At 39.7% G+C, this 243,793-nt stretch overlaps 1 protein-coding gene and 1 long non-coding RNA gene across 10 annotated transcripts; one reads left to right on the top strand and one right to left on the bottom strand.

The window, feature by feature from the left end:
• The first annotated feature begins 5,833 nt into the window (after positions 1 to 5,833).
• LOC131484679 (uncharacterized) lies at positions 5,834 to 8,657 on the top strand. The gene is made up of 2 exons (XR_009248389.1): positions 5,834 to 7,922; positions 8,042 to 8,657. It is a non-coding gene; the product is annotated as an uncharacterized LOC131484679 (long non-coding RNA).
• Positions 8,658 to 9,876: 1,219 nt separating this feature from the next.
• EML4 (EMAP like 4) lies at positions 9,877 to 172,248 on the bottom strand. 9 transcript variants are annotated; one of them, XM_058683166.1, is made up of 25 exons: positions 171,949 to 172,248; positions 99,877 to 100,059; positions 85,969 to 85,986; positions 83,082 to 83,211; positions 79,332 to 79,505; positions 77,309 to 77,437; positions 76,786 to 76,811; positions 76,549 to 76,581; positions 63,547 to 63,670; positions 61,445 to 61,594; positions 60,410 to 60,479; positions 59,188 to 59,298; positions 58,370 to 58,465; positions 53,322 to 53,456; positions 53,075 to 53,210; positions 41,956 to 42,107; positions 39,890 to 40,015; positions 39,456 to 39,587; positions 38,683 to 38,750; positions 28,112 to 28,200; positions 26,682 to 26,779; positions 16,869 to 16,956; positions 16,268 to 16,366; positions 13,516 to 13,646; positions 9,877 to 12,656 (listed from the first exon to the last, which is right to left on the bottom strand). In XM_058683166.1, exons 1-25 carry the CDS (start codon positions 171,971 to 171,973, stop codon positions 12,183 to 12,185), a joined length of 2,997 nt encoding a protein of 998 aa, XP_058539149.1. In that variant the 5' UTR covers positions 171,974 to 172,248; the 3' UTR covers positions 9,877 to 12,182. The 9 variants fall into 9 exon arrangements, with proteins under 9 accessions (XP_058539149.1, XP_058539146.1, XP_058539154.1 ...); XM_058683163.1 differs by lacking the exon at positions 171,949 to 172,248 and adding an exon at positions 110,397 to 110,740; XM_058683171.1 differs by lacking the exon at positions 171,949 to 172,248 and adding an exon at positions 91,439 to 91,512 and having other exon boundaries at positions 99,877 to 100,045.
• Positions 172,249 to 243,793: the final 71,545 nt, after the last annotated feature.

Genomic DNA, 243,793 nt, shown 5'->3' with positions numbered 1-243,793 from the left:
TCTAGAACCCCAGTGGAGCTGGGCCTCACAAAGACTTGCTTTTGGGATCACGGTGCGTGATGTTTCTGTCACTGTTGGCTGTGTAGCTTTTTCTTTCTCTGTTTCTCGTCTGTTGCACATGGTAGGAAATGTCTAGTTGTCCAGTCACCGGAAACCAGCCTCAAGTTTCAGTAGAGAGAATATCTTTAGCTCCTTCTGGAGCCTCCCAGGGTGGAGACAGGGGTGGGATGGGTCATTCGCCTTTTCTGCCATTGGCAGCTGTCACTTGAATAAGCTTCAATTGGGAATCCTGACCTCTGTGTGGTACCAGGGTGCAGGGGGTGCTGTGCTGGCTCAGGAGGTGCTGGATGCGTGGACAGAGGACAGATGCTGCTTTTGCTCAGGGTCTGGAGTCCGTTAGAACTGCTTTCCAAGGGAGTTGCTACAAAAACTAATGGAAAGGGCCAGCAGAGTGGCTGGGAATGGAGTTTTTCTCTTTTCCTCTGAGTTCTGACAAAGCCCTCCTGGGACATCATGCCTTCCCTTGTCCTGACCTTGGCCATGACCTTGAGCTTTGTCATGGTCTCATGGGTGGACCTCAGGGCCAAAGCGATGGCGCTTCACACCGCCCAACACTTACATACTGGCCGGATTTGCCAAGCGTAAATAGCGCATTCCAGTGGAAGTGCCGGCCCAGGCTGCGGGACGTGCTGGCGCCCCCTCCTGGTCGGCAGCGGGAAGGCCTGGGAAGGCCGACCCGGAGAGCCCGAGGCTGGGGCTGGGCTGCAGCGCGGGCTGCCGGCTTAGAGGGGGTTCCTGAGGGCCCGTCACGCGCTTCAGCCGCCCCGGGAGCGGGGAGATGTGGGAGCAGGGCAGGTAGGCAGGAGTAGAGCCGGGCTTGGGCAGGAGTCTGCCGTCCACAGCATCTGTGGGGAAAAGCTGAGGAAGGAGGCAGCTTGGTCGCTCGGCTCAGCGCAAGCCCCTCTCCTCAGGCGCTGGCAGAGGTTACGGGATTGCCTTGCCACCAGAGAGGGTGGGCAAGAAGATGGCGTTCCAGAACCCGTTATTACCTGCCAGGCTCCAGGCCCGTCTCCTGCTCCCCCACAGCTCCCCTGCTCAGGCCACAGAACCTCCGTGTTAGACAGCAGATTAATTTGAAAATTGAGTTGCAGCTGGATGAGTTGATGTCAACTTCAAAGTTCAGTGGTGTTTAATTAAAGCCATCCAGAGACGAAACCCGCTCCCAGGAAATTATTCTGACCGAATAATTAAAGAGAATAAAGGTTAGATTTGTATTTCTGGCTGAGTCTGTGTTGCATTCGGCATCTCCAAAACATGAATTCCATTAACCTTTCGTGAACCAACATTAAATTGCTTTCAATTAGTTGTCATTCTAATTAAAGTAGAGTCGCACAGAAGAGCCTTTGTTTATGCTCGGTGTCTGTTCCCTTTTCTCCTCTGGAATTACATCCTCTTGAAGAAACGGTCATTTGGAAAATTGTTTGTAACTTTGTGTCTGCCCGTCCCTCCTTCGGTCAGGACCTATTCATTGAACGTCTGGAAGAATCGGGGAGGCGGGCCATGGCCGCAGGCTGGGGTAAGTCTTCACTGCTGTGGCTGGTTGAGGTGACTTGCAGACCTGTGTCCCGTGGCTGCGGGAGACCAGGTTGAGGAATGGTTAAGTAGTCTGCCCAGCCTGGGAAGTCGGTCTGCCCAGGAGGGCTTGTGGGTTGGGAGGGGCGTGCGCTTGCTGTCATTAAAAACAGAAGGGGGTGGGGGGGGAGGCGCCTGGGAGGCTCTGTTGATTAGGTGTGTCTGACTCTTGATTTTGGCCCAGGTTGTGATCTCACAGTTTGTGAGATTGAGCCCTGCATCCGGCTCTGCGCTGACGGTGTGCAGCCTGCTTGGGATTCTGTCTCTTTCTCTCTCCCTCCCTCCCTCTCTCTCTCTGTTTCTCCCCTGCTCACTGTCTGTCTCAAAAATAAATAAAGAAAAACAGGGCGGGGTGCCTGGCTGGCTCCGTTGGTAGAGTGAGTTGACCCTTCATCTTGGGGCTGTGAGTTCGAATCCCATGTTGGGTGTGGAGGTTACTTGAAAAATAAAATCTTAAAACAGAAGAGGCAGCTTGACTCTACTTGCAAAGACAGTCATACCTCAGGCTTTGTCCCCCAAGAGCCGCTCAGGCCTGGGGTTTCTTAGTGCTACCGGTCACCCCCTCCCCGGCTTCTGAGCTGGCTCTGCGAATCTTGTTCTTTTCTTTCCTGGTTCCCTTGCTCCCTGGGCTGTCTCCGGCTCTTCACGAGTTTTATGTGGTTTTTTTGTTTTTTTTTTTTTAACATTTATTTATTAGTGAGAGACAGACACAGAGCGTGAGCAGGGGAGGAGTAGAAAGAGGGGGAGACACAGAATCCGAAGCAGGCTCCAGGCTCTGAGCTGTCAGCACAGAGCCCGACGCGGGGCTCGAACTCACGGACCGTGAGATCATGACCTGAGCCGAAGTCGGACACTTAACCGACTGAGCTACCCTGGCGCCCCACGAGTTTTATGTTCTTAACCTTACGGGCCGTCAGGTGCCCTGTTGTCCTTTCCCACAAGACTTTGCCAGGAGCAGGTCTGGGCTTATTTGAGGATAGATAAGACACCCTGTTCCCCTGTCAGCCCGATCTTTACCATCACTAACCCTCAGCACAGACTGTTCCTTCTCTAATTGCTGTGTGCCAGATTCTGTGGGGCAGGAGAGACCAGAAAGGGGTGACCCTGTCTCTGGTCTCCAGAGTTCACAGAATGATGAGCACAAGCAACGTGCAACAGAACATCTGGAGGCGGAGGCAGGGCGCGGGGAGGAGCAGCGGGGACAGAAGGGCCACTGTGTAAATTGCGTAGTGCATTGCAGGTGGGGAAGGACGTTGGCCTGAGGGACGAGCACGTGCTGATGTGTGAGAGCGTCTTGCATGTGCGTGACGAGGTGGGGAGACAGGAATGTTAGAATCCGTGACTGAAGAGGGAGGCTCGGGCCAGCTCATGAACGACCCTGGTGTGCGTGCGTGGGTGCGTGTATGTGTGCGTGTGACAGCGAGAGAAAGGTTCCGTTGATGACTCGGCTTGGCTTCTGGGCGGGTGGAGGTACAAGATGGCGGGTAAACAGCAAGGCATGTTTTGTTAGGGAAAAATGGATGGTCTGTGAGGCCTCTAGGCAAAGAATTCCGATAAGCAGTTGGGTCTGGAGATAGAAATTGGAGAGTGAGGGGCGCCTGGGCGTCTCGGCTAAGTGGCCGACTTGCGCTCAGGTCATGATCTCATGGGTTCGAGCCCCACGTCGGGCTCTGTGCTGACAACTCGGAGCCTGGAGCCTGCTTTGGATTCTGTGTCTCCCTCTCTGGCCCTCCCCAGCTCGTGCTTGCTCTCTGGCTCTCAAAAAATGAATGAAAATGTTAAAAAAAATTAAAAAGAGAAGAAAAATTGGAGAGAGAGCAGGATTCGGGGGCAGTGGTGTAAGTGAGGAGCCAGAATGGGGGAAACAGCACTATTTGCGGAGTGGGTGGGGAGGAGAGGGGCTTGTGGTGGCTCATAGGGGGAGCATGGACACGTTATATGGAAGAAGCCAGACACAGAACATAGCATGTGATTCCACGTATATAAATGTCAAAACCAGGCGAAACTAACCCGTGGTGATAGAGGTCAGCCTTGTGAAGAACATTCCGTGTCTTCATGTGGGTGATTACACTTATGTGCGCATATAGACCGATACGCTAAGATCTGGGCGCCCTACTGTAAGTTACACCTAAACAACAGTCTTACCAAAAAAAAAAAAAAAAAAAAAGGATGGAAGTGTAGGGAAGGAAAAATAATTTTCTTTCCCCTCTTCTGACTTCTTGGCCCAGACCCCTGTCATAAAAGATTAACAAGAGAAAAGAGTTTAATAACATGTTTACCCCGTGTGTACATCATGGGAGATGCCTGGGGGGCAGTGACTCATCCCCTGAGGTGGCTTAGAGCTCAGGCTTCAATAGCTCTCGGGAGGGAAAGGGGAAGGCAGGCCTCGGAGGGGGAAGAAGACGATTTTTGAGGAAGGTGAAAGGGCCCTTAGAAGAACAGCTTGTGACAAAGCTTGTGAGCATGTGGCGCCCCGCTTCTGGTCTCCTCTCCTGTGGTAATGGCTGAAGACACTCCCAGGGAGGGGATCTGTGACAGTCGAGTTCCCTTGGGAGCATCTGTCTTGAGGCAGGAAGGGGGGGTTCAGAGAAAGGCTCTCCCTGCATCTGCTGGTTTCCAAGTGCCTCCAGCCCGAAGGCATCACTCTACCAGAGTGGCGTATCTTTGGGTGGCGGGTTTTTTGCTACACTTCGGAAGGAAGATGGAAGGAAGGGAGGAAGGAGGGAGGAAGGAGGGAGGAAGACGGAGGGAACAAGGAAGCCTGGAGCCTGTGGTGTCGGGAGAGGGTGGGAGAGGGTGGATATTCAAGGAAGAATGAGGGCCGGTGTCGCTCACGACGAGAGGTGCGGCCACGGGCTGGCTCTGTAGGGCGGCGTGCGTGTGACCGTGTCCTCGGAAGCCTCCCTGCCAGCCCTCCCGTGTTCACTAGCGTGTGTTCCTCGCGCTGTCGAATGGGGGGCATAGAACAGACCCTGACATGGAATCCGAGCAGGGAGGGGGCGCGATCCTCAGGTCACAGCCATACCCGAGGAGTCTCCCGTGCTCTTGTCCGTAGCTCCCACCAGTGCGAACGGCCACGTCTGTGGCTCCCTGCGTGCCCTCCCCGCCGAATCCCTGTGTTTAAATTTGATAACGTTTAATTTAAAAAGGTGATTAATGACTGTAATTTAATTTAAAAGAACTGTCTTCTATTTTAACGTGTGGGTTTCCCATAGAAACCACTTCAGCTTCGGCGGCCCTCCATGGCGGCTTTATTAAGGGAGCCATCTGCAGGCTTTCCTGGCTTTCCTGACAATCTGTCGTGCTGCTCCCCGCTTCCAGTGCAAACACTGTTCATTGTGTGGGAGGCTCCAGCCGGCCGTCGGGAGGGGACAGCCTTCCCTCCCTGTGCGTGTGGCACAGCTGGGCTCTTTCTCTCCTGTTCTGTGGATGCTGGGCCTTCACTGGGTAGGTAGGGGCAGAGCCCGAAGCTCGCCGGATGGGCCTCCCCCGTGCCTCGGATGCTGTGCGTGGGTCTGGCCCTCACTGATGGCACCTAAACTTACCTAAGCCCACAGTGAAAAATGGCTTTCTCATCTCAGCTTTGTTTTCTCTGTCAGATTCCTCACTTGCCCAGAGGCAGGGCTGACCCGTGGGGCCACGAGAACCGGATTGGATCTTCCCGATGCTCCAGGGTCCTGTGAGGGCTGAGTCTTAACACAGTTCCTCCAGGAGGGAGGGGACTCTTGGCTCAGCCCCGAATTAATTCATCTTCTAAATGGAAATGTCAAAGCCTGGCAAACATTCCTGCTAATGATTCTGGTGAGGGGGTATTCACGGGCAGCAAACAGTAGGCCACGTGAAAATGGATTTTGCCCGGGAAGCCGGGCTCTGTCTCTCTCAAGGGAGAAACCTTGATAACCTAATCTCAATTCTGCACCGGTTTCTGGAGGGCCGCCTAAGGAGTGGAATTTTTTTTTCTTGTCATTTCATTAGTTCTGAATAAGGGAAGGTGATTCAGCTCCGGCCCCCGAGGGCAGGAAGCAGCAGCAGGGTCGCTTCAGGAGAGGGTTTCCGAGAAAGGGAGTTTCCAGATCCGAAGAAGCCGGTGAGAAACCAGGAGGGAGGGGTACCGAGTGGCCCAGCCAAGCGGGAGGACACCAGAGGGCCATCTTCCCTCCGTGCCTGTCATCCGAGGGGCGCACCGCCCGGTGGATCCCCTCTTGCCCCCTCCCCCCCACTCCATGGCAGATGCCGTCTCCACCTTGCCTGAGATGAGCTAGGAATTCTCCCACAGACCCTGGGAGCCAAGGGCCCCTGACAAGCAGCCTGTCCCCTGGCAATTACTAACCAGTTGTCTGTAGTTTGGTCATTTCAAGAATGTTATGGACATGGAAATACAGTTGATAAGCTTTCAAGATTGGTTTTTTCACTATGAATAATGAATACTCTTAGGCTTCTAAATTTTCATGTATCAATGGTTCTTTTGTTTGTTAAGTAGTCAATTTAGAGGGAATGCATGTGTGTGGGGGGAGGGGGAGAGGGAGAGAATCCCAAGGAGGCTCCGCCCTTGCCAGTACCGAGTCTGAGACTCACAAACTGAGATGGTGACCTGAGCCGAAATCAAGAGTCAGGTGTTTAACCGCCTGAGCTACCCAGGTGCCCCAACATCATTTTTTATTAAACATAAAAATTTCACCTTTTGGCTGTTAGAGAATCTAAGCAATGGGTGGGTGGTTGCAGTAAATGACCAACCCAAGATTCCTTGGTGAAGGATACTCGTCACGTTTCAGATCATATACTGTTTATAGCATGCAGTTAAGTTTTCTAACTTGGGGGGAAGCCGACTTGGCTATATACGAATCCTAAACTATCCCACCTTTCTTGGTTACGTGCGCCGCGAGGGCAGGGCCGGGTCAGTCTGGCCATCGGGTTCCCTGCTGATCCTGGCACAGCTCCTTGCACGAGGCAGGTGGTGACCAACACCTGGTGCGTGGACGACTCCTTCGGATGTGGTGCCACACACACGTCCCAGGTAGCCCGCTGGCTACCACTTGGAAGGTGCTGGCGGCAGAGGACGTTTTTATCGCAGGGAGACGAGTCTATAGAATCAAGAGGACCCGCCTTGTCCAGACACCCGACTCAGGTTAACCGAACTAATGTTTGGCGGTTGACATGGTAAGAGAATGCCGGCTTCTGGTTTCCCTGCTCCCAACCAGGTTTCCAAGTCAGCCCAGCCCGGTGTTGGCTAACTGAGCATCACTGTGCGAGGCAGGCTCCGAGGACCTTTCCTGAGCGCTGTGGCCCGGTGGCTGTGTGAACATCCAGAAGGAAGCGGGAAGATCAGGTATGAAGGCTTGGCTTTTTACTGAAGGGTTATTTTTCCCACCTGGGACCATTTCTTCTGGTACCCTCTGTGTTTGCCGTTCCTGTTGTGAGATCTGGGGAAAGTAAACTCTGCCTGGAGTTGAAATCTGCCTCTGGAGCCGGTTTTGTGTCATCCCACTAAGATGTTTAGCCATCAGCACCGTGATTACGTGTATTCATCTCTGTGTCGATGGGTGGCTCCCTAGGAAGATCTATTTTCAGGACCACATGCTTACATTGCTGAGAGACAGGAGGTGCAAGATCAAAGCCCCGTGGCCGAGCGGGGCCTGCCGTGGGATGGGGAATGGGGACAGAGTGGAGAATGCACTTGGCTAATGACAAGTTGCTACGCTCCTTTTTGGGTGTAATGGAAATTGCCCAAAGCTTGGAAAATGAGGGAGCAGTGTCGCCAAACAGGTTTAAACTGAACACTAGGGACGGAGGACACATGTGCCTGACTCTGGCCAAAGAAGGCAGGAAGAGCAGGCAGTTGCCGGCTGCAGGTGCCACAGGATGGTGTAAGGGCCTGGAAGCTTCTCTGCCCTGCGCTCTGGTTATAGGGGCGGCGGGAGAGGGCACTTGTGCATGAGAAGGGTCCCTTCACCTTTGTGACTCTCTTCGCAGCCCTGTGCTGTCTTCTCCGGGTCTGATTGCTTCCTGTGGTTTTTCCTTCTTCTGCTCTGAAATGCTTGCTATTCGTTTAACCTAGTTCATCCTTTGTATTAACAGCGACTAAATGGTCACTCTGGAGGCCGGAGGACCTGGCTTCCAGCCTTGGCTCGGCCACCTGCTAGTAGTGTGACCTGACTTCTCTGTTCCTCAAGTTGCCTTGTGTGTAGAATGGAGAGAATGGAGTTTAGGATTGTTGGAAGAACTGAATGAGTTAACACACGGAAAGCACGTGTCATCTGAGGTGCCAGCTGTTACCGTGGAACAGCAATTAGGTATGTGGCGGGACCAGATTTTAGCCACGGAGCATTTGTTTTTTGTTTTTGCCCGTTTCCTGTTTTCGTCCTTTGAGATACAGAAGTAGCACCAGTAAGTTTTTTCTGCCATATTTCAGGATTGGTTAAAAACAACCACCACAAAAACGTGTTCGGTTCAGTAAGCCACGGTCTCCCGAGGACGTCACCCAGGGATGCAGAAGTGAAACAAGCTGACGTTTCCAGAGACGGTGAGACTTTCTGTTTGGGATTCTCTTTATTCTTTTGCCTTCTTTATATCAGAGCATTAAGGGTTATCGTAGGGATTTAGTTACGCACGTAGAGTAGAAATTCAGGTTTTCTTTGGAATAGGTGAACCGGTTAGCACAGAAAGTGTAACATTATGTATGACCCCATGAGGAGAGCAGGAGCTGCCTCTTTACAAAGAGTTACATCTGTGTTTTTGGGAAAAATGCCTGAGACCTTTCTGTGGTCCTCGAGAACTCCAGTCCTGGGCGTCCCAGGCCAAGGCGGCTGCTCCAGCAGGGACAGGCTTCCGTGCTGGCGACAGATGGGCAGCCTGCGGGCAGGGGCTTCCCCCACTCACTCCCGCAGCCAAGTCGGAGATGGACACAGGCTCCCTGTTTCCCTAGCCCCTTGGCCAATTCTCCAAAGATTTACCCTCCTTCTCTCCTCCTCCCTCCCTGTTCCTAAAGGATGTCTGTCTCCTAGTTTGAGTAGCAGAGGCGCAAGCTTTGAGGTTACAAAACATGAAGTCCTGGCCGGTATCGAAGTCTGGGAACACGGGCCACTTCCCAGTCTCCCAGCTCTTCTCGCCCGCAGGGAATACTCCCGGCACGTGAGGGCCAGGGTGATGGGACCTCGCTGGGCCACACAGGTGCCCCGCCAGCAGCTCTCCTTGCCCCAAGTCCTACATGTCTGCTCTTCAGGCCTGTCAAGAACAGAAACATGTTCTTGAACTCTGTTTCAGTGCCAGCTCTAAGCTGGAAACCTAATTCCTTCTAGAAGTTAAACCAACACCTCAGTGTGCTCAAAATCGAATTCATCATTTCCCCCTTTGGGATCCCCTTATGTTATTAAGAGGAAAAAATCACATTGTTCAGTGAGCTTGCTCAGATGTGTCAGCCCTTCTGTCTCCGAATCGGTGAGGTAAGTAATCCCTACCCCACGGTAGCCTCTCAGGGGTTCGTGTCTGTGGGCGGTTGCGAACACAAGATTCAGGGTCAGCGCGGATGAATGAGGGAACGATGAAAACCCCATCATCTCCGTGCCTTTAAAATGGAGGACTGTTGGGGCGCCTGGGTGGCGCAGTCGGTTAAGCGTCCGACTTCAGCCAGGTCACGATCTCGCGGTCCGTGAGTTCGAGCCCCGCGTCAGGCTCTGGGCTGATGGCTCGGAGCCTGGAGCCTGTTTCCGATTCTGTGTCTCCCTCTCTCTCTGCCCCTCCCCCGTTCATGCTCTCTGTCCCAAAAATAAATAAAAAACGTTGAAAAAAAAAAAAATTTTATAAAATGGAGGACTGTATGGAATGCTCCCGATCTGACTTTTCAGAGAGAAAAAGTCGTAGCGGCCGGCGTATGGTTGTGGCGTACAGAGGCTCTGGGTCCCTGCGCAACACAGGGAGGCCGGCGACAGCCGGGGCCGCGGCGCCCTCCGGAGCGCGAGGCCTTCACAAGGGCTGACGCGGGGTGGCGGCGACGGGAGTCCGTCCGGCAGGTAGCCAGGATCATCAGGGTTATCTGGTGTTAAACGTGAGAAAGCGTAGTCGTGAAATAAATGAAAATGAAGCTACTCGCCTGTTAAGTGGGAGCATAAATGAGACGTAATTTCCTCTAACATAACGAGATGGGAGTTCGTTCCCACCAGGATGGTTGTGTCCACAAGCGGTGGTCAGCTGATGGCTGGACAGCGTGGAGACGAGTAGCACAAGCAAAGGAAGAGTCAAGACACAGGAAACATTTTGATTATTTTATTTCATAATCTTCAAAATCTTCTGCCATGAGACAGGAATGCATGATAGAAATGGCTCAACATCTTCACATGAAACACTTGGATTCATTTTCATTCACAAGTTTTCTAAAAACATCTACAATTTCATAATCCCACCCACCTGCAACCATTATCACAGATTTAATTGACCATTAAACAGTAGTTGCCAGCAAGAGAGCTGGAACGCTTCTGCGCATTAGTAGTGTCTTTTGAAACTACCACCCAAGAGTATCACCGTCATAAATCTCATTGTACACAGCAACCGCAACGGTGACTGGTGTCCCAGACACACTCCCTGCTGATCGGAGAGAGCTGTATCTCCCAGGTAAAGAAATGCTTTTTCTTCTAGAACTACTCGTTCATCTCAGTATTTTTCTTGCAGGGAAGGAGCACATGCTGATCTTGATGATTCAGTTACGCTAATAGGCAAGTATATATGCCTGGCATTTATTGATGCTCTCTGATAATTATGTACAGAACATACTGAAAAGTGGATTGCTTGGAATCTAGGTCTCTTCTTTTGAAGAGAACTCCTTTGAGGTTTTTTTTTTGAACTGTAAACAAAAGGAAAGAGATATACGTGGACATATACCTATACACATAGAGATATACACTGAGTATTTTCAATGTGGTGTATATCTTCTATAGATACACACAGAGTGTCTACACTCACCCCTTCACACATACCCACACCCTTACATACAGCATGTGAATATAAATGTTGTGAGTGTCCTTGGGAGTTCACTGGAGTTTGTATATTAATTACCAAATGGTGATGAAATACCTGATTTGTATTACTCCTGAGAAGATACTAGAAGGGAATGACAGTTCTGATGCACTTTGGAATGGCACAATCACGTAAACACTTGCATACTTATACTTAAGACTTCTGAACTCATTCAAAGTTTCTAAACATGGTCTAACAAAAAAAAAAAACAACAACAAAAAAACGAACAATTCAGCAAGTTAAAAAATAAAACAGTATTTTATAATCAATGTATAAACAAATATATAGGAAATGCGTATTTGTCAGTAATTATTTTTATAGTAGGAAACATGTACTTAAGAAAAACATAGTTATCTGACAAAACTTAAAACAAAAACAAAACAAAACCCCCCTACTATCCAATGCATAACACACGCGTTGCCCATGACAGCAGAGGGCAGCCGCGTCAGAACTGCAAGGCCTTGCAGCAACTCTACCAGAGAAAAATGAGCATATGTAGCAAGTCTGTTAAGTATGCAATTTATAAAAAATGACTGTGACTGTTATATTTCTATAAAAAAGAATTTGTAATTTGCTGAGTGTCTTATCCCTCAATGTAATCTGTATAAAAGTTACAATAAAACCAATGAATTTCAAGCACCAATTCAAACTTACTGTATTTGTATTTCTCCTGTTATGAAAGAGACAAATTATGAGGAAGGCTAAGTTCAAATTAGCCAAGTAATTATTATAGTTTTATAGGCATGCGGTTTCTTCTTCCATTCATGTGGATGCCAAACATTACAAAATGTTTCGGCCAGTAAAGGAATCCTTGGAGGAACCCATTATTTCTGAGAATTAATGGTTTAATATACATTAAAAGCTCTTTAACAAACCACTGCTTTCTTAGTTTTCAGATACAACAGGTCTGCACACAAGAAATCAAGGGACTGTTCCTCATCACGACTTAGAAAGGCAGCATCTGGACGCCTACCGCTAGTGGAAGCAAAGGGCGCTAGGACTCAAGGCAACACCATCGCTTGTGGCGAGACTGAAGTTTTTAACTAAAAAATTTCCACTAGACAATTGGGGTGGGAGGATAGCTCAGTAAGAGAGCGTTTTTTTCTTCCTGATTTCTTTTTCTGCATCAGGGAAAAAAAAGTAGCACAGTCTGAGCCAGTAGATGAGTAACAGTGTTTGTGATGCCTCTGGTTGTTCCTGAAGAAGACTTGTTCAGATAACAAGGGGTTGATTTCAAATCCATACAACTGCTGTTTTTGTTTCCAGTATTTACATCACACCACTTACATACATGGTCATTTCTGAGACATTAATGTTTCAGTCTCTCTTGCTATTAAGAGTTTGGTTAATTTTCAACACACACCAAACAACCGACATGGTCGGCTGCATTTGAGACTGAAGGTAAGACCACTGAAAACAGATCGTGTGGAAACGCAAATCGCAATCAATAGTGATCTGCGTTGCTTCCCAGCCTGTTATCTGAACTCTATCACAAGATCACATGCAGCTGAAGGAGGAGAGAGACTCGCGCTGAAGCCCTGGTGTTAAGACAGGGCTGGGGGGCCTTGCCGGTCCTCGGTAAGAACAGATTCACTCTGCTCCTTGCTTATCTCGCTGGATGGCTCCTCAAAAATGGGCTCACCGAGGTCCTCGCTGCCGCCTTCACTCTGTTCCTCGATGTGGTCTTCGCTGGGCTCCATGGTCTGTTCCAGGCTGTTCTCCAGAAGTGTGGGAGAATTGCTTATTCTACTTTCGTCTTCAGCTGCCTCATTTAAGGGCTGGGACGGAGGCGGTGTGGGAGTATCAGACTGCGTGACACTTTCAATGGAAGAGATGGGGGCTTTGGTTAGAGTACCATCGGCTACGATCTCATTTTGAGGCAAAGGTAACTTTTCTACAAGTTTCCACTGAATGATGCTCATGTCTTTTCCACCAGTTGAAATCAGGTGACTGTCACTGTGTGTAAAACTGACATTGGTGACATGGCTGCTGTGGGCGCTGTACTTGTGACTGGGAGCCTGTGTGAAACAAATCAGACCAGAAAATTAGCCTCATTCCTTACATGCCTCCTTACAGCAATGAAAGTGACTAGGTAAGGGAAGTAATTCAGTTTCTGAAACAGTAATTCAGACCAAAGCCACAGTCATCAAATCTGAGGAACAGAACTAGCAGCAATTTCCTTTCAATACCTACTTATACGGGAGAAACAAAACAGAATGATTGGACACACATCCATACCGTCAGACCATATATTTTAAAAAATAACGAACAGTCTGTCTCTTCTGGATATCAGTTTGGTATACTTACCAGACATTAGCAATTATTCTGCTGAGATGGCTAAGGGAGAACTTACTAGGCGGGCAGGACTGTAGTTGATTTAGAAAATGGCCCCATTGGTCTTATGTATTTATTTTTAATATTTTTTTTATTGGAGAGGGGCAGAGGGAGAGAGAAATATCTTAAGCAGGGTCCATGCTCAGCATGGAGCCCAACACAGGGCTCGATCCCATGACCCTGGGATTGTGACCTGAGCCAAAATCATGAGCTGGGATGTTCAACCGACTAAGCCACCCAGGCACCCTGACCCCGTAAGCTTTATAATGGTGATATGTGTAACAAAGTATGTTAGTAGGTTTAGGAGACATTAAACCTGTTAAATTATTTAAAAAGCAGATGATAAACAATAAGAAAACACCAGCTTGACCTTAAAAGGAGCAGGGCCTGCCTGGACACTTACAAGGGGCACTGTTGTCCCTCTGTGCACCTCAGCAGCACGGGTAGTAATGAGTAACTCTGCACATATCTTCTCATCACTGACACAAAATTAGCCCCCAACAAAAGGCCCTACAACACTAGTTTTCATTATATTGATTTTACCTTTGCTTTGGAGCAGGGATATTGAAACAGATGGACTTTGCAGAAGTCGTCAGCAACAGCGATCACCTTCCTATTGTGGGATCGTACCAGTGCATTGATATCTGTCCCATCGGATCCTTCTGGCCAGACACCTTTGATACGGAAACACAGTGGTGGAGGAAAATTAGTCTAAAATATAACTGTGATACTACATAGGCTTATTTCATTTTAGAATCTTACTTTCATCTGTGTTCAAACTCTTAGCTGCTAACATTTTCCTTACAAATTTCTTAGTAGTGCAATACCTCTTTTAAAGGATGAAGTTTTACCCGAAATCTAATAATAAAATTAAACCAAAACTAGCCTCAAGATGGAAAATTTAAAGACACAAAAGTACTCACTAGTACCCAGCAGGTGGCACTCATTTTAGTTTAACTCACCTCTGCAAATAAGCTCTTCCTTTCTAAAGTTTCTAGTTGGAGGGGAAATTCTCAGTTAGTTGTGTGGTGAGGTACGGAAAGAAAGCCATAGCATTAGTTCTTCCAAGGAGACTCTGGGGAAACTGTGTAAAATGCACACACTCCTTCTCTGCTGTTCCCTTCAGGTGGGCACTTGAAGAGAACCTCGAAGATTCTTAATAGAAATGCACAGGCCATCTACAAGTCTACCATGCTGCCCCACAGAATTTTCCTGTAACTATGATTTATGTCCAGAGACACTACAAATTTAATTATTCTGAATCATTATGAGGCACTGGTGATCATGTCAATGTAGTTAGCACAAAACTCTATTAGACTAGATGGAACTTATGGAATGTATAAGGGCTGAGATGCTGGCCTCCTATGGTTCAGTGCTATTCTAAAGAACAAATAAGTTTTCGGTAAATTTGCTGAGTCAAAACACTTTTTTTATTTAAAAAAAAAAAGTTTTTTAATGTTTATTTTTGAGACAGAGACAGAGCATGAGCAGAGGAGGGGCAGAGAGAGAGGGAGACACAGAATCCGAAGCAGGCTCCAGGCTCCGAGCTGTCAGCACAGAGCCCGACGTGGGGCTCGAACTCACAAGCCGTGAGATCATGACCTGAGCCACCCAGGTACCCCTAAAACACTTCTTAACTGACACCTCTTACTAAGTAAATGAGTATTGTTTCATTAAAATAACAAGGTACGGGGGCGCCTGAGTGCCTCAGTCAGTTAAGTGACCGACTTCAGCTCGGGTCATGATCTCGCGGCTCGTGAGTTCGAGTCCCACGTCGGGCTCTGTGCTGATGGCTCAGAGCCTGGAGCCTGCTTCAGATTCTGTGACTCTGTCTCTTCCCCTGCCCCACTTGTGCTCTGTCTCTCTCAAAAATAAATGACCATTAAAAAAAATTTTTTTTAAATAACTAGGTAAATTACCAGCCATTGGCTACTGCTTCAGTTTCACCCAGAGTAATGAAACTGTATGTGGACTAGTCTGGATTATTTTTTAAATTTCTTGCTAGTCTAGGCACTCTCCTCCATCTCTATAGCAGTTGTGTTTACTTTTTTGAGAGAGAGCACGCAAGTGGAGGGACCAGGGGGGTGGGGGTGGGGGGAGAGAATCCCAAGCAGGCTCCATGCCCAGCTCGGAGACTGACATGGGGCTTGATCTCATGACCCTGGGATCATGACCTGAGCTGAAATTGAGAGGCGGATGCTTAACCAACTGAGCCACCTGGGTGTCCCTGCACTCCAAATTTTATCTTTAAATAATATCTACTAAAAATGCCTTTATACTTCAAATGCATTCATATGCAAAAGAGTAAGAACTGCTGACAAGGATGTGGGGAAACAGAACCCTCGTACATCACTGGTGGGAATGTAAATGGTGCAGCCGCTTCAGGAAAACAGTCTGGCATTCTCCAAAAGGTTAAACACAAGGTTACCATTTGACCCTTGAATCCCACTCCTCGATATATACTCCAGGGAAACGAAGACATGCCGATACGAAAGCTTGCACATGCTTGTTTGCAGCAGCATTATTTATAACAGCTGAAAAGCAGAAACAACTCAAGAGTCCATCAACTGATAAATGGACAAGCAAAATGTGGCATATGCATGCAACGGGATATTGTTCAGCCATAAAACGAAGTGCTCATACAGGTTACAATGTGGATGAAACCTGAAAACGGTCTATAGCAAAGAAACCTGTTTCAATGCGTCACACATTGTGTGACTGCATTTATACGAATTACTGAATAGGCAGAGGTCATTAGAGAAAAAGCAGATGAATGGCTGCTGGGGGCAGAGGAAGGGGGAGAGGTGGGGAGTGACTGCCAATGGGTAGAGGGTTTCTTTTTGGGGTGAGGAAAATGTTCTACAAGCAGACAGTGCTGATGGCCACACAACTCTGAATATCCTAAAACCACTGTACTGTAGACTTTAAATAGACGAAATATGTAGTATGTGAATCACAGCTCAATAAAGCTATTTTAAAAATTTACAAATTTAAAAAAATAAGTTTTTACTTGGAGGAAAAACATGGGAAGACAATCTGTGCTATTATTGTAAATTTTTTTTCCTTTTAATTGTCCTTCATATTTATTGAGGACCAAAAGTCTGCTGGACTCTGCAGAGAACACACTTCACAATGGTTCAATCCTAATACACTTAATTTCTCTGAGTCTGGCATCAGTAGCGACAACACTGAAGAACATACGCAGACTACTTTTCACTTAGCAATTTAACCAAGTAAGTATTATACATAAAAACCCCACAAACTACCTTTTCCTCATCAGGTGTCATGTTCTTACCAAAGACTTGAAAGCCTAGGACGCAGGTATATGTCGTCCAATCGATGTCCTTACAATCTGATCGATTCCTGATTAGTTTGCAGCCACTTGGAATGTCCCCTTTAAATTTAGAAACAGGAAGTATAATCATAGTGCCTGTGTACAAATGTATTTGAAAGTGCATCTTGATTCAAACTAGCCACGTTTACTTGTATTTATAATCCACACACTGAAAAACATTAAGACACATTTAAAAAGGAAAAGAAAGTGCTCACTTTACCGTTCATAGAACCACAAACTTGTTCCCCACTGAAATTGTTCTTGCTTCTTTAAGAAGCATAAATGCCTATCCATTATACTCTTTCCTGTCTCCAGGAAAAGTTGTTAAATACAAAACTGTATGAGAGCAGCAATCTCCCTAATTTCTTAAGACTACATATCTACATATTTAAATTAATTCATTACTTTCTGGGAGAAGTGAACCACATTTGAGAGTCTCATTCCTTAGCTCAGAGTAACATGTGCTTTGTCAAATCAGAGAGGCCAGCACGCACTCTCTGCACAGCCTGTTCATCTGTGCCCAACAGACCCATCTCAGCCATATCTAGTCGTTCATACTTACAGTACAATATCTCATAGTCTCCTGAGTTAGACATTATATATTTATTGTCTGGGGACCAGTCAAGGTGTGTGATATAGCTGGAATGTCCCTAGAGAAAAACAGAGCGACGATTAGGAAACCATTCAGTGTTTTGAATAAGTCGTTTAATAGTTAGCCAATACTTTCTCTGCGTAGCCATTCATCTGGAATTCCTCAAGTACAGAGAGGAGTATCACAGCCTCTAGAACTGAACAGGGCTCACAACAGGTCTTTAGTTCTTTCTCACCATCTCTCACTGGCAACTGAAGAGGCAGGTATTTAAGAGTCTCATGCTCTACCGACTGAGCTAGCCGGGCGCCCCAAGAGGCAGGTATTTAAAGATGCCAGTGATACATGAAGAGTTGTGGCGGAACTCTGGAAGACAGAGATCTCACCACAGTGGAAACATGTGGAAACACTTGGAACTTGGGAATATGCTGTTGGCCTTTCCATGCAGATAGCAGCCACAAGCACCGACTACTTGTGTCAGACTTCCAAGAATGAGGAGTCTCTTAAACTTGTGCCTTAAAGGATACTTCACAGATAACCATATCCTCAGGCCTTATTTCAAGTCACTGGTGTCCCCTTTAGAGGGACTTCATTTATGAGAATGAAGTAATGGTTCCAGGAGCTGCTGCTTAGTATCCACGGTACACCCAGAGGCTGGGGAATATGGCACACGTATATGGGCGTATGGAGGGTTCCTAGAAAAACTCTCAAAAGAGTATTTCTGGGGAAAACTCACCCAACATGTACTCCTTCAGAACAAGTGGATCCAATCTAAGTCCTTAAGCAGTGATTTTTTTTTTTTTTTAATTTATTCATTCTGAGAAAGTGAGCTTGGGGAGAGGGGCAGAGAGAGGAGAGAAAAGATCCCAAGCAAGCTCTGTACTGTGCTGTCAGCACAGAGTGTGATGTGGGGCTCGAACCCCTGAACCATGAGATCGTGACCTGAGCCAGAATCACGAGTCAGATGCTTAACTGACCGAGCCACCCAGGTGCCCCAAGACCGTGATCTTTTTCTGCTCTGGTTTTACTAACACTGTGGGAATTAAGACAAAAAAAAACTACTAAATGCTGTATTTTGTTGGCTTCCTATGTAAGCATCTGATGATTTCTAAGATAAATCACACACAGGTCTTAACGGTTTACCAAAGTCAATGGAGACTCAAAAGCACTTTTATCTCCTACCATCTATGGTAAAACATATTTAATTTCTGTTGTACTTTTTGAATTACTAGCTTTCTGCACCCATGATTTTATTTTTTAAGTTAAAAAATCCAAAATAACTTAGGCACAGCTTTTAATGTTTCACACAAAACATTCTAATTACTCCATTATCCTTCTGAAGTCTAACGACACCTGCCTGGAGCTAAGATCTCCTTCACAGTGCTGTATGGCAAATATACATATTTATACATTTAAATGAATTTAAATTATGGGAATTTGAGAACTGTGAAGCTCCTGAACTCACCAGAGACGAGGAGGTATACTGGAAAACAGGTTTGGAATCACTTGCTAGGCACAACGGAGATCTACCAACTTAACAAGAAATCAATTTTCAGAGCCTGAAAGACCCATGTGGTTACTGGATATTTTCTGAATATGGCAGAAGGATGGGGTTCACACAAATCCTCTTCCTGGCACACACGAGTGTGATGGCGCTGGGCTCTGGTGTCAGGAGAAGCCATGCTTCTTAGATAAGAAAACTACATGAAGGACCGATCTCACTAGATTACCCAGGCAAAGTGCAGTCCCCCAAGAAGCATTCACATTAACGTAGAAGTGTTTAAAAATATAATCTGGATCTCTGTGAAAATGCTTTAGTAACATTATTTAGAAGAGCATCAAAAGCTTATATGTAGGGGAGCCTGGGTGGCTCAGTTGGGTGAGGGTCCAGCTTCGACTCAGGTCATGATCTCACAATCTGTGGGTTCAAGCTCCATGTCAGGTTTTGTGATGGCAGTGCAGAGCCTGCTTCAGATTCTCAGTCTCCCTCTCTCTCTGCCCCCCCTCCCCCACTTGCGCTCGCACGCTCTAACATAAAAAAAAAAAAAGCATTGTATGTATACATAATATTCAAGTAGCTCCATCTGTACTGGACATAGAACACATTTAGAAGGTCAGTATAAAGTCTTCTCAAAAAGGACTCCTGAGTAGCAAAAGTACCCAAATAAAGGAAAGACCCTGGGGAAGTTATCAATTCATACCAGAAAAACAAAGTGAGTATTTTCTCCCTCATATGGATTCCAATAAATAAGCAAAGATTAAATGCAACTGTTTGGCATCTGTGATGTTACCTTCCCATACAGCACCTCAGAGTGTCCTTGCTTCACCCAACTCATAGGCCATGGAAGGTACAGGCACAGCTTGGGGGAGGGTAGCTTCAAATACCACCCCAAGGGCGCACACACAGTTGGGAGCAAATCTAGTACACTTGTGGGGTGCCTGGGAGGCTCAGCTGGTTCAGCGTCTGACTCTGCACTGGAGTCTGCATGGAGCCTGCTTAGGAAGATCCCTCCTCCCCTACACGCTCTCAAAAAAATAATTTTTTTTTTCTTTTACTATACTTCCTTGAAAAGAAACAGTGAAGTATTTTCTAAGCCGAAATTTTCATTACTGCTATTAGATAATCACAGTAATAATCACAAGTGATGGAACCCAAGATGACTACTCTGAAAAAAATCAGAGATATTTTAGCTACATCTTTGTCAACTAGAAGACCATCTACATCAGTGGCTTGCAACCCTGGCTATATATTAAAAATTATATGGGGAGTTTTTAAAAAAAAGTTCCAAGGCCTAGAGTTAGGGATCTCACCTTTTCCTTGTAAGTAGGTACCAGACATGACTCCCCCTTACCATCTAGAGCAGTGCTAACGGAACTTCCTGTAGTAATGAAAATGTGTGGACATACACGGTCCAGTGCAGCAGCAACTAGCCACCTGTGGCTTCTGAGTACTTGAAATATGGCTAGTGCTCCCAGGGAACTGAATTGTATTTAATTTCATGAATGGAAAGTTGTAGTTAGTAGCTGTGATATTGGATAATGCAGAGAACAGTACATTCTTACCCTACTGATATGAAATATTTCTTATCCTCTAGTAAATTTCGATATAAACAGATACCTGTTTCTGAACTTTCTTTTCTGTTCCATTAGTCTGCCTATCTCCAGTCAACTGGAATAGTTTTGTGGTATGTGGAAAATTTCAGATGAACTTTAAAAACATTTTATCATAAATAACATGTTGAAAATTTAAATAAGGGGGTGCCTGAGTGGCTCAGTTAAGTGTCCGACTCTTGATTTGGGCTCAGGTCAAGATCTCACAGTTCAGGAGTTTGAGCCCCATGTCAGGCTCTGCACTAAGAGTGTGGAACCTGCTTGGGATTCTCCCCCTCCCCCTCTCTCTGACCTTCCCCAGCTTGTGCTTTCTCTCTCTCAAAATAAACAAACAAACTTAAAAAAATATTTAGGACTGCATCAAATTTAGACAATAATTTGTAGAGAACAGCTATTTTTATCAAATCTTTTGATCCAGAAACATGTTATAACTATTTTTTCAGCCATGTTTCCTGTGCTTTACTTGCTAGGTTTATTCTCAAAGCATCTACAGTTCTGGTTGCTATTGCAAACAGGATTTTTCCCCCATCAAAGTTCTGATGTGCTTTTGCTGGTTTGAGGGAAAATTATTATTACTATTTTAGTTTTATTTATTTAATTAGTCTCTACACCCCATATAGGGATTGAACTCAAAGACGCCGAGATCAATAGTTGCATGTTCTTCTGACTGAGTCAGCCAGGAGCCCTGATAGAAAGTTATTCTTTATAGAATAGGTTGCTAGCTCCTATACAATCCAATTCTGCCACCGTTTTGTTAAGAGCCCACCTAAAACACTGGATTTCCCAATTTCTTTTGCAGCTAGAGGTGGTGCAGAAATCACTGAGTGGGGCTTCTAGGGAAACTTTAAGAGAACTGATTTAGGAGGAGCAGTGTCTTTTCCCCTTGCTCTGATCCTCTCCTCCTGGAACTACATCTGATGACTGGAGAATGACAGAATACAAAGAAAGGAAGATCCTATGTCCCTGATGACTTTTGTTTAAATGATAACACATCCCTCATTTTTTTACTGCAATATATCCTGTTACACGAACACTGAATCCTAATCCCATACTGGATTAGTTTCTTGGAGATTTTTTTTTTTTTAATGTTTATTTATTTAGAGAGGGAGAGAGTATGAGTGGGGGAGGGGTGACAGACAGAAATCCAAGCAGGGTCCACACTGTCAGCATAGAGCACGATGTGTGTGGCTTGATCTCACGAACCATGAGATCATGACCTGAGCCGAAATCAACAGGACGCTTAACCAACTGAGCCACCCAGGTGCCCCGTTTTCTTGGAGATTTCTAAGCAGACTGTTAAAGACTCTTTTATGCTTCTCTTTTTGATGTATATTTTCAATTACCAAAATCCTGGCAAAAAGGACCTTACTTTTACCAGCATTTCTTTCCTATCAGGACAGACTTTGTAACAGTACACCATTGCACCTTCAATATATTACATTTTCTACGCTAAGGTCTCAGAATGTGTTAAATCCTTTTACCAAGAATTGGAGTCAAAGACAACGCCAGTGTGCTGGCACTCAGGGGCAGAATAAAAGCATCTTAATCCTTGGGGGCCTGGGTGGCTCAGTCGGTTCAGTGCCCGACTTTGGCTCAGGTCATGATCTTGCGATTCATGATTTCGAGTGCCATGTCAGGCTCTCTGCTGTCAATGCAGAGCCTGCTTCACATCCTCTGTCTCCCTCACTCTACTCCTTCTCCAGCCTCTCTCTAATAGAAATAAGCATAAATAAAATTTAGAAAATTTTCAAAAAAAGAAAAAAAAGGCATCATAAAAAAAGCATCCCACTGCAAACAGAGTAGAAACTTTAGGTTGGTCAGAACACTTAAACTCTTTCAAGGAAAATACACAATTATCCACAATTAGAAAACTATTTTTGAACTTTCATAGATTCATATTAAATGCTGAAAGACACCCTTATGTAACACCCGGGGTTGTCTCATCTAGTTACTGAGAACAATGCTGCTGCTGATGGCACCCAACACTGAGCAGAGAACATTCTATGCACAGGGCATACACGGTCAACTCTCAATCTTCCAGGAGCCTGCAGGAGGACGCCCACTTAGCAGATGAGCAAGTCCAGGAGGCAAAGAGAGGTTACATAACTTTTCTGAAGTCACTATTGTAAAAAAGAATTGGTGGAGCCAGAGTTTAAGCCCAGGTCAGAGATGTCTGGACCAAAAGAAACACAGCATTTAAATCATGCTTATCTTTTACTCATTTCTCTAACAGTGAAGATGAGCAGAAAGTAATTTAAAAGTAGCATTTCTGAAAAAGAATTTATAAGTAAGGACTTTTTCAGTACATTTTCAAAATAGCACAGGAAAAGCTGAGGTAAAGAAACATTGTATGGAAAGCAACCAAACTATAAAACCTCACAATCCTCAAAGGTATTTCAGATAACCAACCAGCAGTCTTCAAATTCTTCTAAGCTATAAAATCAAGAGAAGCCCCATATACAAAGCAAAGAAAATCAGATCCATACTAGCCCGGCCCAGCCCCACCCCCAAACCCTGGGGCTTTGCAGAAGTTAAAAAGAGCTTCTGAATCCAAAGCCTTTTTATAAACTTTTCCATAGCAGCAGTTATAAAATCAAACTGCTTATACAGTGAATATATGATATAACCATGAACCCCTGAATCCCAGAGGTTAGTGAGACCACTTTTTCTAGTCTGTATTAAACACTAAGAAGATGGATGCTTTCATGGCAAGTAAAGAAAGACAAAAGGTCATTCTAAATTATACGATCTGAGTGAGAGGCACAAAATGCCACAGACCTGGTCAAGTAGGCCCAGGGTGTGTGCTAGAGGGGATGTGGAGAACCCAAGGGCAGCAGGAAGATGGTGTGCTCCCAGGGGCAAACGCGGGAAGTGAGATGGCAGACAGGCCACAGAAGAGAAAATGAAAGGCTGCCACACAGAAACAGTATGGAGGGATGACTCCATTCTTTTTTTTTTTTTTTTCATGTTTATTTTTTAAAGAGCGGGGAAGAGAGCAAGTGTGGGGAAGAGGCAGAGAGAGAGGGGGACAGAGGATCCGAAGTGGGCCCTACGCGGACAGCAGAGAGCCCGGTGTGGGGCTTGAACCGTGAGATCAAGACCTGAGCCGAAGTGGGACGCTTAACTGACTGAACCACCCCGGCGCCCCAGGATGACTCCATTCTATGTCTCTTCCTCTCTATTCCTCAGCCAGCCCAGAGAGGTCAGGCTCATGGAGAGAAGATCATTTCTTGGAAGATCACTAGGGTTCCTTCAAAGAGAAGTTCCAGGACCACATGTGTAGAAACAAACTTGAGGTGTTTGAGGGGGAATATCTGCTACATAACAGCATGTAAATTTCAATGAAATGGAAGAATAAATTTTGTGTGTTTATGGAAACTACAGTGGGAATTAAACTTTAGAACTGACATCAAATAAGGCAGAAAAGAGCAAAGAAACAAGAGCCCTAATAGGTCCAAGGCCAGCAAGTCTAGAGTACAACCTGACCGCACGTATGAATCTGTCCACATCAAGTGTTGTGCAGGTGGCGGCGGCAGGGTGGTCAGCACGTAAACAGAGCCGCAGAGGCAAATGTGGACAGTACCACCTAAGGTCTAGGGTAGAGGGACCTGAACCAGGACCACTTCCAGGGGAAGCTACTGACCTACTGGGGATCGAGGTGCCAGGCTTGCTCACTTCCTCATGATACTCTGGTTACACATGCAATTTTTGTCTAAAGGGAAGTACTGGCTGGAGGACGTGCATGTCCTGTTCCCTTGGCATTTATAGATCTTATTTTAAATGAATAAACTAGCATTCTGATTACGAGTTGGTTTCCTGAGGCCTGCTTATGGAGAGGAAAGCTGGTTGGCCAGAGGAAACTAGGATTCAGTCCCTTATCAGTTATAGCTCTTGTAAATTGGTATTTTACACAGGAGAACCTGTGTGATATAAGCCCATGTCTCTAAAGGGGTCTTGTTTTGTTTTTTTAGCTTATTACAGTGAGCAAGGCCTTGGCCTGTCACAACCTTGTCAAGCAAGCCACTGATGAGGGACTCACACATCATCAGTTAGCTGCCTTTTACTGAGACATGCTCCTTGGTGTTCTTGGTACCAGTCATCTTCTCATCTGACATTTCCACAAAAAGTGATGCCATCAAGAGGGACAGGCTCCAACTGCTTGCTTAATTCATTAGAGAGACATTCTCTAAAAATTCTAAATAAATAGGCTTCTGCAGCTATGCTGGTTACTTAAAATATTGACTAGTAATAGGAAAATATTGGAATTGAAATAGAAAACAGCATTTGTATCTGCAACCGTGAATGGTTCCTAACCTTCACAACAATCCTATATAGTAGGAACTACTAAAATGTCCAATTTTAAGATAATAAAATCAAGATTTAAAGAAGTTGACTAACTGGCCTAAAGTCAAATCTATTACCGGCAAAACCAGCATTAGCTCGGTTCTGTCTGTCCTCTACCCTAACAGACACCAGATAAAAGCGGTCAACATGAAACTGTAACACCAGCTGGTGGAAGCAGACAGCAAGGAGAAGTGACAGCTGGAAGCAAAGTACAAAACACAAGATAATTAGAAAAGCAGAGTAGCCGAGCCTCTCATTACAGGCTCAAACAGCACTATCAACTTTAACAGTTCCGAAGGAGATCTCAAAATAATATTTTCAAATGCTTTCAAGACAAAAGCTGCTTAACTGGAGAAGGCTAAGTCTCATGCAATTGAGACATTTCTCAACACTCTCAAGGTCATTCTCAGGACAATGAGACAAATACTGAAAAACCTGAGGCATTATCATTACAGTGGAAAGTCTGCTGTACTAAGAGAAGAGGGTTCCGGCCCCAAGTTTGCCATCATGTCAAGATGCAACCAAGGCCAAGTCCTTTATCTTTTCTGAAACTCAGTCTCTTTATCAGTAAGATGAGGGCTGAGCCAAGTGTGTGCTACAAGGCTCCCTGGAAAATTTTATGATTCCACCATTAAATTATAATTGATATACTCTGTTTACTAAGACATGGACTTTTTTAAAAGGTTGAGGTAAAAAATAATTAAAAACTTGGTGCCTGGTGGGGTAAACCTCAGTAACCGAAAATTCCTTTCAGCGGAGCATTTCACTTACTCATGTGGTGCAAAGAGGCATTACTGTACTATTCCACATCACGAAGATAATAAATCAATTAAAAGAGATTTCAATAGATTACTGGGCAATGATTCATAATTGTTGTCAAGGCAAAAAAAATAATTTTGGATAAATTCTAAAACTTTGAGGTTGCTTGTAGACTGTTTATAGGCTGGTTTTAGGTGCACATACACAAAATAAATAAACAAGTCTCTTCTCTGACTAGTAAATGGGTTTTGCTCATGTACATGAGCAAATTCTTTTAAATTCTTTTATTTCTAAAAACAAATTCTTTTATTTCTCTCCCTAAAACTATTTTGGATCTGTGCTGCCACTAATCACTAATTCATCAGTTTTCAGCCCTAATTTCCTAACACACATACCATGCTACCTCATTTTCTATAAAAATAATAGTTACCACATACTGAGTAACCTATTATTTGCCAAGCACTATTTGAAATACTTCATACGTATTAACTTATTTTAATCCAGTGAAGTAGAAAACTGCTATTAACCTCATTTTTATAGATGAGAAAATTGAAACAGAAGGTTTAAGTAACTTGCCCAAGTCACACTAGCTTGTAAATGGTGAAATAAGAATTCAAATTCAGGTAGTCTGATCCCAAATATGTGCCCTTGACACTATAGTATACTACCTGCCTTTCTTATCCTGCCCTCAGCTCAAATGTATACTTTTTGAAGAAACAAAATCTTATATTCCTGGTGTCCAGAACATTTCTTAAATTAGCAGAACACTGTCATAAGGTAAGTACTCAGTATGTCCACAGGATTAAATCGAATCTTTACCTTACAGTGATAACCTACTCAATCAGGACAACAAATTGAAGGAAATATGCTTCTGTTAACTCTCTTAATAAATTACTTTTAGTGGTAAGAGAGGTGACACAGGAAACTGCAGGGTGTTGGGGGTGGGCAAGAATGTGGGACACCGGGATTAAAAGTGAGATTACCCTTTCATTTCTGACTTACTCCATTTTCAAGAAGTGTTATTATTCTAAGGGTTTCCTATGGACACAGCTGTGGTTTAAGAAATTGCCTTAAATTGAAAGAAGTATTAAACTCCCATCAAAAGGAGAAACTTTTTTTTTTTTTTTTTTGAGATGGGGGTGGGGAGGGCTGGGGGGGGGAGAGAGAGAGAGAGAGAGAGAGAGAGAGAGAGAGAGAGAGAAATTGAACATGTGAGCAAAGGAGGGGGCAGAGGGAGAGGGGGAGAATCTTAAGCATGTTCCATGCTCAGCACAGAGCCCAACACGGAGCTTGATCTCATTACTGAGATCATGACCTGAGATGAAATCAAGAGTTGGATGCTTAACCGACTGAGCCACCCAGGAACCCCAAAAGAAGAAGTATTTCTAAAGCACACAGGGAACTGCAGTATTTTGCTGTCAAGTAATCTTCATTTTCACAGAGTGAGATTAAAGTTTAAAGCAGTGAAAGATAGAAAATAATGGAAACATCAATGTAAACATTTAACTTTTTAACAGAAGTAAAATTTTCCAGCAATTTTCCAGCTTAATTTATTTTACTTCAACCACTTACAGTGCACTTTCCATATCTGCTATATTTTCTTCCATTTTCTGAGACTACATAGAGGTAAATAAAGTTGTCATGAGATCCTACAGCCAGGAGGGTGCCATCTAGAATGAGACAGGAAAAAGTGTTAACTAGAGAAATGTACTGATGGATTCATTTGCTGCTACTTTATTGGACCTGTATTAAATGCTATTTTACAAATGTTGCTAAATCTCATGAATTTACCTGGTATTTGGTATTTGATGAATAAATCCTTCCATCACTAAGCGCACTTGAACAACAGTCATTTTTTCAGAGAACTCACAGGCCTTGGACCCTAGCCTCATCTTCTTCTAGGTAGCTACAATATGGCCCCAGGAAAGTTAACCTGTTCTTATGGGTCTAGGTACCCAGTACTCACAAGCCGAGGGTACAATTGCTCATTTCAGTGGAGCATACATAACTTCTCTAACTATAGTCTCTTGGGAATGGACTATATTCTCTTCCTTCATGGTCTCTTCTATTGTTCTTACCACTTAACAGATGGTCAATAAAGTCTAACTGACCTTTGGATTTTTAACTACTACACTTGCAGTAATTTGTTAGTAGAGACTAAAAAACCAAACAGAATACCTTTTCTGCCTTAAGATAACTTGCCAGGCTTATAGCTTGAAGCAAATACTTTTCCTTCCACGTTCAACTCAGAGAACAGTATTCTGTGGTTCCTTTGAAACAACTTAGAAGCAATCAAAAAAATCCTTTGGATCCCACACTGATCCAACAACTACTGGAATAGATTTTCAAATATAAGCAAAAGTCACTCACACTAACTCCAGGGAAGAATATGAATCAAAACCATATTAATAATGCGGAAAAGGAATTGGAATACTGTGAGAACATAATTAACATTTTGAATAAGGTGTAAAGAATTATTCAAATAAGGCTAAATGAATTTATCAAATTCTTATAATGAGCTGAGTATTTTATCTAAGTAACAAAACCAATCATTACCATGTAGCCAGTAATAACGTAACTAGATTTTAAAGAACCTGAATAGGTTCTATCACAGTGTATTTTGAACATTACTATAATTTTTATTTTCTTACATATAAAAAAAGGTTGCTAAATAGATGTAACAGTCAAATACCTATCCAAAATTCTAAGTATGTGTGTAATTCCCCTAAAATGGGATTTGACTGTACTATATTCTGCTTTCAATTGCAAAAGCAGTTGTAACAGTTTGTTCTAAATTTGCTTGATGATTTATAATGTTGTTTAACTTTAGAAGTTCTTTTGCAGTCTCCTGCAGAATTTAATCTGATACTGGGGGAAACATATTCAATACTTAACAAGTCTAGAGAGTAGGAAAAAAAAATAGTTTTATTGGAAGTGAAAAAATGCACTTTCAGAGAAATGCTGTGAATGCCAGGATGGGGGGGGGGGGTCAATCTGCCTACCTACTGAGTAGCGCATCACAGAGAGCTGTTCATTCCCATCTGTGTGGATAGAAACTAGATCTCTGGTTTCTGCATCCAGAACAAACCACCTATTAAGAAGTAAAAATCAAAATTTTCTTCAGATGTCAGCACTTAAAGAAAAAAAAATTGCTTTTTTCCCTTTTAAAAAACTTTAATGAATTTTAACAATGCCCTGAAGTATAACATGATGACATGTGTCCTTCTAATGAAGGATGAACTCATTTGCAGAGTGTTGCTAAATACAATATAAATATGTGGGCCTAGGCATGTTCTCATTTCTATTTAGGTATTCATTGAATGCCAACTGTGTCTCTTTGCTAGGCACCATCTAAACACAAAGTTAAGATGACAGGATTAATTTTTTTCAAGATTATACTCGAGATGGGGAAGAAGAAAAGAGCCAACTGAAACAAAGAACAATTAAGTGCCAATCTCCGTGATGGTGACCATATACAACAGAGGAAATCATAGAATGGAAGTGAATGATAGAGGACACAGAAAAACCTTTAGGAAGGATGTAGGACTGGTTGAGCTGAATGCTGCGGGAAAGAGGTACAGGCAGTTCAAGCGGGAAGAGTGACAGCTGCACAGCTATGGAGATGGGAAGGAGCACAGACAGTATGAAGGTGGGAGGGGAAGGCAGAGGGTCATTCATTTGGTGTGATTTCAAATGAATCACCAGGGGGCGCTCTGCCCTTCCAATACCTCCATACATGCACACAGCTCAATTCTTTCAAAAATAGTTTTCATTCACATTTACAGGAAAAGTCAAAATGTAAAAGCTTTTCGGAGGTTAAATAATGACTTAAATTCCACTATATAATAAATGACTTATCAAACCTTTTTATAAGAGCACTTGAAGGAGGGGGATGTGTTTCAGAAAAGCATGGCAAGATATGAGGTATAAAGCAAAGACTGGGAACTAAGGACAGACAACTAGAGACTGAGTAAGTGAGAGGAGGGCAGGGTACAGACAGCACACACAGCTAGTTGGAGGAATTTAGAGTTGGGCATTGCCTGGCTCATATCAGTCACTAAATACACACATGGAGAATGAATAAACAAGTATAACATAACTCTTGAACATGACAAAAGCCAAGTTTTAGCAAGGAAAAAAGCAACAAGTTTTGTTTTTAAGATGGAAAAATTCACCACTAAAATCAGCCAATATAGAAATCATAATGACAGTTCCTTACAATTTTGAAGTCTTAAAACTAAAACCTGGAAAGAGACCATTTCCCCTTCAGATAAAAGAAATACATTTTTTTAAATATGAAATTTATTGTCAAATTGGTTTCCATACAACATCCAGGGCTCATCCCAACAGGTGCCCTCCTCAATGCCCAGCACCCACCCCCCATCAACCCTCAGTTTATTCTCAGTTTTTAAGAGTTTCTTATGGTTTGGCTCTCTCCCTCTCTAATTTTGAGTGCGTTTGAGTAGCTTGTGAACTAAGGGTGCAAGCTTCTAGGTAGCTAGCCTAATTTATAAGTTCTGTCTGCTACATGGATAAGAGAAATAGCTTCTATAGAATTATGAATACTTATGGCCAAAATAGGAAACTGACTCTGAAGCTCTATGCTGCATGTTTGCTGATCATTTCCATTTCAAAAGGTGTGTAACTTTACTGCAACTAGACAGTACCCACAGATTATAGGTTTCTTCTGAGAATGTAATTCATTAATCAATTTTTAAAAAAGACTGATTTAGTTATTGAGAGAGAGAGAAAGAAAGAGCACGCTTACGCACAAGCAGGAGAGGGGCAGAGAGAGAGAGAGGGAGAGAGAGAGAATCCCAAGCAGGCTCCACACTGTCAGCAAGGAAGGAGCCCAATGTGGGACTTGAACTCACAAACCATGAGATCATGGCCTGAGCTGAAATCAAGAGTAGGATGTTTAACTGACTGAGCCACCCAGGCGCCCCTTCATTAATCAATTTTTATAGCTACCACCGTGAAACTCATCTGAGCCAAGAAATGCCAAAGGTGAAGCCAAGTGAATTGCCTTCTCAGAGTAAGGGCACAAAATATTCCAACTCAGACTGAACAGACAGACCTAAAGAACAATGAGATGACAACACCACACTGTAAGTATCATGTTTCAAGTTTTTAATGAGTTTATGGAAACTTTATTATACTTTCTCAGGCATTTCAAAATTGCCATTCTTTATTTGGAGAGCCCCAACTACTGTTTTAAGACTGTTTCCAAATCAGTTTAATCTTCCTAGGAAAACTGCAAATAATTTTCTCTTTTTGGAATTCCCTTAAAAGGTAGTGAAAACAAAACAAAACAAAAACAAAAACCCAGAATGTCTGTTGGTGTAAGATGTAGAAACCTAAAGCTCTGCGTTGTTTACTGATTAGAGATGGTAGCGATCCAAAATAAAATAAAAACCTTGCCTACGTTTTCTATTTCTTTAATTATATACCAAAAGTTAATTAATCTGCTTTAGGCAAGTAATTCAACAACTTTGCTATAGAAAGAATCCAACTTCCATACGGACCTTAGCAATAATTTTAAAGCTCTTACCCTTTCCATTACATGAATTATGTTCTACCTTTCAGAAAAGACTTTTGGGCCCAGGACCTCTGTTTCTAATAAATGTACACAGAAGACGAGAAATTCTATAGCAAAGGGAATTTTCAAGAAATATTTACGTTTTCACTGTGCTGAACTGTATGTATTTTTATTCCAGTACGGAATATATACACTGGAACCAAGCTTCTGCTTTAAGATAATTTGGAATCATTATTGATTGGGACTTTTACGTCCTGTAGGACCTAATGGATCCTTCTAAATGTATCACAGACTGGAAATCTTTGGTCATACACTTAATCTGACTTGTGGTCAAGTACCAAAATGTAGTACCATCATTTATCTTTTTTTAAAAAAAAATTTTTTTTTCAACGTTTTTTAATTTATTTTTGGGACAGAGAGAGACAGAGCATGAACGGGGGAGGGGCAGAGAGAGAGGGAGACACAGAATCGGAAACAGGCTCCAGGCTCCGAGCCATCAGCCCAGAGCCTGACGTGGGGCTCGAACTCACGGACCGCGAGATCGTGACCTGGCTGAAGTCGGACGCTTAACCGACTGCGCCACCCAGGCGCCCCATCATTTATCTTTTTAAAAAGATACTATATTCATGTCTTTAGTGGCAAGAAAAGAATCAAGATTTTAGAGATGGACAGTATCGTATTTTAAAATCCCTAAATGAATATATACATTCATAATAGGAGTTAAAAAAATATTCATGCTCATATAAAGTGTGTCCTCTGGGTGGCAGGTTTGTAACCCACTCCCCCATGCCCTGCGCTGTCCCCCTCCTTCTTTATGATCTTCTACTTATAAGAACAGGAATATGGCTTTTATAATCAGAAAAATGTAAAGCCACAAAACAGGGGGAAGAGAAGCCCAATTCAACCTTCTTATTTTACAAATAAAAAACAATGATATGCTCTGATTTCAAAACATCTGACCAGTTATCAACCAACCAGTCAGGTGACAGAGCCTCTGACCCTTGGGCTTTTCAGTAATATCACACAAGGGAAGGAGATGATGCATGGAAAGTGCTCTATGTCTTTGAGATACACTAACATTCAGAGATCCAGAGAAAAAAAGAGTTAGCAAAGGAGGCAGAATAGTTTATAATCTAATTGAGGAGACAGAATGAGTTCATAAAGTGGTAAATATTTGAAAGTAACATGAATTATACAAGTTATAAGGTTTATGAAGTCTCAGAGCAGGGTGTAGTCACTGTGGAGATGGGTGGTCTAGGATTTCATTGTACCAAATGTGGCAAGAAACAGACAGGTGGAGAGCACTAGACAAGAAACTACAAAAAGGGCTGGCATGTTTATAAAGGACAACAACTTGACCATGCTGGCTAGAGTGCTGAGGGAAAGATTTTTAATGAGCTTTAAAGGCCAGGCTAACAAGTTTAGGGGCTCCTGGGTGGCTCAGTCGGTTGAATGCCTGACTTCAGCTCAGGCCGTGATCTCATGGTCTGTGGGTTCGAGCCCCATGTCAGGCTCTGTGCTGACAGCTCAGAGCCTGGAGCTGCTTCAGATTCTGTGTCTCCCTCTCTCTCTGCCCCTCCCCCACTCATTCTCTCCATCTCTCTCTCTCTCTCTCTCTCTCTCTGTCCTTTTCCCACTCATATTATCTCTCTCTCTCATTCTCTTCCATTCTCTCTCTCTCTCTCTCTCAAAAATAAATATTAAAAAAAATTTTTTTAAAGGCCAGGCTAACAAGTTTGGATTCCACTGTTTAGGTATCAAGAAGAACTTAGTTATTAGCTACATTGCTAGCTTGCCAAAGTTATAGTCACCATCAAATTTGAGGAGCTGAGCCAGATCACTTAAGTCTCTCCAGGTCAAAGGTTTTATGATTCCAGATCAACTAAATTCTTTACCCGCCCAGTAATCAGGCTCACTTTCCCAGCTTGCTTCCTTGTCAAAGCTGTCACTATCACTGTAGACCAGAAGAAATTCTGGGATCTTCTCTGAAGTCATTTCTCTGAGTCTGTCCACTCTCCATCCGTATATGTTATACATTACTATGTATAGTACATTACTATGTATAGAACATACTTGTTCTATATACTGACTCAATTTTGTGGATTCCTTTCTTTGAAACAATTTTCAACTTTAACCCTTGCTTTTTATTCTCCTTATCTTCAGGTCTACTGATTTCTCTAATTCTGTGGGTCTCACCTCCATTTACCAGCCTATAAAATGACTATGGCAAAAACTCACTCTTTAAATACTGTATGTTGGTTGGAAATAGAACCCAAGACCAGAGTAAAGTTCTGTGAAAGCTACTTGGAGAATTCTGAGTTGATATAGACCTGACATCCTGATGGGATGGTATCTGTGGTTCCTCTGAGGTCCAGAGGTGATATAAAGATTAAGTGCCTTTGAAAAACTGGTTTCAAAAAACAGGAAGGGGAAGGATAGTCAACTGGGGTCTTGGGAAAAATCAAGCAGAATGTATTTTTACCAATAATTCAGAGATTATAAACTTCCAAATTCATAATAGTTCAGGTTTACATTTATTGTTAGTTCTATGAAAAACTTTAAATCCCATCAAGAAACCCAAATTTTAGTGGTGCCTGGGTGGCTCAGTCAGTAAAATGACCTGTTCTTGGTTTGGGCTCAGGTCACGATCTCACAGGTTTGTGAGATTGAGCCCCATGTCGGGCTCTGCACTGACAGCTTGAAGCCTGCTTGGGATTCTCTCTCTTCCTCTTTTGCTGGTCCTGCCCTGCTCATGTGTGCTTTCTGGCTCTCTCTCTCAAAAAATAAATGAACTTAAAAAAACTAAAAGAAGAAACCCAAATTTAAAAAAATGAGACAGTGTGGTAAATACACAGTGGAATATCCAACTGCCATAAAGAATGAGACCTTACCATCTGCAACAACACGGATGGACCATAGAGGACATAACATTGAGTGAACTAAGTCAATCAATGAAAGACAAATACCATATGAATTCACTCATGTTGAATTTAAGAAATGAAACAAATCGGCAAAGGGAAAAATGAGAGGGGCAAACCAAGAAACAGACTCTTAACTACAGAGAGCAAACTGATGGTTACCAGAGGGGAGGTAGGGGAGGTGGGGGAGGTGGGTGAGGGGGTGGGTGAAATAGGTGATGGGGATTAGAGTGCACTTGTGATGAGCACTGGGTGTTACATGGAAGTGTTGAATCACTACATACGTTGTACACCTGAAACTCAATGTTTTTTTAAATTTTTATTTATTTATTTTTTTTGAGGGAGAAAGAGAGCATGAGCAGGAGAGGGGTAGAGAGGGAGGAAACACAGAATCGAAGCAGGCTTCAGGCTCTGAGCTATTCAAGCACGTGGGGCTTGAACTCACAAACTGCGGGACCATGACCTGAGCTGAAGTCAGGCACTTAACCGACTGAGCCACCCAGGCGCCCCCACCTGAAACTAATACTACACTGTATATTACCTAACTAGAATTTAAAATGAAAACAAACATTTTTGGAAGAAACTGAAGATCTCCATAAATGGAAAAACATCTGTTCATAAATTAAAAGACTTAATATTGTTAAGATATTGACATTCCCCAAACTGACCTACTGAAAAAAATTCCTATCAAAATGCCAGCTAGCTTCTTTGTAGAAATGGATAAAACTGATCTTAAAATCCATGTGGAAATTCAAAGGATCCTGAATAGCCAAAACAACCTCAAGAAAACAAAACAAAAAAGCAAAAAACCACCCCCCCAAAGTTGGAGGTTGGAGGACTCACATTTCCTAACTTCAAAATTTACTACAAAGCTACAATAATCAAGGCTGTGGTACTGCCACAAGGATGGACATATAGACCAATGGAATAGTATTCGGAATCCAGATGGAAACAAATACATTTATTCAACTGACTTTCGACAAGGGCATCAATACCATTCAGTGGGGGAAATGTTGCTGTAACAACTGGATACCCACATGCAAGAGAATGAAGGTGGAGATCTGCCTTACACCATATGCGAAGATTAACTCAAGATGAATCAAGAGACCTAAAGGTAAGAGCTAAAACTATAAAGTTCCTAGGATAAAACAATGGAGTAAATCCTTATGACAAAGAAACAAGAGAAAGAATAGATGAATTGGACTATATAAAACTTTAAAACTTTTGTGTCATAAATGTTACCATCAAGAAAGCAAAAAGACAATCCTTGGAACAAGAGCAAATATTTGCAAATCATATATCTGATAAGGTACTAAATCCAGAATATATGAAGGATCCTTACAACTCAACAAAAGAAAGACAAACCAATTCAAAGATGGGCACAGGATGTAAATAGACATTTCTCTAAAGAGGCTATACAAGTCAAAACCATAACAAAAAAGCATTTCACATCCACTATGATGGCTATAATCAAAATACAATGACAAAAGCTGGAGGACATGTGGGGAAACTGGATCCCTCATACTTTGCTGGTGGAATTGTAAAATGACGTAGCTACTGTGGAAAACAAGTTGGTTGTTCATCAAAATGTTAAACACAGAGTTATCACATGGTCCAGCAACTCTACTCCTTATTATATGCTCAAGAGAGTTGAAAACATATGTCCACACAGAAACTTGTATATGAACGTTTATAGCAGCAGTATTCATACTAGCCAAAGAATGGAAATAAGTTAAATATCTACCAACTACCTGATGAAGGTATATCCTACAACAGAATATTACTTGGCCACAAATAATATAATAATACTTTAAAAGGGTGACTTTTATGATATATGAGTTATATATACTTCAATAAAGCTGTTAAAAAGTTCCTTATTATGTGAGGATTAGCACATTAAGGAAGAACTATGTCCCCTTAGGGGTATGCACTTTTGTTTCTCTTAGAAATTGTAACAGTAATACATTATTTAAAAAAATTTTGTTTAATGTGTTATTTTTGAGAGAGAGAGAGAGCGAGCAAGTAGGGGGAGGGCATAGAGAGAGGGAGACACAGAATCTGAAGCAGGCTCCAGGCTCTGAGCTGTCTGCACAGACCCCAACGTGGGGCTCAAACTCATGAACCATGAAACCATGACCTGAGACTAAGTGGGATGCTTCACCGAATGAGCCACCCAGGCACCCCAGTTATATACATTGCTTTAAATGATAATTTTATTTATCACTATAATAATTTATCTACACTTGTGCTTACTTCTTGATTCCAACAAGTAGATTTCTAGATTTGGACACGAAAAGATCTTTAAAGATTTTGCTAGTCACCTTCTCTGGATCATGCACGTGTTGCATTCTATTAAAAAAAAAAAAATTCCTTGCCCTAAGTGTATGACTTTTTTTTTTTTTTTTTTTTTCAGGCTGAGGGGTCAGTGATCATAATCTGATCTGGCTACACTGAGGAATTTTCAGTTTAGACACTAGAGCCAGGTATTCACAGACCCAGGTAAAAAATAAAAATAAAAGAGAAAGTTCTCTGGGAATCAACAGGATCTAACTAGATGCGAAACCAAAGACAGGAATAACGTACAGAATGAACATGCATAATGACATTTCTCTTAGATTCTAAATAATCTCCAGTTTTTATTTAGTTATCCCATCACTCTCATTTATAAGGTGTTTTCTACTCACACCTCCAAGAGGAAATGATTGACTTTAGTTTATGTCACTTAAATTAAATGAGTGACTTTTCATTTTAAGCTGGTTAATGATGACTTTACAGCTATGTAAATCTTAGAAAATAACTTTAGTGTATTTAAATCAGATTAGTTTTTCCTTAAAAATTGGGGCTCTGTATATATTGCACACACGCACACACCCCCGGCTCCATTCATTGAATGAAGTGCTGTGTCTCAATGACTCAAATCCCTTTACCCCTTGCACTCTATTCAGTGTTTAATTTCTTTGTATAAATAGTAAATGTTTCTAAAATCTGTCAGCCAGTGATTTAACCTTCAAAGGTAAACTTTCCTTACAATACTTCTAAGTAACGCTACAAACACTATAAGCATGTGTCAAGGAGCATTGATGGAGTAGTGGAAAGAGATCAGCTTTGGAACCATATAGAACCTGAGTTCAAATCCTAGCTCAATTTCAAGTGATAAGCTCTATGGGTCTTGGTTTCGTGTCTGTGCAATGGAGATATTAATAAATATTTTGTTGCACTCTTGTGAAAATTTAAAGAAATATATAAAAATAATTTAGTACAAGGTCTTAGCTTCAGCATTTGTTGACATTTGTTCAGCTGCCCAAAAAATCTGAAGTGAACTCCTTTGTGGTTTTCTGAAAACGAGTTGTATATACTTTCTAGCTCAGGTTGTTTCTTATGTGCCTAAGACTTTTTTGTAAAATAAAAAATAATTTCCATCAAATCCTACAAAGTGACCTGCCATATACCTAAGTTGAAGTAATAATCTAATACCAACATGCATTTTGGAGAAATCTGAGATAGTAAAGCTGTCTATATTTGTGAGTTTCACTTAATCTCCCTCCCTAGCACCCTAATTCTAAAATACAATTATTTCAGAATCAGTCAGATAGCATCTCTATTACATACCCATGTTTCACAGTTTATCATTAGAGATCTGTTTTTCCATGATTCTGAAAGATTTGTAGTGCTATAAAGGAGAAGAAACTTGAATGTTTTGACTTTCTAGAGGTGTTAATTTGTATCCAACAACCAAAGGGGGAAAACTTGCTATGAAAAAATAAAAAAACAAAAAAACAAACTCCAGATGACTAACTTTAGAATTAAATGAACTGGCTGATTTGAAATGTTTATCATATAAACAAAAGTGTTTGTATAAGTGTGTTCAAGATAGTTTCACCTCATCAGAAATCAGCATTCCACATTTCCTATCGGTTTAACTTTTGGAAATTTACTTCATATTTTTCTTCTGCCTTTTTAATAAAGAAATTAAGTTAGCTGTGATGAGGGCTTCTTACTAGCAGAGGCAATAAAAAGGACTCAAGAATATACGGGTAATAAATACATGTTACTCATTAAGGTTATTAATGACAGGTACTATGTAAGGTCTGTAAAGACAAGTAATTAGTAACAATTTCAGGAAATAAACCTTTATTATCTATCTGGGTAACATTAAAAAAAGACAGGATGGGGGCGCCTGGGTGGCTCAGTCGGTTGGGTGTCCGACTTCAGCTCGGGTCACGATCTCGCAGTCCGTGAGTTCGAGCCCCGCATCGGGCTCTAGGCTGATGGCTCGGAGCCTGGAGCCTGTTTCGGATTCTGTGTCTCCCTCTCTCTCTGCCCCTCCCCCGTTCATGCTCTGTCTCTCTGTCTCAAAAATAAACGTTAAAAAAAAAAAAAATTAAAAAAAAAAAAGACATGGGGCGCCTGGGTGGCGCAGTCGGTTAAGCGTCCGACTTCAGCCAGGTCACGATCTCGCGGTCCGTGAGTTCGAGCCCCGCGTCAGGCTCTGGGCTGATGGCTCGGAGCCTGGAGCCTGTTTCCGATTCTGTGTCTCCCTCTCTCTGCTCCTACCCCACTTGCATTTTCTCTCTCTCTCAAAAATAAATAAACCAAAAAAAAAAAAAAAAAAAAAAAGAGATGACAAATTTTCTGACACCATAAAAAGTTCCACCAAGGAGAGTCAAGTCAGCAGAATTACCACTTTCTCAATGAAGCCTATCCTAACCACTCTATCATTTTGCACCTGCACCCTCTCCCAATCCCTCTTAATATACTCAGTGCCCCACCCCTACCTTCATGACTTTTAACATTTTTTAACTTAATTCGTTATAATATTTATTTTTTATTCTGCCTCCACCCACACATAGTAAAACATGGGCTCCAAAGGGGCAGGGATTTTTGTTTTGCACACTGAAGTAGTCTGAATGCCCACAAGAGTGTCCAACAAATGGTAGGTGCTCAAGAAACAATTACGGAATGATTGAATGAGGATACATAGCAGGTAAGAGCAACACGCATATTCATATGCCACTTAAGAGATTAATTCTCTAGATCAGATTGAGAACATTCCTGAATAAATTAATCATCCCACCACTTCAGATTACTCAGCTCACATTTCCCTTCAAGACCCTACCTGCCTGAGTGCGTTCCTATGGCCACCACTGTGCCACTTGGATGAAAATCTGCACAGTGTCCTGGTTCCTAGAAGAGAGACAGACAGCTGTTGGGGAGTACATGAGAAAGTCCCCCTAGATCTATGGGATAGTGGCAAAGACATCTGAAAATAACTGGTTTCATATAATCATAGAATTCCGATCAACTTTATTGTAGCCAATGAAAAATATCACATGGATATGAGGTAAAAGAATTTCAGAGCAGGAAGGGTATGTGGGCAAAGTGGTGAGGGAAAAGGACAGCCAGCTTGTGGCTAGACAGTGTAACAATAAGGATAATAACAACAAACATGTATACAGTTCCTTAGTCTGCAAAGAACGTGTATACACACTTAGGCTAGAAAAGGTGGATGTCTGGGTGGGGTAGGGAGAAAATACAGTGAGAGATCAACTCAAAAAGCAGATAGTAGAGTCTGTTAGTGAGCAGTGCTTACATAGAATCCAACTGCAACACCACCAGAGGCCCAAACATTTCTGTAACAATTAATGCTCCATAAATATGTGAAATTTTTTTGATTTTTTTTCTGAAACTGACAGAAAAATTGAGCTTTTGCCCTAATTTGCTTCTTTAAAGTGGGTTCACATTACACTTTCATCCTTATTTCATCCCCTTTACTAAACTGTATAAATATACTTGGTTTTAACCAATGCTGAGTCCTTTTTCCTTTGCTGCTCCCAACTGCCGTTTGGGGAGTTTCTGTGGGGAGATTATAACACATTTTGTTTTACTCACATCTACAAGCCTGGTCCATTCCAGCCTGTGTTCTACTGAGTTCCACATGCACACCTGTCTGTCCTGAGCACATGTCAAGAGCAAATCTTTAAAGGGATGTGTGGCAAGACCCCAAAGCTCATCTGTATGACCCTGAAAATGAAATACACCCACTGTTATAAGAAACAAAGGGTATCATCAAAAATATTCAGTTAATGATTAAAATCATACATCAGGGCACCTGGGTGGCTCTGTTGGTTGAACATCCAACTTCGGCTCAAGTCATGATCTCATGGTTAGTGAGTTTGAGCCCCACATCGGGCTCTCTGTTGCCAGCGTGGAGCCTGCTTCAGATCCTCTGTCCCCCACCCTCTGCCCTCTTCCCGCCCCCTGCTGCTCATGAATGCACTCTAAAATAAACATTTAGAAGAATTGGTTACAATCATACATCTTACCTGTACTTCTATTTGGAAGCCATCATTAAATGTTCCCCGTAAAATGAAGTTTCGTGATGTGCCTACTAAAAATTGATCTGCCTTTCCTTCTGCTACAGCTCTGATTGTTCCATACTGATCAGGAACCTAAAAGATAAATTTGTAAAGTCACCATAGATAATAACATGCATTAATTACTACCTGAAGACTGCATTTATAGCTGTAAGCAATTATGGGGTAATAAATGACAAAATTCCAAAACTGAAAGTCATATGGTAATATTATACTAATAAGTTTATTTGTTCAATTACATTTTATTACACAGAAGTTATCATGCATTATTATCAACATTCTTTGCTTTAGTCAATTTTTAAAAAAAATATTTACTTTGAGAGGCAGAGAAAACGTGCACATGAGCATACGAGTTGGGGAGGGGTAGAGAGAGAGTGTGAGAGAGAACTCCAAGCAGGCTCTGCAATATCAGTGAAGATTCCGACACAGGGCTCAATCCCACGATCATGACCTGAGCTGAAATCAAGAGTTGGACACTTAACTGAGCCACCCAGGCGCCCCTGCTTTAGTCAATTTTTATATTTATATTTTATATGATCTCAAGAGTTAAGGGCTAGAAGTAGGGGAAAAAGGAAAAAGTTCTATTAGACCACATGAAAAGTGTGGTCTGGTGTTGTTATTTACCAGTTATGTTATTTTGGGTACATCATTTAGCTACCCTAAGACGAATTTCTTTATCTGTAATATGGGGAAATAATAATATATGCCCTACCTATTCTTAATTGTTGTAAGAATAAAAATGTAAGAATAGCCCATGTGAAATTTCTTTGTTAACTAAAAAGCAATATATTGTGAAGTGTTATAACTGTCCTTATAGGACTCCTTGGGAGATTGATCTCATATGCGTTACATGGTATATACTCTCAGTGAATGGTGTGTTAATAATAAGCCCAAGGAATGACCCTGAAATAATACAATTCTTTATAAAGGAGGACACGAATAATTGAATTCTAACAGTAATCCAAACTGATGGCGAGGGGAAGAATGAACTAGATGGTGTAGCTTTTGATTACAAAGAATGTAAGTTATCTGTGAAAAAAAAAAGAAAGAAATAGTAAAGGAAGTGACATTTCCCTGGTGAACTTAAGGTTGAGATAAAGGGAACCTTTCGACTTATCTTCTTGGAAATAAAACCAAGAGCAGTATTATCAGGATCCTCTTTTTTAGAAAACATTTTGTCTGGAAAACATGTTACATGTTGAAAACACTGAGCCTAAATTAAAAATTTAAATCACAAAAAAATAGAACACTAAACTGAGTGAAATTTGCCCTTGCTTTGAGAATCACTGACCTATAAAATACTATTCTTAACCATTTCACATCCAGAGACAGACCTCAATTTAATTAGCAAACTTTCACTGAGCACATAGTATCTGTGGATACTTAGTCCATGATATGAAGCAGACACAAACTTAGATAACTAGCAATTATCATTAAGCCCGCTGTTTAAAAGTACTTCCAATTTGTTTTAAATGTTTTATTTTATTTTTGAGATACAGAGAGAGGGAGGTGCAGAGAGAGAAGGGGACAGAGGATCTGAAGTGGGCTCTGTGCCAATAGCAGTGAGACCAATGTGGGACTTGAACTCATGAATTGCGAGATCATGACCTGTGCCAAAGTCAGACACTTAACCGACTGAGCCACCAGGGCGCCCCTAAAGATTACTTTCAAGTTTTAAAATCAAACTGCTTATTTTGTATGCCTTGGAATTGAATAGTTTATTAGATGAATGTCTGCTGAATTTTAAATATGCATGGTTATATTTTTGGATCACTATAAACTAACCTCAGAAATAAACAACTAGTTATTCTGACCAATATATTGTTTTTACTTTTTCAAATTATTAATGAATGTTTTTTTTTCCTTCTTCCTTTTTTTTTTTTTTTTTAAGACAATGAAATGACAAGAATGTGTACCAATTTCCCAGGAAAGTGTGTTATCTTAATGTGGGATGAAAGACATGCATTTAGAGGGCTTAATATTTTAAAATTTTCATGTTTCATTTTCATCCTTACCTCTATTTCTCTTTCAGGATTCAGATCATGATCCCACAGAATTATTTTTCGGTCTTTCCCTCCTCCAGTTAATAACATTCCATTTCTCATCTGACAAAGTGTGAACACACTCCCATCATGAGCTTTGATTTGTTTGCTGATCTGATAAACACCTAGTAAGATGAGAGTAAAAAAAAAAAACAAAACACTAGTGATACATTTTCCATCAGAATTTAGTGTCTTCTTGGAAGAAAACTTTATAGAGTGAATAATCAAAAGTTCCTACTTTTGCATTTATGTCAGTATTTAGTTACTCTGAAAACATTTCAAAATAATTCTTACAAAAAGATAAGCTAAAGTAGTGATAACTCTACAGACAACACAGGATATCTTAGCCTCAGAACTTACTGTGTCTTATAATCATTCTGTATGGTAGTTACGGTAGGTATTACTCTTCTGATTTTAGAGCTGAGGACACCACATAGCTAGTGACAAAGCTGTGACAAGTGCTCCAGTCTTTACTCACCATTCCTTTAACTTTCCCCAAAAGTCTTCATTTCCTGCTGAGGTAACAGCCGTAACATTTAACAACCACTGTTGATGTGGAAGCCTTCTGCTCTGCCTTTACTTTACTTGCTACGAAATGGAGGACTGAGAAAGATACTGGGGCAGAAGTGGGCACTGGCAGCCTAGAGCTGTGGCTTTTGATCAACTAAAGAAGTATTTTTAATATATTTTTTTAAGTTTATTTTGAGAGAGAGAGAGAGAGAGAGAGAGAGAGAGAGAATGAGAGAGCGAGCATGAGAAGGGAAGGGGTAGAGGGAGAGAGAAAATCCCAAGCAAACTCCACAGTCAGTGCAGAGTCTGATGCAGGGGTTCCAACCCATGAACTATGAGATCATGACTTGCACAGAAATCAAGAATTGGATGCTCAACCGAGCCACCCAGGCGCCCCGAGGAGTATTTAAAAATTTTTTTTAAAAAATTTTACAGAGAGAATGAGAGCACACATCAGGGAAAAGGGGCAGAGGGAGAGAATCTTAAGCAGGCTCAACACTCACACAGAGCCTGATGTGGGGCTTGATCCCACGACCCTGGAATCATGACCTGAGCTGAAATCAAGAGTTGGATGCTCAACGGGCTGAGCCATCCAGGTGCCCTCAACTAGAGAAGCATTTGAAAAACCGGTCCAGTTGTACTAATATGATGGCTGAATGATAGCCCAGCTTTCTTGTATCTCCACGGAACTTTACATGTACCCAGGGAGGGAGAGGGCAGGTCCATAAAAAAATATTTAAGTAAAGTCCATGTGGAGATTAACAAACAAATTATGTACATACATACAACTGGCCCCTGAATAACAAAGGATTTAGGTGTGCCAACCCCTTGTGCAGTTCAAAATCTTGTGTATAGCTTTTGGCCCTCCAAAAACTTAACTAATAGCCTACTGCTGACCAGAAACCTTGCTGATGATACCAACAGTCGATTAACATGTATTTTGCATGCTGTATAAATTACATACTGTACTCTTCCAATAAAGTAAGCTAGAAAAAATATTAAAGCCATAAGAAAATACATTTATAGTACTGTACTGTAAAAATGTGTAGGGGCGCCTGGGTGGCTCAATAGCTTAAGCATCTGACTCTTGATTTAGGTTCAGGTCATGATCTGACAGTTTGTGGGATCCAGCCCTGGGTTGGGCTCTGCACTGACGACATGCAGCCTGCTTGGGATTTTCTTTCACCCTCTCTCTCGCCACCCCCAACCCCCACCCCCAAGGGCTCTCTCTCTCTCCCAAAATAAACTTTAAAAGAAAAAAAAAATACCAGGGCACCTGGGTGGCTCAGTCAGTTGAGTGTCCAACTTCGGCTCAGGTCAAGATCTCACAGCTCCTGAGTTCAAGCCCCACGTTGGGCTCTGTGCCGATAGCTCAGAGCCTGGAGCCTACTTCAGATTCTAGGTCTCTGTCTCTCACTTCCCCTCCCCTGCTCATGCTCTCTCAAAAATAAACATTAAAAACAAAACAAAAAATCTGCACATAAGTGGACCCATGCAATTCAAAACCCATGCTGTTCAAGGGTCAATTATGTATGTATGTATTATATATATGTAATCATATATGTGTGTGTGTGTGTGTGTGTATGTATGTATATATATATATATATATATATCAGATCCTTTTTAAATTAATTAAATTTTAAATAGGCTCCATGCCTACCATGGGGCTTGAACCCATGAACCCGAGATCAAGAGTGTCATGCGCCACCTAGTGAGCTAGCCTGGTGCCCCTCAGATCCTCTTTCTTGAGGGTGAGGGTAAGATTTTAGTATTCAAACTATAACCAGTTCATTTCCTGAGACCTTCTCTTTGGTATTCATGATATGTTAACTCATAGAAGCTCTTTATCTGGCTAGTGAGGCTAGGAGAGCAAGAGTAAAGCTCTTAGGAAGATATCTTGTAGAATTAGTAAGTAGGTTACAAATGGGAAGGTAGAGCCTTGTTTAAATATGGCCCAAATCAGTCAACAGATCTAAAATCGCTTGGAAAAATGAAAAAAATTACAAGTTTAAAAATTATTCAGTGGGGGCGCCTGGGTGGCTCAGTCAGTTAAGCGTCCGACTTCAGCTCAGGTCATGATCTCACGGTCTGTGAGTTCGAGCCCCGCATTGGGCTCTGTGCTGACAGCTCAGAGCCTGGAGCCTGTTTCAGATTCTGTGTGTCCCTCTCTCTCTCTCTGACCCTCCCCCATTCATGCTCTATCTCGCTCTGTCTCAAAAATTAATAAAAAACGTTAAAAAATTAAAAAAAAAATTATTCAGTGGGAGAAATGGGTGAAGGTGGTTAAAAGGTACAAACTTCCAGTTATAAGATAAAGAAGTTCTTGGAAGTTAACACACAGCATGGTGACTACAGTTAAGAATACACTATTGTATATTTGAAAGTTGTTAAGAGAGTAGATTTTTTTTTTTTTTTTAAGTTTATTTTGAGAGAGAGAGAGAAGGGGGTGGGGAGGAGCAGAGTGAAAGAGAGAATCCCATGCAGGCTCTCTACACTGTAAGTGCAGAGCCCAATGCAGGGCTTGAACTTATGAACTGCGAGACCATGACCTGAGCTGAAATCAAGAGTCGAACGCCTAAACAAGCGAGTCACCCAAGCACCCCTACGAGAGTAGATCTTAAAAGCTCTCATCAAAAGAGAAAAATCTGTAACTATGTGAGGTGCTGGACGTAAACAAAACTTACTGTGATAGTCACTTTGCAATATAAACATATATCAAATCAAATCATTGTTATATATCTTAAATGTATACAAAATCATATCCCAATTATACCTCAATAAAACTGAAAAAAATTGTTCATTTTCTAAGTTGTTCAACTGAAAAATGGATAAACACAATATGTACATTTATAATGTAATATTATTCAGCCACAAAAAGAATGAGGTATGATATGTGCCACAACACAGATGAATCTTGAAAACATTAAGGTTCTAATAAAAGAAGCCAGTCACAAAGGACCATATACTGTATGACTCCATTTATGTGAAATGTCCAAAGGAGGCAAATCCCTAGAGACCAAAAGCTGATGAATGGTTGCTACAGGCTGCTGGGAGGGAGAAATAGCAAATGACTGCTAATGGACCCAGTGTTTGTTTTTGGGGTGATGAAATGTTCTGAAATTGGATAGTGGTGATGGTTGTATGACTCCATGAGTGTACTAAAAATCAAGTGTACATTTTAAAAGGGTGAGTTTTATGGTATGTGAACTTAATAAATCTCAATAAAGCTGTCATCGAGATTGTTCATTTTTACTTATCTATTTGAGCTGCCACTGTATTTAAGAAATTAACTGAAATTTGAATTTTAAAAAAATGCTGCAGCTGGCTCTAAAAATTACTCAGTGTGAGGATGCTAGTGGTACAGATACTTAATAGAAAAGTGTATTTGGCAGGGAGCAAGGAAATGGCTTCCCTGATTTGGAGTAGAGCTTGCTTGAATCAGCAGAGCCGGGGGCAGAACTCCAACAAACTTTTATTCATGTCAACTGCCTCAGTGCACATCAACATTCATCACCTAAAAATACTTGAAACACTGAACACTACAACTGTGTCCAGCACGATAGCCAGCCAATTATTTATCATGGCTCTGATGTGACCAAGAAAGAAAGGACATCTGAGAGATGTAAATTTTTTGAGTGTTGTTGGATTTGGGCATTAAGACAAAAAAAAAAAAAAAAAAAGCAAAGGGCTTATTTTCTCACGCATGGTCAAATAACAAGAGTAGTCTGAGAGTACCATGGTACCATGCAAGAAATCACAAAAAAACACAGAGATGTGGAATTTCATGGATCTCCATCAGAATGTAGAAATATGCAATACAGTTTTTTTTAAATTCAGTCTTCCATACTTCCAAACACCACATAAACCTCATTAAACACTTAAGATCTTCCTAGAATGATGGAATGTTAGAAAACAGAAAATAAACCTGAGGAACAAATGCTTCATCAAGAATAAAAATATCTAAGTAGCATAAACTCCATGAAATTTTCACTTTCTACCTCCTACCCCAGGAGAGCTATTTCCTGAGAAGGACCTAATATTAGCTGAGCTAAAGTTTCTGTGTTTCAAATTTATACAAATTACCAAAGCTCCCTTTAGACAGTATTTACTGAGAAAACAAATTTTCAGTCAGGGCGCCTGGGTGGCTCAGTCAGTTGAGCGTCTGACTCTTGATTTCGGCTCAGGTCATGATCTCGTGGTCGGTGAGAATCAACCCTGCATCAGGCTCTGCATTCACAGGGCAGAGCCTGCCTGGGATTCTCCTTCTCCCTCTCTCTCTCTGCCCCTCCCCTGTGTTCGTTCTCTCTCTCTCTCTCTCTCTCTCTCTCTCTCTCTCTCACACACACACACACACACACACACACACACACACACACTCTCTCTCTCTCTCTCTCTCTCTCTCTCTCTCAATAAATAAATAAATAATACACAAACATTTAAAAAAAAGGCCCAAATTATCAAAGATTTCTTTCTCATGGGCCTGTATTTCTGACATTCCAATTTAAGCCAAATGATTTTTGAAATACCTACCAAGAAAAATAATTATCCTTGAATTTAAAAACCTACTGTACCTTCAGGTATTTAATTTCAAATCTCCCCTTTCTTATCATCTCTAACAGAAACAAAGTTTCCTTAAAAAGCAGTTTACCTTGACTGCCAAATATGGATAGTCTCAAGGGCTTTCTGTGCCTGTTTAAGAACTATGGAATCAAATGTTAGGGAGACTTTGAAACTTATGTTATATTCTTAGCAACTGGGCAAATATGTCCATGTTGATAACTTGGAGCATGTAAAATGGTGTTTCTTAAAGAAATCCGGCAAAGATTTAAGAAAAATGGACATTTTAATGATCTTGTAGATATTCTCAAATTCCCCTCCCCCCACTTAAAATTTATGAATTATTTCATAGAAGAAAAATCTGAACTTTTTCATATACGTTGGAAATAACAATTACTTTGTACTCAACATGAGAAACAGAAAATAACGAAATAGCCTAAGTGGTGATCAGCACTTAGGTGATCAGCGTACACACACATACACATATACAATGGAATAAAAAAAGAAGATAATCCTGCCATTTGTAACAACATGGATGAACCCTGAGGGCATTATGCTTAGTGAAATTAGTCAGACACAGAAAGACAAATACTATATGATTTCACTTACAAGTAAAATCTAAAAAAATGAACTAACAGAAACAGGTGGTGGCGGGGGAAATGGGTGACAATGGTCGAAAGGTAGAAATATCTAGTTATTAGATAAAATTCTGGGGATGTAATATACAGCATGGTGACTATAATTAATACTATATTGTACATTTGAAAGACGCTGAGAGTAGATCTTAAAAGTTCTCATCACAAGAAAAAAACTGCGAAGGGATGGATATTAACTTAACATTTATGGTAATCATTTGGCATATACATTATGCTGTACACTTTAAACTGTGCAATGTTATATGCCAATTGCAGCTCAATAAAATCAGGAAAAAATAGAAAATTCTAATTACTTTGAAGATTTCTGTTAATTTAAGGTAAGGAAAAAATGGTTTGGAAGCAAGAAGAAAATATACAAAGAGCTTATGAAGTATAAAATACAGTTTTGGTTTGTTTGCTATTAGTAGAGTAAAAAATTAGCTATGGAATTATACTTCCACCATCCAAAATAAAGGGATGAATGTCCCTTTATCAGACACGTTATCATAGTACACTCAGATCTGGTTGAAAAGACTGCCACGGATGCAGAAATGCAAAATGGATCAATCTACTGAAATTTTTGGCAAGAATTTAAAAATGGAAACTTTGAGTGTTCATTGCACTCATCAAATCCTTCCTAGCCATACTTACAGAACTGAAACCCTCAAATGTAAAGGAAGGAACGAAATTCTTAACAAGTTTGCCCATAACGGGATCAGTCATATGGCAAAGGACAACACAGTCCATTTTATATGCCCAGCAATTTACAAAGATTAGATTTCCTGTTTCCTGTATGTTCACATGCAGATTTCTGGAAAAAAGCCCAAGCCACAAGTTTTTTAGACAAAAACCAAAATAAAAACAACCTCTCCCTGCCTCCCACTTCAACACACATTAAGGCTAATGAAGGGTACATTTATACCCAAATTCTGCTTAGTGTCAGAGGATAACATATCACTGTTTTGGTAGACACTGCTGTTCCTTGCATTTCTAATACTGAACAAATGTGCCCAGGAAAAAGAAAACAGAGATAAGTGGGAAAGGTAGTTGATTAATATCACTGTTCTTTTTTTTTTTCTTTAAAGTTTGCGAGAGAGAGCATGCTTGCGCACACGTGAGCAGGGGAGGGGCAGAGAGAGAGAATCCCAAGCAGACTCTGTGCTGTCAGTGCGAAGCTGGTCGCAGGGCTTGAACTCAACCCTGAGATCATGACCTGAGCCAAAATCAAGAGTTGGGCACTTAACCTGTGGAAACCACCCAGGTGCCCCCGCCTACCATTCTTTTTTCTTAAGAATCCGCAATCCACTGCTATCCTTATTGTGAGTTTTGAACCTGAATTGGACAAAACAAGCTAAAGAATGCATGGCCAATGATTGAGATCTGGATCACTGGTAGTAAAATTTAAGGATTGACAACTATCCAAGTCACCTGCCAAACTTAGAAATTCAGTTGAATGAATATGGAGAACACTACTGTAGTACATCTCCAAAAAAATATAGTTTAAAATCTGCGCAATCATAGAAATTTGCAGTGCTATAGTCAAATTCCCCATTTCCATGAAAACAATGCTTTCATCTGTACCACTCAACTTTTATTCCTACACTAACACCCAAAGGTAAGAGTAAAGTCATTTCCTTAATAAAATGTTTAACAAATACTTTTCAAACAGCTAGTAACAGCTGCCAGACATTATCTGAATCCTGGGAAAGTCAGACTTATTAGGGAAGACAGACATGTAAATTAGGACTTTCCTTCTGAGCAGAGAAACAAGGATCCCCTTATTCCTACGTTATTTGTGGTGATTTCCACGGTCTGATGCAGACTCCAGAGAGACAAAGGGAAGTTGTTTCAGCGTGTTTAAGGTGAGGGGGATGAATAAGAGAAACCAGGGCATGCTGCTCTCCCAATCCCCAGGGGAAATGTCTCAGGCACCCCAAGTTGGTTCCCTGTCAACCCCTACCTCTCTTCTTGTGGATTCTCAGACTCTGATCGGTATAGCTAGTTTTCTTTCTGCTGTTACCACCTGTTACTGCTAATAAATAAGCTCTCTCTGCTCCCAGCCCACTGATTTTAGAACAACATCTCTAATTTTTCTTATAAACTTCTACTCTGAAGGAAGCATGATAGTCTGGATATTTTTTCAGCTTTTTCTTAATAGTAAAAAAAAAAAGGGGGGGGGTGTTGAAAAAGGTTATTTTCAATGTTGCTCTTGTAATTTTTTTCACCTACCAGAGAAAAGGGCAAAGTGGACCTACGTGTTTGGGTACAAATGGGGCTTAAAAATTTATCTTTATTTCTGAGAAAAATCAATTTGAGGTAAAGCTAAAGAAATGCCAAAGCCTATTATGGGGGCTGGGAAGAGGAGCTGTAGTGAGAAAAAGAAGGGGACCAAACTATGAGTTTATTCTCCCCCCCTCCCATTTTATAATATGGCCATGCATATTTAAAAAAATTTTTTTTTAAACATTTATATTTATTTTTGAGAGACAGAGAGAGAGCATGAGCAGGGGGAGGGGCAGAGAGAGAGGGAGACACAGAATCCAAAGCAGGTTCCAGGCTCCAAGCTATCAGCACAGAGCCTGATGTGGGGTTCGAACTCACAAACTGCGAGATCATGACCTGAGCCTAAGTCGGATGCTTAACCAACTGAGCCACCCAGGTGTCCCTGTTTCTTTCTTTTTTTTTTTTATGGTATTTTTAATTTTTTTTTCAAGTTTTTAAAAAATTTATTATTTTTAAAAATTTACATTCAAGTAGTTATCATATAGTGTAACAATGATTTCAGGAGTAGATCCCTTAATGCTCTTTACCCATTTAGCCCATTCCTCCTCCCACAACTCCACCACTAACCCTGTTTGTTCCCCATATTTAAGAGTCTCTTATGTTTTGTCCCCATTTTTATACTATTTTTGCTTCCCTTCCCTTATGTTCATCTGTCTTGTATCTTAAAGTCCTCATATAAGTGAAGTCATATGATATTTGTCTTTCTCTAATTTCGCTTAGCATAATACCATCTAGTTCTATCCAGGTAGTTGCAAATGGCAAGATTTCATTCTTTTTGATTAACATGGCCATACACACTACCCTCACAGGACCCCGCCCAAGGGAGACTGAACCCTCTAGTCTGTTGCTATGTTGAGAAAAGCAGAGGAGAAAGGTAGGAAATGTGCCACAAATGTAGTAATTGGGACAATCATTCTTTATTACTACACTATAAAGAGCTGTTAGTCATGAGCTGTTAAGATCTTTGGAAACAGCCTTTCAAGAGTTGATAAGGATAGTTTTAATCACTAATTGTTTAGAAAATAATATCTCTAAGTTCACAGGGTTTTGGTTTTATTATTATTTGTTATAGTAAACCTACTATCCACAGAAAAGACAAAGGTTTTAGCTGGATCTCAATTCCAACAAGTAGAACTCTGAAGTAATGGAGTCTATGTGATACTTTACATGACATTACTATTGTTCTTTTTGTATCCATTAAAAACAGAAACTTCAGGGGTGCCTGGATGGCTCAGCTGGTTAAGTGTCCCACTCTTGGTTTTGACTCAGGTCATGACCTTGTGGCTTCATGGGACTGGGCATGTACTGACAATGTAGGGCCTGCTTGGGATTCTCTCTCTCTCCCCTTCTCTGCCTCTCCTCTGCTCACACTGTCCCTTTAAAAACGTCAAGTCTTTAACAAAGTCACCTTTACTGAGAGCAATGTCATCCTGCATGACCCCCCCCCCCGCCATTTACCCACATAGAATATCTCAGCTTCTAAAGCTCCAGTCTCAGAATGAATGGAAGCTCTTGCTATTTTTCAAGGATAATTCTTCCTCCTATACCTAATCCAGGTATTCTCCGGTCTCTAAGAGTTTTAGTTTCCTCCTTGTCACTGGCAATTCCCATTTTACTTCAGGTTTTAGGCACCCTTCAGAAGACTACTGACTGACTCTAGTAACTCTCTACTTCCCATTCCATTTTCACCTTGGATTCTCAAAATTCTCCATTTTCAAACTGGCCATTCTATACTTAGCTGTTTTGGGGCCTTAATCTAAGTTCTGTTGATACTGTAAACCACTAATGGTTGTTTCTTAGTTTTGATTCTTGATTTCTTTATAGCACTGATACTCCTAGAAACTCCTCCCTTCTTTGGGGGCACTAAATAAACAGTTCTATCTTGTTAATTTTTTCTTTTTTTAATTTTTTTTTTTTTTTTACATTTATTTATTTTTGAGAGACAGAGAGAGACATAGCACAAGTCAGGGAGGGGCAGAGAGAGAAGGAGACACAGAATCTGAAGCAGGCCCCAAGCTCCAAGCCATCAGCACAGAGCCCGATGCCAGGGCTCAAACCCACAAACTGTGAGAAAATGACCTGAGCCGAAGTCGGATGCTTAACTGACTGAGCCACCCACGTGCCCCAACTTTTTTCTTTTTACATCTTATTTCTCACCAGGGTCTTTTCTGGTATCTAACTGGGGGATAAAGACCATCAGCCTCACAACTTGTCTTTCATGGTCAACTCAACCAGTTTTAAGGATTCTTTTTTGGTTACAAACAAATCTGTATCTTAATCCTTACTTAAATTTTTAATTACTTAGACTGTATTAATTAAACTGATAGTAGGAATTATAAAACACTACTCTTTTTTAAAATCAAATTTCCTTCGGGGTGCCTGGGTGGCTCAGTCAGTTGAGCATCCAACTTCGGCTCAGGTCATGATCTCACGGTTTGTGAGTTCAAGCCCCACGTTGGGCTCTGTGCTGACACCTTGGAGCCTGGAGCCTGCTTTGGATTCTGTGTCTCCCTCTCTCTCTGCCCCAGCCCCACTTGTGCTCTTTCTCTGTCTCTCAAAAATAAGTAAATGTAAAAAAAAACAATTAAAAAAAATCAAATTTCCCTCAAGTTGGCTATTTCTCATCTCTGTTAACACTTGTACACGACAAATTTATTCACATTATCCTGGATGCCTCACATTCATATCCATCTTTCTGCCTCTGCTTGCACTGTTTCCCTAAACTGGGATCAATGTTCCATATCTTTTGAAGTTTTGTATCATTATGGCTTAACTTAAATACCATTTCTTCTGTGAAGCCTTCACAAAACACTAAAGATCAGGATGATTTCTCTCTCAATCTTTGTACTCTTTAAATTAGTATATATATCTTTATCATCTCTAATTACTTTGTATTAACCTCCTAGAAGGAAAGGTTCAATATTGTCAAACGTAGGTTATATACGGTCATGAATAGCTGTGTAAACAATTTAACTTTAAAAAACAGATCATGAAAAACGTTAAAAACAAAATGCATGTTGATGACTCTCCTGGTCTGAGTAAGAGCCAGCCTACAACAGCAAGACGTACACGTTAAAAGTGAGGACTTCAGTGTGAGAATACTGTACCTTTAGGCCCTTTCCCTGGTGTCGGTTCTACAGTAGTTTTGCTCCATATAAGTATGACTCCACCTGAGTCACCAGTAAGAACATCTCCGTTTCCCAAGAATGCTAAACACTGCACAAATTTTGGTTTTTCGTATTTCTACAATGAAACAATGAGAATTTTCAGTTTTTCCTTTGGCATGATGACTATGTTTACTAAACAATAAAAATTAAAAGTTTTATAATGAAGTTTTAACATTCTGATCCTTACCCCAAAAATTCCCTGTTTTCTTGTTAGTGAATTACCACTCCAGGTCCAGAAAAAAATATGAGATTTACCACATGTTATGATGGTATTTGCGTCTGTTGGATGGAATTCCACAGCCAAAACAACTTCATTTGTTGTCTATGGATAAGAAATAAAGCTTTAGATGAAGTGTATATCCTTATCTCCAGCAAGTACCAATTATAGCTACTGACAATTGAAGACTAGGAAACATTTTGAGATAATGCCTTTTCTATTAACATCAATTTTCCTGAAAAATTTTAATAGATTTTCAGAATAATGATTTAAATTTGATGTCCTCACACTAGTGTATCATCTTTTATGCTATTTATATATAATAACTCTGCATTAAGAAGACATATGAATTAGCTTTAGATTATTTTAATTTCCTGCACATTCAGGGAAAAGTATAATAATAGTAGCAAATCAAGAGCCATGTACATTCTATCTTAAAGACAGATTGCCATTCTGATTAAAAAAAAAGTCTTATCTTTCTTTGTACTATTATTATTGACCATTCAAGAAAATATTACTGATTTAGAGATTCGTCATGAGGCTGAAGGCTTAAAAAGTAGACATAGAATAGTCACTACAGATTCCTATAGAAATGAAAAAACAAAAAAAAAAGAATTCTTATGCTCTTTCTAGAAAGGACAAGATTTAAAAGAACTGGAGTGAAAAAGGAAGAAAACAGGCATGAGAGTCACAAAGGAATTACAAATGTAGTGTTTTCACAAAATTACTGAATTGAGGATACTTAAAAAATTGTTTTTAATGTTTATTTTTGAGAGAGAGAACGAGTGAGCAAGTGTGGGGGAGGGGCAGAGAGAGAGCAAGCGAGAGAGAGAGAGAGAGAGAGAGAGGGGGGGGGGGGGAGAGGGAGAGGGAAACAGAAGATCTGAAGCAGGCTCTGTGCTGACAGCAGAGAGCCTGATGTGGGGCTCGAACCCACAAACCATGAGACCACGATCTGAGCTGAAGTTGGACGCTTAACTGACTAGGCCACCCAGGCGCCCAGAGGTTTTATATATATGTATTTTTTTTCCTTTTTTTAATGTTTTTACTTAGTTTTTTGAGAGGGAGTGTGAGCAGGGGAGGAGCAGAGAGAGAGGGAGACACAGATTCTGAAGTAGGCTCTAGGCTCTGAGCTGTCAGCACAGAGCCCGACATAGGGCTCAAACCCACAAACTGTGAGATTATGACCTGAGCTGAAAGTCAGGCGCTCAACGGACTTAGCCACCCAGATGCCCCTGCATTTTAATAATTAAACAGCCCTTAGTTTTCACTTGGATAAAATAAAAACTACTTGACAGTTGAATCTCATGCCAAATGGATTAACTGATGGTTATAAAGCTAACTACAAATATTTCCAGTATACAAACCCATAGTGCTAGTGGTAAGATATCAAGACATGATTTGAAATAATCTATGAAATTAAATCGCTTTGGGTATGAGTGTAGCATAATAGAATATTTTACTTGGATTTTTATTGTTGTATATTATATATACATATATACACACACACATTAAAGTACACAAATCCTAAGTGCATAGCTTGATAAATTTTCACAAATCGAACACATCTCTGCATAGAAGAAAAAGAACATTATTACTAACATCGCACAAACACCTTAGATCCCTTTAGAAAAGGGGACACTATCCCCTACCTCTGTTCAAGCAGCTATGATCCTGATTTGTGGCAGCACAGATTACTCTGCTTTATTTAAATGGAATCACACAGAATATACTCCTTTGTGTCTGGCCCTATTTTATCTACATTACATTCATGAGATTTACTTCATATTGGTGCATATATTGTAATTTTTTCCTCATTACTGTATTGTATTCTTTTATATGTAAAGACCACGTTATTGATTTATCCATCCTCCTATAACTGGCATTTGGGTAACTTCCTTTTTTTTTTGTTTTTTGCTACCATTATTTTTGATTACTTGTCTTTTGGTCAACACATGTATATACTTCTGTTGGATTTATACCAAGGAGTGGAACAGGATGGTAGAGGGTATGCACATGTGTATGTTCAAACTTAGAAGGTAATGCCAAGCAGTTTTCCAAAATGGCTGTGTCAATTTCTATGTCCAACATACAGGAGTGTATGCGAGTTCCGGTTACTTTACACCCTCATCAACTTTAGTTATTTTTGTCTACTTTCATCCCTTCATATTTCCACATACACTTAGCTTGTCAACATCCATGAAAATCATGCTGAGATTTTGACTATGTTGAAAGTACAGATCAGGGGCACCTGGGTGGCTCAGTCGGCTAAGGGTCTGACTTCGGCTCAGGTCATGATCTCACAGCTCATGAGTTTGAGCCCCGTGTCGGGCTCTGTGCTGACAGCTCAGAGCCTGGAGCCTGCTTCGGATTCTGTGTTTCCCTCTCTCTGCCCCACCCCTGCTTGAGCTGTTTCTCTCTGTCTCTCAAAAAATGAATAAATGGGGGCGCCTGGGTGGCTCAGTCGGTTGGGCGGCCGACTTCGGCTCAGGTCATGATCTCGCGGTCCGTGAGTTCGAGCCCCGCGTCGGGCTCTGTGCTGACAGCTCAGAGCCTGGAGCCTGTTTCAGATTCTGTGTCTCCCTCTCTCTGACCCTCCCCCATTCATGCTCTGTCTCTCTCTGTCTCAAAAATAAATAAACGTTAAAAAAAATTAAAAAAAAAAAAAAAAAAAGAATAAATGTTAAAAAAATGTTAAAATGTTTAAAAAATTAAAAAAAGAAAGTACAGATCAGAAATAAATTTTTAAAAAGTACAGATCAATATGCAGAGAAGTAACAATTTGTATATCCACGATTATTGTATATTCTATCCACGATTATTGTATATTCTATCCACGATTATTGTATATTCCTCCATTTATTTAGGTCTTCCTTAGTTTCTGTCAATAAGGTTTTGAAGTTGCCTTATTGAATTTCAAACTTCTATAAATTAACTAGGTATGTACCAGTTCCCAAATTTTTGTGACTTAACAAAAATAGAGCTTACCTACAGTGGAAGAGAATAAGGTCAACACACAGGGGAAAAAGGAGAGACAAGAGAGTCAGTGATCCGGTCCCTGAATCAAGTCATTCCTGAGATAAAATTCCTCTCTGACCTTTATTAGAGGTTTTCTTTTTCTCCCTAAACATGAATAAATTCTCTTTAAGTTATCTTTAGTTGTTTTTCAGTCACTTGCACTGGAAAGAGCTCTAATACAGACATCTGGGACAGACCTTAGGGAACTTCAGTGTGAGAAGCAAGGGGAAAAGAGCTTCTAGCTTGCACAAGTAGCTGGAATGTGGTGTTAATCACGGAGAGGCGAAAACTGTTTGGGGCCTAAGGGGGATGACTGGTGCACATTGGGACATGTTGATTTTGACTTGCAGGACAGGACACTCAAATAAATGAGAGAGATCTGGGCTAGAGTTAACTGATCCGGGACACAGTAGACAGTAACTAAGGCCATGAGAGAATACATGATACCAGTGGAGGACACAGGATATAACTCTGAAGAATACCAACATTTAAGGTCTTGGAAAGGAGAACACAGAGTGGCCAGTAGGAGGAAAACCACAAGACATCATCTGATAGCCTTTACTACAAAGGATCAAACGCACACATTTTACTTCGGTATAACATCCTTATGTTTCAATGTTAAATTACTCTAAATGATGGCTGAAAGACAATCTATATCTTCATTTATGTTTTTCAAGGTTTGAGGTTTCTGGGCATGTTATATTCTTTTCAATTAAAAATCAAATCTACTCTATTTTTTTCAAAAGATTAACTCACACTATTTAAAAGAATCTCTTTTTGGCCAACAAGCTGAAAGCTTTAGCTTATACCAAACAAAACTGCTGAGAGAGAGTGTGCTCAACTAAAAAGGAATGTGATGTTATTTAAGAGTACAGCAAATATGTCATAGGCTTTTTTTAGTCATCCTGTCACTCTGAATCCCTCTGAAAGCCTGTCAGAAGGAGGCCATTTTGACCCATATTTGCAGCATTAACCTTATATTCTTCTCTTACAAGTTAGAGCCAGATCCACACAAAGGGATCAACCCTATTCTATAGCAATTATAAATACTATAGCAGTTTATGTAGTAATCCCATACATGTATTAAAACCAAAAAACTTATCCTTAATGTTAGTTATATTCCAAAGGATGAATTTTTCCTTTAGATTTTTAATGCTTTAAAGATTGAATAAATGACAAATTTTGTTAAAGAGAAACCAGATAGCGTAATCAGAGTTAATTTTGAGATTAGATATCCATCTACTTTGGCATTTCAGTAGCACAATATGTCTGAAGTATCACTGAAATTTGGTTGAAGTTGCTTGACTATTTTATCTTAAGAATACTTTGGGGTGCCTGGGTGGCTCAGTTAGCTAAGCATCGACTCCTGGTTTTGGCTCAGGTTCCTGATCTCAAGGTTCGTGAGTTCAAGCCATGCGTTGGGCTCTGCGCTGTCATGGCAGAGCCTGCTTTGGATTCTCTCTCTCCCTCTCTCTCTGCCCCTCCCCTGGTCTTTCTTTCTTTCTCTCAAAATAAAGAATACTGGGGTGCCTGGGTGGCTCAGTTGGTTGAGCATCCAACTATTGATTTTAGCTCAGGTCATGATTTCACCGTTTGTGGGATCGAGCCCCACGTCGGGCTCTGCACTGACAGCATGGAGCCTACTTGGGATTCTCTCTCACCCTCTCTCTCTGCTCCTCCCCTGCTTGAGCACTCCCTCTCTCTAAATAAATAAATAAACAAACAAACATTAAAGAAAAAAGAATACTTTAAGAACTGATCTCAGAATCTATAGATAACTATCACAGAAAGTATAAATAGGTGTTGTTAAAAAAAAAAAAAAGAATACTTTAAGAATGGTATTCCTAATACCACAAAATGACGACAAATCAATAAATCTAATGAATATGGCCAACTGGTATGCTCTTGCAACTTAAGGATATGCAGTATACATCCAAGGATCTGAAAAAAAATAATGTATTCTAAAAAATAATACTCAATTAAAATTTATTTTGATTTACCTTTATTTCTGCTCCCTTTGATTTTTTCTGCCAATCCCAAACAGTAAGCATATGCTCATTGGAGTCATCAATAACACATAAATGAACACCTGAATCCTAAAGAAAAGTCAATTCAAGGCATTTAAAACTTTTCAGATAAGGGTGACTTTCTAAGAAGAAATACCGTATTATTAAAACTGGCAACATTAATATAATCCCAAACCCTTTAAACTTGAAAAGGATATAAACTTGAAATAAAATGATTATACTATTTACTGACTGTATTTTCTTCAGAAATATAATGATTCTTTTTAAAAATACTTCCTGTTTTTAATCTTGTTTCCAAGGTTAACTTCCACTTACTATATAGTTACTTGTATTATTCAAATAGCAATTTAGCTTTCCATGATATACCTGACTTACATTAACACAGATAAACAAGATAAATAAAATGTAAATAACTTCTTTTCTAGGAGAACTGGCCAGCTTTCATGTCTGTAAATTTTCTAAATAAAATAAGATTTCCATGATTCAAGCTGAAGCAAAAGCATAGCTTACTGCTTATTTCAACTGGACCATGCTATACATATATTCCTCTAACAATTTCCTGCTATTACACTGGAATCCTAGTTCAGAACAGAACAAAAGTATAATTAAGTATAACAACCTGTATCCCATTTAAACCAGAGTACTTTAGTACCTAGGTTAAAATGCTGGCCACTGCTAAGCAACAGCTAACAATTCAGAGTTATCACTTTGTATGAACACAGACACAGACACAAAATTGAGCTTGACTTCTTTCCTGCAGCTTGCTTACTTCCTTAAAAATTGTTACTTACTGCTTTTGAAAAATCCAGGCATCCTACTCCACGCTCAAAGGTCCCAAGTCCAATAATTTGCAGAGTGGATAAACTAACTGAATCCCACACTCTGACATGGGGTTGCAGAGGCTGCAAAAACAAGGGGAAAAATACAATAGCAAGACTAACTGGTATTCAGGTGGATGCAAGTAAATACTACTATCACACAGAACTGCATTCCATCTTTCAAAAGCAGTGGGTCTGGATAAACATCTAATATAAAATAGCTACTACATTTAGACATGACCCCAAAGAATCTTGAGCAGATATTTTCTTCTCATACCATGAAAACAAGAAAATAACAACAGTGATAACAGTAGCAGCAAATGATTTAGTATTTACTATGTCATACACTATTCTAAGTACATCGCATATATTGATTCATTTAATCCCATAAACTATGCACTGTTATAATTATCATTTAACAGATGAGGAAACTTAGATTTGAATAACTTGCCCAAAGTTATACAGCTATTAAAAGATGGAGTTAGGAGTCTAACCATGGCAAATTTGCTCTGGATACTCTGCTTTTAACATTACCTTCATTTCTAGGAAAATGATACTTTTTTTCTAATAAGTGTCCAATACATTGCTAACCAAACAGTTCTTAAATAGAATTTGGAACTGGAAGGGGCCTTAGAAGTCATCCATTATAACCATTCTGACTCCTTTTCTTTAAATAAACTGAAGCCAGAGAATGTCATGGGTACAGTCATACACATGTTAATCAATTATCAATAATATTCATTGCTGATCCTTACAAATAAGGGATTTGTTATATAAGCCAATTTAATAATACTGAATAGGAACTGACATTTTTAAAGTGTTATCAGTTCTAGTCAAATATAAAGTCAAGAGATCCATCAACATAGTGAAAATGCAGTACCTTCTGGCAAACACTGATAAGTTATGCTATGTTAAAAAAAAAAAAAAAATCAACAAGCTTACAAGTCCTCCCAATTTTACAAGTAAATAGTTTCCTTAGGGAGAACACTTATTTTTAGAGAAAAATATTGAAGTAGTATGATTCTGTTTTTTGGAATCTTCTTACATTCTACTATTTTTTCCCTGCTTATACTAGAAATCCCTTAGCTGCCAAATTTTAAAAAAATGAAATAAATGAGCTGCGGTTAAAATTCCTATCAACTCCATTCTAATGACAATGTCACTGATACAGCATGCAGAACCCTATGCCACTCACCCTTCCATCTTTATCCACTCCAGCAATCTGTCCAGTTGCGATCCTAATTTTGTCAGGATGTATAGCAAGGCTAAAAAGCAGTATTAACAACAGTTTTAAATATGGGAAACATTTCAAGTAGCCGAAAGTATGCCTTAGTATCAACATTTATCAATTTTCAAACATTTTTAATCATTAATAAATTCTCATTGTGAGAATTTATTTAGCAAATCAAATAAACATCAATCATCTAGAAGATGTTTTTTTCCTAAGTTTTCGGCTGCACTTTTTCTTTCTTTGTTAAATTAAACAAATTAATGGAGCCCTAAATTTGAAGAAAACACATATTCACAATTACAGGGTAAGTTAAAATGTCTTCATCTGTTCCAGCTCCTTTCTAGTCCTGCACATAGGCACGCATACTCAGACGGTTTTATTACGGGGAAGGTGCAGTCGTGCACTGTGCAAACTGTGTGTCAACATCAGCATATTCCCCTTTTGTGACATCATCCGTATGCATCTTATTAACAGCTCTTCTACCATGTCTACTTTTCTACAAAGGAACACAATGAACATCTTCACATAGTACCTCCAACCTTTTAATTAGCTCTTAATGCTGAACCCTTAGGTCAGATTTGGGGCATTTTAAGGTTTTAAGGCTGAAAACTGTGTAGCATACATGCCCACATTCCTCATGATCAACATACGAGTGACTAGCAAAGTTTTTTTTTTTTTTTTTAAAGATGTCTTCCTGTCCATATTTAGACTCCTTTCTATATCTTGCAACCAAAGGGTAAGCTTATTAAGAATGTAAATTTTTTGCTCTTGTTATGTACTGCTCATTCCTTTCCAGAAGAGTAGTATCAATTAAAATTGTCTTAAGAAAAGATTCCACTACCGCTTCCCCATATTAAAGTGCTTTTTAAAATATATCTACACAATACCCATAATATCCTTAAGATCTGAGCTCTCCAGAAAAAATCATTTTTGAAAAACCCAAATTATAAAGAAATGCAAAAATGACAAAGAAAAACACAAGTATTAAATGATACCAACCATTTCACACAGTCTGTGTGACCCAGGTAGTGTCGCTGAGTTCTCTCCTCATAATTAAACAGTACTACTACTGATGCTATGAAATACACTATTTCTCCGGTAGGAAGAAGGTAAACATTAGCACGGCAGTCCTTTCCTCGGTAACCATATCTTAAACAGGAGTCAAGGTTTTTAATAAATATTATTTTTAAGGTGTAAACTAAAGTTTTTCATGGATCCCTAAGGGAATCAGGAAAGTATAAAGAAAACCGGAATGCATCATCAGAACTAAGAAACTCAAGTCCTGCCACTAGCCAGGGTGCAACCCTGAGTTTTTAGTGTGCACAAAACTTAGATCCCTCATTCCGCAAATACATACTGAGTTCCTAACACGTGGCAGGCACAGAGCAGAATATACACTTCTGAACAAAATGAATGGACACCTGTGTCCCTGGAGCTTAGCTCTGGCAATGATGACAAAAACAAACACTAAATATATCATTAGAAATTGTGGAAAGACAAGGGAAAAAATAGTGGTCGTTTCCTTAAGTGAGAATACCTATTTTCACAATTAAACTAAACAAGGAACACCTAATTTAAATGGAGAGAAAGTGCAGAGAGGGATCAAAAGAAGGGTGGAGAAAATGACATTTATGCTTGACTGAAATAATGAGTAAGACAGGAGTACTTGGGTGGCTCAGTTGGTTAAGTGTCCAACTCTTGATTTCGGCTCAGATCATGATCTCACGGTTTGTGAGTTCAAGCCCTGCATCGAACTCTGTGCTGATAGCACTGAGTCTGCTTGGGATTCTGTCTCCCTCTCTCTCTGCCCTGCTTGCTATGTCTGTCTGTCTGTCTGTCTCTCAAAATAAGTAAAAATAAACTAAAAGAAAAATGAGTAAGACAGCCAGGCACAGCTTGGTAGTGTTTATTAAAAAGTTGTAGAGGGCTCACCGGCAGCACATATACTAAAAAGTTGTACAGATGGCGCCTGGGTGGCTCAGTTGGTTAAGCATCTGACTTCAGCTCAGGTCATGATCTCATGGTTCGTGGGTTCAAGTCCCGCATCGGGCTCTGTGCAGACAGCTCAGAGCCTAGAACCTGCTTCAGATTCTGTGTCTCCCTCTCTCTCTGCCTCTCTCCCATTTGCACTCTGTCTCTCTCTCAAAAATAAACAAACATTAAAAAAAAAAAAAGTTGTACAGAATTACAGGATTGGTGAGTTTTCCAAAGCTAATTTGTGTGGAAAGGAGGGAATGAATCAAAGGGCAGGGGAAGTGGGTACAGAATGGAGGCAAAAAGTTGAGTTCAAACTACTGACTCCATTCTGCTTCGTGGACTTTCTCAAAGGTTCTGAGAGAAAAATTTCTAAGTGAAATTAAGAGAGCTCTTTTATATAGTCATTTTTTACCAAGTCTGGCTGACAGGTTAATTCTGGTATTAGAATCACCTTATTAATTTGATGTCTTTATATAAAATAATTTACATTATTTCACAGGTTACAAAATGCTTAACTGATGTTTTCTTATTTAATTCTTACAAAAGCTCAGTGAAGTAGGAGTTATTAACTTGTAAGTAAGGTTCACTGAGGGTGGTGGGGCTGATTCTTCTAATTCCATTCCAATGTCTTCTCTACCACATCGCAAATACCTACCATGATGTTCATACAACACTGTTTGCCCTATCCAAAATTATTATAATTTGGGTGGTTTTAAATTGCTATTGGCAAAATACACGTAATATGTGGAGGATGAGAGGTAACATTTTTTTACTTTCTCAAGTGGTTGCTATACTCATCACACTTTTCTTGTATAAAGAGAATTTTTTTAATAGTTTAATTATTCGAGAGAGCAGGTGTGCGTGCTTGTGAACACGAGCGGAGGAGCTGCAGGGAGAGAGTGAGAACCCAAGCAGATGCTGCGCTGTCAGCGCAGAGACTGATGCAGGGTTAATCTCACGAATGATGAGATCAACACCTGAGCTGAAATCAAGAGTTGAACGCTCAATCAAGTAAGTCACTGGGGCCCCCGTCGTACAACAACAATTTTGACAGAGGTTAGGTAAACTAATTTTTCTTCAACTGAAGACAAAGTGAACACATTTGCTGTCACAGTAGAGGATACACCCACTCCAGTTTCAGCTTCTCAGGAGGCAGTTCTGTTCTGATGTCGTCATAGTTTTCAACATCAGAAGGAATGAACATTGTAATTGGCCGACCTCGCATAAACATTTTAACATATTCTCCTTCTGTTGAAACATAAGACAAAAAAATTAAGTCAGTTTTGTGAATAACCATAGAAAAGTGGATTTTTAAGGTGGTATAGTAAGAGCAAGACAAAAATAGCTAGTACAGAGTTTTATTCTTATACATAATCATTTTTATATAAAGACTTTGTCTAAAACATTGTAGGGAAAAAATACCAGTCGTTTCCTTAAGTGAGAATACCTATTTTCACAATTAAACTAAACAAGGAGGTCAGGAAGGTTGAGGTAGAAAAATGCAAAAAAAAAAAAAAAAATTATGATGGAAGTTTTTCCGACAGTTGAAAAGAAGAAAAAGATTATCAGGGCAGATGACAACCGTATCTACCACACTACCTGATCAACCTACTGATGTTTAATGACATACAAAAAACACGGCCTGAGAATATACCATAATGAGAGGAGTCACACAGCCTCCTAAGCCAGGATACAGAGAGAAGACAAGAGCTCTGCTATTCACAGTGAGTACAGCTGGAAAGAAGACCAACTTCCCTCACTGCAGGAATGTGCCTACAATCAGGGCTGGGCCTAAACAATTAAATTCAATTACAATATGCTAACATTTTTAAATTCAATTACAATATGCTAACATTTTTAAAAGACAGTGCTACGAAACAGTTTTCTAATTAGCAGTATAGGTTCTAAAACATCTTTACATAGACCAAATAGTTGTTTATAAGATCTGCAACAATCTAAAACTAAAAATGTTAGACAAGTCTAGAATCAAATCATATTTGTTGCGAATCTTTTACAAAAGGAAACAAAACTTCACTAAACAGATGAGTTTGTTCCTTAAAAACAATGAACACCCCTCCTTGGCCCAGCATTCCAATGACCTACATTTAGGTAAGTTTAATAAATGTTGACAATGATGGTGAAATGGCTATAAGAGAACCTGAATGGGAAGATGAAAGTAAGGGATTCAGTATAAAAGCCTAGGAAATGTCTAGCACCTACCAACTTGTTTGGCTTGCTATGAAAAAACAGCATTAGAAACAGACTGCACATGTGGTCATCAACCTGAGGCTGATACAACTCTAGGACCTCTAATAATGACCTAAGCTACTAAGTAGAAGAGTACATAATTCAATAGTTTATATGATGCAAACCATGGAAGAAGGAAAGATAAATTACTTGATGAACGTCTGCAAGTATTTCTTCAGAGTCAGATTAAACAACTGTGTTATGGGTGAGAAGTTCAAGTTATTTTTATTATTATTACTCACTTGTGCTTGGCCTCATGGATTGATCTAAGAACAGGCTAAGACCTCCCACGCCAGTTTTCACACCACATGATGTAGGTCTTTATTACTTCTGAATCTAAGAGTGGGCTCTGCTTCCTGATGATTTTTAGCACAGCTGGACTCTGATGAGAACTAAATGATTACCAGCTGCAACTATTTCTCTTCTGCAATCGTATTTATCTGTGTCTCCTTGTCCTTTTTTGTATAGTTTATTTTCTTATAGGTATCAATTTGTTATATAATTTTCCCTCAAAGTTTTTTTTTTTTTTAAAGAATATAAATTCTTAGAGGTAGATATCCTGTCCCTTGGAATTTCCCCTAGGATCTTTGATCAGGGGTATATATCATAAATGCTTTCTGAATGAAAAAACAAAACAATTAGTAGATGCTTCTATCACCACCTAGAAGAGATCACATGTCCAGGGAAGGGAATGGGTTAGGGATAATAGTATCAAAGAAAATAAAAGCTCTCTTTTGCGAAGAGAGAAAGCTAAGAATACCATATTGATTCTTCTGTCAGTTATTATATATCAATTATTCCTTTAGCAGCACAAACAACTAAGTAAAAGCAAAGGAACTATCTAGTGCTTGTCAACTTTTCTAATATAAAAATGGCAATACACGTCAGGATGAAAGTGCTTTCCCTTTCTGGAAACTGGCAGTACATATGCTGGAGGCCAGGTATGTCATCTAGGAACCACAAACAATTCCTGAGACTCAGGGACACGATACATTATAGTGGAAAGAACACGAGCTCTGGAAAAAGACTGATTGAGATCTGTGTTCCAGCTTTACCACTTCCTAGTTGCGTGACTTTGGCCTCATTTTCTTTCCTTTTTTTTTTTAAAGTTTTTTTTTCTTAACGTTTATTTATTATTGAGAGACAGAGAGAGACAGAGCATAAGCATGGGAGGGGCAGAGAGAGGAGGAGACACAGAATCTGAAGCAGGCTCCAGGCTCTGAGCTGTCAGCACAGAGCCCAAAGCGGGACTCGAACTTACGGACCGTGAGATCATGACCTGAGCAAAGTCAGACACTTAACCAACTGAACCACCCAGGTGCCCCTGGCCTCATTTTCTTATTATATAAAATGATACTATGATTTACCACCTGTGATTGTGATCAATTAAATAAGACTTCACACTGTAAAGGATAATATGAGGTCCTCAACAAATATTTATTCCCTTCCCTTTGAGAAGGATTTGAGACCATTCTGAATACTGTCTAGGAACTGCTTATATGATTTAACACACTGGAATATCTCTTCATAAGCTTTAAAATGACTGTCCACAGAATAGTATGTATAGGCAAATAAGCTAGAATTCTGATTCTATCATGTACTTTTTTTTAATGTTTATTTTGAGAGAGAGAGAGAGAGAGAGAGAGAGAGAGAGAGAGAGAATGAACGAATATGAGCAGGGGAGGGGCAGAGAAGAGAGGGTGAGAGAATCTCAAGCAGACTCCACACTCAGTGCAGAGTCCAATGTAGGGTTCGAACTCACGACCTCAAGATCATGACCTGAGCTGAAATCTAGAGTCAGATGCTTAAATGAGTCACTCAGATGCCCCTGCTACTGGAACATTTTAAATTACATACGTGTTATACATTATGTTTCTATTGGATAGTACTTTTCAGACAGTAGTAAGGTCCTCAGGTTGGTCCACAGAAGTCCAAGTACCTGACAATACAGCTTACTTATAATCCAAATAATAGAAGCTTGAGCTCTGGATCCCAAGAGTAGGAAATCAGAGAGTACAAAAGAAGAGGAGGATGTTTCTGCTCTACTATCTTTGGGAAGAGTGAATGCTAGGCAGAAATTTGAAACACTGGATGTTAACACTTCCTTTCTTTGTCCTTCTCACTGCTGGCACTTCCCCTTCTGTCTGCTTAAGTCTTGTTAATTTAATCTTCTACTTTAGCATCTCCCCTAGGCTAGCCTATCCTGCAGCTGTCCTATCTTGCAAAGTGCTCCAAATTGCAAAATGACCTTAATCCAAACTTTTTGGATAGTTATCTAAGGTGTTCTGAAAAAGCAGTATTGCTGAAATGATTCATACAGATACAAATAACTGGTTATTAAAGTTACTTATATATTTAAGTAAACCCTACCACCAACATGGGGCTTGAACTCAAGACCTCAAGATTAAAAGAGTTGCATGCTCTACCAAATGAGCTAGCCAGGTGCCCCAAAGTTACTCATTTATTTAAAACATACTTATTAAAATTTATTAACCTTTCATAGACTAATAGTAAAAGGCAAAAGTGAACAAGGAAGTTAGTAGTGGCATACTCTGCTCCTCGATCAGTTCCCCTAGTGCTTTTTTTCCTACAGCTTGCTCTCTTTTTGGACTTAGAGATTAAAAAAAAAAAAAAAAAAAAAGAACAACACAAAGGCTTTCAAAGGCAACAGCAGAGCTTCGGGCTTTGGACAATGACTGTACTTATTTGTATAATGAGTACTGCCTACAGAAAGCCTCTGAACATCTAGAATGCTTACAGTTTAACACATCTTTCTCCCCAAAGTTTCCATTTTAGAAATCCACTTTTATTTGTATTTTATTATTTTTTTAATAGTTTACTTATTTAGAGAGAGAGAGAGACAGAGCATGAGCTGAGGAGGGGCATAGAGAGAGGGAGGAAGAGAGTCCCAAGCAGGCTCTGAGCTGTCAGTGCAGAGCCCAACATGGGGCTCGAACTCATGAACCGTGAGATCATGACCTGAGCTGAAATCAAAAGTCAGATGCTCAACTGATTGAGCCACCCAGGCACCCCTCACTTTTATTTGTATTTTACAATCTTTAGAACCAAAAAGCCACCCCTACTAACCCAAATCTGGAATGTGAAATTCATATTTAACTATAATGTAGGAGAGTGTGATGCTATCTAATTCTGGCAAACAGAAAATTGGAAAATCTTTACTTAGTTTGAGCTTTTTCTGTAGAACAGTTGCATTCTCCAAAACCATAAAGCTCCAGAACAGGTGGGTAAACAAGAGGCTAGAAATACTAACTATACTTTTATAGTAGAAAGTGACAAAGAGCATTTTGGGTAGGCTAAAATCTTTCCTTAAAAAGAATTTATTCTCTAGAGATATCAAGTCCTAGTTAATTATTCAGTTACACTATAGTAATAACTTAATATTTTAAAATTCCAATGAAACAGTGTGATCTTTAAAACTCTTTGGACTTTGAACAGGGAACTTGATTTGTACAATAAAGTCTAAACTTTTTCAAAGGTTTAGCTGTCAAAATAGATAAAAATTAGATTCCTGAATAAAAAAGGGGGGTGTGGATTTAGAAGGATATAATGTAACCCTCCTATTTCGCAGATTTAAAAATTCTTAGTTGGGGTGCTTGCCAAGTATTCTGTATTACTGTATTATGTGTTATGTTTTACTTGCTAGGACAAGAACTCAGATTTGAAAAATGTGACCAAGTAGTAAAATGTTACCTTAATTTTCTTTGTTCAGACTTACTGGCTAGTAAATTTTATGGAATTCTTTTTTTTTTTTTTTTTTTAATTTTTAACGTTTATTTATTTTTGAGACAGAGAGAGACAGAGCATGAATGGGGGAGGGTCAGAGAGAGAGGGAGACACAGAATCTGAAACAGGCTCCGGGCTCTGAGCTGTCAGCACAGAGCCTGACGCGGGGCTCGAACTCAGACTGTGAGATCATGACCCGAGCTGAAGTCGGACGCTCAACCGACTGAGCCACCCAGGCGCCCCTGGAATTTTTAATGACATGGAGGTAGCAAGGTGAAGTGAGGGTGCACAATGAAAATATAGAAGAAGTGAACCCAGCCTCCTAGGAGCTTACAACAGAGACATAACCAAGTCTTATTTATAACTGTGAATCAACTCATATACTAATTACAGTAATAAGCCCCCTTGTAGTTAGTTTCTTGAATCTAAACCTCCTTTAATCAGATTTCTCTTTGATATTTTGTTTGCAACTGTGACTGTCATTAAAATCACTTCAAGATAATCAGATATGGGTGTTTGCTTAAGCATTTTGGATCATTTTTTACTATCTGAAAAAGGCGTTCTTTGGCAAAAGATGGGAAAGAAGTCTAGTTCAACAATATAGGACACATAAAACTTCTAAAAGACTCGTTGCTGTATTGCTGAAAACTTTTTTTTTTTAATGTTTATTTTTGAGAGTGCACCAGCGAGCACGTGTGGGGGAGGGGCAGAGGATCTGAAGCCGGCTCTGTGCTGAAAGCAGAGACTGATGTGGGGCTCGATCTCACAAACCGTGAGAGTTGGGCACTTAATGGACTAAGCCACCAAGACACCCTGAAAGCTTTTCTGAACTAAGCAAAACAGGACTGTATTTTAAAAAACTCCCTCAAATCTCTCATTTATATCCTTAGGAAGTTATTTTAAGCACGAAATTAAGGTTTTTTTCATTTTATCTGAATATACCAAGTTAGAATTTTTTTAAAAATAAGAAATTCAGAAAAAATAAGATATTCAAAAGAGAAACTTCAGATATCAAAATATTTACCCCTCTAACTCCTTTTCAATTAACCATAGCAGGAAGCGAACCAGGAGGCCCCAAGGAAACAATAAAAACCTGTATATGAAATTCTACTTAAACAGAATTAAGGAGAGGTTTCAACTTTACCTTTAATGTTCTATTTCTTTAAAAAACAACCTGAGCTGGGGCACCTGGGGAGCTCAGTTGGTTAAGTAACAGACTCCTGATTTCAGCTCAAGTCATGATCTCCTGGCTGTCAGGCTCTGCACTGTCAGCAAGGAGCCTGCTTGGGATTCTCCAGGTGACCCTCCCTTGCTAGTGTGTGTGCTCTCTCTCTCTCAAAATAAACAAATATTGAAACAAACATAATACCTGAATCAAAGCAAAATAAAGATTTAAGAAATCTGAGTCCTTTGTATATGGATGCTTGCTATAGTATTTGTATGTATTTTTAGAAAGATTAAAATATTTCACCATCTTAAAAAAGTTTTAAAAGCTTTATTAAAGGAAATAGTCAACAGAATATTTCTGGTAAAACTGTTCTGTGGAGAACCAATTAGAAGTACAGTTCAGGAACATGGCATGTGATTTGCTACGATTCTTCCTGCAATTTCAGTATGTGTCACTGATAAATTATATCTCTTGCTTGCTAAGCCTAATCACAAGTTTCAGAATTCTTTTCAAAGTGCTTCAGGAAAACAGTAACAAGTGAGAGAGTAAGAAACACATATAGAGCTTTAAGCAGTTCACCGACATGCTTGAAGAATGGAGACTTTTCTGGTTAACTGCATTTTCTAGTTTAGACTTTATTTATTTATTTATTTATTTAAACATTATTTATCTTTGAGAGAGAGACAGTGGGGGAGGGGGGGAGGAACAGACAGAGAGCGAGACACAGAATCCAAAGCAGGCTCCAGGCTCTGAGCTGTCACCACAGAGCCTGACACTGTGCTTAAACCTAGGAACCATGCATGAGATTGACCTGAGCTGAAGTCGGACACTTAACTGACTGACACCACCCAGGCGTCCCTAGTTTCGACTCTTTAAAAAGCTTATGCCTGGGGGGTTGTGAAAATACAATATGGATGAAAAGTCTTTAACCAGAATAAAATAAATATGCACAAGACTATTATGTTCTGTTACGAAAAGTCTTATTCTCCATTTCCAAAAGTGGCAGGTTGGGATGTTTTTCTCAGCTGAAAATAAGGAAAGAGGATGTCAAGAACAAATATTCTTTTTTATAATTATTTTTTTTAATGTTTGTTTATTTTTGAGAGAGAAAGAGAGACACAGCATGAGCGGGGAGGGGCAGAGAGAGAGGGAGACACAGAATCTGAAGCAGGCTCCAGGCTCTGAGCTGTCAGCACAGAGCCCGACGCAGGGCTCGAACTCACAGAGTGTGAGATCATGACCTGAGCCGAAGTCGGTCGCTTAACCGACTGAGCCACCCAGTTCTTAAAAGTTGGGATTGTTTAGGGGCCTGGGTGGCTCAGTTGGTTAAGTGTCCGACTTCGGCTCTGGTCATGATCTCGCGGTGTGTTCAAGCCCCGTGTCAGGCTCTGTGATGACAGCTCGGAGCCTGGAGCTTGATTCAGATTCTGTGTCTCCTCTCTCTGTCCCTTCCCCACTTGTGCTCGGTCTCTATCAAAAAATAAATAAATGTAAGAAAAAAAAAAGTTGGGATTGTTTATATTAAAAATAATAACTGGACAGTCTTTAAACATTTTAATCTAGAAGACTGTTAACAACAACATCAAGAAATAAGATCCCTGCTTCACAGGACTCAAGGAATCTTTAACAAAGAAAAGGTTCTCCTGTCTGGTTTCCTTTTAAAATATCGAGAATACCCGGACAAATCTCAGACCTAGGGTTCCAAGTAATGTTTATGTCGCCTACTTAAAATAAGCCAGTATCTAAATTTCAGGAGTATATGGGGCGCCTGGGTGGCTCAGTCGGTTAAGCATCCGACTTCGGCTCAGGTCATGATCTCACAGTCCGTGAGTTCGAGCCCTGCGTCGGGCTCTGTGCTGACAGCTCAGAGCCTGGAGCCTGTTTCAGATTCTGTGTCTCCCTCTCTCTGACCCTCCCCTGTTCATGCTCTGTCTCTCTCTGTCTCAAAAATAAATAAACGTTAAAAAAATTAAAAAAAAAAATAAAATGTTTATTTAAAAAAATAATAAATAAATAAATTTCAGGAGTATATTTTTTGGAAATGCAGTGTTTGGTTTCCTGCCCTTTGTGCCTATTTACACTGGAACAGACTTGAAGCTAGCACTCTTCCCAAATTCTGGAATTGCAAAGTTTTGGATACCACCTTAACAAGGGTAAATTCTATCTGTGGCTCAACTAAGGGCTTTTGGCTTATTGGGTTTGTTTCAAACGGCACACCCTCTCAGCAGGTGACAATACACTCCCTCCCTCTCAGTAGGTAACATAACATAAGACAGTGTCAGCCGAACACTGCTATCCTATATATTCGTATAGATAAATTTTAGCTGTTCTTTCAGACAGAATGCTCAGTTTACACAGGTGTGATAAGGTTTTAGGACAGACCATGACCAGAGCCAACAAGTCAGAAAACAACACATGGCATGAACAAAAGCACCTACACTGAAACTCTTTAAAGGGTAGAGTGAAAGCAAGTTAGTTAAGGTTGGGGGCGGGGAGCTGTCCTCCATTTTCTATTTGTTGCAAGAAAGAGCTTTAAAAAGTTATTAAAGACTGTTAGCAACATCTAGTCTAAGCCTTACTATATGTGAGGAAACTGAGGTCCAAGACATAGGAAAACTTTATTATCAGATGAATAATGTTTCGCTTCTTTCTATAATTTCCTTTGGCAAATTCCTAACTCACATTCATAATTTCAGTCATTTAGTATATGGATTCTTTAACTCAAAAAAAATTTTTTTTAATGTTTATGTTTTAGAGAAAGAGACAAGAGTGTGAGTGGGGGAGGGAAGAAGAAAGAGGGGGACACAGAATCCCAGGCAGGCCCCAGGCTCTGCGCTGTCAGTATAGAGCTTGACATGAGGCTCAAACCTGTGAACCATGAGATCATGACCTGAGCTGAAGTTGGGTGCTCAACCAACTGAGCCACCCAGGCACCCCAATTCTTTAACCTTTTTTATGGTGCAGGTCATTTCACCCCTAACCAGGACTCATTTTTAATATTCTTGCACTTTTTCTGCTATAACACTTCCCTTTCTAAGTGAGGTGCCTAATGAAGCTTTTGCTACTTATCTGCTCATTACATATCTCAGTATGTATTACCTCCTGACACATTATTTTTTTCTTATCATGTAGAATGTAAGTGCCACAGAGCACAGAAACTGTAACTGCTGTATCCCCAAGTGCCTAAGGATAGGGTCTGTCAAAATAAGCACTCAATAAATATTTGTTAAATGAGTGAATGTTTAAAATGTGTATCTGATAAAGAATAAAGAAATGTATCAGAACTATAATAGCTGTTAAAATGACAAGATTACTCCATTTTCCTTCCTTTTCCCAATTTTGAAATGAGTTTATTATTTTCAGATTATCTGAATAACTTTTTGCTACACCAAATTATTGAAGGGTTTTAGATACATATTTCAAAATGACTTTTAAAGTAGTTTTCATCTGCAGTCATTTTTAGACAGATAACTAGCAAGAAATAACTTTTCAATTCTCTAAGATATTATAATAACTGTTCTCCCATCTAAACACACCTGTAATCAGGACCCTACTGCATCAATTTGGTAGTTAAGCAAGAATGAATCTAAGCTTAGAGCAGTGAGGCAGCACTATGAAAGGAAGTAAGAGTGTGATCTGGTAACTGATAAGTTCCCTTTTCCTCAATTAAGCAGATATCTCCCCAGTAAGTAGATCTGAGTCATTCAAGTTCTCAACATGATCAGACTTAACTTATGTGCTAATTCTAAACAGCATTAAGTTATGTGGTATCTTGGCCTTATGAAGACTTAATTCACTTCAAACAGATTTGGACTCCAGTCCCCCAAAATAATTTCCATCCAAGTAATTGGAGTTTCCCTAGAAAATAGTGGTAGAAAAAAATATTCATCACTTCTGCCCCAGTCACTCATTTATTTAACAATATTTATGGAGCTCCAGGCACTAGGCTAGTCACTGAGAATCTCTAAATAATTTATAAAAGGTGTTTATAGCCCCCTAAGTTAGCTCAAAAGACTTTCTCATCAATAACTTATCGAATGAATGGCACTGTATTAGAACCTATCTGCTACATCTAACAACGAATAGCCCTATAGGAAAACTTAGTCACAGTCTAACTTGATGTGCTAAGTCTGTGGAGCAGAATCCAACAGAACTACTGAGAAAACTGACTTACATTTCAGGGATTTGAGTGAATGAACTGAGTAAGAGCCTCTTTTTGGTGGTATAACCTATCCTACCTCCCACACCTAGCCTCAGACTGTCCTGGGTACATCCCGTTCCATTCCATCTCCTACTCCTTTCAACTACAGTTCTCTTCCTTCTGCCTGAGTGCTGATCAAAATATGCAGTTTAATAGCTCTTCTCGTACTCTACTATGGCTGAAGGACACAGGTCTTTCAGGTCAAGCTTTTCTCTGCTACCACTCACCTAATGTACCAAATGTAAATAGTCTTCTTCCCAAATCAAATCAGATGGCTTGGAGCAAGTCACACTTGTCATTGTCAAAACATAGCTAAAGAAATTAATAAATCACATTTTTAAAAGATTGTCCAAAAATGATAGGTATTTTGGATTAATACCTAAAGTACAAGAAAATGTGCTGTAAAATATGCCATGCAAAATGAATGCAAACTTTAAAAATATATCTACAACTTATATCAAATGAAGATCATCTATTTAATGGTTATCTTTTCATCTTACTACACATATTTATTTGAGTGCAAGATTTAAACTGTCAGATATATCTATATATAGATATATAGATATAGATATATAGATATATAGATATATATAACTGAAATTTACCTGGTACTATGTGCCAGATACTACACTTTACCTTTAATGTTTGTATTAACTCTTTGAAGGTTTATTATGGTCTCAACAACAAGAAAACAAAGACTTAAGAAGGCAAAAAAATGTGCTCAAGGTCACATAGCTAAGTAAATGGTGAAACCAGTCTCTGGACTTCCAAATACACGTTTTAACATTGATACTACATTGCTAGCTACGCATCTCTACAAGTAAATTGTCTTATAGAAACTGAATTCCAAAACTTTTATTCTTTTCCACACCTCTCCTTCTTCTCCTCCTCCTCCTCAAATGTTCATTTTAGTAGATACCCCTTACCTAGTTGCTCAAGCTAGCCTTCATAGATTCCCATTGTTCCTTACCTCCTATTCCCTACCTATCTTACCTCTTAAACCATCTAGATTCCATCTACTTCTTTCTATAGGCTCTGTCTCAATCACAGTCAGGCCTCAACTACCTCACAGGCTGCAGCACAAAAGTTCTCTATGAAGGGACACTCCAGTGATAGAGTCTATATCCAGACAAAATATAACTGATTGAAGTGGAAAAGTAATAGACTCAAATTCCAAAAATAAGGCTAAATGCAAGAAACGCTTGACATTAATAAATTCCAACATCTGGGACAATCTTTTTGAGCTAAAATTCTTGTAACAGAATTTATTTTTCTATCTCCTTTTCTAGCTTTTCATTCCATCCTTCTTCCTAGACACTGGCTAAAACCCTGCTCAGTGATGCTTCTGTGGCAAAATCCTTCCCTCTTAAGTATATTTATTTGCCTGCTTACCTGAATGGCTTTGAAAATTGTCACCAACACAAACCAATCACCTATATACTAATCTTATGTTCTTTTTTCCTTCCAAAGAACATTCTACAACATAAGAAAATGGCAGGCAGCTCTAGGAGGATTTTATAAAATCTGAGCTTTTTAGCAAAACATTGTAATAATAATAGCACCTTTTTACAGTTACAATGTTTTCTGTTTTTAAAGCACTTTCATATACCTTATTTAATTCTCCGGCAGTCATGTTAAGTAAGCCTTATAGGTATTATCTTCAGACCAGAAAACTACACAGAGACATTGTCATTTTGTCTAGATCACAAGGCTATTATGCAGAAGAGCCAAGACCAAATTCTAAAGAGAGACTCTCCACTCACAGCTCTTTCCACTAGTTATCACTACCTCTAGTTTTAAAAACATGTTTGATATATAGTAAGAATTGTCTTTATAAATTAAATTTCATTTTTTTCCTTAAAGTATTTCAACCATTACTTAAGCTATACTTATTTCTAAAGAGGAAGAAAGTATGACCTAACATAGAATAATGACAGCAAAAATCAACTTCATTTAGAATTTCTATGCAAAAACAAATGATCCAAAGATTACAAATAAACATTTATTTTCTTATTAGAATCAAAAACAGGAAAAATCCATAGCAATCAAGTTAATCTCTAACAAAAATTTTAACCACCTTGTATCTGGTTAATGCAATAGCCCAGAAAATAAAGATAACTATGACACATAGAAATGAGCTGTAAAAAGCATGCACAGAAAGAACATGCTTTCATTTAGAACAGCATGCTTCAATTAAATTTGCAGGCAATCTAAGGAGAATGTAAAACTGATGTAACAGAACTTACCTACCTTGCAATTAAATTGAATACACATTTACGGAAAGTCTGCTCTCCTTTTTTGGTCAGAACAAGCCAACAACAGCAAGTAGCCAGAAATTACAATTAATATAAAAGAAAAATTCAAGAGGAAATGGATTTGCTAGACTCATTATATATTCAGTCTTAGCTTCAAGAAATGAGTGAGTATTTGCAATGAGGCTGGCAAGACAGGAAATTGAGTTAAAATTGATCAATCTTTTAAATGGCTTTTCTAAGTACAACTTTTATTTTTTTTTAAAAAGGGGAAAATTCTCTTTAGTATTTTATGCCTCTTTGTAATGATGTGTTTATTTCTACTGTTGACCTTGAATCTTCAGAGCTCCCAGAAATAAGATGGATTTTTGGAAAAGTAGTTGGATTCACTAGTCCCAATTACGTACTTCTGTCATTAAGAGGAAAGTCAGAGAGTATAAATAATGAAAAGCCAAATAAGAGATCCAGGAAGAAATTAACTTAGGAGGCGACCAACTGTGTAGCTTATTCTTACCTTGGTTGCTTTTTTCACGGGTTGACATTTTTGCTGGTTGAGACAAAAATGACATATCTTACAATAAAAACTGGGCATTTTCTTAAATGACTATAATAAACGTACTTCTCTTTGATTATTATGAGCTGATAAGGTACACTGAATGAAAATAAGTCAATACTCTTAATAATTAGCAAAAACTTAACTGGTGTAGAAAAGCAAGAGAAATACTTTCTTTGAAAAGGATTTTTAATTTACCTTGGTTGATGATGACATCTTTATGCCTACAAAAAAAGAAGACAATCAAAGGACATTTATGTTATAATTTTACTTGCCTTACCATTAGAATCACCTAAAGAAATTGTTAAAAGTTTCAATGCTTAGGCCACACCCAAGATAAATCTTTAGAAATGAAATTCAGACATTATTTTAACAAGTCTGTCATTGGTCTCAACTATTAATATATATACTGTTTTATAAGACAATGAATATTCCATAAGATCATCTAAACAGTGAAAGTATAGAAAGAACTTCAAAAAATATTCAAATCTTAGGGTGATTAGAGAGATTAATTATTTGAGTAGGGAACACAAACAGGAAGATATAGCTGTCTTTCTTTTTTGGAAACACTTAAAAGAAAAAAATACACTTAGAAGAAAAAAAGATACACATTATAATATAGATTTTTAAAAAATGATCCCAAAACAGACATATAATTGCACATGCGAGCATGACAGTCACATAATTAATTTTCAGATAACTGAGAAAGTATAATACTTACTTATCTGTATTTTTTATAACTTTTGATATTAATTTTGATGTTGAAACTGCTCTCAATAATTTATTACGACTCTCATCTGAATTTTCCCATGAATTATGTGACTTTTCAGTTGTCAGTGGTCGCTTTATGCTGGAAGAAACATATTAATTTCTTAGAGAAAAATTCTTTGAGTAGCAATGACATGTAATTGACAGCTTAAACAGAACATAAAAGCAGCAATTAACATTTCCTTAAAGCTAATCCAGAAAAGAGAAGGAAGGATTAGTTGAAAGGTTCCGCCTGGATGAGTGCAGGAGTTAAACAAGGCATTTACCAAGTCTGTTTATAATTCTCGCTAGAACAAGTATTACTTGATTAAAAAATCAATCTGTACTTTTTTTTGAATAGGGAAAAAATCTATATGCTTAAATCCCTGAGTAAAATATTTCTCATAATTTGTGAAACTGTGTGAGTTTGTGAAAATAACCTGTACTTTTTCAAAGTCATTACAAGGCTGCTGTTTTCATCTTTTATATCATTGTGTAATTCATTATATATGGTACAAATGACAATTTGTAAGTAAAATGTAGGACTAAAGGTAAAACTCTTGTGACATCTTTTACAGACAATGATCAGAAATAAACATGACTTAACACAAAAAATGTATCATCAACACTGATTCCATGTATTTATAAATGAAATTTTTGAATTATAAATGATATTTTGGTTGCATTGCTAACTATCCTACCACTCATCCAGTCTCCAATACTTCTGGCAATAGTATATCCAAAGAGCAATTTAGAATGGCAAGCACATTTCCACGAGACCTAAGAAGCTGAAAAAAAGATCTGGGACAAAGAAGATACCAAGTCAAATCAGAACCTTAAAGAGATTGATTATAAAAAAGCCACCTTTAATCACACACAATCCAAAGTCATGTAACATTAATAAACTATATCCAAGAAGAACTCCACATGACACCAGGCAAAAAAATTACAAACCATTTAGATAGCAAAAGAATCTGCGTGAGACACACAGACAAAGCATTTTTTAAAAGTTAAACATGCACCAATCAAATGAAGACTGTTTTGTTTTCCCAAATTTCCATTAGGGATTTGAGACAGAATTATTAAACTGAGCAAATAAAAATACATTATAAATCTTTTAGGAATGGTTGTCATTTATTTTACTAAAATATTTTCCTCACTAGTTCTGGGAATGGTGTAATATTTTCCTAAGATTTCCAAGCAGAAGTATGATGATAAAATATATCTATACCTAATCATAAAGCTTGAACCTGCATTTCTAAAACAGGCAAACTTCATTAAGTTGGTCTAAATATTTGATTACAAGGCAGCTGTAGCACTAAACTCCCAGCATGCAGGTTTAGATCCCCAATTTAGGCTCACACACATTGTTAGAATGTTTCTCCCTTCTCCCCCTCTCATAACTTTAAAATATTAATTATTACAGACACAGAGAGAAGCCCTCAAGCAAGCCTTTAGCATAGAAAAGACCAGATGAAATGATTTCTCTACTCAAGCAAGAACTTATCCTCCCAAAACCCAAAACTGAAACTGAGACGCAGTCAAAATGAAGAGCCATTTGCTGAGAAGGGCCCTTGCAAGTTCAAGGTTGTAATGATGCCAAAATATGATGAGGATAATTACATGGCAATTTTCTGCCATGGTTATAAATTTATGCATAGTTTATATAAATTTTTAACATTTTGTAATTTTATTATAAAAATATTGTTTGGTTTCAAAGTAAGTTATTGTGGCCTTCCTTTCATCAAATTGTTTATAACTTAGAGATTTTTTTTTTCCAGTTTTAACTGAGAAATTTTGACATTAAATCTTCACTCCCCAATAAGCTAAAATACAGATTTTAACAACAAAGAAGGGGCGGGGGGGGTGTGTGTGTGTGTGCGGGGAGCCACTAGGCTTTTCTATTGGAATCCATGGATAGCCAACATTTCTCAAGTCACAGAATTCAGGTATCATTACAACCATTCCCTAGCTCTGTACTCGGGGACAGTTAAAACCTTTTGGTGGGAGTAGAATTCTTGCTTTCTTGAGTTTGTCTGTGTATTTGGAGAGGCTGTGAAGAGGGCTGGGGAGAAGGTGATGCTCGAATTTGTGGACTTTGATCATTAGAATGAGATTCCTCTTTTTTTTCTCTCTGTCCTTGTGGTTTTTCTTTCTTTTTTTCTGTACCACTGTAAAATAAAGTATAACATGGAACAACACATATTTAAACAAATAGAAGATATATCAAGCGATGGAAAAAGTGGTTATTATATAATTCAAAATGCTAAATCATACAGCTAATACAATTTACACTCCTTTCATATAATGATGAAAATATTTCCTTGAAAGTTCTGGAAGCTATTAAAAATCTTCAGTGAAGAATTTATAAGAAAATCCTATGAAGATTGTCCCCTTGAGACCAAAATAGCCCAATGCATTTTGCCATCTTGGAAGATTTGGGGAACGGCAGCAGCTCTCTTAGCTGACTTCAACTTACCCAAATCAGAGCATCAGTGACACTTTCCATTTCCTCTGTAAAACATACTGAATGATGTGCAAGGCACTCTAAATGCTATGTTTAGTAGATTATGTTCTAATTCCCATTTCTTCTGTGTATTTCTCCTCCTGCTTAGTTGAGTTTTGAATTTACCAGCTGATCCCCCCACGAATCCAGAGCCTGGTTATGCCAGTTGAACTTGTTATTTTAATTATGTAAATTAATTAAATACAAAGAAAACTGACAAAATATACATAGAAAAGAAAACTGTAATTTCCACAAAAACGAAGTTGAATGCTCTGGAAAGACTCCATAGAAATCAGTTAGTAAAAGAAACTGCTATTAAATTTTATGTAGGTGAGAAAATTAAAAAAAGGTTGAGGAATAAAATCATAAGGTGGGGGGAACGCCTGGGTGGCTCAGTCGGTTAAGCTGTTAAGTGTACAACTTCGGCTCAGGTCATGATCTCATGGTTCATAGGTTAGATCCCTGTGTCAGGCTCTGTGCTGACAGCTCGGAGCCTGGAGCCTGCTTTGTTTGGATTCTGTGTCTCCCTCTCTCTCTGCCCCTCCCCTGCTCACACGGTGGCTCGCTCTTAAAAATTTTAACATTAAAAAAAAAAAAAAAAAAAAGGTTGTTTTGCAAGAGTTTTAAATTTATTACTCTGTCTTAAAATTGAAACTAACAATTACAAAAAATAATTTATGGGTGTATTTTATGCAAGATAGTCAACAAGGAATCTAATCAGACACGTAATTAGAAAGAGGGTGGGAGGCTCAGCCTTTCATAAAAAAATTGACAAATATGTCAATATATTTACAGTTAAAATATTTAAGATATTTATGTATAAATTCTTGTGTTTCTGCACTTTGACTCTTGATTAATGAAGCACACTCCATTTCTAATCACTGGATAAGAGTCCTTATATTGCACATTTTTGACAATATTACAAACCAGATGGAATCAAGATCTGAATTCCATGGCTAAAAAGGTAGAAAACCATCAACTGTCTACAGTTCTTAGTCAAAAGACAGTTTAGAATTTGACTATAAAGTGCATAAATCCACAAGGAGGTACGTTTAAGAATATATTAAACAAATATACATAATATATACAATTTATTACAGAGTAATAGTTAAAAATGTTAAAATACAATTTTAAAATGACATTTAATTTGATTTAGTTTTGATACCTTCTGACCGCAGACTGGTCCCCAACTTTCTACTTCATGTTCAGTTTTTAAAAGTTTGGGCTGAGAAATACAGTTCCACCTCAAAAATATCAGAGTAACTTTGAAATTTAAAACTGATTTAGAAATTCTTTCTTGTTGGTCTTCAAACATTCAAATCCTGAATGTACAGGACACTAGTCTTATGTGGGCCCAATACAACCCAAAAGAGATTTTCCTCCTGAGTATTTAAAAGCAAAATACAGAGCCTCTGCACCATAAAGTGACAAACTCGGCTAGTCTTAAGATTACCGAGTTACTATTGTGCATAGTACTGATCACTGTGCAGGACCAGTTACATAAGAAAACGGGCTGAATCCAAACCACCACTAAAAACAAGGAAGTTTATTAAAAATATTAAAATTTCCACTATGCATTTATAACTTGTCCTTTTCTCCTAAAAGGGAAGCATAGATAATACATTTTGGCATGTCTGGAGGAGAAAGTCTGGATTCCAAAATGACAATGACTTCAAACACTGAATTCTACAAGGGGCTTTTAAAAGGCGTAAAAGATCAGGGCCCCTGGCTGGCTCAGTCAGTGCAGCATGCAACTCTTGATCGAGTTTCAAACCCCACATTGGGTACAGAGATTACTTAAAAATAAAAAATATTTAATAAATAAATAAATAACCTAAAGATCTTGTTATTTCTTTACTATTCCTGTAGCCAAATGTTTGGTTAGCATCTATAAATCCACACTGATGAGTAACTTGTCACTGGCATTAGTTCATTAAGGCAACCATTTTCTATCAGTACATTTTAAATATTATTCCATTACTTAAGGTTTTTCCTTAGTTATTCCTTGAAGAGAACAGTTGTTAAGATTATGTAGTTGATCTCTTATGGTCTCTCCAAACTCTATGTGGGATAATCTGCTAGGAATTACACAAAAGTGCAAAAATTCTGTAAGCAATTTTATTGAAACAACAGATTAATTCATTGATGAAAAGAACATATAGAATGTAAATCTGTAGTTCACTGAAACTCTTTTGTAATATTTCCACTGCCCTTCTACCTACCATCCCCTAACACAGACACACACACACACGCAACACAGTATTATATAGTATATATACTATTTGTACATAATACAAAGTATTATGCCTTTTTTTTTATAGCATGGTTAAAGAATAAAAGTTATAACAGTGTTCAACCTCCCACAAATGTATATATACTGAAGATTCTATTTCTCCTTTAAAAACTGCTGTATAGGGGCGCCTCAGCACCCCTGGGTGGCTTAGTCGGTTGAGCATCCGACTTCGGCCCAGGTCACAATCTCGCAGTCCATGGGTTCGAGCCCCGCATCGGGCTCTGTGCTGACAGCTCGGAGCTCGGAGTCCGGAGCCTGTTTCAGATTCTGTGGCTCCCTCTCTCTCTGACCCTGCCCTGTTCATGCTCTGTCTCAAAAATAAACACTAAAACAAAAAAATTTAAAAAAAAATAAAAAAATAAAAACTGCTGTATCAAATGTATTCCTTATATAAGCACAGAAAATGTGCTTATATAATTAAATATAGTGATGCTTATCTCATCAACAAATGCTTGTTAAAAAGAAACAAAACCACGGGCGCCTGGATGGCTCAGCTGGTTAAGCATCTGATTCTTGATTTCAGCTCAGGTCACAATCTCATGGTTCCTGAGTTCCAGGGAGCCTGTTTGTGATTCTCTCTCTGCCCCTCCCGCCCCCCCCTCCCACTAGCATGTGTGTGTGTGTGCATGTGCATGTGCGTGCATGCTTACACACTCTCTCTTTCTCAAAATAAATAAATTAATAAAAAATAAAAAGAAACAAACCAAACCAGGAATGAAAACACTTTCTTTAGTAGGAACCAAAAGTTACCTCACACAACTCGATAGGTTACATGAATGTAAACTAACTGGGTGGGCTGGGTGGGTGTCTACGTTCAGAGTTAAAGAATTCAAAGGACATGCTCACTTTAATTCCATACAGTCCTATTTCATTTTTTTTTCAAAAGTAGAATTATCACATTCAGACAATTTTGCAATGGTAGCTTTTCTTTCCCTTACAAATGGATACCTTTTAGCAGCAGATGAAAGAGTTTCTTTCCTTGCAATTGCGACAGAGCTGGTGTGGCTTGGCTTTCTGTTTGCACCACTCCCGTTGGTTATACAGGACATGGAAATAGCTTCTCGAAGGCCTGGCTGGCCTAAAAGTGGTTAAGAAAAAATTTACATTAAACTTCAAAATATTTCTCAAAAACTGAGAACTTAAAAATTAAGTCCATTAAAATGTGTTTAGAACTAAGTAAGCAGACTGCTTCCTCTGGTAAGCAGAACACAGTATTTTTGTCTCAAAACTTAATCTCATCAAATGGATCTATAAAAAGGCCATGCTAAATTGCTACAATGTAGCTAGATTTATTCTCTAGCTAAATAGTTTGCACCCCACACACAGCAGCTTTAAAAAACATGATTCAAAGTTGTGCTTCAGGTAAACCACAAATCTCCACATCATTGATTTTCAGAAATCACTCAGGTTCTACTGAAATCAAATTATTCAGAAATTCTAGAACCATAAATGTTAAGTCTTACAATGTTATTCCATATAAAGAAAGCATAAATGTATAAAGCAACCTCTGCTTTCTTAATTTATATTGTAGAAGGATCGGAATAAATATGTGAGGAGTATGATTGCTTCTCGGCCTTTTGGCTAAGATCAAGTGTAATATGTGATGAGTGTGGGTAAACAGGAGACCTATTTCCCAGAAAAAGTTTCAAATATAATAATGTACAGTAACCCCCAAATTATGCTAATATCACTGGTCATCAAATCTACCACTAGTCTGCCAAACTGGCGACTTCTTGTTAATTTGACTGTTACTTTTTTTTGATTGTGGCAAAATATAACAAAATTTACCATTTTAAGCATTTAAAAAAAGGTACAATTCAGTGGCATTTAGCATATTTACTACACTGTGCAATCATATTCAATTCCAGAACATTTTGATCACCCCAAACAGAAACCCTGTACTCACTGAGCATTCGCTTCCCATTCCTTTCTTCCTCCCCTCAGCTCATGTCAAAGGTTAATTTGCATCATCTCTTTGTATCTGCCTCTTCTGAATATTTCATATACATGGAACCATACAATATGTGCTCTTTTGTGTCTGGCTTATTTTACTTAGCACAGTGTGTTCAAGGTTCATCCATGTGGCAGCACATATGAGTACTTTATTATTTTTTATGGATGAGTAATACTCCATCGTATGAATATACCACATCTTGTTTATCCATTCATCTGTTGATGGATAATTGGGTAGTTTCAATCTTTAGGCTAATGTGAATTGTATTGCCATAAACCTTTTTATACAAGTTTTCATTTGAACATCTATTTTCAATTCTTTGGGGTATATAACTTAGGAGTAGAACTGCTGGGTCACATGGTTATTTTAACTTAATGAGGAACTAATAAGACAGCAGATGCACAATTTTACAATCCCACCATCAATGTATTATTTCAATGAATTATTTCAACACATCCTTGCTAACGCTTATTTTCAGTTTTTTTTTTTAAATTATAGCCATCTCAGTTAATATTAAGTGCTTTTCACTGTGGTTTTGATTTACATTTCTCCAATGATGAGAATATCTTGAGCTTGTTGGCCATTTGTGTTTCTTTAGAGAAATATCTATTCAAGTCCTTTGCCCATTTTTCAACAGAACAATATTATGTAAATTGCTCATAATGCACTCTTACAATCCTTTTATTTCTGAAAGGTTCCCACTTTCATTTCTGATTTTAGCAATTTTTGGGGTGGGGGAGGGTCAGAGAAAGAGGGAAAGAGAGAATCCTAAGCAGGCTCTATATTCAGCACAGAGCCTGACATGGGGCTTGATCTCAAAAAACCTGTGAAATCATGACTGGAGCTGAAATCAAGAGTGGAATGCTTAACCGATGGAAGCGCCCAGGTGCCCCTCTGATTTCAGCAATTTAATTTTTTTTTTAATGTTTATTTATTTTTGAGAGAGAAAGAAAGAGAAAGAGAGACAGACAGACAGACTCAGGGAGAGGCAGAGAGAGGGAGGGAGACACAGAATCTGAAGCAGGCTCCAGGCTTTGAGCTGTCAGCACAGAGCCTGATGCGGGGCTCGAACCACGAATCGGACTGTGAGATCATGACATGAGCTAAAGTCAGACACTTAACCAACTGAGTCACCCAAGTACCCCAAATTTAGCAATTTAAAGCTTCCCTTTTTTTTTTCAGTCTACCTAAAATCTTGTCAAGTTTGTTGATCTTTTAAAACACCAACTTTTGGTTGCATTGGTTTGTTGTTTTTCTGTTCTCTATTTATCTTTAACCTTTATTATTTCTTTCCCTTTGCTAGTGTTGGGTTTGGTATTTTTCTGTTTCCTTAAAATTAGGTTACTAAATTGAAATCTTTTTTTTTAATGTTTTATTTATTTTTGAGAGAGAAAGACACAGAGTGTGAACAGAGGAGGGGCAAAGGGAGAGGGAGACACAGAATCCAAAGCGGGCTCCAGGCTCTGAGCTGTCAGCACAGAGCCCGACATGGGGCTTGAACTCACGAATGGTGAGATCAGACATGAGCCGAAGTTGGACACTTAACTGACTGAGCCACCCAGGTGCCCCAAATTGAAATCTTTTTTAACACAGGCATTTACAACTATAAATTTTCCTCTGAGCACTGCTTTTGCTATACCAATAGCTGGTTTTGAAATGCAGTAAAACCTTGGTTTGTGAGCATAATTCATTCTGGAAACATGCTTGTAATCCAAAGCACTTGTATATCAAAGCAAATTTCCCCAAAGAAATAATGGAAACTGAGATGATTTGTTCCACAACCCCAAAATATTCATTTAAAAATGATTACAACACAGTAATATAATACAAAATAATAACTACAAAATATGAAGAAGAATAAACAAATTAACCTGCACTTACCTTTGAAAATCTTCATGGCTGGTGTGAGGGAGACAAGAGAGAGAAGGGTTATTGTGTAGGATGACTTTCACTCTCACCAATGTAACCAGTGCTATCTCTTGGCTCAATAGAACCTTTTTCTACATGGGGGCCATTGTATATGCTCGTACGGATGATGACTACAGTATTAACAAAACTCTTGTCATACATTGTGTTTAATGTAACTGGCAATAAGGCAGGAGAGGAAAAGGGTCTATATCTGCAGGCAGCCTGACCTAGAATGAAGCAAAGCATTCCTGAGCTTACTCTTGTATGGAAAAGCAAAGGATTGTCTATAGGCACGTTGAAGCGACAAAAACTACACTAGAGCCAGTTGTGGGCACCTTCCAATGTTCTGAAAAATCACTGATTTCTGAGAAACACCACAGCCTGAGACCAGGCATGGGACACAATCACCCACAACCCCACAGAGAGAGAGAGAGAGAGAGAGAGAGAGAGAGAGAGAGAGAGAGCGTGAGCGTGAGTGCCATTGGCTCAGTTGTGATCATGTGGTATTTGGTGTCACGTACTACCTGTACTGCAGGACGTGACTCATTTTTCAAGGCAAAATTTATTAGAAACATTTACTCATCTGGGGCGCCTGGGTGGCTCAGTCAGTTGAGTGTCTGACTTCGGCTCAGGTCATGATCTCACAGCTTGTGAGTTCGGAGCCCTGCGTTGGGCTCTGTGCTGACAGCTCGGAGCCTGGAGCCTGCTTCGGATTCTGTGTCTCCCTCTCTCTCTGCCCCTAACCCACTCACATCCTGTCTCTGTCTCTCTCAAAGGTAAATAAACGTTACAACAAATTTTTTTTTAAATAAAAAAAATAAAGAAATGTTTACTCATCTTGCGCAACACTCGTAGAACAACTTACTCGCAATGCAAGGTTTAGTGTATAATTTTTTGTTTTTTGTTACACACTAAACAATCCCCATTAACCACTACACACACACACACACACACACACACACACACACACACACACACACACACAGTCTGCAATCTACTTTCTATGCTCTCTTTCAATGTCCCAAACCTTGTCTCAAAACGGAGATCATGGGAATGCAAGCTGGTGCAGCCATTCTGGAAAACAGTATGGAGGTTCCTCAAAAAACTAAAAATAGAACTACCCTATGACCCAACAATTGCTCTACTAGGCATTTATCCACGGGATACAGGTGTGCTGTTTCGAAGGGACACATGCATCCCCATGATTATAGCAGCACTATCAACAATAGCCAAAGTATGGAAAGAGCCCAAATGCCCATCAATGGATGAATGGATAAAGAAAATGTGGTATATACATACAATGGAGTATTACTCGGCAATCAAAAAGAATGAAATCTTGCCATTTGCAACTACATGGATGGAACTGGACGGTATTATGCTAAGTGAAATTAGAGAAAGACAAAAATCATATGACTTCACTCCTATGAGGACTTTAAGAGTCAAAACAGATGAATATAAGGGAAGGGAAACAAAAATAATATAAAAACAGGGAGGGGGACAACACAGAAGGACTCATAAATATGGAAAACAAATTGAGGGTTACTGGAGGGGTTGTGGGAGGGGGGATGGGCTAAATGGGTAAGGGGCACTAAGGAATCTACTCTTGAAATCACTATTGCACTATATGCTAACTAATTTGGATGTAAATTTAAAAAAAATAACAAACAAAATTAAAAAATAAATAAAGGGGTTCTGGAGATGATAAAATGATATGTAAATGTGATTTCATGTTGTTCATTTATGAAAATTTTTCAAAAGTTAACAGCACAAATCAAAGTTTGATTATTGTTGAAACCAAAAAAACAACAAAAGAAATCAGGAGATCAACCACACCCATTAGGTGATTACACTATAGCTATTACATCAAAAACAAAAAAACGTAAGTGTTGCAAAGAATGTGAAGAAACTGGAATCCTTGTGTATTTCTGGTAGGAATGCAACTCAACCTTCTGCAATCTATCATCTAACCACTTCACAGAAATTTTTCTTGCCAATATCACCAACGGTTCTTTGTCACTAAATTCAAAGGATGCTTTCCAGTCCTTATCTTGCTTGGTTTTCCCTCACCAACTAATACTGCTGACCATTCAGGCAAGGACGGTATTCAGGCAGGAACAATGTCCTTAGTTTCTAGGACACTGCCTTTGCCTGAATTTTGTCTTAGCTCTCTGACCATTTTTTCTCACTCTCGTTTGCTGGATCTTCTTTTCCTGCTTACATTTTACTACCACCCACTCATGGTATAAACCAGAAAACAGGAAATTAGCTTTGATTCTTCCATTTCCATACAGCCAACAATTAATAGGTGACTAAGTCCTTTGCTGCTTCTACAACTTCTTTTTATTTTATTTTTCCCTGGTTTTAATTGAGACATAACTGGTATACAGTAAGTTGTACATGTATAAAGTGCACGATTTACTAAGTTTTGACATACATATATGTCTGTGAAACAATCACCACAATCAACACAGTGAACATAGCCATCATCCTCAAAAGTGTCCTTGTGTCCTATAATCCACCTCTCCCTCCCTCAACTTTGGACTCCAAGCAACCACCACTCTACTTCCTAATCACTACAGGTTAGTTCACATTTTCTAGCATTTTATATAATAGAATAATACAATGTATATCTTTCTTGCCTGATGTTTTAAATTCAGCATAATTATGCTAAGTTTCATCTGAGCTGATAAGTGTATCAACAGATTATTCCTTTTTATAACCCAATACTATTCAATTACATGGATATATCACAATACTTTTATTCATTTACCTGTAGACATTGGGGTTGTTTTCATATTTTTGTATTACAAATAAAGCTACAAAGAACATAAGTGTACAAGTCTTTGTGGGATACATGCTTTCATTTCTTAAAGGTAAATACCTGGGTTGTATGGTACCTGAATATTTAGCTTTTTGAGAAACTGCCAAATTGTTTTCCAAAGTGGTTGCACCATTTTACATTCCTACCTGCACTGTATAAAAGTTCCAGTTGTTCTGCATCCTTGCAAATACTTGGAACGACCAGTCTTTTTCATTTTAGCCACCTTGCTGAGCATGTAGTGGCATCTCACTGTGGTTTTCATCTGCATTTCCTTAATGTCTAAAAGTACTGAGTATCTTTTTATGTGCTTGACATCCATATATCTTTGTTAGTCATGTGTACGTTTATATATTTTGCCTATTTTTTAAATGGGCTGTCTTCTAGATAAAAGTTTTTTGAGAGATATGTGTTGAAACTATTTTTTCCCGTTTTGTAGCTTGCCTTTTTATTTTCAAAAATCTTCGGAAGAACAAGATTTTTAAATTTTGATGTTCAACTAATGGCTTTCTCCCTTATTATTTGTACTTGTTTGTGTCCTATTTACGACATTCTTTCTAAACCCACGGTCATTAAAGGTTCCCCCTGTATTTTCTTACAGAAATTTTATGGATTTAGCTCTTATGCTGAGGTCTATGATCCATTTTGTTCATTTTTGTATGGTGTGAGATAACAGTCAAGGCGGGTTTGTTTTTTTGTTTTGTTTTGGCTTATGACCAAAATCTTGAATTCAATTTTTCCTCCTATCTTTTCTTACACCTAATCTTTAACATTTGTTCTGCTACTTGGAATGTTCTTCACCTGGAAGGCTCATCCTCACCTTTTAAATTTCAGCTGAACAGTACTTCGTCAAAGAAGGCTTTTATGATCATCTTACTCTCTTACTATCCCATTTCCTTTGCAGTCCTTATCCCCATTTATAATTATTTGTAACTCTATTTGGAAACTTTACTTGTTTTGTGCTTCTTGTATGTATCCCTGTGATTTATACTGTGCTTGGCACACAGAAAGCACCTGATCAGTATCTGAAGACTAAATGAATGCAACTTCACCACGACTGCCTCAAATTTCTGTTCTGGATTATGTTCAGTTTTAGCTCTATTCTCCCTACTTGCTATATTACCCTTCTCTTAAGGCATTGTCAACACTGCATCAGAATCCTCTTTCTGAAACATGCTGTATGTCTTTGAATTTGATATGCCATCAATAGTAACATGCACCATCATCTTGAATGCCCTATAAGGATGTGCTGCTTGTGAGAACTGTAGGCACAATCAATTGTAAGAAACAGGTGCTGTAATTTCAGAGATGTTAAAATGCAAGAAATATAGGGATTTCAGAGTTAATGAATTTCTGTAAATCAACCTGTCGCTCCTCACTTTAAAATCCCTAAATGGTTCTCCAGTGCCCTCTGGATAAGAACTAAATTCCTCAGAAAGGCATAAGAAAACCTTTCTCCAAGGGCCCTATCTAACAGTCTAGGTTCATTTCTTAACACTCCCAACCTCACACCTCATGCTTCAGTTTCCTCTGAATTCCTTAACTAAGTACTTTTACTCCTTTGTGCTTCTGCGCCTGGATTGTCCTTTCTGGCATATGCTAGTCATCCCTGCTTGCCTAAATTAACACATATTCATCATCCATCTACCCATGGGTTTACAAAAGACTTAAAAGCCTTGTTTTACAAAAGAGTAAAAGGCAGTTACTGGCATCACGGAGTTCAACATCTTGCAAGAGAATCACACTGGCAATGAAAATATGTGGTAAGTACAGTAACAGTAATATGAACAGAGTATGAACAAGTACAAAGGAAAGACACATAACTCTATAAAGATGATTAGGAGCACAGAACTCAAAAAAGATTTCCTAGAAGAAATATAGAACAAAGTGTTAAGCCAAGTAAAAGATAGGTGATAAGATACTTGGAGCTTACTCTAGTATGTGCAAAGAAACAGACTATAATAGCAAAGTGGGGTGTGTGTGAGTGCATGGAAGAGAGGAGGCAGACAAAAAGCTCTTTGTGTGGTGAGAATGTGAAACAAGAGACAGCAGAGTCCAGATGGGAGAGGTAAACAGCAGTTAGATTATGGAGACTCTATCTACAGAGGATAGAGATCACTAAAAGGGTTTGAGCTGGAAAAAAGGAGTTAGTTCAATTTACATTTTAGAGAAAACCCTCTAGTGGCTACGTGAAGAGCAGATTTTAGGGCAGTGGTCCAAGCACAGATGATGGAGATATGAAATAAAAGCCTGGTAGCATGAATGCAGGGGAGGAGTCAGTTTTAAGAAATGTTTAGAAGACTTAAAGAATAAGGAGTTCAATTTGGGGACATTGTACAGTTACGAATTCTGAAGGACACACAAACAGAACAATCTAGTAAGATAGACAATTCTGAAGTGCTGAAGCCTAGATCTGGGAACAATTTGGGAACTGGTACTAATAAGTGGCTATTAAAATCATGAAGGTAGATGAGTGCTGATGTCACCTCCTGCAAGGAACCTTCAACTCCGGTTTGAGTTAATTAAGTATTTATCCTAGGTGCTCCCACAGCACCCTGAATTTACCTTTTTAATACGAATCACCTATGATTTTGTAATACTGACCTATCTGTCTTCTCAGTTTACCTGAGGTCCTTTGGGGGCAAAGTCCGTGTTTTTTATTTCTTTAATCTCCACCACCTAAAACAGTGCCTCGTTCACTGAAAAGATGAAGGAAACAGACACTGTCAATACAGTAAATGGTGTGGAGTAATATTAATTATCAAGTGCTTGCCAGGTGCTAGGCATTGTCCTAGGTACTTTATAAGTGGTATATCCTTTAACCTTACCCATAATCCTGAAAGGGATTTATTATTATCATCCCAATTTTACTGAAGAAGAAATTGGAGAGATTATTAACATGCTCAAGGTTCTATTGTGGTAAGCAGTGAAATCAACATTTGAGTCCAGGCAGAAGGAGTAGTTAAGTAAGGAGAAAGAAATAATTCTGCCAAACGCAGAGTGACATTTTAAGCAGTGCCAGGATAACACACAGAAACTTACCAGAGGGAGTAGGGGGAAAGGAAATTCTAAGCAGACAATAGTACTAAATCATCAAGGACCCCAGATACTAATGTAAACAGCAAGAGGGGCGCCTGGGTGTCTCAGTAGGTTAAGCATCCAACCTTAGCTTAGGTCATGATCTCACAGTTTGTGGGTTCAAGCCCCACATCGGGTTCTCTGCTATCGGTACAGAGCCTGCTTCAGATCCTCTGTTCCCCTCTCTCTGCCCTTCCACTGCTAGTGTTTTCTCTCACAAAAACAAATAAACATTAAAAATAATATAAATAAATAAATAGCAAGAAAAGGCCAAAAGAAGGTTTTCACGGTCGCCTTTAATCCTACAGTTTAATTTGAAATAGCTCTTGGTACTGGGAATCCTTAGCATTTGGATGAAAGAGTGAATCATCTCCCAAGGTAGAGACAATGCATTAAGTAAAGCAGAGGCAGGAAACAAAAAGGAACTGTGGGTGAATGCTTGTTTTTCAGTTGAGAAGTCTAAAGTGTATTCTTTGAAATTCAGAATATTAGGAACTTAACTGGAAAAATGGAACATAAAAATGATTATTGAAGTTACACAGATCCATGACTGGAATGCACCATTAGTGCTGTGTGTGTGTGCATATATGTATATATGTGTATGCACACACACACATCCCTCTCCTCTATGGCTTAGACATTATAAAGTCTGAGCCGTGATGTCAAAGATTAGCCTACAGGACTGGAAGCAGCAAGAACCTCTCCTTTTTTACAAAAGTATAAGTAGTTCTATTTCTGAGCAGGAACCTGGCTGAAATAGAAATTTAGGCTAAAAGTCTATAAACCAGGAAGGTATTTAGTTTTAATTAGAGTAGAAACCATCATTAATGCCAGCTGAAGGCCAACAATAATTTTTATACTTTATGATGACATAAGAATACTAACCATATGTTTTATATTCCTTGATGACAGACCCAAGCACAGGACCTTTCTGATAACTTAGCCTGACAGTTCCTAAATACTAATGACTATACTATACTCTAGACTCACACAGTAATCACTAGAAACTGTTCCATATTCAAAATCACAAAATCTAAAATCCTGGCTACCCTAATCCCTAATATTCTCTTAATCTTGGATCTATCCCAATCCCCCTCTCTAAACCAGTTTTTTTTTTTTAACCACAACTTCCTGCTTCTAAAACTTTCTACTCTCCACAGTCAATTTAACAAGTACTTACAGAGTCATCCCAAAGCTAGCTGTTAGTAACAAACTGTCCCTGCCTTCAAATAGATTATAATCTAGCAGGAACATCAAATATGCATACCAAAACAGACTTTTAAAACTTTTTAAATGATTCCAAGAAGAGACAAAGAAATGGTAATATTGTCAGGAAATAGTTTGAACCTTAAAAGATGGAAAAATATGGCGGGCACCTGGATGGCTCAGTTGGTTGTGTCCGACTATTGATTTCAACTCAAGTCATGATTTCTCGGTACGTGGAACTGAGCCCTTTGTTGGGCTCTGCGCTGACAGTGCAGAGCCTGTTTTGGATTCTCTCTCAAAATAAATAAACATTAAAAAAAAAAAAAAAGATGGGAAAATTTTTGATCAGAAGAAGGATAAAGATGGCCCATGGAGGAAGAACTCTAGCTGACACTCAAAATTTTTTATTTCAGATTCTCTATCATATGCCCCACAGCTCCAACTGCAGACCTCTTTCACTCTCTTTATATTTTCAAGCTCCTTTCCTTTTGTCTCACAGGAAGGTGTACTTCAGTCCTTTCAACTCCTAATGGCCACTAGTTTTTTGAAAGTATATTTTGAGTTGAAATGACCAAAGATAGATTTGACTTTCATATAGAAATGGAACTCTAGATTTCGGGAAACGGTAATTGTTGCCTGGTCTGAGGCAATATCCACTCATATACTTCTATATGCAAAGTGCATCTTAGAAGTCTTTGATCTGTTGTCAAATAATAAAACACTTCCATCTCCTACCACAATCACCAGTCACTTTGGCCCAAGGGCCCACCAAGGAAATTTACTTTCCAACCAGATTAGTATAATTTACTTATCAACATCATTTACAGCAAACTTATGACAATTTCTGTCTTTTCCCAAATGTTATCTGGAGTAAGAGGCAATGATACAGACCTGTGCCTGTACGTTATCCCAGTTTCTACACAATTAGGATTGTTTTTTTTAAGAAAACAGATACTCGTTACATTTCAATTTTGCCTCTGGGCTCTCTCATTTCTCAAATGTCATCTGCAATGCTTGATACTTTTGGTTTACCAGCAGTTTCCTGGTGTAAAATGACTGATTCTCATCTTCAGATAAATTTGACTCCTTTGCTTATATACCATTGTATACTAACAGCTTGTCTTCATATAATGCCACTGGACTGTATTCTCAAATTACATTCATTTGGTCACCCTGAGAGGTCTTAATGGGTTTCCCAGGCACCAGCTGTGACATAATTTGTCTTCCTGGCAGCTAATCTTGCCAAAGTGTTCCCTGGGCCTTCCCGTTTGTTCCAAAATACAGGTAATTTTTTTTTTCCTTTTGGCAGGAACTCCGTTACAACTGCTACATATATTATGAACATATGCCGTCAAAAGGAAAAAATTCTCCAACAGAAGAGAAGGTATATGAGAAACTTAAATGACTGGCTACCTTAAAAACTACTGGGAGGTGGAGGGGACGCCTGGGTGGCTCAGTCAGTTAAGCGTCAGACTTTGGCTCAGGTCATGATCTCTTGGTTTGTGAGTTTGAGCCCCGCATCAGGCTCTGTGCTCACAGCTTAGAGCCTGGCGCCTGCTTCATATTCTGTGTCTCCCCATCTCCTGGCCCCTCCCATGCTCATGTTCTGTCTCTGTCTCTCAATAATAAGTAAACGTTAAAAAAAAAATTAAAAGAAAAAAAGACTCCTGGGAAAATTTCTACCTTAGTTAAGTGTCGAGCATAATATACTGGAGAAAAAAATGGGGCTTAGCTTTTAATACCGCTGGCACATGAGAAGGAATAAACTAACAGAAGAGTACTAAAAATACTGAAATGACTAGTTAGGTGTGCTTCTGACTTAGACATCTACTGAATGGTAATATTACTACAAAGTGACACAGTAGAATGTCATTAAACCAGCAGCATACACAACATTTAGTTTTAGTCACACCTAAAGCTATGTCCCCCCCCCCCCCCATATCACCACCATCTAGCAAAATTAGTTGAATTTATCAATAAGGAAGTTAGCTTATACTTTTAACCACAGTTTCATAAAGAGCTTTCACACTTATTTATCCAACAGGGGGTTAGCCTTACTTCTAAAGAAAAATCCTCTAAAAAAGTGTAGCTATCTAAGCAAATGATAGTATTCTCCTATCAGTAATTTATGTGAAAGTGAATACAATAAATTCTAATTTCACAGAGGACTAAAAAAAAAATTCACATAGAAGATAAAATTTTCCACAGTATCAGAAATTACTTTTTCAATAAAGAAAAAATATACAAGGGGCCCCTGGGTGGTTCAGTGGGTTAAGTGTCGGACTTCAGCTCAGGTCATATCTCATGGTTCGTTGAGTTCGAGCCCCACATCAGGTCCACGATGACATCTCAGAGCCTAGAACCTGCTTTGTATTCTGTGTTTCCCTCTCTCTGTCCCTCCCCTTCTCGGGCTCTGTCTCTCTCTCTCTCAAAAATAAACAAACATTAAAAAGAAATTAAAAATATATACAAAATTCCCACAAAATAAATTTATTTTTTAAAAAGAGCATTTTATGAAAAACGTCATTTATTATAAAATACTTTGCTTAAAATGATCATTACAAATATTCATAATATAAATCCTGTTTAATATCAAAACTGACAGTTGATCTTTATTAGGCTATATACAAACGTCAATAGTGAAGAATCACCTAATATTTTCCCAATAATTCCTATTGTATATTATAAACTCCACGATACAGCTGTTTAGAATTTCCAATAATAAATTTAAAACCTTTAAATACATATTTCTCTAAGTATCAATATTGGCAAACAAAAATTAGTCAAGCAAATTTTTCCACTAAAAGGAACCAGAGTAATTCTTAACAATGAATTATGCATCTCTAGATATCTTTAGATATCTCTAAAATAATATCTCCCCAAATTGTTATATAATCAACTCCCCCTTTAATCTCTTTTATAGACAGCATTTCAAAGCCTGCATCTAACTAAGTAACTTAAAGAATAATCACTAGTAGGCTACGTGGGTGGCTCAGGTGGTTGAGTGCTGACTTCGGTTCAGGTCATGATCTCATGGCTCGTGGTTCGAGCCTTGCGTTGGGCTTTGTGCTGACAGCTCAGAGCCTGGAGCCTACTTTGGATTCTGTGTCTCCCTCTCTCTCTGCCCCTCACCCATTCACACTCTGTATCTCTCTCTCAAAAATAAACATAAAAATTTTTTAAAAAGTCAAAAAAAAGAAAAAAAGAATAATCACTAGTGGACCCCATTTCAGAATATAACCATGTTGGCACATTGTAAGAAGAGCAGTCATAGTAAGCTTATAAAGTACAATTAGTGGAAAGGAGCTCCCTATCTAATTAATAAGGTCATTAATAAGGATTAGGAGTTGATAGTATGTGGGGGAAAAAAAGTTCCAATGTAGCAGCTGCAGATGGCTCTGTAACTCCAGAACTAGGTTAAGTCGTCACTAAAGAGCCTTAAATAAATCTGATCCTAAATTCACTTCAGAGACAAAAGGAATTATGAGTAAGGACAACTAAACAAAGACTAGAAAGAGTAACTTACAGAAAGTATGTCCCTGGAGAATAGGAACTACAGCTATTTAATTTTATTTGTATTTTATGACATTGGAACAGGTAAGTATGAAGTAACTGATGCATCATACAAAATTTACCATTATCTATCAAATTTTTAAAAAGCAGTCTTTAAATTTCTCTATAAATGGGTGCCTGGGTGGCTCAGTTGGTTGAGCGTCCAACTTCAGCTCAGGTCATGATCTCACACTCCGTGAGTCTGAGCCCGCGTCGGGCTCTGGGCTGACAGCTCAGAGCCTGGAGCCCACTTCAGATTCTGTGTCTCCCCCTCTCTCTGCCCCTCCCCTGCTCATGCTCTGTCTCTCTCTGTCTCAAAAATAAATTAAAAAAATTAAAAAAAAATTTTTAAATTTCTTTATAAATATTTTTTACTCAAATATCTTGGGAAATAAAAAAATCAGAAAAAAGTGTTTAAATTTTTCTCAACACAAAATTATAACGTACTGTTGTTTTAGCATAACAAAAAAATTCTCAATGTTTTTTAACTAGTATGACCTATTTAAAATAAGCTTTCTTTTTTAAAAAAATCTTTTTAACGTTTATTTATCTTTGAAAGAGAGAGCGAGTGAGCTGGAGAGGGGCAGAGCGAGGGAGACACAGAATCTGAAGCAGGCTCCAGGCTGTGAGCTGTCAGCACAGAGCACCTGGGGCTCAAACTCATGAACCATGAGATCATGACCTGAGCAGAAGTTAGACGTTAAACCGACTGAGCCACCCAGGCGCCCCTGAAATAAGCTTTCAAAAATATTGTGGATAATAACCAAACACTGTACCATTTTCTCTTTCAGAATTTAAAATATTTATACAGTCAGAAGCTGAGGTTACATGTCAATTATAAATGGTGTGTTCTTTCTCTACACCAAGTTCACCTTCCCTTTAAAGCCCACACACACTAACTGATCTGGCTCCTCATTCTACTCTAACAACTCCAGAATCCTCTTATTAAAATCAATTTATAACCAAATAAAGTTCTTCCTGGCTTGATTTTGGCAGTCCTCAAAGCTGGTTCTCAAAAAAATTTAAGGACTGCAATATAACATTATTAGCTAAAGTGGTTTCTATGAAATCTTTTGCCAAACTTTCCAGTCCCTTATCCCTTGTCACTGACACATTTATCTTACTAACCACTAATGGAGCAGATCAACCCAGCCACCTGTCTAAGTCTCCACTATTAACTACCTAGGCCTAGAGTATTTGAAGGTGGGAAGTATAAGAATGGGAATCACATTGTGTGTGTATACACACACACACACACACACACACACACATATACATATATATATATCACATCTTCTTTACCCATTCATTTATTAAAAATACAGCATAGGGAAGGGAATATAGTCATTAATACTGTAATAATGTAAGGTATGATAATGTATGGGAACTATCATGGAGAGCACTGACTAAACAGAATTGTTGAATCATGATACTGTACACTTGAAACTAATGTAACACTGTATGTTAACTATACACTTCAATAATAAAAATTAAAAATAACTTAAAAAAAAAAAAGAATGGGAACCACACAATCAGAATGCACCACTTCAGTGTTTTCAAGGTGACTCAGCACTTCCTTTGTATGTCTATGGTCTCCTATTCTCTAGTCATTCCAATTACCCCTTTTTTCACCGGTAGGAACTGTCTTACCTTCTTAGAGAGCATCACTGTCTCCTGAGGAAAAGTGGTAAGGAATCGAAGTTCCAGCCCTGACAACTGTGAATATTTAGTGACCCCCACATAGCTTTAGCTCTTTTCAGTCTATCCCAGAAGAAGGAGTCTTCTAAGACCAATAGTTTCTTACCTGTGCTACAGTTCTTGTCCAAACTCTCAGGAAACCTGCCTCATCAATTCCCACCCCCTATTCATGTTGGCATTAATATCTTCCTCCATGCTGTCTTTTGTCCTCAACTTATCTTTATCCTCAAGTCTATAACATCTTAAACAATAAAAATTAAATTAAAGCTGACCTTCAATTTAACATCTTCCTCTAGTTACTACCATCTTTCTTCCCTCAGGCCTATTTTTTGAAGAGTGACTATAGTTGCTACTCCCAATTCCGCAATTCTCATCAACTGTAATTTGATTTGCAATCCTATCACTCCACTACAATTGCTTGTGGAGGTTTCTAGTAACCTCATAAATGCCAAATCCAAGGGTCACCTCTCAGTCTTTGTTTTATTCAATCTCTTTGTAGCATCTGGCAACATGAATCACTTTTTCTTTGCTGAAATACTAGAGCTCCCAAGAGAACTATCCTGAGCCTCGTTCTCATTTTACATCCTCTTTCTATGGCTCCAACTATTATCCATAAGCTGAATATTCCCAAATTCTTCCTGCTAGCCAAGATTAACATGAACACTAGACCTATAATTCAGCTATCTATGTGTCTACCTCCACACCATATAACTTCAAACTCAACATTCAGAAACTGAATTCATAAATATCCTCACTTTGCCCATTGCCAAAATGGGGGATAGTTATGCCTATGTCCATCTACTCTATCAAAAAATCGTAAGATATATGAAATAATAGATTCAGTTGCTTAACATAAAAGAATTTAAAATTCTTTCTGGGTGGTTGGAGGAAGGGAAAGGCCACACAAGATCTGCTCCAAACTCAGAATAATAGCATTCTAATGACTGTTTCTCTCAACCTGTGAAAACCCTTAATATCTAGAAGTTAAAATTAACACGGTACTGGGGTTGGTAATAAGTTTCAGAGCTTAAATTCTTCAGAACTTTTCTCACTAATGACCACAGAAGGCTTAGAATAAGGTTGTTTGAACTATGACTTTTATCATTTCTGTAATGGTAAGAGGACTGACTCAAAAAGTATATGGGTGCCTATCTACTATGTTCAAGATACAATGCTAATTAATTACTATGGGAGACACAAAAAGAAGATTCAATTCCTGCCCTCAGTAAATTTGTTATCTAGTTGGAAAATACTAAATTCACACAAATACTATGACATAAAAGCTGTATGTACAATCAGTGGCATTACAAAAATATTCCTACTTAAAATAATAAATAGTAAACTTTCAGAATTTTTTGGGAATAAAAAAAAAAAGGCAATGTAACAAACTATAGTTACAGCTAATCCAAAAGACAAACTATAGTTTTATATTCTTGGTTTAATGTCACTGATAAAATACACAAGTTTTACACATTATTGCAAAGTAAGCTGCAAAAAGCAAGACTTTTCCTACTTTAATAAACAATTACCTTTACTTGGAACTGATTTTTTCACTGAGGCTACATGATCTTCGGAGATTGCAAGACGCCTCAAAACATCAGCCAAAGCTGCCTTTAGCACAGTGATTTCATCTTCTTGTTGTTGAACTCGTAACTCAAGAGCTGAGAGGCGATCTTGAACGTCGGAAGTACTTGCAGCAGAAATACTATCATCTATAAAATGAAGAAGATGGTTTTTTTTTGTTTTTTGTTTTTTGTTTTAAGTAAACTGTTCAAGAAAGAATCTAACAACAAATAAAGAGATCTATTCAGGGGTGCCTGGGTGGCTCAGACGGTTGAGCTTCTGACTCTTGATTTGGGCTTAGGTCATGATCTCACAGTCATGGGTACAAGCCCTGAATTGGGCTCTGTGCTGACAGCACGGAGCCTGCTTGGGATTCTCTCTCTCAAAATAAACAAACAAACATTTAAAAAAACAAAAAAACAAAAAAGATTCTCCCTTTCCCCGTCTCTCCCCACCCTCCCACCTCTGCTCACACTCACTCTCATGCTCTTAAAAAACAACAAACAAATAAAAAAAGGAACATAAAGAAGATCTATTCAGGTAAGTCTTTTAAAAGATGACAAATGGGGGGAAAAAACAAACCCATCATTTTTACACAGATTAACTTCTGTAAATATTTTCCATGGCTATTTGAATGAATTAAAAATAGTAAAAGTTAATATATCTGACATAAAACTACAATTAGGAAAATTTTCCCCATGATCAAATTTTCCCCATTATTATACTATAACCTTAACTAGTTTTTTCATCAAAATTTTCTCTAAATAGATCACTTTGGAGACTTCTGGAAACTTGCAAGATAGTCAACTATCCAAAGTATCCTTTAAATTATCACATCATTATCCTACTTCTCTATGAAAATAAAAAAGGAGTACAAATCACTTCACAGTTTTGCTTTATGTATAAGACTGCGAACCACTCACCTTCAGCATCAATGATCAGAAAGCACTCTTTATTTCTGTCTTTACTATACTCCCCAAATGCCACAAGATATTGCTATATATTCTTGTTTTTTCTTACCCGATGTCCCAACTCTTGAAAAAGGAAGTGTGGTTTCTATAAAGCACACAGCTAATACTTACTTGTTAGGTATGTAACAACAACAACAAAAAGCCTAATTAAGTTTAACTATAACATAGCAATTACAAACTACTTCCAAAGCTATGTAACTTTAGAGCACACTGTTAACAGTTGGGTCAGTCAGAACCCAAACGTATAGAAAGATCAATAGCTGTTGGCTAATGCACTATAAGCACGAAAATTCAGATTCTTACAAGAAGTATGGTTTGGACCAGAGTTTTATCAACTGGGTCAGTTATTCACACAATAAAGGCGTAGTGTGCCATTTTTCTCCTACTGAGAGAATGTGTTATCCACCTTCTTAAAAAGACAATTTAACTCAAAGTTTGAGTTAAAACAATTCAGCACTTAAAAAGCAAGGCTATCACCACTTTGTTATGGAGCCGTAAACAATATTTATGTTTAAGATCACATATGCCAACAGACCTCTCAGGTATACATATGTACTCTCTTTTTTTTTTTTTTTTAAACGTTATTTTTGTGAAAGAGAGAGAGAGAGAGAGAGAGAGAGCGCAAGAAGGAAGAAGGGGAGGGACAAAGAGAGAGGGAGACACAGAATCAGATGCAGGCTCCAGGCTCTGAGCTGTCAGCAGAGAGGCCGACATGGGGCTCGAACCCATGAACGGTGAGATCATAACTTGAGCCGAAGTCAGATGCTTAACGGACTAAACCACCCAGGCACCCCATACTCTCTTCTGCTTTTAGAGGTATTTCATGCACAATCTTTGAGAAGTACCAGTATAGAATGAAAATTTATCTTCAATTTAGACTTTAATAATGATTAGTTGTATAATCTTAGGCAAATTCTCTGAACCTCAATTTCTTCATCTTTAAACAGGTTATGAGGAAGGTGCCTAAACATGTTTGATATCCAACAAATGTTAGGATACAACAGAAAAGTACAATAGTTGTAATTTGAGTGCTTTGGGTGCATTTGTTACATAAAAGGAGTTCTGTCAAACTGAGATGCTTAAGAAAAGGACTAGTAAGAACAATTCAGTCTCTGACTTTAGAAATTTTAATATTTGAGGCCTCTTTCATTTCCACAGTGGCCCAGCTGAATTCTAGCTGACCCACACACTTCGTGCGTTCTATTATGTCACTATGATTTTTGTCTGCCCAGAATGCCTTCCTATTTTCCTTCTTCTGGTTGGAAGAAAAGCACCTCTTCTCTTTTGTGGAACTCTACCATTTTCTGAAGTCCCATTAGGGCTGTTAATCAATGATGCCTCATTCTCCCCTCTACCACCCTGAACTATTAATGGGTTAACCATACAAAATGGCCTTTCAAGTTGGTAAAAAATATTTACTGGCAATTTCATATGGTTTAATCTACTACTACTTACAGGAGTGGTTGTGAGATGTGGGCTAGGCCAAATGGAATCCTCCCAAGTTTCCCAGAGGCGGAGCTGTAGTCCATCCTTCTTCCTGGTTTGCTAACTAAGGACACAGACCTAAGGCCATTAGTGACAGAGAGTCTTAACTGCCCTGAGATGCAGTTCTAGTCTCTGAAATCCAGGACCTTCCATTCTTAGAGTTGCTCTAATATTCCTCCTAGCTAATTATATCTACTAATAAATTCCCTTTTTGCAAGCCATTTCTTGTAAGCCAAAGGTCCTGATGAAGACAGTAAATAATATGGATGTGCCATTCTACACTGTTCTCAATTTATAAAGGATGAGTTATATAATTAAATTGCAATCACAAACAACATATTTATGTGATTTTTATAAATACATAATCTTAATTATTTTAGGAAGGCAGCAGAGCCTGGTGGAAAGACTATCAGACTATAAGGTCAAGGTTATACAGCATTTTACTACTGACATGGTACTAGTTTTCATTTTTGTCAAGTCATTTAACTTTTCTAAACTTTTTTTTTCTTTTTTTTTTTTTTTTTTTTTTTTAAATTTTTTTTTTTTTTCAACGTTTATTTATTTTTGGGACAGAGAGAGACAGAGCATGAATGGGGGAGGGACAGAGAGAGAGGGAGACACAGAATCAGAAACAGGCTCCAGGCTCCGAGCCATCAGCCCAGAGCCTGACGCGGGGCTCGAACTCACGGACCGTGAGATCGTGACCTGGCTGAAGTCGGACGCTTAACCGACTGCGCCACCCAGGCGCCCCTAAACTTTTTTTTTCTTAGCGATTGAGGTTTTTATTATGTGAAACGTGAAATGAAGGGTGGTTCAGCTTGTAAAAATCCTACCATGACCTGCTAGATACTGTGATAAGACGCAAGGACAATTTTTCAAAGGGCATAACAAATACAAGGTTAACTATTAACAATGTTAATAGTTAATAAAATGTCCTGCGTTTATATTGTACCTTTCATATTATTACCTTATCCCCCTCCTCACACTATCTATATTTGATATTTGAGGAAATAGCTCAAGAAGTTAAATAGCCTTGCCCAAGGTCACCAAATCAGTCTTGATACCTGAGACTCAAACACAGGACTCTTGGCTCACAATTTAAGTGCCCCTTTAGTGTATTTCATGCTACATTCTTAACAATAATCACAGGAGGACCAAAAAAAAATGTATTTTTTCCCCCACAAAGCTACTAAAGAGTTATAACTACTGAGTGACATAATCATGTTTTTGTTTCAAAAAGGTAATTTTGGGGGCACCTGGGCGGCTCAGTCAGTTAAGCATCCAACTCTTTTTTTTTTTTTTTTTATTTAAAACCTTTTTTTTTTTTTTTTTTCAACGTTTTTTATTTATTTTTGGGACAGAGAGAGACAGAGCATGAACGGGGGAGGGGCAGAGAGAGAGGGAGACACAGAATCGGAAACAGGCTCCAGGCTCCGAGCCATCAGCCCAGAGCCCGACGCGGGGCTCGAACTCACGGACCGCGAGATCGTGACCTGGCTGAAGTCGGACGCTTAACCGACGGTGCCACCCAGGCGCCCCAGGCATCCAACTCTTGATTTCCGCTCAGTTCATGATCTTGTGGTTTGTGAGTTTGAGCCCTGTGTCAGGCTCTGTACTGACAGCTCAGAGCCTGGAGCCTGCTTTGGATTCTGTGTCGTCCTCTCTCTCTGACCCTCCCCCGTTCACACTTGGTGTCTCTCTCTCTCTCTCTCAGAAATAAACATTAAAAAAATTAAAAATACATAAATAAAACAAAGCTTCATATTTATATATGTATATATTGTACACATAGAAAAAAGTCTAGAGGGATACACATCAAACTGGTGACTGGGTTATTTCTGATTAGGAGAATGAGATTGGAAAGAGAGGAGTAAAAAGTAATTTTCGCTTTTCAGTGTAAGTATTTCTATATTACCTGAAATTCACCATAAAAATGTATAATATGTTAATCTTTTTTTAAGTTTACTTATTTTGAGGCAGGAAGGGTTGTTGTCTTTAACACAGCCTCTTTTCTAGCCTTTGTAATCAATGAGTAAAAATTTGCATTAATTGCCTTATATTCTAGCATGTTTTTTTTTAATTTTTTTTAACACTTATTTATTTTTGAGACAGAGAGAGACAGAGACAGAGACACAGAGAGAGAGAGAGAGAGAGAGCGAGCGAGAGAGCATAAGGGGGGAGGGGCAGAGAGAGAGGGAGACACAGAATCGGAAGCAGGCTCCAGGCTCTGAGCCATCAGCCCAGAGCCCGACGCGGGGCTCTAACTCACGGACCGCGAGATCATGACCTGAGCTGAAGTTGGATGCTTAACTGACTGAGCCACCCAGGTGCCCCTTCTAGCATGTTTTTTAATAAAATTGGAACACTGTGCATGGAACGAACTTGCTTTAAGAAATCAAGCTCCAGAAGCAATGCATTTTAGCTTAAGATTAAGTAACATATAGGGGTGCCTGGGTGCCTCAGTCGGTTAAGCGTCCGACTCTCAATTTCAGCTCAGGTCATGATCTCAGTTTGAGACCCACATGGGGCTCTGTGCTGACAGCGCAGAGCCTGCTTGGGATTCTCTCTCTGCCCCACTTGCTTTCTCTCTCTCTCTCTCTCTCTCCCCCTCTCCCTCTCTCCTACCGTTTTATAGGTAAATAAACTAAGACTCTAGGTACTCAAGTGAATTCCTCTTGGTCAAACAGCAAACTGGGGTTAGAATTGCTCCCTGAGATGACTCTAAAAAATCCATCGCTCTTCTCTATTTTGAAAACTTTGCTCGTATTTTTTTCTCTCATGATCTAATGCACCACACTCTCTCTCCTTCACAAGACATATCTGTTCAGCAAATAGAATATATCTACTTTCTGGGAGCTTTTTACACTTCCTTTTCCTAATATAAGTATACATTAGCTCCTTTTCCTTATACAATAAGCTCTCATTTCTTTGCTCCTTTTCAAGATAGTTTCTAGCCTTAAAAGTTACTACAAATGAATCCTCAAGGGTTGTTAAACTCATTGGGGGGTAAGGTTGAGGGAGGTGAATGGAGAGAGAACGGAGGTCCATAAACCTCTTATCTATCAGTCTACTCTTATTTGTTGGCATAAGTCTCTTTTATTAGTGGTGTAAGCAAATTTATATGTAACTAGTAGACTTCAATATTCAATATTATAGTGTTAAAACTACAATGATAGCTGTTCATTATGCTTTTACTACAATGAATCAGTTAATTTGGCTTCTGAGTTATTCAGAAATACATTACCTTTGCAGAGATAAACATATTCTATTCTAAATATCCAAAAGTTGGCAATCCAGCAACACATCAGAATGAGACATGCCTATATATTCTAGTACCTTTTCAATGCTAATGATTTTGTGTAAATCTTTCTAAAGTAAAATACTTTCTTGCCTTCTTGACTAAGACATACAATTCTAATTTAGCCACTTCTAGATGGCTCAATCTTCATTGAGAATACTAATTACTTTGTGCTACAAGTACTGTGACAGAATGATGCACTAGAGGCTATTATATTTCTAATTAAAACACTCAAAGTATTACATTTTCAAATTCCTAATCTTTCAGGATACCTTTTCTGCTTCACTATTTGCAGTTAGGATTAACTATGGCGGTCTATAGCAACATTCTTTCCCAATCTAACTTCCTAAATTATGGGATACTGGATAACCAAGCTTTTTGTTTATAAGAAAATAATCTTTGAAATTAGAACTTCTTCTATTTAAAAAATTATTATTAGAATATATATTATATACACATGCATTATATATATGATTTATACAATCTAAACAGAAAGGGAGGGAAAAAAAAGCAGCCTTGGACCTAATATTAGTGTCACTGGAGGCCCAGAGGAAGAGAAAAAGATTCTAGCTGATAAAAATATGTAAATAATGACTAAACTTCCCAAGTTAAATTAAAATTTACAAATTCATTAAAATTAAGTATATAATGAAGTTATTATCTCCACCACACACAAAAATAAAATCCAAGTAAATTAAAGATTAAATTATAAAGATAAAATTATAAAACCTTTAGTAAGTAAGAGAGAATATCTTCATATTTTGGAAGTGAAGGAGAGGTTCCTAAATGAGACACAGAAAGCACTACCCATAAAAGTAAAGACTGGGGGCGCCTGGGTGGCTCAGTCGGTTAAGCGGCCGACTTCGGCTCAGGTCATGATCTCGCGGTCCGTGAGTTCGAGCCCCGCGTCGGGCTCTGTGCTGACAGCTCAGAGCCTGGAGCCTGTTTCAGATTCTGTGTCTCCCTCTCTCTGACCCTCCCCCATTCATGCTTTGTCTCTCTCTGTCTCAAAAATAAATAAACGTTAAAAAAAAAAATTAAAAAAAAAAAAAAGTAAAGACTGATACTTATCTACATTAGAATTCAGAATGTATGCACACTAAAAGACACGATAAAGAGAAAAAGCAATTTACAAACTGGGAGAAGATAGTTTTAACACATAGTAATGAATTACTATCCTGAATAAAGAATTCCTGCAAACTGTAACAGAAAAATTGGTAAAAATCTTGACTAACCATCACAAAAAGGAACAAATGGCCAATGAACATATGAAATGAGGCTCAAGCACCTCATTAATAATTTTGGAAAGCAGGGGCACCTGGGTGGCTCAATTGGTTAAGTGTCCAACATCAGCTCAGGTCATGATCTCACAGTTTGTGAGTTCAAGCCCTGCATCGGGCTCTGTGCTGACAGCTCAGAGCGTGGAGCCTGCTTCAGATTCTGTCTGTCTGTCTCTCTGCCCCTCCCCCACTCACACTGTTTTTTCTCTCTCTCTCAAAAATAAGCATTTAAAATAATAAAAATAAATAAAAATTTTGGAAAGGAAAATTAAAACCATATAAAATACTATTTTATACTCACCAAACTGGCAAAACATTCAAAGTGTGACAATATCAAGTGTTCCCAGGGATACAGAGTAATGTGAACTCTCCTACATTATTGCTAGGAGATATAAACTGTTTCAATGACTTTGTGGGGAGGAGGGGGGGAACCCAACCATGGCATCATCTGGTAAAACTGAAGATGCACACATCTTATGACTCAGCAAGTTCACTTCTAGGTGTATATACCCTATCCTACAGCAGGACTGGCAAGCGTTTTCTGTTAAAGAGCTAGATAAATATTTTAGCTTTGCAGACCATAAAGCCCCTGTAGCAATTACTCAGATCTGCCTTTATAATACAAAACAGCTATATATAAACATGTAAATGATTGGGTATGGCTATGTTCCAATAAAACTTTACAAAACAGGTTATCTACTAGGTATTCCCAGTCTCTGCTCTTGCACACATATACCAAGAGGCATGTTCAAGAATGTTTACAACAGCATAGTTCAAAATAGAAACACGGGAAAAAAATCTAAATGTTCGTCAACTGTAAAATGGGTAAATAAACTGTGATACAAACATTCAACAGAATAATACTGAGTGGTAATGCAACATCATGTATGAGTCCAAGGAATATACTGATAAGCATAAAAAGCAAGTCAGATAAACTTTATAAAAATTCAAAAAACACAAAAATAAGTAACGTATTATTTAGAATAAAACTATAAAGAGAATAATATACACAAAATTTGTAACAATAGTTACTTCTGATGACAGAGGGCAAGGGCTAGTATAGGGAGGCATCCACAGAAAACATAACATCTGTATCATTAAAAAAAAAAAAAAAGAATTTTGGAGATGAGTAAATTATAGTTGGTTTCCTCATTTCATTTTTTGGAGAATCATCTTTGCACATTAACTTTTCCAAAACAGATAAAAAGTGGAGTTGTACTTCCAAAAAACTCTGAGGTTTTATGTCATAAAAACAACTAAATAAGATGGTTTTTATGACAGTTTGAGGCTAATGGTAGGACCCTTAATTATTACCTATAAATCTCTGGGGGAAAAAATAGTTCATTTCAGAAAAGTATATTATTCAGTACACAATACCATTCAAAGAACAAATATTAAAAAATGTTTTTAAATGGTCTATGATCTCCCCTTGTTAAAAACACTTATGTTAAGGCACTGGCAGGATTTACTGGGTAGAAAGACAATGCAAATTGGAAGATTAGAGGAGCTAATAAGGATGAAGAAACATGAGAAAATAGTAACAATACCATGCATTGTTTACAGCTGAAAAAAATATGGCACTAGCTTAAAGGACTATAAACAGGCAACTGATTAAATGGTTGCACTATGGTATACTATATACTCTTAAAAAGGATGATGTATATTTATAATCATCAACAAGTTTATTAAGAGTGACCACATACTATGAAATTAAAAATATATAGACAAAAAATTTGCAAGGCAACAATTACTGTGTATTTTGTGTAGAACTGTATATCTACAGGTATACATGTACATACAGATATAGAGACACTAGAGGTAGGTCTCAGAGAAGTGGGATTTCTGAGGATTTTTGCTGCCTTATACTCTGTTAAATGAATTTTCTGTGCGCACGTGCATGCACGCACACACACAATTCTGTGTAAATAAAATTTAAATTATTTTCTCAGAAAAAAAAGCAAAGTTAATTTAGGCTGTGATGTAGAATTTTCAATGCAAATTTGGTTAATTTATAGATTTTTATGCTTTATAAGAACAGAACCCCCTCATGAGAAGTTTCATGGGGCTAGGAAGAGGATCTGGAAGAAACAATTTTGGCCAATGAAAGCATTTCTGTAAAAAGTATGACTATAAATGATACTCAAAAAGAATATTCTCAGGCTAAGAAGAGACACAAAAATCAATACAATACATTCAAAGGAAGAGCTGGTCTTTAAAAATTATTTGTTTATAACACGAAACACAATTACAAATGATTTGCCACGTTAGTAAATTCGTATCAGAAGGAATTTAGCAACTTAAATGATTTTTTTGTTTTGTTCTAAAGTGGAATTGGCTGTCTTCAAATATTGCATAAAGACAGAAATACTTAAGGACTATATCAAGAAGTAATGCACTATGTGTTCTACAACGGCTAAAATTTATTTGTGGAAATAAACCAAAGAAAATATATTCTAAAAACACAGCTACTCATAGGAAGATATATTTATATTTATGCAGGAATTAAGGTTTCCTACTTATCATAATATTCTATTTCAAAAGTCACATTTTTCTCTCAAAGTTTTAATTAAGTAAGGCATTTAAATTGCTAAAACCTTGGATATTTTATTTTGCTAGTAAATGACAATATCAATTACCTCCAGTTAGCAATATGATTCTATGAAAGTAAGACTGGCTTCTGGCTTCAATGAAATAACACAAATAATGTTGCTTATTTTCCATTTTTAAAACTAAGTGTTTTTCCTTGTAATACAGTCTTACTAAAAATTCATCTACTAGCATAAAAGAGAAACTGTGTTAAGTAAAAAAACAAAAGACAAACAAAGCAAAACACACACACACACACACACACACACACAGAGAGACACCCCGAAAAATATTTCTGTTACAGTACTCTGAGCATGGTGGCTGGTCCCAGGGACAGACTTTACTTATTCTATCACCAGGATTAATTCACAATTAAAATGGCTCCCCCCCAACTCTTACTTAATTTAACAAAAAAGAAAAACAGATAATTCTGCTTTTGATGAAATTTTCTGGTTAGACTTCATAGAAGCAAACATCAAGCTTAATTACATAATTTATGATTTGCTATTATTTTAGAGAGGCATTTTTGAATTATTTTCCATTAAAAGCTGCTGTTTTAATTTTTTCCCTCAAGAATAGTGTAATGGCCATCCTTTGTGGGGGGCAGGGAAAGAACAAGTTGAGCAAAGCCCACTCTGCCCTCACAAAAGGATTATATTTATTTACATAGTGGGTTCAGTCTTAAATACTTTGTAAAAGTATGTAAGCAAATATTTATGCCATTACTGACACATATATTTAAAGAGAGGAGGGGGGCGGGGGGGAAAGAACGGATCTAGGTTCACTCCCAGTCCTCAGACTTCTTTTGTCATGAGTAAAGTCTGTGAGACAGGTTTTGAATTCGCGGGAAAGGAAAGATACGTTACCACTGCAGAAGTTCGTAAGTGTAGAGGAAACACACACTGAAGCGAGACCAGGCAAGCTGTCTTCCATTCTTGCCACCTACGTTACAAGCAATATAAACCAGTTCTGTCTACGTTTCCTGCTGCCTTCCCAGATAGTTCCAGAGCAAATCCCAGCTCTCTAACTCTCACGACATACTTTACATTCTGAGGAAATCCTCCCGGTCCAGATGGCCTACCACAAAGCACTTCTATGTTGGCACAAATAAAAATTTCTTAAGATAGCTCTTCTCCTGTCCCTTTGCTCTCTGAAGTAAAGTTTTCTACTTATTTATAAAGAGAGACAAAGACACTGAAGGAGAGAGAGCAAACAGAGCATGCAGCCAAAAGGGGGTAAAGATACAGACAAAAAACTTTGGCTGCTTTGGGGAGTGGCTAAACTCCAGGCATAGGCAGAAACACATGAATTAATACACCACATGAAAACAATAATTTGGTTGTCCTCAGACTTTTCTGATCTTCTTTTAATTGATTAAGCATAAGGTGCAACTGCTTCAAATACAAAACTCAGTTTTTGCCTTTTGAAACTGAAACACAAAATATACTCAACAGTTTCTATAAGTAACACAGTTAAAGCCCCCAAAGTATTTTCCTCTACTAGGAAATAAAAAAATTAAGAATGTGTGTGCAAAGTGGCAAATCTCATTTCCTTTTTTCCTTTTCGTTTTGAATAAAATAAAATCCACCGTTACTTTAAAGAAACTAAAAGAATTATCACTTTTCAATGATTTTTGAAATTTTAGTGTTAAAACTAACATGGCTGATTCATTATAAGCATTGTACTTAAGTGAGATGAATGTACAATGAGAAGTCATTTTTCTTAATTCACTTAATTTCCCAAATCACTGTAAAATAGTACAACTGCACGAGTAATAAACAATTTTTAATGCTTATTTATTTTGAGACAGAGCGAGCGAGCGAGCAAGCAAGCAAGCATGAGCAGAGGAGGGGCAGAGGAGAGAGAATCCCAAGCAGACTGTGAGCTGTGAGCACCTTGATCCCACAAACTGGGAGATCATGACCTGAGCCCAATCAAGAGTCTACAATGCACTGAACTGTGACCATGAAGTAGTGAAGATGGAAGGGGGAAATAAATGGGTGAGGGGTGGAGACAATGTTGCGGAAGGATGATGATGGGGTTTTTGCTCCAGATAGAAGGGCAATATATTTTCAGGGTTTGGGGAAAAAAAAATCAACAAGAGAGTGATGTGTACTAATATGAAAGGACATACAGGAAAACTCTAGTTAAAGAAGATGTGAAGGGCTAAAATAGAAAATACAGACCAGGGGTTCCTGGCTGGCTCAGTCAGAAGACCATGGGACTCTTGATCTTGGGGTTGTGAGTTCCAGCCCCACACGTGGTGTAGAGATTACTTAAATAAATAAAACTTAAAAAGAAAGGAAGAAAGAAAATACAGCCCAAAGAATGAGCCTTGAAAAGGGACACTGTTTTATCTAAGAAGAAAGAGGATGAAAGCAGGCACAGATGTTTGTTTTTATACCAAAATTTTTAATCTGTAAAGTAGGAGACAAGGTTGCCTGCTAAAAAGAGCTGGTTAAAGAGCTAGAGCTGAGTGTGGAATGTCTATACCATCTGACACATCATATTGCAGGATATTGTTAATTATCTTTTAATAAAGTTACATTCTAAATTCCTAACTAGATTGCAAAGTCCTCTAGGGGAGAAGCTATTTCGTTTTATTTTCCTCTACACCTGGAAAACACCATTAGCACTGGTAACTCTCCAAACACTGGTTGATTTATTGTGGACACACTGTAGAATCAGCAGCAAAGACAGGACTAAACAAGGGGCGAGACAGAGACCCCTTTTACCTTAGTGACATGCAGAGTACTGGGGTCGCTTTAGAAGAACAGAACCCCCACATGCAAAGTTTCATGGGGCTGGGGAAAGGATCTGGAAGAAACAATTTTAGCCGATGACTGATAGAAAAGACAGCTTATCGCTCATTGCCCTAAATATTTCCTCCTTTTTTGGCTTCTTCTTTCTCTGAATATCCCCTTTTCCTCTTTTGTTCCTGGACTTTGAGATTCTCTCTCTCCCTGCCTTTCTTCCCCTTCTTCCCCTCTCTCTGTCACAATATGCCCATTAAGTATATTTTTGTTATTGCTGTCACAGTTTTAGAGATTTAGCCCAATCAAGAGGTTAGATATTTTTGCACTACAAGGCCTCAACCCAGGACTACAGACAACTTATTTCACTAATTTTTTTGTTATGAGTAAATAAGCTAAAATGCCTATATCTCTCCATTAAAACAAACAACCCACTCTCTTCCCCTTACTGATTCCTTAGACAAACTCAATGCTTTCTTTATGTATTTAGTCCTAAACTTACTCATTCACATTTTCTCTCTCCCTCTTCTCCCTGCCCCGCCTACCCCTCCTGGCAAATCATCAGTCCTTGGCAGAAAATATAGTACCTATCTTGCTTTAAGAAAAATATTCTACCATGTATGTTTTTATTAACAAAATTGTTCTTGGAATATAAAGTTCATGTGTAACCAAAATTTTATTTAGTATATATACAGTGGTTAAGAATATAGTGCTGAATTTAGACTACCTGGATTCAAAAACTGGCTCACCATTTACTAATTGTATAACTCTGGTCAAGTTTCTTAACTTCTCCACACCTCTGTTTCTTCATCTTTAAAATGAGTCTAAGAGTACCTAACATATAAAATCAAAGAGAATTTAATTAGATAAAAATCATTAAAAAACACTTAAAAATGACAGCAAAACAGTGAAAGTCTTATGAATGTTAGCTATTACTAAAATAATTACTAAGATTCTAAAATAAAGGCCTGGTAAACCCACACCTAAATTGACTAAATTCTCAATGTTCAGTAAGATCTGCAGGGTCAGGCACCTAAGCAGTAAAGATTTACTGGAACAGTCTCTGAAAAGTCAGCAGAAAGAGATGCTACATTATTTTACTAATTACTTATTCACCAAATTCCATTTCATCATCAGAATGTTAAACTGGGGGATGCCTGGGTGGCTTAGTCGGTTAAGTGTCCAACTTTGACTCGGGTCATTTGGTTCGGGAGTTCAAGCCCCACATCAGGCTCTCAGCTGTCAGTGTGGGGCCTGCTTCGGGCTCTCTGTTTCCCTCTCTCTCTGCCCCTGCCCCACTCTGTCTCTCAAAAATAAACAAACACTTAAAAAAAAAAAAAAAGCTAAATTGGAGTTAGCAGATTAACATTTAATGAACTTCTAATTATATGCCATTCATTGGATAAGATAGTCTCCAAACCTAAAAAGCATGGATGAGTGGGGGAGAAAGAAATGCAAACAAAGTGTAATACAACACTTGCCCTGATAGATTTATACAGAAAATAGTGAGACTCAAAAAAGAAAACCAGTCGATTTTTAATGGGAGGGAAAAATGAAAGTTTGGTCTCTGGAACAAGTTATTTAAATAAAATATTGATGATAATTTTTAGAAAAATTTAGAAAAGCGATGCAACTGGAGAGCTATGTAAACCTATATAAAACATCAGGCAAAAATACAACTTTTTTTAAAGCATTTTTTAAAGTTTATTTATTTTGAGAGAAAGAGAGAAAGAAAGACATCCCAAGCAGGCGTCACACTGTCAGCACAGAACCCAAAGTGGAGCTCAATCTCACGAACCTCGAGATCACGACCTGAGTTGGTTAGATGCTTGACCAACTGAGTCAACCAGGTGCCCCCCCAAAATATAACTTCTAAATAAGTTTACAGATATAACCCAAACAATATGATTCTAAGTACTAAATATTAAAATGTTATATAAGCTGTAAGTATACACTTTTGTCTATTTTAAAAACAAGTAGCATTATTGCTTTAAAAAATAACACAGATTTTTAGATTTCTGAAAAATACTTATTCATCCTAAATTTTATTGAGTGACTAGTTTCTCAGGCACCTATGTTAACTCCTAAGGACCCAAATTCAAATTCAGTTCTTCCTACTTCAAAAAGGAAAAAAAAAATTAAAGGCACAATTTGGAAAAAAATATTTGGAATCATACAAGAAATATGTAAATATATCAATAAGAAAAGATGTCGACCTGATCAAAAAATGTGAAAGAGGGGCGCCTGGGTGGCGCAGTCGGTTAAGCGGCCGACTTCAGCCAGGTCACGATCTCGCGTCTGTGAGTTCGAGCCCCGCGTCGGGCTCTGTGCTGACAGCTCGGAGCCTGGAGCCTGTTTCCAATTCTGTGTCTCCCTCTCTCTCTGCCCCTCCCCCGTTCATGCTCTGTGTCTCTCTGTCCCAAAAATAAATAAAAAACATTGAAAAAAAAAATTTAAAAAAAAAAATGTGAAAGAGATGAATAGGTAAACTTCTGTTTATATGGAAGGTGGAAAGATGGATCACCCTTACTAGTAATTAGGAACATACAAATTAAAATCACAGGCTACTATTTCATATCCATTAAATAAACAAAAGTTGTAAATTCTGGCAACACTAAATGTTGGCATCAGAACTTCCATATGTTTTGAAGAGAAGTGTACATTAAAAAACTACACTGAAGGAATAATCCAGCAAGATTCACTAAATATTAAGATCTACTTACTGAGCAATCCAGCAACACTAGTCTCAAAAATAGGTCAAGGACTTGAATAGACATTTCTCCAAAGAAGATACACGAACTGCCAGTAAGTACATGAAAGTACTTTCTCCACAAGTGGAGAAAGAATCCTCGTGCGTTGCTGGTGGAAATGCAAAATTATGTAGCCACTGCATAATACGTCCTGGTGGTTCCTCAAAAAGTTAAACATGTGATCCAGCAATTCCACTTTACAGGAATTGAAAACAGGGACTCAAACATATACTTGTACCCCAGTGTTTAACAGTAACATCATTCACAACAGTGAAAAGGTGGAAACCACCCAAATGTCTATCCACAGATGAATGGACAAAATGTGTATATACATACAATGGAGTATGATCCAACCTTAAAAAATAAAATGCGGACACATGCTACAATATGGGTGAGTCTTGAAAATATTATGCTAAATAAAATAAACCAGATACAATGCTGGTGAGAATGTAAATGGTACAACCACTTTGGAAAATATTCTGGCAGTTCTTCAAAAAGTTAAACATAGATTACTATTAAGACCCAGCAATTCTCTCCTAGGTATACACCTAAGAGAAATGAAAACATGTCTACGTAAAAACTTACACATGAATGTTCACAGCAGCATTATGTACGAGAGTCAAAAAGCAGAATAACCCAAATGTGCATCAAATAATGGATATCATTCATGTGGTATATCCAAACAATGGATTATTCAACTATAGAAAGGAATGGAATACTGATACACATTACAATATGGATGCATCAGGAAAACATGCTAAGTTAAAGAAAGATGCCAGTCACAAAGACAACTTATTGTATGATTCCATTTATAGGAGATGTCCACAAGGGGCAAATGTGTAACAGAAAGTAGATTAGTGGTTACCTAGGGTCTGCAGGAGGAATGGAGAGCAACTGCTAAAGAATACAGAATTTCTTCTCTGGGTGTTGAGAGTAGTCTAGAACTGATAGTGGTACAAGTTACACAACCTATGAATATACTAAAAACAACTGAATTGAGTATTTTAAATGTGTGAACTGTATGGTATATGAATTATATCTCAAACAAGCTGTTGTCAAAACAACAGCAAACTCCTCATTTAATAAGCAACAAAAACTTTCATAATTTAAAATGTAAATTCACTTAGAAGTAAGTAGAATTTAAATTTTCCCAAAAGTATAAATGATGGCAGAAGACAACTGGGGCATAACTGTGTATCTGAAAAGGGCAGATCACCTAAAAGAATAACCTAAATAAGGGTACAAATGAGGGAGAAGAGGAAAGGTGGAGTTGTAAGGATAATTTCACCTTTTTCATAATGTAGCCTAGAGCCAGCATTGCTTAATAAACTATTAATCTGTATTTACTCAATTGTCCAAAGAATAAAAATGTAATGACCTTTGTAACCAAAGATCTTATTTACTGTATCTAGATGTGTTTTAGGATTTTTTTCACATACTGTGAGAGATATGGGCTAAGTAGGACGAAATCTCTCACATAGTACTCTTGTAATAGGTGCAGACTTAAAAAAAAAAAAATGGTTACTTCCTATAAGCAAGGAGAGGAAAGATAATTGGCTAGAGTAAAATCTGCAGTTGTGACTGCTGGCATTTAAGATCTGTTCAAAAGCAAAAAGAAAACAAATTGTTGAGATGATTAAACTTGACACTGCTGAAAGCATGTCTTTACAATTACAAATGACTTAGCCTCTTCAGTCAGCAGGACAGAAAATTAAAACAATTTTTACTGTTCCTATGGACTAAATAAAAATATGAGAGCAATCAGTAGCTAGGATGTTAGGACACAGGCAGTTGTACTGGTACATTTGTGAACTGCTACAAACTTTCTTAAAAGTAATCTGGTAATAGCTATTTAAAATTACACACACACTCTTTGATCCAACAACGTATGTAGTAAGGAGAGAAGGGACTATATAAACAAGACTTAAAGGTCTATCAAAATGAGAACAGGTGAACGAAATGGCTCCTAAATATGAAATATTATACACTATTAAAAGAATGTATCATATGTCTATCAATGTGGTGTGAAGGTTATCCATAGGAGATACATTAAGTGAAAAAAGCTAGTTGCCAGTAAGCAACAGATAATGCACAGCCATCGTACACACAGTGTTATTTTATGTCCTGTTTTTGAAACAAACAACAAAACCTGTTCATGTAGAACAGGGGTCAGCAAACTTTTTCTGTAAAGGACCAAAGAGTAAATATTTTAGGCTTTGCAATGTCAAAAGAACTCTGTCCCAACTATTGCACTCTATTGTAGCAACATGTCTACAAATGAGCTTGGCTATGTTCCAATAAAACTTAATAGACACTGAAGTTAGAATCTCATATAACTTTCATGGGTCATGAAATATTCTTTTGATTTTTTTCAACCATTTAAAAATATAAAAACACACTCTTGGCTCACAGGATGTACAGATACAGTGGATTTGGCACGAGGGCCGTATTTTGTCTACCTCTACCACAGAAGGATACAAACTAAACTATTAACAAGGGTTATCTTGTACAAAGTTTGATTTGTTAAAATGTGCAAGTACATATTTATAATTTACAAATACATAATTTTTAAAGTATCTCTTCTAAGACAGGAATCAGTTTTACTGACAAAGTAAATTTTATTAATAAGGCTGAGACCGGCCTCCATAATCAGAACTGGCAGTGTATTAATTTTATGACTTTATTTCTCCATGGCTACAGAAAGAGAATAAGGAGACAATAAGCGGAATAAATTTTTATTTAGTGCCAAATTAGAGAATCCGGCATTTTATTGTCCTTCTTGCTGCACAATCTTTGCTTATGTATAGTGAAGGTTCTCAAGCTGGTAGATATGATACAGAAAAGACTACTCAGACTTCTAGGTGAGGGCGGATAGGTTTACATTTTCAGAAAACCTCTCCTATTTCCACATAAAGAATATTTTTTAATAAAATCACTAACACATTGTATCCCAAGGATTTGATATTGTTGAATAAGGAACTGAGAGACAGGAAAAAAAGTTATTTTCTAAGCTTTTACCATATGTCCAACACTTTATTAGGTATATGGTAGGATATAAAAGTGATGTAGGTTAAGATGTGGTCCTCTCAAAGAACTTTCAAAGATGCAAAAATCCTAAAAAAGAATTAGCAAACCAAAAGCAGTAACATATAAAAAAGGTAATAAATCACAACCAAGTTGACTTTATTGAAGAAATTTACATTAACAGAAAAAAATCATTAATTTCAAACAAAAGGCATTTCATGAAATTTAAAATCCATCAAAACAAAAACATTAAATACTATGAATAGAAGGGAACATCCTTAGTCTGATAACAAAGGCATTATAGCAGATCACATTTTCTGCATTTCTCTCTTGCACTAGCTGGATACATGCATACGTAAACATAGATGTGTTCTTATACTATGACGGACAGACATTCCTTTCAGCAAAAAGCAGGGTCTGTGCTCCCTTTCTCTTGCATCTGGTTGGGGGCTTGTGACTGCTCCAATCAGAGTAGAGCAAAAGTAATGCTTATATGACTTGAGACTAGGCTGTAAAAAGGATACAGCTTCTTTTCTCTTGTTTGGGAATGTTTGCTTTAGGAGAAACCAACCACCATGCTGTGAAGAAGCTCACACTAGGCCACATGGTGGAGACCACCTCTCCACAGGTGGAGAGGAAAGGAGGCTCCCGGCAAAGAGCCAGCATCAACAATCAGACATGAGTAAATGAGTCTTCAGATGGTTCCTCTCTCCCTCTGCCTTTGCATCTTGCAGCCAAGGCTTCAGACAACACAGAATAGAGATAAGCCTTCCATGGTGTGCCCTACTTAAATTCCTAATCCACAAAAACTATGATCATAATAAATGGTTGCTTTATGCTATTAAAATTTTTTTTAATGTTTATTTTTTGAGAGAGTGCAAGCGAGGGAGGGGCAGGGGACCCAACAGTAGCAAGCCCTCTGTGGGGCTCAACCAACCCAGCCACCCATACACCCCATAGGCCATTAAAATTTTCTTAAATGAGGGGTGCCTGGGTGGCTCCGTTGGTTGAGTGTAGGACTTCAGCTCAGGTCATGATCTCGTGGTTTCTGGGTTTGAGCCCCATGTCAGGCTCCATGCTGACAGTGCAGTGTCTGCTTGGAATTCTCTTTTGCTCTCTCTTCTTCTCTCTCAAAATATACTTAAAACTTCTTTTCTTAAATGTGTGTTTATCTATTTGGGGTGGGGGGGGGGAGAGGGAGACAGAGTATCCCAAGCAGGTTCTGTGCTATCAGCACAGAGCCCAATGTGGGGCTACATCTCATGAACCATGAGATCATGACCTGAGTTGAAATCAAGAGTCGGATGCTTAACCAACTGAGCCACCCAGGCACCCCATATGCCATTAAATTTTTAATTGATTATGCAGCCATAGTAAGTGCAACAGGCAAATAACAAAAATTAAACAATGATACCATGATATTTAATGTTGGAAATACTGAAAGCTTTCCTTTTGAGATAGGGAACAAAATAAACAAGGATACCTACTCTCACCACTTCTCTTTTATACTGCAGTCCTACTCAGTTCAGTAAGACAAGAGAAATAAATTAGACATTAGAAAAGAATAAAACTATCATTCACAGACAACATGATTATGTATATAAAAATACCAAAAATATATAGACAGCTGGTTAGAATTAATAGTGAGCTTAGCAAGGTTGATGGATACAGGTCAATACACAAAATCAACTATATTACTCTATCCTAGAAACAAACAGAAAAACAATGGCTTTAAAGAATATCATTTACAGGAATACTAAAAAAAATACCTAGTAATAAAAATAATAAAATGACGTCCAAGACTTCTGCACATAAAACTAGTAAATGTTGTCGAGAGAAATTAAATACCTAAATAATTGGATAAATATACCAAATGCATGGATTGAAGACTCAATGAAAACATGCCACTTTTACCCTGATTTGGAAATTTAATGCAGTATGGAAAAAATTTCAACACTTTGTGTGTGTTCATGCACGCATGTGTTCCTGTGGATGGAGTTTGGTAAGCTTATTCTGAAGTTTACACAGAAAAGCAAAAAGTCAAGAATAAGTAAAACCCTCATGAACAAAAGGAAAAATGTAGGTGCACTTGCTCTACTACATAGCAAGACTTATTATGAAACTACAGTAATTAAGACAAAGGTAGACAAATAAACCCATAGAACTGAAAAGAGACTCCAAAATTAAGCACACTCATATACAGACCAAAGGCGGCACTTTGGAGAGCTGGGGAAACAAGATCCATGCCAATAAATAATGCTGGGTCATGTGGATCTGCATATGGGGGAGGGGAGGGAATAAAACTTGACCCTTACCTCAGAGCATATACAAAAATCAATTCCAGGGGCGCCTGGGTGGCGCAGTCGGTTAAGCGTCCGACTTCAGCCAGGTCACGATCTCGCGGTCCGGTCCGTGAGTTCGAGCCCCGCGTCAGGCTCTGGGCTGATGGCTCGGAGCCTGGAGCCTGTTTCCGATTCTGTGTCTCCCTCTCTCTGCTGCCCACCCCCACCTTCTCTCTCTCTCTCTCTCAAAAATAAAAATAAACATTAAAAAAAAAAAAAAATCAATTCCAGATCTAACTGTGAAAGACAAAACAATAAAGCTTTCAGAAGATAGTTAAACAGATACGGAAATCACTATTGATAAAGGAAAAGATTAATATCGGGACCAACCTTAAAACTGAGAATGTCCATTATAAAAAGACACTATTAAAAGTGAAAGGGCACGCCAGAATAGGAGAAAGCAGTTGGAACATAACTGACAAAGGGCTCATATCCTGAATATACAGAGAATACTTATAAATCAACCAGAAAAAGACAGTTGACCGATACAAAAATGAATAAAAGAGTTGAACAGGAACTTTAAAAAAGAGGACATCCAATTGGCCAATAAATATGTGAAAAGATGCTCAACCTTATTGGTATTCAAGAAAACGCAATTTGAAACCATAATAAAATACCACTACACACTCATTGGGTGGCTTAAATTAAAAAGACTAACAATACCTAGTGTTGGTGAAGATGTAGAACAACACAAACTCTTAGAACTGCTGATGGAACTATATACTAGTACAGCCAGTATGGAAAACTATTTGGCATCACTATTAAAGTGGGATAAACACATTCCCTACAACTCAGCATTCCAATCCTAGGATTATACTCAACAGAAATATGTGTACCAAAAAATATGTACAGGAATCAGAGCAGTATTATCCATAACAGTCAGACACTGGAAACAAATCAAATCCATCAATATTAGAACAGACAAATAAACTGTGGCATATTCATATAACAGTATCATTCAGCAAGGATACTGAACGAACCACAGCTACACAACATGAATGACTCTCAAACAGTACTGAGCAAAAGAAACCAAACACAAAAGAGTATATGTTTTAAGATTCCACTTACATAAACCAGGTAAAACTACACAATATTGTCAAAAATTAAGATAGCAGTTATTTTTGGAGATATTGGGGGGGGTAATAATTGGGAGAAGAGGAAAGGTGTAGGGTCCTCTGGGGTATTGGGTATGCTCTCTTTCTTTTTACCTGGATTATGATTACATGTATTAAGTGTCAATAAAAGGTTTTTAAATGTGGAGCTCACACCCTCAATATATATAAATTCTTTATACGTGTATTACTCTAATATGTTATGAACATTATAAAACATGTAAAAAATAGAAATCTGGAAAGTATGGATAAAAATAAGCATCTTAGATGTCCTGCTAATTACAGCATCAGTTTCATACTTTCATTAGAGTTTGGTATATGTATGTGTGCTGGAAAATAGCATTTTTATTTCTTTCAAGTGAAGGAAGTATTTTAATCTTGATGTTATAACTTTTTATTACTTTCACACACATTGCCTTATTTTCCCAGTTGGACTTAATCACCAAGATGCTTATAATATTTAAATTTTATGCAGGCCTAGAGTGGTGAATATTAAGACCTGACAAACTACTTTTTGCTTTTTCTATCATTAGCTAATATTTTAAGGCACAATATATATATTTAGGGAAAGAATCAAACATATTTCAAACAAGTCACCTGAGTAATTTTGACTTTGGAGAGATGACTTCTTATCAAACCTGACTGGATCACTAATTTTAAACCTATAATGTGTCTGAAAAACAACTTGAACAAAAATATAAAACGGTCTGTGCCATGTTCTTCTTCTCCTCTGCTTATTAACATCTCTTAAATCTCTCGTTTCTTCAAAGAAATCTTTTTTAAGACACTTATCTATTTTATGAGAATCAGATAATACACAAACATACTTAACAAAGTACAAGTAAATGGCAATATGATGCAACACACGGAGAGCGAATGGGAGAGAGCTCCATTGTAAATTCCTGCATGGAACTCCCACTCCTCCTTAGGTGACAGAGGACAAACTGACAAACTGACAGACTGACGGAGCATGTGAATCGTTCTATCAGATATTGGTACGGCTTAATTTCTTTCCTCTATCTTAGGTCTAAAAGTAAATACAAAAATTCTAATATTTTTTTCCCCGCATCAGCAATAAATCATTTTACACACTTCACTCTGAAGAATACGGTCTTGGAGGGCAGCCAGGGAGTGGCCAGATCAAATTTGCAATTTAAGCAGCTCATCCCCTGGTGGTTACGTGGAGGATGGATTTAAGGCAAAGAAACTGCTTGAGAGAGATAAGACTAGAAGGAAGCAACAGATAAGAAGTTGTGAGACCTGTTCAGGTTAGAGGTAATGGTAGCATAAACAAGGCAGTGGCAACATAAATATGGCAAACTATGTATTTGATATGGACAACTGATACTTTTTCAGTTATACGGGTGATGTGTGCATTATATGTAAATAAGGTCATTTTTATAGAACTCTGATGATTTGAATGATCTAGAACATACAGTATGAGTGAAAATAAAATGACTATTCAAAAGAAGCTTCAAGGGGCGCCTGGGTGGCGCAGTCGGTTAAGCGTCCGACTTCAGCCAGGTCACGATCTCGCGGTCCGTGAGTTCGAGCCCCGCGTCAGGCTCTGGGCTGATGGCTCGGAGCCTGGAGCCTGTTTCCGATTCTGTGTCTCCCTCTCTCTCTGCCCCTCCCCCGTTCATGCTCTGTCTCTCTCTGTCCCAAAAATAAATTAAAAAACGTTGAAAAAAAAATTAAAAAAAAAAAAAAAAAACAAAAGAAGCTTCAAAACATATTTTCATGACATCCCTCACCACCCCCCCCCCCACCACATACACACAAACTGCCACCTCTAAACTCTTCTTATAATAGAAATTACGAAGCAGGCTATCCCTGGCCACAAAGAAGTTTAAAATGCTCCTGTACCAAAACAAAGCAAAAATCCAAACACATAAACACAGATTTGATTTTTTTTTTTTTTCAACGTTTTTTATTTATTTTTTTGGGACAGAGAGAGACAGAGCATGAACGGGGGAGGGGCAGAGAGAGAGGGAGACACAGAATCGGAAACAGGCTCCAGGCTCCGAGCCATCAGAGCCCCAGAGCCTGACGCGGGGCTCGAACTCACGGACCGTGAGATCGTGACCTGGCTGAAGTCGGACGCTTAACCGACTGCGCCATCCAGGCGCCCCCAGATTTGATTTTTTAAAAAACTTTATGTTACATGAAATCTGTTATTTTTTAATTTGGGAAAACTAAAAGAAAAATCAAAGATAAAAACTAAAGCAAGTTAGGGATGCCTGGGTGGCTCAGTTGGTTAAGTGTCTGACTTCATTCAGGTCATGATATCACTGCTCGTGAGTTTGAGTCCCATTTCGGCTCTCTGCTGTCAGCACAGAGCGTGCTGTGGATCCTCTGTCACACTTCCCCCCCCCCCCCCCGCTCTCTCTCTAAACTAAATAAAAACATTTAAAAAAATTATTAAAAAAAAACTAAGTTAAAGATTTGGAGAACTTGGAAATTTATAAAGGAGGCCTTTTGAAAAGTTTTTCATCTATTTCCTTATGAAAATGGTCTCTTCAACAAATGGGGTTGCTGCTGTAATTAATCAATTCAAGATCTACAACTAAACTTCTTGGCTTCAGAATTCACCTAATTCACTGTGAGTTCCTTATTGACAAGAGCCATCACTGTTTAAATGATGTCACTGATAAACTAGGCCAACAGTGTGTCTCAGGTAATTTTTAGGAAAATACGTACAAACATTACCCAATTGCATTATACCTATATTAAAGGTTTTTGGGGTTGTTTTTTTTTTTAAGTTTTCACTGACTGAAAAAAACAAAGGCAAAACCATTACCATTCTACTGGTTGAAATCCAAAACTCAAATATTCTTATTGTCAAAGTAAAGCATCCTCAAAATTTAAAAGAGCACCCATGTACTTCTAGTATGGAGTTTTATTGTGCTATTTAGACAGGAAACAAGTGTGAGAGGCTGACACCAAGTAAATATGACATGGCAAACTTAAATCTCCTTTCCCGTACCCTTCTATTCTCTTCAGATCAACTCAGGAGGATCCACATAAATGAGAGATACAAGTAGTAATTCTTAAGTGTAGAATACATGGGATATCCTAAAGCCCACTCTGCAAGAAGATGATACAATGTGGATCTCCCCAGATCTGGCTCAAACCCATAAAGTCATCCCAGGATCAACTTAACATTCTAGGAATTTTCCAAAAATCGGATGAATAGAGCCCAGATCAGATTCCTCACGTCTTCCCCAAAGTAAATCTACATTTTCAAAAGTCAGATCAAGCCCAGATCATTTTTTCTGCATTCATTTTGCTATAATATTTGTTGATAGAGCTGATACTTGGACATATGCTCCCACCAATGTAGCAATCAAGCAATGTAGTTCAAGTTACCTAACTGCTCATTAAGACCATGAATATATGCACACACAAACATGACCAAATGTCCAGAAGCATATTTTAAGAATCCCCAGAGTGCATCTTTTTCATGGGCAGAAAGCTCTGTTTAGGTCTGTATTATGTAAATAACTTAATTCAAGCACAGTAAAGCCTAAAAGATAAATGTTAGGTTTCAGGTATCTAAAGTTACAATATGAAAAATAGTAACCATCTGTTTCCACAGAGGCCAAACAAGATGAAATATACTCACTATATAACATGAAGAATGTAAACTAGATGGGATTTTTTTTTTTCTACAATAAAGGTTAATTCTAGGAAGAATGAATCTTGACAATCAAGAACTGCTTTCTCTGAAAAATCTATTAATAAAACAAGAGACTCAACTAACTGCCTTGATGGATTAAGTATAATTCTCTATCACTGTAGAAGGACTCAAAAACTATCTTCTGTAAGACCCTGTATCCCTACAACTAGAGAATTCAATTTGTTTGACCATCTAATTATGCTCAAGCTAAGAGAAAAATTTGCAACCACCACTTATGTAAGTATACATTATATTAGCAAGTGGTAGTGCACTGGCTATTGCTTTTTAGAATCCAAAGGAGTTACACAGCAAAGAGGAATAAAAATCAGAGTAAATATATAACATATCTAGTCTTTCTACTTGACATCAAAGGTTTCTAATATGCTTAAACTTGTAGGTAAACTTTAAATACGAAGTTTACTCAACTCAACTCAACTCTGAGAATATCTGTCAAAATACTGGTAAAAAATGAAAATTTACTTAACAAAAATGTTTCATCACAATTGAATGTAACTTTTTCCCTAACTTCCTAATCTGTTCCTGATATAGAACTAAAGTCAATCTTTATTCCTTTCAACTTCTTTCTCTGCAGTTTTAACTCTTAAGGTTGTGTGCATCAGAGGGATGGGGTAATGAACTTTACATATAACCAATTTCAGGCAATAAGCAATAACATGTGACTGGGTTCAATAGCTTTCCTCAATTGGGAAGCAACTTACTTGCCCATGGTTAAAAACAGTGGTCCTGTCATTCAATCAAATATCAAATACTCATTAATTATCAGGCTATTATATAATAATCTGAACACTTCACATGTTTTAAAAAAGATTTTTAAACTATATACACTAGCAATTATTGCAAAAATATATGAAATAAAAAAATAACAGGAAATAATAGTTGTGCTTATGCTGGGGTTGTGGATGACTGTTTTTATATTACCAAAAAAAAAAAAAAAATCTCTTTTTCCTCTGAAGATCTTAGTGAGACTATTAGGAGTAAGAGTTGTGAAAACTGGGGCACCTGGGTGGTTCAGTCAGTTGGGCATCTGACTTCGGCTCAGGTCATAATCTCGCAGTCCGTGAGTTCGAGTCCCACATGGGGCTCTGTGCTGACAGCTCAGAGCCTGGAGCCTGCTTTGGATTCTATGTCTCCCTCTCTCTCTGCCCCTAGCCCACTCACACTCTGTCTCTCTCAAAAATAAATAAATATTAAAGAAAAAGGTTGGGGGGGGCGCCTGAGTGGCTCAGTCGGTAAAGCGTCCAACTTAGGCTCAGGTCATGATCTCACAGTTCATGGGTTCAAGCCCTGAGTTGGGCTCTTTGCTGACAGCTTGGAGCCTGGAGCCTACTTTAGATTCTGTGTCTTCCTCACTCTCTGCCCCTCCCCTGCTCACATTCTGTCTCTCTCTCTCAAAAATAAACCATTAAAAAATATTTAAAAAGGAAGAGTTGTGAAAAACTAAACCAAAGTGTGACTGGATAGGTGACATTATATAAAGCAGGTTGAAAAGGTCCACGCAGGGAAGTTCTCAGATAAAATATGCTAACAGGAATTCTTTACATTTTCTGACTATCCTTTAAGGTAAAAGGATCAGAAAGAAAATTAATTTAAATCTGTAACTGATTCCTGCAACTTACTTTTAAGTTTATCAGAAAATAAGATGATGGATGATGGATAAACATGGGAAAAACCAATTATAGCAAAATGTTAATTACAGAATCTAAGTGGTGGATAAATATGTGTTCACTGTAAATTCTTTCTTCTTTCCTGTATATTAAATGTTTTTCATAATAAAACAGGAAAACTATCTGAGGTAGACACTTCTACGGGAAAATATAAATTGCAGAGTACTCTGGAAGTTTTGTAGGGAAATAAAAATATTATAGTAGTGGAGTTTTATGAAAATCAGCTTGAATATATGATTTGAATACCATTCTGTTAAAAAATTTTAATTTTGGGGCGCCTGGGTGGCGCAGTCGGTTAAGCGTCCGACTTCAGCCAGGTCACGATCTCGCGGTCCGTGAGTTCGAGCCCCGCGTCAGGCTCTGGGCTGATGGCTCGGAGCCTGGAGCCTGTTTCCGATTCTGTGTCTCCCTCTCTCTCTGCCCCTCCCCTGTTCATGCTATGTCTCTCTCTGTCCCAAAAATAAATTTAAAAAAAGTTGAAAAAAAAAAAAAATTAAAAAAAAAAAAAATTTAATTTTTATATATACTATTTGAAGTTACAGATTCTTAGATCATGTAGCATGGCGAGTCTCCAAAGTTGACTCCCCTCCCCCTGCAGTAATCATGCCCTTGGGGAGCCCTGTCCTTTGAATTTGGGCTGGCTCTGTGACTTGCTTTTGACCAAGAGCAGCTGCACAACTTCCAAGACTAAATATTAAGTCTTGCAGATTCTAAAATTCTGGTGGTTTCTTTCTTTAAAAGTACTGAGATGCCATTTAATAAGTCTGATGACTCTAAACCACCATGCTGTAGAGGCCACCTATAGGTGATTAGTTTGACAGTCCTAGCTAAGCCCAGCCTGCCAGCCATCCAGACATGTACCAGACATGTAAATAAAACTGTCTGACCTTCCTTGAGACAGTAAAACTGTCTGGTCACCTTGAGTATCACCAAGTGACCTCAATGGAGAACTGCCTGATTAAGCTCTGCCCAAATTTCTGACCCACATTAATGTGAAATATAACATGATTGTTGTTTTAAGCCACTAAATTTTGAGTATTTTTAAAAAATCAGAATAGATAAATAAGGCACCTTAAACAATAATTATTTAGTCCAAATCCTTCATTTTATAAACTGATCCATTCTCAATGAACTGAAAAATAAAAAAGAACTCTAAACTCTGGCTTAGGAGGAAAGGTTAAAAAGATAAAAGAAAAGGCTAAATAGGAATTATCTCTGCCTAGCTATTCAAATACACAAGCTCCAGTGTATATTAAAAACTCAGCTAAGCAACAATACACATTATATCAAACACCCATTAAAGTTTAAGACCATTTCTTAAAGCGTTACTGTTTTACATTTTGTGTGATATTTATAGAAGTGTTAGATATAATTTTTGCCATTTAAATTCATACTGAATCTATTGCCTGACATTGTTAATGATCTGCAACTCCCTCCTAAGTTGTTGCCTTATTAAAGAGTTAGTAGAGAATGAACTGAATCTAAATGAGAAAATGTTATAAGCCTCTAAAGTTTGGTTTTCATTTACTTGCTGGGAAAATGTTTAGGGATCACAAACTTGGGTATTACCTATCACTTAACACAATACTTGATATAGGCAAAAAACCAAAGTTCTAGGACTACACACACAATAGACACTTGATAAATGCTGATGGAGTAAATATTTTAAAAATCCTGTATTTAGCTTATAAATTATAATTGTGTGAGACAACCTTAAATTGGCACACCTAAATAACAACATAGTCATCAATACCCCTAAATATATACTAGTTTTAAGAAAAGGCAAAAACACCTTCTAACTAGTTGTAAGAATTAAAACTAATTTTTACATCTGTCCTAGAACTAAAAATTTAGAAGGTATTAAATTACTGTCCTTATTAATCTTCTATTTCCTTTATATGTATGTTTCTAGAATTTCTGCATGCTATTAAAATGATCAAACTATTCCTTTCTTCCAGTAAAGGCAGCAAGAGAAAAGTGAGTCGTTAGGCTACTTTGACTAAACTGAAGGACCCATTTGTATATAAAAGTATAAATAGGAAAGATTCAATCTCCTGGAGATTAAAAAGCTACCACAATTTCTTAACTTTAATGTAGTTCAATTTATCTTTTTTTTCTTTTATGGTAAGTCTAACAGGAGACCAGATAAATCAATTACGTATTTATACAAAGCAATTTCATATAGCAATGGAAATGAACAAACTACAGCTCTAAAAATCTTGCAAATATAATGCTGAGCAAAAGAAGCCAGACACAAGAGCCATACAGAATGATTTCAAAAACAGTCAAAATTAATCTACAGTGTTAGACGTCAAGATGGTTTCCCTTAGGGGAGGAGGAGGAATAACTTAGAGTCACTAAAGGCTTCTAGAATTCTGGTAATGTTTTGTAATCTGTGATGTGTTTTCATCTGTATACTTTCTTTATGTATGCTGTACTTCAATTAAAAGTTTACATTAAAATGGGAGGGTGCCTGGGTGGCTCGGTCAGTAGAGCGGTCTGACTCTTGGTTTTGGCTCAGGTCATCATCTCATGGTGTGTGGGATCAAGCCTCACATCAGGATCCACGCTAACAGCATGGAGCCTGCTTAGGATTCTCTGCTCTACCCCCCCCCCCCCCACCATCCCCGCTTTCCACCTCATCCCCTGCTTGTACCCTCTCTCAAAATAAATAAATTTTTTTAAAAGTTTACATTAAGATGGGAGAAGAAAAATAAGATTTTAATATTTTTACACCTGAAGAAGAGGTATTCCACCACTTTAGTCATGTTATTTTCCAATATGCTCATTTGTTTGCACAACCATGACACAAAATGATACAATTTATAGAAGGTGGCTTGAAGATCACATAAGCCAAATGAAAATGCAGAACCTGACTTCCAAGGTCACATAAGACAAGGCAGCACCAGGACTAGAAAAGAGCTCCAAACTCCTATTCTAGTGCTTTACTACTACATAGTACTATCAACTCCTCTTTCTCTAGTAGCTACTTTTAAAGTTATCTTGCAGATACACTGTCCTATTCCCAAACCCTGAACAGTACAGTGGTATGATGTTGTCCGAAAAGAAACACTTGAAAATTGTTATGAAGACACAGAAATGAATGAAAAAAATAATAATCTGTCTTACTATGGTATATACAAATACAGTAAATGTATCTGTCAACTTCATATCACTATATCTGTTACTGTTTAGAAAAAAAGTTCTAATGGAAAGAAAATTAAGATGAAACTTTACCAGTGACTTATTAGGGAGGAGATATTAGGGAGGAGATCTAAAAATGCCCCCCCCCATAGTCTCAAACATTTATAAAATATTCTGATTTCTTGTAATAAAACATACATAGCATAAATATACAGTAAATATTTTAATATATACTGCAGAGTCTATTTTTTAATATATTTCCCTTCCTTCTCTTTAAAATGCTGGAAGTAGTTACATAAAAATTATAAATGGTTATTGAAAGGTAAATTTGGAAATATAGTATTTAATTCATTAAAAGTGACTTTAAATATATACTACTTCAATTTTCAAACACCACATATTACTCTGTAAACAAAATATGCAATAAATTAAAATTTTTTCATTAAGAAATTAAAACCACAACAAAACATTACAATCTTAATAGATGATCAAAAAAGCCCCAAAGTAGTCAAGTACCATGATAACTAAGGAAAGCCATTATGTATGTTTACATACCATTTTTAAGTGGGTTATTGTATGTCTGGGAAGAAAATAATTACTGTTTGCTGCCAGTCTGTTTATATCACCCACCAGGGGAAAGGGTAAGTCTTACCCTAGTCAGAACACTGGCAACACATTACTAAGGTATTAGGAACAAAGTTATACAACTTAAATTTCATTGCTTCAATGAGAAACCTCCTTGGAAAGATAAAGATTTCAATGTCTCTAATAACATTTAATTTGAATAGCCAAGTCCTTTAATAATTAGAACTAACCCCTTTAGGCATGTCATACATAAAGCAAGGACTTTCAACTTTGTTACAAAAGACAAAGGGAATTTATCCATTGGTTCAGATATTTTCAAATTACTCCAGTATATAACAGCATAAGATTCTATCCAAGCCAATTTCCTCACTGTTCTGCAGATAATGCTGACTTTGTTGCCTGAAATGACTTCACCCATAGGTCCCCCTAGGAACCCCACCATAGGTCTCACCTCCAGAAAGTTCTTCCTTTCATTCAACAATGAACCTTTTCTTCCTTTAACTCTTGTAAGCCTCACCTCTCTCATTTAGTACTTAATATCTAGCGGTATATAATGGGCTTTTTTCAACCGTTCTTACAGACTGTTAACCAAATACAACTGTAAGTCTCTTCATGATAGATGATATTTCATACTCTTCAATCTCCCACAGTACCTACTATGGTAGGTACACCAAGCACATTATAGACATCCTAATAAGTGTTGAATATGAAAAAATAGTTGTACTGTAGTTGTGGGGAAAAAGCAGCACTGCTCTAATGTATGAAGTATATGAGAGTATGAAAGACAGAGTTTTACATGGCCTTCTTTTAATTACTTCAGGGAGAAAGTCTGTTTTTTAATACCTAACACCATCCCAATATTTAAACATAATTCAATTTTAAGATAAATTTAAGAATTTTCCTTAACATAATTTTCTATCTATTGAGGGATACAAAATTTTATTTTAAAATAAGCTTATCTAAATCTAGGTCATTTTATAGTGTAGAGAGAAAAGACATTCTCAAAAAAAAAAAAAATGATGGGGGTATGTCAAAAGGACAAAAGAGCCACTTAAAAGAGCTCTCAATGGCCAAAGTTGAAATAATCTAAGCAACAAAATTAAGTAGTAATGGATTATAACCCAAAGTATAAAATACCCAGGAGTCCATACCGATATAAATGACTAACTATACTAAGTTACGCAGGAGAAAGGACAAATCTCCTAGACAGAAGAATTCCAAATAAATTATGCAGATACACTGCCTTCAAGGAGGTAGAGCATAATTACTCCCTATTCCTTAAGTGTGGGTTGTACATAATGACTTCTTTCCGAAGAGTACAGTATGGAAGGGTGGAAAGGAATAATTTTACAGCAGAGATCTGACAAGCACTACCTGAGCCAGGTGACTGGGGTCAATATCAGGTTATAAATTACATTACTACTATGTACACATGTTCCCACATATATATGCAGCTATGTATGATGTTATGAAAATGGTACTTACATCTTTGTGGTCTTTCTCTCCCAACCTATAACCCTGGTCTAATCATGAGAAACAGCAGACAAATTCTAGTACAAGTACATCCCATAATATACCTAACCAATACTCCCCAAAATTGTCAAGGTCATCAAAAACAAGGAAAAACTGAGAAACTGTCACAGCCAAGAAAAGCCTAAGTAGACATGATAACTGGGTGTGATGTAGATAGAAAAAGAACATTAGATTAAAAACTGAAGAAACCTGATGGGCTTTAGTTAGTAATAATGTATCAATACTGATTTGTTCCTTGTAACAACTGTAGCATACTAATATAAAATGTTGGTAACAGGAAAAGCTGTGGGGAGAGTGGGGAAATGTGGAAACTCTTGTACTGTTCTATTTTTCTGTAAATTTAAAACTATTCTAATAGTCTACCAATTTAAAAAGGTCATTCTAAATAAGATTATTAAGTAAAATAGTACCAGTTGTGGAAGAATAGGAAAAATCATGAAGGTAGTACTCAAATGACTAAAGTCTGGAAAATGAACACTTACAAGGAAACATTTTGGAAAACACAAGGTTTTCACAAAGTCTCATCATACTAGTTACAGCATTTCCTCATCCATAAAATGGAAAGAATATACCTACACCACAAGACTGTTGTGAGGATTAAATCAGATCATGAATAACTGCTTTATAAATTGTATAGCTCTGTACAAATGTAAATTCTTTTAAGAAGGAATATAACACATACTTTTGGAAAAAAAGATGGATGTTGAAGGAAAGTTAAAGCACTATTCCGCTTTGTGGTATTTGTGTAAAAAAAAGCCACATAAAAACTAAGCATAAGTGTCTAAAATTACTTCATGTTTTTAGCTATGTAGTCTTGAGTCGCCAAATAACTGCTTTTAGTATTTTAGTGATTATATTTTTATTATTGTAATTTCTCACCTTTACAATGAAATCATAATAAAGATGTATTTTAAGTACTTAAAAAAAGGAGTAAGACCGAACTCTAGTGCCTAGGAACAGACACTTAGGAGATAAAACCATAAGGAAAAAAAGGAAGCGATTACAGTAGTTTCTACCTTATCCACAGTTTTGCTTTCTGCGGTTTCAGTTACCGCAGTCAAATATTGTCTGAAATATTTAATGGAAAATTCCAGAAATAAACAATTCATAACTTTTAAATTATGCGCCATTCTGAGTAGCCTGATGAAAAATCAGGCCTTCCTACTTTGACCAGCTAGGAATGAGAATCATCCCTTTGACCAGCATATCCATGCTGTATATGGTACCCACATGTTAGTCACGTATAGTAAGTATGTATATACTAGAAAAAACATAGTATATATGTGTTTTGGTACTGTTTGTGGTTTCAGGAATCCCCAGGGGTGCTTAGAACCTACCCCCTGCAGATAAAGAAGGACTACAGTACTACAAAGTCAGAGTCGAGAGATAATTTTGGAGGTAACAAACTGTGATTGGGGTGGGCATTAGGAAGGAGCTTCTGGTGTGGCTGACAGAATTCTATTTCTTGTTCTGGACTGAGGTTACAAGGGCGTTCACTTCATAATAATTTACTATGTGTAAATTTGTGTGTTTTTTCTGAATCTGTTTTAGCTTTATAATAAAAAGGCAAAAAAAAAAAAAAGAGAGAGAGAAAGGAAATTCCAAAATACAGTGTGAAAAGAACATTTAACAATCTAAATACAAAATCTTAAAGAGAAATCTTAGTTCTTTTATTATAAAAATCAGTACCTCAAAAAATTCTGGTTCTAAATGATGTGAGACAAAGCTACCTAAGTTTCGAAACAGGTATGAAAATGAATGTTTACCTCAAAATCTGAATCTCCACTCTATAATTTACCAACCTTATATTCTTAAATCACTAACTCTCTACTCAGAAGATAAAATAAGACCTCCGTCCCAGGGTGAAAGGGAAGAATAAATGGAATAAATACAAACATGGGTTGAAAACCAAAATGGTAGACAAATGTAATTTGTATCTGTCCACTGAAGAAGAGATGAACCAGAAATCTGAATTGCCATCACAAAGCAGGCTCCTGCATATTGTTCTCTGACTTCAGAAGGTGTCAAAGCTCATTTCCAAATACTGCCATTTTCAGAGGACTCTCCATTACAAGTCAGTACTGCAACATTTTGAGAGAGCACATGAACGGGGGAGGAGCAGATAAGTGAGGGAGAGACAGAATCTTCAGCAGGCTCCAAGCCCAGGGTGGATCTCACAACCCTGATAACATGACCTGAGCCGAAATTAAGAGTCAGACACTTAACCAACTGAGCTATCCAGACACCCCTGCAGTGCAACATTTAAGTTAGGGAAAAGCTTCCTACAGATAAGATAATACATGATTGTCTAACACATAGAACAACTGGAAAACTAATGAGTCATCAGGAAAGCAAAGGTGAATTCACATTTTATTTATATTATGCCAAACCTAGAGAAGTCATGTCAACTTCAACCAAGCAGAACTGAGCCAGTAACCAGAAAATAACTACCAAAAAAAAAAAAGCTTTTAACAGTCAGAACTTAAACCATAAAGTTAGAAGTACTAAGTACAAAAATCACTTGTTTTCAGGAAGTTTCCCCTGGCTCTTGATTAGAATTGTGAACAAACCAAAGTAATCTGGTTTTCCAATTCACAGAAAATGAAAGGCAATAAATTAAAAAGTGATTCAGGTGAACCTAAGGTAAGCAAGAACAACTCATCAATAAGAAAACAACTATTTTTAAAAAGACAAAAAGTCAAAGAGCATAGGGTTCAAGATCATTCATTGTAGAGGCAAACAACCCGAAGACATTTCAATCACCTTAAAATTATTTATGTGAGGGGCACCTGAACAACTCAGTTGGTTAAGCGTCTGACTCTTGATTTTGGCTCAAGTCATAATGTCATGGTTCGTGAGATCGAGCCTTGCCTTGGGCTCTGCACTGGCAGCGAGGAGCCTGTTTAGGATTCATTATCTCTCTCTCTCTCTCTGCCCCTCCTCTGCTCCCTCTCTCCCTCTCTCTCAAAATAAATAAACGTTAAAAAAATTTATTTAATTACTTATACGAAAATTAGGTATACCTGATATTATTTTATTACCATATATTTGGAGGTTGTACTGTATACATAAATATAGTTACATACAGTACTTATAAAAGTTTTGGTCATGTTTGAATACTACTTATATAAAACTATACATGATATTATCAGATAGAGGAAGTGTTATATATCTGACTCCAAAAGTTATTTCATTTTAGAATGTGATCAGTAATCATGCTGACATATTTATACATTTTTACAAAACTATATTGAAAAACGTTAATGAATATATTGCTAACGTGTATTGAACGTTTATTCAGTGCTACATGCACTTAAACTCACTTAAACTTCACAAATTTAGAAATATTAGATAAAACCATATGAAACTACCAACACACAACTGTTTTTGACCTACAAAAAAGGTATTTAAATTATCTGCAGATAATTACAGATGTAGAAATTAACCAAAGAGAAGTTGGTTACATAACCAATAAACGGTAGGTTCAGAATTTGAATCCAGGCCTTTTTTTCCCCCCCCCCTTAAATTCCTGGAAGTAGGAATAGCCTCCCCAACCCCCACCCCCCATCCAGTCCTCTTAATGATTTTGCCATTTAGTACCACGTAATAAATTCCTTTCTGTTCAAACTAGCTAGAAAAGATTCTGGGTTTCTGCAACTAAATGTGATACATAATTGTTCTAACTATTTTTCCCAAACATAATTCATTAACTAATCCATCCTCTTCCCATTAATTTGAAATGTGACCTTCATCATATGCCAAATACTTTATATATTTAAGCCTGTTCTTTTAAAAATATTTTCCCTGTTTATTCAACTGCCAACACCAAACTTTTTTGATTACTATAACTTTATAGTAATCGTTAGTATGTGTTTGGGTAAATGCCCAGGCCTGTCTCGATCACAGTTCTGTTCAAATTCACCAGTTGACTATTATAATTCACTGTCAGGATTCAAATTTTATTATTTGCTATATTAAACAGAAGTTGATATCCCTCAAGTTAATGCAGGTAATGCCCTCAAATGTTTCTTATATTAAATAGCTCCACCATAGAAGAGCCCTTAGGCTCTGTTAAGAAAAAAACCACTTTATCCAAATGATCAAAGAAAACATGACAAATAATATAACAAATACCTAGCATGTGTCCCTCATTTGATGCACTCTAAGGACACAATATCACTCAGTATACATGCCAAAAACACACATCCTAAATCTAATCATGATGAAGTATCAGATAAACCCAATTGACACACATCCTACAAAATAAATGGCTGGTAATCTTCAAAAATGTTAATGTCATAAGAAGAACGAAAAAAAAAGACTCAGGAATGGTTCAGTTCCAGATTAAAGAAAGTGAGAAGAATAAAGAAACATAAAAGTTATAATTTAATGTTTATTTATTTTTGAGAGAGAGAGAGAGAGGGAGCACATGTGTACCCGCTGTGGGGGGAGGGGCAGAGACAGGGAAACAGGATCCAAAGCAGGCTCTGCACTGACAGCAGAGAGCCTGAGGTACAGCTCCAACTCACAAAATGTGAGATCATGACCTGAGCCTAACCGACTGAGCCACCTAGGCGCCCCAAGAAACATAAAAATTTAAATACAACGAATGGTCCTGGATTGGAACAGGGGGAAAAAAAAAAAAAAAAAAGCCACACGGAACAAACTGGTGATAATATCCACAGATTCAAAAACATTACTGCACAAATGTTTATTTCCTGATTCTGATCACTGTTCTGTAGTTGTGTAAGTGAATACCCTTATAATTAAGAAATGTTCGGGGCGACTGGGTGGCTCGGTCGGTTAAGCGTCTGACTTCGGCTCAGGTCATGATCTCACGGTCCGTGAGTTCGAGCCCCGCGTCAGGCTCTGTGGTGACCGCTCAGAGCCTGGAGCCTGTTTCGGATTCTGTGTCTCCCTCTCTCTCTGCCCCTCCCCTGTTCATGCTCTGTCTCTGTCTCAAAAATAAATAAACGTTAAAAGAAAAATTTTAAAAAGAAATGTTCATTGAAGTGTTCAGGGATAAAGGGACATTATATTTGCAACTTACTATCAAATGGTTCAGTAGGAAAAAGATGTGTGTAGAGAAAGAATGGTAAAGCATACATGGCACAATGTTAACAACTGTGAATCTGACTGAAGAATATTCAGTTCTTTTCCATATATTTGACATTGCTGCAAAATAAAAGTTAAAGAGAAAGAGAGAAATAATGCATTTTAGAAAAAATTCTCATACACACAAACATGGAATTCATGAAGTTTTTACTTTTCTCCCAAGTTAGCAAAAACAAGTACAAGATATGGTCTCTATTCTCTAGGAGTTTCTATTTAGCTGGAGTGACAAAAGCAAATATCCAATTTTTAATAAGGAACGTCATAAAGCAGGAAAAGAGTAGTTATCAAATGAGTGACAGAAGCAATAAAGTGCTAGGAATTTAGAGGAAAAAAAGATCACAATGGACAAGAATGGTCCCACTGAAAGAAAAGACATTAGATTCAGGTCTTGAAGTCTAAGTAAAACCTGCCTAGACAGAAAAGAGAAAAAACATTCCAAAGTAGAATATCTGTAGATAAATGAATGAGTATAGAGATTGACTACACAGTCTGTTAACACGGGAGAATGAAAGTCAGGGCTAGAAAGGAAGGCTGGAGCCGAATCATGGAGAGCTTTGAATCCTACCCTAAAGAAAATTAGATTTCATACTACAGGCAATAGCCAACCACTAAATGATTCTGACATATTATTATTAACACAAATAATTTCTACATTTCTGTCTACAATCTGATTCACTCAACTTAACAATTCCTAAAAAGAACCTTTCCTTTTGTGCTAATGAAACTTTTGCTTCCTCCATTTGAATGCCGGCTGATTCAGGGCTTACCAAACACAATTTAATACCAAACATTTATTAAATGCTTATTTGGGGTCAGGCAAGCCAGGGAAGCTGACTCAGCCCCAACCATACAGTCCCTATAAAGGACTATTTAACTCAACACCACTGACATCTATAACTGGTACTGGTCAAACAGAAATTAATTTAGTTTTATTTAGTATATATCTTTTCCTTATGAAATATTAAAATGTAAATATTTGCTCATAAACCTCATTATGTATATGGACAGATTTTTATTAGTGCTGATCTGTCAACACTAAAGGTTTCATAAAGCATTTTAATTCAGAATCACATATCAGTGATCACATCTGGAAGTATTTTTTGTTGCACATAAGCCAAAGTTACACTGAATTCATACTACAGGGTCAAGTTTATAAATGACAAATTGTAATCTAAGATGCCAATTTTGTGAATTCTGCATGAATCATCTTTTTTGAGAACCCTTCATTATATTTCCAACACCCTTTCCCTCAGAAGAATCAAATTACCTCAGCACCTAATACACCAAAAGAAAAGGCCTAGAATCAAAGTAGTTTTTTTGATTACAGAACACAAAATAGCAATTTAATAGGAATGACTAAGAGTTGAATATTTATGATTTTTAAAAGCATAGGGTGTGGTAATAGGAAGAATTATAATATTAAAAGCTCTCATAATCTTAGCATTTCATGACTATCTGCCTAAAAGAACATTTACCTAGATTCATTGCTAACTTGTACCTGTACCTAACAAAACTAGATTACTGTAAAGGATCGTTAGAAGAATTCTCCATTTCTGTTATCCTTGGTGGGGAAAAGAACAATTATAGCAAGCCATTCAGCAGGAGTCAGCAAACTACTGCCCAGACGCCAATTCCGGTCCCACCACCTGTTTTTGTAGGACCAGAAAAACAAGAATTATTTTTTACATTTTTAAGTAGCTGAAAAACAAATTCGAAGGAGTATTTCAGGACACATGAAAATTATATAAAACCGTGTCCATACATAAAGTTTTATCAGAACACTGCCCCTCCCATTCTTCTAAGTATTGTGTAGCTGCTTTATTAAAACAAGAGTTGAGTAATTCTCCCAGAGACCATCTGGCCCACAAAGCCTAAAATATTTACTATCTGGCCATTTACAGAAAAGGTTTGCCAGTACCTGCCATACAGCACAGTAGATAAGAGATTAAGCCTTAGGCACTGAAATCAGACCAACCTAGATTCAAGATCTATATGTGCCACTAGTTACATAGCTTGTCCAGTCATTAAATGGCTTCAAAACTCAGATTTCTAATTTTTTTAAAAGACAGACAATAATAGTATCTACCTCAGAAGACTGCTTACAAGCATTGAAAAGGATAAAAACATGTGAAGTGCTTAGCACTATACCTAATATATAGTAAACATAAATATTAGATGATGTTCTTACATTTTTATTATTATTACCATCACCAAGTTGTAGGGGAATCTTTCCTTATCAAACTGTTGGGGTCCAGGCCTTCTTCTTACTACATACGCAGCATAAAAGTACAGCACTTATCCTTGTTTTAATTTTTCCCCTCCTCAGCTCCAGGAAATAAGTCACACCAAAACATGCAGAAAAGACCTTTATAAAATACAGGGTGGCTACAGAAACAGATAAATATACATAAAAGTGGTTTATAATATTAATCTGTGATTCCAGACTTTATGGCCACCCTGTACAACTATTTCTATAGGCAATGATATCATTCATTATAATACAAATAAAATCTACATAATGTTCAAGTGAACTGTGTTATATTAACTTTAATTATAGTTATGTTAAGACATTTGGTTTGCTTAATAATGACAAGGCAAATTTATTCAAGTTCAGAAAAACTGTACTGTATATAATATATACTCAAAATGTTTTCAATTCAGATCCTATCGTAAACAAAAAAGAGATTACCATAGAAAGATAAATTATGTCTATTGGGCTATGAAGAAAAAAATAAACTTACCTTTATTTTATAATTTTTAAAAAATGTTTACTTTTTTGAGAGAGAGAGAGAAAGAGAGCGTGTGAGTGAGCAGGGGAAGGGAAGAGAGGGGGAGACCCAGAATCTGAAGCTGGCTCCAGGCTCTGTTCTGTCAGCATAGAGCCCAATGCCAGGCTGACACCCACAAACCATGAGATCATGACCTGAGCCAAAGTCAGACACTCAACCAACTGAGCCACCTGGGTGCCTGAAAAGTAAACTTACCTTTAAATGATACTTATGGGAAGTGTTACATCATACTATTTTAAATTTTTAAAGGTTTAATAGCCATAAGTTCAACTTCAAAAACTAAGTTAAAAACTGACATACACTGAGCCTAGCTATATGTCACTGAGAAAGTTATTTAACACAAGACTTAGTTTCCTCATCTATAAAATGGGGATACTAACTTCTTCATAAGCTTACTGTGAGAATTAAATGGGTCAATACATAGAACTTGGAACAGAACCTGATACATAGTTGTGCTCAATATATGTTAGTTACTACAATTATATATTCATTTAATCAAATTGCTACATTTTTATGGAAATGCTTTCAAAGTTACAATTCCTAGCTAGCCTGTGGCCAAGAAAAACAACCTGAAAATTAGCACAAATCACAAAATGTTCAGAACTCTACTGATGGAAATTAGAATACAGGTATTCCACAGGGCACCTGGGTAGCTTAGTCAGTTAAGCGTCTGACTTTGGCTCAGGCCATGATCTCACGGTTCATGAGTTCGAGCCCCACGTCGGGCTCTGTGCTGACATCTCAGAGACTGGAGCCTGCTTCAGATTCTGTATCTCCCTCTCTCTGCCCTTCCCCTGCTCACACTGTATCTCTGTCTCTTTCTCTCTCTCAAAAAATGATAAACATTTAAAAAAAAAAAAAAAAGAATACAGGTATTCTTCACTTAAAAGGAAATTTACATGGACTTCAAATTTTAAACTAAGTCATAAACCTAAAGACCCTGGTCTTCCAAACTTGGGAATTTAGGGAAGCACTACATACCATTGCCATGTTGCTGTTGCAATCAATAATTAGAGGATGCAATTCACTTCCTTCATCTGGACCATCCCTAGGGAAAACACCAGGCAATCCATGGAGAAAAGGGGTGGCAAAGACCTGGACTAAAAGACTACACAGTGGTAGTTTGTGGGTGGGCCACCATTTCCTGCCTGTTTCCCCTACACTTCCCTGCAAAGCACTGGAAATTTCAGTCTTTTGCTTTATATGCTATTTTCTCCCACAAAAGACTGAATAACAGACATGCCAATATTATTATATGAGTGTCTGCAAAAACACTTAAAAATGCCAAAAAAAGATTTAAAATGATCCTTTAGGTATGGACTTAGAAATGTTGTGATACTTAGAGCCAAACTGATGAACTTGAGGATTACTGTCTCCACAAAGAAAGTCTGAGTCTGAATTAGAGCCACAATTTCTGAAACTACCTTTTCAACTAAGAGAATTCAAGCAAAAAATATATGACCAGCAAATAAGAATACGTATTTGAATAAACAAACTAAATTTGCCTTGACAACCACAAATTAACACTTATCCACATAAGCATTTACACTGAATTCACAAAAGATTACCATTTCTAGCTAAGTGTATAGCAAAGGTCATAAGCAGTTACCTTTGAAATACTTCCCTACTCATGTCTACACAGTACTAATATTTCTATTCTAAATACTGGCAACCGTATTTTTCCCAGCCATTGTTCATCCTATTAAGAAATGATACCCTACCAAAATTGTTTGAGACTGGCACAAAAGGAGTTCTATGTAATAGTTATCACCATTTTATAGAAAATGGCCTCCTTCCATGTTTCCACAACAACACAGATGACTTTTGTTTCCCTAACACATTCACCATGTGACTAGTCAATGACAGACCTTGGATTCCCATAAGCTTGGTTCATCCTCTTTCCCACCCCTCCTCTCTCCTGAAAGGTTACCTTCCTTTCCGATGCTTTTCACTATGTCCTTTGCAATGCTGCTTTTCTTTTATAAACAAACTCTGCTAGACCCCTTACAGGACCTCACTCTACTTATCTTTCTCTATACCTCTCATACAACAGACTAGGAGATACCAGCATTTTATCTTTTTCCTGTTGTGGCACACATATGATTACTCTGAAAGTCTCCTGTTACAACTTTCCTCCTTTACTTGTAATTAGGCTCTATCTAACTAACTTTCATTACTATCATCCACCAACTTCCCCGTCACTCCCCAACTTACAAAGAATTTTAATGTCTGTTTTACTACACCTCCCTTGCCTTTTTGGTCATCAACAATTTGAGTGACTTTCACATCCATATGAATGACCTATAGCTGCTCTCCTCCTTAAAGAGAAGACTACCCAACTACAACGGTCTTCATATCCAATATACTCAAATCTGCTTCCGTGACCACTCTGGACCTTACCATCCAAAACAGTTAAACATCTGAAATCTTAAAATTCATTACTGTGGCCTATAACCACCAGTTCTTATCCTTCAGCTCTTTCACTTTTTTTTAACCTCATGGAACTTTGGTGTTATGCTCCTCCATTTTCTCCCTACCTATAAGCTTTCTCTTGGCTTCAATCCTTTCCCTATCCAGCCCAGGCACCCAGGATACATCCTTTCAACCACTCTCACCACATTACCTTCAGCTTTTGGTCCCTAGGTCTTTTCACACTATTCTCCTAAGTTTTGTTCTTCCATTACTAGCATACTGCAAAGAGAGTAGGCATGGGGGGTACACCTCACAGAGGTCACCACAAAATCCACAGCCACCAAACTCATCTGAGTCTCTACATTTCCCAAGTAAAGTCCTACTCCCATTAACCTCAGTAAGTATTTCAGATCTTCACAATTCCCTTCCAGCTTTCAACTCCACCACTTCTCATACTTTAGAAATGTGTCCTCACTTCGGGCACCTGGGTAGCTCCGTCGGTTGAGCGTCCAACTCTTGATTTCAGCTCAGGTCATGATCCCAGGGTCATGGGATCAAGCCCTGCATCAGGCTCCATGCTGAGCGTGGGGTCTGCTTAAGACTCTCTCTTTCTCCCTCTGCCCCTCTCCCCTGCTCATATGCTTCCTCTCTCTCTCTCAAAAGAAGAAAAAAAAGTTAAAAATAAAAAAAATGTGCCCTCACCTCCTCTTTCAAAAAGAAAATAGTAGACTTCAGGAACAATACTCTCAATATAGCATCCTTACATCCTTTTCTCCAAACTCAATGAAACAGTTATTTCTTTGGTTAAATACTAATCCTCTCCCAGTGCTCTGTAGTACACTCCTACTACTATCTTGTAGGGACCTTATGTCCATTAAATACATGTCCTGTCTGTCTCACATCTAACCTGTCTACTGGTCATTTGCTCTCAGCATATAAATATATGCACATCTCTATCAACTTAAAGAATTCATGCCCAATTTTAAGTCAGACCCCTCCACTAGCTCCCAGAAGAAAGCTCTGGTAGGAGTAAGCTACAGTTGTTGTTTTGACATTTTCATTTTCCATTCACCACCTACCTTGTAGCAAAATGGTCTCTATAATTCCACTAAAGTCACTAATAGCCTAATTTAATCCTCACACTAACCCTATAAACTAGATATAAGCTTTATCCTCATTTTACAAATGAGGCACAGAACATCAAATAACCTGAGGACATAAACTAGTAATTGTGAGAGCCAGGATTTATACTCAGGCACTGTGACTCTCTCTAGAGCCCAGATTCTTAACCACTATCCTAATATAAGTACATACAACATATATTCAAATTACAAGAACATGTATTATTCTTCTAATTCAATCTTACAAATCTTGGGTAGAAGGGGTAGAGGGGGGGTCGGGAATAAGCACATCTTGAATTATTTCCAGAAATGTAATGTTGTCGATAACTAAAAATACACTTAATGGCTTAAATGACATTTATTCACCATTCTGATATATGTTCACTGGTTTCTTCTAAAGTGCCAGGAAATTATTACTTACAAATCTTTGTTTTTTAAGGTAAAATATATTTCCTAGATACTAAAATTACTAATTGAAAAGACCTACAATTTGTATTGAATTTACACTATACACCTTCCTTTCTAAAGTCTGTTTTTAATTTACTGCTGGGAATTTTCGTTAAAAAAATACATTATTTTGTTAAGTAGATGTCTTAAATATATCTTTGCAAACAGAACACTGGCAAAAGAGGACTTATTATTTTATTGCCTATGTTTATCTCTTTTGGGTTTTCTTCACCATAAATCAGTTTTCTATTAATAAGTTACAAAGACCCAATTTACTTTCTTAAGCCAACATTTACTTAGATTCTTGTAGCATGGCTGCTTTACATTCTTGCACAGCTCTTTTCTAGAATTGTTCTACAGCCTACAAGAACAGTGTATATAATAAGTGAAATTTATTTTTTTAAAAGTAGACAAGCACTCTTATACTAATCTCTATAAAAAATGGGACTTCCCTTCTCTTTCCCACAGGGCCAGTTACAGAAAACTTTTCCAGTTTCTCTGTACTCCACAAACTTATGCTTCTTGGGGAGGAGAGGAGAAGGAGCTTCTAATTTGATGGGTTAAGAATCCAAATTCTTCTTTGGATCAAATTTTTAACAAGGAATGCAGTTACTGCATAGAAAATAGCCTTCTTTCCCTTTCTCACTCTTGCTCTTCCTCAGGCTTTCAGGTAGGCTGATAACCTGGTGTGTAAAGCAGGCCTGTAATCCTCCAGCCAGCTGCCAGGTAAATGTATGCACAATAAGCACAGCAGACTGAACTCTCCCCACAGGCAAGTCCCATATTCTAGGATTTGTTAGAGACAGCAGCCAACTCCCAACTAGTCCAGAGATCTATGCTATGTTCTCAAATACCAGCATTATCAGAAAGCCTAAATTTTAGAAAGGGACAGGGGTATGTGCCTTAATGCTGTGTCCCTTACTTATCTCTTAGCACCTGGAGAGAGGAGAGCTAAATGATTGGCACCCCTAACCTAAATGTTTACCATAAGCTAGTGTCAGCACTACAACAACCTACACTGAATTAAGTGCTAAATACTGTTATATACCCTTTTAATCCTGATCATGCAATGTAAATATTTTTATCCAAATTTATTAATGAGAAAACTAAGGCTAATTAACTTGTCCAAGCTTCCAAAGCTAGCAAATTTTCTAAGTAAGGTTCAATCTCAAATCTGATTCCAAAATTCTCAATTACAATACTTGACTTAATGAAAATAAAATATTCCATCTAAATGTAGTCAAAGTATGGTATGAAATATCGCCAATATCTAAACAGTCTTCAAAGACACATTTGTCTGCCACAAAAAAGGAATAACCTATCCTATAAAATCTGGTTAATGAAATACTAGGTTCCATAGAGAATTCAGTTACTGAAAAATAATTAACTTTAATAACACTTGGTGCAATAAAGATTGAGGGAAAAAAATCTACAATGACCTAATGCTCCATTTCCGTCCAGGCTTCCTGTAGTAAATGTATGATGTTGCAATAAAGCTCTTTGAAAAATGAATCATCTTGAACCAAACATAATCAACAAGATAATGATTAACCAAAGGCTGGCACAAATCCTACCAGAGTAATATAATGCAAACTCAGCCTCTTAAAAGATAACTCATGTTTAATGCTGGTATCTCAAAAATGTAAGCCAATGATTAGGTCTATGTAATATATCTATATACTAACACAAGTCTATGTAGATCTACATTTAAATTTTTCCTGTCTTAAATTTTTATAATTATCATAATTTACCCACAAAACCTAACAAATGGGCTTTATGGTGTCATAGCTACATTGCCCACTCTGCACAAAACTCCAGAAAATTAGTTCCTAATGTTTACTACAATGAATATATTTCTGCTTATTTTAGGAAGTCATAAAAACTGGGCATGACACATTAGGCACCTATATTACTATGAACACTGTATCCTTTAAAAAATGTAACAATGTACTGTCTTTCACACAAAATTAAATTGGTGAATTATCACGTCCCATATGCTCTATTTTATTTGGTAGCACAATGGAGTTATCCTATGCCCTCTTACTTGAGAACAATACAAATCTACTAAATAGATAACACAGGTTAGAAAAAACTGGGTAAATTAACTGGATGGCCACAAAACAAGGCTAAGTTAGATGGATCCTGAACCTGTAATTCTGACCTCAGAAGCACAGTTTCTATAACCAATGAGCTAGCCAACCATGTAACTACTTGGAGAACTAATTATTTTATAATGTAATATTCAAAACTTAATTGGGAAGTAAAGCAAAGTCTTTAACAAACACTGCTGCTTGTTAAGGAAAGGAAAAAAAAAAAAAAAAAGAGGGGCACCTGGGTGGCTCAGTCAGTTAAGCGGCCGACTTCGGCTCAGGTCATGATCTCACGGTCCATGAGTTCAAGCCCCGAGTCAGGCTCTGTGCTGACAGCTCAGAGCCTGGAGCCTGTTTCAGATTCTGTGTCTCCCTCTCTCTGACCCTTCCCCATTCATGCTCTGTCTCTGTCTTAAAAATAAATAAACGTTAAAAAAAAAAAAAAAAAAAGAACTTTAACCCTTATCTGATATCACATACAGAAATTAATTTGAAACAGTATACTTAAAAGTAAAAGCACTAGCCACAGGAAACAAAAGATAAATTAGACTTAATAAAAATTTTTTAATTAGTATTAATCAAAAGACAGCATTAAGAAAATAACTGGGCAAGCTGCAACCTGGAGGAAAATATTAATGGCACATATAGCTGACAAAGGATTTATATTCACAGTACATAAGTTCAACAAATCAACAATAAAAATATAAATAATCCAATAAAAAATGCTTAGTGAAAAATAACTGAAAAAATACAAATATATTTATATTTAAAAGGACTTGATTTTCTTCACCAGATACTATAAGATATTGCAGTTTTAAATAAACCATTCACATTAGAAAAGTCTATGATAACCATCTTTATATGTGTATTTATGTAGAGTATTAAAAAAAGATATTATAAACATTATTTAAAATGAGCACATAAATTGCCTTGAAAATGGTAACAGGGACATTCCAAAACCATTTGATGATAAAGATCAACACATTAAAAAGAAGAATGCATAGGGGAGCCTGGCTGGCTCAGCTGGTGGAGCATGCAACCCTTGATCTCGGGAGTTGTAAATTCAAGCTCCATGGTAGGTGTACAGATTACTTAAAAATAAAATCTTAAAAAAAAAAAAAAAAAAAAAAAAAAAGAATGCAAAGGGCCCCTGAGTGGCTCGGTTGGTTAAGCGACCAACTCTTGATTTCAGCTGAGGTCATTATCTCACAGTTCATGAGATCCAGCTCCAAGTCGGGCTCTGCGCTTCTTTGCCAACAGCTGACAGTGTGGAGCCTGTTTGGGATTCTCATTCTCTCTCTGTCTGCTCCTTTCTCTTTCTCAAATAAACATTAAAAAAAAGAATGCATATAATGACCCTTAACAGATAAACAACAAGCATGAAAAAACGAAAAACAGTGTACATCAACAACGACCCTTTAAGAAATGTCAGAGATGTGGGGTGCGTGGGGTGGCTCCAGTAGTTAAGCATCCAACGTCAGCACCGACCATGATCTCACAGTTTATGAGTTTGAGCCCCAGGTCAGGCTGGCTGCTGTCAGAATGGAGTCTGCTTCGGTTCCTCTGTCTCCCTCTCTCTCTGCCCCTCCCCTGCTCTCACTCTCTCTCTTAAAAACAAAAACCTCAAAATGGCAATCACCTTTGCCGAAAAGGAGAGAAGAGAAGAGAAGAGAAGAGAAGAGAAGAGAAGAGAAGAGAAGAGAAGAGAAGAGAAGAGAAGAGAAGAGAAGAGAAGAGAAAAAAGAAAAGCTCAGAGATGAGGGGCATCTGGGTGGTTTAGTTGGTTAAGCACTTGATTTCAGCTCAGGTCATGATCTCATGGTTCCTAGGTTCAAGACCCGAGTAGAGTTTGGTGCTAACATCACAGAGCCTCGTTGGGATACATATTCATTCATTCATTCTCTCTCTCTCTCTCTCTCTCTCTCTCTCTCTCTCTCTCCCTCCCTCCCTCCCTCCCTCCCTCCCGCTCATATTCTCTCTCCCTCTCTCAAAATAAATAAATAAATAACCCCCCCCCCCAAAAAGTCAGAGATGAAAGAACTTAAAAGAAATTAAATCATTTTAGTCTTTATGATAGCATTAGATTGGATTTGGCCCTAATTAATAAAATTGCAACACCAATTTCTTTCCTAAGAAATCTTTCCACTCAGCCTAAACAATTACACAACAGATATAACTCCAAATACTTTTCCTCCTTTTATTCTTCATCCCCAAACCTTTTAGAAGTTTTTCCTTCAGCAGAGTAAATTGCATGCACATTATGTAGTATTTACTATGAAGCATGCTGTGATGTAGCTAAAGACTAATGTTTAGCTAATGAATCCAACCAGCCAAACGTGTCAATTCCCACAGCTTCCCAGCCATACCCTCCACCATCTCAGAGCTTACAAAGCAATTGTTGGTTTCACCTATCACTTCTCTAGATTAGCAAAATCCTGAATGCTTTTTATACATGTACCAAGAATCTCAAGGTCTCCAGATAAGGACTAGAGAAAACTAAAAACAATGATAGTGGAATCAATTATTCTGAAAACTCTGAGACAACAGCAACTGCTTTCTAGGCTTTTGAATTCTAGTGGAAGCCAATTATTCTAGCAACACACACTCATTTTAACATGCAAAGTTTTGAAATGACCTTCCCGTATTTCTCATCCAGGCTTTCATGTTATAAAAGTGACAGGAGAGGACCAAGATCTTTGCCATAAAAGCACATTAGTGTTTGAGGGACTGGAAGTGGTCAGGAAACAATGCAAAGAGCACAGACTTTTTAGAAGAAGAGAGTAACTTCCACTGAGGTATAAGATCTAGACTCTTGAGGAGGAGACGCTCAAAACTAGGGTCTTTTAAAATTCAGTTTGAGATAATGATAAAGCAAGCAAGGGGCAATGAAAATTAGAGTGAAGAAAAGAGAAGTGAAGGTGATACAAATAGGTAAATAAAAAGAATATAAAATTAAATCCATAAATTAAACAATGATTGTAAACAGACTTGATGTGGTATTGCTTGTCCAACTTGTAACTCCCCCAAGTGGCCATGTGTTCTACCCTTTCCCTTCATTTGAGAAACTTCTCAATCCCCCTCATACTATTCTAAACATTGGTCTCAACTGAAAACTGTTATCTTCCTACTTGATGACCTTGACCTTTCCATACACAATGATTAGTTGTGGGCTTGAAAACTGGATGTAGGGGTGCCTAGATGGCTCAGTCAGTTAAGCGTCCAGGCCTTGATTTCAGCTCAGGTCATGATCTCCCAGGTTGTGAGATCAAGCCCTGCATCAGTCTCTGAGCTGACCATGAGGGGCCTGCTTGGGATTCTCTCTCCCCCTCTCTCTCTCTGCCCCTCCTCAGCGCTCACTCAAAAATAAGCAAACATTTTTTAAAAAGTTGGATGTAAGCAGGACCAAAGTCCTTTCTTTGGATTTTTTCAAGCTAGTGCCAAGAAAAGGAAACTGAGAAGGTTGTTCCAGAACTACTGGGATGACTCCTGACTCTGGAAAAGACTTATTTCAAAGAACAAAGCCAATATGTACAGAGAAATGGAAGAGAAAATCCTAATGTTAATGTATATCTGTCCTCAATTACGTACACAGTTACTGTTAAGAAATAATGAATAGGGGCGCCTGGGTGGCTTAGTCGGTTAAGCAGCCGACTTCGGCTCAGATCATGATCTCGCGGTCCATGGGTTCGAGCCCCGCATCGGGCTCTGTGCTGACAGCTCAGAGCCTGGAGCCTGTTTCAGATTCTGTGTCGCCCTCTCTCTGACCCTCCCCTGTTCATGCTGTCTCTCCCTGTCTCAAAAATAAATAAAACGTTAAAAAATTAAAAAAAAAAAATGAATATAAAGCCACTTTGTAAACTCTTTATCAGGGTTTATTCAGATTTGACAAATGTAATCATTTTAGTTTTTAATACACTTAAATTGTGCATATGTATACACATATCAAGTAGAAACAAATGCATAGTAAGTTTGGGGGTTGGCAGACGGTGGGTGGACAGCCAAATCTCATCTATTTTTGTAGGGCCTGTGCACTAAGAATTGTTTTGTTGTTGTTGTTTTTAATTTTGTTTTAATTTTTTTTTTAATGTTCATTTTTATTTTTGAGAGAAAGGGACGGAGTGTAAGTGGGACAGGGGCAGAGAGAGACACACACAAAATCTGAAGCAGGCTCCAGGCTCTGAGCTGTCAACACAGAGCCTGATGTGAGGCTCAAACTCATGAACCGTGAGATCATGACCTGGGCCGAAACCAGACACTTAACCAACTGAGCAACCTAGACACCCCTTTACATTTTTTAAGGTTTGGGGGTAAAAAATCAACAACAGAATATTTTGCAGTATGTGAAAATTAAATGAAATTCAAGTTTCATTGTCCATGAAGTTTTATCAAAACACAAACACACCCATTTGTTAGACTGTCCATGGATGCTTTCATGCTACAACAGAATTAAGTAGTTGCCTTTAGAGAAAGTTTGCCAACTCCTATACAACATAGTAAACACACACACCAAAACCCTTAAAATGCTTGTTAGGAAGGTAGGATCGTAAGTAATCTCATATTGCCTCTACCTTTCCAGGCTGATATGTGATATTACTTTCTATAAAAAACTTTAAATTTAAAAAAAAAACAACAACCTGGAAAAGGGCTGTAATAGCTTCTGATTTCCCTTCCTCCACTGCATAGTTCTTTCAGTTCATCTAAGTCTTTCCCACACCAAGTAAACAGCACCACCAAATAGACCAGGCTAACAAACTAGGAGTTAGTTATCCATGACTCATTCCTTCTCTTCATGCCTTACCATCCACCCACCAGCACACCCATAGGCTCTTCAAAATATATTCCAAATGCTACCACTTCTTTCACCACTACCACCCAAACCCCAGTTGTCACCATCTTTCACCAGTACTCCTTCAAGAACCGCCTACCTAAGACCTGAGGTTGTAGGGGTATGAGCAGGGAGGGACTTAAGGAGTAAGGTTTGGCAACAGAAGAAAATATAAATAACTCACACACACTCAAACAGTCTAAAATTTAAGTTTTATTATTCTTGTTCTCATTTTGGGAAGAATATTTCAAATCTTAAAACAGTTCTTCACCATCACCCCCCCCCATTTATTTATTTACTTATAGGACTTATTTAGGACTATATTCTCTATGCTGTACCTTTCATCCCTGTGACTTATTCATTCTGTAACAGCAACAGTTCTTTAAAAAAAAATTTTTTTAATGTTTATTTATTTTAGAGAGAGAGAGAGAGAGAGAGAGAGAGAGAGAGGGAGAGAGAAAGCACGAGCAGGGGAGGGGCAGAGAGAGAGGGAGACCCAGAATCCGAAGCAGGCTCCAGGCTCTGAGCTGTCAGCGCAGAGCCCCACGCGGGTCTTGAACTCACAAACCATGGAGATCGTGACCTGAGCCGAAGTCAGACTCTTAACCAACTGAGCCACCCAGGCACCCCCGGAAGAGTTCTCTTAAAAGGAATCTTTCAGCTTTCATTTAACAAATCCTGAATGATTTCTAAATTTAAAATGAAAAAATAAATATTCCAGTTGTAAAACACAGCACTGAAAAAAATAAAGCCCAATTTGACTTCTTAATGTATCTTGTGACCAAGAAAATGTATTAAATGTTCTTTTATAGCTCTATACTTTAATTTTAAAAATTTATTGGTTGAATTTTTCATAAAATACTCATTCTCCAATATTCAACATAAAAGAACATAAGCAAGTGAAAACAGTATGGTGTACTGGAAAGCATACTGGATTTCTGAAGGCGTAACACTTGTTTCACTGTACTAATTATATGATCTCAAACTAGCCCTCTTAAATCTTATAGCTTCCTCATTTGTAAAATAAAGATACTAATGCCTACTCTTCATATTCTTGAAATTTTAAAAAGTAAACTCTAAAATATAAATATAAAATGTTAACAACAATCATTGAAATATACCCTTTTCTCTCAGTCTACAAAGTTTCAATTTCCTCTACATTATTTTTCAAATGTAAAAAAGAATTTTATTGAAATATTTACCATATAGTTATATTAACCAAGACAGTGTGGTATTTGCTTAATGATAAACATAGCAATCTATGGAACAGAACAGAGAGTCCAGAAATAGAGTGACACAAGTGGATAAAGGCTAATCTTCTCAATAAACGGTGCTGGAACAAAGGAGTATCAATGTGCAAATCTTACCTCATACTATACACAAAAATTAATTCTAAAGGGATCACAGACCTAAAAATAAGAGCTTAAATGATAAACTTTAAGAAGAAAATAACAGGAGAAAAACTGACATAATAAGAAATATGTATTTGATTTCTGCCTCCAGTTCCTGGCACAGAACTCCTAAAACCCTTGGGATTTTCTGAGTAATAGGGGTGAGAGGAGCTGAGTTTATGCTAACGAGGTAACTTTTAGAGAATGGGGGCTGGTTACCAGAGGAATCAACCGGGTAATCAGAGAGTTGGAACTTGCAGCCCCTCCCCCTAAACCTCTGGAGAGGGGAGGACTGGAGATTGAGTTCAGTCACCTACGGTCAATGATTTAATCAATTGTGCCTATGTAATAAATCTCCTTAAGAACTCTAAATGATGGAATTCAGAGAGCTTCCAGTTGATGAACACATCAAATTGCTGGGAGGGTGACACCCTCAGAGGGCAAGGAAGCTCCACCCCTCTTCCCACATGCCTTATCGGATACATCTCTTCCATTTGAATATTTCTGAGGTGTAGCTGTGTAATAAACCAATAATAGTAAATAAGGTGTTTTCCTGAGTTCTGTGGGCCAATCTAGCAAACTGTCAAACCCAAGGAGGGGGCCACAGGAATTACCCATTTATAACTGGTCAGTCAGAAGTATTTGAGACCCAGGGTGCCTGCATGGCTCAGTCAGTTAAGTGTCCAACTTTTGATTTTGGCTCAGGTCATGATCTCATGGTCCTGAGATCAAGCTCTGTATTGGGCTCAGCATGGAGTGAGGAACCTGCCTGGCATTCTCTCTCCCTCTCTCACTGCCACTTTTCCCACTTATGCATGCATGCTTGCTCGCTCACTCTCTCTCTCTCTCTCAAAATAAATAAATAAACTTTAAAAAGAAGTACTTGAGGCCCAAACTTGTAACTGGCATCTGAAGTGGGAGGTAATCTCGTGGGACTGAAGCCTTAACCTGTAGGATCTGCACTAACTCTAGGTAGTGTCAGAATTTCCTGGTGTGGAAAACCCCATACATCTAGTGTCAGAAGTGTTCTGAGTAGAGGAATCAGTTTTCTTTTAGAATCTTTGTGATCTCGAATTAACCAAAATTCTGAAATAAGACAAAAAATACATACTATAAAAGAAAAAAAAAAACAATGAAATGAACATCAAAATAAATTGCTAAGCTGGATTTTATCAAAATAACCGTTCACTCTTCAAAAGACACTGTTAAGTAAAGGAAAAGTTTAGCCACAATCTGGAAGAAAATATCCGCAGAGACCATCCAATTTTTAAAAAATGAGCACCATATGGTGCACCTGGGTGGCTTAGTTGGTTAAGCGTCTGCTTTAGGAATAAGGTCATGGTCTCACACTTTGTGAGTTTGAGTCCTGCATCAGGCTCTCTGCTGTCAGCACAGAGCCCACTTCATATCCTCTATCCCCCTCTCTCTCTGCCCCTCTCCTGCTCACTGTTTCTCAATCTTAAAAATAAATAAATAACTTGGGGCGCCTGGGTGGCTCAGTTGGTTGGGCATCCGACTTCAGCTCAGGTCATGATCACGAGTTTGAGCCCCCACATGGGGCTCTGTGTTGACAACTCAGAGCCTGGACCTGCTTTGGATTCTGTATCTCTCTCTGTCTCTCTCTCTGCCCCTCCCTTGCACGTGTTCTGTCTCTCTCTCTCAAGAATAAACATTAAAAAATAATAAATAAATAAACTTTAAAAAAATGAACACCATACATACAAATCCATAGAGGTGGAAAGTAGATTAGTGGTTGCAGGGGCTATGGGGACACACATATTCAAATGTTCATACCAACTTTATTCATAATAGCCCAAAACTGTAACAACTGAAATGTCCATCATCTGGTGAATGGAGAAACTAATTGGTGGTATATTCATATAATAAAGTGTTACTTAGCAATAAAAAGGAACAAACTACTAAACACACAACATGGATGAATCTCAAAAACATTATGCTAGGTGAAAAGCACAAAAGACCAGACTGTAAGGTCACAGCTATATGAAATTCTAAAAAAAAATAAAATACAGCTATAGAAAGTAGATCAGTGGTTGCCAGTAACTGGAGGTAGAAGGCACCACTGCAAAGAGATATGCGAAAACTTTCTGGGGTAATGGAAACGTTCTGTATCTTTTTAAAAAAAATGTTTATTTCTTAAAAAAAATTTTTTTAAACGTTTATTTATTATTGAGAGACAGAGAAACACAGAGCATGAGCAGGGGAGGGGCTGAGAGATGGAGAGAGACAGAACCCAAAGCAGGCTCCAGGCTCTGAGCTGTCAGCACAGAGCCTGACGCGGGGCTTGAACTCACAAACCGCAAGATCATGACCTGAGCCGAAGTCGGACGCTTAACCAAGTGAGCCACCCAGGCGCCCCTAAAAAATGTTTATTTCTAAGAGACACTGTGCATGCAAATGCAGGATAGGAGCCGGGGGAGAGTGCCAAGCAGGCTCCACACTGTCAGGGAAGAGGCCAATGTGGGGCTCGATTCCACAAACCGTGGGATCATGACCTGAGCCACATTCAAGAGTTGGGTGCTTGACCAACTGAGCCACCCAAATGCCCCAGCAATGTTCTATATCTTGACTGTTACAATGGATACACAACTATACAAATTTTTCAAGGCATAATTACTGTGCACTTAAAATTAGCACAGTTTAGGGGCGCCTGGGTGGCGCAGTCGGTTAAGTGTCCGACTTCAGCCAGGTCACGATCTCGCGGTCCGTGAGTTCGAGCCCCGCGTCAGGCTCTGGGCTGATGGCTCGGAGCCTGGAGCCTGTTTCCGATTCTGTGTCTCCCTCTCTCTCTGCCCCTCCCCTGTTCATGCTCTGTCTCTCTCTGTCCAAAAATAAATAAAAAACGTTGAAAAAAAAAAAAAATTAAAAAAAAAAAATTAGCACAGTTTATTGCAGGTAAAGCATAATTCAAAAAAGCTGATTTTTAAAAAATGAAATCTCAAAACTACCCTTTCTTCTTTTTCATTAAAATCAAGATATGATAATGAGGTGCTCTGTAATGTTTCAAAACAAATGACTGTGAGAATCTGCTATCAAGAATGTATCTTAGAGTCGCCTGGCTGGCTCAGGTGGTAGAGCATGTGCCTCTTGACCTCAGGGTTGTGAGTGTGAGTTCCACAATGGGTGTAGAGATCGCTTTCAAAAATGTATTTTATTTGATAACAAAAATGCCAAATTACCAAAGGAACAGAGTACGCTTAGTTTTGAAGAAGTACAATACTTTGACAAAATAACAGACTGGCTTATCTAGGATTACACAAAATGTCAGTGATAAGAGGTAGGAAGAGATTAATAAGCAGGGTAAGAAGACGATTCTCAACACCTTGCTCTAAAGACATTTTCTCATACAACTCATAGGAATGTATCTTTTTCTTATCTGTTGGTTTTCAAATTCCCTCATTTTCTTAGGGTGTATGGTTAAGTCTGTCAATATCTTATGGCAAAAAAAAGGGATATTGAAAGTATCCACAGAAGATTCCCCCCAAAAAGGTAGTAGAGTAAGGGTGGAAGATGAAAAGTTAAGTTGGAGCCAGGTGGCAGGGAAGGTTGGAGACCCAGCTAAAAGTTTATCTCATAGAAACTGGAAATGATAAAAAGTTTTTAAGCTGGGTAATAACAAAATGTTGATATACTGAAAGAAGAATCTGGTGGCCATATGCAGGGTAAATCAGAGTATGAAAAGATCAAAAGCTAAAACATTCATTTGTAGACATCAAAACAATTGCCTAAAGTGGATCAAAACATTTAAAACCACATCAGTGGTTTTCAAACTACCGAAATGACTTCTTTGTTGTTGTCATGACAGAGTCAAATCCCTGTGAGTTCTGTCCAAAAAACATCTAGTATCATCTTATAGGTGCTACTACCAAACAACTGTTCAGAGCACAGCAAACAGCCCAAACTACTCTAAGTACCAAAGTAGGTGTTAAAGTCCGGAAAGAAAGAGGGCCAGAAGGTGAAAGAGGTGACCTCATCCTGATCACACAACCCACTGTTTGCCTCCACCATCACCACCACCCACAAACAGCTGTCTGGAGAGCTCTGCTGCATCCTGGGAATTCTCCTGAGTAAATACATAGGAGTCCTGAATCTAGGCTGATAAACAGACAAACCTATAGTAATTAACCTGGTAAAAAACTACATATAAGATTTTATAGAAATACAATCAAAATTCTTCCACAAGAAAAAATGTTAAAACTGAAAGAAATACATGTCCAAATACTAAAAAATACTATAGTAAACAATAAAATTTTAAATATGAATGATGAAACAAAAAGACTAAGAATCTGAGAATGAACATCTAAAAAAGTATATATGTAAAATAAATAAATAAAAATAAAAAAGTATGTATGTTCCAAATCCCTATCATAAGATCAAATGCCCAGGTATGATAACAAAGTAGCCTCAGTACAGTTGTCAATGCTTTACCTGATTTGTATCCCCACGATTACTTTTCTCTAAGCTTATCTGACACAACCAAACCCCACACAGGTTCTATCATTATCTATTCTATGAAAAAAGGATAGTATGTTTATAATTGACAATGCAGACATCAATGTTTATACAGGATCATTGACGTCCTACTGTAAATAATTTAATGAAAATTGTTTATCGTCTATCTCCCTTCACTGTAAGCTTCAATACAGCAGGGGTTTTTGTTTCTTTTGTTCACTGACATATTCCCAGTATGAAAACAATTCCTGGTGTGTAGCAGTTGCTGAATAAATATTTGCTGATCTATTAGATTTTCGTTTTGGGAGCTTTCAGTCACCAAAAAGCTTTCACAAATATTACTATAATCATCATCCCCATGTAAAGGTTGTAATAACAGGTTCAGTTTTGTTCGATTTACTTAAAAGTCACACTTAAGGTTTTTTATTTTTTGAGGGTATTTTTTAAAGTTTAAATTAAGATGTTTGTGTCCTTTAGAAAGTTATTAATTTATGTAAAGTGTCTGACATAGTTCCTAAATCACAGCTGAATAAATGTTAGTGTCTTTGCCTTGCTACCCTCTTTGAAAAAGTTACTCAACTGAACCAAATTTCTTGAAATGTAGTCTATGAAGTATAGCATCAATGACTGTTTCCTAAAGGAAGTATACTGAAGACTGTAGACTTAACTAACAATCACAGGACTCATACTCCAACAAAGACATAGAAAAACACAGGGCGCCTGGGTGTCTCAGTCGGTTAAACGACCGACTTTGACTCAGGTTATCATCTTGAGGTTCATGGGTCTGAGCCCTGTGAGGGCACCGTCAGCACGGAGCCTGCTTAAGATTCTCTCTCTCTCTGCACCTCCCAAACTTGCGCTTTCTCTCTATAAATAAATGTTTTAAATGTTCTAAAAATTTTTTTAAGAAGACAGAAAAGGCAAGTATCTTAGAAAACTACTTACACAGGTGACAGAGAGAGGATATAAGTCACAGAATTCACTGCTTTAAATTAGGATGATACCAGGAGAACACAGTTGATAACAGTGGCATAGGTTGAAAATTGCAACCAAACTGGTCTCTATTGGTAGGTAGCCTGTCATTTTCTCAGGTATATGGGAGGAGGACAAAAAAAAAAAAAAAAAAGTAAATATCATTCCTTTAAGCGATTTCCAAGAGCTGGAGTGCTACTATGTCCTGACCTCTATTTTTCTGCTTACACCCTAAACAAAGACATGCTTCTAAACACAAAACAAAACAAAACGAAACAAAACAAAACAAAACAAAACAATAAAAAGGCTGGATGGTGGAGGCTTAAAGGAGCCCTCCATGTTTCCAAAGCTTCCTATACTTCATCATCACAATTCTTACTACTTTGTATTTTAAAAGCCTACATTATAAGCTCCATAGGGCTCTGTTTATATCTGGAAGAGTGCTGAGCACATACCAAGCATTCAATAAATATTTCCTGAATAAATATGGCCTGAATCCCCAACAGAATTAAAAGCTTCATGAGAGCAGGGATTTCAAGTGTCTCATTCACCAATTTTCCAATGCACTTAGCCCAGAGTGTGATCCAAAGAAGCTAATCAAATTCTATTTACTTAATGAATGTGTTTATGACCAGAAAACAAAAAATAAAATAAAATAAAAAAGTAGTCTACATGAGACACAAACCCACATACTTAGCCATTATAGTATGCACTAGTGAACCAAAATGAAGAGTTTCACAGTGTGTGTTTCAGCATGCATATAATCATTGAATCTCATTCACAAAAATTTCAGGAAGTCAAATATTAATTACTTTCCCAATCATCTTGCTTTACTCTAAACTTTGTTCCCCAGTACTTTATTGCAAATAATCCACAAACTAGATCCTAAAATTTCAGAAATGGTTGTTTATGTCAAAAACATATCCACACTAATTATAACTGGAGAGACTAAAGAAATAAAATGAATGCCAAGAGGTACTCAAAGCAGTCAAAGAAAATCAAAGGCTATGCCTCAACTAACTGAAAACAGGATATCCTTCAAAGTTAAAAAAAAAAACAAAACAACCTACTCACTCACCAACAGGATTCAGTTATGACACTTTTCTGGAACAAATGGCTCAAAGAAAACTGCAAACAAATTTTGTCATTTGCTCTAATATATGTCACTTACACATCAGCATTCCACTATCACTTAAAGATCAGCAAAAGGTAGTGATATCGAGACCAGCATGCAAGAGTAGAAGATGGTTTAAGGAAAAACGTAAGATATCAACACTAAACAGTTTTGTTTTAAAAAGGGAAGTCATCTCAACTTTAGGAAGTCATCAATTTTGGAAAGTCAGAAAAAATACATTCTCTGGAAAAAAATTAAAAAGGAAAAAGAAGTGCATTCTCATGGAATATGACAAAAATAATACAGCATAATTTGACTCCATAGTACACTAATATCTCACTGAGCCAGAGATTTATCTTAGAAAAAAAAAAAAAGATAATATTAACAAAAGAAAATACTGGAAGTATAAACAGTTTACAATTCAAAACATATATATACAGGGGCACCTGGGTGGCTCAGTCGATTAAGCGGCCGACTTCGGCTCAGGTCATGATCTTGTGGTTCATGTGTTTGAGCCCTGCATAGGGCTCTGTGCTGACAGCTGAGAGCCAGGAGCCTGCTTCAGATTCTGTGTCTACCTCTCTGTCTGCCCCTCCCCCACTCATTCCTTCTCTCTCTCTCTCTCTCTCTCTCTCTCTCTCTATCTCTCTCTCTCTCTCTCTCTCTCAAAAACAAACATTAAAAAAAAATTTTAACATATATGTATACTTATCTGAACCCTATGTTTTAAATATATCTATATACATAAAATCAAGTTTGTGAACTAAAAACCTCATGCATTTTATTAAGGTCCTCATTCAGAAGTCTATTATTTTCCTCTGAAAAACATGTGGTAGCCTGTTATTCAAATAACACCAACATTAGCAATATTTATTAAGTATGATCTTATCCCTGTAGGTGCTATACCATGCAATTTCAATAGGCATAGGCCTTGATCTTTAGATTCCTCTTTTTTTGAGATTCAAAACAATCCTTACACATAAGTCAAACCAGCTTTGTTATCTGGCTTCCTAGACCACAGCAAATTTAAAATTGGGAATCAAAAGAAAGGCTAGACTGGAAACAGTAACCAATCCGGTAACAATGAGCACCTCTAGAGCCTAGAGTACCATTTCGTGTCCAAAGGAATGATGTTTAGAGAAATAGCTGACTGCAGAAATTGGAGCAAGAAGTGTAAAAGAAAGTTTGAACACTGTCACATCAGAAAGCAAGGAAACCAGCAAAGACCACTAGAATTAGGACTCAGGAGTTGATCTAAAGATGCTTCTACAGGTCAATCATGGGAAAATCTGAGCATAAAAAAAGATTAATGGCAACATGCTGAAACACATAAAATACGTAAAAATCCATAACTTCAATTTAAATATACAGAAGGCAAAGAAACATGCTTAAAAAACATCAAACGATATACAATCAGCACTTACATTAAACTCTACAGAACAAAAGGTCTAGTTTAACAAATTGCAAAGGAAAAAGAAAAAGGAAAGGGAAATACATATTAAAAGACTTAAGAAACACAGCAACCAAATGCAATATATGGATCTTGTTTAAATCCTGATTTAAAAAAAACCACTGTAAAATGACACTTCTGAGACACTCAGGAAAAGTGACTGGATATCTGATATTAAGAAATTACTGTCAAATTTAAGGTCCAATAATGAAAGAAGAGTCACAAACTCAAATATTATGGGTGAGATTTCATAACAATACAATAAAGCACATTGATGCTAGCTGATAAGCAACAGCAAAGAAGACAGTTATAATTATGTAGAGTCATTTAGGATATGGAACAAACAGCGCTACACAAAAGCTCTTGAAGGCACCGCTGTGTTACAGCAAAGAACCATGACTGACGCTCATAATAACCACCATCAGTCATCAAGAATAAGTTAAATTATGCTCTAGATACACAGCTTAAGGAGATGAGATGTCCAAATAATGAATACAATGCATTAAAGTTTATATTTATACCTGCTGAGAAGGAAAGATTGATCACAATTTTGTAAAGGAAAAAAACATGGTTGATTTTGCTGCTTAAATAGATTTTCTTTCACCCAACCCCCCTAACATACACAGCACCTAACAGTACTTTGCTCCAAGATAATTGCCAACTGTTGAAACACAGTAATAGTAATACTACAGAATAGTAATGAATATAATCCTGACTTCCCACTAACAAATATCTTCAAATTAATTTACATTAATGACCTAGTCTATGGTTTGACACAATTTTTAGGTGTAAGATAAAACACTATGCAGTTACAAATTACTAAAAAACATAAAAAATGTTAGCTAACTAAAGACTCAATTCAAACTCTCATCTGAACCCTATTAAAAATTATATAAAATAGATATGCATGTTGTTATGGGTTGGATTTTATGTCCACATCATCTCATTATGTCAAAAAGCAAGAAAGTCCTCTAAAGAATGATGGGAACATATCAAAAGAATGCAGAAGCTAGCATGAATGGGCATCCACTAGCCAAAATGGGGCCAATGTGAGCATCAAAATAAATAATGGATTAGAACCCATTGAAAAAAATAGGATACCTGAGTCCATACAGAGATAAATAAACCAATAAACTGAAAGTCCAATGAGGAACAGGATATTTACAAAGTTTCAAAGCACCTCCTACAAAATACTTAATAACAACAAAAAAAATTTAAGTACTTTTACAGTGCAGAAGCCAGGCAGAGACAACACCTTAATCAAATGATCAAAGTGGTCATCAGTAATAGTACATTTCAAAGATATGCGCCACGTGACAGGATGCAATGAAACAAAATACAGTTTTTCACCTTTGTGGCATTTGTGCCAAGGATGCAGGGCTTGAACTGAATCAGGAGGAAACGTCAAATTAAGGAACATTCTACAAAACAACGGGCCTATAATCTTATAAAGTATCAAGATCATAAAACCCAAGAAAAGACTAGACAACTAGAAGACTAAAGAGACATGACAACTAAATGCAATATTTGATTCTGAACTGGATCTTTTTGCTATAAAAGACATTATTAAGACAATTAGCAAAATTTGAATGGGTCTGAGGATTAGATAGTAGTAATGTATCAATATTAATTTCCTACTTTTCTTAGCTGTAGAATGGTTATGTAGGAGAATGACTTTGTTTATAGGATGTATATAAAGTTATATATAAAACATTTTTTTAATGTTTATTCATTTTTGAGAGAGTGAGAGAGTGTGCATGAGTGGGGGAAGGGGGGGGAGGGGGGAGGGGGGGGGGAGGGGGAGAGAGGGAGAGAGGGAGGGAGGGAGAGAGGAAGGGAGGGAGGGAGGGGGAGAGAGAGGGAGAGAGGGAGAGGGGGGGGGAGAGAGAGAGAGAGAGAGAGAGAGAGAGAGAGAGAGAGAGAGAATCTGAAGTAGGCTGCAGGCTCCAAGCTGTCAGCACAGAGCCCGACATGGGGCTCGAACCCACAAGCTATGAAATCATGACCTGAACTGAAGTCAGACACTCAACCAACCCAGGTGCCCCTAAAGTTATATATAATTAAGTTCAACAACTAAATTCTCAAAATGTTATGAGCATGAAGACCGACACCCCACCACCTCTTGGGCTAGAGTAATGTTGCAAATACATGCCTACAGAGGTCAGGCAATAAAATACCTGAAACAAGCTAGGTGTAAGGTAAGGACTGAGGCTGCTTATCTGACATACCACTTCGTGCATATATAGATCATGTGGAATGCAAGCCCACAAGGGCAAGATCATTCCATTTTTTCAAGAGAAACCAGAGACCCAGATTTTTATGTGAAATTTCCCAATTTTTAAAACACTCAAAAGTGCCAAACAAAACATGTCTGTCGGCTAAATTTGAACCACAGCTGCCTCAGGCCCAAAGGCATGTTTCTCAAACTGAGACCTAGGGATAAAAGGAAACCACATGATATACATGGAACATATTCTTACAGCCACAGTTTTATCCCATGAGTTTGCCTGGAATTTTCAGAGAGAGGAGACATTTCTATACTTTTAAAATGCTGTATTATGGAATTTAATGCAAAGTTCATATGATTTTTTAGTAATTTCAAACTTACAGAAAAGCTATAAGAACAAGAATAACACAAAAAATAGCCATACAGCTTTTACCAATTTCACCTATTGTTAACATTTTACTCATCTTTATTCGCACATGAGCCTCCTCCCTCCTTGCATATACATATACGTGATTATGCACATGCATTACAAATACAGATATACATATAAAAAACACACATACATATTACATAACTTTTTCTGAACCATTTGAGAATAACTTACATATACCATGGCTCTTTATCCTTAAAAACTTCTGTGTTTCCTAAGGAAAAAAAAAAATACTCCCTTCCATAACCTTAGGATAGTGAAAACCTTCAGTAAAGGTTTTTATCTAATCTGCCATCTGCAGTCCAATTTTATCTTATCTACCATCCATAGTCCAATTTTGCCAAATGATCCAATGATACCCTTTATAGCATTTTCCCTTCTACTGTAAGATCCAGTCTAGGATCACATATTGCAATAGCTGTCATGTCTCTTTACTCTCCTTTAATCTGAACATTCCACAGCCTTTCTTTGTGTAATTAAAAAAACAAACAAACAAAAAAACCACAAAACCAGTCTTTCCACCATTTAAAAAAAATAGCATGCTTCCCAATTCAGAGTTCACTCAAGATTAGATTCAGGTTATCCATTCGTGGATGGAGAACTACATAAATGATTTGTTCTCAGGACATTATATTCAGAGGCACACGATGTCCACTAGTGCTATTCATTTTGATCACATGCTTAAGGTAGTGTCTGATTTCACCACTATAGAGTGTAGAGTATAGAGTTACTATTTTTCCCCCTTTGAAATTAAAGAGCAATATATGGGGAGATATTTAAGACTATGCAAAACAACCTGCTCCTCATCAAATATCGCCTTAGATTTAGTTATCTATCAATGATTGGCTATACTCCCAGGTCCCTCAGGTGTAGTGTTCACTTCCTCTACTTTAGGAGCATCAATACAATGGTTTGAGTGCAAGACTAGAATATTAGGCCAAGCTTCTAGGAAAAAAATGTATTTGAGCCATGCCTTAAAGACCGAATATACATTTTTTTTTTTTTTTGAGAGAGAGAGAGAGAGAGAGAGAGAGGTGAGCTGGGGAGAGGGGCAGAGAAAGAGGACAAGAGAGAAAGAGAAAGAGAAAGAGAGAGAGAGAGAGAGAGAGAGAAGGAGAGAGAATCTTAAGGCAGGCTCCATGCTCACTCCCTGCAGAGCCTGACATGGGGCTCAATCCCACAACCCTGGGATCATGACCTGAGCTAAAATCAAGAGTCAGACACCCAACTGACTGAGCTGCCTAGGCATCCCCCGCCACCAAAGACTGGATAGATTTCAAATATCTCCTGAGGTGGAGAACCAGTCAAGACACAAACAACTTCATCAGGAAAGCTAAAAAAACACAACATGGTGAATCCTTCTGCAAAGTAAAAAATATACCCTAGCCTAACAGTTTTATAAAACCATATTTCTACATACTGAGTTTGCCTGAATTACACTGATTCTAGAACTATAGATATATTTTACTGCTATTGATACTAACTATATTCCAATCATTATATCCAGATCCTAAAAACTTTTGGAAAACAGAGCACACAGTTCATTACAACCACTTCTGATGTTCATCCAACTTTTCATATGGATGTCAACCTTCTCACCTAGTCTCTCAAAGATCAGGATCAGCCACTAAAAGTATATATTTCATCTGACTGTGACCCATAGTAAGAAATAAATTTTACACTGCAACCTACAGCAAACATACACAACCGAAATGAAAAGCTTCTTGAAGCGATATCATGTGAAGCATTGATATCTTATAATCTTTTTTTTTCCTCCTCCTCCTTTTTCTTCTCAATGTTGGTCTTGATCCCAAATAAATTTCTAAGTCCATAATTATAAGTCATGCACAAGACCTACATTTGAAAAACACTACCCTAGGGGTGCCTGGGTGACTCAGTGGGTTAAGCGGCTGAGGCTCAGGTCATGATCTTGCAGTTTGTGAGTTCAAGGCTGGTGTCGGGGCTCTGTGCTGACAGCTCAGCTTCAGATTCTGTGTGTGTGTGTGTGTGTGTGTGTGTGTGTGTGTGTGTGTGTCTCTCTGCCCCCCCCCCCACGCTCTCTCTCTCAAAAAATAAACAAATATTTAAAAAAAAATTTTTTTTTAAAGAAAGAAAAACGTTACCCTAGAACCTGGCATGGAGTTCTTTACCAGATTAGATTCCCAACAAAGTCTGGGACAAAGTTTTCACTCACTTCAGGTGAAACAAGAAAAATAAGAACACAATGAGTGATTTTTTTAAAGGACTCTATTCTGAGATTGTATATAATTTTTTCATCTTCAAAAGCTCTTTCTTTTATGAAACAATGGTGAAAGTGAAGGTTGTAAGTTGTCCATCATATACTGGTCCCCTAATTTTTTCCCCACATTTTGCTGGATCATAAAATCTCCAATGTTGTGCTGTGAGCTTTCAAAGACACACAAGAGTGTTAGTCTTCAACGGGTTTATAATTTGGCTGGAGAAACTAATAATAATTCTAAGACTCGTCATAATTATTTCTACCTTATAAGAAGAAATATCCCGTGATAAGTCCCCTAAGAATGCTCTTAGGATAAGAGTTCACTACTTTGGGCTGGGAATGAATGAAAGGGAACAAACAAGGAAAGGCATTTAGAAAGGAAACAGTATTTGAGTTGGGCCTTGAAGGGTACTGAGAAATAGTCACAGGGATGAAAAAGCACCAAAATTTGGGGAACAAGACACAGGTCATCTTTGGCCAGAGCTTAAGACTGTACAAGGAGATAATGGAGGACCTAGAGAACAAGGCTAACTTGTTTGAATTCGGTCATCAGGGCAATGAAGCGGAGAGAGTGAATGGCACAATCATAGCATTGCCTTAGGAATATTAACCTGAAGCCCCCCTCCTCCGACTCCATATAAAATAAACTGGACAAGGTGGAAATTCTTTAGGCTATGCAATAATCCAAACATGGAATAATTAAGTATTTGAACTGTAGCTGGGGAAAAGGAAAGCAAGGGATGAGAAAAGGGGACAAGAATTGAAAAGTCCCAGAAGACATTTTAATGTGGCAGGCAAAAATGGCAAGGGATCAAACATGGTTCTGATATTTCAAGGCTGGATGATACAGACAATGGATAATAAGGAAAAGAAGCTGATTTAGAGGAAGAGGAGTTCAGATTCAGGATATGTTAGATGCAGGAGTAGGTTATAAAGAGTTAGTAGTAGGGTACAGAAAAGAATATTGAACTCCATCAGAAAAATCAGAGTTCAGGGCACTTGGGTGGCTCAGTCAGTTAAGTGTCCCATTCTTGGTTTAGGTTCAGATCATAATCTCACAGTTTGTGAGTTTGAGCCCTGAGATTGGCTCCATGCTGAGACTGAGAGTGTGGAGCCTGATTGGGATTCTCTCTCCCGGCTCTCTACCCTCCCCCACTTGCACTTTCTCTCAAAATAAACTTTAAAAAAAAGAAAAAGAAAAATCGGAGTTCAAGTGGAAAAAAATGGTCAGTATCCAAAAAAAGCAAAAAAACAAAAACACAACAAAACTGGATCTATAGTATGATTTTAACTGTGTAAAAAATTAGGCATAGAGGGGTGCCTGGGTGGCTCAGTCAGTTAAGCGTCCGACTTCAGCTCAGGTCATGATCCTGCGGTCCATGAGTCCAAGCCCCGCACTGGCTCTGTGCTGACAGCCCAGATCCTGGAGCCTGCTTCGGATTGTGTCTCCCTCTCTCTCTGACCCTCCCTGCTCGCTCTTGCTCTCTGTCTCTCAAAAATAAATAAACATTAAAAAAAAAAAAATTAGGCATAGAAAAAGACTAAAAACAAGTATATCAACATGTTAACATCGGCTGCATACAGATGAGCTAAAGGAAAGATCATTTATTTTTCTTTCTTCTTTGTATTGTGTTTTCACTGGATATAAAGTCAACAAATTAGCCACCCCCCCAAAAAAAAGTAAGAAAGGAAAAAGAAACACCTGGATTCAAATAGTCTTTTTTTAAAAAATCACAAACTCTCTGAACCTGTTTCCTCATCTATAAAAGGAGAATAATTTCTTCTCTCCCAAGATTAGTGTGAAGATTAAGTGAGATAAAGTACTTGTAAATTATAAAGCAATATGCAATCTTAAGACATTATAATAGTCTGAGAGAGCTAAAATTACAGGACAAGAGATCATACACAGATACAGAAATAAACTCCAGTTTTGAGAATCTTCCATACTGAGGTTATAGCTGAAGTGGATTACTTCCTTAGACTTATTAAAAGTCTTAGAACCTACCCATTTCAAAATAAAAATGTTCTTCTCAAATTTCTTAGGAATACTGAAGTTTTACATGCTATAGAAATAGACTCCTAGACATAAAATTAAGACAATACTTTTCCTACATGTTACTCAAACATAAGGTGGAAAAGATCTAGTAATTTCACTCCCTGTATTTGGACAGCTAAATAAATTATTTCATTGTCTTAAAAAGCCAGGCTCTATAGAGGTACATTTAGCAATCTCCACATGTTCTGTCTCGGAAGTTACATGCTTTATACATAGCACAGCATTCTAAATGGTGTTTCTCCTCTCTAGTCCCATTTCTGGTCCTTCCTCATGCTTAAACATCTCTGGGTATCTATTTAAAACCAGAGAGTAAACTCCTAAAGGACAAGAAGCATGTCTTATATTTGTCCTTCCCATAAGAACAACCAAGTACAGTACTGGTCACAAAACAGGTACTAACCCACATGCATACTAAGAAATACTCTAAGCTCATGTCACAGATGTTGTAGTAACCATGTAAGAGTTACTATTCATTTCTTATATAACTTAAGCCTATTTTAAGCCCTTCAAGAGACAACTAATAAATAAAAAGTTCCCCAATATTGTATGAGAAACATTTTTATGTGAATAAACAGTGCTTAAGACTAGATTAATACTGGGGCGCCTGGGTGGCTCAGTCGGTTAAGCGCCCGACTTCGGCTCAGGTCGTGATCTCACGGTCCGTGAGTTTGAGCCCCGCGTCGGGCTCTGTGCTGACAGCTCAGAACCTGGAGCCTGCTTCTGATTCTGTGTCTCCCTCTCTCTCTGACCCTCCCCCCATTCATGCTCTGTCTCTCTCTGCCTCAAAAATAAATAAACGTTAAAAAAAAAGTTTAAAAAAAAAAAAAAAAAAGACTAGATTAATACTTAAAAATCACATACTGCACTGTTTAAGAGTATATATGAGATGAAAATAGTTCTAATATTGTGATGTTAAGATTGTTTTCTTAAAATATTTAATAAATGGAAGCACACTGCTATTGTTTGTTCATATACCCTGTCCCAAAATGTAAGATTTCTTATAGATACTAACCCTACTTTCATTTACTGACATTTTTATTTTTAAAAACTTTTGAGTTTTGTTTTTTAACCTTTGGAGCAGAAAGTTAAAACTGATATGGTTAACTACAGGTTTGTTTTTTTTTTTTTTTTTTTAAGTATAAGTACTGACAAACCCCTAGGCTAATTCCAAGATAAAAGTCTTAAAATTAAAACCTTTGTGGGGTGCCTGAGTGTTTCAGTTGGTTCAGCATACTACTTCGGCTCAGGTCATGATCTCACGGTTCGTGGGTTCAAGCCCCACGTTGGGCTCTGTGCTGACGGGTGAGAGCATGGAACCTGCTTCGGATTCTGTGTCTCCCTCTCTTTCTGCCCCTCCCCTGCTCATGCTCTGTCTCTCTCTCAAAAATGAATTAAACATTAAAAAAAATACCTTTGTTATGAAAAAGAGATGCTAAAAAAGACTAAGGATGAAATGCACCTAAGTAAGTCTGGGCGCGGGGTGGGAGGGCTAAGTGGGTGTGTGTGTGTAGTAATTTGAAGGCAGGATATCAAGATAGACTGTTCAGGGTACTCCCCCCCCACCCTAATTTTTTTTTTTAAATTGTTTCCAAAGTAGCTGCCTTTTTAAATTACCATAGTCTGTGAACTAAAAGATTCTATGCCTAAGGGAAATTCCAGAGTACAAGCACCTGCCAGCCAAACTGCCTAAAATTCAGCGGCGGCAGAGATTAAAAGCATCCTTTACTTTTTATGTAAAACAAAAAGTAATACAACAGGTATATAATTTCAATGTGACACATATAACATAACCAATCCCCTAACACTGCTCTCAACAATTTCAAAAACCACTACAGTTTTAATTGCCATTGTACATCTTATAAAATGCATATAATAGTGTTTTCCTTATGTAAACACTCAACCATTATGGGTACAGTTTTAATTTTAAGATTTCCACTTTACAAATGGATCTTATTATTCAGCAGAAGACTCCCTTAAATAATCAGCTTCTCTGGAATCATTCTGTTTATAAAGCACCTAACTTTTCTGCTTATATAAGTGTAGTTTTCTCACATTTTTTTTTCAAGAACCCATCTGGTATACAAAAGGAGATATACATGTATATACCTCCTTGAGAATAAATAAATGCTTTCAATACTTGTGGCCCCAGAGGAACTTCACATGTTTCGAATTGTTTAGTTTAAAAAAAAAAGTTTTAAACACCTTCTAGAATACAAGTGCTTGCCTTTACATTCATGGCTCTCTTAATGATAAAATAAGGATCAATGTAAGCTCTAGATTAAATGAACTGCAGGGAACAGAAACAAGCAATTTGGCAAGAGCTAAGCAAAGCTCTGTTTAAAGACTACCAGTAAAATATACCAGCATTACCCCTCCCCCACCCCTCATCCCTTAGAGGTTTCAATTAAGATGGGGCCTAGTTTTGCTCTTACAAGGGGGACAGAAAGAGAAAGCACAGAACTCCTGTTGAAAACTAGCTTCATCAGGAGCAGCTTCAGAAATACTTCCAGGAACCATTTCTTTCCTTCTCTGTTGACAGAGGTTCCTCTCTTTAGAGAGAGGCATCTCCCCTGCAGCTGATCAACACCATATCTAAAGAAAAGTCTCATCCACTCAAGGACAGCATCAAATGAATACAAAAAATATCTACCGTTGGGGTCTGCTATAAAATTCTATGAAAGGTGAAGCCCCAACAACGGTTCATCTTCATAGTCCAATCTCTCATATCAGTTGCCTCATGAATTGGATAAGAAGGGATAAAGTTATTTAACAAGGCGTATCTACTGTTTCAAAATAAACTTAAGTGCCCCCAATTGGTAAGAAAGACTCCCTCAAAACACTTAGAGAAAATGAAGCCTTGGCAAGCCTTCCACAAGTCCTTGGAATCAAAAAGAAAAGAAATAAAGGCGGATTTCTACTGAGTAGTCACCCACCATTCCTAAAAGCTGAGGAGCCGACAATGCAGCGATATCTCAGTCCCACAACATCTCCCACTATGCTCAATTTTTGCCCTAGCATACGATCACTTCTTTGTGAACATATAGGACAAGTCTTTCAGTCATGATTAGCGAATAAATGCACCCATGAGGCTTAAAAAAAAAAAAAATTAAAAAGCAGTGAAAAATTGATGCCTCTTTAAAAGGAGTCAAGAATGAAACAACCTCACTATGTAAGGAATTATAAGACATCAAAGGTTAGATAATGGGCAACAGGTGCCTTTGGGAGGAAAGAGAAACACTCAGTTGTCTCCTATTTTAGGATTTCCACTCTCACAGCACTCTAGTGTGTGTTTTTCTTTTCTTCCCATAGAGGGTCAGGGCCAAAATTATGGTTTTTACTATTTAATACCAGTAATGGGTCCAATGCTCTTCGACTAACTTTTTTACTTTAGATTTTAGAAATTCATCTAATCCCAACATGGCTGAATAAAGTATGGCCTATGGCCAGATCATGCACTGATCCATGAACACTCACCAACCAGGGATTTATTATCAAGAAATGCAAAAGAAAGGCTTCTGAAGACAGACTACCTCCACATAAAACACTGAAAATATAAATCCAGCAGCAGGTATCACATAACTGCAGAATCAGCCAAAGCAGAAACTGTTTCTCTCACCATCCTAACAGTTGAGCTCAATCTTTACAGTAACCAGATTCCAATGGCCTCAAAGAATAGTAATTCCAGACACAGATTATAGGGCAGTTGAGTACCAGCCTCTAGTTTTGATTCCCTTAGTTACAAAATTTACTACCTTTATTCTGGTGAAAGGGAACACTGGAAGGATACTGCAGCCTACTTAATAACCTCTTCCATTCCACAAAGACAACATATTCCAAAAATGGAGAATCCTTTCTTTCCCTGACAGAGGCCCCCTTTCCTATGGATTCACTGGGCAGGATTACTTCTCCCCAGCATGCTCGCAGAGCCAGAAAATACTTCTGCTTTCACTCTTCTTTTAAAGAGGGTCCCCCAACACAGATGCACCTCTTCCTTTCCTGTATTAAGCAAATGATGCTTCAGTGCTTCTAGTTCTCTCCACCACTGCAAAATGTTCAGAGAAGTGGAAGGAGAGAAGGGAAGTTGTCAGACACCGAAAGATACTTAAAAGCAGCCTCCAAATTTAAAGTGAAGACTGAGGGGGGGGGTGCCCTCTTCCTGAAGAGGGAATGGGGGTCCGTACCCTAAAAAGGGACCCTCTGCGTGGGTGAGGGGTGCCTCCACTCTGAAAGAGAGTTCAGTATGTGGAAAGGGGGAGGAATGTTGTGCCCTGAAGCGAGGTCAGGGTTTCAGAAAGGGGTGCTCCAACCCTGAAGATGGGTCTGTGGGGGGAGCCGTGAGTGTATGGGAGGGGTGTACCAGTTACTGGGGGGGGGGGGGGGGCTCTCTGAGAGAGGGGGTTTCCACTTTGGGGAAGGAGGGCCCTGCACTGAAGGGGACGCTGGGAGGAAGAGAGGGTCTTGCTGGGGAGGGCTGGGCATGGGGGAGGGGAGGGGTTCTGAGTCCACCAGAGCCAGTAGAGGGGCGGCAGCCTCGAGGGGAACATGTGCAGTGGAACTACTACCATCCCCAGGGGCAGGGTGGAGAGCAGGGCCTGGGCTGTGTTTGGACAGAACAAGGCTCCCACCCTGCGCAGAAGCCGGAGGAGTCCCCAGCCGTACTCACCGAGGCTGCCGGCGAAACCGTCCATCTTGCGGGGAAAGCGCCGGGCTCGGGGCTCAGCGGGGCGGGCACTTCATTCAGCGGACCGACAGACTGGCCAACGCTGAGCCTGACCCGCTCACTCTCTAGGTCGCCCGGCTCGACTCCTAGCCCCCGCCTCCGTCGTCCGTCGGTCCGTCCGCCCCGGGACAGTCAGCCGCGGCCGCCCGGGCCACTTCTCCGTCAGGTTGAGAGCCGCACCGCTCCGCCGCCTGCCCGGCCTCCCTCCCAGGCAGCAGCCGTGAACGCCGCGCCGCGCCCCGCCCCCGCGCCCGCGCGCAGCGGTAGCTCCGCCCCCGCGCACGCCGTCACGCTTCCGACTCCGCCTCCCACGTGACAACACGGAGGCGGGGGCTTGTCGACCCTTCCCTCTCACCTTGCTTCGGCCTCGGGTTCCTGCCTCCTGGAGCCGGAATAGTGGCTGCGCTTGCGCAGTGGTCCTGCCGAGGGCGTAGGACTTGAGTCTTGAAGCTGGTTACGAATAGGTGGCGATAAGGGGTGGCCTCAGGCCTGAGATTCTCAGGAGCATCGAGGGACTCTCTCTCGTAGCCCCCAGGGAGCCTGCGGAGTACCCCTGGAGCCCAAGTCTAGAACCCCTTGGACAAAAGGTGGTAACCCCGTGGGTCCTACGAGGACACCAAGGAGGCAACCAAGATGTGGGAGGATTCCCTTCCTCGGGTTCTCCCTCTGTCCCAGTAGGGGATATATGGGGCAAGTGTTCCTAACTCAAGGCCACCACCAATGCTAGGGCTCAAGACAAACTGGAGACAAGGAATGTTAGTGCTGGACAAGACCCTTGCCTCCTTTTCAGGGAGGACACTGAGCCTTAGAAAGGACGTGATCTGCCCAAGGTCATGGAGCCTGGTCGAAGCAGAGCTAGAACTCAGACTTCCTTACTTCCCCTGATGTTCTTTGCACCAGAGTTGCAAAGCAACCCCTTACAGGGCATAACATAGGACTGCCTACTAATGAACTCTAACAAAGGGTTTTAGTAAAGTAAGCCTGAGTTCTCAGCCCAATTCCATGTGACTCAGTAAGGTGAGCGTCAAGTCTCTAAACTTATTTGGGATTCACTTTATTCATTTGCAAAGGGAAGGACTGGACTTGTAACCAAATGATGTACACAACCTTCATCGTCCTCCTGTCTCCCCTGCTCACCCTGTTCTTCATCCTTCTAAAGACCTTCCAGTGGTTTCCAAAGTTCCTCTTGGGACTTGGTTGTGTGGATCAGAGTAATAAAGAGAACTGTGAGGTGCTCATCAACTAAATTGAGGTATACAGCAATTAAGAGCTGAGATAGAGAGGGAGGAATTAGAGTCATTCTAGACAGGTTGCAGGTGAAAGGGACAGCCTGAAGAAGGGAGATGAGAAAAAGGAGGTTAGCAACTACCATAATGAGAGGGACTTAGAATTAGATGGTTAAAAGGATTGTTAAACATTTTGTTTCTGTATTGCAGCATACTTCTCCCCCCAGCCCTCGGGGGTGCCTCTTTCAAAATCCCCCCTAAAAATCCTCCCTAAATTACTTTTCATGTCCCTTTTGGATATCAGACCTATATGTCTTCTGAATATCATACCACGTAGAGACAGGCCATTAGGCAGCCAAGATTAGTTGAGGTTACAGACTAAATGGTATCCAGAGTTTCCTCCTGTTTCAAAATTAAATTATTTACCTACTATGGGCATTTTTATATCTGTAAGTTCCTATTAAGCCTAACCACTTAATGTTTGAGAAGCCCCAGTTCTGACAGCTGGTCTTCTGTGTCCGTAAGCTATACTCTCTGCCTTAGGTCAATTAAAAGAATAAGAACTTCCACTAATATACTAGTATACAGATATATATTTTTTAATTCAGAGAAGGAGTCACCTTTTGTGCAGCCCGAAGCTTTTACTATTGGTGGGGCCCTTCTAAAAAAAAAATATATATATATATATATATATATATATATATATATATATATATTCATATATATATGTATACATAAATGTATAAAATTAGGTTAAATGTAGTATTTATTTAGAGAAAAATCACAACAGGTTACACATTTTAAGAAGCCTACAAATACTACAAATCTTACAAAATCAAGAAATATAACATTTAATTACTGGACGTTAACTCCAATTTGTTTTTTACTAAATTTCTCGGTTGCATACTCTGATTATTTCTTCATATGACAACGATTCTTTTTTCTTAATAGATATCGTTTACAGGGATCCTGCTATATAACAGGTTTTATATCCAGATGTTTTATACACCTAACTCTATTCCAGTGTTACACCAGGTCCATGAGATCAGTGTTATGAACATGACAGTGCTTTTTAAATAACTTTTTAAGAGAGGATAAAAAAGATAATTTAGTTTTTCTTCTAGCATGGTTTGTCAAAGTTGTCTTATTATTGGGATGTAGTTGGAATGCATAAAAAACCACTTTGCACACATAGTACAGGTTGTTTCTAGTATTGATGCAGGAATTCTGATGAATTCTATTTCATGCGATTCCCATTTTAAAAAATAAAATAAGCAGGGGTACCTGGGGGCTCAGTCAGTTGAGCGTCTGACTTTGGCTCAGGTCATGATCTCACAGTTTGTAAGTTCGAGCCCCGCATCGGACTTGCTGCTGTCGGCACAGAACCTGCTTTGGATCCTTTGTCCCCCTCTCTCTCTCTGCCCCTCTCCCACTCATTCCCTCTGTCTCTGTCTCTCTCTCAAAGATGAATAAATATTTAAAAAATAATAATTTAAAAGAAAAAAGAAAATAAAATGTATGGTGAATTTTAAATTATGCATACTGTATTTATTATTGAGTATATATTCCTGACTGAACTTCTATTTTATTTGACATCAATGAGAACCAAATATATATCATGTATATAATGATTAGAAGAATATCCCCTGGGCTAACTTCTGGCTTTTTATGTTTCAAACCTTATTTCTCCCACAAGACCCACACACTTTCAGTGCTAGCCGTATGTTCATAGCATATTATGACCCCTCGTCCTACCACCTCCATGACAGGATGCTGGGCAAATCAGTGCAATGGCCCATAGGAATATTCCTGGAATCTATTGCTAAACAAAGGCAGCCAGCAATAATTTAATTAAATGTGGCTGTAACCCACGTAAGTAGGTCTCATTAAGCCTGACATTAAATGTATCTTCAACTCGGCTTTCTCTTAGCCATATACCGAAACTATCCGAGGCCACTCCAACACCACCTGACATAAAGGGAAATGTGACAAAGGAGAGATTGTAGTGGAAAGACACTTTCCCAGGGCCTTGGAAAAGCCTTGGGAGAGACCTCTAGAGCTTAAGTTTCGTTAACTTCATGATAAATCAGCCTGTTTCAGTTACCTTTATTTTTACAAAATTAGCCCATGCTCATCCTAACTAGTGAAGCAACCCCCCCAAACATATATATATATTTATATTGATATATATATTTGTAATTATATATATATATAAAAGGGCAAAGACAGGAAAAACGAAATAAATGCTCATTCAGAAAAAGGACAACTGGGAGGAGAAATATAGTGACCATTTGTCTACAGTAATTCCAGATTTCTGGGATAAGCATAATGCTTACATAACCAGAATGCTGGGATAAGCACTATGAAGGGTAAGGCAAGTTCCTCACTTAAATCTTACTCTTCTTTCCAAGGAATTTCCTTGTTCGTTATACTCCATGGCCTCTGGCTTTGCTATTCTGTGACAGGGTGTTGAGGAACACACCTTCCTCACAGGCTGTTCGGCTCATTTCTTCCTGGTGCAAATATGAGATCCAAAGGTTATTTCCGACTCAAATAATCAAAGGATTTCTTTGAGAACATGATTCCCTCAAAAACTTGGTAGGCTTCTGATCTGTTTTCTTCCAGTGAGCAACATGTGCCAATAACCACACCCATACTTCTTTTCTACACATAATTCTCAAGTATGATTTATGTTTTTCCTTTCCTTTACCAGTTCCTCTCTCTCTGAATTTAATGGGGGTGGGGGCTAATTCAAGCCATTAGACTTGGATGAGAAGACCACACTCTTTTTTTTTTTTTTTAATGCTTATTTATTTTTGAGAGAGGGAGAGAAACAGAGACAGAGCACGGGCAGGGAAGAGACAGAGAGAGAGGGAGACACAGAATCCAAAGCAAACTCCGGGCTCTGAGCTGTTAGCACAGAGCCTGACATGGGGCTCGAACCCACAAACCATGAGATCATGACCTGAGCCAAAGTCAGACGCTTAACAGACTGAGCCACCCAGGCACTTGAGAAGACCACACTCTTAATCAAACCATTGCTGTAGACTGGATCTAAATGGACCTTTGCTGCTCAAAGGTTTTTAACATTTTGTTTCTTATCTGGGTATCTAGAAGTAGTCAGCTTTCTAATCTTCTAGCTTCCAAATTTCTGAACTTCTCTAAGTCTCTTTTATTTCCATTTCCAAATCAGCCAATTCTTGCTTGAGTTTTTCTCTTTCTTGTCATACTTCACTAACGATAGCAAATAGTAGCCAACACACGTTACTACTCTAGCTCTTTCCAAAAAACTTCCTCTAGAGCTATAGGCTTACTAGGCAAGTAGTGTGCTACCTTCTGAGCTGCACAGGCAACAGTTGTAGCAAATTTTTTGCCATGACATAACAAAGTTGTCAGGTAATTCTACCTCCAGTTGTTGTTTACACACCATCTCCAAGCTAATTATGAATTCAAGGTCACATGTTTGAGTTATTTTTTTTTTCCTTCTGCATCATTCAACTTCAAGGTTTCTTTTTCTGTGTGAGTCAAGATAAGCTAACTGCTATTACAAACAATCCCCAAATTTCTGTTAGCTTAATATAATCAAATGTTTTCACTCTTATCATTATCCAATGCAGACCATTGGGGGACTCTGCTCCATGAAGTCACTCAAGGACCCAGGCTTCTATCTTGGACTGTACTTTTTCCAGCTAGTGAATGGGAGTAGTAGTGGAACAACATAGAGGATCAATCAGGAAGCTTGGAAGCCCTGGAAGTATGCCTGTCACTTTTACCCACATTCCACGGGCCACATCTTAGGTGCATGAGCATACTTAACTGCAAGGGAGGCTGGGAAGTACAGCCTAACTTTGTAAGCAGAAGGAAAAGAGAAACATTCTGGTGACAGCTAGCCAAAGAGTTCCTGCCAGACTTATTTCATAGCTCTTATCAGAGTTATACTTTTTCATTTACTTCCATGATTATTCAATAAGTGCCTCACCCATTATATTATATAGCACAGGGAGAGTTTTTAATTTTTTTTACATTTATTTATTTTTGATAGAGAGAGACAGAGCACAAGTGGGGGAAGGACAGAGAGAGAAGGAGACACAGAACCCATAGCAGGCTCCAGCTCTGAGGTGTCAGCACAGAGCCCGATGCGGGGCTCAAACCCACAAACCGCGAGATTATGAGCCAAAGTCGGACGCTTAACCCAATGAGCCACCCAGGCGCCCCAGGAGAGCTTTTAGAATATAGGAGAGGTAGTGCATCCCCATGGTGAGGAGTACAGATTCTGGAATCATACTACTTAGACTAAAATCCCAATGCTACCACTTGATAGGTATGCAACATTCTCTCTGTGCCTCAGTTTTTTCATCTGTGAAATGAAGATGATACCATTTCTAATTCTTAGAGTAATTGAGAAGATACAATTATATAATACATGTAAAGCGCTTAGCACAGGGCCCACTATGTTGTAAGTACATGGTATTAGCTGCTGTTATTATTATAAGTGGGCTTGTGTTGTGTCTGTTTTTCTTAAACTGTTATACTCAGGGCCTATTACAGAGAAGCTGGTCAATAAATATTTATTAATGTTGGACAAACATAGAAGAACTCTGAAAACTAGTCAATCTGAATACATTATTTCAACAACCAATGCCCAACTGTTTTAAAGCAGCCAGTATTAATTTTTCTGTTTTATATTTATCAAATTAGATCTGACAAACTCTGCCATAATAAAATGGAAGATTGAACGTAAATCCTTCAAAATGAAAATTTAGCTGGACATTATCATCAAACACACATAACAACCCAAATATACTATATAATTACCAATTACTGGATAGGCATTTAGATTCTTCAAAGGATTTATCTTCAGATTATTTTCTTTTTTTAAATTTATTTATTTTTGAGACACACACACACACACACACACACACACAAAGAGAGAGAGAGTGGGGGAGGGACAGAAAGAGGGGGACAGAGGATCTTAAGTGGGCTCCGTACTGACAGCAGAGAGCCCGATATGGGGCTCAGACTCATGAACCGTGAGATCATGACCTGAGTCGAAGTTGGATGCTTAACCGCCTGAGCCACCCAGGTGCCCCTTTAGATTATTTTCAGTACAGAACTCCCCTCCCCCTCACTTTCAGCCCCTCAAGTGCAATTTAATTCAGGCAAATGTAAAATATACACCATTTTTCAGGAGGCCAATTATTGCAAAAGGCCAACTATAGCTATATCAAATAATACAAGTTTAAAACATTCTCTTCGTACATAGAAGCTTGACTCTGCATAGTTACCTTCCCCTCTATGTCAAAAAGAGTTTATGGCTGAAGCAGTTTCACAATACTTTTAAAGACATACAACACCTATTGTCAAAGATTTGAAGAAAAATGAAAGATTTACATACTGATTTGTTTGTTTTGTTCTAATTAGCCAGATGACCTTGAAAGGTAACTATAAACTCTCTTGGCTTCTTGACTTTTGTTTTCTCAGTGTCAGTCTAAGAATACATTGTTTGCGGTCCCCTGTGTCGTTGGTGTGGATCCAACAGCTCTCCAAGGAGTCGCATTGCACGGGGGTTGAATTGACTGTTCCTGTGACTGTAAACCCCTAAGACCACACTTGAGGGTTTACATAGGGTTTTCTGTTTGTGCCTTGGGTTTTTCGCTCCACTTTGTTTTGGTACCTTAACTCCATTTACAGCCAAATCAGTTTCATGATGTTTATAAAACTTTTTCTGATACCAAATGGAGAAAAGGAAGGGAGGGAAAAAATATTTTTACAAAGTAATAACATTTAAAACTGAGCAGTTTAAATGTTGCTGTTTTTACCTATCTGTTCTTGTTCAAAAGTGGGACATTCCCAGGAAGAGGAAGGTTCTACTTGATTCCTTAAGTGGCCAAAAGCCCCAGCCCAGAATACGCCTCCTACGCCCGAATTCTTGCAATATTATTTCCCAGTTGGTTGAGGCCAAGGCAAAAAGACATCCTTTTAATGGTTGGACAGGATCAGGTACTTAAATGATTTCATGTCAGTGTTTTCTTTATTGTTTTACAGTAAAACAACCTTTAGGGGAAAAAAAGTGTCAGTCAAGAATAATGAAGTGTTTTTTGTGTTGTTTTTAGTTTTTAAAAGTATGTTGGGTTTTTCACTCCATTTATTTCATTGTCTTAATGTTATTTTATTTTATTATTTTTATTTTATTTTATTTTTTTAATGTTTGTTTATTTTTGAGAGAGAGTGCACAAGCTGGGGACAGAGAGAGAAGGAGACACAGAATCTGAAGCAGGCTCCAGGCTCTGAGCTGTCAGCACCCCCAACAGGGGGGCTTGAAGCCATGAACCATGAGATCATGACCTGAGCCAAAGCTGGAAGCTTAAATGGCTGAGCCACCCCGGCACCCCTATTTTATTATTAAAAAATTTTTTTCCTGTGTATTTATTTTGAGAGAGAGAGGGGGGGAGACAGAGCACAAGCGGGGGGCGGGGGGGGGGGCAGAGACAGAGGAAGAGAGAGAATCCCAAGCAGGCTCTGCACTGTCAGTGCTCGATCCTGCAAACCGCAAGATCACAGCCTGAGCTGAAATCAAGAGCCGGGCATTTAACCAACTGAGCCACCCAGGTGCCCCTTGTTGTCCTAATGTCATTTTAAAGACTAAACCCAATAGTCAAGGAATTGTATAGATTGCCCACATGAACATAAGTATTATAGAGGAAAAAAAAAACTTAAAAGTTTTCCTTCTGGAAAAAAGAGCGAGCTTCTATGTTTAACATAAGCAGTGTGTGAAAGAGCTCCAAAATCTGTAAGAGGCTAAATGGCAGTGTTGTTCGGGTTCTAACCATAAAGCATGCCCAGGGATAACTTTAAGATTATTGCAAGGGAAAAAAACAAAGAGTGTTGGAGGAGATACCCCAAATTGTTAAACAGTAATTGCCTCTAGGAAATAACATTGGGTGGGGGAAGGCAAAGGTAGAGAGAGATACAAGGGATTTGACTTCTATATGATTTTAATAATATCCTAAATGCGTTCCTTTTTACAAATCATTAAAGATGCAAAAACAAAAAGAAAATATGTTGCAGCGCATATTAATTCACACATTCACCCGCAAACTGTATCTGCAGAGACTGGTTTAAAATATCATGCTTATTAAATAACTGTTTTACTAATCTTGGCATGATTGCTATCTTTCACCTAAGACTTTCCAGACTTACTGACCTCAGAAAAGAATCAAGCAATTAGCAGTCCTGTAAATTCTTGGCAAGAGCTTATGTGAATGAAATCTATCCTGCGGGGATCACCAAACTTGCCTCACTGAGGGGGTTTGCTGTGTGGATACAAGAGTGAGGGAATGGATGTGGACACACGTTAATGTTAATTGCTCTGATGGTGCCATTCACAACTGGCAGAGAGAAGAGACCCAGCCTGGGCTGTGGAGTTAAATCTTCCTGGTGCCAACCAAGCATTTACACCATGAAGTGGGGCTTAAAACTTTTTGAGATTGTAGAACCAGCTTCAAAATTTCTGTGTGCTAGGGCTTCACCACATTTCTCGGATGTTGGGCAAACCTTAGACATGACAACCAATAATTTTCATCTGTCCACCAAAACTGTACACTTTTTACCCCACAAGGAATTCATAGCAGCCTCTCACAAAATTGAAATTCTGCAGGGAAATACTTTAAAAGAGCAATGTTATAGTGGAAAGCAGCCAATCGGGGAAATTCAACTCTCAAAATTAATAACACAGGAAGTTCTCTACTTGCAAGTAAAATATTTCCAAAAGGTCATTTGTAAGTCAGCTGTTTGAAATCAGGAACAATGCTATAAATGATGGTTAGATTGCCAGCCCCCAAAACATGTAGAATACTGATCCCAACCTGCCTGCATTAAAACCACATTGATGGCAACTGACTTAAGGTTTTGAATCAGACAGGTCTGTAATTGAATATTGCCCAGCATAAGCATCTGTGAGTTGATGTTGCAACCTAGATGCAAATTATTAACAACACCATTCTGACTTTCAAAGAGCTTTTGAATGCCCTAGGAGATATGTTTTATTACCCTCACTTTTCAGACCAAAAAAAGGAGCCTCAGGAGTATACAATTAGAATGTGGGAAAATCAGGGTTTGAACCCATGTCAATCTGCATCTGAAGGTCAAGCATTTTCACCACCCCAGTTGCCTCGTGGTCTCCTTGGGATTCTTGTTGTGAAGATCCTTGGATGCCAGGCTGAGACATCTATCAACAATGTAGTTTTAGCAGCAAGCGATATGATCAAAGTGTTGTCACAGAAAAATTAACCTGTGGGTGGATAAATTGGAGGAGGCATTGAAAGTGGGGCATGCAATTAGGAGGCTGTTGCAGTGGAGAGGTAGCTGCAGAAAGGTCCAAGAAGAAAAGAGTGTGAAGGAAAACAACAAATGAATGCACAATAAAACCCTCACAGACCTGGATGACTGCCTCGGAAGCTGAGGGAGAGGTGGAGTAAAGGAAATTACTAAGGTGCAGTTCCTAGTGATGGATAGAATGATGTCAGCATTAAATGCAAGTGGCAACTTAAAGAAATGAAGTGATTCTAAAAAATAAAAAATGATTGTTAATTGCATTTTTTTCTTGGCCTGCGTCAGAATCCCTTTCCTTTTATGGGATCCTGAAGAGAATTAGAGGTCATTTTTGGCATGACTTAGACCAACTAGAAGCCCAAGCTCAGCTTTTTAAATTGGGGGGAATAATACAAAAACTAGCAGTTAGGCACCACACTGAAAGTCAGGTTGAGAAATCGAAGTCCAGCCCTGATCGTGGGGGAGGCAGGGGAAACGGGGGGGACAGCCAGCTCCAAGGTAGCATCCTCAACAGACTCCTCCTGTGGGGTGAATTTGGCAGTGCTCTCTGTGCCCTAGACTGCCTGGGTTCCTGCCCATTTTCCATGCTTGGTCCTCTGGCTTCCCTGTTGGCCCAGTGAGCCACCTGATATTCTCCCGGTGAATTCATTTTCTGTGTGACTTAGCCAAAGTGGGTTTCTGTTGTTTGCAGTTGAGAACCCTGAGTGGTACAAACATTGCCTTTAGTTTTAAACATACTGTGCTAGCATCATGCCCACACCCCCAGATGGAAGCCTCCAGCACACGGCTCAAAATGTGGGGTTAGGGTTAAGGAGATGGCTGGGTCTGGGAATATAGATTCAGGATATTTCTAAAGAGAGCCAGAGATTTAAGCCATGAGGAATCATCAAGGGAAAATATCTGAGAGAGAGAGAAAATGAAATAAGCAGAGTGTAGGATTGAGGGACCACCAAAATTTCCTTAGGAGGCAAGAGAAGGAATCTGAGAAAAAAACAGTAACAGTTGTAGGAAACAAATTAAAAATAGTGCCATATCACAGAACCCAAAGGAGCCAAGGCTTAAGAAAATGATGGGAATCAGGCAGTACTAAATACTACAGAGTCCAAGGAAGATGAGAACTGAGAAAGGGTCATTGGTTATAGTGATTAGAAGGTCACTGGTCTTTAGAGAGCTGTTTCATCACGATGGTGGGGAAAGATACCAGGTTGTAGGGGGGTGAAGTGAAGACTGAGAGGGTAGTGTGAAAGCAGAAGGAGAAAATAGAGGCTATAGTTTAAAGAAGTTTGGGGCACCTGCGGGGGCTTCATCCGTTGAGCATCCGACTTCGGCTCAGGTCATGATCTCAAGGTTCATGAGTTCAAACCCTGCATCTGGCTCTCTGCTGTCAGCGCAGAGCCCACTTTGGATCAACTGTCCTCCCCTCTTTCTGCCCCAGCCCAGTGCGCTCTCTCTCTCTCTCAAAAATAAATGAAACGTTTAAAGAAGTTTGGCAGGATTTTGTCTGTCTTCTTCACTGCTGTTATTCCCAGTTCCTAGAAAGGTACTGTGGCAAGTGCTCAATAAATATTTGTTCGGTGAAAAAAGAAGAGCAAAAGCAGAAAATTAACTTGAACTGAAGAATGGCAAAGGGGCCCGTTTGTAGAATTGCGGGTACCTGAGTTTGCTTGCAAGCCAGGGTTATCAAGTCCTCCCTCCCCCTTCCTCCTTCAGCCGGAGAACCTGATTTCCTAGACTCTCCACTAGTTACCTGCTCCTTCCCCACCCCACACCACTATCCCCAGTGCTCCACTACTCAGTCTCTTTGTATGATAAGCTGATATACTTACCATTCCTTACAAAACAATTTCTCATCCACATTAATTTACTATTGTCCTCAGAAAACACTATTTCTTTGACTGATTTATGTCCCACTGAGGTAAGTCTAATATTCTTTATCCATATTTATTCCCATACCACAGTAGAACCTCAATAAGCTGTTACAATGACCTGATAAAACTAAGTCTGGGGGCGCCTGGGTGGCTCAGTCGGTTGAGCGTCCGACTTCGGTTCGGGTCATGATCTCACCATTTGTTGAGTTCCAGCCCCGCGTTGGGCTCTGTGCTGACAGCTCAGAGCCCGGAGCCTGCTTCAGATTCTGTGCCCACCCCCCCCCCACCCCATCCCACTCGCATTCTGTGTCTGTCTCTCTCAAAAATAAATAAACATTAAAAAAAAAAAAAAACCTAACTAAGTCTGAGTAACTAGAAACTTAATTTCAGGTATACCATCAGATGAGACCGCAATTGCATATTTTTACATATTCACTACTCTTTAATACCCCAAAATTTAAACCCAGGACCAAATGACCAAGTAAAATATCAAAACGTTGTAAACAAATCTTATAAAAGCATAAAGGTAAAAAGGCCTCTGATTTAAAACTGTGATTTAAAATAAAATAAATCTTTTATTTTTAATTTTTATTTTAAATTATTCTCTCTCCAAATGTCAGAAGTCTATGAGTAAAGAACAGGTACTTTAAAAATAAATTGTAGGGGTGCCTGGCTGGCTCAGTCGGTGGAGCCTGCAACTCTTGATCTCGGGGTTGTAAGTTCAAGTCCCATGCTGGGGGTACAGATTACCTTAAAAAAATAAAATCTTTTTTTTTTTTTTGAGAGAGAGAGAGAGCACCAGCAAGTAGGGGAGAGAGACAGAGGGAGAGAGAGAGAATCCCAAGCAGGCTCCACACTCAGAGTGGAGCCTGATGTGGGGCTCAATCTCACAACCCTGTGATCATGACCTGAGCTGAAATCAAGAGTCAGACGCTCAACTGACTGAGCCACCCCAGGCACATCCCAAAAATAAAATCATAAAAAATAAAAAATAAAAAAAAATTGAAAAAAATACATTGTAACTAGAAGTGTAAGAAGTCTAAGTTGTTCTTAAATACGATGAAACACTTGGACTATAATAAGAAGATTAAAGACCTGGAGGTTTCCCGCCCCTAGATTATGGTCCTTCATGGGTATAACTAAAGTACTTCAAGGTTTTCCAATGCATTTGAGAAGCAGTTTCCTTTTTCCCTACAGACTTAAGGGAGGCGGTCTTTGAGTGCCTATTATAGGTCCATCAGAGGAGTAAACAGATGGGTATTACTGCACTAATTTGTCTTTAGGCAGTCAGAAATTATTTTTAGAGAAAGACAGGAAGAAATATAATATGAATAATTTGCTTTTGATCATGTCATTCCCTTTAGTTTCTTTTCTTGACAATTTTATGTGCATGTACATGCAAACAGAATGCATGTGTGTGCACGTATGTGTGCCTCTGTGTAGGTGGTCAAGAAGCTTTTTGTATCTTTCTTCATTCTCCTCCTAGTCTAAAGCTTGGCTTTGCCTCACTGGGTGCTTGATCAAGGTGTGAATGGTCTGTAAGAGCAGAGCATTTCCAGTTGCATAGGCCAATGATGGTCATCATCAATGTCCGCCCAGCACACAATCCATGGCGTAAGATGGGCCACTCTCACACCAAAGCAAGAAGCTGTTCTTGTGGGAGAGCCCCTGGGGAGCTTACCAGGGCCAGGGGTGTGGGAAAAGCATCTTCTCGTCAGTGTGGAGCAATTGCCAGTCTCAGTCATCCAGGATTTTGCACAGAACCAGGCTCACCAAGTTGGCCTAACTGCAGTTCAAGAAATGTAGGCACAGCTAAGGACAGGAGCAAACATTGCACAGACAAAGAAATACAAATCACCAATAATTCTATATAAGAACAAGAACATTTGACAAGTACAAATGAAAGGGATACCATTTGGCAGAAATAAAATCGGGAAAAAAGTTTTTTTTAAGTTTATTTATTTATTTTGAGAAAGAGAGGGAGAGCATGCATGTACACAAGCCGGGGAAGGGCAGACGGAGAGAGAGAGAGAGAGAGAGAGAGAGAGAGAGAGAGAATCCCAAGCAGGCTCCACGCTATCAGTGCAGAGCCTGAGGCAGGACTCGAACCCACAAACCATGAGATCGTGACCTGAGCGGAAATCAAGAGTTGGACGCTTAACCAACTGAGCCACCCAGGCGTCCCCAATTTTTTTTTTCTAATACTATTTAGTGTAGATGAAGAGGCAGGTAAACAGGTAGTCTTATATACTGTTAGTAGTTGTGTAAAATTGTCAACAGTTTTGGAAAGCATGTAGTAACATTTATCAAAAACCCTAAAATGTGATTACCTTTAACTCAGCAACTTCCCTTTGAAGTATTAGTCCAAAGGAAATAATCAGAGCTCTGTATGAGGAGGTATCTACCAAGAAGTCTCCTCACAATTTTATTTTTGAATGCTGCAAAATCAAAAACAACCTACAACGAGAAAAGACGAGATTACAAAATAATACTAATACTGTATGATCTCAGGATCATAAAAGAGATGATTATATGTATATAGATGTATGGACAAAAGGTTGAAAAAATATCTACAAGAATGTTAACAGTGGTGGGGCACCCGAATCGCTCAGTCAGTTAAGTGTTCAACTCTTGATTTCAGCTCAGGTCATGATCTCACAGTTCAGGGGATCAAGTTCCACGTTGGGCTCTGCACTGACAGCACAGAGACTTCTTGGGATTCTCTCTCTCCCTCTCTCTCTCGCTGCCCTTCCTCTGCTCATGGGTGCACCCTTACTCTCTCTCTCTCAAAAATAAATAAATAGGGGCACCTGGATGGCTCAGTCGGTTGAGCGTCTGACTTCGGCTCAGGTCATGATCTCACAGTTTGTGAGTTCGAGCCCCGCATCGGGGTCTGTGCTGACAGCTCAGAGCCTGGAGCCTGCCTCAGATTCTGTGTCTCGCTCTCTCTCTGCCCCTCCCCTGCTCATGCTCTGTCTCTCCCTGTCTCAAAAATAAATTAAAAAACATTTAAGAAAATAAATAAATAAACATTAAAAAAAAAAGAATGTTAACTGTTACTCTCTGAGTTCTGGGATTATGAGTGATTTTTATTTTATTCTTTGTACTTTTTTCTATCTCTATAGCGCACGTGATTACTTTGGCAGTCAGCAGGAGTGTTGTTAAAAACAAATAAAAGGAAATGTCCAGCATTAGCCCAGGTTCTTTTATGATTTAATTATAATTCAGGAGACACAGGGGCACCTGGGTGGCTCAATGAAATGTCCAACTTTGGCTCAGGTCATGATCTCACTGTTAGTGAGTTCAAGCCCTGAATCAGGCTCTGCACTGTCGGTGTGGAACTGCTTGGGATTCTCTCTCTGCCCTCTCTCTCTCTCTTTGTCCCTACGCTGCTTGAGTACTCTCTTTCTCAAAAATAAAACAAAACATTAAAAAAAAAAAAAACAATTCCGGAGATACAACTAAACTTCTTGCTTAGTTTTCATATCTGCTCAGTGGAGGAATTGTAATGTCAAGTGTTTAAAGTGCAGAACAAGAGTTCTAGTTACTTCCAAAGAACTACTTCCCATGAATTGAGGAAGTCAGAGAAATTGAACAGCTTGCATAGATGTCTTCCTTGATCTACACTTCCTTATTTGGGAGCAGGGTCAGCAACAGGGTAGATGTTTCCTAGTGGACTGCTCTCTACACATTCCTGCCCACCTGGGGTGCTAGGAACCTTCAGCTGCTCATAGTGACCCTTGAATTGAGGGGTGCACTTAAGGAAGAGACAGGAGAGAGCTGGTGGGAACACATCATTTGTAATGTTTCTCTTAAAGCAATGACATCAAATCCTTCCTGAAACTCTTCATGTTCTCATGGACAACATTAGATATGGCAATCTGGTCCTGTAAGTGATCTCCAAGCCCAGTCACATTTTCCCATCAATATTCCCCACAATGATATTTAAAGTCTTGGTCACTATGAGTATATTATGTAAGACCAAGTAGGCATTTACCTAGAGCCACCTATAGGGGTAAACTTGAGAGAATTGGAGACAAGATTTTCCCTCAGTCTTGCCACCAGAAGATGGATTATTTCACATTGCCTTCAAAGTATAAAGGAGAGAATTAAGAAGTTCCCTTTAAGGGAAGCTAGTGAGTTCTCTCTGTAGGGAATATTGTTGTTTCCTCAGCCAACCCTGCTAAAGAAAGACTATCATGAAGGTAAAGAAAGACAATTCTTTTGACATGGACATTGAGACATATTTTCTTGGTGAAATGCCTTGGTAACAAGCAAATGCCTTCTTGTGTTTGTCATGTTCACCATCTTTAAATGAGCACAGCTAAACCCCCGAATGTGCAAGTTACTCTACAAACATGTAGTGAAATGGACATTCATATAATTCTGGAACTATGGGGGCATGGTGGTTATGGAGTCCTTCTGGATATGATCTTTCCAGTGGGCAATTTGTCAGTTTCTATTAAAAACCTAAACCTGTTTGTACCATTTGCCGCAGACAATACAGTTCTGAGAACTTACCATGAGAAATAATCTTTTAATGTGCAAAAAAGACTACATAAGAATGTTCGCTGCAGTATTATTTACAAAAGTGAAAAACTAAAAGAAGTCCAATAATTGGAATTAGTTAAATAAATCACAGCATAATCACACCATAGGGTACTAAGAGGCCATTATTTGTTATATTCTTATTATGTACTTGAATAATATTTAGGGATACTAAGAAAGATTCATGATACGAAGTGGGAAAGTATACACTATAAACCCAACGTAGATACATATTGTATACACACAACACACATTTATTATATATATATATATATATATATATATATATATATATATATATACACAGAGAGAGAGACAGAGAGAGAGACAGAGATTCTCCAGATTTCCCAATTTTACTAGTTTACCTTCTTTTCACATATCATAATTCTACTCTCCATCTTCTAGGACTGCAGGAAGTCCAATCCTCTCTCCAGGTATTTCTGAGAACCTCCAGCAAGCGTTTATATATTCCACAATCTATGTGGGTTTCCACTGGTCACCTGCTCTCCAATCACCCCTGGATATCTCATAATGGCTTTTCCAGCTGGCTGTCACGCTCTAATCTACCTTACCATGAAATGGGAAAATCTTTCTATTTCTCAAGACACAGCTAACATAAGGCTGCAATTTCAACAAACTTTGTGAAGTCTTGAGGATTACATAAGGGAATTACAGTGCAGAAAAATAAAACTTAAAGGTGGATATCAGGTATCATTTCTTCTAAAGTTTCCCTGCACAGCCCTTTCCAGGGGCTCCCTCTGAGCAGTCCCTCCCTTTAGCTCTCAGCCTGCCACTGTGGCATTGGAACGTGCCCCACCCTCCTGGATGGGGCTCTCATCTGGTACTCTTGACCCAAGTCCTGGGGCCCCAACTTCTTATTTCTGACCATCAACAGAGGAAACGAGATATTGCAATAATCTGGACAGAGGTCTACCTGCTCCCAATAAAAAGTGACTCTGTGTTATTAAACAGAAGCCTCAGCATCTCCATCTAAAACATCTGCATTTGCATTACTCCATTGGGAACAACCAGTTGCCACTTCTTTTGGAACCATAAGAACATAAAAACAGTTGTCACTAAAGACAAAGTCCATCTTCCATCCTTAGCACATTTAAGAAAAAATTTTAGAAATCTAGAATGTAGTTTCAGATGCATAATAACCAATGAGCAGTAAACAAGTTCTCACTATGTGTCAGGTACCACCCCAAGCACTAAGCATATATGAACTCCTTAATCTTCCTGAGACTCCTCTATGGCAAGTGCCATTGGTAATATCCCCACGTGGATGGAGAAATTAAGACAGAGAGCAGTTAAAAAATTTGCCCCAAATCCCAGAGCCAGAAAGTGGTGAAGCAAGACTATAGTTAGGGAGGCTCATTCTAGAGATTTAGCCACTATCACCTACTATATTGTATTACCTCACAGGGCCGGGGGAAGAGAAGACATGAAAAGTAAAGGAAGAAAGAAAATGGTGACTTGATTTTTTCCCCCCCACCAAATTGTCTGAAAGGAACTTTACTTTTAGAATTCGGAACTAGAATGTATCTGTATCATTTACTTCCGTATCAATATCCATCTCCATATGTGTATCTATGCATGTGTTGGGGACAGAAACAAAAAGCCACTGTAGGCATTGCAACTTCATCTCCATAGTTCACACTGACCCCTCCTACTTGGCCATTGTGGTAGACATGCTCAGTTGACTGAACTCGTAGGAGACTACCAACACTCTTTTCTTACCTACAGATTTGAAATTGGAATTGAGAGTCAACCAGTCAATCTGGGATAGTCTCTTATGCAGAGGACATATATAGTCAGAATAAGTTAACTGCTATGACAAACAATCTCCAAATTTCAGGAGCTTTAGTTTGTTTCTCTGCAATATCACAGTTTCAATGTAGGTAGATGGAGATGGGGAAATGGCATGCTCCACAAATTTTATTAAGCACACAGGCTCCTTCCATCTAGTGGCTCATCTATTCTTTAAGGCTTTAGGAAGAGGGAGGGGGTATAGAGTAGGGTTTTTTAGTTGGTCAGGTCTGGAAAACTCACTTCTGCCCCCATTCCAAAGGCCATAACTCATCACATGATCCCATCTAAGTGCAAAGAATACTGGGAAATGTAGTCCAGTTGTATGCCCAGAAAGAAAACCTAGGTGATCATCGAGTTAGTCTCTGTCATGACCTACAAGTTTTGAACTACAGAATTCATAGTCTGTCTGCTATATGCATGAAAAAGCTAAGAAAGCTGATTTGTAGAGAGACAAGAACGAAGCAAATGTCCACAGGGAAGAAGATGACAGTGAGGGGGAGAGAGAGAAAGAGAGACAGAGGGAATTATATGGGTTTCTGGCTTTCTACCTTGTGACACTCCTTTTTTTGTTTCACTTTATTCTGTTTTTGTATATATATAATCTTTGTACTAATAGTTTTATTAAGATAGAATTCACAACTCATAAAATTAAGCTTTTTAAATTATACAATTGGGTGGCTTTTAGTATACTCAGAGTACTGCAACCATCATCACTATCTAATTCCAGAGCTTTTTTATCCCTTACAAAAGAAACTTTAGGCATGCCTGACTTGGTCATTTGGTGGAGCATGCAACTCTTGATCTCGGGGTCATGGGTTTGAACCCCACGCTGGGTACAGAGATTATTTAAAAACAAAATCTTGGGGCACCTGGGTGGCTGAGTTGGCTGAGCGTTCGACTTCAGCTCAGGTCATGATCTTGTGGTTCATGGGTTCAAGCCCCACGTTAGGCTCTGTGCTGACAGCTCAGAGCCTGGAGCCTGCTTCAGATTCTGTGTCTCTCTCCCTGCCTCTCCCTCCCCCACTTGTGCTCTGTCTCTCTCTCTCTCTCTCTCTCTCTCAAAAACGAATAAACATTAAAATTTTTTAATTAAAAAAATAAAAATAAAATAAAATCTTAAAAAAAAAAAAAAAAGAGGGGCGCCTGGGTGGCTCAGTCAGTTGGGCGACTGACTTCGGCTCCAGTCATGATCTCACAGTCCGTGAGTTCGAGCCCCGCATCGGGCTCTGTGCTGACAGCTTGGAGCCTGTTTCAGATTCTGTGTCTCCCTCTCTCTCTGACCCTCCCCCATTCATGCTCTGTCTCTCTATGTCTCAAAAATAAATAAACGTCAAATTAAAAAAAATTTTTTTAAAAAAAGAAAAAAAAAAAAAAAAGAAACTCCAGGCCCATTAGCATTCCCCACTCTGCCCAGCCCCTAGCAACCACTATACTACTTCCAGTCTATGGATTTGCCTATTCTAGCCTTTTACTATAAATGGAATCATACAGTATGTGACCTTTTGTGTCTAGCTTCTTTCACTTATTCAGGGTTCAGCCATGTTGTATGTATCAAACGTCATTGTTTTTTTTACGACTAAATAACATTCCATTGCATGGATGTATCAATTTATTTATCCACTCATCATTTGGCGGGTATTTAAGCTTCTTCCCACTTTTTGCCTATGATGAATAATGCTGCTAGAAACATTGGTGTACAAATTTTTGTGTGCACATACCTTTCCATAGGAGGGGAATTGCTGGGTCATATGGTAACAGCCCTATGGATTAACACTTTGAGGAACTGACACTAGTTTTTAAAAATTCTGGCTGCCCTTGAACTACTTAAGTGTCCTTCACATGAATACATGAATTCTTTTTTTTCTTCTTCATCTTTAATCAACTTGAGTTAGTTGCAGTTAATATTATTTGCAACCTCAAGAGCCTTATACTCCTGTTGCTTCTGGTTTAAACTTTTCCTGATTCCTCATCCCCTTTATTTTGGCTCTCTTTTTGCCTGCCTTTTTGATAATGCTTTAGTTTAGTTTTTTTTGGCTACAAGTATCAGGCACTCATTCCAGTTAGCTCAAGTATAAGAATGTTAAGAAAAATACATGATAAGATAATGGGAGTTTTCAGAAACCCAAATCAGGAACCATGATGGGCTGGCTTCAGAGAAACTAGTGGTAAAAGCTAGTGCTCAATTTCAAGTGGCAGTAGAGACTTCACCCATAGAATATAAGTGTTCACAGCATTTAATAACTAGAAATATAGTTCAACCATACTCCTTTCTAACTAACTGGTAATATCCGTCTTTGCTTTCATGCCACCTCTCTGAGAAAGGGACTCTGATTCTCCCAGCATCTCTTGCTCTCTCTTTTTTTAAAGTTTATTTATTTATTTGGAAAAAGAGACAGCCGGGGAGGGGTGGAGAGCATGGGAGAGAGAGAGAGAGAGAGAGAGAGAGAGAGAGAGAGAATCCCAAGCAGACTCCACACTGTCAGTGCAGAGCCTGATGTGGGGCTTGAACTCATGACCTATAAGATCATGACCTGAGCCAAAATCAAGAGTCTGGATGCTCGACCAACCGAACCGCCCTAGCATCCCAACCCAGTGTCTCTTTTCATACCAGTTACAGGTCAAGGAAATCTAGCCAATCTATGGATGGACTGTCCTTGAATCAGGTGCGCACTTCTTGTCCAATCAGCCATGAGAACAGACTGCTGGATCACATGTATAAAACATGACTGCTAGGCCTACCTTTTTTTTTTTTTTTTAGCAGGGACTAGGGGCTAGGGCAGTTTCCACTAGATGATACCGGTGTGGGAGGGCATGGTGACTGATTGATCTTTTTATGTGTGGTTGGTATTTTTAATGAAAAATGGATGACTTCTTTTCCAATAAACTTCTACCTTTGGTCCTAGCAATTCTGCCAGGATATAGTTCTTTGTATCTAATCTCCAGCTTTATGCATTGTAATTAAGGGTAAGATGAGTCCATGGACCCATCCCAAGACTCAAGTACCTCCCTGTGGAAGGAGTTGGATTAGGCATGGGTGATAGAGACATCCTGTCTTCTTGACTGATGTGAAGAGTAAAGGGGTAGAAAGGAGTCCCTGAGAAGCCCCTATTTCCTGTTCCCATTAGAGCTCCCTCCATTCTCTATCTTCCACCCTATTTCCTAAAATGGTATGAGCCAGAGCCACAGCCAAGTCTCAAAGAGTATAGCGAGTTGTCCGCAATTGTTAGGTTGACACTCAACATGTCACAGCTGGAACAGAACAGGAAGCTCCTTGAGTCAAAACTTAAGCATTAGGATGGGTAGAAATCTGGCCTTAACTACTTTCTTTCTATAAGGACAGAATCCAGAGATAGAAGTTTATTTAGGAAAGGAAAATGCAGGTTTTAGTATGTTAGAATGAGTGATAACTTCTGAAATGAAAACTTAAACTCTTATCATTAAAACAGGAACTTTCTAGAATATTAAATTACAAGTGTATGTATACATACTTTTTCCTTAACAAAGCAAAAAATTTAAAAACCTATTCAGTTTTAGGAAGTCTTCCATTTAAAAAGATATACTGATTTCTAAAGAGGGTAGGCCCATAGTCTGTCCTAATTTTATTTATTGTTCCTTGTCTGTATTTTTTTTTATATGCTTCCATGGGTTTGCCAGATTGTCTGGACATGCACCAAAAGAAATATCTTACCCATATCTTTAAGGAAAAAGGCATTTAGTATACACATATCTAGAAGCTAAAGTAGCTTGAGGGTGGGGATGGGGGCAGGGATGGAGGACACAGGAGGCAGGGTTTCATTTTTTACTAGCAAGCTTTTGACCAGACTTTCTGAACCTCAGCATGTTAGGAATTTGGGTTGGCCAGGTCTGTTGTGAAAGACTCATATGCTGCAGGAATCGGAAAAAGAAAAGATTATTTGCATGAGGTTTGTACTACCTAATTGGATACGTACTGTTCCATAACAGGGCATAACACAAACATGTTTGTTTATTTTAAGGCCATCTGCTGACTTGCATTGTGCGTTTGCTCAGCGGGCCAGTGTGGCACAGAGAGGCAGAGTCGAGAGCTCCTACCTGGGGCCTCTAAAGGCAAGTGCTGGTATCATCCCTTGAAGGGCTTTCTCAACACTGGATGGTTATTGTCAGAACAATCCTTAGTAAGGCTGGCTCTTGGTAGTTTAAGAACTCTCCTTGATGTAGCAATCATGTTGCCCTTTTAGAGCACTTGTATATTCCTAGGTATATTCCAAAGAGGTCCAGTTCCCACTCACAATATGGCCGTAAAATGTGACAAGATGAGGCTCAGGGTCTTATTGAAGTGATGCCATGGATTTTAGAACAAAGAAGAGAGGTGTAGAGTGTGGACAGAGAGGTCAAGAGTATGGACTTGGGAGCCAGCCAGCCTGGGTTGGAATCCTATCCCTTCTTTTCCTAGTCCTGGTCTTGGATAAGTTACTTAACCTCTCTGCGCCTCGATTTCCCAATCTGTAATATGGGGATTAGTTAGCCCCTACTTTAGTTGCATCATAATGAGTATTAAATGAGTTAACATTTGGGAGGTGATTAGGGCATTGTGTAACAGGTAGTAAGTGCTATACATGTTTGGTAAGTAGAAGTCAAATATACTGATGGCTGGTGAAGCTTGTGTTGATTAGCACCAGAACTGTCTATCCTCAGATGAGAAAAGACTGCATGCTGGAAGCAACCCAAATTAGGACACATATAAATAAGTTACAGTGTGGTTGTACCATGAAACAACATACTAGCCATTTTTAAAATGAAGTATATCTCTATACACTGCTGTGGAATAATCCTTAAGAGGTATTGTTAAGGGACAGAGAAGTCCCCATACAACACATGTGGGAATAATTATGAGATTTAGCACTTACTGAAGATTTTCTATGCATCAAACACTGTTTTAAAAGCTTTGTATGTATTAACTCATCTCATTTCTGTGCAAGGAAGGTACTGGCTTTTCCCCCATTGTGGAGATGATGAGATAACGGAGTCTCAGAGAGGCTATGTAATTTGTCTAAGATCACCCAGCGAGTAGATAGATGAACTGGGATTTGAATTCAGATGGTCTTGTTCCAGAATCCATTCATTAATCACCATGTTAAACTACTCTTCCAATGGCATATGCATGCAAATAAAACTATATACATATAAAGATAAATACATATGAAAAACAAAACAAAACAAGGCCTGGAAGTGTAGACACTAACCATAAACTCCTAAGGAGCGGAGTAGGGTTGAATGGGGTCAGAGGGAAGCAGATGCGAAGGAGAAGGGGGGCTTTCACTTCTTATGGCATATACTTGTATTTTATTTGAATTATTTAATGTAGCTAAAATGTGAATTCATATACTGCTTTTGGACTTAAAAATACTTATTAAAATAAATGAATTAATTTTATTTAACAATTATGAAGGACTTAACTCTATACCAGGCAGTGCTCTTAGTGCTTTACAAATCAAATAACTTAGTTCTTAAAAATCTCCATTTTGCAGATGAGGAAACCTAGGTACTTCTCACACAGTGAGTAAGAGGCCAAGTTGGGATTTGAACCCATGGAGTCTGGCTACAGATTCTGTACTCTTAGTCACTCTACTAGATATGTATACATGTGTGAGCTGAGCCCTGAACCAATGCTTCTTTGCACATTTTCAAATGCTAGGCAGGCTACCACCCACTCTATGTCATGGGGAACACCTTTAGTCAGGTGGTCAGACTGCAATCACACAAACAGGGCCTTGGATTCCATTGCTACTAGTTACTGGCTTTGTGACCTTGGGCTACTTACTTAACAATGTTGATCTCAGTATCTTCAACTGTAAGATGGAGATAATAATGGTCACTATCTCATAAGGTCAAAAAGCATTAACATATATAAAGTGCTTAGCACAGAATCTGGCACATGACAAGAAATAACCCAAAGTTAATTGTTGCCATTATAATTATTAGTTTGTTATCTTACTACCTCTTTCCCAAGGAGGCTTTTTCTCCCATCTGTACTTGGGACACAAAGGCCCATACCTTTGATCCAGCCCTTATACGGCAAGGGGTTTACCCACTGATGTGCTTGCAAAAAAGTACACCCAGGTATATGTATAAAGATGTTCACTTAGGTGTGGTTTGTTTAAGCATCAGCTGGAACCACCTAAACATTCGTCATTAGGAAACGTTAAATACATTTTGCTATATCCAAATAAGGAACAATATTTGGGGACCCTAGGTAGGCCCGGTGAACAGCAGCCTTCTTCCCTGCTTGGGTTCTGAACAAATTGAAAAATAAAACAAAGGACCTGAAGATGAAGGCCTAACTATCTCTGATAAAAGGCAAAGTTGGATGTAGGACCATATGTAATCTCACATTAAGTGGCAGACGTTTCATACCATTGAAACCCAGAGTTGAGCAGCCATCCACCCAGTTCTGCCTACTTCTACAGGAGCCAAAGGCACACTCTTTACAGGTAACTCAGTGCTCAGAAGAAAGGGCAGAGTTGAACCTAACATGTCTAGGTTATTCTTCCAAACTTATGAGTCAGATAAGTCACTCTGGTCTCAGGGAGTAGAAGAAGTAAAGGGACAGAAAGGGGGCAGGAATTATATTGAGTGCCCCTCATTTGGAAGGCACATTCTTTTTGTTTATGTTTATGTTTATTTTATGTTTATTTATTTTTGAGAGAGAGAGAGAAAGACCGTGAGGGAGGGAGGGCTAGCGAGAGAGGGAGACACGGAATCCAAAGCAGGTGTCAGGGTCAGCACAGAGGGGTTCGAACCTACGAACCGTGAGATCATGACCTGAGCTGAAGTCGGACGCTTAACTGACTGAGCCACCCGGGCGCCATTGGAAGGCACATTCTAACAAAGACTCTGCAGACATTAAAAAAAGGGAGTAGATCTGCAGTGCACATGTGGAAAGAGCTCTCAGGCAGCATTTTAGCTGAAAAAAGCAAAATGCAGAATAAGTATAGTAAGACCTCTTTTATGTAAAATTTTATTAAAAGGCATACATAAATATGGAGTAACAAGAATAACAAAAAATAGTATAGTTCTATTTTGGGGGAGGGACTTGGGCAGAATAGGGAGTTTTTATTCTTCCTTTTATACCTTTTAATTATTTTATTTTTTATTAAACAATTTTTTTTAATTCGGAAGTTTTTTTTTTTTTTAAGTTTTTTATTAGTTATTTTGAGAGAGACAGAGACAGAGCAAGTGGGGAAGGGCAGAAAGAGGAGACAGAGAATCCCAAGCAGTCTCCACACTGTCAGGATGGAGCCCGAAGCAGGGCTCGAATCCACAAAACCGTGAGATCATGACCTGAGCTGAATCCAAAAGTCAGATGATTAACCGACTGAGCCACCCAGGTACCCCTTCCTTTTATACCTTTTAAAAATTGTTTTAATTTTCTGCTCACGCATTTATGACTTTTGAATATTTTTAATGTTTATTTATTCTTGAGAGAGAGACAGACAGACAGAGCATGAGTGGGGGAGAGGCAGAGTGAGAGAGGGACACAGAATCTGAAGCGGGTTCCAGGCTTTGAGCTGTCAGCACAGAGCCCTATGCGGGGCTCGAACTCACCAGGCGTGAAATCATGACCTGAGCCGAAGTCCGTCGCTTAACCAACCGAGCCACCCAGGTGCCCCGCATTTATGACTTTTATTATTTTTTTAAGCTATTTTTTTTGACATTTATTTATTTTTGAGAAACAGAGTGAGACAAAGCGTGAGCGGGGGAGGGGCAGAGAGAGAAGGAGACACAGAGTCTGAAGCAGGCTCCAGGCTCTGACCAAGCGGTCAGCATAGAGCCTGATACGGGGCTCGAACCCACAAGCTGTGAGATCATGACCTGAGCCGAAGTTGGATGCTCAACTGACTGAGCCACCCAGGCGCCCCTATTATTATGATTTTTTAATGCTATTGGGGTTGTCTGGACTGTGGGATTCATGGCCATTATTGTTTTCATCTTTATACTACCCTGCAAAAATAAGTTATCATGCATATTATTTAAAAAAATAAAAACAAGGGGCGCCTGGGTGGCTCAGTGGGTTAAGCATCCGACTTCAGCATAGGTCATGATCTCACAGTTTGTGGGTTCGAGCCCTGTGTCGGGCACTGTGCTGACAGCTAGGAGCCTGGTGCCTTTTTTGGATTCTGTGTCTCCTTCTCTCTCTGCCTCTCCCCTGCTTGCACTCTGTGTGTGTGTGTGTGTGTGTGTGTGTGTGTCTCAAAAATAAATAAACGTTAAAAAATAATAAAAAATAAAAACAATAAAAACAAGACAGCATAAAAAAAAAAGTGCCTTCTAACTTCAGGAGTCCTAATGAGCTATAATCAGAGAGACGCCAGACTAGTCAAAATTGGAAGAAAGAACTATAATCACAGGAAAAAAACCTCTCTCCACAATTTGAAGTATCCCAGAAAAAGCAGCAGTAATGACAGCAGGCTGACTTCAGGAAAAGCAGAGACAAGAGGAGTTGTGGCAGGGCCTGCGGGGGCCAGCATGGGCGATAATGTAAAATTATGTCGGAAAACAAAAACTGCCACGAGGACCCAGGGACCCCAAGAAAGAGAGAGACAGAAACCGCCACGTAGGGCCGGGGGACCCCAAGAAAGAGACCAAAGGGGCTGAGGTGTAAAATAAGCCAGAAGGAACTTAGGGTAAATGCTAAGTGGATTATGACTCACGGTCTGACGGCCCTCAGGACTTGAGTGGCCTTGGAGAAACCGGGTCATAGTTGTATAACCAAGGCACCGTGCCTGAGAAACACCATGGATGGTTGACTTTCTTGCTGCAGCCTCAGGTAATGAAAACGAGGTCAGTGTGACAGACCCACAGCCGGGCCAGGTAGGCACCTCAATCAAGTATTTCATCTCTCCCTCTGCCTGCCAAAGCGCTGGCAGAGAGGAGCATCATTACAGGAAAGCATGCACGTGGCCTAATTACTAGTCACAGTCCTCTGTCCACTAGACTAGGCCCTGTGAGAGAATTCCAAGGAATTGACTTTCATGGGGACGAAATACAGTAATTCATGTTGCAATCCTGCACAAGTCACTGAACAGATACATTAAGACCCAAATTCCTTACAGCAGCTTTGATTTACCACACCCTTCACGTTCCAAGCAGAGCTCTGAGTGCTGCTGCCCACGTGAAGCCATTTCTCGCTGTTCTCTGGCAGTTAAGTGCTCAAGAAGAAAGATGTTTCTTCAACTTCCTTTGGTTCTCACAAAACGAAAGCAGCCGTTACATAATCAAGCCCGTGAAAGGCTCCATGGGTTAAGAAGTCCCCGACGTTTTTCCCTGCCTTCGGTGATTTTCTCTGTTTAAAGTATTCAGAAACAGTGAAAGTTCACGAAGAAAAAACATCTCCAGCAGGAAGATGAGTGAGAGTTAGTCAGCACCAAAACTCACTCATATGTCCGTGAGGTTGTAACTTAATCTTGACAACATAGTCTTTCCTGGAAGAGATTCGAACAGCGATTTATCATTTTATAATTTGTGGTTTAAATGTGAGCTGTAAACCAACCAGATGTATTGGTTCGAGGCACTTTTGATTCCTTTTAAATCCCCAGGAGGCAGGAAGCCGGCTTCAAACTTGAGGCCCCAGGCTCTTGGGCTTTCACAGAGAGAGAGCAAAGGACAAGGTTTCTGTATTCACTCTCTTTCCTTAGGAAATGTATGGAATGCACGCCTTTGTTTGTTTTAGACTGGGGTGGGGGGGAGGAGCACTTTGATAGCTGGAGCCATGAGCTGGCCCCCTCATATCTTTGGAGGGTGGGTTTTCATATGTTCCAGGGTCCCCTGGGAATGAGAAGCTGGAAGCCTGAGAGGGGGGAAATGGGTGGAGAAAGGGGAAGCAAGGGGGAAGGGAGGAGTGCCGGAGATAACTGCTGACTTCACACTTCTCCACCGGGGCCTGCCCTGCCTACCTCTGTTGACATCAAAGCCCTTTGCGTCTGCTCAGTCAGCCCTGCTGGCCGCCAGTGGGAGAGAAGGAATTGGCTGTGAGCCCTAGAACAAAATTAAGAACCAAATTTCTGAAATTCACTTTGCCTTCAAAAAAAAAAAAGATTTTCAGCTCTGGGTGGTAGTTGTGGGGTTGCCCCACCCTGGGATTCAAAGCATCCACCAGGGACAGAGGGCAGCTTTTACAGAGTTGTCTCCAGAAACTTGAGCGGCTTCCCAAGGTGTCTCACTGGTTCTACAGCAGTGTTGGCTGTCTGTGGGCCCATGGGTGTGGCTTTCGAAATCATGTTGGGGCGCCTGGATTTGGGAAGACATGCCTTCTCTCCTCTCCTCGGAGCAACGTAGCGCATCAGATTTTTGCTGGCAGCTGAGCTCCTGTGTCTGTTGCCATTCTTTCTCCTCCCTGCTCCCCGTGCTGGGATTTACTTGTTTTCCTTCCCCTCCGTCTTTTCCCTGCAGTCCTCTTGCCCATTCCCCAGAAAGAGGCAGAGCAACGAAGGTGGCCATCCTGTCTGCTGTCACCGATGACTTACCATTCTAATCCCAGGTTGGAAAGCATCACAGCACCCTCACGGCACAAGAACAGTGGTCACAGATCCCACAGGTTAAAACCCAGCTCTACAACAGAGCTTTAGAAGGTATATACGCGTGCACGATATTTCACGATTCTCTCTGCCGCTAGCGCCAGACGGTATTGGAAGTGTTAGCTTTAACCATCTTCTACTGTTCAAGGTGAATTTAAAGATGAGCGTGGCCTAGAAAGTGGGTGCCGTGGAAGTCCACTTCCAGTAGCAAACCTGAGCACTGCACGCGGTTGAGAAGGTTCTGGTTACAGATCACAGTTAACAGATGGAAGGATGCCTGTGCTCTTCCTCTTCTAACTTTATCACTGCTGGCTCGAGAAAGTTCTTAGAGGAGTCTGACCTAGGCTTTTGGCACACGGTCACACTGCAGGCTGTCTGTGCCTGCTGTGTCCAGCTTTGTGATTGGACGGAAGGGCATATTGAAAAAGAACACGTGATACTTGTCCTTAAGGGAAATCACAGAGAGGTCACATTTTGAGATAGGAAATTGGTGAACGAGATAGTCCAAACCCTCTATTTTAAAACCAGGGACTTTTAAACTGGGAAATGAAAGCTTAGACCAAGTTAGTTAAGAGATTTACCTAAGGTAAGGCTGCATTGGTTAAGGCCACAAACAAGAATTAGAATCAGAGACAGTTTGTAGCAAATGCATCCTGTGGATCCAAATCTAGATCTAAGTGCCAACTAAAACCAGCATACTACATCAGACGTCCTGAAGTTCTTTATAGGTTAAGATAGCTGACGGGGAAACCTGCCCTCGGTTTTCTAGATTCAAACTTAACTCTACCCGCCCCCACCCCCACCCCCATTCCGCCAGTTCTGGGGTTTCAACCAAGTACTGTGAACACATTTGAAATTGACTCAAAATTCTTTTTGGAGAGCCATGTCAGTTCAGCTCGCAGGCACTGTTGGGGCCCCCTTCCAAGAAGAAACAGGCCGGGCATTCTCTCTGGGCTAGACCCAAGTCAGGCTCTGCCTGCCTGGGAGTGTGTCGTCTCTCTGTCTTTGACAGTCTGATGGCTGAAGGTCCAGGCTCCTGCTCTTCAGTCAACACAACCAAATATCTGCAGTGTTGGCTCGACTCACAGGCCTGAATCTTCAGCTCTCACGGAGTTGAGACAAATTCTTTTTTTAAAGAGACATTAAGGATATATTAAGCTTCTCTTCCCTGAATTCTCTTCCCCAGACTTCCCTCATCACCCTTTTGCTACTACTTATTTCTCGGTATCCAGCATGACCTAGGTACTAGGGAAAACAAGGCAGACGTGGCCCATACCCTCACGGGATTTTTAAGTGCCATGGGTAATCACTGTGAAACCAACTTCGGTTGAAAAATAACACATGATGGACAGCCCACAGCCTTCTGTCTCTTTAATCCTGCATCCACCCCACCTGACAAAGTGAGGGATCCAATATTCACGTTCTTCAGAGTTCTGCTGGCTCACTTCCCAGCTGCGGTCAAATTCTCTGCATGCTTATTCCTCCTTTTCTGGATTACTTGTGGAATTGCCAGGAGGGCAGAGACATGAAGAATGCAGGCAGTGAGAAAAAAAAAAAAAAAAAAAAAGCATCTGCAAACGATTGACTGAACCCAGTTGTAGTTGGACAGAGTCAGGGCTCTCAGTTGCAAGCAACAGAGACCAACACTGACTGATCTAAGCGGAAAAGGAATTCGTTGGAAGGCTATGGAGTAACTCACAGAATCACAGAGAAGGCAGGAGAAACAGGCTCAGAAAACACAGGGAGCGGGACCTCAGGGACACATCCCAGGTCACAGGCGCAGTCGCAGCGCAAAAAAATGAGGATACCACTGTGGCTGCTGCCTGGTGATTCACCACGGCTCAGGCTGCTCTCACCTTCAGCCCTGGACACTGGATACCACCATGAGCACCATTGCCCTGGGAGCCTCGATATTTTTGTTGCCCTGCAGCCTCCCTGGGAAGGATTCTCCCTGTCCCTGTTTGCTGGTACCAGTAACTTCTGATTCCATCAGAAGCAGGTGCACCTTATTGGCCAGGTGCCGCCGTGTGTCCATGTCCTAGCTGCAAAGGAGACTGGAGAAGAGAGCATCTGGCCCTTGGGGCTCTTAGGGTACCAAGATTCACAAGGTGATAAATGTCCTAAGCTTGGGAGAGGAGTTCAGATGCTGGGTGGCGAGAAATGACCCGACTAGCCCCCCTTCCTCTAATCCCAAGTGAAGGGGAGGGATCAATATTGCTGGCCTCCCAGAGAGTTGGTAATGAATCCAGTATACACATTCCAGCACTAAGGGCAGTATCCATTGACCTGAGAGGCAGGCCACGTAGGAGGGAGCAAAGCCAGCACAACCAGTTGATCTCCTGTCAGGGAAGGAGGAAATGACTTCTCCCAGGCTGTCTCTCTCCCTTCAGCTTTAGTGGGGAGAGGAGAGGGAGTGGAGGGGAGGCTTCCTGCTGGCTCAAGCAGCTCTCCACCTGCACCTAGATTAGCTCTGTCTACCCTAGCTATCCTGTTTGTGCCAGTAGGAAGGAAATTGCAGCTGCCACCATCTAAGAACAAAAGACCAGGGGCACCTGGGGGGGCTCAGTTGGTTGAGTGTCTGACTTTGGCTCAGCTCAGGATCTCATGGTTTGTGGGTTCGAGCCTGGAGACTGCTTCGGATTCTGTGTCTTCCATCCCTGTCTCTGGCCCTCCCCACCTGGTGCTCACACTCTGTCTCTCTTTCAAAAATAAATAAACATTAAAAAAAAAAAAATTAAAAGCAAAAGACCAAAGCCTGTGTCAAGAAGAGTTTTACCTGTGGCTTTGACTTCTCATCCCAGACCTGTTATTTAGTCTTTTGATAATCTGTGGATCTTGACATATGGTGATTCATTTTGGTTTTGTCACTGTTAGCCACCAGGCGCAGGAACTGGTGCATCTGAGATGGGGACGGGTAGGTAGGGAGGGGGGACATGTGTGCTAATCAGCAAGACTTCAAAGCTCCAGGCCACAGTTTCCTCTCCCTGATGTTGTGCAGCCCAGGGCGGAGGGAGCTTAATCTATGGTTTATTTATTGTTTGTTTTAGTCTCCCACCCATTAGGGACTTGGTTAAAAAAAAAAAAAAAAAAAGCCCCAAATAAAACCAAAAAAAGGAAACTCTTTTTTTGAGTCATCTAATTATTTGTTCCCTGCCTTTAAAAGAGAGGGAAATGAATCCCCAAATGTAGCAGTCATTAAAGGATGATATGCGTGGTCAGGCAGGGTCTCAAAGCCATTTCCAGGATCCTGCCCTGGGGTGGGCCCAGGGTGACACACTGTTTTCCTTTACCCTTTTCCTGGGGATGTGGCTGGGAAGTACCTTCTGGGCAGGGTGGGTAATTCCAACTGTGTGATTCTAGTTTGCAGGGAGTAAGGTCTTGTGGGAAGGCCTCTTTTCCTCTACCCCTTACGATAAGCCTAGTTTTTACAGCATCCCTACCTTTTCCTTAAGGCTGTCAGAAGCTACTAGGGGAGCCACACGTAAAACCTTCATAAAAGCTCTGGGCAATTGAAAACTTCCCAGCGCCCCTTTATTAATCAGATCACTGGAAACCAATACATTTAGAATCTGTTAGCTTAGCTCCTTGTAAAAATGCTTTCACCGAGCCAAGGTTCAATAGCATAGTCCTAAATTTCTTACAAAGTGAACATAAGAGATAGGGGGAAAGGAAAAGCTCAAGGGAAGACATTATCCATTATGTTTCTCAGAATCTGTCTTTTAAAGATCCATGTAATAAATTTAAAATTTAGCCTGAGGAAAAACATTATGTTTCCTCATGAGCTGATATTGCTTCCTTTTTTTCAGAAAATAAGAGTGATGTAACCAATTGCGTTTCCCTTTTTGCTTTGACTGTCAGGGAGTCCAGACTTCAATTTAATATCCATTTACAAAATTATCTTATCTCCGGTTCCTGTTCTTCTCTTTCCTCTCTGTGGTTTCTCATCTCCCATTTTATCTTTACTTTAACTGCCTCACCTATTTGTGCATTTGATTTCAGCTACATCAGAGTTTTTAAAGGAGGCAAAGTATAACAAACAGCAAAGTCAACCAACAAATCAGTAACATGATCAAAGTCACCCAGAACTTGATCTCACTTTTCTGATGTCCCCAGGCTAGTTGGAGAGACTAACTCACAGGCTCCAACACATGCAACTATTATGGGAATACGTTCAAGTATTAAATTAGAAGAATAAAGGTTTTAGGGATTGAGGAGACAGATCAGCGAAGACCGGAGCAGTCGAGAAAGGCCTCCTGAAGGAGGCAATAATTATTATAAGCATTGAAGGCTTGGATTCATTTCATTGGACCTGCTGTATGATTTGGTTGGACTGTAGGAGGCATTGGTGCAAGTACCTGGGACTTTGTCTGGGGGGCACTTTGAACTTCTCTGAGCGACCAGTGCATTGCTTTCTAGGGAGAAACTATGTGAAGGTAATGGGGTCAATGCTCAGTAAAAGGGTGAAATGGGTGGGACTGGTCTGGGTGCTATTGGCATTTTAGATGGGACACTTCTTCATTGGAATTGCCTGCTGCAGTATGTTTGGCATCCTGGTTCACACCCATTACATGCCAGTAGCCATCCCCAGTTTTGGGGACAGCCCCAAATGTCTGCACACTTGCCCTATGCCTCCTGGAGGGCAGTAACCACCCACGTGAGACCTACCACTCCCTCAGGTACCCAAGAGTCTCCTCTTTTTAGCCTGCCATCCTCAGCTAGGCTTTCCAGATTTGCAAATAAAATAGAGAACTCCCAGTTAAATTTGAACTTCAGAAAAATAACAAATAAGTGTTTAGCATACGTATGTCTCAAATATTGCATTATTTGTCACTTATCTGAGATTCAAAACATTTTTTAAGTTTATTTATTTTGAGAGAGAGAGAGAGAGAGGCAGAGAGTGAGGGAGAGAGTGAATCTCTCATGCACCGTGACCTCGTGACCTGATGGAAACCAAGAGTCGGACACTCAACTGACTGAACCACCCAGGCACCCCTGAAATTCAAATTTAACTGAAGGTCCTTATTTTATCTGGAAGCCCTGCTTACAGTATATCACCACCACATACAAACCTGCCTCCGGAAAATTCTAACTGGGTTGATCAGTGCTCTGTGTGCTGAACCATCCCCTTCTTCTTCCCTGTGAGAGCCATCTGTTCTGCATTCCAGTTCCTCATGTTCATTCTCTGTTCTAATCTCAGGGGACAAATCAGATTTGTCCACTTTTAATCAGATGAACCAATTCTTAATATGTAGACTAGTTATCCCAACCACATGACATCTTTAAAAAAAAAATTACATACACATTTTTATTAAACGAAAAAAAATCTATGGAGCAAAAATGTATTTGGAATCAGTTATGATATACACATCATTCAAAATTACATCCCGTATTTTTTGCAACCAGATAACATGACAGCCTGGTTAAAGTACACGCCAGACTCCAGAAGGCCCTCAACTTGAATGGTGGTGGGGAGGACAGATGGGGAGGTAAGAACCACTCTTAGGGCTTACAACTGATGCCACAGGACCCTAAAATTTCAGTGACTCCCAACTTTGCCTGCACCATGGAGAGCTTTAAACATGGCTGATGTCTGATCCTACCCTCAGAGACTCTGAGTGAATTATTCCAGGGTGGAGCTTGGGCAGAGGCATTTTTTTAAAACCCCCCTCACTTCCCATGGTTCTAACATGCAGCCAAGGTTGAGAATCATTTGTCTACTTTCTGAAAAAAGAGAGAGGAAAGCGCAAGACAGGGGATGAGAGGGAAAGAGAGAATGAGATCTGGTTTCAGGTGCTCTGCTTGGCATTGGTCACTGAGGGGATTTAGAAGAGTCAAGAGACAAACATATTCCACTCAAGCCAGGGGGAAAATATTTCAAGAAAATAATATACTCCGAATGTGTTCCATTTCGAGCAAAACAGATGTGAAAAAGAACTTTTGAAGAACCCAGAGAATGCTCCATTTTGTGCCAGACACTGTCCTTAGAGATGTCCCAGTTTACAAAAAGGCAAAAAAAAAAAAAAAAAAAAAAAAAAGTCCCCTAGAGAGAGTCCCCTTTTTCTTTGCTACCCAGTGATTTGACAAATATTAGCATCAGGTTTAGAACCCAGGCTGCTCACATGCATGCCCTTGCTGGGGTTGGATAAGGAGCAAGCTTCTGACGTCACCATTGGGCACCTCAGAGAGAGAGGCTCCCCTCTCGGTTCTGGTGGGCTGTGAGCCCAGGGTGTCTGTCAGTCCCTGTGTTATCGCACACGCTGGCCTCGCCTTTAACAAGTAGGTCAGCACAGACATGGCTCCGGCCTCCACCAAGAGGTGCTTGCCGCTGGCAGGAAGCTGCTTCTGCAGAATTAAAAACCATCAGAGTTGATCAAAGGAAGTGCAGGGTAGGCTGGCGGGCGGGCCAGATCCTAATCTCTGCTTGCTGGCCTCACACATCACTGCACATGAGTCACCCCGCTGAGCTCAGCGGACATGCTGTTTGGATTAGGCTTTTACAGGCAAGGTTTGCCAAGCTCGCCTTTGCCGGCTCGGCTTGCTGCACAGAACAGCCGAGAGGTGAAGAAGGAAGGTGGGGATGTGGGTTAGATGTGGCTGCCCGGGTGCCAGGGAGGAGGCGGTTGGCTCCCCAGGTACCCATGATTGTGGCACCAGGGAGGGGTTGTGACGCCTCAGCCCACCTTCCCGGCTCGGCATGCCAAACCCCGTCATGAGCAACAGAGCCCACACCAGGCCCACACATCCTTCCTCTCTTGCCAACTCTCCAATTAAGATGTCCCATTACAGGACACACATTTTGCCTTCACTCAATCATTTGCCTCTCAACGAGCAGGAATTCCTTTTCTCAAAAGCAGGCAAACACTTCACCACTCAGGCATCTTGCTCAAAAGCAGTGGAGTCCAGCAAAAAAGGGAGGGAAGTCAGAAAATAAAAATTCCTAAATTAAGAGCCAACCCATAAAAGCAGGGCTTCCCCTGGTGCCTGGCCGGTGTGACATCACCATGAATTACTCAATGAAAATGGTGTCAGAGTAGCAGCTCGATTATATGTGGAAAATATCCTCAAGAAACAGAATTCTGCAGGAACGAAGTAGGGGTAGAAAAATCCCACCCTGCACTTAGGTCTTCTTAACGTGCCTCTACCGGGCTGATTTCCCTGGGCCGAGAGCAGGGGGAGATTCTCTTTGGAGCAGCACCTGGCAGGATCTGGGTGCTCGGGAGCTGTGGAAGATATAACCCAGTGGTTTGCTTTGCTTCCTTCTGTGGAAGCAATGGTAGGAACAAGACCAAAATCCTTTGTTTCAGATTCTGCCAAGTTTTGCTTCTGTGCATGGTAACTTGGGAAGAGGCAGCCCCCGTTATTTTGGAAGCCAAGGATTTTTGGCTTGTAGTCTCTGCTGGGATTCTCTTTAGAGTATTTTAGACTCTCATTTATTAAAGGCATCTAAATGGAGGTGGAAGTCCTTGACACTTTGAAAATAAATGTTGCCACCAATCCCTACACCACTGTGGACTCTAAACCACAAATTTTCAAGCTTACCATTGTTCACTTGGCTGTAATTTAAAGAGTAGTTCTTGTTCCCGGCTTCAGGTTTATTCTAGTCTACTTTTCATTCTCAGGGTGATCAAATTTGCCCAAGAATCCTGTGTTTCCTTTCCTCTATTATCTTTACTTTTTATTTTAATTTTTAAAAATGTTTTTATTTATTTTCGAAGGAGAGAGAGAGAGCATGAGCGGGGGAGCAGAGAGAGAGGGAGACACAGAATCCGAAGCAGGATCCAGGCTCCGAGCTGCCAGCACAGAGCCCAATGCGGGGCTTGAACTCACGATCTGTGAGATCATGACCTGAGCCGAAGTCGGACGCTTAACCGATTGAGCCACCCAGGTGCCCCTACTTTTAATTTTATTTTAAAAAAATGTTTATTTAGTTTTGAGAGAGAGAGAGACAGAGCGTGAGCTGGGGAAAGGGAGAGAGAGAGAGGGAGACACAGAATCCAAAATAGGCCCCAGGCTCTGAGCTGTCAGCACAGAGCCTGACATGGGGCTCGAACTTGGAACGGTGAGATCATGACCTAGGTCGAAGTTGGACGCTTAATCCACTGAGCCACCCAGGCGCCCCTATTTATTTATTTATTTATTTATTTTCTAATGTTTATTTATTTTTGAGAGAGAGAGAGAGAGAGAGAGAGAGAGCATGAGTGGGGTAGGGGCAGAGAGAGGGAGACCCAGAACCCGAAGCAGGCTCTGGGCTCCAAGCTATCAGCACAGAGCCCAATGCAGGGCTCGAACCCACGAACTGCGAGATCATGACCTGAGCCAAAGTTGGACGCTTAACTGACTGAGCCATCCAGGCGCCACTATTATCTTCACTTTAAAGTTTTCCACTTTAATGGAAAGGTACCACCTTGGGTAGCCTTCCAGTTATTAAAGCACCGTGCAGCAATATAACACAGTTATTGGGGTCTGCCGGCCAGAAAGCCTACATGCACTTGAGCCCTGGCTCTGCCACCAACTAGCAGAGTGATCTTAGAGCAATTTTCTTAACCCCTTGTGATCTCAGTTTCCTCATCTGTAAAATATGGGTAGGTGAGGTGACTCATTGGTGAGGGCTAATGAGCTAATGCAACCTAGTAAAGTCCCCGGCACCAAGTAAACACATAATAATATATTATTATTTATATTACAATAATTACTCTGCAACCAGCGCTATATAGCTAATGGCGGTAAGCTTAATTGGAATCAACAGCTTACAATTCTTCCTTCTGCAATTCTCAATGCCCAGAGAGTTAATATTTGCTTTAATCGAAAGTATTTGCTTGATGATGCCTGTGTATTATTTGTTTTAAAAAGACCATAAGAGAGGAGGGGAGGATCCTTTTAAGTAACCAAAAGTATGTACTTACCCTTGGGGGTTCCTTCTATAACTGGAAGAGGAAAAGTCTTATAACTCTTCAGGGTTTGCTATGGATGGGGGCCAGAGTGTGCAGATTCACTTTCTAGTAGAGTCTGTTAGTAGACACAGCCCTGGGTAGGAATTTCATGTGGCTTAATGTATCAAAAAAGCACATCTACAAGCTTCTACCAGTTCTCTGGGTAGCAGGGCATGATGGTAGCCATTGGAGGCCTTTCTGTTTAGAAAGGCACAGGGATGGTATATTTCTGGTGTACAAGTAGGCCCTAGACACAGTCTATAGGAAGAGGCTGAGAACTGGCACTGCTCTGCGTAACAGAAAGTAAAGGCCTATCTCTATTAGTTGGGCAGAATATGTTACCTTTAGGAAGACAGCCTCCTTAATGTGGATTTAGACTGAGCCTGTCGGTTTATCTTTGGTGTGTATGTGTGATCAAAGAGTACTAGCAGGAGATCAGAAGACCAGCGGAAGAATGACGAGGGGTATCTTAACTTTGTGTTGACAGAGGGACCCCGAAGAGAACAAGAACTGGGGAAATGAAGACTTCTGTGGATTATTCTGGGAATCATCCAGCTAGATGGCATGATCCTTCATGGAGTAACTCAGACTTTGAGAAATATATTGGTTTTTTTTTTTATTTTTAAAAAAAAATTTTTTTTTCAACGTTTTTTATTTATTTTTGGGACAGAGAGAGACAGAGCGTGAACGGGGGAGGGGCAGAGAGAGAGGGAGACATAGAATCGGAAACAGGCTCCAGGCTCCGAGCCATCAGCCCAGAGCCCGACGCGGGGCTCAAACTCGCGGACCGCGAGATCGTGACCTGGCTGAAGTCGGACGCTTAACCGACTGCGCCACCCAGGCGCCCCGAGAAATATATTGTTGTGGGTTATTTGTATCTTACAGATGATCCTATTTGGGGTATGGGGTAAGGGGTGGGTGGACCTTGTTGGGTGGGAATATTATGAAAGGGAAGTTGCATTAAAATGTAAGCCCTGTGATAGCTTGTATTATATTCTGTCCTAGAACAGTTCATGGGACATAGTAGGTACTCAGTAAATGTTTACCGATTGAATGAATTTCATCATGGAGAAGAGAATGGGGGGCTTACAGAGGAAAAGAGGAAAAAGAGGATGGGCCCTGGACTGGTCAGCAGTGCAAGGAGATAGGGGATGACCATGAAGGGACCTTGTTAACGTGGTTTTTTTTTTTTTCTTCCATTGGGCTCTGGGAACAATCACATGTAATATCCAGCTTTTCCCCCCTTGTACTTATCTCCAAACTTACAATGAAGTGGTTTCTATACATGTATTAGAGGTAGAGAATCAAGGGCAAGATAACAAAGGCAAGTGTGGTTTGCCTGCAGCATCCCTTGCACAGTTTTCTGTTGCTGGTGTAATAAATTACCACAAACTTAGTGGCTTAAAAATCCCACAAATTTATGATCATACTGGTCTGGATGTCAGAAGACCTAAAGTCAAGGTGTTGGTAGGGCTGTGTTCCTTTTTGAGACTCTAAGCTAGAATCTGTTTTCTTACCCTTTTCAGCTTCTAAAGATTGCCCGCATCCCTCACCCCTTCCTCGCTTCCCTCTGACCTCTGCTTCCATCCCCACATCTCCTTCTCTGACTCTTCCTCTCCTGCCTTCTTCTCTCCCTTATAACGACTCTTGTGGTTGCACCGTGTTCACCAATATAATCTTCCCATCTCAAAGTCCTTAACTTAATCACATCTGCAAAGTCCTTTGCCACATAAGGTAACGCATTCACAGGTTCCAGGATACGGGAGTTCTTCAGGGCCATTATTTTGTCTACTGCATCCCTGAGGCCACTGTCGGTGTCACATTGAGGGAGAAGGGCAGCAGCCTCAGAGAATAGGCCAGGACCCCCACTGGAGGGAGCAAAGACCATGGCTGAACAGGTGAAAGCAGAGGAACAGGCTGAAGCCTGGACTGGCTTTGGAGTTGAGACACCAACTCCCCTTCTGCAAATGCACTGGGAGGAAAGCGATTCTTGGTAACAAAGGCAGAAAGACGGATTCAGACAGCACTCAGGTTACAGCTCTTTTCCAGTTTGAGGGTTAAGAATTTGAGACAATTTGTAAGGTGCAGTGCCTGGTTTCTAGCAGGTGTGCAAATCAATAAGAGCCATCTGTTATTAATACCAGAAGGAGAGGGGTCAGGGGACTTCCAGAGCCCCAGGTGCCTGGGGAGGAAGGTCTATGTCCGTGACCATGGGGAAACAGGAAGAAGACCTATCAGAAGGGAATAAGGTATGAGGCAGGTGTGCAGACATAGAGTTTCAACTGCTCTTTATCTTAACTTCTTCCCACACGAGCTAGGAGGAAGCATCTGGCCAGTTCTTTAATGAAACTTGGAACTCACTGCTATAGTCAAGAAGGAAATATTTTTGTGGTTTTTCTGTGGGGGAAGAAAGTAATAAATCTTTCTGTTGTTGAAGGAACACCTTTCAGTGGTGTAGTTCTGAGAGGGATATATTATTCTTAAAGTGTACGTGCTTGAAAGTTTGTTAGAGTTAGGCCATTGGGAAGCTTCACGCAGACTCTGAAGGGCAGGGACAAAGTATGAGCTGGTGGTCACAAGCTCTATAGAAGACAGCCACAAGGAATACAGATTTAAGAAATACACATTCCTATTAGAACAGCTAGGGTTTTAGGGGGAGTTTAACTCTGTAAAGCTCATCTGTATCTCCCCATGGATTTCCTATGGGGTTCCTCTTCAGCAATGGAATGTTCATGATCAGTGCTGCTCTGATGAATTGGGTGTGGTGGCAGAAGGGGATGAGACTGGGGACCCCTGGCTGGCTCAGTGGGAGGAGCATGTGACTCTTGATCTCGAGGTTGTGAGTTCAAGCACCATGTTGGGTGTAGAGATCACGGCCAACAAAAAAATTAAAAAAAAAAAAAGAAGAAGACAAGATCTTGTTCTTGGGGAGACTGTTCATTCAACACAGATATGTTGAGCTCTTGTTGTATACGTGGCACTGTCCCAGCTTGAGGAGACATGGTAATGGTCAAAATAGACCACAAATAATCAATAAGTATCAGGTTGTGATAAGGGGAAACAAGGCAGAATGAAGGGGTTGCGAGTGGCAGTGGATGCGTGTTATCTGATATAGGTTGTAGGGAAGGCCTCTCTGATAATGGGGGCTTGTGCAGAGACCTGAAAGAGGTGCAGGTGGCAAAGGGGCAAGTCACATAGACATCTGAAGCGTGGCCCAGAAGGAGGAACATTTACCAAACCATGTGAGAACAACTCAGTTTCTAGTGGGCACTATAAACAGCGCTGGCTTGTCCCCCTCCTTCGGGATCCCCCTCCCCCACAGCTGCGGCTCCTGGCGGTTCCTCGGTATCACTTGCCCTCATCTTCAGCCACAGTTGCCCAGACCTGAAAAGGGCATCCTGCCCAAACTGGGACAATCAGAGCCTGAGACAGATGCTGTGGTAGCAATCTCGTATAAAGTGATGAGAGCCAGAGAAGGGCAATAACAAGGGGGAACTCAGCAGTGTGCTGCCTGCCTATGCTGGCTGACCTGGGGTTTTGAGTATAGGAGACTTCAATTAGCAGTATGGGATTAGCAAACAGCAAATAGCAGTGTGGGATCTTCATGACTGAGAGTGGGTTTATCCGTCTTTGAGCCAAAGACCCTCCCCCCCCCCCCAACCATGTCTATGCCTAGGCAGTCCCGACTTTTACTGAGGTAAGCCAACCCAATGTAGCTACTCTGCCTAAACCTCCTGAGTATAGACATATACTCAGTATATGTCTATACTGAGTATAGACATATAGATTAGATGCAGGACTGCAAAGGAACAGAATATAGTAAACAGAAATACTTATACTGAGATGGCTTTTGCGTGAAGCAACATTTCCCCTGTATTCCCGATGCATACATGAGAAGTAGAAATGTAATGTGGATTTTTCATAACTGTTTTGCTCTTTTCCAAGTTTATTTATTTTTGAGAGAGAGACAGACAGACAGAGCACAAGCAGGGGAGGGGCAGAGAGAGAGGGAGACACAGAATCTGAAGCAGGCTCCAGGCTCTGAGCTGTCAGCACAGAGCCCAATGCGGGGCTTGAACTTCGAGGTCATAACCTGAGCCGAAGTTGGATGCTTAACCGACTGAGCCACCCAGTCGCCCCTGTTTTGCTCTTTTCTAAGGTGTTACCTTTTCAAAAAGCCTGGGCGTTTCTATCCTGACAATGTCAATTCAAATGGTAGGTGTAAGGCAGTTAAAAAAAAAAAAAAAAAAAAGGCCAGTTTTCAAATGAGGAAGCAATGCCCTTCTAATACCCTGAATATCCAGGGGGGATGGAGCAAGTCAGGCTCTGACAAGCCTCTTGTTCCAAGCTTTGCCATCTCCTGGACTACAGCCTCTCCACAACTCACCCTGAACTGGCTGAGCAGTTTTCTTCATGAGTAAAATGCAAATAGCAATGTTCTTCAGGCCAGGGCATTTGTTTCTCCTGAGGAGTTTGTGAATTTCCAAGGTGTTTCTCTGCTGAGCTGAGATTTCATGAAATGAACTGTCAAGAATCTTACTGTAGCATCTTGCACCAAATACTAAATGCCTAACAAATATCAGTAGTTACTAAATAAATACCAGTGCATATAGAGGTCATGTCATAAATCAAAGTCCTTGTTAGAAATGTATGTTGAAGTATTTACAACACTGTGTCTGGCATTTGCTTTTAAAAATTCTTGTAGAGGGGCGCCTGGGTGGCTCAGTTGGTTAAGCATCTGACTTTGGCTCAGGTCATGATCTCATGGTTCGTGGGTTTGAGCCCCGCGTCGGGCTCTGTGCTGACAGCTAGGAGCCAGGAGCCTGCTTCTGATTCTGTGTCTCCCTCTCTCTCTGCCCCTCCCCTGCTCACTCTCTGTCTCTCTCCTTCAAAAATAAATAAATGTAAAAAAAAAAAATTAAAAAAATTATTGTAAAAAAAGAAGAAAAATGTACATATTTGTGGGGGTATAGGAGTGGGGTGGGGTGACAGATGAAGCAAGATTGGCACATATGGAGATTGTTCAAGCTGGGTGGTGGGGACATGGGAGTTTATTATTCCATTCCCTTTTGCTTTGTGCATGTCTGAAAGTTTTCATGATTAAAAAGTTAAAAAAGGAAAAAAAAAGATGTCACTGTCTGACCCACTGTTTCCCCTCTTGACCATGTTGTTACATAATATCAGCAGGGGTCCTAATGTGCGGAATTTGATTATGGGAGTTTTCACAGCATGACTTCAACAAAGAGAAAAAATGTGATGGATTATTTCTGGAGAGTGGAGCAGTCAGGGTTTCCAAGAAAAGTGATGTTGAAATGAATAACGAGGATTCTCTGCTCTGTGATGCAGGCTGCCGGGCTCCAGTCAAACATTCTGGGAAATTGTTGAAGGGGATGGTGTGGCCCCTGCAGCCCCGCACTTCCTTGTGCAATGGAGGCAAGATCTCCGTAGTGCATGAAGTTTCGGTTAGTCCCTCATTGGGATTTACTCATACTTTCTACCCAGGGCTGTAGCTGGGACCATGTGGTAGCTGCAGGTCAGTCCTCTACCCTGGCTCTCTGAGCTTCGGTGTCTTCCAGGGGTGATGTAGAGGGAGGTGTGTGCGGTGCAATAGGCAGCTTGCAGCCAGTGTCCAGCATTCTCGTAGACATTCCCACTAAGCCCAGAAAGGACTGGAATGCAACTCGGGGAAGTTCTCTCCTCTCGTCCTGTCACTGGGCCTGGAGGGTGGGGTGGAAATCGGCTTTTGGGCAACCACACCCAGCTCCCTATCCACTCTGGCCAGAGACTTCACATCTTCAACAGCTGCTGTCTGTGTTTGGCTTTCAACTCGGCTGCCTCGACCCAGCTCCCAGAGACCAGTTTGCAGGGCACAACTGTGACACTGGCGTTCCAATCATATCTGATCCGCACCCCCTCCCCAATGCTCTCCTGCCACACACATTGTGTGCCTTCATTTCATTTCTCTCAGGAGGTGCATCTATGATTTGCCCCATGGTTTTGTTGTGGAGTTTCTTAAGACTTATTCCAAAGCTTGTCACTTAAAATGTGGGAGGAGAGGCGCCTGGGTGTCTCAGTTGGTTGAGTCTCTGACTTTGGCTCAGGCCATGATCTTGTGGTTTATGAGTTTAAGCCCCGCATGGGGCTCACTGCTGTCAGTGCAGAGCCTGCTTTGGATCCTCTGTCCCTCTCTCTGCCACTCCCCTGCTCACACTCTCTCTCAAAAATAAATCAACATTTTTAAAAATTGTGGGAAGAATTGGTTCATTTTTTTTTTTTAAGTGGCCTTCAGTGGAATAAAGAATAAACTAATGGATATACATTCATCTTGTATTACTTGGACCACTCTGTGGGATAAGACTGCAGTAAGTGATGCTTTAGGAAGTATCATGGCCCTTCTATGTCATAATTAATTTTATAAATCAAGATATGGCATGGGCTATGGACTTTGTGGTACTGTCTTTTTTTAAGGGCTTATCACCCCTTAAAATCATTCAACTCCTTTCATATAGCAATAGCAGGCCTGGAAACTTCTACAAAGGAAATAATTAAAAAGAAGAAGAGAGGATGGGGCACCTGGGTGGCTCAGTCGGTTAAGCGACTGACTCTTGATTTCAGCTCAGGTCATGATCTCACAGTTCGTGGGTTCAAGCCCCATGTCAGGCTCTCTGCTGATGGCACAGAATTTGCTTGGGATCCTCTCTCTTCTCTCTCTCTGCCTCTCCCCCTGCTCATGCACTCTTTTTTTCAAAATAAATAAATAAACAATAAAAAAAACCTAAAAAATTTTAAAACAAAGAAGAAAGGAAATTTTTATATATACTTAGGTTTTTATGCGATAATCACTTATAATGGTGAAAACTGGAAACAAGTTGATGTATAGCAGCAGGGGAATGGTTAAGCAAATTATGGTATGCCTACGGAAAACCATGCAGCCACACAAAATGATAATTAGAAAGACTATACAAGGACAATGAAAGATGTTGGTTAAGTGATGTTAAACAAGAAAGTAGAACACAGAAATTATATGAACTTTATATTATAATGTAAAATATTTCTATATCTGAACAAAGACTGGAAGGAAATTTGGGAGAAGAGAAAGTGGTTAAGTGGTGGAAAAATGAGTGATGTTTTTCTTTTTAAATACCTTTAGTGTTGTAGACTTGTTTTGGTAACAAATAATCTTAAAAAAAAAAAAATACCCAAGCTCCCTAACTTGTTGTGGTTGTCTTTCACTTTGGGTAATAACTGAGAAAACATTCAGAACATAGAGGAAGTCACATTAGCAACTACCATGTCTTGAGTTTAGATTGTGACTTACTGATAATGACAGGAGTCAGGTAAGGGGATCTGAAGGTAACAGATACAGAAAATAGGTCCAAGAAGGCAGTTTTGGGTAAAGGATTTGCATAGTTGAATATTTTATGAGAAGGAACAAACTCACGTTGATTCATCAGTCTCTACTGAAGTTGACATACCTACGAAGGAGAAAGAGAGAGACAGAGCAAGTGTGCATCAAAGAGGCATCTCATCAGTCTTTCTCTTCATCTCTCTGGAATACACCCTCTAAAACATTAATGTTTGTTTGTTTGTTTGTTTGTCTGTTTGTTTTTGACTGATCTTTTCCCTGGAGGTAGCCAAGAAACTTACCTGGAGGAATGATTCAAATCATTCCTGATTTTAAATATTAATCCTTGGCCAACATAATTAATCATAGTGTAACAGCACTTGGAAGCACTCAAACAAAACAGCCTTTACACATAGGAGATGCATCCACTCCAAACTGCCCTTCCCTCATAATCTTGCCCCAAACTTGTGTGGGTGGCTTGGGGCAAAGGCTGGTCCCTGGCTGTCAATGTCATGTATTAATGGAGTGAAGCAGGCTGAGAGTAAGCAGCCTGAGGAGGTTTTTGGAGAAGAGCCTGTATGTCAGGGTTAATTACAGCCTGGTTTAAATCTTAGCTTGTGGATGCACCATGAAAAAGGCGGATTGATGACTACTGTGTGGTCAGATGACCCTAGATACTTTTATCTTTCAAGAGGAAAAAGAAAAACCTTAGAATCATCTCCAGGGCACAGACACTGTGGTAGGTCCAGTGCAAATTATAAGCTTTGGGTTAGACGTGGCTCCTGCCCACAACCTAGAAGAGTGTATTAGAGGGACAGAATCAAAATACAAATAGAATTCAAGTCAATAAACATGCCTCACAGAATAAAATACAAGTAGCTCAAAGCAATCAACTTTGAGTTAGGAAACCTGTGTTTAAATCCCAGTTAGGCTCTCTGATTAACTGTGTCATCCTGGACAAGTGTCTGAAACTTAATTTCATTTTCAAAATGGGGATGAATAATGCCTACCTCAAAGGTATTAAGTAAGATAATGCATTGGAGAATCTGTTAAATCCATAATGTGGACTGCATAAGTCAGTGGTTCTCAAAGTTGGCTGCACACTGGAATCACTCAGAAGTTAAAAAAAAAAAATACTGATGCCTGAATCACACTCTCAGAGATTCTGAATTAATTGGTATCAAATGTGGATTTGGTAGTGAGATGTTTAGAAGTGTAGAGGAGAAAGAAACAAACCCACAATTATAATTGAACATTTTAATACCCTTGTCTCAATAATTGATAGGAAATCAGTAAGGATATAAGAGACTTGAGCAATACCATAAACCAAATTGACTTACTTGACATTTTAAGAACACTCTGCTTAACAACATCAGAATACACATTCTCTTCAAGCTCACACAGAAAACTTTTCTAGATCATATTCTAGGCTGTAAGATAAGTCTTAAGAAATTTTAAAATAGGGGCGCCTGGGTGGCTCAGTCGGTTGAGCATCTGACTTCAGCTCAGGTCATGATCTCACAGTCCGTGAGTTTGAGCCCCGCATCGGAGGCTCTGTGCTGACAGCTCAGAGCCCGGAGCCTGCTTTGGATTCTGTGTCTCCCTCTCTCTCTGCCCCTCCCCTGCTCGCACTCTGTATCTCTCTCTCTCTCAAAAATAAACATTAAAAAAATAAGGAAATTTAAAATATTCAAATCAGACAAAGTGTGTTCTTTGACCACAGTGGAATTAGGCTAGATAGTAAAAACAAAAAGATATCTGAGAAATACCCAAGTATTTATAAATTTACAAGTTAACATAATTCTAAATAACCCATGGATCAAAGAAGAAATCAAGGGGCGCCTGGGTGGCGCAGTCGGTTAAGCGTCCGACTTCAGCCAGGTCACGATCTCGCGGTCCGTGAGTTCGAGCCCCGCGTCAGGCTCTGGGCTGATGGCTCGGAGCCTGGAGCCTGTTTCCGATTCTGTGTCTCCCTCTCTCTCTGCCCCTCCCCCGTTCATGCTCTGTCTCTCTCTGTCCCAAAAATAAATAAAAAATGTTGAAAAAAAAAAAAAAAAAAAAGAAGAAATCAAAAAGGAAATTAGGAGATATCTGCAACTAAAGGAAAACACATGTCAAAATGTGTAAGATTCAGCCTAAACATGTATTTACAGGAAAATTTATCACACTATACACTTATATTAGAAAAGAAGGAAGGTCTCAAACCAATGATCTGAGATTCTACCTTCAGCAACTAGAAAAAGAACAAATTAAATCTAAACTAAGCAGAAGAATGTAAATAGTAAACATGAAGAAGTCAGAGAATTAGAACAGAGAAAAACAATAGAGAAAAATCAATAAATCCCAAAGCTGTTTCTTTGAGAAGATCAATCAAATTGATAGACCTGTAGCCAGACACATTAGGAAGAGAAAGGATACAAATTACTTGTATTAGGAATGAGAGAGGTGATATCATTACAGACTCTACAGATATTAAAAGTATTATAAGAGAATATTAAGAACAACTTCATGCCAATAAACTTTATCAACTTAGAGAAGACGGAAAACTTCTTTGGGAAATGCAAATTACCACAGCTTTTTCATGAAGAAATAGATAACCTGGATAGTTCTACATCTATCAGATAAATTGTATTAGTAGTTAAAAATCTCCCCACATAGAGAATTTCAGTTCTAGATAGTGAATTCTATCAAATATTTAAGGAAGAAATAATACTGATTCTACACACAAACACTTAAGGGAAATACATCCCATCTCATTCTAGGAGACCCAGCATTACTCTGATACCCAAACCAAACAAAAACATTATAAGAAAAGAAAACTAGAAAGCAATATTCCTCATTAGTACAGATGCAAAAATTCTTAAAAAAAAATTTTTTTTATTTATTAAGTAATCTCTTCCCCCAGTGTGAGGCTCAGACTCATGACCCCAAGATCAAGAGTCACATGCTCTATTAACTGAGCCAGCCAGGTGCCCCCAGATGCAAAAATTCTTAAGCAAATTTTATCAGATAGAATCTAACAATATATTAAAAAGAATTAATTGGGGGGGGGGTTACCCCAGGAATGCAAGTTTGGTTTGATATTTTAAAATCAATTTAATTCACTATATTAACATATGAATATCTTATATTTGTATATAATTAAAAGAAAAACCATGTGAGTATCCTAACAGAACCAGAAAAAGGATTTGACAGAATCTAAGATCCATTTCTGATTAAAAAAAAAAAAAAAGCAACTCTCAGCAAAAAGGGGAACTTCTTAACTCAGGAAAGGGCATCCATGAAAAACATAAAGCTAACATCATGTTAACATTAATGGGAAAGACTGGTTGCTTTTCCTGTAAAACAGGAACAAAGCAAACTTGTCCATTGTCATTACTTCTATTCAACATTGTACTTTTTCTAGCTAGTGCAATAAGACAAGATAAAAAATAAAAGGAATCCAGATTAGACAAGAAGAAGTAAACTGTCTTTATTCTCAGATCACATAATTATCTATGTAGAAAATTCTATGGACTCAACAAAATAGCTACAGAACTAATAAGTGAGTTTAGTGAGCCTGCAGGATACAAGATCAATACTAAAAATCAACTGTGTTTCTAAATAGTTTAAGAGCCCATGAGAAATTGAAATTATATAAATATTAGCATTCATAAGAACATAAAAAATCAAATACTTGGAAACAAACCTCATGAAAGGAGTGCAAAACCTGTACATTGAAAAAACATTGCTAAGAGAAGTAAAAGAAGACTAAATATATGGACAGATTTTTGTGTTCATGGATTTTAAGAGTCAATATTGCTAAGGTGTCAGTTCTCCTCAAAGAGGCCTATAGATTCAATGCAATCTCAGTCAAAACCTTATTAGGCTTTTTAAACACAGAAATTGATAAACTTATTCTAAAATTATTTTCCTTTGAAGAAGAATAGAATTAGATTTCAAGACTAATAACAAAGCTACAGTAATAAAGACAATGTGATATTAGTATGAAGATAGATCAATGGGACAGAATAGAGTATTTAGAGTAGACCCATAAGTATATAGTCAATTGACTTTCAACAAAGATGCAAAGGCAATTCAGTAGAGAAAGACCAATCTTTTCAATAAATGGTGCTGTAGCTATTGGATATCCATAAGCAAAAAAGTAAAAAATCATTCCAAACCTAGCATCACATATAAAAATGAACTCAAAGTAGATCATGGACCTAATATAAAATCTAAATTATAAAACTTCTGGAAAAAATATAGCACAAAATCTCTGTGATCTTGGGTTAGGTAAAAATTGCTCAGCTATATCACCAAAAGCACAATCCATGAGAGAAAGTTAATAAATTGGACTTCATCAAAATTAAGAACTTCTCTTTGAAAGACATTGTTAAGGGAACAAAAGGATTGGGAGAAAATATGTGTCAATTATATATCTGACAAAGGACTTATATACAAATTATGTAAATAGCTCTGAAAACTCAACAGTTAAGAAATAAAAACAAAATGTAATATTAAAAATGAGGAAAAGATTTGAAAGACTCCACCACAGAAGAAATAGGGATGACAAATATACACATGAAAAGATTCTCATCATCAGTAGTCATTGGAAGTGTAAGCTAATACCATAATGGAGATACTATTAACTAATACCATAATGGAGATACCATTACACATCTATTAGAATGGCTAAAATAAAAAATACTGACCATACTAACTGCTGGAGAGGATGTGGAATGACTGGAATTCTTATACATTTCTAGTGGACAAGTAAAATGGTACAACCACATTGAGAAACAGTTTCGCAGCTTATTTTATTTTATTATTTATTTATTTTAGAGAGGGAGTGTATGTGAGCTGGGGAGAGGGACAGAGGGAGAGGGAGAGAGAGAGAATCTCAAGCAGGCTCCACACTCAGTGTAGAGCCCACTGCGGGGCTTGATCCCATGACCTTGGGATCATGATGTGAGCCAAAATCAAGAGTGGGACACTGAACCAACTGAGCCACTCAGATGCCCTAGCAGCTTCTTTTAATGTTAAATATATGCTTGCCACACCCACTTCTAGGCATTTACCTAAAGAAGTAAAATCTTGGGGTGCCTGGGTGGCTCAGTCAGTTGAGCATCTGACTTCAGCTTAGGTCATGATCTCAGGGTTTGTGGGTTCAAGCCCCATGTCAGGCTCTGTGCTGACAGCTCAGAGCCTGGAGCCTGCTTCAGATTCTGTTTCCCTCTCTCTCTGCCCCTCCCCTGCTCGAGCTCTGTCTCTCTCTGTCTCTCAAAAATAAATTTTAAAAATGTTAAAAAAATTTTTAAGGAAGTAAAAACTTAAATACTCATACCTGTACATGAAAGCTTACAGCAGTGTCATTCATGATTGTCTAAAGTTGGAAACAACCCAAACGTCCTTCAGTGGTGAATGGTTAGACAATCTGTGGTACATCCATACAACGGAATATTACTCAGAAATAAAAAAGGTCAACTATTGAAACACACAACAACATGGATGAATCTCAGAATAATTATGCCACATGAAAGAAGTCAGACCAAAAAACAAAACAAAACAAAACACCTCAAAAGGCAGGGTTCCATTTATGTAAAATTCTAGAAAATGCAAACTCAGATATAGTGGCAGAAAAGTAAGTTGTTGAAGGATGGGGGGAGGGATTATCAAGGGGCACAAGTAATTTTGGGGGTGATTGGCTTGCTTGTGGTGACAGCTTCACAGGTATATAACATATATCAAAATTTACCCAATTATACACTTTAAGTATGTGCAGATTATTATATGTTATTTAAACCTCAAGAAAGCTGTTTAAAAAAATATAATCCAGGTGACTTATGTACAGCTAAGTTTGAGGACCATTGGAACACATATACAACTATCCTAAGTCTTCAGCCTTTGGCTTAGAGGTTGGGCTACCATTAGCCCACAGGGAGTTTTCTGTTTTCCGGATTCCAGCCAGTTACAAATCTGAAAACCATAGGATAGCTACAGAATGAGCATACAAGTCATCAGATAGATTCATTTTAGTAGTTCCAGAGCCTTCAGCTTAAGCTACAAGGAAGTACTAGATAAAAATTACTAATCTGAAATGAAATATAGCAAGATACTCAAGCCTTTAAACTTCCAGGGCTATAAATCACCCATAGCGCAGAGATGATTTTGGAACTGTTAATTTGATGAAATTGCTCCTCCCATCTCTCACAGACTCAGCTACTGAACTACCCTTACTTTATTAGAGGTTGTTATTTGAACCCATTCCATTTTCTGCTTCTCTTTCCTTTGACCCTATCTGCAGGGCTTCCAAGAATAGGTACTTGAATGTACTGAAGAAGTTGCTTTGTTATGCTATGCAAGACTTCCTTAAATGAGTATATTTCCCCTTCCTCTCGATGACTCAAATAGAACAAACTATAAAGGACCTGAAATTGGCTGAATGAGACTAGTCTATCTGCTGTGCCCAGTTTGCTCAGAGGCAGCAAAATGACCTACTGTAACATATTTTGACCTTCAACGTGCATATGAATCACCTGGGGGCCTGTCAAAATGCAGATTCTGAGTCAGTAAGATTGGGGTTGGACCCAAGATTCTGCATTTCTAACCAGCTTCTCCCTGGGAAGGCCAATGCTGCTAGTTGGGTTGGAAGACAAATGACCTTTCAAAGTCTTTTCATCCCTGGTACACTATGGAGCAATAATGATCCTAATAGGGAAGAGGTCATTCAAGTCAGAAGGAGGAACAAAGTATTAGCATTGCCTTTGATGACGCTCATCTAGTTATGAAACCCCTGCATTAAATGTTTATACATCCAGTAAGAGTAAGAATGCATTTGTTGTGATTAGCTCAGAAGGTTTACAAAATGTTGTTGATTGAATTTTCTTACCTTTTCCTGCAATGGATTACAGCAGACAGAATGAATGGTTTTTGTAGGTTATAGTTAGTTAACCCAAGATAAGCCACTTTATCATTTCTGCATCACATCACCTCTTGTGTGTGCTCCCCTCCCCCACTTCTTACAAAGGATACATAATACGGAGGTATGAAACTTGAACGTTTAGTATACTACACAGCTGATGTTTTTAGTTCTTATGACAAATGGGCTGGTTTCGCTCTTAGATAGTGAGAGGATTATATTGCATGTCCTGAATTTTCCTCTTTTGGAGGCAAAGACAGTTCTGGTAACAGCAGCAGTTGCTTCTAATGATTTAGAGTTATAGCAAAATCCGTTGGAAAGAATTGCAGGACAGTTTTGAGGCATGGTCATGAATCTTCCTAGGGAAGCTGGCTGCAGCCCTTGGGTGGGTCTTTCTCACCCACTACTTACTTTCTTCCCCCTCTGCTTTGTACATCAAATCGCATGATTTTTTTCCAAAGCAAATTCTTGATTTTTGGAAAGGAACAGAGTAGTTTAGTTTTGCCTAAAACTGACACAGTTAAACAAATACATTTCAAATAAATGCGAACTTACAATTTAAACAAAGTGTCCTTGATGTGCTTAAAATCAGGCCAGTCTATATTTTCATGAAAATTCTTATTATGGGTAATTTTCCATCTCAGTTTACCCTGCTATTTAAATGAGTTCATCGTGATTTTCAATGAAAAAAAAACTGAGAAAAATGCATCCATAAAAGCTGAGAGTAAATCCATATTCATAGCTCTGTATTCCTTGTCCAGGATTCCTTATTAACTGATTACAAGAGCAATTTTCTGTCTTTCAAGTCCGTTTTTGCAGAAGAATTTGAATCACCACTGGAATGAATGTGGTAACGGGAGTAGTTCTGTCAACAATATGTGACACGAGGGAGGGGAGGAGAGAAGCGGGGCTGTCTGGACGATGGTTTTGGATGGGGTTTGGGATTTTTTGTTGTTGCCAGAAAACTCAAAGTTCAAAGAGAGTAGAAAAGCATATTGATTAGCTCTGGACTGGTCAAAGACTAGATTTATATCTGAGTTTAACTAATGTTTTACACATGGTCTCCTTTGTGTTTAAAAGATGTTGTACCCGGGTTATTTAAAGACTAGGGCCAGCTGAAAGCAATTCCTCTTCTTGTCTTCTCTCCTCCAAATCATGATCATTTAATAGGCAGTTAAATATTAAGTCCCTAGAAACAAAAGAAAGTGGGACCGGCCCAAATGACCTGTGATCTCTGAAGTCCCCATTGGTGCCACAAGATGTCCATGGCATATTTTTCTCCCCAAACCCCCTATCCCAGAGGCCATGTTCATGGAGATATCTGGAGAACCAAAAGCTGACCCACTTCCCTCTGTGCCAATTCATCTTCCTTTTCCCAGTTTATCAAAGAGATTTGAATCTTCTGATGACAAATTTCAGCCCCAATCAGTTAATTTTCATTAAAAAATTATGTTGCTAACATTATTGAGGTTATTATGCTAAGCACTTTGCATACATGAAGTATTTAATTCTCACAATACCCATTCTACAGATGAGAAACTTGAGGCTCAGGCAGGTTACCCAATTTGTTCAAGTCCTCAAGGCCAGAATCCAAAAGACAGAAAACTTAACCCCAGATCATGTGCTTTTAACCACTGTGCTATCCTGCTTCCCTCATCTGCAGATTCCTTCAGGACCTGGGAACTGAAGGAGTTTGGGAAAGGGACAGGGATGTGTACTTTTAAATGAAACCGCTTTAAAACTTCATAGTTGTCCATCCATTCAACAGTACCCTGTTCCTGCTCAACTCTTCCAGAAGTAGACTTTTTAATTTTTTTAATGTTTATTTATTTTTTGGGGGGGGAGAGAGAGAGAGAGAGAAAGAGAGAGAGAGAGAGAGAGAGAGAGAGAGAGAGAGAGATCATAAGTGGGGGAGGGGCAGAGAGAGAGAGAGAGAGAGAGCGCACATCCTAAGCAGACTCTGTGCTGTCAGCCCAGAGCCTGACTTGGGGCTTGAGCTCATGAACCTTGAGATCATGACCTGAGCCAAAATCAAGAGTCAGGTGCTTAACTGACTAAGCCACCCAGAGACCCCCAGAAGTATACTTTCAATTAAAGGTCACAGTGTCACTCCACAGCAGACACCTTTCCCTGGTAAGTGACCTCCTAACTAATTCCCTCCACACTGGGTAAGTCTCCTGCAGCTACATTTCTATTTTATTTTATTTTATTTTATTTTTTAAAGTTTATTTATTATTGAGAGACAAAGAGACAGAGCACGAGCATGGGAGGGGCAGAGAGAAGGACATAGAATCTGAAGCAGGCTCTAGGCTCTGAGCTGTCAGCACAGAGCCTGATGTGGGGCTCGAACTCACAAACTGCGAGATCATGACCTGAGCCGAAGTCGAATGCATAACCAACTGAGCCACCCAGGCGCCCCATCTATGTTTCTATTTTAAAACCTGTCCCCCGAGTCAGAGTGATGAGTCCCAAGCTGGGTCAACAAGATTCCTTCCATTGGAAATCTGAAACTGGGAAGGAGGGAGAATTAGTTTCCTATGGGTCTGGAACCACTATATGCAAAGCTAGTGTAACATGCAAACTCAGGAAAGCCATTTTCTTCCACAAATGAGAGAGAGGAGAGAGGAGGGAAGGAGTGGGAGAAGAGGAGAGAAGGAGAGAGGAGAGAGATAGAATATAAAGAACATGAAGCAGACACACAGAGAAGCTGAGACCAGATAGGGAACTTTTTGCCAGCTTTCCAGTACTCAGATCCAATTCTTAATGAAGCATCCCGATTTCCCTAAGAATACTTCCCTTTCACTTAAGCTGGTCCAAGTTGGTTTCTGTCCCTGGTAATCAAAATCCTGATTAATACTTACTCAAACTCCTATAAGATCCAGGGATTCTGACACTTCTGTATCACCCCAGAGTCCAACAAAAGACTGTGCATACAATTAATGTTTCGTTCTCCATTCTTTGCCCCATTGTACTTCAACCCTCTCTACTTATCTTGAATCTTAATTCAATTATCTAATTGTATTGTCTGAATCCAGGCTCTTTTCTCTCTGTTTACCTTACATTCTACCGTGTGATCAATCTTCCAAAATTTGTTTTCCCCCATGTATTGCTTTCCAGCTCAAAAATCTCCAGGGGCTCACTAGCCCCTAATTGTGCTTCGTGAAACACCAGAGATGTTCCATGATAAAAACAGTTCTGTGGCTAAAGACTCTTGGGATATCTGATTTCCCTCTCTCGACTTTGACACATACATAAGCATATTAAAGGCTTTGAGAAGCTCTGCTTATGCATCATCTACACCACCACCAAAAAACGAAAACAAAACCAAAAACATAACTAGCTTGAATTGGTTTGATTTAATGTTTCCTTTCTTGGTGTAATACTGATGGTACAAGGGGAAATATCTACGGACTCTTTTTGGCTGTCTGCTTATGTCCCCCATATATGAATTATCTGATTTGATTGGTCATTTCTCCCTCAGCTGCAGCCAGATGCGCCCATGCTTTGTTCTCTCTGTGCCTCTGGCACAGTGTCCCCTCTGTGTGGAATGCTCCTCGCTCACTCCACCTCCAAGCTTCGTCTCTATGGAGTTTTCTCAAATCACCCAATTCCACATTGTGCCCATACTTTCCTCACCTCTGAAGGGTCTTGTGATTTGAACCAGTTAGCATTTAGTCATACAACTCTTTCCAATTATATATTTATCAACCCAAGAAGACTACAAGTTTCTCAAAGGCAGAGATCACATCTTTTCTTCTATAATATCCAGCTCAGGACTAGCACAAAAAGAAATATATATATTTGTCCTTACTGAAAAAAAAAAATATATATATATATATATATTTGTCCTTACTGAAAAATATTGCAGTTTATGTGAATGACATCAATGGTTGCAGTTATAGGTGCGTTTATAAAACCATTTAACTCATGGCATTCAGCGTACCACTAAATGGCAATCATTTTTTTAAAAGATTTTATTTTTAAGTAATCTCTACACCCAATGTGGGGCTCAAACCCACAACCGCAAGATCAAGAGTCACGTGCTCTACACAGTGAGCCAACCAGGCACCCCTACATGGCAATAATTTTAACACTAATCGTTATTTTAAGGAGAAGACCAGCAAAACTTATTTTTTTGAACAAAAACAATGATTCATCTGATAAAGATGTATTGATATAAATATAAAATAAAACATGTTTTATATAAAAATAAAATAGATATAATATGAAAATACTAGTATATTCCGGTTCCATTCATTGCCTCTCAACAAATTATAACCTTAGAATAAATTTTAGATTGGAACTATAGATGGTTGGATTTGGGTAGTCCTCTGATTTTACAGATGAGGAAACAAAGATTAAGAATTGGGGCTCAATCATGCAGCAAGGCTTGGAGAAGCAGGAACCAGATTGGGGTGGGGGCGGCTCCTGGTTTGGAGCCCAGGGCTTGTTCCCACTGTTGTGCACTGTCCAGAATGCCAAGTGTAGATTTTGAGAAGGGCAGTTAAGACACATACTGGGAATAATGACGAAGAGGATAGGTATTTCGGTGTCTGTACCATTAGGGAAAGAGGGAGGCATGAGGCTGCAGAAAAGTATTTAAGGAGAGCTAGGACCAGGAAAACTGTAGGACACCAAGCCAACTCCCTTGCCTAGGACTCTTGTGAAAGGTAGCCTTTTCCAATGTAAAGGTCTGTGTGACATAGGTACTACTTTAGAACTTGAATGTCATCTTTCTGTGAAGGATATGCCTAACATTTGTTAGTGTGTACTCTGTACTTTGCTAGGTACTTTGTTCATGCCTTCTCCTTTGATTCTCACTCCATCCTGTGAGGCAACAATTCTCCATCTAAGAATATTCTAGAAAAATGAAGGAACTTACCCTTGGTTGCTTTCCAGGTAAGGGGTTTGTCCCTAGAACTTTTGCTCTTTTTTTTAAATTTTTATTTTTAATTTTTTAAAATTTACATCCAAATTAGTTAGCATATAGTGCAACAATGATTTCAGGAGTAGATTCCTTAGTGCCCATTTAGCCCATTTAGCCCATCCCACCTCCCACAACCCTTCCAGCAACCCTCAGTTTGTTATCCATATTTATGAGTCTCTTCTGTGTTGTCCCTCTCCCTGGTTTTATATTATTTTTGTTTCCCTTCCCTTATGTTCATCTGTTTTATCTCTTAAAGCCCTCATAGGAGTGAAGTCATATGATTTTTGTCTTTCTCTGACTGACTAATTTCACTTAGCATAATACCCTCTAGTTCCATCCACATAGTTGCAAATGGCAAGATTTCATTCTTTTTGATTGCCGAGTAATACTCCATTGTGTATATATACATATACATGTACATATACATATATGCATATATATATATATATATATATATATATATATATATATATATATACACACACACCACATCCTCTTTATCCATTCATCCATCAATGGACATTTGGGCTCTTTCCATACGTTGGCTATTATTGATAGTGCTGCTATAAACATGGGGATGCATGTGTCCCTTCGAAACAGCACACCTATATCCCTTGGATAAATGCCTAGTAGTGCAATTGCTGGGTCATAGGGTAGTTCTATGTTTAGTTTTTTGAGGAACCTCCATACTGTTTTCCAGAGTGGCTGCACCAGCTTGCATTCCCAAAAAAGAAATATTTTTAAGAATGATGCACTGAATGTTTTAGGCTAACTCCCTGACAGAGTGACTGACATTTTTTTCTCCATCTGCTCAAGAACAGCAAGGATGGTAAGGATGTTCAAAACCTAATGCCAGGCTTTCTCCGAAGAACACAAGGATGGCTAATTCCTTACGAAGAGTCACATCTGCCATAGCAAGGTTCTCTTAGGTATAGGATTTTATTTCATTTTTTTAAAATGTTTATTTATTTTTGAGAGGCAGAGAAGAAATGTGAGTGGGGCAAGAGCAGAGAGAGAGATGGAGAGAATCCCAACCAGGCTCCTTGATGTCAACACAGAGCTCGACCCAGAGTTCAAACTCACAAACCTTGAGATCATGACCTGAGCCGAAATCAAGAGGTGGACGCTCAACCAACTGGGCCACCCAGGCACTACGTTGGCATAGTATTTTAAAGGGATCCTTATTTGCTTGTAAGGGATGGATGTCAGCATGCTTGAAAACAGGGGTTGTACAAGATAACCCTGTCACAGATAAGATTCCATGCTCAGAAACAGCCTAAATGCTCTTCCATATAAAACTGGTTAAATCTATAGAGCACAAAACCATAAATAGCTTTAACAAGTCATATTGTCAAAGAATATTTAATGACTTGGGAAGATTTTTATGATATATTGTCAAGTGAGAAAAATTTCCAAAAAAGCATTATTCTATTTTTTTATAATTTGATTAAAAAATAATACTTATGCATTGAAACAGCATTGGAAAGGTGAACTAACATGTTATCATCGGTTATATCTGGGTGGTGAGATCACAAGTATTGTTTTTTTAAATCCCTTCCTATATTTTTCTGGTTTTCTACATTGAATATATATTACTTTGGTAATCAGAAAAAAAAAATCATCCAAAATACAATTCCATGGTTTCTTTCTTTCCCCAGAATTTGCTTTCACATTGAATATTTCAAGCCAGGTCCAGAAGTCCAGAGAATCCTTTCTATTTTGACTTTGTGCCTTAACCCCTTGTTGGGTGTGGTCAGCTTTCTTTTTTTTTTTTTAATTTTTTTTTTAATGTTTATTTATTTCTGAGACAGAGAGCATGAGTCAGGGAGGGGCAGAGAGAGAGGGAGACACAGAATCAGAAGCAGGCTCCAGGCTCTGACCTGTCAGCACAGAACCCAACACGGGGCTCGAACCCACAGAGCGCGAGATCATGACCTGAGCCGAAGTTGGACGCTTAACCGACTGAGCCACCCAGGTGCCCCCAGCTTTCTTTTTTGACTATGCATTGGGCTAATATAGGAATGTCTCAGAATCCACTGATACCTTAGGCACTGTTTGGGGTCAGCATCCAAGATGAATATAAGGAGCAGATACTGTCCCCAGACATATTCTGACTTCTCTTATTCCTCTCTCCCCATCTCACTCTCTTTTTCCCTAGAAATAAAATGCTGATGGATACGGATGTTTAAACCACCTCCCCGGGGGCTAAAAAGAGACACAGAGGAGAAGCATAGGATCACACATTATCTCCACAAGAGTATAGCTTTATCTACTACTGCCTAAGATTCCAGTTCAGCTGCTCCCTTTCTGTGCTGATCAGAATAATAACCAGAAAGGGGGAAGACCTGGAAGGAGCCAGAGCAAGCCAGAAACGATTATGTTGGAAATGGAGAAAAGAAAAAGGTCAGGGAGGCAGGGAAAGTGCAAAAGAATCAAGAGCTCTGTGTGTGTGTGTGTGTGTGTGTGTGTGTGTGTGTGTGTGTGTGTGTGATGGAAGCGTAGAGAGTGGGGGAGGGGTATGAGCTGAGAGTGAAGAGGACAAAACAGGGCAGCTGTGAATGGAAAAAAGAGAGGCTACCTTGTATACTGAGAATATACTTACCTGCTTTGACTTTCTCTAATGAGATTGGGTAAATATTTTAACTGACTTAAATTGCATTTGTCTACAGGAGTGCAGTTTCTTCTGTGTTTTTGTGCTTACTCTGAACAACACAGGGTTCCTTATTGTACTTGGGTTACACAAACACGAATGTCTTCCCCATGAATGGAAGAATTCTATAGAGAAAATGACACAGGCTTACCCTATTTCAATGCCTATTGGCCACTCTCTTAGCACTAGGTAGCCTCCAACAACACACATATATTCTACATGATGAAAGGTGCAGCCGAGCAAGCCCGTTTGGGAAAGGCACTGCGTGCCTTTGAGTGCCTCCTGTGCATTGGGATCTTGTTATTATGTCTGGTCAAGAGCCATCTTCTGGAGCTTCTGCCCAAAGTCTTTTGGAAACTAAGGGATGTCTGGGTGTTATGTTTTGAGGCGAAGTCTCAAGGAAATTCTATTTCTCTTTAGGACAGGTAAAGCCTTCTGCCCCTGCCCCTACTCTGGCCTCAAGCCGCTGGGGCAGCAACACGGCTGATGCTCCAGTGTCTGTAACCAAAATGCCTGGAGGACCTCAGAAGACACATTTAACTTAGTTTATCCTGAGTGCACAGACTCCTTGCATAACACTGGCATCTTCTGAGAAAGGATATGTTGGCAGTTAGCCTCGAGGCTGCAATCCCTGAGGGAAAGGAAGGCATGGCCTCCAGAAGGCCTCTGTTAACAGTGGACATGGTGGGGGCCAGACATGCAGAACTGTTAACCCGTCTTCATCCAATGATTGCAGAATTCTGATGCAATGGGCCCGGACACTGCACGAAACATCTGGTACTGCAACATCCTCTACTGAGAAGGCATTTAGGAGAACAGGAGAAGAGAGAGAAGTTTCTTTTCCAAAGACCTCACTTCTAGGATCCTCTGTTTTTACCTTTATTCCATCTGATGCCTCTCTGTCAAATTGTGTAAATGGCTTCTGTAAGGCTGGGAGAGCAGCTAAAAAGCAACTGTCCATGGATAGTAACTGGGTAAGTCAGTGTCATTGGCCTACGCCTGTACTTACTCTATACATGCTAAGTAAATAAAGTCACTTTATTACCTACCATGTGGGAGGTCTCATCTCTCTCTCTCTCTCTTTCTCTCCCTCTGTAATGATAAGCATGCAGTTTGGTTGTTCATTTCAACTGGACCTGACTTTGCTCTTAATCATGCATTGATAGTCAGGTTCAATTGCTCTTGCTAGTTCCATTCTCTTTTTTTGCTCTCAGCCTAGCCATTTCTGATGGCCAAGAAAATCAGTTCATCTCTGTTTGCATTCTTTTCATTCATTCATTCATTCAAAAAAAATATAGGGGCGCCTGGGTGGCGCAGTCGGTTAAGCGTCCGGCTTCAGCCAGGTCACGATCTCGCGGTCCGTGAGTTCGAGCCCCGCGTCAGGCTCTGGGCTGATGGCTCGGAGCCTGGAGCCTGTTTCCGATTCTGTGTCTCCCTCTCTCTCTGCCCCTCCCCCGTTCATGCTCTGTCTCTCTCTGTCCCAAAAATAAATAAAAAACGTTGAAAAAAAAAATTAAAAAAAAAAAAAAATATATATATATATAGTCTCCCTATCATACGTCAGGCACTGTTCTAAGCATTTGGGATATATTTGTAAACAAAATAGACAAAGATTCCTGTGTGGTGGGGGAGGGAGATATAAATTACACAGTATGTTAGAAGGTAGTAAGTGCCATGGGGACAAAAACCCAATGTTGTGTAGGTTAAGTGATCTGGAGTGTTGGGATACAGGGGAATGGACAAGTTTCAGTATTAAACATGGTAGTTAGGGTACCTCATTGGAAAGCTAAGATATAAAGATTGAAGGAATGAGAAAGTTCATCAGGCAGATTTCTGGGGCAAGGGTGTTCAGCTAGAGGGTAGAGCTAGAGCAGAGACCTCAGCGTGGTAACATGCGTTACCCAGTGTGTTGAGACACAGGAAGGGCAAGGAGGCTGGACTCCCAGGATGAGTGAAGGTGAGAGTATCAGGAGAGAAAGATGGAGAGGTAAGGGGTGAGTGGGTTAGGTAGATAATGCAAGACCCTCCTGGCTGTTGTAGAAACTTCGGTTTTTACACTGAGAGAAATGGGGAGTCACTGAAGACTTACTCTAAAGAAATGGAGGGGGTGGCTACTGAAGGGTTTTGATTAGAGAAGTGCTATGATCTAAGGTATATTTTAAAGGGATCAGTCTGGGGTGCCTGAGTGGCTCAGTTGGCTAAGCGTCCAACTCTTGATTTTGGCTCAGGTCCTGATCTCACCGTTAGTAGTTCAGGCCCCCGTATCAGGCTCTGTGCTAACAGCACAGAGCCTGCTTGGAATTCTTTCTCTCCCTCTCTCTGCCCCTCCCCTGCTCATGTTCTCATGAGCACTCGCTCTCACTCTCTCTCTCTCTCTCTCTCAAAAATAAATAAATAAATAAATGTAAAACAAAATTAAAGGGGTCCATCTGGCTTCCATGTTGAAGATAATTGTATAAACAGGGACACTTGACAGGAGGCTCCAGTAGTAATCCAGGTGACAGATAATGGTGACTTGGACTAATTTGGCAGCAGGTGGTGAAATGTAGTTGGATTCGGATATACTTTGAAGATAATTAATTCCTATCACATCTGATGTGTGTGTAATAGGAAGTCAAGAGTGACTGGGTTTTGGGTCTGAGAACCTGTAAGAATAGAGTTACCATCAATTGTGATGGGAAAGGCTGCAGACAGATCACGTTTGGGGAAGCGTCTCATGAGTTCCATTTTGGACATCTTGAGTTTGGAGATATGGAGCAGACAGTTGGAAATATGGGTCTGGACTTCAGAGGGGAGGTCTCAGCTGGAGATATAAATGTGTGTCATGGACATTTTGATAGTATTTAAAACTACATATCTGTATGAGATCAAAAGAGGTGGATAAAGAAGAATAGAAAGCTGAGGTCTGAGCCCTGGGTACTTCCCCATTTAGAGGTCGGGCAAAAGAGGTAGAATCAGAAAAAGAGATCGAGAAGGGAGGAGTAGTAAGGTAGGAAGAAAACCAAGAGAGTGTGATGTCCTGGAAGCCCAGTGAAGAAAGTGCATCAAGGAGGAGAATGTAGCGAACTTTATTGGATGCTATTAATGGATAAAATGAGAACTGAGAATTGGCGACTGGATTTATTAACACAGAAGTCATGGTGACTTTGACAAGAACAATCTCTGTGGAGTGGTGGGGACATGAGCCTGATTTGGGGCTGGTTTAAGACAGGGATAGAGGAGAGGAGTTTGACAAGTAGATCATTCTTTGAGGAGTTTCATCTAAAGGGAGGCAAACAAATGGGACAGAGGCTGCCAAGGGAAATGCGGCTATTAAAAGATGTTGTTTTTTAAGATGGGAGGAACAATAGTATGCTTGTGTGCTGATGGAAATGGTCCAATAGAGAGGGACAATTTGGTTAAGAGAGAAAAAGAAGAGTTGCTGAAGTAATGTCCTTGAGTGAGATATAATGGTGGGAATCTGCAGAGTTCTCTTCTGGTTGGTTGTATTTTTCCAGTGGAAAAAAGAATCTAATTAGCAGCTGAGAGTGGGGATGGGAAGGACATGTTAAGGGTTTGAGAAAAGAAGGTGTGGAACTGTCATCTAGGAGTATAACTGAGTGAATGGATCAGGGAAATATAAGTATGACCACTGGGCAGCCTTAAGGACCCAATGGAGTTCCATCAGCATGGATTTAAAGTGAAATCAAGCTGTGTAGCCGTGTATTTTTCTCTAGCCACGTTTAGCTGCAGGTGTCGGGGTGTGGAGTAGTCAGAATTTGATTTCATTAGGTCTACTGTCATGCCAGGTGAGCATGACAAAGAAGCAAAGAATTGAGAGTGTATAGAAGGGGGCGGGGGTATAGTTAGAGTGACTGACCAGAAATTTACATTAGGTCAGGAGGGGAGTAAGAACATCAAAGGCATGGACCACAGTGAAGGCTGGTGGGCTCAACAGACTTGAGGTCCTGGTGGGGTCAAAGGATGGTTGGGATCAGCAAGAAAGACAGGAGGTTGGGGTCAGAGAGTGGGGTGCGTGAAATTGAGATTATGGAGGTGTTGCAATTATGGATAATCATAACTCTGGGTTTAACGGAGGGAAAAATTATTGGAGAGAGGAGTTGAACAAACTGAGTGGCCTGAGTACTGGAAGGGTCATCTGTATCTACAGCAATTGCCAATAGTTAAGGTGGTATTGGAGGGGCGCCTGGGTGGCTCAGTCGGTTAAGCGTCCGACTTCAGTTCAGGTCATGATCTCACAGTTTGTGAGGTCGAGCCCCATATCGGGCTCTGTGCTGATCGTTCACAGCCTGGGGCCTGCTTCAGATTCTGTGTCTTCTTCTCTCTCTGCCCCTCCCCTGCTCATGCTCTGTCTCTCAAAAATAAATAAACATTAAAAAAAAAAAAGAAGATGCTATTGGAAAGAGTGACAGTGAACTGGGATCTAGAATAATTGAACAATAACCCCTGGGGGGCAAGAGAAGACAGTCGTGATTCATATTGTCTGATGACGTGAAATTCAATGTGAGGTGCAAGGGTTTACAGAGAAGGGAGAGAATACTCCTAAAAGTGACAATGAGGACCAAGCAGGACACCCATCTCACCTCCAGGCCTAGGATGAGGGCTGTGACAGAAAGATCAGGCCTCGCTTGGGAAGGCTGCCAGGCAGCAGGGAGTTCAGGGGAGACCCAGGTGTCCTGTAGGGAAAGAAGCAATGAGAATGATTAGAGAATAGGTTGAGGACAAGGGAGATTTTGCTAGCCATTGATCATAAAATCTAGAGGCCACAGAGAAGAGTTTCGGGTGTTAGGGAGGGTGAGAGAAGGCCACAGAATTGGGGAAAGACAGGGCCTGGTGGGGATCAGAGGTCTGGAAGCAAGGGGGGGAAGGGGACTTGGGAGGCAGGGAGATTTAAGAACTGACATAAAGAGGGACAAGGAAACAGTGAGGTTAGTCCCATTGGATACAAAGTAGATGACGGTAGCAAGACTGACTGTTGGGGTTCAGGAGGGATTTCTGGGGCTCCTGATGATGGGGGAAGGTTAGGGAAGCTCTCTGAACAGAGTGTGCCCCTGTCCCAGCCTGGCAAGTTCCTCCACCCCCACTCTGTAATTTTTCACCTTTTCCAAATGCTGCACCCAGCAGTTACGACAATTCTGACTGCCATGTTGTCCACTGGTTTTGAAAGAAGTCAGATTTTCCTGTCTCTGGTTACTAAACTTCCTGTTTCTCTAAAAGCCCTAAAAGCACTTCATCACATCCACCCCTCTCCCTGTCCAAGAGTACACAGCCAGGGCTCTGCTGACACCTGTCACATGGGCTATTGCCAGAAAAAGTATGAGTTCAAACAGTCATAGACATGCAACCCTCCCAGATGGGCATTTGGGGAAGGATGAGGCAGCCCCGAGGTCTATCAGTCCACCTAAAGGCTACGTCATCCATTCCCACATCTCCATACAAAACCTCTTTCCCTCTCTGTCTGCACAATAAACTGCTTTGGCAGGAAGAGCTTCCAAATTCAGGGAGATGGTTTTCCCTCATGTGGTCCACGTTTCAGAGAACACATCTGCTCACCATCTTGGTGAATGAGATCGTGCTTCAGTCCCTGGCTGCCCAGGCCCCAGTTAATCACTTGGTCCCTGTCTTCATTCAGCTCCTCTTCTGGGCTTAGCTCTATCCTGGTCACAAGCCAGACCCATTCCTTTGGGCTCGCTCACAGCCTGAGTCGGCGGCCCTCTAATCATCTCCAGGGTTTGCTTCTGGATGTTACCCAAGGCACTTACAGAAGGAGGATTGGGGAAGGCAGCCCAGGATGCTAAAAAAAGCTTGGTGTTCGCTGAGTTAGAAGAAAAGATGAGCTCCTGGGAAATAGGTGATGTTTCTTTTGCACATCCATGACAGCTGATTGAACAATTTCTGATCTTGTGGTCTTCTAGGACCCTAGAAATCTTCTCTGCTCTGCTCTGGGAAGGCCTGACACCTTGTCTGGGGAAGCCCCACTTTCTCTCCTACCCTCACCTTAATTTACCACAATGAATCTCCTTAATACTTTAAGTATGGTAAAATGTCCATACTGGTATGTGACCAACGAGGTTCAATAGTTACCTCTTTAGTGAATATTTGCATTTTAGTGAAGGAGATGAGGGTCAGCAAATTCAAACCCCAATGGGCCAGGCTGTAGCAGGGAAGACAGGATAGGACAGCCCTGAAGGTGGGAGAAGTGAGAGTCCATGTCAGTGCAGGGAGAGATTTGGGGGAGAAGCTGAAAAAAAAAATCTAGATATTTCTGTGCAATCTTCCAATTTTAAATGTTTGGTAGTTAACGTAAATAAAAATACTAGGATGGGGCAGCTGGGTGGCTCCATGGGTTGAGTGTCCAACTCTTGGTTTCATGAGTTTGAGCCCAGAGTTGGGCTCTGTGCTGGCAGTTTGGAGCCTGCTTGGGATTGTCTGTCTCTCTCTCTCTCTCTCTCTCCCTCTCTCTGCCCTTCCCCCACTCATGCTGTCTCTGTCTCTCTCAAATAAAAAAAAAAAAAAAGCTAGGAAAGTCAGACAAAATAGGTCTTGGGCCAGTGGTCCAAAGTGAGTTACCAGTGACCTATATAAATTTAAACACAAATCTGATTCTTTAACGGTTGATTTTTAGTAAAAAGGCCACTTGGGCCTCCATGTGGTCCTGAAATCACACAGGAAGGGCTGGTCCAGGGCTGACCCTGACCTTGGTGACTTATATCCAGTTCATTTAGAATCTTGTTTCTATGGACAGTTTGTTCCTCCATTCACTGGGGTCTTGGAGTTGGTCCCCTGAGGCCACTCAGTTTAATGAGGTTGCACTCAGATCTGCTAGGTGCAGGTGAGTGTTGCAGGAATGTCTTCTTTGCTGTTAAAGGCAGTTAAAGACTGCGGTGGAGTTGTTTCCATTGATGGTCAGAAAGGCCATCAGAATTGATTATCCCCCAGCAGAAGTTCAAGTCATGACCAGTGGAGTCAGATCCCTGAGTTCAAACCTCTCTTCTGCCAGCCGGGTACCGGCTTCCTCATCTGTAAAATGGAAAATGAATAGTGACTTCTAAGTAGGATTTCTTGTTGAGATAGAGCTGGCAAAGCTTCCTTAGCATAGGGATTAAAGAGTATGCTCCCACATTGGAAGAGGAATTGGGACTACATTTTTAGAAGGATTATCTACTGTGTTCTAATGCGGCGATTTAAAGTTATTTTTACAGCCGTATTTAAAAACTGATAGTTCAGATCCATTTCACGCATCATCTTCAAACCTGCCTTGCTCTTGCTAACCTCTCTCCAAGCCATCAGGTGTCTGAATTTCCGGGGGATATTTCTGGTGTCTGAGTCCCTGAGCCTTAGGTGTGAGAACTCTAATAACCTCTTCTCCAGTGAAGTCTCTTGCTATCCAACAGACTCTGCTTCAGTGAGCTGCACCCCACCAAGTCCCAGGCCCAGGAGACTGGCTTAGAAAGTCCCACTAAGCTCTTGGGAACCAGCCTGCTCGGAAAAGAATTCCCTTTTCTAGTGGGACTTTATCCCCTCTTTGCTTCTTCTTTCCCCTCTTTTAAATCTACTTTGCTTCCAGCCTGTCCCCCCTCACCGCCAACAAAAAGTGCTACCAAAAATTTAGAATCAAGTTGTAAATTGTTAAATCTGATTCAGGTGGTTGCCTTCCAGCCAAAGGCACCATCTGGTCTATCTTGAAAGAGGAGTCAGACTTTCTTGAAGCCGGGTCCCAGCATGGGGTTCTTGTGAGAAGCCTTCTACAAATACCAGAGGAGGGAGGAAGTGTCTAGGATTGGGAATTAGGGAGAGGTATCCTGGGTAGAGGGAAAACCCTTAGGTTGGGCAGTCATGGGGTCTCAGAGAGGGGAACCAATCAGGCTTCTGATACACATGCAGTCTGCCCTTCCCACCTCTGGGAGACCCGCCTGCAGCGCCCCAGTGGCCCTGAAGTGCCAGGCTTAGAGAGGGGTGGGTGGCAAGGGGCTGCCCAAGAGCTCAGTCTCCCAGCTGGACTAGGATATTTATAGCACCTGTGTTTCTGGGCCCATCTCTACCTGGATTTATGCGGTCTGTGGCTGTAGCGTTTGTGAGGAATGAGGGGCGCACATCTTGCTGCAAGGGCTGTTCTTGGCCTTGGGACTCTGGCTGGAATGAAAGTTACAAAATCAAAACAAGGGGCCATCTGGGGGAACACAGAGACAGAGTGGCTCTTTCGTGCTGCGTCTGCAAGGCGGTCGGGCTGGTGAAACCCGGGGCTTTCCGACCCACCTAGCGTTATATTTATGGCAGCTGTGGGCATGGGTGAGGCAGGTGTGAGGCGGCCGGGGAAGCGAATCCCACCCTCCCAGTTGCTTGGGGCTGTTCCTCCAAAGGGTTAAAGCCTGAAAGAACGTTCTCTCTCTGGGGATCTGCACTTTGAAAGAGGAGCCTGGAGAACACGTGGTGGCCCATCCTCTGTTCCAGAACAGCAAAACTAGAGTCCAAGTCTGAAGACCCATCATCCAGGCCCGCACCTTCAACTTTCCCTAATCAGTATGTGTCTGGCTGCTCTCAGACTATAATGACATAATTAAAACAAACAAACAAACCCCCACAAAAACAAAAAACTAAATAGCCGTCCTTTAAGCTTTTCAAGAACCAGAGGGCAAATAATCCATAGGAAGACTGCTTTGGGACCTTCAGGCATTCTGTACATGCACGAGGGAGCAGTCTTGAGCAGGCTGGGCTGGCAGGCAGCCATCCACATGCCTACCTGTAAAGCCAGCCCTGACTGCTCCTTCTGCAAACTAGACTGGACTTAGAGGCCACAGGCAGGATGAGTAGGAAGATCTAGGAAAGGTAAGGGCAGTAGCGATACCCAGAGAAACAAAAACCTCGTTGACGTTTGTCCTGCAAGTTACTTTCCTCACTTAACCTAAAGGCAGCACAAATGAGGAAGCACTATTGTTAGGGTCACCATTTCACAGATGGAAAAACCGAGGCTTAGAAAGGCTAACGGACTTGCCCGAAGGTGACGCAGCAAGTGCCAACTTCAGTTTCAAACTCAGATTCTGGGGACTCCAGAGGGCCGGCGGGGAAACACAGAAGGCGAGAGAGCGGCCCCGCGGGGCGGGGAGAGGAGAGGAACAGAACCGGGGGCGTCGCGCAGGCCCGGGCTGTTGGAACGGCTGGTTTGGTGGCCCGGGACAGGGGCGGCTGGCCGGGAATCCAGAGCGGGACAGCGGGGCCCGGGCAGCTGCCAGACGCGGCTGGTGACTGGCCCGCGCCGCCCGGCCCCAACCTCCCGGGCGCGCTGCGGTCGAGCAGAGAGCAGGCCACATACCGCGCGGCGCAGAGGAAATGGCTGGAATTCCTCCCGCGGCGCCTCGCTCGGGCCTGGGGCGGGAGGGGCGGGGCGGGGAGGGCGCCCGAGGGAGCGTGCGCAGGCGCTGCGGGGCGCAGGCAGGGGGCGGCTCGGCTCCCAGCCCCCGCACCGGCGGGGGCCCCTCCCCCGGGAGCGTCCCCGGAGCTCGTGAAGGGGCACGGGTTTGCTCCCCCAGAGACTCCCCGGGCCAGCCCAGCCTCCTGCCTCCTCGACCTGTCGGTGGCTCAGGTTGTCTGGGTAGGCCCTGTGGGGAGTGGTACTGCACCCCTGCTGATCGGCCATCGGGCCCCCCAGACTCTGGGGTGGCGCGCAACACAGCACACAGCTCACACAAGACGCCTGGGCCCCTGCGGAGGGGGGTGTTGAAGCTCCGCGCAGTGAGACCTCTGCACGTCCCAGCCTACCCTGTTTTTTCAGAAAGCCCTGGCCTGATGTCTGCAAATGTTCTAGGCCTGGCCTTCGGTGGCTTGCTGCGGAGGCCTCTCTTTACTACAGGCCTTGGGAGCGAGGCAGGAGTTGGCTTGGAAGGAGAGGCTGATCCCGCAGGAGAATGCAGGAGTCTGGGTGCTCTAGTATGACGGCTGGGGGAGGAGTGCAGGGTGGTAGACACAGCCTGAGCGGTGAATTGGCCTGAGTAATGAGGCTGCTTTCCAGAGTGTGGAGGCACGAGGGGATAGAAAACCTTCTTGGGGTCAGCCTAGCCTGGGAAAGCTCCCGTTCCACCCCTGGACAAGACCACAACATAACTAGGGGGAGGGGAAGATTTGCATGGAGGACCATGGTTTGGGGCCCAGGTTAACCTCTGCTAGGAGGGTAGCCCCTGGGGGCTTGAACAGGGGCCGGTTGACTCAGGATCTGTCCAGTCAAGAATAGCATTTGGGGGCGCCTTGGGTGGCTCAGTCTGTTGAGCATCCGACTTCGGCTCAGGTCATGATCTTAGCGAGTGGGTTTGCACCCTTCACAGGGCTTTGCGCTGACGGTGGGAGCCAGCTTGGATTCTCTCCCTCTCTCTCTTGCCCCGCCCCTATTTGCGCACATGCGTGCTATTATTCAATGAGTAATAATTTAAAAAAAGAGGGGGCTCAGCATCCAGCTGAGCCCATGCACCCTATTTGCACACATGCGTCCTCTCTATTATTCAATGAGTAATAATTAAAAAAAAGAGGGGGCTCAGCATCCAGCTCTTGATTTCAGCTCAGAGCATGATCTCACAGTGAGTTTGAACCCCTCATCAGGCTCTGTGCTGACCGTCTGGAGCCTGCTTGGGATTCTGTCTCCCTCTCTGCCCCTCCCCCGCTTTATGCATGTTCTCTCTTTCTCAAAATAAATAAATAAACTTTAAAAAAGTAGAAGAACTTTTGAAGAGCTTCTGGCCCTTTACTGGAAACTCATTATGGAGGACTTCTGTATTTATAGCCAGCAGACTGTTTCATCACCCTGAGGCTACTCTCTTCCTTTCTCTGGCTGGTGAGTCCCACCTGGGCTTTCAGCTTCCATACCCTCTTCGTGAATACTTCCTTGACCCTCCACTATATTCTTTTCCCCCAGATTGCTTCCACTGCATACATAATTTCATCTCTCACACAGGCTGGTGAATAATTTGTTTATAAATGTATCTCCCCAGTTAGATAACACCTCCAAAAGGTCAATGACTGATTGAATCTTAGTATTTTTGTGGACTTCACTGTCTAGTGTGGTGCTTGCCTTATAGTAAAGACACTATTTAAATGTTTGTTGAATGAATGAATGAATGAATGAATGAGAGAAAGAGGAAGGAATTGGGTGGGCATAATACAAACAGAAGCAGAGATCAAAGAAAAGCGGCCTGATGAGGATTCTGCTAGAAAGCTCTAATCTTTGCTTCCTGCATATGGAGAGAATACTATCTAGGTCCTGTTCTGTCCTCTCTCACCTGCACCCCTCAGGTGTGCCCAGTCCAGAGGGCCTGACACCATTACTTATCCCAAATCTCTCTGACCTTCATACTGTGATCCTAACCTTTAATCTAATGCCCAGTCTCACTCTCTTACCCTGGCTTTAGCCTCTGGGTTTGGCTTTGTCCAGATGTGCCCGTTTCCATCTCCTACCCTTCTCCATCTCCCCATCCAGTACTTCCCATGCTGGCCCTCCTCATTTCTCTGCCCAGGGCCCAGGAGGGTCTGATTCCACATAAAGTGGTACTGTCCGCCTTTTCAAAGGTTTGGAGCACAGAAGGTGGTGCCCTGGCCCAAGGCTGGGAGCAGGGATTGGTGGTGACTTTGCTTGCCTCGGGAGTGGAATGGCTTCAAGTGTGGAAGCAGGACAGTGACAGAGTTCCCCAGACTGACCCACATCACTTCTGAGTCCAAGTTACCAGCTTAATTTCTACCCTCTCCAAGGGGCTTCTGAGAAGCCAGACCGAGATCTGGGGAGGGACTCTTCTGCAAGGTCCTGGAAGGAAGTAGGAGCCAGAGGTGGGCCTGTCCTAACGCTCCTGCCCCTCTTCAGGCATGTGTGGTGGGTGGCACTGTAACTGGGGAGGAGAAGGGGATGAGGTATCATTTCCAAGGCCGCCCCTGGACACTCACCCATGAGGAGCAGGCCCAGGAAGCCTTGGCAGACCCTTAATACAGACACAGGCAGACAGAAACACAGACAGCTCACAATGACAGTATCAATTCTGGGAATTTTGGAAGTCAAAACCCCTACATTTTTCACAAGAAAAAGGAACAGATTTTGGCATCTTTGCTCCAGAAACAGGAACTGACCAAGACAGTGACCTCTGATAATCACTTCTCATCTCAGTGCTCAGAAGGGTTCCCTAAGCCCATCTGTTTTCTCCCCAGAGTTCTGTGGACCAGGAATCCCCGGGTTTTATGGGACAGTACGGGAGGAAGGGAAAGGAAAGGGAGATAGGCATGATGGAGGGAAGAAGGGAAGATATTTATTTATTTGTATTTATATTTATTCATTTTTGAGAGAGAGAGAGAGAGAGAGAGAGAGAGAGAGAGAGAGGAAGGGGAGGGGCAGAGAGAGAGGAGCGCGGTGAATCCAAAGCCGGCTCTGCGCTGACAGCAGCGAGCCTGATGTGGGGCTCGAACTCATGAACTGTGAGATCATAACCTGAACTGAAGTCAGATGTTCATTTGACAGAGCCACCCAGGTGTCCCGAAGGGGAGATATTTTTGAAGTGGTGTGCCTTTGAGGACTGAGGAAGCCAGGAGCCTGATAGAGATGGGGTTGGGGCCGGAAAGCACCTCATAGGTGCTCAGTGTTTTTTCATCTCTTCATGGACAGAGCATCCATATTGTATGTCCCTTAGAGCTCATGGTTCTTTGGACCTGTATTCTCATAGCACTGAAGTAT

This window comes from Neofelis nebulosa, chromosome 9, assembly GCF_028018385.1.
Source record: "Neofelis nebulosa isolate mNeoNeb1 chromosome 9, mNeoNeb1.pri, whole genome shotgun sequence".
NCBI classification, from domain to species: domain Eukaryota; kingdom Metazoa; phylum Chordata; class Mammalia; order Carnivora; family Felidae; genus Neofelis; species Neofelis nebulosa.
This window is presented reverse-complemented; position numbering and strand designations above follow the sequence as displayed.

Bases quoted from the DNA above. Each gene is read 5' to 3' on its own strand.
- EML4 (XM_058683163.1), bottom strand. From the start codon at position 110,463: ATGGAAGACAGCTTGCCTGGTCTCGCTTCAGTGTGTGTTTCCTCTACA. The intron at 63,671-76,548 runs GTAAGAATAAGC...ATGTTTCAACAG, and splicing joins CCGTGAAAAAAGCAACCAAG to AAGGAGAATATGTTAAAATG. The intron at 39,588-39,889 runs GTAAGATGTATG...TTTCATTTTCAG, and splicing joins GCTTCCAAATAGAAGTACAG to GGTCATACAGATGAGCTTTG.